The sequence below is a fragment of the Desmodus rotundus genome, chromosome 1, assembly GCF_022682495.2.
Source record: "Desmodus rotundus isolate HL8 chromosome 1, HLdesRot8A.1, whole genome shotgun sequence".
Classification (NCBI taxonomy): domain Eukaryota; kingdom Metazoa; phylum Chordata; class Mammalia; order Chiroptera; family Phyllostomidae; genus Desmodus; species Desmodus rotundus.
The window spans coordinates 22,429,026-22,669,868 of NC_071387.1; the positions used below are offsets into that span (position 1 = coordinate 22,429,026).

Sequence of the window (240,843 nt, forward strand, 5' to 3'; positions counted from 1 at the left end):
CCTTTTGGTGCATGGGACAATGCTCCAACTCAATTGAGCAACCCATCCAGGGCAACCAAAAGAAACATGAGAACACCCCCAAAACACAAAACCCTAAACCACAACTAAAATGCAAGAAACTCACAAGAAATCACTGCAGGGGTCTATGAACAAGAACCCTAACCCCAAGCTGTTCTAAGGCATAGCCCCACCAGCCCCATTCATTCTCATTCAATTTTTAACAAGTCAGTTGTGAATTGATTTATTATTCTAATCTGCCACTGCAGGCAAATAAAACCCAGACTGGCCCCTGTAATTTATAGCCAAACACTACCCACATTTTGAAGCAATTTTAGACTTTGTTAAAGAGAAAGAAGCTGTCAATGACCAAATGCAGGATCCATACCAAACATCCTTTGAGCTTTTAAGGTGGCTATTCTATAGGCAGTAACCAGCCATGGTAGACACATGTTTAGCGTGCAGGCCATTAACAGGTAGGAGGCCCATCTAGAGAGCTAGTACAGGAATGGCATAGAGCTTCCCAACAACTTTCATCACAGCAAACACAGTACTTGTAGAAAACCCTGGGGGGAAGATAAGGCTGCTTGGGGCTCGGGCTGAGGCCAGGTTCCCCTGGGGCCCTCAAGACCATCTCATGAACTAGAGAGCATTGTTACGTCTAAACACCTGTAACTCACTCTGAGCCAGGTGGAAAGGAGGATGAGGAGGGACTATGTCAACAGAAAATTTAGTAAGACATGAGGCAAAGTCTGGGTCACTGTTTTCTAATGTGTGTTCCTAGAAGTCAAGTTATACTTTAAAAAAATTAATGGTGCCATCACTATTCAACAGCACTTAACAGCTCAACGGCAGAGACCAAGTTCCCATTCATTCTGCCATCTGCAGCACCACACACATGAAGCAAACGTGCCATCACGGTCTCTCTCTGGTGCCCTCCGTCCTCTCCACAGTGAAAACCCTACTTTGGGGAGCCAGCTTTCCAAATCTAACCTCAACATGCTAGGGAAGGCCTCTCCCTCTTTGTCACTGTCACTGTCCCAGTGGTTCCTGCAACCTCATCGCTGTGTTCTCTTTTCCTTAGCAGTCCAAGCCTTCACTCCTGCCTCCTTGTCACTGCCCCTCCCCCTCCCCTCACACTCTTCTGGAAGCCAGCCTGCCACCCAAACAGGCCCAACTGCTACACTTCTCCCTCTAGGGGTCCACCCACTCTTTTTTCCAGATGTTCAACGGCCCCAACTCTGATACCGAAGATTCATCTACCTTTTTTGTTCTGACTGACTCATCACTATGCCAGGTGCCTTTGACAGTATGCTTAGTGCTGAATTTCATTATCTTCCTCTAAGAGCAAGAAATAGTGTAGCAACCGCAAAGGATCATTTCAAGACACCACACACATGCCAGGCCAACATGGCAGACACACAATGCTCCTTCCTTTGTCCGTGCAGAGGTGGGGGTGATGCCACCCCGCTGGAAGGAACCTGTGCCAGTAACAAACCAACTAAACTGTAACTGAGACCTGGAGTCAGGAGGCCAAGAATGCCAAAAACGAGTAAAAAGCATCGTGTAATTCAACACAGGACAGGCTAGTCGCAGTTTAGAACAGAGTTGACACACTTTGCGGTACAGGCCAGGCAACGATTTATTTAGGCTTTGCAGGCTTTCGTCTCTGCTGCAGCTACTCAACATCTAACCTCCGTAGCACCGAAGTAGCTACAGATGGTGTGTAAACACATGGTTGTGCTCCAGTAAGACTATTTATGAACACTGAAACTTGAATAATTTTCACCTATAATTTTAAAAAACTTAAAAAATGTAAAGACCATTCTTAGCAGTGAGCCAGGTTTGGCTCTTGGGCTGTAGTTTGCCACCCCCTGGCTTAGAAGGATGAAGCAAAAGAAAATGGGCATTGGAGGTGAACCAAAAACAAGTGGACCTCCCAGCGGGGGAGCTCACCCAATACAGACTGGGTCAGGAAGTTCTCGCTCCCTGAAACTGCTGCCATTTGGTTGGGTGTTTTGTAGCAATCTTTGGCTAGCTGCTGTAAGACATGAAGTGTAGGAAAATCGGGGATCCTGACATCTCTAAAAGCCCTCGTGAAACTTGATTTACATTCCATCAGGTATCCCATTTCTGTTTTGATGCTTTATTGAGAAAACAAACAAGAGACCCAATAAAACTGATCCAGTGCCTGGCCTTCTACTTGCCACCTTCACCATTCACTAAAGAAAACAGAGGGACTGGTGATAGAGGCACTGTCAACTTTCTTTCTAAGATTCTATATGGCAAACTCACTTAAAAAAAAAATGAGAGATGCGATGTTGGATGCACTGAAAAGATTTTATAATTAATTCTTTAGAATCCTAGGCATCTTGTACAGGAAAAAATGACCTGATGGAATACTTCAGTGTTTTAATACAATGTGAAGACATAGTTGACTTGAGGATGGCAATAAGATTTTAACAAATATAAACTTAAGCTTCCTCCCATTTTTCCATACAACAACTAAACAATAAAAACATTTCAAGGAATAAATGACATAATACTTCAAATGCAAAATTCCAAGGTCAGACAGTCACTTACATTAAGAGATTTACCAAAACTGTTTGTAAATCAAAACACAACAGCAAAGGTCACAAAAAAGCCTACTTCTTTCATAGGGTCTGGCCTGGCTCTTCAAACAGATACACAAGGCACTGTGAAGAGCGGCCAGGCGTGGCTGGAAATGCCCCCGGTATGAGTCAATCCCCACCACTTGTAGTTCCGTTGTCCAAGGACAGGGGCTCTGTGACACCAGCTTCTGCAGCCACATTCCCAAGTAAGGAAGAGGCTGCTGTCGCCCCACCTCCCCTGTTCCAGTTTTCTCTCTCTCTGAACAATTGAGCAGCAGATAAAATATAAAATGAAGGCATTCCACAATCCGACCAGAAATGCCGCCCTCTTCCCAACTCCTCTGCCTTGAAAGACGAACATGTTTACAAATCCTCACTTTATTCTCCTGAGATATTTTGCATGGTTCATCATAAAACATACAGGCAATACAAAGTCCAAAGGCCTGTTGGTTTAAGGAATAATAAACACATGAAGATTAACTAAACGATTAACATTTTGGGGGAAAAAAATCGTGATTTCATTTATTTTCTAAACAGACAGGTCACGAGTGCACAATGGAAAAGCTTAAAGGTTATCACCAAATGGTGTACTAAGGATTATTGCAAGAGATCATGCAGGGAGAAATCTGTGCAAATTCAGCATCTTAACTCAGTATCAGATGGTAGGAAAAAAATTTCTTTAAATAGTGCTGTTTGTATCTGAAAAACTGAACAAGTAGACATCTGCCCCCTCTTTCTGGTCAAATAATGCCAATGAGGGAGATTACAAAGAAAAAACTGAGATGAAAAAAAAATCCAAAGAAAAGCCAACACTGCTATTAAGATTTTTCTTTTAATAGGCCACAAGATATCTTGATTGTATATTTTCCAAAGGTCTTTTCCAGCCACATCTCCCAACCCTTCCAAAAGATTTCATCAATCTTTCCAATGCAATAAAAGATGCAGGATTATAGTTCTGTCTGCCTTCTCTTTTTGAAAGCAATATAATCCTAATGACTTTAATGGTCATATATTCTTATCTAATAAGGAAAAACATTTACAAATATCAGAAACCCAGTTTTGAAACATTTGCATTAATTTTAAACTGAATCAGCATTTTGTGGGGTTTAAAAAAGGCAGCAGTTTGAACTCACGACTTGCTGACAAACACGTTTCTGCGGAGGGGAGGGGAAGGGAGAGAGAGGAAGGGAGGGGAGAGAGGGAGCGTGAAGGCTGCACTGCTCCATTGGCCCCAAAGCGCTCATTTCACAAAGGGATACATCAAAAGCAAACATGCAATGGTGGTTTTAAAACTTTTACTGCAATGTAACAAGGAAGTAAACAGTAATTAGACACCTACCAATTTTCCCCCCAAAACAAACCAAAAAAATGTAAACAGGAAAATAACTCTGCCTATACTTATAGAGCTTCTCAAATCATGTTAGAAGGGTCTCACATTCAATGATCAAGAGATTTGAAAATAGCAGTAATTATTTTCATTTTAAGAAAAGGATCCCCCTTCTTCCCTCCCCCACCCCAAGTATTTAACATGAAAGAATGGACTTTCTTGACATTAATTTTATACTTATTTGAAGCAGCAACAATAACCATCAATAATTTGGCATTTCTGTTTGTAGATGTTCCAAAATTTTTTTCAATTTCATGAAGCCATTATCCAGTGTCGCCATGAAACACAGACTGCAGATTCTAGGTAGCAGAGATTCTTTCTGAAACCAATGTTAAGTCAAAGGAATATTAAGCAGGGCATTACACTAAATTTCTGGATCTAGTATACTAAAAAGAGTGAAACCTAGGAAATTACCTACTGTTTTATACAAGATATAAAGACCTGCAAAAGCTGGTTTTTGGTTGTCTATTTTACATACTGTGTGGATCTGCAGCATCTGCTAATTGAAGCAGACATGCACTGTATTTATCCCTGCCCTATATCCTAGATCCCTCCCTCCCCACCCCCAACAATCTACTACCGTATACCAAGTATTGTGGATATGAACCCAAGTCATCCCAGACAATCCAGTGAACAAAGTTAGTGTAATGCACTGGTGTGAAGTGTGAGATTAAAAAAAAAAAGTCCCTTTCAATCTTCATCAAAGTTTTGCTGTAGAAGAAAATTGGCAGCCAAGTTCTCATTCTTCTCACAAGCAAAATATGCTTGTATCACAAGTCCTTCAGGAAATCCTAATGCCTTTAACTGGAAGAAAGAAAGAAAACATTATTATTCCAGCATAGCACCACTGACTGATCATCACTTGAAAACTTACTATGGAAGACACAAAAAAGCTCTTGAGAATTTTACAGGAATCTAACCCTATATGAATATGAATTTGTTGTCCAACCCAAGGAGCCAGACAGAACTAGACCCTTTCCTTTAACACCCACCTACAAAACTCTGTTCCTGGTTAAAGCTATTTGACTAACAGACACTTAACACCAACTGCACTAACAAACACTAAAAATTAGTTGCTTACTATGGCGGTTTAAAAATAAATGACCCTACAGAAATTTGTAAGTTAAATGGCTCTTAGTGTATGAAAGGTGAAGATATAAATGAGAGCAACTGGAGATGAGATTAACTACCTCAGGTTTGTAAAGACAGTCTTATCTTTCATTAGGATCAAATACTATTCTCAATCTCCTTGCTTTACGGAACACTCCATACTAGAAAAATTGGCAATCAATTATTAGTGATACTACATGATATTTCTGAGATCAAGATTTATGGTGGTCTATTTTTACGTGCTTAATTGTTATAGCCACGTTCGTTTTCCTAGTCTATTTAAAAAAATCACCTGTGACTCAATAATCTTTAAACACTAAGTTCAATGATCTAATTCATTAGAACCTACACATTTGTCCACCAAATGCTATTTATGAACCCCCTCCTCAACTGTCTCAATAGCCTTATATCAGACTATATCAAGAAACGACCTTAAAAAACTGGGCACAAGTCCCAATTCAGCATGATTATTCATCCATGAGAGGAGAAGAAACTAAAAAACAATGTTGTTACCTAGGTCTTGTCCAGATTAAAGCTGGGCTAGCTGAAGGAAAAGGTAGATAGGGCACGATCCAACTATATGCTTCTATAAGACACACACTTTAGATTCAAAGACACAAATATGCTGAAAGTAAAAGGATGGAAAAAGATATATACCACGCAAACAGTTACAAAGAGAGCTGGAGTGGCTGTATTAATATCAGACAAAATAGATTTTAACATAAAAATTGTTACTAATAACAAAGGACATTTTATGATGATAAAGCATCAGAGACTTCATTATAAACATATATATAGGAGTCCCAAAATTCATGAAACAAAAATTGACAGAACTGAAGGGAGAAAGAGACAATTCAACAATAATAGGTGGAGACTTCAACAGCCCCCCACGTTCAATAATGGATACAGCAACTAGGCAGAAGACTGGAAGGGAAAGAGGAAACTCAACAACATAAAAAACCAACTAGACTTAACAGACATTTACAGAAGATTATGTGTCCTTCTCAAGTATACACAGAACATTCTCCATAAAGACCATGTTAGGGCATGAAACAAACCTCGATGAATTTAACAGAACTAAAATTATAGAAAATGCGTTCTCTGACCACAATGGAATGAGCTTAGAACTCAGTAATAAAAGGAAACTTGAGAAATTCATAAATATGTGGGAATTAAAACCAAACCACAAAGCAAACAAAACCAAACCACAAAGCACTGAAACTTATGGGAGGCTGCTGGAGCTGTGCTTACAGGGAAGGCCAGAGCTGTAATAGTCTGTATAAAAAACAAAGGCCTCAAATCAGTACCTAAGGTTCCATCTTAAGAAACTAAAAAATAGAAAGAAACAAATTCCAAAACACGAAGAGGAGGAAAATAATAAAAATCAGAGAGAAAATAAATAAAACTAGAAAAGTAACAGAATCAACAAAACCAAAAGTTAGTGCTTTTTTTCCCTTTAGATCAATTACAATTACTAAAATCAGGAATAAATGTGAACACATTGCTATTTTTTATAGAAATAAAAACTGTTAAAAAGGAAATATTATGAACAAGTTAGATATCTTACATGAAATAGACCAATTTCTAGAAAAACAAAAAACACCAAAACTGACTCAAGAACAAACAGGTAATCTGAATAGGCCGATAACAAGTAACAAGACTGAATGTGAGAGAATTTTCCAAAGAAAAACCAGGCCCAGATAACTTCACTGCTGAATTTCACCAATTGTTTAAAGAAAAATTAATACCAATTTTTCATAAACTCTTCCCAACTGGTTCTATAAAGCTAGTATTATTACACTGATACCAAAAGCAGACATACACACCAGACCAGTATTTCTTATTAAGATAGATGTAGAAACCCTCAATAAAATACTAGCAGACTCAACCAGCAACACACACAGAAAGATAATATATACCATGACCAACTAGGATTCACCCTAGGAATACAAGGTTGGTCCAACATACAAAGAATCAGTGAACGAATAAGGCACGTAACAGGAAAGGACAAAACTACATGACCAGCTTAAACACAGAGAAAGCATTTGGCAAAATCCAAAATGTTTTTGTTATAAAAACACTCATCAAACTAGGAATAGAAAAAAACTTCCTCATGCAGATAAAAGGAATTTAGTAAAACTCACAGCTAACATCATACTTAATAGCGAAAAGACGGCAATATTTTCTCCTAAGATCCGAGATCAGACAGTCACGTGGGCTCTCGTCACTACTACTGATCAACACACAGGAGGCTCAGGGGTGTCCGATCTTCCGGCATCTCTGGACCACACTGGAAGAAGAGTTGCCTTGGCCCTCACGTTACATACACTGAGACACATAATCACAAAGAAATCTCGTAGTATTTTAAGTAAATTTACGATTCTGTGTTGGGCTGCAGGTTGGACACCTCTGGTAGAGCAATTAGCACACAAAACAAATAAGGCCATCCATATTAGAAAAGTAAAACCATGTCTACTTGCAACTAGTATCTTGCATATATAAAATTCTAAGGAACACGCACCCAAATGATCAGAATTGATACATGACATCACAGAAAGGTTACGAGATATACGTAAGACCAATACACAAAATAATTTGTATTTCTACATAACTAACAATGAACAATCCGAAAAATGAAATTAAGAAAACACTTTCATTTATAACATCAAAAACAATAAAAATATTTAGGAATAAACTTAACACAAGAAGTACAAACGGAAGACCACAGAACATTTCTGAATGAAAATTACAGAAAGTCTAATAATGAAAGGAAATCACGTTCATGGCTTGATACGACCTAATACTGCTAACACGGTAACACACTCCAAAATGATCTACAGAAAAACACAATATCCTAATCCCAGCCACTTTTTTGGGGGGGGGTGGGGGGTGGTGAATAGATAACAGAGAAGTTGATCCTAAAAGTAATATGAAAACACGAGGGACGCAGAAAAGCCAAAAGAATCTTAAGCAGCACAAAATTGAAGCACTAACTTCCTGATTTCAAAACTTACTACAAAGCGCCCTGGCTACTGTGGCTCAGTTCATTGAGCGCCAGCCTGCAAATCAAAGGGTTGCTGGTTCAATTCCCAGTCAGGGCACATGCCTGAGTTGCAGGCTAGGTCCCTGGTGGGGGCATGTGAGAGGCAACCACACATTGATATTTTCCTCCCTCTCTTTCTCCCTTCCTTCCCCTCTAAAAATAAATAAAATCTGAACCCCCGCCCCCCAAAACCAAACCTTATTACAAAGCCACAGTAATCAAGACTGAGGTTCTGGTGTAGGATAAACATATAGTTTAACGGAACAGAACTGACAGCCCCGAATAAACCCTCACACTTATGGTTACTTGATTTTTAATAAGAATGCCAAGACAACTTAGTGGGAAAGGAGTAGTTATTTTCAATAAACGGTGCTGGGGCAACTGGACAGCCAGGTGAAAAACAGTGTAGCCTGACACCATAAACAAAAAGTAACTTAAAATGTAATAGTAATTATAAACTCTTCAGAAAAATAAGAGTAAATCTTTTAAACTTGTATTAGGCAATATTCTCTTAGTATGACATTAAAAGCACAAGCAACAAAATTTCTCCAACACAGAAATCAAAAACTGAATCTAACTTAAAAAAAAAAAAAAAAAAGGCATAGAATAATTGAGGCCAGTGTCATTTACTCAATTCTGGTACTCGAGCGGAGTAATACCAGTCAGATATAAAATATCTTTTAAGAAATACGTAATTGGGGTTGGGGTAAAAAAAAAAAAAAAAAAAAAAAAAAAAAAAGAAATACGTAATTATAAACTTTGAACAGTTGATATGAACACTTATATCATAAACAAAGACAAATTACTGTCCAGATGATTTTCTAAGTATTAAGGGAAAAAGCACTTCATGGAATTTCCATCTCAGAATGCTAGGTCCAACAGGGCAAGTACTGTGATTCCCCAGTTACAAACGTGAACAGAGGGGCCAGAGAATGAACGACTACTCACAGTACCATAAAAACTAGGCTCCTGTAGTGTCGTGACCTACACTGGTCAACGTGGTGAGGATGGAAACAGAAATCAGGACACCAGGTTCTGATGTTTACTGTACAGCGTTTTTTATAGAATTCATACACATATCTGTTTTACATTTTAGTAACAATATGAAATTAAAATCTGAAATATAAATTTAAAAAAATGGACAATCTTAATTTGGGCAGAGAATTAAAGATCAGTTTTTCCCCTGAATATTAACACATCAATGAAATTTTCAGTTTCTTAATTTATTTATAACTATTTTCATGACAGAATGGTAGTCACTGCTGGTCCCCAGGGCTCACGAAGACAAGATGCGAGAGCAGGGCTAAGAAGAGCTTGTCTTTATTGCAATCCCTAAGGGAAATGCTCTGTCGGGCTCTAGAAGAACTACTTCCTATGATGGAAATGCTCTGGACCAGTGCTACTCAATGCAGTAGCCACTAGCCCCATGTAAATACTGAGCACCTGAATGTGGCTACTGTGACTAAGAACTGAGCTGTTAGTTTTACTTAAACTCACCCTTTCTATAGCTTCTTTTTCCTGAGGCGTTACTTGAATGTAGTTCATATGACCACTTCCAGCTTCTGCAATTCCTCCACTGCCACCTCCACTGCCTCCTCCTTGACCACCAGCTTCTTGAACTGGTTCATTTAACATCTGAATAAAATGCTCCTGATGTTGGCTAATTTGCTGTGGTGGTTTGAAGGACAGAGAAAAAACAATACATTGATATAAAATATCTTCAAGAAAATAAGAATTCTAAATACAAGTAAGAGAGAAGCTATAACTTTGCAACTGTAATATTCTAGAATGATTCTAAGATTATTTAGTCTTTGGAATGATATGATTCCTTGTATATTATTAAAGAAGCTCAGTTCTTGAGTCAGATAAACAATGAAGAATTAAGAGAATTCAAATTCTCATTCATAATGTACCCTGCCCCCCCCCAAATCAATGTTAAAAACCTACTTGATGACTATAGGAAGAAACAAAACTTATATATGTCTTCCACATGAGCATGCAATACAATGATGTACAAAACTAAAATTGTGACCGAAGCCTACAAGTATATTTTCTAAGAGGTAGTACTCCACTAATAATAAGGTTGGGGAAAAAAGCAAAGTTTCTTTGCTGAAGAGTTTCTCAGATTCTTTAATAAAGTAGTTCCCAAATTCATCATCTGACCAACTAAAATCAACCAAATCTCCACGCCCAACTCTTTTTTCAGGACATCTATCTTTACTCCATATTCTACTGAAGCAGCAGCTTAGAAGAACGGTTTAACATCGGTAGAGGGGAAGGAGTACTCTTTGACTTTTTCAAAGTGTGATACACACTCTAAACCCACTTCTGAAATTAACACTAGTTAGTTACCTGTAGTAACTGAGGATTTTCTCGACCTATCTGTTGTAGCAATGCAGGAAGCAGGGAAGGATTCTGTTGAATAATTTGTCTCATCTGTTGAAATTGAGGCTGATTCCGTAAAAATTCAAGGGGATGACCTAAAATACACATAAATGTTTTTAAACAAAAGTAGCACTTACATACACAAAGAGCTGGTCAATCATAATTTGGATAATAGATACTGGAAAATAGAAAAATATATAATTTGAGTTCTCAGAAATAAAATCTTGAGCTTGAATTCCTGGAAAATTCAAAACAGGGGTGGATAAAAGTAGGTTTACAGTTATTTGTATGGAAAAATACAAATTAATAAATAATAATACAAGAATAAATTCACTGTGGACAGGTAATCCAGTTAGAGGGTCATCCCACTCCACCAAGGTTGCAGATTTGGTCCCTGGTCACGGCACATACAAAAGGTGACCTTCAAATGAACAATGTAAGCAAGTGGAAGAACAATCAATGATTCTCTCTTTCTCTCTCTCACCACCCCCCCAAAACAACCAATAGATTAAAAAATAACACCTGTTTTGCATAGTCACAACTGTAAATCTACTTTTTTGCCCACTCCTGTATTTAATAATTAAAACTTAAGAGTTCAGGTTTGCAGATCAGATGGAATTTTATTAACGCAAACTCAATTACAGTTAGAATTTTTTATTATGACCCTTAAATTTCAAACATTTATAATCTACAAACACTTGAAATAAGATCCCTTTATAAGAATAAATACTATTTAATAATGCAAAATAAAGTATAAGATCTAGAACTTGTGACTTTTTGGGGTGGTGGTGCTTGTCTGCTTATACTATATAAAAATCAAAATTTGCATACAAAAGAATTGTTTTTGAGGTTACTAATGGATAATGAGAATTTTTTAGATGTTATTCCCTAAATTTTAATTCAAGACAATCATTCAAATTAAAATGACCACATAACATGGATATTTATTTTTCTATGTGTAACACCAGTTTTACAGATGAAGAAAACAAAAGTCAGAAACTAAGTTAGTAAAGTGCTGCTGAAAGGAGCAGCCCCTCAGTCAGAACCAATGAATGTTGTGGCCTCTTCTTTCCACCCCCATACTGAATCTCCAGAAATGAAAAGCTGACCAGGTCCGCTGGGAGAATGGATACAATGGCTGGTGTGGCCCAGTGGACTGAGTGCCAGCCTGTGAACCAAGTGGTCACAGGTTCAATTCCTAGTCAGGGCGCATGCTTGGGTTGCGCGCCAGGTCCCCACTAGGGGATGCTCGAGAGGCAACCACATGTTGATGTTTCTCTCCCTCTCTTTCTCCCTTTCTTCCCCTTTCTAAAAATAAATAAATACAATCTTTAAAAAAAAAGTGCTCAGAAATTTGTCAATCAGAATTGACTGCCATAATTAGAACTAGAAAATGCATCAAAGACTGGCTTCTTCAAAATTGAGTTTGAAGACTTTATCAATATACAGAAGAATGATGGAGAATACAAGTAATTCCTGGGCCTACCTAAGAATTTGCTTTGTAGTCAAACTTTTGGCAATGGAAATATGAGTGTTGGCCAGTGGATACTTGAATTTAAGTTTGCTTTCACCTCTTTATACAAGATTTTAAACCTCCTGAGGTTTTATTTCCTTGGTTGTATAATCACTAAGATAGTACTGGCTTTGAAATTATATATATAACATTTATAAGGAGAGAAAGAGATAAGGTGAGCAAACCATTGGAAATGGCTTCAAAACACTATGCTCTTTACCAAACTGGAGCAATGATGTTTAATATAAGCAAAAATATCTTTACATCTATTTGGTAAAATTTCTTCTGGACCCTTCTCCAACACTGATGAATAGAGAATGTGCTTTGAGAGTTATCTGAAGGCTCTGGGAATAAACCTCACTTCAAAATACGTTGGTTGAAATTATTTTACAGTAGAAATTCAGAGCCATTTCCTCCCCATCCCAAAGATTCCACTTTACCTCCAGAACTTGTTGTTGTAGTTGTTGCTGTTGTAGTTGCTGCAGCTGCAGCCACTGAAGACTGAGGAGCCCCAGTAGTAGCTGCTGGAGGGGGGTCAACCACAGCCTGACTTTCTCTATCTCCGGGAATTCCCTGTAACACAATGTCCAAGCTTTAAAATATCCTGTCATTTAAAGTTAGTCAAATTATTCAGAGTAAAAGATTTATTAATATATTTAATAGCCTTGTCTAATTTCCAAAAGCATCAAACAGATGTCTCCTTCAAATTAGAAGTGAAGAATTAAGTCTTATCTGAAAGCTGCATACATTTAAATTTGGTTAGAAATGGCTTGAGTGTAGCGCAGAAGAACCCATATTGCTACAATATTGGGGTGGCCAAAAAGTTTGCTCTATTTTTAAGTAAAAATAAAAGGTTTTTTCCGTCAATAACTTTATTAAACAACGTATTCACCGTTTTGTTCCACTACCTCCTGCCATCTTTCAGGCAACTTCATAACTCCATCTTCCCAAAACTTTTTATCTTTTGGAGCAAATAATTGTTCTAGGTGCCTTTTGTAGTCTTCCAGGGCATTGAAATTTTTTCCATTAAGAGAATTTTGTAAAGACCAAAAGAAATGGAAATCCAAAGGTGCAATGTCTGGTGAACGGCAATGAATCAGAACCTCCTGGTGAGGATGTAACAGTTTCTGCCTGGTCACCAAACAAACATGCGGCCTTATGATATCCTGCTGGAAGAGTATGTGTTTTCTGTTGACTAATTCCAGACGCTTTTTGCCCAGTGCTGCTTTCAGTTGGTCTAACTGGGAGCAGTACTTGTTGGAATTAACTGTTTGGTTTTCCGGAAGGAGCTCATAATAGACAACTCCCTTCCAATCCCACCATATGTACAACACTGCCTTCTTTGGATGAAGATGGCCTTTGGTGTGGTTGGCGGTGGTAATCTTCACTTGCCCCATGACCTCTTCCATTCCACATTATTGTAAAGTATCCACTTTTGATCGCCTGTCGTAATTTGTTTTAACAAATGAAACATTTTCATTTCGTTTTAGTAGAGAATTGCATGCACAAATGCAGTCCAGGTTTTTTCCCCCTTAACTAATGTGGAATCCAAACATCAAAGTGATTAACGTAACAGAGCTGGTACAAGTGATTTTTCAACACTTGATTTGGAGATTTTGAATATATTGTCTATCTCCCACATGGTATAATGCTGATTATTCTCAACTAATGTCTCAATCTGATGGCCATCAACTTGAATTGGTCTACCTAGCCATGGGGCATTGTCCAGTGAACAATCTCCAGCATGAAACTTTGCAAACCACTTTTAATACCTTCCATTAGTCGCAGCACCTTCTCCATACACAGCACAAATCTTTTTTGAGTTTCAGTTGCATTTTTACCTTTCTTGAAATAATAAAGCATACTACGCTGCAAATGTGCTTATTTTCTTCCATCTTCAGTATGAAGGTGAATACGTTGTTTAATAAAGTTATTGGCGAAAAAAAAACTTTTATTTTTACTTAAAAATAAATGGCTACACAAAAATTCACTAGTTTTGATAAGTATTTTTTAAAATGCACGCTGATATGACAAGTCACAATACAATCTAGTAACATTGTTTCAAATGAAGTTAAAGACAAATAAGCACTACTAGAGCCGCCATATGGAAAAAACCTAACTTATCTTTGGCCAGCCGAACACAATGCAACACTGTCCAATAGAACTTCCCATGATGATGGAAATATTCTATAGCCATGCTGTCCAATAAAATACCCAGTAGCCACATGTAGCTACCGATAACTTGATATGTGGTTAATGTTACTCAGAAGCTAAAATTTTAACTTACTTTTCATTTTATTAGAATAGCTACTTGTACTTAATAGCTACCTTACCAGACAGTATAGACCTAAGGTATATTGTATTTTGCCATGTATAATGCACACTTTCTTGCCCAAATTTTTGAGGGGAAAAATAAGGATGCACATTATATACAGGTAGTACCTGATTTACCTCTGTATCTGTTTTTGTGTTTTGTAGTTACTTGTTACCTAAAATTTCTTAGACCCTAATATATATGAAAATCAATGCAAAATTCCTTTATAACATAAAAAGCAAGAATCTAAATATAAATACGTAAATAATTAAGAAATTAAAAGATTTTTTCCCTAAAAGTTTGGGACAAGAACATGAGTGTGCATTATACAAGGCAAAATACAGTAAATGAATTTTGTAATTCAGAAAGAACTGGATTTATAATCCTAGCATTAAGATCTTACAAAGAAAGAGGTTTTGAGGCACATGTGGCACTTCTGAAATGACCCCAGGGGGAAAAAAGGTCCAACAGAGACAGAACAAGTGATGACAGTGACCAAGCAGGAAGGATCACCTCTACTGATCCATGGTTCTGAGAAAGTATCACCCAGAAGCATCACATATTAAAAATTAAAACTGATTATTCAAAACTTACAAAAACAGGTATAAAACAAACTTAAATAATTATTCAGGTGATGCTTTCTCTAAGGTAGCAGCATTTATCTCCTGAAGTTACTGTAACTTAAAATGGCACTGAAACACTTGAAATACCCTGTTTTGATGCAAATGACTTACAGAACTTCTCATATACAACTTATTAGAAATGTCTTTAAGAAATCTTCACAGAATTTGGAAGAACAAAGAAGGAAACATTACATTTGAATAAAAGACTGCAATGGTAAATGTTTTCATTTCCCAGTAAATCCGAAGCCAAAATTGTAAACGTATAATCAAGGCCTTTGTAAGGTATATAAATGTCTAATCACTATGCTACACACCTGAAACTAATATAATAATATTGAATGTTGACTGTAATTGGAAAGTAAAAAAAAAAATGAATTAGGGATAATGAGCAGCAGGGTAACAGCTGGCCGCATTAGATGTCACTTCAGGCACTGAAAACACAAATGCTTTTGAGGGAGTTCATTTTTTGATGCCTTGAAGTTTTAAATCTACTAGATAAAAATATGATTCTATTAAACTGACACAGAATTCCAAATCAGGAATAAATGAAAGTCATTCTGTATAAGGAAAGGCAACACTTTAATAGACTATGTGGGGTTTTGAAAGGGGTGGGAGGGAGGAGTAACCATAAACAGATCCCTAGTGGTTATAAATCCAGTGATTCCTCAATTCCAAACAAATTGATAAAATGAACTGACAGCATTTTAAAGACCCTCCTCAAGAGGACAACGAAAAAGAGCAGACAAGCTCCGGCTGGTGTGGCTCAGAGTGCTGGAGTGTTGTCCTGTAGACGGAAAGGTCACGGGATCAATCCCAGGTCAGCGGGGGCACAGATGAGAAGGCAACAGAGCCATGTTCCCCACCCCCCAACTAAAAACAATGAAAAATGCCCTGGAATGAAGATAGAAATTTCTTTAAATTAAAACATGAAAACTAATATGCTAAGAACAGGTCTGGTGAATCTCACGTGCGAATGAGTATGCATATAACTAGTGGAGGCAGAGACTCCTGACTCTCCTGAACCCACTATCTGAAAGGGAGTTGCTAACGATGCACAACCTGGAAACAAAGGAACGGGTTAACTGTGGACTGTACTTCCCAAACAGATAGGATCATGGATGATATTTAGGGCGATTTAGACTTTGATAATACTTCAAAACACCAGACAAGTACAGAATAAAATGTTAAGACTAAAAAAATATTAATCTAATATTGTTCCAAAATTATATGCTGTTATTTTAGCCTACACTGCATCTGGAAAACTAAGACATTTACTGTCATAAAATATCAAGGGTTTTAGTCCACGCCCACACCCACCTATTTCTCAAAAGCCTTATGCTAGTAAAAACAGCGACTTACTTAAAATCCCCTCAGCTGCTACCAACTATAAACAAGCTAACAATTCAAATATCAATGGAACAAGGCAAATAACATCGTGTGTTAAATTAAATGTGTAACACTGTCAGGTAAGAGTGAATGGATCAGAAAATGGTGAATTAAAGAATCTACGATCTAAAATTCTTCCTAATCCCTTGTGAAAATCTGGGATCAATTTGTCCAGATAAACCAGATTATCTGAATTTTTTAAGTGAAATCTCCCAGTTTAAAAAAATCATCAATTAATTATAAAAATTTAGACTATAAGTCAAATAAAATTTGGGTTGGGCTCCTAACTTAAATCTTTCGCTCTAAGTAGTATATTCGAAATTATGCTGGTAGTCAATAAAGCTATTAAATGTTAGATTTGATTACATGGAAAAAAAAACCTGTATGTGCCCTTACCCCCCAACACAAGCTATCAGTCTGAGGATGACATTGCTGGGGAAGAGGATCTACTCCAAAAGAAGAGCCAGCTGCACATCTCAGTCAGCCACGCTGTTCAGTAACTGAAAACTGTGTCGCAATCTTTCAGGACAGGAAAGTTTATCAACACAAAATGTTAACATACTAAGAAAATGAAAGTATTATGTAAATTATCTGGCATATATCATATTCTACTGTGAATTGTTACTATTCCTTTAAAATCATTGTTTCTTTGGGATATTGGTTTTAAAGTACAATGAAGAAAGTAAAACGTTTCTCACCATTAAAAGATACTCCACTGCTCTGTCAGGGTTGTTGAAACTGGCTCTCAGGGCGGCAATTACTTGCTCTCGTTCATAGCCCATTGACATGATCTCAGTTACCATATTTTCGTAAGACTGACCTGTCACTACAGGGGTGGGAGGGAAAAGAAGGGGAACATTTAATGACCAAACATTCTCCACATCCTTACTGAATGTATACAATGTTTCAAGCACTACAGTACTAGGAATATGCAGATGAATAACAGTATAAAACACAACATATATGTGGTAGGCAGAATAATGCCCCCCTCCCCACCTGGAACCTACAAGTATGTTAGGTTACCTGGGAAAAAGGAATTATGGTTGCTAATCAGCTAAAATAGGGAAATTATCCTGGATCACCTGAGTGAGCCCAATGTAACCACAAGAGCCCTTTAAAGCAGGAGGAAAGTGAATTAAGAGGGTCAGAGAAACATGTAAGGAAATGAGGACAAAAGCATGGTCAGGGACACTATGCTCCTTTGATGATGATGATGATGATGATGATGATGATGATGATGATGATGATGGGGCGGGGCGCGCCCATAAGCCAAGGAGTGTGGGTAGCCTCAACAAACTGGAAAGAACCTGGAACAAATCCTCCCCTCGAGTCTCCAGAAGAGAAGGAACGCAACCCTGATTCTAGCCCAGTGACTTGGTCCCTCGATTTTTGTACAGTGAGCCCTGGGTCAGACTTCTAACATGCAGTACTGCTCGGTAATAAAGCTGTGTTGTTTTATACTGCTAAGTGTGTGATAACTTATTACAGTAGCATTAGAAAACTAATATAGTATGTTTAATAACTACAATAAGAAGATCAGGTACAAATGTAGCACAAATATAGAACAGATTTATTTAGCAGGTCAGGGGTGGCAACCTGGAAGAGACAGATGAAATAAATGACTTTTGATAAGAGGAGGAGCATTTCAAGCAACCAACTCTGCCATAACAAGTTGTTTTTCCTCTGACACCTTTTCTTACCAAAGCAGAGGGAGAAAGGTTGTCAGTTATAAAGTTAAAATCTCACATACCATACAAAGCTGGTACAATGACTCAAGAGCAGTAAGTCACTTTCACCTCACGTAAACTATCTTTTCTTCCACTTGTGTTCTGGGTGTCATCCCCTTTCTTGTCTCCTCAAAGAACTGGGCCTTTTAGTTATTTCCTCTTTTGTCCATTTCCTACCCTCCCCTCTCCACTTAATTACCCTGGTCAGCAGTTAACTCTGTCCTTGAATGTCATTCTAAGAACAAAAACCTACCTCCCTTGACCACATTCTAATTCTTGTTCAAGAACTGGTCCATCTGTCTGAATTCTTCCTTTAACAGCCCTAGATGTCTGTGTGCTGTGTCCACTTCCTCACATTCCACTCACTCCTAAACCAGCACCAAATATGACCTTGGATTTCTAAAGATTCTCCCCTCAAATGTGTCCCACCATCATCTGCCATCTCCATTTCTTCTCCTTTTTTAATCTCACCAGGAGAAACTTTTTTAGTTAATGATTTTAGGGAGAGAGAGGAAGGGAGGGACGAGGAGAGAGAGCAACATCAATTGGTTATCTCCCATTCGCACCCTGACTGGGGATCAAACCTGTGCAACCTTGGTTATGTGCTGACCAGGAATTGAACCTGCAACCTCTTGGTGTATGTGATGATGCTCCAACCTACTGAGCAACCCGACCAGGGCTCTGTTATTCCAGGACTCTGCTATTTCAACAAATGGCACCAATATCCAATCCAAGTACTTGAACCAGAAAACCTCAGTGATTTCAATTCCCTTTCCCCTGCCTCCACATCAAATCTATTAGTGTATGTGGTAGGTCCTAGAACTAAATTACATCCCACACCAATCCAGTTCTCTCTTTTTCCACTGCCTTCACTTAATACCAGTCCAGAACAATCGCTGACCTGGATTAAAACTTGCTTCCTCCTCTTCTGCTTTCAAGCCTACAATTCATTCTTCAGCCAGTTGCCAAAGTAAGCTTTTAAAAAAGAAAATCTCATTTTGGGCTCCCAACCCTCAGTAATCCTCCATACACGACATTTCAACCATAATGATCTTCTCCATTTTACTTTACAAGTCATCCCCCTCCTGTCCCAGAACCTTTATATACACCAAGCCTCTGTGATGGCCAGTTCCTTTACATGCTACAGTTCTCAATTTAAATGGTACAGTCTCGGTGAGGTATTGCCTAACTATCAAGTGCCTTCTGTTTTTCTTTATGAACGCCATTAGTTTTTAACATATCATCTATCATGATTTGCAATATATTTCACATTTCCCTCCACCCTCATCTGAATGCAGGTACAAGGGACCTTATTATTTTGCATCACTGTTTCCCTGATACCTAGATGACACTCGTCAGTTGAATGACTTTTTTTCTTCTGCAGAATTTTAAATAAAGATATGTCAGAGCTACAAAAGTACAGTTTAAAAAACTAGTTATCACTGAGAAAATATGGTGTTTGGAAGTTTAGGGTAGTGACTTTTCCTTTCCCATTTCATAAAAAACTTTACAAAACAAAATTAAAACTGGTTAAGTATCAGAACTACACTACTTTAACAGGGTGTTTCTCATTTAATTCTTAGAGTAAGTCTGTGAGAAAGTTTATTTTCCTCTCCTTTAAAGTGAGGCTGAGGTGTAGAGAGAGTGTGACCCTGCTGTCAATGGCTGGTGAGTAAGTCACGGTGCAGAGACACAAAGACAGGCTGTCGGGCCCCAGAGCCCCCATGTCTAGTCACGATGCTATGGCGTCCAAAATTACGCTTCCTAATTAATCAAGGTATGAAAAAATCACAATGAAATGCCTATAAGCAGTCTGATACTTTCTAATTTGTCGTATTTATTTTTAGAGAGACAAGAAGGGAGACAAAATTGATGGGTGAGAGAGATACATTGGTCACCCCTCACACAGCCCCAACTGGGAACCTGGCCCGCAACCCAGGCATGTACCCTGACTGGGAACTGAACTGGTGATCTTTTGGTTTGCAGGCCAGGGCTCAATCCACTGAACCACAACAGCCAGGGCACTTTTTAGATCTTAAAAGCACAAAGAAAATTAGGGTCAATAGACAACACAAGACAGAGCTAAAGAGGTTACAGAAGTAGTGACGAAGAACCTTATGTGTGTCGTAAGAGTGAGTTTTGAACTTATCTTTCAGGTCACCCAGGAATTATGAAACGAACTAATAATGACCTCATTAGATTTACCTTTTAGAAAGTCTCCTATGTCAGAGAATACACTAGTTAGAACCAGGTAATTAAAGAATATCAGTGAGGTAAGAACATAAACTAAGGTGATGAAATGGCAATAGAAACAAATATTCCACAGACTTTGGGTAGAACTAGTAACAGGATTCCCAGGCCATGAGGCCAAGAGAAGAAGACGGTCCAAGATGATGCCAATATTTTTGTAGAGGATGGATGATGCTACATGCAAGGAAGGGAATAAAGACAAATAATCAGATGGGGATTAATAGAGCAGTCACCTGGAACCTAAGAAGTTTGTGGAGGTTATAGGTTTTCTAGCTGGCAGTTTAAAGAATGAGTCTGGGCCATAGCTAGTGTGGCTCAGTGGATTGAGTTCTGACCTGCGAACCTCAGGGTCGCTGTTTAGATTCTCAGTCAGGGCACATGCCTGGGTTTTGGGCCAAGTCCCCAGTAGGGGCAGTGTGAGAGGAAATGGAATGATGTAACTCTGGCACAACGATGTTTCTCTCCCTCTCTTTCTCCCTCCCTTCATCTCTCTCTGAAAATAAACAGAAAAAGGACGCATTAAAAAAAAAAAAAAGTTTGGGAGATCACAGGGAGATGTGTACTACAGGTAAAATTTTGGGAATCTTTATAGTACAGCATATGGTAATTCTACGGTGTTGGCCAAAAGTCCATTATGTTTGTTCCATAAAATGAAAGATCATTTTTCATTTTCACCGATAACTATTGATTTGGATATTTTGAACATGTGGGCTATCTCCCAGTATTGGCTTCTAGTGGGTAGAGGCCAGGGGTGCTACTAAACATCTTCCAATGCATAAGAAAGCCTCACAGCAAATAATTATTTGGCCAAAATGTCAATAATACAAAGAAAATTTGCAAACCAATTTAACATGTTCCATCAGTCAAAGCACCTTTTCCATACACTGCACATATCTTTTTTTTGCATTTCAGTTCCATTTTTACCTTTCTTGAAATAATAAAGCATAATACACCAAAACTGTTCTGTATTTTCTTCCATCTTCAATATTATACACAAAAACTCACCAATTTTGATGTTTTTTTTTAACGCACGCCAATATGACAGCTATCACAATATAATCTAACAACATTGTTTCAGATGAAGAAGGAGGGATGGGGAGAAAAGGCATACAACTGTAACTGAGTAACAATAAAAATTTAAAAAAAAAAAAAAAAAAGGACAACTAACCACTACTACAGCCACACTACAGAAAAAAATGTAATAGACTTTTTGGCCAAGCCAATACATAGCATATGGTTTATCTGTCATTCCCATAGTTTGAAATTTGAACTAAGCATAAAGCAGAAACATAAAAGGAAAAAAAAATCACACAAGACATGTAAGGTCTGGGTAAAATAAAAATAATTAACTAGAAAGCCTGAGAAGAAATAGAGGTATGGATCAAGAAAGTGGTATCACAGAAGCCAAAGGAAGAAAGTGTAAAGGAGCAGAGTAAAGACTGGTAAATGAAAGGTTAAAGAGGAACTGGATCCCAAGACCACAGAGTTGAGAATGGCTGTTCTAGGAGATAAAGGATGAAAGGTAAGGCATCACCACCAGCAGTACAGGAGCGGACACCTGCGCTGCTGCTCGGCAGCATCACTGCATTTCTACTGACGCAGCAGTGGCGATAACCAGAGCCTTCAGCAGCATCAGGGGCAAGTGCCAGCTGCTTCCAGCTCGGAGGCTACAAAGCACTTTACTGACACATGGGTAATAAATCTCATTTGGCCCTTTCAGTATGTCTGCAACAATTTCCTAAGATTAAGCCTTTCTCCGTTTGAAATACAGTGATTTCTGTTTTCCTGACTGGACACTAACTAATACTTACTTGATAGCAGGGTAATCCTAGAAAATAGTCCTTCTGAGATGTGAAAGTGGGTTTGGTATATCCAGGTGATTTTAGGTTGATTATTTAAACAACTATTCTGTTCCACTATGCCATGGGCAACCCGGTGTGCCATTTTCAGTGGTAATAAGGGCACCATGGAGTGCAAGTCCAACTGGGTCAGAGGGCCAGCCCAGACCTTATGAGGTGCTACTGCTGTTGTAATCCTGCTGCTGCAGCAGCTAAGCAAGGAATGCACAAGCCTGTATGTCCCTAAGCTGCTGTTCCCTCCTACGGCTCCCAGTCTTCTACCTCTCCCCCATTTCCAGTAATACAGCGAATACCAAAAGGCAGGAATGGGGGTGTCAGCCAGTACACCAGTAATCAGCAGACACAGCAGGACTGTACCAAAAAAGTTACAATGGAAAAATGGGGGGAAAAACTGATTTTGACAGACTAGATGTAGAAGAAAGGTGGAAAGACATTATTAATCAGGATGCTCACAGAAATGATTGAGTAAGGTTGTGAAATAGAGGAAAAAGTGAAGGCTATGAAAAGTGAAATAAAGAAAAATATACAGGGAACTAACAGTGATGGCAAAGAAACTGGGACTCAAATCAATGATTTGCAACAGAAGGAAGAAATAAACATTGAACTAGAACAGAATGGAGACAGGAATTCAAAACAATGAGGACAGGTGTAGGAACTTCTGGGACAACTTTAAACGTCCCAACATCGGAATCATAGGGGTGCCAGGAGGAGAAGAGGAAGAGAAAGAAATTGAAAACTCATTTGAATAAACAATGAAGGAGAACTTCCCCAATCTGACAAAGGAAAAAGACATGCAAACCTAGGAAGCTCAGAGAGTCCCAAAGAAATGAGACCCACGCAAAAAACACACCAAGACACATCATAATTAAATTACTCAAGATTAAAGATAAGGACAGAATCTTAAAAGCAGCAAAAGGAGAAAGTTACCTACAAAGAAGTTCCCATGAGACTATCAGCTAATTTCTCAAAAGGAACCTTGAAGGCAAGAAGGGGCTTAAAAGAAGTATTCCAAGTTGTGAAAGGCAAGGAACCTACATCCAAGATTACTCTACCCAGTGAAGCTATCATTTAGAATGGAAGGGCAGATAAAGTACTTCCCAGATAAGGTCAAGTTAAAGGAGCTCATCATCACCAAACCCTTATTATATGAAATGTTAAAGGGACTTATCTAAGAAAAAGAAGATCACAACTATGAACAGTAAAATGACAACAAAGTCACAACTATCAACAACTGAACCTAAAAAACAAAAACAAATGAAGCAAACAACCACAACGAGAAGAGAATCACAGAAATGGAGATCACATGAAGGGTTATCAGTGGGGAGAGGGAGGGAGGAGAATGGGGGAAAAGGTACAGGGATTAAGAAGCATAAATGGTAGGTACAAAATAGACAGGAGGTTGTTAAGAATAGTATGGGAAATGGAAAAGCCGAAGAAGTTATAAGTAGGACTTATGGACATGAGTGAGGGGAGGGTGTGTGTGTGGGAGAATGCTGTGGGGGAGAAAGGGTGCAGGACAGAGGAGGACAAAGGGGAGAAAAAAATGGGACAGTTGTAATTGCATAATCAATAAAATATACTTTAAAAAAGTTGGAATAAAAAGGCATTTTCATGGCAAGTATAATAGAAGCAACAAGATATAGATGGAAACCTAACAAGGCTACAACTGAAATAAAGGCTGGAGGTGAATAAAGATGAAATTTGAGATGGATTTAGTAACATTTTACACCCATTTCAAAGACACTTTATAATAAACTTGTACACAGATCAAACTTTGTTAAGATCGCCTTTAAAATGCATATTTGGAAAATAAAAATTATTTGCTTTAAGGAAAGGAGTATGCTTAACTCTAACAGTATAATTTAAAGGATTTAATGTCTATTTCCAACCATATCAAAGGACCTAGAATGTATTGTGCTAAGTATTGATAAAATAGGTTGAACAGAGAAAGACAAATACCGAAATCTAAAAAAACAAAGTAAACGAACAAACAAGACAGAAACAAACTGATAGATACAGAGAACAAACTGATGGTTGTCAGATGGAACAGGGATTGGAGGTCTGGGTCAAAAAAGAGAAAGAATTAAGAAGCACAAATTGGCAATTACAAGATAGTGACAGGGAGGTGAAGTACAGCTTAGGGAATACAGTCAATAATATTGTAATAAATATATGTGGTGCCTGGTGGTTACAAGACTTATTGGGGGTATCATTTTGTAAATTATATAAATTTCTAACCACTACATGGTATACCCGAAACTAATATAATATTGAATGCTAACTGAAATTGATAATTTAAAAAAACCATCTTGGGGAAAAAAAGGATTCAATGTATAAAACATTAACTTACAAAGTCTTTAGTAACATTAATTGTCTAAATCAACCATTAAGCAGCTTTATTGTAAGCAACCATGAAAACTAACACATTATGCGCTGACTGGCGTGGCCCAGCTGACTGGGAGTCATCCCACAAAGCGAAAGGTTGCTGGTTTGATTCCTGGTGAGGGCATATGCCTGGGTTGTGGGTTCGGTCCCAGGTCGATGTTTCTCTCACATCGATATTTCTCTCCCTCTGCTTCTTCCTCCCTTCCCCTCTCTCTAAAAATAAATAAAATAAAATCTTAAAAAATAAACACATTATCATCATGATCTAAAAAAATAAAACTTAAACCTCTTCCCTATCTCTTATAAGGTTATTTACAATGTAGATACTTACCAAGTGCACTTGTTGCATCTTCAAAAAGGTTTGACCGAGAAGAATCTCCTGATGTACTGTAAAAGGTTTTTAGGAAATCATATCAGAAAGTATGTAATATTTACAGTAAAGCTTAGTAACTGGTGCTCCCCCTTCTGGAAGCACACTTCCTCCTCTTCTCCCACAGACTTTTATCTCCTAAATTTTAAGGGACCTCACAGCACTTGCAACCAGGGGAGCAATGGGTGGCAGCAGCTTGTCCTGGGCTAATTCCCTGAGCCTGTCTCCAAGGCCCCCTTTTTTCTGACTTTCCAGTGAGCTAACAGCCCTGACTTGGTTCGCTCCTGTTGCTTCTCCTGTCCTAAGTCCTTCACTGTTTCATAGTTTAGTAGCTGTCTAATTTCTAAAGAGATTCTTTGATTTTAATTAAACATAAACAAGGGACTATTGTACTTAAGCAGTCTTTTTTTTCTGCAAATCCATCGTTTTAAATGTTCAAAAATATAAAATAACATCTCATAGATAACTTACTACTTAAGGAACACAAAAAAGATGATGCACAACTATTTCCTTGAAAGAATTTACATGAGAAGTCAAATAATCTGAATTCAAGTCACAGGAGAAATGCCAAAAGTAGTACATGATAAATAGCACATGTGGAAACTGCATAAGGCTAAAAAGGCCTGGGAAGTCTTCACGCAGTGGAATTTTGGTTACATTTTATAGGGAAGAATGACCATAAAAACTTGGACAAATCCAAGTTGTAACTGAAAGTTAACCGGTTTAAAGGGACTAACATAGTGCACTTTCGTTGTGAGAAAACACTGTAGCACAGTGAAAGCAAGGGAAATACTTAAATCTGAATTCATAAATTACTTTCTAATGCTTGGTTTTTTCATCAACACGAGGTCAACAATAGAATCCATGTATCCTGAGATGTTGTATGTAGAGTTACTGCTGGTAGAATGCTTAGCAAAGTGCCTGGCAGCACAATATCCAGTATGATTACTATAATCCCTTGGTATAATTTTTGAAGTATCTTAATTGACTACAGGGCCTGGACAAATAATACCCCTTTTTAATTACAAAATCTTTTATTACAAAACCATAAGCATGTAATTCTGTAACATTATATCACACTCAAGCACACCATATGACATTTTAGGTCAAATGTTCAAAATAAAACTATAAATTATTACACCCACATTATTAGCCTACCAACCACACTCAAGCAGGCGTTACTTCTGCCGGACCGTGTAGACAGTAAAACTAACACAAACACGTGTGGAAGGCAACACTTCAAAAAGAAATATATGTTGGGAACAAATTCTCCTGCACAAGACCCCTGTCCAGAGACAACCACTACCACCAATTTCTATACAACCACCTATGCCCTCTTTTGTGTGTTTTATTTAACAATTATTCCACATCAGTACAAACGCAACCACCTCAAGTTTTCCCAAGAGATGCATGATATTCCATTTAATTGACCAAATCAAGCTCTTACTACGGAATTTTCAGTTTGGTTGCCAAGATTTAAATTCTTTCTGTAGTCAAACTTATTAATTGTTCCCCTTTCCTTGATTTGGTTAAGATTATTACAGTGGTCTCGAATTCTATCTTTATCTTAGATTAAGTCCTGATATGTACTTTGGTCTGCTTCCAGATTACTGTCTCTCACTGAGCAGTCTTTCTAGTAATAGCCATTCTAAATTGTTGTAATCGTTACCATGTAAAATAGATTTTACTGTATGGGAGGATCAGCCACCTTCATTACTGTCTTTTATAGAATAATTTGTGCTATTTCTGCATATTGTCTTAACATTTCTTTTTAAACATTACAGCCAAGACTGAGGTATCATTTAAACACCATTTTCATTCTTGATTTCACCTCACCACTTCCCTCCCCCATCAGCAGGGGAAACCGCTTATCAGTGTATCGCCCCTTTGCTACTGTTTTCCTACACATTAATATGCATACCCATAGAAAATATAAATGCTGTTTGTGGTTTTTGTTTGGTTTATGGTTATTACCCATAGTTTTGCAATCTGCTTTTTTACACTTGACAACACAGCCCTGAAACCACATTCATTTAATAGGCATATATACTGCATACTTTGACCTGCGGTACTAGATACCAGGGCTTCCCAAACTTTAGGAAGCCTAAGAAGTCACCAGGAGAGCTTGTTAAAAATACAGACTTCTGGAACCCACCTCCAGGTTAATTTTGGTTTAAAGGTCTGAGGTGGAGCCTAGGAATTAATTTCAAACAAACTGCCAGTGATGCTGATGCTGTCTACTGACTGCCACACTTGGAGCAGCACTGTTCTCTAATACGAGTTAGTTACAGGTCCAGTCATTTCCTTACCTTACTAATGAATACTTAGGTTGGTTACAATTTGTCCTCAATTACAAACAATACAGTTCTTATGCACAAGTGCAGTTTCCCTAAGTCAGTTATCAAGCTTAGAGAATGAATTAAGTGTGGAATTTGCATTCCAATAGTTTTTTTAAAATATATTTATTAATTATGCTATTACAGTTGTCCCATTCCCCCCCCACTCCACTCCATCCTGCCCACCCCCCTCCCTCCCACATTCCCCCCCCATAGTTCATGTCCATGGGTCATACTTATAAGTTCTTTGGCTTCTACATTTCCTACACTATTCTTACCCTCCCCCTGTCTATTTTCCACCTATCATCTATGCTACTTATTCTCTGTACCTTTCCCCCCCTCTCCCCCTCCCCTATTGACAACCCTCCATGTGATCTCCATCTCTATGTTTTTGTTCCTGTTCTAGTTGTTTGCCTAGTTTGCTCTTGTTTTTGTTTTATGTGTGGCCGTTAATAACTGTGAGTTTGCTGTCATTTTTACTGTTCCTATTTTTGATCTTCTTTTTCTTAGGTAACTCCCTTTAACATTTCATATAATAAGGGCTTGGTGATGATGAGCTTCTTTAACTTGACCTTATCTGAGAAGCACTTTATCTTCCCTTCCATTCTAAGTGATAGCTTTGCTGGATACAGTAATCTTGGATGTAGGTCCTTGCGTTTAATCTTGGGGAATGTAATTATGATGTGCCTTGTTGTGTTCCTCCTTGGGTCCAGCTTCTTTGGGACTCTCTGAGCTTCCTGGACTTCCCGGAAGTCTATTTCCTTTGCCAGATCGGGGAAGTTCTCCATTATTTGTTCAAATAAGTTTTCAATTTTTTGTTCTTCCTCTTCTCCTTCTGGCACCCCTATAATTCGGATGTTGGAACATTTCAAGGTGTCCTGGAGGTTCCTAAGCCTCTCCTCATTTTTCCAAGTTATTGTTTCTTCATTCTTTTCTGGTTGATGTTTGTTTCTTCCTTCTGGTCCATACCATTGATTTGAGTCCCAGTTTCCTTCTCATCACTATTGGTTCCCTGTACATTTTCCTTTGTTTCTCTTAGCATAGGCTTCATTTTTTCATCTGTTTTTCGAACAGATTCAACCAAGTCTGTGAGCATATTGATAACCAGTGCTTTGAACTGTGCATCCGATAGGTTGGCTATCTCTTCCTCACTTAGTTGTATTTTTTCTGGAGCTTTGAAGTGTTCTGTCATTTGGGCCATTTTTGTTTGTTTGTCTTGGAGTGTCTGTTACTTAAAGGGGCGGAGCCTTAGGTGTTCACCGGGGCAGGGTAACACTGGTCGCAGCGCTGTGACGCTGTACGTGGGGGAGGGGCCGAGTGGGAGCAATGGCGCCGGCCTCACTCTCCTCCGGATTTCAATCTTTCACTCCGATACCCACAATCAAACTGGGCCACTCTGGTGCTGGTTCCCGAGTGGGTGGGCCTGTGCACACTCTAGGCCCCTGTGGGTCTCTCCAACGACCTCTCCTGTGAGGCTGGGAGTCTCTCCTGCTGCCGCCCCAACCCCCACGGGCGCTTTCAATCAGAGGTTTGAGGCTTTATTTCCCCGAGCTGGAGCCCTGGGTTGCACGGTCTGCTCGCTGCCCGCCGTTCGTCAGGTTTATCTGTGGGCAAATGTGGTGCCGCGGGGTGCTACCCGCCACTCTGCCTGCCCCGCTCTCCGCCACTCTGAGTCCCGCCCTCTGGGTTTATCTGTGCAAATGTGGGGCCGCAGGGTCTGCTAGTGCTCGGACTGCCTGCGCCATTTGTCCCACACTCCGCCAGTCTCAGTCCCGCCACAGCCACGCGAGTCCTCTCCACCCCGGTGCCCGTCTCCGCCCCTCCTACCAGTCTGGATGTGTTTATTTTCTATTTCCTTGGTGTCAGTCCCCCTTGCTGTTCGATTCTCTGTCAGTTCTGGTTGTGCGAGGAGGCGCAGTGTGTCTACCTACGCCGCCATCTTGGTTCCCCAACCTCCAGTAGTTTTTGAACAACAAAACTGACCTAAGAAACAAATCCCTGATAATAAAATGCCAGGCCGGTGGCGATGACGAACTTTCTTACATGCCTCAAATTCTATCAGAGTATCTTCTGATAATTATCTAACTTTTGTGGTTTACAGGGCACTAAATGTTTTATAAAGGCAAGGATAAAGGGACTAAGGCACAGTTAAGTAGCTTGTTTTCTGAGCTCCTCTCATCCTCCCCTTCCTGTGTTAGCCTTCTCTTTGGTGCACAAAGCCCAACTAAAGAAACAACTCCAGGGTCTGCTCTTCCGGGTCACTGACTATCAACTCATTTATGCAACCTCTGGAGGTCTGAAAAGGTAATCCTGACTCTTAGGACAGGGGAATAAAACTATATCCCCAGGAAGAAGCAAAATGGATAGTGATGATAAAGACATCTGAATGGATGGTATTAGAATTAGCACATTAAACTGTATTGGTCAATTCTGAAGTGACACTGAGTTTTTTAAGGAGCTTAAAGCATTTAAGGAAGTAAGATAATAGTGTACCAACTCCAGACATTCTTAATTATATGTACAATGTTTAAATGGTTTGGAAAACCAATTTGTTAAATTTTTAAGTTTTCTCCCATACACAGAACTGACCAACAGCCTTCTGATGTAATAGCTTAGCCTGATTTTGGATTGTCTTCCACCAGGTAAAAGTGTTGAATGCATCTTTAACTGTACAAGGGAGAAATATCAAGTTAGGCAATGGTGTCTGAGAATGCCTAAAGCAAAGTGTAGCAGGCAGGCATAGGGAAAGTATTTTATTACCTGAGCCTGTGCTGTCCTGTTAGGTTATCAACCCCTTGAGAAGAGGCCCCAAGTGAGCAATGAACCAGGTGACTCAAACGTCTCCTAACATGGTTGATTAGGTCAGACACAGAAACTGCACTTAAAGGCAGAACACTAGTATGTCAAGCTACAATATATACTGTACTTTTATCGTTGTTCTTCTTGGTCATTTGATTTCTACACAAAATGAATAATGACTTTGATCCTCTTTCCCTTTCCCTCTAAAAAAAAATGCAGAGTATACAAATCTGGAGTATAGAAGCTTAGACAAAAGTATACTGTTTTCTCCAGAGTTCAAAGTTTAGAAAAGGTTTAACATAGGATATGGAAAGCTAATTTGATCAAAACAATAATCAAAATAAATACATCCATGAAATTCTAATTATGAACATATTCTGAGATACAATTTTCTAGAATCCAGTTCTTACCTGTCAGTTGATGTTGGGCTTGTAGCCACTGGTGTTTCTGCTGGCTTTTCTGCAGGGTTCTCCTGTTTTGTTGCACTAGCAGGTGCAGATTCAGAAGATACTGTTGTTGATGCTGGAGTGACAGATGCAGGTGTGGGAGTGGGAGCCAAAGCAGGGGTGGGGGTTGGGACCTGAGCCACAGCTGGTGCCGTGGAGGAACTAATTGTGGTCGTGGTGGCAGGATTTGATTGCTGAGTTGTTGTTGGTGCTGGTGTTGTCACTGCTTTGGGCTAAACATATTAAAAGGCAGCATAATGAATTAGATAAAATACATTATTACCTGATCTCTAAGTACAGGATTCTACAAACACAACACTAATAATACAAACTTGTAACTTGAAAAAAACTTCGTAAAATGAGGTAACAGTCAATATTAGCACTCTGAATCAATATTCATGTTACTCTTTCAAAGTTAATGACAGTATATATATTAACTACCAACCTCAATTAGCTTTAGCCAAGAGTTTCAGCCTTCATAGCAAGCTAATATAAAAAAAAAGTATTTAAACTGATAGGTATTGAGTACAAAGATGTTAACAGAACTTCTGAGATATGTATGTAGTTAAAAAGAAAACTAAAAGCCAAATAAACTTATAATCACATGCTCTGCACTTTCTGAACTAGAAGCAGAGCCATAAAGATTCCTACAGAACAAAAAGCAATTATATATGGGTAGAAATCATACTGTTACGAGTCTTCATTCTTCTAAGGCCCATCAATGTTCACTGCCTATTTAGCTCGTAAGTTTCCTAATGACAAAAAGTAACTGTTCTGATAGAAGATGGGAATTAAAATTCAACAGTTTGCTCCAAATATAAAACAACAAAAAAAGCAATGCACTGGCATGTCTGGGTCCATCTGAGCCAGTAGAATGCATTAGAAAAAAAGTGGCTAGTGCAAGGCAGGGAGAAAGAACTTAAAAAAATATTAATAGCATTTATTTCCTCCTTCCTCTATTCTAAGAGTCTTGTATTTAGCTCTGTAACTTTTTAAACTGCCAATTTAATACTCTACAAATTATTAATATTTTAAAACACCAATCCATATAAAAATGTAATTTAAATGTATTATGCCCACTTAAAATTTTCCTTAAGATCATTTGTAATCAACATACTATTGGTCTCTGTTGCCAGAAAGAATGACTTAAGCCTTGTTCTAGACAGTACTAAACCCACAGCTTTTTGAAGTTTTGCTTGCTTTTGATCTTACTTTTCCTATCTCTTCTTCGTAATAAGGTCATTTCTCATTGTTTCTATAATGGCTAATTATAGCAGTCTTCTTCTCCATCTAATATCTTGCCTCTACTATTAACTTGAAAATAAAGCAACCACCAATATCATTAGAATCCTATGTAAAATAAAAACAGGCTTGGCCCTGGCCAGTGTGGCTCAGATGGTTGGAGCATCATCCCGTACACCAAAGGGTTTGGGATTCGAACCCTGATTATGGCATATGAGGCAACCAATCAATGTTTCTCTCTGTCTAAAATCAATAAACATTAAAAAGGGGCGGGGGGCCTGGCTCCCAGTAGTTATTCTCCAAATGCATGCATCTATTCTGAGCCCCACCCTGCTAATTCTTGGTTATGTTCTAATAGTTAAGGTTACTATAATACTAAAGAAAATAAGACCAATAACAAATACGCATCCAAATGTGTGGCCACCACATTTTCCATTATGTACTATGTATGATAAAATTAGATGAGACAATGGAATATTATTCAGTCCCAAAACGGACAGTAATGCTACCACATGGATAAACCTTGAAATAAGTCAGTCGTAAAAGGATAAATAGTAATGTGTGATTCCACTTACACGAAGAATGTAGAGGTGAAGGGATGTGGGGATGGAAAGTTACTGTTTAATGGGCACAGTTTCAGTTTGGGAAGATGAAAAAGTTCTAGAAAACTGATGGTACTGATGGCTGCATAACAATGTATATACTTAGTGACACTGAACCACACACTTAAAAATTTTTTTTCAAGTCCAATTCATTTAAAGTGTTACTTTTGTTCCTCAGTACAAAAGTATGTAGTAGTTAAAATTGTTATAAACTCTATTTCCTACTGAATATATCAATTATCTATGACTTTAAAACCCACATTTATTCTATTTTTAGTCTTCGATAAACTGGTTTCTAATTTTAAATTATTTTCAGTGCTACAAGTAACACTATTCTTCTCAAATTATGACAATTTAATCCTAAAAATCAATGTCGTGAGTACTTCCACAGTTCTATGTCTCAACTCTTCATTGCATGTTTATTTATTATTAAACAAGTATATAATATACTGAAAGAACCTATATTTATTTCTGCTTTACAGAAAACCTTTGGCTTTTGTAACTTATCCCAAATATATTTCAGTCCAATAAATCACAGAAATGTTCCTATTAAAAACTTACTCATAATAATCATTCCATCATTTTTTCAGCTGCCTTTTCCCTTTTAGTTTCTCAAAACCTATCCCATTAACTAATAAATATCACTGAAATTATGAGTCTACTTGCCTTGCCTTTGCTACAAAACCTTAATAATATGAGCTATAGTACATAATTTAGCAAGCTCATTTAAGATACCCTTATAAAAACTACAAAATAAGAAACACTGATTCAATTTCCAAGAATCACATTTTCTAATTACATAATCATGGATTTTACTACTCCAACAAAACCTAACAATTTTTTAAAAAGATTTTATTTATTTATTTTAAACCGATAAGAACAGATACTACACTTGATCTTAGCCAAAAGGCCGAGAAGCGATTATTTATTTATTTTAGAGAGAAAGGAAAAGCGGAAGAAAAAGAGAAACATCAATGTGTGGTTGTCTCTTGTGCGCCTCCCTACCTGGCCTGCAACCGAGGCATGCGCTATGACTGGGACTTGAACCAGTTTTCAGTCTGCAGGCCGGCACTCAATCCACTGAGCCACACCAGCCAGGGCTAAAACCTAACAATTTTTAACATGCCATTCTATATATCAGTTGTTTTAATTTACTTAAAATTATGTCCAAACTACAAGTGTATAAAATTATCAACTTTTCATTGACACAAGGTAAATTATTAAAACCTTTAGGAATAGTTACGTGCACGCCACTATGGATGTGCATAAACTGTATTCACTCAAAGGTGTAAGGCTGGACTAGGAATCATTATTTAAAAGCTCATATACATGAAGATATACAGAATAAGGCAGACACTTACTTTTGTCACCATAACCACCACAAAGTTTTTCTCATCAATTTTATATTCTTTTAGAGCAGTATCATCATTGAGGATTTTGCCTAGTATGTGAAGGGGAAAAGAAAAGTTATTTAAGGTACAGCAACCTTTGCCTTACCATAATTGAAGTTAAATCACCAACGTCAATTCTATCAATTAATACTTTCCCCAAAAGAAAAACATTAACCAATAAGCCAAGATAATAAATATAAATGGAACATGGTTAGTTAAAAAGGCATAAGCATTTGATAAAAAGATAACAAGCACACATAGTATACAGATATCCCAAGCAATTCTTTAAATTCTTACTTATGATAAAAGACTTGCTGGTTAAGAAAATATTAAGTGGGTCCTAAGAAAGGAAATTACGAAGACAAATAAAATTCAGTGTTGAGATTGCCCAAGGATGGGAAATAACCTATAACCCCTTTTTTTTCTCGAAAGGAAAGAGGAAAGAACAAACTTCTTGCTCCCACAAACAACCAGATATCTGGCAAAACAAAAATGTTCCAATGTTAAAAAAGTGAGATACTCATAATAAAAGTACTTTAAAAATGATTTATTAATAGTATACAGCAATGACAAGATGATACAGAGCTGGGCAAAACAAAAGTATACAAGACTTTGGTAATACTGAAGGTCTAATGTTAGGGTGGGATTCCTGCAAGTTTCTTTTTTCTTGAATTCAGTTTTCCATTTTTAAGAAGTTATTGAATAAAAAGCTACAGGCATGAAGATGGACAGGAAGAGTCCCTCTATACGGGACCAAGAAAACAGTGAAACTAGCAACCAGAAATTCTAGTTTTATGCCTGCCACCAACTACTTGCCTCTTTAGGCTTCTGATTCCTAATTTTGGGGTTAGTGCTTCCTTTAAACTGTTAAGAAGATATTACAAAATCTCTATCTAGGGAAAGATAAGAATCCATGAACAATCCAAGACCCACTTACTAACATCTACAATGATGATGTTATGTTTTTTTTGAAGAACAATGAAAAGCATTTTCTCCACAAAAAGTAGAATATTAAGTCTATTTTTAAAATACATTTTCCTAATATTTAATAAAATTTTTAGTAAAATACATTTAGTAGAGCAAGGCTAGTAATGCAATTTCCTATTCACATCCTTTGTTACTTTCTTTAATTGGGTTATCTTTTCCTTATTATTTTCTAAGGCTCTTTATATAATCCGAATATTAACCTTTTCTATTCTTGTCACTTATTTATTGTCTTTTGACATGTAAGGTTTTCTATATTCTTCAGTCATTTTGGTATTTTATTTAAAAAACAGATGAAATGAAATTTTATTTCATAGAATGATTCCAAGTACATCAAAAAACATAATATAGTTTCATTTTGATAAATTAGAAAAAAGGCTCAGATTGATTAAAAATACAAAAGCGGGGGAAGGATAGTCTCAACAGATGATGCTGGGAAACTTGGAGAAACATACAAACAATAAAACCGGACCGCTATCCCACACCACTCACAAAAATTAACTGAAAATAAATCAAAGACTTAAACATCAGACCTGACACTACAAAACTCCTAGAATTAAATGTAGGAAACCACGATAAATTTAAGAAAAAAGAAAATGGGAAGATGCTCATTGATATTGTCCTTGGCAATAACATTTTGGACGTGATGCCAAAACACAAACAAAAAAGAAAAAATAAACAAATGGAACTACACCAAGCTCAAAGCTTTGCACAACAACAACAAAACTAACAAAATGATGGAAAGGGAACCCTTATACATTGTTGGTGGGAATGTAAATTGGTCCAACCATTATGAAAAATTATGGAGAAATTCCTCTTGCGGGTATATACCCAATGAAAACAGGATTTCAACAAGATGTATGTACTCTTATGTTTATCACAGCACTATTTCCAGTAGCCAAAATAAAGATACAACCCAAGTGCACATCAAAGATGAATGGATAAAAAAACGACACACACACAATAGAATATTATTCGGCCACAAGTAAGGAACATATCGCCCCATTTACGACAGACAACATGGATGGACTTTGAGAATATTATGTTAAGTGAAATTACATCAGACAGAGAAAGACAAGTACTATATGATCTCACTTAATGTGTGGAATCTAAAAAAGTTTGACCTGTAAAAAAGTCAAAGGAAGTTACCAGGGGACTGGTTACCAGGGTGGGGAGGGGCTAAGACTGATGGTATTTAATGGCACAAACTTTAACTAGTAGTACATAAACCACAGAGATACAACGCACACCATGATGAATACAGACAATAATATCATACTACAATGACACCATGAGATAAATGTGGGTACTTTAGTAGACAAATCCCTACATAAATGTATCTAACATGCCATACAACTTAAACTTACAATGTTACACATCAAATTTATTCAATAAAAAATGAACTTAAAAATACAAAAATTTACAAAACATTAAACAAAACCTTATTAGAGATATATATGCGTATATACATAAAGCAAATGTGAATAAAGGGGGACTGAATATTAATTTAGTCAAATGACTGCTTGTTCACTGCTTCTGTCTGTACAAGCACATTTCTGACAGAATCAATTTGTATTCACTACCATTCATAAAACGGTGATTTCTAAAACTAAAGGAATATCACTGTAGTAAAGAAAATGGCACATTTTCAATATCAATCCATACCTGCATAAATTAACTTCTGACCCGCTACAGGAAAGGCATCTTTCCCCTTTTCGGATTCAATCTTCTCTTTCAATGCTTTCACCTATAAGAAAAATAAAGATTTTTTTTTTTTGGAAAAAATTAAACAACAAATGACAATCCAGAACTCCAGAATCTGATAAAATGATGCAAGAAAAAAATTTTATACACATTAATGTGCCAAAATCTTAACGACTGTATCCTCACAAGATTGTATCAAAAGACTCAGTATTAGGTTAACCTATATTATTAGGTATGATAAGTATAAACTTTGTTTTACCACCATCTGTTACACATACATCGATATTTGAAAAACTTTACCAGCTGAATTGATAAATCTATTTAAAATAAAGTTTCAACATCAAAAAGTTTGATTCTCATTATGGAGTTTATGGGCTTATTTCCTAGAATAAGAAAGTAAAGGTCTAAGAAATAAAATGGCCCCATCTACAATAAAAGTTAAATGTGAAATGTTATAAGGCAAATAATTCACTTGAGAAGTGGGTAATGTTTCATTATAATTACCTAAGGGGGCTTTATAAAGACCAATTAAAAGCATAATTTCTGAGGGAGGGCCCTGGACATCGTATTTTAAAAAATCTTTACTACAGGTAGTTCCGAAGTTCAAGGCTCAGTGAGAATCACTGTACTACTTAAATGATCTTAAACAAGTAGCTCAGTTTCTCTCAGCCTCTAGGAAGAGGGACTGGAATACACTAGATGATCCTTATGGTCTCTCGGAGTCCTAAAATTATATGACAACAGGCTCCTGATGAAGTGGATTCACTTCTGAAACTGACTGTAAAGTAAGGTGGCATAAGAGTTAAATGGTAAGGAAACATAATGAAACTAGTTTCATTGAAGGAATAAGAAGCAAGGGGGGAAATTCCATTTCCTTCAATTTCCCAGAATACTTTTAAAAAGTGTCTAAGTTGATAGTTCTGAGCTTTAGGTGAAAAATTCTTATAGGGATACAGAGAGGGTTCTTTTGTACAATTAAAAAGCCATGGTATAATCTTTCAAAATAAAATTACAGTAACGTTTATATGACTTCAAGTACATTAAGACACAAATTCACATAGTCCTCAAAACTCTGACAAATGGGAGTATCATCCACTCAGTTTTACAGATGAGGAAACAAACCGAAGTTAAACATCCTTGCCAAATCACATTGCAGTAGCTGAAGCCCCAAATCAGCTCTTCTGACTCCAAGCTCTGAAGCAGAGTATTTTGCAAATACTATATAACTCACCCTTGCTACATTAATCTTCCTGAAATGGGTCAGTAGCATCACTGCTATTCTAATGTTCCCCAGAGCAGAAATTTATCAGAAGTCTCTTGCCCTGGCTGGCGTGTCTCAATGGACTGAACGTCAGCTCACAAACTGGAGGGGTTTGATTCCTGGGTCAAGGCACATGCCTGGGTGTGGGCCAGGTCCCCTGTTGGAGGCATGCAAGAGGCAACTGGTCTATGTTTCTCTCTCTCTTCCCCTCTCTCTAAAAATAAATACATAAATAAAATCTTTAAAAATAAAAAACCAAACTCTCACAGCTCACTGTTTTCTTCTGTTCCAAATTTCAAAGGTAAAATTAACACAAGTAACAACTTTATAAAAAAGCACTCAGAATATCTCATCTCAATGTCAGTAAACTGTGAATATAAATTCCACAGTAATAAACAATTTAATACAGTATACTGTTCTATTAAATGGTAAATTCTATGCTAGGAGTGGCTCAGAATAGAAGTACAAGAGCCCACAACTTTTTTTTAACAACTCTATGGTCTGCCCTGCTTTAAATAACACTGATGTTGAGAGTTCTGGCTAGCTGTACGTTCAGTTAGCACTTTATGTAGCAGTGGAAAATAAGAGATATTGGATTGGCCAAAAAGTCCATTACATTTTTTCAATGAAATAAAAGACAAATTTTTAATTTTTAGCAACAACTTTATTGATTTGGATATTTTGAGTATGTTGGCTCTCTCCTGCTACTGGCTTCTTGTGGGTAGAGAGGCCGGGGTGCTGCTAAACATCTTCCAAAGCATGAGAAAGCCCCACCCACAGCAAAGAATTATTTGGCCAAAATGTCAATAGTATCAAGAAACTTCGCAAACCACTTTTGACACGTTCCAGTTGTCACAGCACCTTCTCCATACACTGCACAAAGCCTTTTCTGTGTTTCAGGTACACATTTACCTTTCTTAAATAATAAAGCATAATATACCAAAAATGTTGCATATTTTCTTCCATCTTCAACATTAAAATGGCTGCACCAGAATTCACCAATTTTGATTTTTTTTTAACACATGCTGATACGACAGTTGTCATAATATAATTTAACATTGTTTCGAATGAAGTTAAAGATGACTATTAGAGCCACCGTGCAGAAAAAACATAATGGACTTTTTGGCCAACCCAGTACTATCTAAATTTCTGATAAAGTGACCTTTACAGACAATACAGTTACACCCCGATATTGCTATTGGATATGCTAAGGCCTACAGCAGAGATTCTCAAGGCATGGTCCAGGGGGCCCTGAAGGTTCATACAACCCTATCAGGTGGTCCGCAAGGCCAAAAAAAATTATTTGCTTCTTTTCACTCTCATTTCTCACATGTATACAGTTAAGTTTTCCAGAGGCTACGAAGCATGTGATATCACAAAAACTAAATACAGAAACAGATGAAAATCCATCTTCTATTAAGCAAACATTAATTTGCAAAAGAGGAAAACAGTGTCAGTTTTCTCACGACTGCCTTTTGTTGTTTAGAACATAATTCATGCAAAAATATATTAATTACAACGTGCAGTGGGGCTTATCACTTTTAAGTAAACATGTTAAAAATTTCTGTTTTAGAATAGCCACGGGGATATAAAGTACAGTACAGGAAATGGAGTAGCCAAAGAACTTACACACATGACCCATGGACATGAACAATGGTGTGGGGATGGCCTGAGGAAGTGGGGTGTGCTGGGTGGAGGGGGCAAAGGGGGAAAAATTGGAACAACTGTAACAGCAAAATAAAAAAATTTTAAAATTTGTTTTGATATTTAATATGGCAAATACCAATAAATAAGCACATAGACAAGCTATTTGAGTCCTCAATAATTTATAAGTATAAAGGAATATTAAAAAGTTTGAAGTGCTATCTTACATTCTAATTGACTTGCCCAAAGTCAACTGCGTGGTGGCAGAGCTTGGTTAGAGCACTCTGTGGTGAGTGATAAATTTCTTTCCACATTTTTTTGAGAAAGGAAGTGATGCAATATTTGCAACTGTGACTGCTTGGTGAAAATCGTGAATTACAGGCCACTGTGTCACTATGAATAAACCCAGTTCTCAGAACAGCACATGGTGGGTTAGCAAATAGTTGGTGCTCAGTTATCAACTGCTGAAAAAAGAAAATAAAAAAGAAATGTATGACACACCAAAAAAAAAAAAAAAAGAAATAAGCCTGAATCTCATTCTTTGACAGGTCAGGATGAGTAGATAACTAAGACGGATTTAATTGACATACATAGTTTCTACCCAATAGAAACTGCATTTTTATCTCTAGCACCTGTTTAGTATATATTTTAACAGTTTAGGCCACGATGACTATTTCACTATTTTTAAAAGCCTAAATAAGTAATAACTGTTCTTTAGCTTTGTATATAAAAAAAGGATGGGGTGGGGGTACTCACCCTTAAAAATTAAAGTAGGATGAAAGACAACAACAAAACATCCCCAATCATTTACTTCTAAATAACATTTGCTCCAAAGAAATTAAAAATGTAATTAAAGAATATTAAGAACATAATGAAAACCCTGCACATCAATACCTATGTGGTTTGGCTAAAAAAGTAATCAGACTAACACTAAAAGTGTTTATTATTAAACAAAGAGAAATTAATAAACTAAGCACACAACTAAATAGATATAACAAGATAAATATCGAAAGGAAAAATGCAAATCAAAAAAATTAAGGAAAGTAAAATGGTAGAATATGGTTCTTGTGGCAACAGAAAAATGGACAAATGACAGGGGCAGGCAATTCACAATTACAGAGTCAAAAAGAAAAGTTCAATTGTCTTCAGTAACCAAAAGAACAGATTTTAATGTTAGACACCCTTAGTCCAAAAGACTGTTATGTAGGGACAGACTGTCCTGTATACAATTCTTGGTAGTAAGGGTGAAGAGATACATTCTCAAGATGAGAATGTATCAAATGATAACTGTTTTGAGGGCAGTATGTCAAAAGTCCTGAACTTTACTTTGAGGAGGGGGATTTGACCTGGTATCATCACTTCAGGTAATATCCCACTATCACTTCAGGTAATGTATCAAAGGAAATAACTGAACTAGACTTTGGAACCAGGGTCACTGACCTGCCCCAAATCTGGCATTGTTCCTTACCCTCAACACAGTGATCTTTATTTCTAATCCACCTAAGACATCTGGTATTCACAGGACACAGGCTGAATCTTCTTATTGCAAAACTGCCCCATCTTTGAAATTTTAAGTACCAATGCCATATTCCTACCAACTCTCCCAGCAACTGTTCATTACACCTGGTCTTGCATCCACTATTAAGACTTTGGTCCCTAGATCCTCTACTTTCATTTCCTTACTGTAAACTCTATTCAGCTTAGACAGCAAAGTCACTACCACTTTCTTCCCAGTATCACAGAATTTCCTGTCTTTCTGCTACTATTAGGCAAAAGTTCACACTTGGATCGACACACTTAAATCATCAGTACTGAACATAACATTCTTTCAACCACTCCATGGTATCACACTCTTCTGTCTCATTTAGCTAACAAATTGCACCATTAACTACCTAGCTGACTGCCTATCCACATTTATATCCAGTCTTCTAAATGCTATTGGAGAAAATGAATGGTATCCTGCATCCTTCCATTCTCCTGGTTAGCCCTCTCCTCCATTCGCCAAGAGGGTACTTCAAACCTGTACTCCCCCTCTAAATCTGATTCCCAACACTAATCCCTGTGACCATTTTCTACTTCACTCAAAACACAGAAAACATCAGAGGAACGATCATCAGACCCTCAATTTTCTGCCACCAAAATGACACTTTTTTTTTTTACATCCATATCAACCTAATCCCCTTCCCGTCTACAAAGTGAAAGACATAGTACTTTCATTTAAACTTAATTCTTTCCCGCCCCCAGGTTCTCCCTCAGGTGTTCTCCCATACCTTGCCCAAGTTATTATATTTCCCACCCTCCCTCAGCTTAATCTGCAACTTCTCCCTCAAAGCCAGTTCATTTTCACTCACATTTAAGTGGATCCAATTCTCTATCTTCTTTAAAAAACAAAACAAATAAAACTCCCAACCCCTTGTCTCCTGCTAGCTACTCTCTCCTCTTAGTCTCAAGTGTTTTTCAAAAACTACACATTGTCTTTACTCACTGGTAACCCCACACCTATTACTCAGGTGCACAATACAATGCTGATAAATAGATGCATGCACTTTGCTCTCACTTTGCTGCTCATCTTCTCCAGTAGTGCCTCCTCCCACAATTCCGTTTAGACTGCTTTTTACCAGTACTAGTGATTTCAGTAACATCATAATCAGACATTTCTTAGTCCTTCCCTATTTTACTTCACCTCTCTGTCACATTTGACAGTACTGATCTGTCTCCTTTTCACAATGCCTTCCTTTGGCTTCCATAACGCCATACTCTTCTGGTTTTCCTCCTATCTCCCTGTTCACTCCTTTGTGATATCTTCCTTAGCCAGCCCTTAAAGGCTTCCTTTTCTCCTCTTCCAGGATAGGAAAACTACTCTTAGTTTTTAAAATAATCATCCAGATGTCATCTGTATTTCTAGTCCAGTTCTCTCCTAACCTTCTTCAGTAATGCATACCCAAACTCTCTACTGGACACCTTTAGTGGATGTCTCATGGGCAATTCAACATTAATGTATTTGTGGAAGGATGGCCTCTACAGTACTTCGCCTAAACCCTCCCTAACCCAATCAAATTGAGCGCACTTTGAAAGAGCTCATAAAGAAAAGCCTTCTTTCCAGATGTGGCAAAGAAGGAACAGGCAGCAACAGCGCACATGGTTTCTCTTGAGAAGGTTATGGCAAGCAATGCCTGCAGTTAGGACTCCTGTAACTGTGCCGAGTCCTGTGTCAAAGCTCCTGTTCTGGTAAGTCATCTCAACAGGGTGGATCGAAAACTGTCCCAGGAAATAACCAGGGCTACTTTATCCAAGGCTAGCTAACACACAAGCAGGGACTAAGCTGTCATTTTGCTGCAATTTAGAATAGTTTATAACTAATTCAACTACAGACAAAGCATGGTTAACACTCAAGAAATCAAACTTTTTTCTAGCCAGGACACACAACACTTCTCTTATGAAATTGTGCGCTTTGAAAGAAAAGCATACTCGTTATCTCATATTAAACAGCTGGTATGGCTTCAATTTTTTTCCCCTAAAAGGGAGACAACCGTAATAATCCAGGCATACCTTGTTGTAATGTGCTTCACTTTACTGCGCCTCACAGATGTTGCATTTTTTAAAATGAACTGAGGGCACACCCCTCCACCCCACCAGCACAAATATTATAACTCACTTTATTCGGATACTTGCTTTGTTGCTGTGGTCTGGAATTGAACTACCAATATCTCCGAGGTATGCCTGTAGCCTATTTAAAAATGCTATTGCAAAAGCTGATGGGCTACCCCTTTTAACCCACTCCCTTGTGCGGTGCTTTTCTCTTGCTTCTCTCATATCCCTCACATCAAATCATTTCCCTGTGGTTCCAATGTACCGTCTATTTCCCAATTTGAGCACTACATTGCATCCCAAGGCACTACCCTAATTCAGGCCAACAACCATTGAAAGCAGTCATTTTCATTTAACAAATTTAAGTAGCATGTTTCAGATATCAAAATAGTATCTTATAAATTATTCCCCTTCATAGTAGTATGATGTTTTGCATGTCAGTCTTCTTATATAGCACTTTTGCATAAGATTTCTAAGACCAATGTTTATTGATTAGGTCAGCAACTGAGTATTTCTGATAATCCAGCTTCCTCAATGTTACAGTATATTTTCCTTATTACTGTTGTCACTATGTTGTTCCTTATTACTGTTATAGCTATACACAGGAAAAAGAATTATGCAAACTGCCCAGAAACATCATGGCTAAATGAATAACAGCTCATGGGTCTATGAACTTACCAGATGCCAAGTAGTATGCCAAGAACTTCACAATATTTAACTCATTTAATCTGTGCTATATCTCTATTTGAACCCCAGCTACTTACTCATATGGAAGTTAGTGTTGGTAAACAAATACAGTTATTTGTGAACAATGATGCAGGCATTTTTGAAGCAATCTGCCAGTCTTTGATCCAATGATTCCCTATCTAGAAATCAATCCTGAAGAGATGCTCACAAGTACTTCAAGATACATGAACAAAGTATGTGCACTACACATTTGCAGGTAATACGGAAAATAACAGTAAAATCCACCGATGGTGAAATCATAAAATGCATTATTGCACATACGTTCATTTGAATACTATGCAGTGCAGCAAGAATGATGACTAAATAAGGTATGCACAACATGCACGCACATATGAATGAATTAAATATTTGCAATCATCTTTAAAAGAAAAAAGCTAGTTGCTAAGAAATTTATTTTTCAAAAATAAGTATAGTGTAGGTATAAAAATGTGACTAGTAGCACAGAGTCCAGTTGTTACTTAGACCAGTGGCCCAAAGCCTATCAATTTTTTACTTTATTTACTATAACAAGCCTTATTTTAATATTCAAAAATTAAGAGAAAAGTTAGAACTTAAAAGAAAAAAAAAATGACAGACAGACTTCCAGTCAAGATGGCAGCATAGGGCAGACAAGGCTCACCTCTTCGCACAACCACATCAAAATTACAACTAAAATATAGTACCATCACTCAGAACTGTCAGAAATTGGGTTGAATGGAAGTCTGACCACTACAGAATTAAAGAAACCACATCTATCCCAAGTGCCAGGAAGGGCGCAGACATGGAATAGGCTGGTCCCAACCTATGTGTGGTGGATAAAAATTTGGGAGGGTATCTCAGGAGCAAGGAGTCCCAACCGGACACCAGGTCCCCCAGCCAAGGGTTCCAGTGCCAGGAAGATAAGTCCCCATGACTTCTGGCTGCAAAAACCAGTAGGAATTGAATCCGTGGAAGAAACTTCTGGAGCCCCAAGCAGTTCCTCTTAAAGAACCCACACACAGACTCACCTACTCAGACTCACTTCCTCTGAGCTTCAGCATTGGGATGGCAGCTCGAAGGGCACGAGTGGCACAGAGGATGAAGTGTCTGGCATCGTGGTGAGCAGAGGCCATTGTCCCTTTTCTGAGCTCTCTCCCTGAAGAGCCATGAAGCCAGCAGGCTGGTGCAATATCTGAGACTCCATCAACCTGGCTAACACTGGTTGACCCACCTTAGAGGTCCCTAGACACTCCGTCATACCCAACCACCCAGGCTGCTTTTCCATATGAATGGCTGGTCTTGGCTCATGCTTCACAACTTCCTAAATCCTCTCAAACAAGCAACAGTTGGCCTCAGAGAGCTGCAGGCCCACCCACTTGGCTTCACCGGGGAATCTCTAAGCCTAGAACAAGTAACAGCCACCTCAGATTGCTTCACAGCACAAGCAGGGTGGCCCCAGGCAAAACACAGAGGGGTGCTGACCATGGCCTGCATCACCCAAGAAATCCCAGGGCAAGCACACACAGTGGACAGCTAGACCACATCAGAGCACCACCACCCTGCCCCTGCACAGCTGATCCTCCACAGAGGGTGGAGGTTGGTGGTCAGTGGTCACAGCCAATACTTGCAGATGACTGGCCTGGGCACATCCCTCCCATTGATCTGCCAAAAGCAACCAAGGCTTAACTACAAGAGGAGGGTGTACTCAGCCCACACAAAGGGTGTACCTCAATTACCCAGCATGGGTGATAAGGGAGGCTGTGCCACTATAGGACACCTACTACAAGGCCACACTACGAAGTCAGTAGTGTGCTTTGACTACAGAGTCAAAGCACCTCTACCGAACACATAGAAACAAACACAAGGAAGCTGTCAAAATGAGGAGACAAAGAACCATTGCCTAAATGAAAGAACAGATCAAAACTCCAGAAAAAGAGCTAAACGGATTGGAGATAAGCAACCTATCAGATGCAGAGTTCAAAACACTGGTTATAAGGATGCTCGAGGAACTTAGCGAGGACTTCAACAGCATAAAAAAGATCCAGTCAGAAACGAAGGATATCCATGGCTAGTGTGGCTCAGTGGATTGAGAGCTGACCTGTGAATCAAAGGGTCACTGGTTTGATTCCCAGTCAGGGCATATGCCTGGGTTGTAGGTCAGGTCCCTAGCAGGGGGTGCACGAGAAGCAACCACACATTGATGTTTCTCTCCCTCTTTCTCCTTGCCCTCTCCTCTTTCTAAAAGCTTTAAAAAGAAAGAAAGAAAGAAAGAAAGAAAGAAAGAAAGAAAGAAAGAAAGGATACACTAATTGAAATAAAGAATATTTACAGGGAAACAACAGTAGAGTGGATGAAGGTGAGAATCAAATCAAATCAATGATTTGGAAGGTAAGTAGGCAAAAAAGAACCAATCAGAACAACAAGAAAAATCTAAAAACAAAACAAAACAAAACAAAACAAAAAACCCCCCAAAACAACAAATGATGATAGTATAAGCAGCCTTCTGGGACAACATTAAGCATTCCAACATTTGCACCAGAGGGGTGCAAGAAGAGAAAGAGCAAAAAATTGTAAATCTATTTGAAAAAATAATGAAAGAAAACCTCCCTAACTTGGTGAAGAAAATAGACATGCAAGTTCAGAAAGCACAGAGAGTCCCAAACAAGGTGGAAGCAAAGAGGCCGACTTCAATACACATAATAATTAAAATGCCAAAGGTTAAAAATAAAGAAAAACTCTTAAAAGCAGCAAGAGAAAAACAGAGAGTTACCTACAGAAAAGTTCCCATAAAACTGCCACCTGATTTCTTAAAAGAAACTTTGCAGGCAAGAAGGGACTGGCAAGAAATATTCAAACTCATGAAAAGCAGGGACCTCCAGCCAAGACTGCTCTACCCCGTAAAGCTAGCATTTAGAATCGCTGGGAGGATAAAGAGCTTTCCAGTCAAGAAAAAAACTAAAGGATTTCATCATCACCAAACCATTGTGATAGGAAATGTTAAAGGGACTTATTTAAGAAAAAGATCAAAACTATGAACAATAAAATGGCAAAAATACTTATCAACAATGGAATCTAAAAACAAAGTAAGCAAACAAGAACAGAGACAGAATCATGTTATACAGAGAGCGTTTTGATGGTTGCCAGATGTAAGGGGGGGGATGGGTTAGACGTAACAGGATTAAGAAATAAATAGCCATGTGGATGTAAAGTACAGTATAGGAAACAGAGTAGCCAAAGACCTTATATGCACGACATATGAACATGAAGAATGGTGGGTGGATTGCCTGAGGGAATGGGGGGGGGGGGGTGCTGATTGGAGAGGGCAAAGGGGGAAAATCAGGACAACTGTAATAGCATAATCAATAATAAATATAATTTATTAAAAATATAATTAAAAAAATAAATAAATAAAAAAGATCTCATTGTGCTTCCCCAGTCATTGCTTACCTCCGTTACACAAGAATACACTGCAATTTGAGAATATTTTATTGGGGGCGGGGGAAAGTCTGAAGCAGTAGTTCTAATACTATATAGCCTAGCAAAAAAAAAAAAAAAAAAAAAAAAGAGCAACTAAAATTTGACAATTAATCATTAGCAATAGGAAAGAGAGTCCCAAGACTAGTATGTTTGTAAAGGTATTTCACAGATTTACACTAAGGGCAAAGCTGTTTCTTTCCTTTTTGATTCCTTGGGTGGTATCCTTCCATTCGAGAAACGGGCACAGGCACCAAACAGCATTACCTGAATTTCTCCCCCACAGTAGGTTCCTGTTAATTCTTAAAATAGAATTGATTATAAACGTTAGTTGACTTCAGTGCAACAGGAAAAATCTTCCCACTAGGCCAAGGAGTGAAAGAATACAGTACAAGTGATATTTTTTTACTGAAACAATAACTTAGAGTACAATATTAATAATGTATAAACAGACAGTAAACAAAGGCAATTAATTCTTAAAGTAGAGTTACGATCCAAAAGTCTACTACTTTAAATATACTATTCAGAATCCCTATCTCACACAGAAACTATGGTATTTAGGTTCCTAAGCCGACCTATTAGTGCCAATTTAATCTATTTCATTATAAAACATATTCCTAATAGTATGATTTTAACAAGATTGAGAGAGGCAGAGTTTGAAGACTGAGGAAGCAGAAAAGCAGGAATTCCCAAGATACTTGTAACTTTTAAGTTTTTATACAGGCAGAGAATGACCTAACACTACCAAAAAAGCCAACTACCTAATCCAACCAGAAGAGTGTGGGGGGAGAGGGAGTGACAAATAATTTTTTCTCTACCTGTTGAATCACCTAGGACCTGTTCCTATGTATTAGTCATGTAAAGCCAATCTACCTCCTCTGCTAGAAAAGGTTTATATAATACTTCAAAGGATTTATAAAGTTCACTCAGTTACAAAATTAGCTCCTAGACACACTACACAAGAAACTTATTTATCCAAACTTACTGCAAACAGATGGTGTGGTGTCCTTCGGCAGGATTCACTGTGCTGTAGCAGGCTTAAATTTAGCACATTTCTTTCCAAAAGTGACAAGAATTTTATACGTTAACCATCAAATAATCTCACAACTTTCAAGCCAAAAGAAGAACACTTCTCTTCAAAACTGTTTGAAACCGCTGATTACAGCAAGTTGAGAGAATGAGAAGGATATCTCATTTACACAAACCTCTGCTAGACAGGATAGTGGAAACATCCATCAATAATGGAAAACTGATGAAAGCACAATTTATTTTTAAAATTGCGTAAATTTATTTCTAATTTCACAATTCGCTAAAGATGCTCAGATCCACAATCTCATCTGATTATCACATCTGCTCTACGAAGACAGGTAAATTATTATTATTATTACTGTACCCATTTTACCAATGAGAAAAGAGACTTAAGTACTGTGCTCAAGGACACAGCACAACTAGAGAGTGGGAGAAAATTATTCAAGTTGAGAAACGGCATGATGTATGTGCAAGAGAGTAAGATATAGAAAAACGTAAACAGACTCAAGAGCTGATCCTGAGTTTTGCTGTAAGGAAGGGGAGGGAAATGAGGCAGTAGCCAAAGAAGGATGTGGATCAAGGGAGGGTGGAGGGGGAGTTCTTCAAGATCGAAGAAATGTATGTGTACTCTAGAAGTGGAAAAGGCAATGATACAGAAGAGAAAAGGAGAACGCACGGAGTCACGTCCTTCACAGATGACATGGCAGTGTAGGATGCCGCAGACAAGTGAAGGGACTGGCTTCAGACAGCACTGCCCTCAGTAGATAGCCACCCATAATTAAAGGTTAGCAGGCAGGTAGCTCTGGTAGGCCCTTGTAAAAGTCCCAACAGTTTCTGCATTCTCGATAAAATACAACATTTCAATAAAATACAAAGTCTAGGGTCATCATCAGAAAATAAGTAGAGATGATATGGAATCTGTGAATGGATCAGGAAAATGAATGACTACGCGGCAGAGGAAGGGCCTAGTGAAGGTTAATGTTCATGAATTTAAGTGAGACAAGTCAATGTGGCTATGTGTTCATCATCTGGCTGCACAGCTGCAAGCAAAGAACGTTCAATTTAATCACATTTGGGGTTTTCCAAGCAAGAACAATAGAGAGTGAGTGGGACCATGGTGCAAAGCTCTAAGCACCCTATGTATGTTATTTCAAACTCACGTAACATTCAAAACAACCCTATGAGGGTTGTCTCTTAGCCAACTTGGCTAAGAGATGCTATGCTGACCCTTTACCCATGGGGGTAATTATAATTATCTGCCCCGTTTGTAGGTGGGCAGGGGTGGAAGCGGTAAAAAGGGGTAAAATGGCGGCAGCAGTGAAAAGAAGTTATGGGTAAAATGGATTACAGGTCTCGTGAGAACTGGAATCAGAGGGAAGGTCAAGTGGGATACCAAAAACAGATTAGTGGGGATAGGGAAAGAGCTACAGCTAATAGTAATGATAAGTGCTAGTTACTTACCCATGGGACTGGGAGTAGAAGGAAAGATCACCGGATGAGAAATTAAGGAATAGAAGGCCGGAGTATGGGCAAGACCATCTTTTATAGATATTAAAACTATCAATATCAAGGCCACTGACTGTGTGACCACAGGCAAGTTACTACTGACGCTAATTTTCATTTCATTTTAAAACATATACTGTTACATATTTTTCACAATGCAGGTGTGGGTTTCTTTTTGCCACATGCTATGAAACTCAGAATTATTGTAATAATTTCCACAGTTAAAGGCAGCTACACCAGGAAAAAGGACAATGTCGAGGGTAATTATCAGTATATGTCTGCAGGTACTATTCTCCACTTCCTCATCTCTCAAGCATTCCTCAGTCCACTCAAATCTAACTTCTGGCCTCACCGCTCCATGGGGACTATTCACCAGGGTCAAATATGACCTCCAAGTTACCAAAACCAAAAGTCATGTCTTGTTTTAAATCTTACTTTTGATTTCTCAATTATTAGACACATTTGACCTTTACCTCCTCCTTCCAACTTCTTTTTTTTTTTTTTGGACTCTTCCTACCTCAAAAGGTTGCTCCTTGACTGACCTCATTACCATTCAATCTTCACGTGTTAGAGCATCCCAGGATTCAGCCCTAGGCCCCATCCTATTTCCCAGCAACATTCTCATCAAGGTTCCTCAATTCTAGTAGCATAGATGCTAATTAAATACAAGCAATGAATACATTAGGCATTAGAGCTCAAAAGAGATTGGGCATTAAAAAAAAAAAAAGACTACTGGATGATCTCATCTGAAGCCAACCATACTGCTATCTGCTGCCTATTGTCAGTCATGGAACAGAGAGTCGTAACAAATCTCCTTGTCACCCCCACCTGAATGTTCAATAGGAATTTTAAATTTAGGTCTTGAGTCCCCACCCCAACCCCCAAACCTACTCCTCTCCCAGCTCTCTACATCTCAGGAAACAAACAAGTATTCACACAATTTATACAACCAAAATCTAGGTTTAATTTTTGATTTCTCAATTTTCCCCACTCTAACCCATCAAAAAATTCTCTTAACTCTACACTCCCCAACTATCTCAAACCCATCCACTTCTCTTCAAATCCCTGCTTCTATTGTACTTCCCTGGTCGAAGCCTCCACTGCTCGAGACTACTGCGCGAGCCTTCTCATTGGTCTCCCTGCTTAGGCTCCTGCTCATTCTACTATCATTCACCATATAGTGGTCCAACTCTTTAAAGCCTTACAAAAAATCATTTTTCTCCTTTGCTTAAAATCCCCCATGGCTTCCTATTCTACCTTGAAAACTCCCAGGTGATTACAGAGGCCTGCAGACTCTGGTGCCTAGCCTAACCCTCCTATCTCTAATCTGAGCCCCCCCACCCCCCTGCAACGCAAGACTTTTTGGTTCCCAAAACACTGTTTTTAAATGCCTTTGCCTATAGAAAACACTCTCCCCGGCTGAGTGCTTATTATTATTCAGATCTCAGTTTAAATGTCACCTTATTAAGGTTTTGGGTGACCAATTCAAAAGTAGCCACCCAGTCATGCACTCTCAGATTACCTCACTCTATCTCATAGCTCTCATAATGAGCAGGTTTAAAAAATCTGCTTTTTGACTAATTAATCCACTACAATGTCTGCACTATGACAGCAGGACCTGACATTTAATAAGTACTCAAAAATAAGCCAAGAAACCTTAGTTTCATCTCTGCAAAGTAGATCTTTAATACATTCACTACTTGATGTTTTAATAATCCAGTGAACATCTTAAGGTACAACACCAGCACAACTAAATTAAAATACAATAAAGCATAATAGGAAAAATTCACTCATTAAAAATGACTAGCAAATACCATATACAGAATAAGTACTAAAGCAGTATTTTATATCATAATCAACATTATACAAATAAATAGCATAGTTAAATAATTATTTGCAGGTTACTGTACAGCACACTATGCTATTTATAGTAATTAAAACTACTGTATCTTTACAATTCTCTTAGCAAAAACTTCCAATGTATATACACAGCTTTGATGTCACTTATGTGAGTACAGTAATATAATTACACTTCAGCTTGTGTATTTAAAGTGTCATTCCAGCTGGGCTTTTTTTTCTCTTTTACTTTTTTGGTCTAGTTACTGAAAGTACACAACAGTGGCAGGAGTTAACAGATTGAAGGATTAAATCTGCATACACATACTTTTCCTTGTCATTTTCAGTGATACAATAAGATCTTCACTGTATTACAATATTATTAATTTTTGTTCTTTAATCCATCTGTTCTCAATTAAAGGGTTTAAGTAATGGCAAAACAAAAAAAATTAAGTGACTTTAGATCTGAGCTTAAAAACTTTGTGTACTCCATTTCTCTCTAAATCTCGATCACACCACCAATCTTCAGAATTTTTAAGAATTGTATATGATTATTAGTCTATCAGACATCTCAGAATGCTTTATTAGATTAAATTTCTCCACATAATGAAGAATATTCTTTCAAGCAATGGTTTCCCCATCCCATCTTCCCATTTTGTTTATATGTAAACAGTCTGAATATTTTGCAAGAGGAGATGCATTCCTATACAAATAAAAAAGACTTGCAATGGTTCAAAATTGCTAGTATGTATTAAGAAAATTTTGTTAGTTAAATACTAGGAGAGAGGATTTTCAACAGTCAGAAACTAAAGCAAATACACACCTTAAATCCTCCTGCTTTTTTTCCCTTTGGACAACTTCAAATGCATAGCCCTCTAAGCTATAACCAGGCTTCCAGAAGACCCACACCAGGTCCTATGAGTCCCTGCGCCCTCCAGTCTCGCCAAAGCTCACTTAACATTTACTTATTCAACAAATGAATCACTCCTGTGATTCTTATCTCAGTTCTTTTTTTCACTCATTTTTGCTCCTGCTCATCCCCCACAAGAAGTTTCTCTACTGAAAACTTCAAGTTACTTCACTTCCTCAGTTCCTTCTAAGCAAATATCAAACAAGGACAAATCTTTGAGCAGCCAAAACAGAGGTCTCAGAAAACAAAATCTGTTCACTCTATGTGGATCTCCCTACATAAAATCCATTTCCCCCTTTATTTTAGATCTATCTCTAATATCCTTGGTTACCTAGTTTTCACAACACATTAGAAACAGGATACTTAGTCTCTCTGTAAATAAACATAATCTTTACTTCTTTTCTTACTGGAATTCTACACTTAAATTCTGCATCAAAAATATTAATTTTAAAAGCCACTATAAAAATAAATTTAATATAGTTCTATCTTGAAAAACATTTCTGAAATTTAAATTTACTAACATGAAACCCTACAATTCACTTTAATGTAAATGTTTTATATATCACAGATGAAATGCTTTCATTTCTTGCCCCAGACTAACAGTGTGAGTTTGTACATTTATACAAATAGTAAAATATGAATAAAAAGCCACTCTAACAATGAGCTTTCTGAAGCTATATTTTATAACTCATATAACTAATACATTACCTCAGAAATAAACTGGAAAATAGCAAATAGTTAAAAATCTATACAAACATAATATTGGCTCTACAGTAATATAAAGTGCCCAAAGAGCTATATAAATCTTGCAGAATATAAATATTTCAGTGGAGCTGAAAAAAGTCATTGAATAGCTTCAATAAACTCATAGATATTTTTAAAATCTTGTTTCAATAACTCTGGAATTAATTCTGAATATTATCAGCTAGTAAAGTTCCTGCAGCACCATCATTTAATACTACAAAGAACCGAAATCAAATAGACAATTATGAGAAGTTTTATCTGGAAACATTAGAGACAGCTGCATTTTAACTTTCATCCTCTAAGTTACTAGTACAAACTAAGCAGAAGAAATATTCATTAATCTGACTTCTATTAGTAACATCAATCCACAGGGTGTTGTCAATCACTTCTGAGGACACTGAAGTTTCTCATCTGTAGTCGGTATTTTCTGCATCTTTAAGAATTTAATCACACAGCATACTTCTACACGTATCTTGAAACAAAATCATTTTGTGCCACAATTCCAAAAACGTTGAGAACTGTTTCTTAAATGATTAAGGATGTAGAAAACTTTAGATGAAATGAGATAAACACACACTACTATATCCTCACTCAAAGGTATCTATCCACTGATTAATAATCACTTCCGTTTAGTGACCACCAATCAAATACCAACCATCTAATCATCTCATCTCTGCAAGTCAGATACACAGCAAATAAGTACAAAGCCACAATGAACCGCAGATCTATTCAATTAACACCAAGAATAGAATCAACTGTTTTTTTTCAAAATACAGATGGGCAAAAAGTTGCTCGTTTAAATTTAGCATTATGACAACTTCAACGGTGTAGAAAGTGACAATTCCACAACATAAGCAGTGAATTTATGCCCATGGCATTTTTAGATTCTTGGCATAAAATTGTACTGACTTCAACATAGTGGCTTTTTTGGCAGTCAAACATACAGAAGACGGCATGAGAATTTACCATGTGGACTTACGAAGTTTTCAAAGGCTTAACTGCGTAAGAGTTAAGTTTTTATTTTCGTTTTTCTCCCACGAAGTGCTATTGCTGGGGGGCAGGAAAGGGAGGATGCAGGGTTCCAACTCCTACAATTCCAAGACTTTTAACATCGAGGACCTGAAAGGGCTCTAAAGCAAAAATCTTCACCACCAAAGAGGTCACAAAGAGCAATCTACGTATAGGTTTGGGTTCGGTGGCGGGCGAACTGCAGCCAAGATATACCAGTTCTGGGGGGTAGAGGGCACAGAATTCACTTTCCCCACGCCTCACCTCTCACCCTGCGGCGGACGGAACCTGACACCCTTTTTTAAATGGCTCTTTATCTTCGAGCTTAGCGCCCAACCAGGTCCACGCAGGGGTAGTGGCGACGCCTACATCTCCCTCCCCCACCCTAGGCACCCACACCAGAGTGCCCGGCTACACCGCAAAAAAGCCTTGACCGCCCCCCCCCCCCCGCCCACCTCTGGCCTCGCAAAGGAGAGCTCCTAGTACAAGGCCTCAAGTACCCCGCGTGCGTGCGCTCGCTCCACGCCATCTGCCACCAGGCCTTCGGCGTCTGGCCACAGCTTCCCCTTACTCCTGCCACAAAGCCCGTGGCCAACTCCGAAAGGTCCAGACGGCCGCACGCCACTGGGTCAGGGACACCCGACCCTGCCCGCGCCCGTAGCCCGCAGGCCTCATCAAGAGCCAGGAGCCGGAGCCGCACGCCACGCTCTCCCAGGTGCACCCCGGCTCTCCCTGTTCAGGGCGCCGCCGGGCCCTGCTCAGAGCTGAAGCGGGGACCCCGCGCACTGTCGCGCCGCCCCTCCGCCCAGGCCCGGCGGCCCGTGCGCGTCCGCCCCTTCCCCTGGTCCCCGCCGCTCGCACCGTCTCGTCGGGGTCGATGTCGATCTTAAAGGTCTGCTGCTGCAGAGTCTTCAGGGTGACCTGCATGGTGCCGCCGCGCCGCTCCGCTGCCGGGCCTGCTCCGGGTGCTGGGCCGCTGGGCGGGGTCTGTGGCCTAGCGGGGCCCCGGGGTCGCCCGCGCTCCTCGTGCTCTCGGGAGGAAGGCGGTGGGGGTGGGGGTTTGTCACATTCGCCCCGTGGATCGGCCTCTTCCCCAGCCGTGGCCTCGGACCGCGTCGCTGCCTCCGCGACTGCGGCCTTTCCCGCGACCTCGGACCGCCGTGCTTCGTCAGGTTCCCGGCGCCAGCCACTGAGTCTGCAGGAGGCTCGAGGAGCCCTTGGAAACAAGTAGAGAATCCGCTAGCTCACCACAGGCCGGTGGCCGCCATCATCGTGACTCGCCGAGACGCGCCCCCTCCCCCTCCCGAGAAACCTGGGGGATGGGGCCGGGCGGGCACAGCGCGCAGGCGTAAATTGCGGCGAGACTGTGCGCAGGCGCAACTAAGAACTCGGCCCCGGAATTGGGACAGGGTGCAGGCGGCTCTGGAATGTCCGAGGCCTGGATCCCGTGTGCGCAGGCGCAGTCCGGGTGTCTACGGGGCTCTAGGGGGTGCCTAGTTGCGTATGCAGCCCCGAGTGTTCTCCCGCCTGCCGTCGCTCCGCCTACGTCTAGACTCCGCCCGGCTGCCCAGGCTCGAATTGCGTAATCGGTAGCGGGGGAAGCGCTACGTGGAGACCGGATTCAGTGGATGCTGAGCTCCGGAGCTGGGGAGCTAGAGGGCGGTAGGTCGGGGCCGGGCTTAAGTGAAAGGATCTTGGTCACCACCGTAATGAGTCGGCGCTTACAGGGCGCTTGTTGCGTAGCTGAGCCTTTGTGGTGGCGACTGGTTCTTTAACCTTGGGAGCACAGACTATAGCGCCCAGACTGCCTATGTGGACCTTGAGCCTAAACAGAAGGGCTGATAACAGGAGGTCAACTTATATCACTCCTTTGGGGAGAACTGTCCATTAGTTCATCTTAGCGAGAGTAAAAGCCAGAATTACTAAACTGGGTGCATAGCCCTTGCTTCACCACGTCTTACTCGCCTGCTTCTTCTTCTGGGTGGTGGTGGTGGTGGATACGAACCATATGCTGCCTCCTGGATTTGCACTGGCTGTTCCCGCTCCTCAGTGCTCTGTCCCCAGACACCTGGGTGGTTCGCTGTCTCGCCTCCTTGGAATGTTTGGAATCTTTGCTCAAAAGTCACCTTCTCAGTGACGTCTACCCTGGATACCCGACTTAAAACCGCAACTTCCATAGCTCCGTTATCCTGCTCAGTTTTTTCTATAGCATTTATCATCTTCTAATTACCTTATAATGTACACCATTATTGTGTTTTTCATATTTCTCCCTTCTCTAAACCCCAGACTGAAACTGAACGAAGGCAAGGCTCTTGTTTTGTTAACCAATGTACTCCCAGCACGAAGACACATGCCCGATACATAGCAGACACACAGATGTTTATGGAATAGGTGAATGGAATAGGTTTATGGAATAGGTTTATGGGCTTCTGGTTCCTAATTAGTAAGATGAGGATATTAATAGCATTCAACTCTATTGATTATAGGGGTCGGGGTTTTGAATAATATATGTTAAATCCTAAAATCTTAGTGCAGGGAACGTAATAAGTCCATAAGATAGTATGTCCATTTACACGTAGGAAAACTGATGTATAGATATAATTGAGTAATGTCCTTAGAGACACCCTCTTAGAAAGTGGGTTATCCAGAATTTGAACCCAAACAAAATGGTTCTGGGGCCAAACCTGGCTATTCTGTCTCTTAATAGGGCACATTAACATTAAGGTACTCCCTGTGGCACTTTTTTTTTTTTTTGAAGGACTTTATTTATTGTTTTTTAGAGAGGGGAAGGGAAAAAGAAAGAGAGGGAGAGAAACATCAATGTGTGGTTGCCTCTCATGTGCTCCCTTCTAGGGACCTGACCTGCAACCCAGGCATGTGCCCTAGACTAGGAATCCAACCAGCGACCCTTTGGTTCACAGGCCAGCGCTCAATCTACTGAGCCACACCAGCCAGAGCTGTGGCACTTCTGACTTTCCATGGTTCAGGTAAAAAGCAAAGGTACAATTAGACCACTAGCTATGAGATCAGTTGCAAAGTATTTGGGTGGGACAGTGTCCTCATGGATACAATGTCACTGCTTGGTGTTCATGCATAGTAGGGGTTCAGATATTCTTCTATAGAACTTTTCCTGACCAACCTCCCTCTTCACAGCAAGTATCTATTTACTGCAATTCAATATCTAACTCTCTGCCTTCCATTTTTTGGTATCTCTGCTATGAGTCACCAGGTAATCTCACCTTGTCCTTGTTTTGAAATGCCTCCAGCCCGGACCTTTCCCCTTAGTTATAGATGGGATTAGCCAATTGCCCATGAAATATCTTCACTTGAAATATATAACAAGCCTCTGACTCAGCCAGACAGAACCATTCATTTCCCATTATAGTTCACGGTACCACCATCTTACCCAGATGGTCAGACCAAAAATCTAGTCATCATCCCTGATAGGTCTCCTTCCTGCCGTCCTACCCCTCACCTACCACAACTAATCCGCTATCAAGTTCTGTGAACTTTATTCTCCATGCTCTATCCCAACATTCAGCCATTCCTCGCTATTTCTACTTCTGCCGCCCTCAGCTAATCCATCATTACCCTTCACCCGCCTCCCAACTCATCTCTCCTCTTCCACTCATTTTTCCCCAACAGCCACGCCAGCAGTCAGAGTGGTCTTTTTCAACAATAAATCAAATCATGTCACATCTACTAGTGAAACCTACTTACGCTTTAGAATAGAATTCAAATGCTTTACCTGTCCTCGGACAGCTCGAATGATCTGATACTGCCCAACTCTCTGGCCTCATCTCATTCCTTTCCTCATTTACTGTCATTGCCGTGCGCTGCATTTCTCGCATCCTTCAAACATGCTAAGCTGGTAACAGCCTCGGGGCCTTTGCGGTTGAGGTGACTTCAGTTTGAAACTCTATCTTCCTGCATCTTTAAAGAGCTAACTCCTTTTCATCATTCAGGTTCCAAGTTGAACTTTACTTCCTTATGGCACTGTTCTAGGCACTTTCCATGGGTGCTCTCATTTAAGCCCCCCAAAACTTCATGAAATAGGTGCAACATTACCCTGATTTAAATTTCTTCATGGATCTACCTAAAATTATTATTTTTTAACTTGCATATTTTCTGTCTCACATGACTACCCCACTTACCATGTCTGCTCCTTGTGTAGAGGAACTCACTGTCTTATTCGGGGCTCTTCCCAGCCCATAGAACAGTGCCTGAAACACAGCAGGTGCTAACTGCACAGGTTCACCGACTCCCAACTCAATGAGCTCTATGAGACCAGATGTGTCTCACTCTTGTTCATGATGGTATCTTCAGAGCCTAGCACAATGTGGATATTCAAATACATTGATTGAAAAAATGGTGCAGTCACTTTAGTTAAAATTGACAACACTTGTAAGAAAACATGTGAAGACATTCTAAAAATTAGAATATACTGTATAGAGTTGCTATGATATTAAAATGTTCCCCCCCAAAAGTTTCCTGGCACAACTACTATTGTCTGCAGGGAAAAAAGGAGGCGAGAGATGCCCTTCCATGTATTAGTATGTATTTTTTAATTTTTTAAAAAAATTTATTTGTTTATTTTTAGAGAAAGGGGGAGGGAAGGAGAAATACCAGCCAGGGCAGTATTAGTATGTATTTTTTTTAAAAACTAATCTTTGGCTCATTACTATATGTGTATATATATTCAACAGCATAGAAAGGGAATGATTGTGCTCCGGTTGGTGTGGCTCAGTGGATTGAGTGCTGGCCTGAGAACCAAAGGGTCTCCAGTCCCATTCCCAGTCTAGGGCACATGCCTGGGTTGTGGGCCAGGTCCCCAGTAGGGGACCACACATTGGTGTTTCCCTCCCTTCCCCTCTATAGAAATAAATAAATAAAATCTTTAAAAAAAAAAGGAGTGATTGAAAGTAAGTCCTCCTCCCCCTTCCAAGAAATAAGCATTGTTTTGAGTATCTGTAAAATTTTTCTAGATGTGTAAAATATATTGTCCCAAACAGTTGTGACAACAGTAGATTTTAAATGTCAGTTAATTGACAGATTCACCCAAGAACACTTCCTCAAGTACAGTGCTAAGATAAAAAGTTGCTGTTTGGCATTCAGATCTTGCTGTCCACACGAACATCGCGCAGCCAGAGAGTGAGCTGGGATCATAGGACTGGTCTAGTGTTGTCTCACTGGGCATAATTTACCACTGGCCAGCCTCCAAATTCCCACACAGGGAAAAAAAAGAAAAAGTTGTTTTTGTTTTCTTTTAATTTCTGGAAAAACTGCCAGACATACCCACTCTTGACCCAATGGCACAGTTTGGACAGGCTCTATGCGTCCCTGTAAGGTGTAGTTGCCTTTGCCCAGAGACCCACAGTGCATGCGACAGATGACAGGACCACGACCCCCAATTCAAAGGCCATCAAAGGTAGGGCGCTCCATGAGCAAGGCCTTGGAGGATAGGCTTGGGCTTCTTCAAGAGCTATTAAGCCAAGATAAAAAAAAAATCAAGTGGAGTCATCATTCTGAGTATTTGGTAACAAGCCAGGGAATTTTGCTTGTGTATTTTGGAAATCAGTCAAATGATTTCAGGGAAGAGGATGAGCCAGCAGAGATGCAGCATCTGCTGACTTAGAAAATATCAGGGAAAAAATACTAGACTTAAAACCATTCATTCAGCAAGTAGTTATTGGGACTGTCTCCTTGCCAGGAACTGTTCTGGGAGTTGGGGATACAGTAAAGAACACAGCAAAGTCCCTGCCCTTGAGGAGTTTTTATTCTAGTGCAGCAAGTTTTCCAACTGGTGTGCCACAGCAGGTATGCTGGTGTGTTGCAAGAATTTTTAAAACATGCAATACCTGACTCTTTAGTCAGGGGCACTGACCTCTTTTCCCTTTCAGGGCTGTCCAGCCCAGGATGGCTATGAATGCAGCCCAACCCAAAATCATAAATTTACTTAACCCCCTTTTTTTTTTTTGCTCATCAGTTTTTGTTGGTGTTTGTGTATTTAATATGTGGCCCAAGACAACTCTTCTTCCAGTGTAGCCCAGAGATGCTAAATGGTTGTATATCCCTGTGGATTGTCAAATAAAAAAATGACAACAGCCAATACAACAGTAGCCATGTGGTGTGAACACATCAAAATTACACCTCCTTTTTTGTTAGGTTGACAAAAAGTGTATTTTTTGGTGTGTTGCAGAATTTTAGTACTCAATGTGTGCCGTGAGATGAAAACGGTTGAAAATCCTGTTCTAGTGGGATAATAGATAAATAATAAACTAAAATCAGATATTTATACTATATCATTGATGTTGATAAGTGCTATTTTTTTTAGATTTTATTTTTATTTATTTTTAGAGAGGGGAAGGGAGGGAGAAAGAGAGGAAGAAAAACATCAATGCGTGGTTGCTTCTTGTGTGTCCCCCACTGGGGACGCAGCCTGTAACCCAGGCATGTGCCCTAGACTGGGAATCAAATCAGTGACCCTTCGGTTTGCAGGCCAGCACTCAATCCACTGAGCCATGCCAGCCAGGGCAATAAGTACTATTTTTTAAAAAGCACCTGAAGGGAATTAATAATTCTGTGAAAAAATAGAGTTGCTACAGAGAATGCACCAGGTACCCTTCATTCCTCTTCTTCCATCTTTCTGCGCAGGCATTGTGTTGGAAATGCAGTGATGAACAATGTCTGATTTTGAATTCTACTCATAAAAATAACAGTGTTTGTCATAAGCCCTTCCATCTCCATTGTTTCTAAAATCTGTTAGTTATGACATAAATTTTATGTTAATAGAACCTCTTTCCAAGTTCTGGACTTTTTTTTTATCCTCACCCGAGGATGTTTATTTATCCTAGAGAGAGAGGATGGGAGAGAGACAGACAGACAGACAGACAGAAAGAGAAAGCAGATGTGAGAGAGAAACATTGACTGGTTACCTCCCATAGGCACCATGACTGGGGATGGAGACCGCTAGCTAGGAGTGTGTCCTGATCCGGAATTGAACGCACAGCCTTTTGGTGTATAGGACAACGCTTCAACCAGCTGAGCCACCCAGCCAGGACAGCTCTAGACATTTGTAGAGTGGTGCAACTCATTACTAAAAGTATTCCTGCATACCACAATTCAGTTAAATATATTTACTTTTAAAATCAATTTCAGCTCATGACAATTGAGCTTTAAAAATATCTTTGGGCCTCTTGCTCAGACTTCTGTCTTCCTCAAACACCATCTTCCCCAAGTAGGGCTGAGAAACCCCAAGTTTCTCAGAAAACTTGGGGTTTCTCAGCCCTATGAATCTCATTCATTGTTCAGTCACTCTGTCAATTTAGGTCTCTTGGAAGAAGCAAACAATGAAACAGAGTTAGGAGTACAAGAACTTTTTTGGTGGGTATCACCTGTGCAAAATAAAGGGGAGAAAGCAAGGTTTGGCAAAGAAAAGCTTCAGACCATAATGCTGATACGTTTGCTGTACAAGGAAAGAGGGAAGGAAGCAGAATTGGGTAGAGAAAAACTCAGACAGTGGAGCAGAGCTGACAGTCTTAGGCAGCACATCAGGCGGCCCTGGAGTAGCGATTACTTATTACGGCAGTCAGTCTTTGCACAGAATTTCCAGACTGGTGTCCCTGTCATGTTTGGCGGCTAGGGACTGCCTAGGAAGAGCTGTCAGCTAACTGAATTTCTCACAGGTCAGTTTTTTCTTGAAAGGCGGTCTGAGCAGTGTGTGTCTTCCGTGGCCACAGGCCTCTGCCTGCACCCTGCAAACTCACTTACCCACACACACTCAGGAAGCTGCTGCTCCAGGGAACCCTTGAGCATCTCTTACTAAAGGGAAACTTAGAAGAGGTGGGATGGTGGGACAAGCTACACAGCCCACACCAGCAGTTGGTGTGAGGGCAACTACTGGTAATCATCCTTTCCCTCCTCCACTTTGCATACTAAGTTCCCTTGCTCTACTGGTCTTGGTTTACCTAGTGGTGTGACCCAGATCTTTATTCCCAAGCAGAATGAGCCTTTGGTGATTATATTCTTTTCAGGCCAGGGTTGCTGTGCTTGTCCTTTCACAGTCACAGATGGCCGAGTGAGTAGCAAGAGGCATTGGGATGTTATAATGGGCGGAGTTCCGTGTCTGTGAGTCAGACACTCTGTAAACTCCTGTATAGTGAGTGGTACAGGCTAAAGCTCTGCTGGCAGGAAATATAAACGCACACTCAGAATAAATGTCAATTCCTGCGAGAACAAATTGTTTGCCCTTCCAGCGCGTCAAGGGCCATTGCAATCGACTGGCCAGTTGATTCCCTCAAAGAATAGTGCCATTTTTGCGTGTCAGTACTGGTCTCTCTCTCTGGCAGATTGGGCATTTAGAGGTTGTGGTAGCTAGATCAGCCTTAGGAAGAGCCCATGCCAAGGGGCAATGCATAGTCTCCATCTCTGCCACCATGGTCACTCCATTCATGTGCCTGTCACGTTCTCACTCTTGCCTTCTTGTCCATTCTAAATACAGTAGCCAGATCCTTTTAAAACACAGACCAGTTCACTCATGCTCAAAACCCTGTATGGCTCTGCACTTCACTCAGTAAAAATCCCATCTTTACGATGGCTTTCCTCCTCCCTCCTCCCCATTACTTCTCTGATTTCATCAGCTACACCTTTCCCCAAATTTACTCCACTTCGGCCACACTGGGCTCCTTGGTGTCCCTTGAACTGGCCATGTTCACCCCACCTGGGTCTTTTGTCTCTCTCCCTGAAATGTCCTCTGTAGATACCTGCCCTCCTCCCTTCTACCAATCTTTGCTCAAATCTCACTTTCTCAGTGAGATTTAAAAACTTACATTGACCCCTTATCACCTTATTTAATACAACAAAATGTCCCCTACTTCCCCGTCCAACATTTCTGATGCTTTACTTTTTTCCTCCATTAAACTGACTGTCTTCTACCACACTACATCACTTATTTATGTGTTTCTTGATTTGTGTCTGTCTCTCCTGCTAGAAGATTCACATTCTTTAAGAACCAGGAAGAGTGCCTGGAACAGAGGAAGAGCTCAATTAATAGTGAAACTTAGTCACCCACCAAAATAAGTATTTTGAAACAAGATGATCTTGTTATGTGTTAAAATTGACGGTTAATACTTGCAATATTACTATCAAAAGTGTATGGGAAAGATGTTTTCATAGTTTGCTGGAGAGTTTAGAAATTTTTCCCAACCTTTCGGAAAGTCAGTTAGCCATATAGGTGGTTCTTGTCTTCTAGAATTTCAACTCTTGTACCCCTAAAAGTAATTTTCTCCACTTAGTTATCTAGTTACGATTTAAAAAGTTGATTTTATGGTGCAGTCAGCCATCCACTGGGGCAAAGGCCTGGCATTCACATGTTTTATGTTTAAACAGTATCCTTTCTACAACCCAATGTTCTTTTTTCTCATTTGACCTGGTTTTCTCATTAGTTTTGCAAGACAGAGTAGAAAAATTGTTAGCAATATATTGTGAAACAGATCTTTTGCTAAAGTTCGATGTGGTTAAACAATTTGGATTCTTTTTTTTTTTCTTTTCTCCTAACTCAACATTTTTTTTTCTCATTCAACAGGTTTTTCATTTCTAGCTAAAGCTGATTTAATACATTTATTTCAAGCATACCAGGCTTGTTGAACTAAAAATCATGGCTGGCTTTTTGTTGACATCATGTTTATTTGTTAATTCATGTATTTTCATTACTTCTACATATTCATGGGGAAGCAATGATATTCCAGGTCCTACCTATGTTGGATGAGTCTTTGAATCCCTGCCCTCAGGAGGTTACTGGGATGTGGAGAAATTGAAGTCCTTGTGCATTTCTGGTAGGAATGTAAATGGTGCAGCCACTGTGGCTGTTCTTCACACACACAAAAAATAAGCATGAAATTACCATTTGATCTAGCAATTCCACTCATGGTTATATATCCAAAAGGATTCAAAGCAGAGGTTCAAACAGATGTTTGCACACTCATGTTCATAGCAGCATAATTCACCTTAGCCAAAAGGTGGAAAAACCCGAATATCCATAGGCAGGACAATGGGTAAGCAAAATACGGTATATACATACAATAGGATGTATGTGTGTGAATGATAATTCAGCCTTAAAAAGGGAGGAAATTTTGATGCATGCTACAACATAAATGGACCTTGAAGAAATTATGCTACCTTTGCTTTATAATAATTTGGAACTGGCAGTGAGGAAACCCAAGAAAAAATGAGACAAACTGGGACCACCAATGGGAACTTGAAACTATGAAACCAATTTCACTCAACATTGTATATGCAAGAAAAGATGTATCAAAATATTTTTTAAACCTTAAATGGGAAGTGTGTGTTCCTCTTTCATAGACCCAGGTTTATTATTTGTGGTTTTGCAGCACATGCCTGCCTGTGCTTTGCAGAGCTGTGATACTACATTTTAATTAAGTCTAAGAGCCCAGGACCCAAAGTGTTTCCAATAAGAAAGTTTGAGGATAGGCAGATGTATGCAGTTTGATTCACAGACTGTGGACCACCCACTTTGACCCCAGGCTAGCTTTCAGAAGGCATCAGTTACATCTTTTTCAACCTTAGATTTCAACACACTCTTACCTACTTTTGTCTTTTCAGCCCCACAGTCGCAGTCCTTGTCAGAGCCTACAGGAACATGGCATCATTTGAGATAATAGTGCATCCTTCCTACCATTTATTATGACAGTTCCCTTGGTCCCGTAACACTTTCTCTGGTTCCTACCATTTTTGCACGCTTTGATTCTTCGAGGATTTGACCATGACTGCTGCTATTTATGTGGTTCTGTGTCACTACCATAGAGTTATCATCGCCTCCATCTTTCTGAATGTTCATCCTATGTCCTAGCTTAAAGTGCTCTGTGCCATCGCTTTCATTTCTGTAAACCTCCTGACCTCTTTTCTCTTCAGTGGAGTTGCCCACAGTCACGCTTCTGAGCACTTCCTGGTACTGTCTTCTTTTGGAAACTTGTGGAATTATGCCTATATTTTCTTCAAATATTTTGAAATCTAGCTTCCTAAAGTCCTCTGTACACATTTTATCCAGCTCAGCCTTGCTCTTCCTTGAAAGGAGCTCATCCCATCCGCTCCCACTGTTTGGAATCAGGCAGAGCAGTTGTTTTTATTTTTTCCTCTACCTTCCATGACATGAAATTGCTAGGAAGGCAAGCGAAAGAATCTGCTTTTATCTGAATGAAGTGTCCAGAATGTTATCTCCATTGTCTGTGCTCTGCCGATTTTGTGGCTTTCCTCCAAGTGGCTCAGCTCTGCTTCCATAATAACATCACTTCTGCTCCTCTCTTTCAACTTCCTCCAAGTGTTCTGGGATTCCTCTGATCTGTTGTTATCGCAGCCTATGGGGCTGCTCCTCCTCCTCCCAACAGGTGTTTGGTGCATAGCACACCCTGCTATCGTTTGTTCCATGGATCCTTTCCGTCCCGCCAACTCACAGTGTTTCTGTGAGGTCTTGTTTGCCGCCCTGTGCGTCATTTTAAGGTGACTGTGTTGGTCGTGTTCTGTGCATGATAGTTGGGTATTTGCTGCGTACATTTCATTTCTGTTGTCCTTTCCACTTGTTTTCCCATTGAATTACTCAGCACCTCCCTCCCGGTTGAATTCTTCCAGCCTCCCTTGATGACATCCCCCCTTTTGGTTTTATCTAGGTGTTTTTTTCTCTCTTCCCATCTGTTTTCCATTGACAGCCCTTTTGGCCAGATGAATTGGTTTCTGACTAAACGCATTCTTTTCAGTCTTTGTAAAAATGCTCTCCATTCTTAGTCAAGTATCTGTCATTCCTACCTTTGAAGCTATGGCCCTGATATAAAAAATGACACCAATGTGTGCCCAATAATTCGTATCATATTTTGTTCTCAACATCTCTTCCCCTCAGTCCTTTATTTTACATCCCAAGTTTCACAGCATCTTGAGATGCATCTCTACTTTGATGGGTTTTCATTTCCCTGTAATTCAGCAGTTGCTAGCTTTGACCAGCCTCAGCGGGCTCTGCCACATGCTAGATCCATCCCATGACATAACACCCCTTCTTGAATGCCTTCACTGTGTCAATTTACAGACGTTACTGTATCCCTCACAAGGGAGCCCCCAAGTCCCAGCGTGTGAGTTTTCCTCCATAGCTTTACCATTTCGTGTGTCCTCCTCTGTGGGAGAAGACTATCACAGGTGTCGTAGTACAGTCGAAAGGAGGCTTGCTCTGCTGTGCTTTACTGGGTGGCCGAAGAGGACAAATAACTAAGCGAACTCGCCAAGCTCAGCTCCTTTATCCTTTCAGTGGGGATGTCATACCTTACAGGGTTATGATGATTTCATAAGGTGTTATATATGAAACCACTTTGTATGCAAAAGTAACGCATGACAGGTTGCTCAACATTTGCCTCAACCCCATATTAACTCATTTATTGAGTGCTTTCTGGAAGGCAGATCTTCTGTAAGGAGAAACAAAGGCATGTGCACAAGACTTGGTGGAGGACTTCTCAGCCAGGAGGAGAGTGAATTTGGGAGCATGTTCTTTCCGCAGAGGATCACTGTGGGCATTGTGGCAGCCTGTGCCCTGCCCGCAAACATCTATGCGTTGCTATGTTCTTTGGATTTTAATACCGTCATGCACAAGTGTTGCTGAGTATCCCAGGGGTCATCCCAGTCATGTGCAAAAATCTGCTGCTTTTCTTTCTTTTTTTTTTTTTAAGATTTTATTTATTTACTTTTAGAGAGAGAGGAAGGGAGGGAGAAGTGAGGGAGAGAGAGACAGCAATGTGAGAAACAGCCGTTAGTTGCCTCTCACACGCCCCCAACTGGGGACATGACCCGCAACCCGGGCTGGGAATCAACCATCGATCCTTCTGCTCGCAGCGGCACTCAGTCCACTGAGCCACACCAGCCAGGGCAAGAACCTGGTTATTTTCTAGAACCCTGGGCAGTTCTGACTTCTAGTTCCTGCAGGGTCCACCTTAAGCTGACTTCATCTGGGAACTTGCCATAGTACACCCCTCTCTACCTTACTGAGGACGGATGGCCTGGCCCTCTCCTCAGTTTGTAGGACAGTCGTAACAAGCAGCCATGACAGTAGCAACTACAGTTCTCGTGTATTGAATACCTACCGCGTGCCACATATCCTGCGAGGCTCTTTATACACACAGTGTTTTTCAGTCATTTAAAAAAGTTATTGCTCCCCTAAGGAGACTTTTCAGGCATGTTTTTCTTAGTATTCTCTCCATGAAATTTTGATACCGCAGACATACTGTGTTTTTGTGTAGGTACTATATGTATGTAGGTATTGTCTGTATTTTATATGTAAAAAGAGTGGCATTTTTGTACCCTCTTTCCCAAGAACCAATTTTCACACCCTTGAGGGTAATATTACCCCACCAAGAATGCATTATATATGATATACAAATATACTACTATAGATATTAATCATATGTAAATGTATGAATCATGATCTGTAAACAATTATATAATAATTATATATATTTTTCCTTCCCTCCTCAGTCATTCCCCAGGTAATTTCTAACTGTTTGCTCAGTTGCTGAACCTATTATATGACTATTGACACCAGCAAAAGAAACCTTGATTCAGCGGCAACAGCAAACACTCCACTTGAGGAAAGGCTGCATCTCCCACCTAGAGCCCAGCCCCCCGGTCAGACCTGGACAGACCCCAGTCTGATGAAGTCCTGCGGTCTTTGCCAATGCACACTAGTTTCTTTGTGACCTCCTCCCCCAGGACCTGGAATGGATGCTGACCATTCCTCCTGCGAAACCTGAGGAGGATATTAAAAAGACAGCCATGGTTTTCCTACTGCCTACTGCCAAGTTTCTTGAGGGCCCAGCTGTGGGGGTAAGATTTGTGGAATTTTAAAAATTTATATACTGCAATCTCTGAGGTCACAAATGCTGTTCATTTTCTGACTTGTCAGAGGGCTGAAAAACGTGGAAACGAGGGGAGGTAGTGGCAGGACTGGTGCAAGAAATGGGAGAGAGAGAAAGAGAGAGAGAGGAGGGCAGACTAGAGGGATGGGGTGGGAGGAAAGAGAAAGAAAAGGGAAGGGAGTTAAAGTGTAATGGAAAGAGCAAGGGCCTTGGAATCCAACAACTGTCTCCGTTACTTGTGGCCTTGGGAAGTTACTAAAATGCTCTGGGTCAATAATGATACTTGTTTTTCAAGGTCTCTCTTCGTATAATATCTGGCACATGAAAGATGGTTGATTGTGTAAGCATTATTATTATCACACACATATATTGGTAATAAGAGGAATTCTAATCAAATAAATTGCCAGTTTTTCTTAACTTAAAGGCTTGTGCATACTAATATATATAGGCATTGCCACAAGGCGTTCTGGGACTGCAGGAGCAAAGGCTGGTGACAGAGGATGCTTTGGGAGTTTCTAAAGGGCCTAATAAATAGTATCCTTTTTCCCCATTCAGTTTTTAACCAATTGAGAAGTAAGACAAAGGAGTCAGCAGGTCATCAATGCTACTTTACAGAGCATAGCTTCTAACTTGGAGCAAGTGGAGTTGTTAACACAGACTCCAGAGTTTGACCACTTACCGTCTTCGGCCAACACCAGAACAGGGCGGGCTTCCTCGTGTGGAAAAAGATGCTCCCTGTGGATAGCTGCTAGGGAAAGGAACAGAGGCAGGAATTAAGCCATGCATGACTTCTTTTTCCTTCTAAACACACCAGCCAGGTAAGTCAGTTCACCTCCCTGGGGGAGGAATGTATGAGGGAGCAGAAGCCAGGTGTGTTATGCTAATGGGTGTCCCTCCACCTGGACAAGATAAATCAAGAGGGGGCTGGGAATGAGCTTCCAATGTCCATCTGGCCCAAAGCCAGTATTGGGAGACGACCAGAACCAGGAGGATTTAACTGGGGCTGGAGTGGAAGGAAGGGGTACCGGTGTGTCCTGCGAGATATTTAACAGTTAGCTCTCCAGAAAAAAATTCTATCCGTTTATACATTTTACTGTATAAGGGCGTGTATCACACAATTGCTAATAAAATATACGATATTCTTTATTTCAAATTCCATAGAGCCAACTGATCCTGACTGCATGCTTTCACTGAGTTTTGCTGAACTTACTTATATCCATAGCCAACCTGTGGTTGCAATTCAGCCATGATTTGACAAGTGGAGTAATTTCCACCATCCAGGTAACACTAGACGAAAATAACTTACAGGCATACACAATAGTAAAATGTCATAAGATTATTAAAAAGTGATGAGTTTGGAGTATTTATGATCCTCTCAATATAAATCAATTGTAAGTTTATGTAATTTAAATTTCAATAATGGCTGTGTTTAACAGTCCAACTTGTAAACAGCTTGAAAAGGTATCAGTTGGCACACCACTGAGGGATAGCCCACAGTCCTAATTATGTTTGTCACAGGATTGGCAAATTGCAGTTCAGTCCCCACCGACAGAGATATTTTGGTGCCACTTGTGGAGTGAGGCTGCAAGGATCTCCAGGCAGGAAGAACAGCATCCACCAGGGGGCAGTGTGGTCCCAGATGTAGGGAGCCAGACCTGTGGTTGCTGGATGATTAAGGGTCACTTTGGGGGGCAAATGGCTAGACTCAGGGCTTCTCTCCAGGTGTTGATCAGGGAGCAATCAGGAAACCAAAACGAACTCTTGAGCCACTGTTGGTCAGGGAAGAAGCCACCTGTTCCTCTTACTCATCTGGCTACACAGGAGGTCATCTTGGGCCCCAGTCTCTGGTGGGGCAAAGAGCCATTCTACACAAAGGATGAACTTGGGCTCAGGAGCTAGAGTGGACAGAACCTTACCTGGAATGGGGCTCAGGCCTATAGAGGGCCAGGGAACGGGGACCAAGGCTAGAGGCAAAGCAGGATGTTCTAGTCAATTAAACAGATCGAGCTTGGAGGACACAAGCAGGATCAAAAAAATCCCGTTTCCTGATGTTTCTCTTTTCTGCATGTGGGAGCGGTGGTTGAGTTTTTAAGCAGGAACAGGTTACATAGCACAACACACCGGTCAACAGAGGTTCTGATAGTTTAAGTACTTTAACTTCTCCTAATTTCACTTTGTATGCTTACAGCCACTTTCTGGAACGCCCTCTTAAGGCCAGAATGCCTCTTAAGGAGGTTGAAAGCAGAATGTCTCGGTGACTTCCTTTTTCCCTATCTCAGGTAAATCCAGCTACCTTAACAAAGTAAAAGCATGATTGGTACCTGGAAAAATCACATTTTCTTACTAACTTAGTCAAAATTGTCCCTAAAATTGTATAAACTATCCAAATCATTTATATAAAGTAAGCTTTTGTTTGCTTCTCTGCACTCATCTGACAGGAGATTCAGTTTGCTTCCTTGTTTTGTTTACGATGGTCTACCTTTGTACTGAAACTTGAAAGCCCAAGATTTCAAAGCTTCACTCTTTGCTTGCTTCAGACACAAATTACTCCCAGGCCAGCAGGATAAAAGTCACTTTATAACTGATGTATTTAGTTTTAGACAATGTATGACAATGAATCCACTATAATTAACTAATATGTCTCTTAAGTCTCAAGCTATAGGCTCTTCTGCTGTCATTTTTTACATTTTATTAAAGATAACTTTGCTTTAGTTAATATATTGCAAACATTTCTTTATCATTTTTTAAGGCTTCATAATATTCCATTGGGTAGATAGTCCACAGTTCATTTCCACAGTCTTCTGTTGTTGGGTAATTTTTTCCAATATTTTCCTAATATTTAATCTTTGCAATAAATACCCAAATACATATTTTTTGCAGACTTGCTTGATTATTTCTTTAAGAAAAATTGATAGATGCAGAATTGCTGGTTGAAAGAATCTCTCTCTCCCCCTCAATGCCTTTTCCAGTGGTTTGCTTAACTTCTAAAGTAAAGGTATGAATTTGCTTTTGAATGTGATTTAAATTTAAACTCTCCAAAAAGTGATGATCCTGCAAAAATATTGAAACCATTTCTTGCTATGTCAGCAGGGTACAGGATTCAGTAAACAGTGCCTCCCACTACAGAAGATCAGGGAGAGATGTATGGCCAGCTGTGATGGGTGTTCATAGTCAAAGAGCAGGTTAAACTGGAAGGTGTCATACGTACTCAGTGACTCACCCCTCTGGCTTGATGAGTCACTTTAGTTTGAACTGAAAATGCCACCTTCTTTTCTATGACTGATGAAAAACCCTGAGCATATAAGTAGAATGCCTTGAAAAATATGTTAATTCTTTCTTTGATGGCTCTGCTCAGACTGTAATGTTACAAGAAAGTCTAGTCTCCGTGAGAGAGTGCGAGTAGTTGTTATCGCCACGGGGTAAGATTCCATAACTTCCTTTGAAAGCTCTCAGGAATTCAACATGGGAATGAATGAATGGGAAGGGGAAGGGAGTGAAGATAAAACAAGATCAGCCATGAACTGATAATTATCGAAGCTAGGTGGTGGGTACATGGTAATTCATTTTACTATCCTCCCTAATTTGGGTATGTGTGAAAATTCATGTCCATAATAAAAATTTAGAATGTCTCTCAGAGCAATATGGCTAATTCATGGCCACGTGCCCCTGGGTGGCTCTGTGGGGCTCCAACTACAGCCCTGGAAGCAGGCATGAATGAATAAAGATTTCATGATAAATTATTGTAATGGGATGTTTTTAAAGTAATAACAAGTCCTTGGAGAGGTTTCAAACGATATTCCATGCAAGTGTGTGCCACCATTCACTTTTATTTCATGCAGTAAATGAATCATATAGGAATATTTTACAAGGGAAATTATTTTAACCCCTTGTCAATGACACTGGAGGATTCTGACTTATACCCTTTGCCAAGGAGACCATTCTTTTAAAACACAGCAGTCTTTAAAGAAAAAATTAGCAAGAAAATCAAGAAATTCTACATTTTGTATGGTCTGGTTTATAAAAGATATTGAAAACACCTATGTTTTATTGAATTGGGATTCATGAGATAACAGTGGTTTTTTTTTCTTTTAAACTTCTTTAGAAAGTCAGGGATGCCTGAGAACCTAATACACAGTAAGCCCTCACCTAGCGTGGCTCTAGGAAATCAGGTGTCTAAAATTTTAATTACAGAATTAACCTCAAGTCCTGGTGGAATTAACTTAGGACATAAAGAATGCTTACATAATTATATAGATATTTGACCTATTAGATGCCTCCTCACAGTGGGCTAAGGACTGGATGTTGAAAATGCAAAGTCAAATCTCTTAACCAGCTCCACTGGTCATCTTCTGATGTACAGAGAAGAGGAGAAACTTCGATTTGAGAGTCAGCAAGCACTGGCGAGCAGATGGCTGGCTTTTTTTGTGTTCCCACACCCTGACCATGAAACTAGAAAGATACAACCCTTAATGGGCATAAGTTAGATCTGGATTATAAAAGACCTCGTTTCATAAAATAATAAAGATTTTGTCCCTTCAAGGGATTCCTCACTTTACACATAGGGACAATGGGGATGAACGAGGCTTTTAAGCTCCAGGTTAGATTGAAATCATGATTGGTTCTGATTTGATGACATAGTGGCAAAACCTAAAATTCATCCTGGTGATGTCCATAAAATAAGAGAGCACTGTATATTCTCAGTGAAAAAATGCATTCTATTCTGTCTGCCATCGGCAACTGCTTGTTTATTAGCACCAAAGTGCATATCATTCCCATTTAGAGTTTGTCCAGAATAGAGTTGTAACACAATGGTGAGCAGAAGGCAGCTTGTGTTAGCCCAGGAAAGCCCATCTACACCTGTTTTTCCGGCTCCATGTTCTGTAACATCATCTGGGTGGTCGAAATCACACATGGTGGGAATATTTACACTATAGAAATGGATGAACACTCCAATCAGGAGGGTTTTTTTTTAATTGGAAGAGCCAGTTTGCCAGTATACCACTTGTTATGCTATAGATGCTTAATAGTCGAGGCTTTAATACTTAAGAGTTTCAACCTATTTGCAAGTAACCATGAAGGCTCATTACATTCTGGTAAGGCATTAATCAAGTCTATGTTTTCAACATGATTCTGCATGGTTTGGCCCTGGCCCACTTTTTAAAAACATGGTTATTCTCCTCTATGTGCTCATAGTCTGGGGCACGAGGTGGGGATGCATATTAACTACTCCACAAGTAACCATAACCCTGGTCACAGAATGTTCAAAGAAATCAGCCAGATACCGAAAATGCTATGGGATGTAACCTTTGCCCACCTCTTAAGCATTGCCATGTGTCAGCCTTTTACTTGCTCACTGTTCTTTAGGCCCACGAACATGCTTTCATTCCTTTAAAAACCCCTGCTTCTTCCCAACATTTAGCCTTTTTACAGTTTTTTTCCCTGTGGCCCAACCCACCTGTACCTGGTTAACACTTAACATGTCCTTCAGCTCATAGCTGAATTTCCACTTCCACAGGGGAACAGTCCCTGACTCCCAAGTCTAGGTCAGGTGCCAGGGTTAAAAGATTTCCTTGCACTCTAAACCACAGCTGTGTAAAAAGGTTGGCGGTTTGTAACTCTGTACCAGTCTGTGGTGGTTTTGATTCAGGGCCACCTCGGAAGGTGGAGCTGTGTCTGTTTTTCCTCCAGGTGCTTTTCCTATTAACTAGCAGGCATAGGGCCTTTTAAAAATATGTATTTACAAAATAGTTCAAAGATTTAGAAAAATGTAGACAATAATACAATAAGCACCTGTGTACTTATCAACCAGCTTTAACAAATCTCAGTATTTTGCCAGAATTGATTCACATTTTTTCAAAGAAAAAACAGATTGCTATTCAAATTAAAACCTTTGTGAATTCCTCCAGCCCCACAGCCTCCCTCTCCTTTTGGAGCAAATCCCGATCATGAAGGTGGTGTGTATCCCTCCGCTATAAAAATGAGCCGTTGTTTGCATGGGAAAGCCCATCCACGTGCATGTTTAGAAAAGATGTTGCTCGTCTTCACCAAGATTATTCGTTGGCTGAAAATGAGCAAAATACCCTTACCGATGAGAATGTATGAATAGCATGCTCCTCGGAAAGAGAATGGATGCCCTGTTTCGTTCAGGATTTCCCAACATGTAGTGTAGTCGGTCATTTTATACTGTCTTTTAAAAATATTTTGTAATTTTTTCAAAGTCATCTAAATTCTAACATTAGCTTGATATTTAGACACTGTAAGCTGCGTTAGCATGACCAAGAGGGGCTGCTGAGGACTGGTGAAAAGCAGGACTGGAGGTAGCCTGCTGGGGTGAATCAGGGGTGGGGCTCAGCAAGCTATTTTTTAAAAAAGATTTTCTTTAATGTTTTTAGAGGAGGGAAGCGGGGGTAGAAAGAGGGAAAGAAACATCAATGTGTGGTTGCCTCTTGCACGCCCCCAACTGGGGACCTGGCCCGCAACCCAGGCATGTGCCAAAGACTGGGAATTGAACTGGTGACTCTTTGGTTCACAGGCCATCTCTCAATCCGCTGAGCTATACCAGCCAGGGCTCAGCAGGCTCTTTTAACAAGCCCTCCAGGTTTGAGAACAACTGATCTAGGGCAAGGAATTTAAGCTCTCTAAGCCTCAGTTGACTTCTCTGTGAAATAAAAATGATACTATTATTTACAACAAAGGATCTTTTTCTTTTTAATCCTCACCCGAGGACATGTTCGTTGATTTTAGAGAGAGGGGAAGGGAGGGAGAGAGAGGGAGAGAAACATCGATATGAGAGAGAAACATGGGAGTGAAAAACATGGGTCAGTTGCCTCCTGCATCCCTCCCCCCGCCCCCCGTGGGGAGAGAACCCACAACCTAGGCATGTGCTCTGACCAGAAATCGAACCTGCATCCTTTCAGTTTACACAGAATGACGCTCCAGCCCACTGAGCCACACCAGCCAGGGCACAACATAGGATCTTTGTGAGGATTAAAAATCTGGGTTAACATTTATGGAACATTTCTCCCAGGGCTCGTCACTATTCTTAGCACTCCTCATGATTTTTCTCATGTACTCCTTAACTTTATCACAAAAAGACATGAGAAAAGTACCTGGCACATAGCAAGCACTGAATAATTGTTAGTATTCTATTACTATGGAAACTAGAAAAGCTGGTGTTTGTGCTGCTGTCACCTATCAGACCCAATGAGCAGAGACAGGGATTGAATCTTTATGGTCACTTTCTTCAGATGGCCAGTGATCTGAGATGTGGCAGGTTTGTACCCTAATAGACCGTCTTAAATTCCATTTTAAAATGGCCCTTTTTATAAGGAGAACAAAGTGTAGGTGAGGGGTTTGAAATTCAGGGAAAAGTTAAGTGGAATTAAAAAACTGCAGCGTTCTCACCCTGGGCAGTGGTCTTTAGCTGTGTCCTGGGCAGCGGTCATGTCACTCTGGGGGACAGTGGCTCAGATGCCATCTTGATTGCTTGCAGTCCTCCTGAGGCACAGAGGGGGAACTGCTGGTGGAGTCAGGGTGGGTCACACCTTCAGTTCCTGGAACAATAGCTTTTTACATACATTGATTGCTAAACTTACGAGCTATTACTTAAACTAAAATTTTCCAACTTTTGAGTCCGTCATCATTACCTTTATTGCAAAAATTAAATGAGGTGATATGAGTAGATACGTATCATGACATCTAATACATAGCATATGCTTAACAAGTATTAACTATTTGCATATAAGAGTATTTGCCTAATGAGTAAACATTATTTGTATGGGTCACCATGGGAAGCGAGATCTAGTCTTAAAGAGATAACTGACAGGGAGTGTCCCCATGAGGAAAAAAAAAGCCATTATAGAAAAAATTTTATAGGTCACATTTCAACATTCTTTTTTTTGATTTGTTGTAAGTCGAGGAAGCCAAAGAGAGTTCTTTGAACTAATTTGGAGGGCCAAGAAGGTTATTAGGTAGTCTCTAATTAAGCTGGTAATAGCTGCCCTCCACAGGAGAGATCAAAAGCCGGAGAAACACTGCCTGCGAGGACTTTTGAAGACAGGCTGCTCACAATGATGACAACCCTGAAGTTCTGGACCCTGCAAAGTAGCTCAGAGAGCAAGCCGGCTGTCTGTCAGGGTCCCAGAGAAAGAAGGGAAAGGTCCAGGTGGATAGATAACAGCTGACGGTTTGTCAGAGAAGTGTTCACTTGAATTTGGGCATTTGTATTTGTTCTATTTCGTTATTTTTTAATGTTGAGAGTATGTTTATTAAAGCTGGAGTCGCTGAAACGAAGGACTTAGGGGAGGAGAAGCAGCAGCAGAGAGCCTAGGCGGTGCTCTGCTTTGGCTCTCTCAAAATGTCATAGGAAAGAAGTGAGCCAAGGCTGGCCTGCTGTCAGCTCACTGGAAAGTCATAGAAAAGGGGGCCTTGTAGACAGGTTCAGGGGTTAGCCTGGGATGAGCTGCCGCTGCCTGTTGCTCCCCTGGCTGCAAGTCTTGGGGAGACTCCTTAGGACTTGGGAGAAAAGGTAACATGCCTGGGGGAAAAAGGCATGGGGGTGCTCTAGAGTGAGCCCCTGTTTTAAAATCTTACTCCGAATTGTGTCTTCTAAAATAAAAAGTCAGTGCTAATTGCTTTGCAGTTTTATATAAAGGATTCCTATCTATTGGAAAAGGACTGTTGCGTGGGCAAGTGTACCCTATCTTCTCTGCTATGAATGGGAAACCAGACAGTTGAAGCCCTTCCTGTTCACATTGTCTTCCCCAGTTAAACTGACTGCTCCCTGTGTGTGTGCCCGAAACTCAGTTGGCTTCTCTCATGGCACCTGGTACACTTGGAAGCACTTGTCTTTTTCTTGCTCTAGACCAGTACTGCTCAATATGTGAGCCACATTTGTGACGTTAAGCTTTCTTAAATAGACGCTTTCAAAAAGTAAAAAGGAACAGGTGGAATTTAAACATTTTATTGAAACCAATATATCCTGAATATTACCACTTTGATATGTAAATCATATATGAACATTAATGAGATGTCTTACTGTTTTTTTGTAGGGGATACTAACTAGTTCTTTGAAATCCAGTATGCAGTTTACACTTAGAACACATCACAACTTGGATTAGCCACATTCTCAGTGCTCAATAGCCACGTATGACCAGGGGCCTCTGTATTGGTCAGTGTGAGGCCAGAGGATGAGCAACCCAAGGGCATCTAATCTTTGTACCCACTGTACGTTGTGCAATGCCGGAAACATACACGCTGTTCTGTTACGAAGATGTGGTACGCAGAATTTTAAGATCACCTCCAATGATCCCTGCCTTTGCATAATCCCTCCCCCTTTGAGTGTGGGTGGAGCGTATAAGTACGATGAGAGGTCAGTTTATTGATTAGGATACATTATATGACTAAGGGGAGATTTTCACACATGGGCCTGCTCTATCAGGTGAGTCCTTTAAGAGCTGCGAGTTTTCTCTGGTAGCAAAGGAGGAAATCAGAGGGAATCATTGCTGGTGGTCTGGAAGAAAGCACAAAGATGGGCAGTTGAGAGTGAAAATGCAATTGTTTTCTCTTTGCACCTTAGGAGTCCACTGTGCTCAATGAGATCATTTAATTACGATCACTGAAATACTCTCGATCCACAACTAGGTCTCAACCTTCAAGCTGTGGCAATGTCACATTTTTCTGGTGGATGTAGTCTCCTATTCTGTGCAAAGTTATCTTAAGCCTCCTTGCCTTCTTTCACCCTTGAACTCCACAATGCTCCCTTACTCTCAGCTGATTGTGCCTCAGTCTTTGCAGAGTCCGTCAGATGGGAGGAAACTGTCTTCATTTCTTCTGCATCAGCAAATGTACCTTAGAACTAAAAGTGTTGCTAATTAACGCGTAGACTGTAAGTGTGTAAAGGTTGGTTCCACTATTTGACAGTAGTATATGCTCTCAGGCAGGTGGACTAGTTCCTCCATAATCTTATTTTCAGTATTGGTTTATCTCATTTTCGAATAACATAAAATTAAACTTTTAACTCAATTTGAAATTTGGGAAACTTTTCTGTTTATGTTAGATGACAAGATCTAAAATCAAGTTTTAATTTATATGTATTGCATTCTGCAAAATATGTCGACAAGATTACCATTTGTATGCTAAGTATTTCGTAATATTTGAAATAGGGCATTTTATGCCGCTGCCATTACCCTCAGAGAGCTCTTCTAGTCTCATTTCTCTTATTTTGTCTAATTACAATTTCACTTTAAAAGCAGTCGAGAGCACATGTACCCTGAGCATTTAAAAATGTTACATTTAATGTATCTAATGAGTTTTTAATTCCAATATAACTAACAAAAATAATTGAAAAACTGAGCATGCTTCTGTACAAAAGTAATTTACATTATCTAAAAGAATTCTTAGTTCATTATAGAAAATTTGAAAGTCACAGGAAACTATAAAGAATAAAATTAAGAAAAAAACCCAGCCTAAATCTCATCACTTCTTCCACACTCAGTCTTGAAATCTTCCAGTCTTTTCTGTTTTTCAAACATGGTGTAATAAATAATGCAGACACATTTTAAAATCCTGCTGTTTTCCCACTGAACATTGTACGGAGGCTGTCTTTTTTCCTGTGCTATTTAACCCTCTCCAACAATGTAGTATTAATGACTGAACTGTATTTCATTATGTTATAATTTTATAATTTATTATATTGTAATTCATATTGTATATAACATCCTAATATGTAACCTGGTCTTGTTATAATTTATTTAACAATGACCAGCATGTTTATTTTTAGAAATTGAAAAATCTAGTATATACTTGGCTTCTGGCATATATGCATGTATGTAGTTTTGGTATTTTCATCCCACCATCAATAACCGTAACTTAAATTTTTGCCAAATTGCAGACTTTATAGTCTGTAAACAATTGCAGCCCTGTTTTCAATTCAGTAAAAATAAAAAGACCACCAAACATTTAGGTTTCTGAAATTGCAGTCTTTGCTTAGTCTCTCTTTTCCTCCTTTCCATTACTTCCTAATCTCCTTATCCAGCTTTTCCTCGCCATTGAATTCTTGTCACTCCTTCCTCTGTCTCTTTTCAACATGGAGTTTGTTTTCATTGGAATTTTTCTTATTTCTAAATGCTCATTGTAGACAAAAATCAGGTGTTATATGTAAGGCTGTGAACAGTATGTTTGTCTACATAGCATACATTTACCTGCATGTCCAGGGGGTAACATTCTAGTTGAGAGATCACTGTATACCAAGTTCATTGCCAGGATGATCAGAATACCAGCTTTTAAACTTACCCAATGAGCAATGGAGTTGTCATGTGGTGTGAAATGCTCTCCTGTGACTAACACATTCTCTTACTGAAGAGAGACCTTCAAGCAAAGTCAAATCAGAAGCAGAAGTTGGCTTAATAAGAATGAAATCAGAGCAAGAATGTTCGGTAGCAACAGGCTAAAGCAGCCTTATGTATGCATTCTTATAATTAAGGTGAGATGTGAGGTTAGGGTTAGGCTGAGGAACAGAAATCGTGACTCGGAGAAATTCATCAAGCAAATGAGTGCCATCTGGAAGTGCCTCTTGTGTGACAGCCAGCTTGCCTTTTTAAATACCCCTGCTTACTGTGCATAGTATGCCTTTCTGTTAGAAACTTCTGCACTGGTGACTTGCTTCTTTCTTCACTCTCTCTCCTTCTTCCTGGTCAGCCATCCATGATTCCTGCTTTCTTGGTCCTCCTCTTCTGTCTAAGTGTTTTGTTTCTCTGTGTTCTTTCCATGCTGGCTCTTAGTTCTCGCATCTCTGGTGTAACATGTTCATACAAATTCCGTCCTGGGCCTGGGGGTAGTCATTAATGTGGCTCCTTAGGCAGCATTCCTCTCTTTCCTGATACATGGTTGGGCAACATGTCCTGCTTTCCTTGTGCTTGTGTTGGGTAGGGCTAAGTGATGAGTTCTGACCTTTGAGTTATGAGCAGGAGCAACGTCTGTAACTTCTGGGCTAGAGCATTTAATTGGTAGCATGAGACCCTTCTTTTCTCCTGCTGCAGAGACCAGCAGTGCTCCAAGTGGGTGGTTGCCCAATAGTCAAAATTCCAGGGTGAAACTGTTACAGAACAGACCCTGGGGGGGTGGGGTTATATACTATTACTGAAAGGACCCCCCCCTTTTCTCTCTGGGGGTCCGCCCCCTACCTACTGGGTTTGCCTTGCCCGCCACCAGAGGAAAGACGTCTCTCAATGCCAGAGACTGGTGAAAAGGAAAGGATTTATTTAAAAGTTATACAGACTTAGAGTAATGACTTAATGTCTTCATTAAAATACTAACGTCCTTTAGAATACCCACAGATGCACATAGTGCTTTCTTCTCCCTCTGCCCAGCCTGGGGTACCGTATTTCAGGAGAAGTAGAAGTCTGTGATTCAGGCTCCCGGCGCCATCAGCTGTGTAGCCACCACGGAGTCCCCTTTCTGCCAAAGCCGCGTGGTCCTCTCTCCCTCCTCTGCCAAAGCTGTGTGATCCTCTCTCTTGTATGGCTGCCGCACCTGGGTTTAAATCCCAGCGCCAGTCCTCCTCTGCAGCCCCATTTCCGACGACTCCTACAATCAGTTACACCTGCCAGCATTCCCATATTCTTCCAGCTTTACTGGGCTGCCATAGTAAGTCTGGGCAGGTGTGGCCCCATGGCATGGAGCCAATCATCTCCAAGCTCTCATGCAGGCCCTGTAACCAGGGGGAATTGCTTCCCAGTTACATCGTGGGTGGAAGTCATTCTCATCTCCCTGGCTCAAAGCATGGCCACAGCTATTTAACATATCCATGAAACCGGTTAAAGGTTAAAGGTTATAGATATGTTAAATGACCATGCCAGAGGTTAGCTGCACAGCTGTTGCTGTACAAAACAGCTCTGAATGGCCCTGCTCCCTGTGTCCCTTCCCCCAGCTCAGGCTTGTGGGGGTGAGGACATCCGATATATATTTTTCAATATTACCTGGACACCTCGAGTTCTGGACCCCATTACAAATCCCTGTTTGGGGCCCCCCTCTTGGCTGCACCCTGTTACAAGATGATACTGAGCAGAATTCCTAGTCAACTCTAGGCATAAACTGGATAAGAAAGAAACCTTTGATGTTTTAAGTCACTGAGATTTGGGGGTTGTTCTGCCGCATAATCTAGCTGTACCTTGACTGAAACAGCCTTTTTTTTTTTTTTTTTTTTTTAATAAATTCTTTACCTTGTCCCCTGGTGAGTTAATCCAAGGTTATGGCTTTAACTTTATCCTTTAATCCAGCAATTTTCAACCTTTTTCATCTCATGGCACATGGAAACTACTAAAATTCTGCAGCACACCAAAAAAATATATTTTTTTGCCAATCTGACAAAAAATAGGTGTAATTTCGATTCATTCACACTGGATGGCTGTTGTGTTGTGCTGTTGTCAGTTTTTTGGACAGTCTAAAGGAAACGTCGGTGCCCCTGACTAAATAATCAGGTATTGCACGTTTTAAAAATGCTTGCAACACATCAGTGTGCCTCTGGCGGCATACCAGTTGAAAATTGCTGCTCTAATCAAAGGAATTCCGAATCGACTGAAGTAAACGTGATTGATCCCCTGAGTTCAGGTCTCGGTTTTCTAGTTACATTGTGATGCGTCCGGTGTTCATAAGAACCTCCGCCTGAATGTTCTGCAGGCATCTCAAATTCACCAGCCCCCGAACAAACTTACCTTCTTTCCCTCTGTTGCAAATTTCAGCCCAAAACACTGTCTTTCCTGATTCACTCAGCATTTGAACCTTGGAAATGTGCCTATTTCCTCTTCCTGAGTTAATGGGGGCCAGCCTTACCAGAAGAAGGTTCAAATTGCAGAAAGACCCAGTTCAAACACAAAACCCAGGAACCAGAGGCACGGTAAAGTTGTAGGCATTCAAGTTCCTAGAAACTGTTTCTCTTAAATTCTTCCAAATATAAAAATGAGGTTCTCACCTTCCTTTTTCAGACCAGGAGGAGTGACTTTCTCCCCCATTGGTTTGCTGACAGCAAAAGTGATCAGCTTCTCCAACAGCCACCTGAAAAGATGAGCTTTATCGTTCTTATTCTTTATTTTTCTTTCTTTCTTTTACATTAAAAGAACACTTGTAACAACAGGACTACAGTATGTGTCAAGCATACTGGCTGCTGCAGGCTCCGTAAATTCTAGTGGATTTTCTGAGCATCGCCTTTTTGTCTCCATTACTTAGACTGTGAGGAGCTGGCATTTGGCCCCCCGAATGCAGCCAAGAAAGGGGAATCAAGGCTGATGTTTGGGGGGTGAGATAATATCAGATCCATGGTCCTTGAACCCAGTGTCCCCACCCCAGCTTCAGTGTTTGTGTCTGCAGTTTTGTGGCAATTGCAGACCTGGAAGGCTGCCGCTCCAGATGTCACCACGCCACTTATTCAATCTTCTGAGCAAGCCCACGATCCAGTCGTTTCTCCCACCGTCAGCAGAAAGGGACAGTGTGATGAAATCAGTCTTTGGCTACGTTGCAGGAGTCAGAAATGTGTTTGGGATCGGCTGCTGTACTTACATTTTAGGTCATAATCACAAGAGGAGAACAGGGAGTTGAGAGTACTATCCAAAGAACACAGGGGCCCAGGAACAATCCCCACTGGCTTTTGTAAGGCAGTTCCTCAGGATCTCTGGAGGTTGATAACCCAGGCTTTTTTTTTTTTTTTTTTTTTTTTTTAAATTTTTGTGTTTGTTTTTGTTTTGGTGAGAAGGGGCTGTATGGATACACCATACCTAGCACTTACAGAGGCAAATACCAACATTTTGTGGGAGCCTCTGTGTGAAGTCAAAGCTGTCGAGCCAAGCATTGGGAAAGTAAAATCGAGATCAAGCTGCTAGTGTTGCTGTTGAGAAGAGGTTGCCTTTCTTATCCCTAATTCTTTGTGACTAGTTTTCTCTCTCCTGTCTGTAGTTTTAAACTTGAATGGCAATATTTCTGAGAACTAACATAAAGGAGGGAGTGGAGCTGGGTTGGACTTGCTGTTTATTATGTGATTTTTCACTCAGTCTTCCCATTTGATTGTGGTGACTCACTTAATTTGTGGCTGTGTCTGGTGTTCCCAAGTCCAGGACACTTCTGACGTTCCCCTGGGGTAGGGATTGTGGCTGCTTGCCCACAAAGAGCTGGTGAAGGGACCTAGGAAATGGCTTACTCCTAAAGAGACTTGTGATCACTTGCCCTGTTTCCAAACCCACTCAGCATTTCTGCTTGTAGAGGGACCTGGTATGAATTCCAAGACTTTCTGGGGATTCCAAGGCATGAACTGGTTAACTTCTGGTTGACCTCTCCCATACCCCCTTTCTTTCCTCCCTTTGGGTTTCCATTTCCAAAATATCATGGCTGTCATCTCCTTTTTTCTTTTCTTTGTTTTCGTAGGTTCATGTTTTATCTTTTTTTAAAAAAAATGTTTATTGTCATTTTACAGGGTTTGGGAAGGGAAAGGCAAATTTATGTGTGTAGTTTTTGATGTTTACTGAAACTGTACTTACTCTTTTTACTCTTTCTTCCAGTTGTTATCATGTGTCTTCTGAGAAACACTGCTGAATATGTCTCAAGCCAATACGTACTCAATACAAATCAAAGCAGTTATATATTGGGTTGGCCAAAAAGTTCATTTGTTTTTTTTCCCTGTGGTGTTTCTAGTAGTGCTTACTTGTCTTTAACTTTATTCAAAACAATTTTGTTAGATTGTGACAGCTGTCATATCGGTGTGCATTTAAAAAAAAACATCAACATTGGTGAATTTCTATGCAGTCATTTTAATACTGAAGATGGAAGAAAACATGCAACATTTTTGGCATATTATGCTTTATTATTTCAAGAAAGGTAAAAATGTAACTAAAAGGCAAAAAAATAGAGAAGGTGCTGTGGCTGATCAAACGTGTCAAACGTGGTTTACGAAGATTCTTGGTACTATTGACATTTTGGGCAAATAATTCTTTGCCGTGGGGCTGTTTTATGCATTGGAAGATGTTTAGCAGCACCCCTGGCCTCTGCCCCCTAGAAGCCAATAGCGGGAGATAGCCAACATACTCAAAATATCCAAATCGGTAAAGTTATTGGAGAAAATAGAAAATGTGTCTTTTATTTTACAGAAAAATAGTAACAGACTTTTTGGCCAACCCAATTGTAATATGATAGAGTGGCTTCCCTGACCCAAAGGGGAAAAGGGCGGGAATTAAAATTGCCCTGCATGAAGATTTCTGAAAACAGCAGATAATGCAATCTTTATCCAAATTCCTTGTCTTGCATTCATTCAAAATTGAGTGATCGCCACCCTCCCATTTCAGTGCTACCACATGGATAGAATGATTGGAAATCTCAGAGCCTCTCCTGGTGAATTTGCATTTCTTCACATAACACATGGTGGTTCAATCACTAGTGTAAGTTGACCTTTTGCTATAATCTGGAGTGACAGAGAGGAGTGACTGTCTTTTTATAGTGAGAAAACAGCTGTGCCATCATTGCATTTGCCAGGAGAGAGAGGACAAATTGTCAGGGGTTTCTGTTTGTCATTGGCAGGAGCAGTGAGATGCCAGGGCAACACAAATTATTGCGGAGGCACAGGCTCTTCTGTCAGTTTCCAAGGACTGGCTCAGCTTGATCCACAAAGACCCTGACAGAGGGTCTGAAATTCCTCTTCCGACCGGCTACAGCACAGCCTTTAAACAGAATATTTCACGATGCCAACAGATGGTTTCCAGAGAGGAACTGGGAATTAAGTCGAGCTCTGGTTGCGGATGGTTCTTTTTCATGCCCAGCTACCAAAAAAAGGGAGTGAGCCAGAAGCCAGATCTGTAAGTGCTCACCACAGTGGGGTTGGTGCATGGGAACGGTCAGGGCTGCGCCCCACTGGACTGCTTCCACAGCACCAGGGGGCACTTGCCCTGTGCCTCCCCAGCTTGTATTTTGGCAGCTCTCTCTGCCTCACACCCACGGTCCCCTTCCCCAACTCCTCAAATCCATTTGTACTGCAGCTTGGAAGGAGCCCAACTCACACAGATTAGCAGTGCCGTAATTGGTCTCTTACTAACCTCTGCCTCTTTTCTCTGCGTTTAATCATTCTGATAATGACAGCTTATTTTTTTCTCCCGTTACCATCAGAAAACAAAAAGAAACCCTTAGAAGAGTTGTGCAGTGATATTTGAGTTTTCTGATGTCCTGCTATGGGAAATAAAATTCATATTTTAAAATACTCTCCCACTTCCCTTTCCCTCTTCCTCCCTCCTCACCCAAACAGCCAACGCTGATGGGAAACATTCATGTTGAGAATTGTTTTTCCCTCAGAAGGCTGTTGTGACCTACGTGGCAACATCCTTGAGAGCTGACATGTCAAAATGTTGATGTGCTCATTTAAGACCTTCACCATTGTCAGCATAATTGGTGCCCCCATTTGCTAGACTCTGTTTATTTATACGCACTTTAGTTTAAGTGTTATTTCTTGGGATACTATTCACAAGGTTTGGGGGCTCCTGCAATGAAAAGTGTTATGTAAACTGAAAGGCTTACCCCCTGGCAAAAGGTAATCCCCATTGCACACACCACCTGGTTATGCCCGCACGTTTGCACAGCGTTTTGTAGTTCACAGAGAATTTCCTGTATATTGTTTCATGTAATCCCCCTGGTAACACTGTGGGAATACACATCGGGGATGCTGTGGCTCCAGGAATCCCCCCACCCTGCCAGGCCGCCAGGCGTGTGGACTTCTGTGCCTGGTGTGCTGCTAGCTTTTCACAGCAGCTCTTGTGCAGCATGATAGAAACTAGTCCCAGGTGGCTCAGTCTTGGAGAAGAGTCAGATTTATAGAGGCACAAATAAGCACCAAATAATTAGAGGAATGCTTTTATGTTTTTGTGTCTCCTAAGGAGGAAAACTGGGCAGCTAATTAATTACAGATCTCTTTGGCAGACCGGGGGAGAGGGGAAATCTGTGGATACTGCAAAATTAATAAAATTGATTCCATCACACTATATAAACATTTTAGTTAAGGATTCATATAATTAGGGCAAAGCTTTGGATACAGTTTCTTGGGAGTGGTAGCAATGCGTTGTTAAGCCAGTGGCAAAGAATGAAAAATGTTTGTTTACTGGGACATAGGCGACCTTTGAACTGAGGTTTTATAAGAGAGTATTTCAAGACAGTAAACAGTTTCTCTAGAAGAGTGTCCTTCTAGAAGAGAAGACCAAACAATACTGTAAGAATTAGCGTGATTTGATGCCTTCAGAAGTCTTGCCTAGAAGTCTAGTTCTTGAAGGAATGGCTTAAATGCAGATCTGTAAATGGCCACATAGTGCTGTGGAATACAACGGGCTTTTGAGAAGACCCCAGGCCTTGGACGAGCTAGGACTGAGCTTGACTCCTAGCTCTCCCGTGTGCCGGTTGTACAACCTTGGGCAGACCTTGATTTTTGTGAGCCTCAGTTTTTCAATGTGAATATCCATGAATTAAAAATACCTCCTTTACAAAACGGTTGTGAGGGTAAAGTGGGATAAAACATGCCGCTCCGCAGGTGGTGGCCATCCTTGCTGTGGCTTGATGTTATTCCCCTTCTGCACGGAGCTGGAGTTAGAGCAGGGGTGTCAACTCATTTTCACGGGGGGCCACATCAGCCTTGCGGTTGCCTTCAAAGGGCCGAATGTAATTTTAGGACTGTATAAATATAACGACTCCTTAAAAGTTAAGCGAGAGATTGGAACTGCTGCCAGGTAGAAACAAGGTGCCCGGCCAGATGAAAAAGGTAGAGGGCCGGATTTGGCCAGCAGGCCTTGTGTTTGCCACCTGTGGGTGAGAGACTCAGCTCAGCTCTTTTTTCCTATTCCCCTGAAGCCCCCAGTTACAAAGGTGCTCAGAAGGGCTTTCATTTGGCTGCAGTTAGTGTTTGTTCATGACAGCCTCGCTTCCAGCTCACATCTGGATCGAAACTGGCTCTACTGGACGAGTTTTAGAAAGGACTGTTTACAAAGCACTGTTTTGGCCGATCAGATGACAGTTGATAATGTCCGTGGTCCAGAATCTGGCTTGTGTGAAAGATTGTAAATAGAAACCCACTTTTCATTTCTCATGCAACGATGGCTTTATCTTTTACACGTTGTAAATCACTTAAATGTCTCTTAACTAAGAGTTCTGGGGTTATACTTAAGGAATGTTGGGGTCATGAATGCACTTCCCGGAATCTGCAGTGCGAATCACACTTGCCCGCATTTCTTTTTATTTCTGTTACAGTCACCGTGGAGCCCTGGTGAGAAGGGATTGATCTGTGGAGGTATCCACCTGGCCATCTCCTGCACACAAGGCGTCTCACATAAACAGACTCAGAAAAAGGAATTACAGCAGACGAGTGAGCTGGTAGGATGGTGAAACACTTCTTGTTGGAAAACAGGAACACATCAGCTCAGGCAAAATAGGAAGTTGATCGGCTCACATGACTTGGAAATTCCGGGATGCCGCTGGATATCAGACCCAGGGGAAAAGAGGTATTCTGATTACTTTGGCAGAAAAATCCTGGGGAAGATTCCGCTAAGCTGTATTGGACTGGGAAAGGAAAATTGCACTATTGCCTGTCATATTCTATTATTTACTACAAAAATCACTTGGTCACTGATATTCTGGGGTTTTTTTTTCTACTTTTCCTTTCTCTCTTTAGTGGTCTGGGTGTTTATTCTTAAATTTTCTTAAATATAATGTATGTTTTCTATTTCTATTTCATTAATCATGGCTCTTCTTCTCTCACAGGCCTATCTTTGTACCATTCACTATGACCTTAGAGACGAGCGTATTGATTGGTCAGCCTGGGCCACATGACCACTTTGGCATTGGGAGAAGGGAGGCATCCTTATTCACACATCCATCAGGACCACATGAACTGGGCAGGATGCAGGGTAGACAGACAACATGTGTCTACTACACCCATCCCTGTGCTGTACCTTTTCTGTTGAGAAATGTAATTGTCGTGATTAAGCTGATTCCCTCTGCTCCAATTCATTCCCTTTCCTCTTCTGCCAGCTGGTCAGAATCTTTTCATAATTCTTTCTTAATAAAGGGCAATAGTTAAACCCCTAAACATTCCTGAGAAATTACAATATTTCATAGCCTTTACAAATTTAGCAATGAGAAAAACAATTTCTTTTTCCATTCAATTTTCCTCGACAGAATTTCTAGGTATTTTTCCATCTTCACAGATCTGATAGACAGCATTTCCTTTTATATTGCTCGCCTTTTTCTAGTTCAGGAATCCAAATGGAGCTGATGTGAGGATATAGTGTAGGATGTTGGTAAGACAATGTGGATTTTTGTGTCAACTTGCTTGTGTTCAAATGCCACTTCAACCACTAGACCAGCAGTGGTTAGGGAAATGAAAATAAAATTGCTATTTTTTTCATTTATCATATTGGCAAAATTTTAAAATACTGACATAACATATCCATTTTTTTCCTGCCGTGCATCAGTTTTTTCAGTTCCTATGCAATAATAACAGCATACATTTTTGCATCAAACCTTGTCTGAATTCACATCTACTCCTGGACTGCTCAGTTACATGAGCCAATAGATTCCCTTTTTAGTTTCAACCACTTTGGGTCAGTCATCCATTACTTGAAGCTAAATTGCAACTCACGTAATTGATAATTTCCCTTTCTTGTGATGGTATGGGGAAGGTATCAGCCAGGCACCTGGCAGCAGGTTGATCATATCATACCCCTTTCTGCAGCCCCAGTTGGAGCAGTAAGGACTGTAGCTTTTTCCAGGAAGCCTCCTGTATTAAGTCTTTTGTAGAGACAGTAGAAAGCCACCACATTGAAGGCTTTCTGATGAATGGGACTTAATATCAGTCAAGAGTGTATCAGAGCAGCACGAGAGAAGTTCTGTATCAGATGCTTTGTGTGTGTTGCTGCACATCTAATGTCTTCTCAGCCTACATTGTTCTCCAGCCACTGTGGTGGCAGCTAGCTTTGTGCAAATACATGGCTGTGGAAGCCCACTCAGGCACATGCAACCCGAAAGGGAGGGGAGTTAATGCCCAGTGGGGCATCCCTTTTCTAATGGGGGATAAGAGCTGGTGCATAAATGAGGCATATTCTCTGGGGCTCCTTGGAAGGTCTTAGTGGGTCAAGCCCTAGTAACACAGCAGTGACCGACTTGATATTGTACTCTTCCCCCCAAGACTATTTAATTATTTTAAATTATATTTTATTGTTTATGTTATTACAGTTGTCTCAAATTTTCCTTCTTTGTTCCCCTTTACCTAGCTCTGCCCACTCCCTCAGGCAATACCCAGATCATTGGCTGTGTCCATGGGTCCTGCATATATGTTCTTGGGCTACTCCATTTCCTATACTGTACTTTACAGCCCCATGACTATTATGTAACTCCAATTTGTACTTTTTAATCTCTTCACCTTTTCATCCCTCACCCTGACCCCCCTCCCATATGGCAGCCATTAACACGTTCTCTGTACCTCTAATTCTGTTTCTGTTCTGCTTGTTTGTTTATTTTGTTTTTTAGGTTCAATTGTTGATAGATATGTATTTATTGCCATTTTTTTGTTCATATTTTTGATCTTCTTAAAGAATACCCTTTAACATTTCATATAATACTGCTTTAGTGTTGATGAACTACTTTAGCTTTTTCTTGGTTGGGAAGCTCTTTGTCTTTCGATTCTAAATAATAGTTTTGATGGGTAATCTTGATTGTAGGTCATTGCTTTTCATCACTTTGGACATTTCTTGCCAATCCCTTCTAGCCTGCAAAGTTTCTCTTGAGAAATCAGCTGACAGTCTTACAAGAGCTCTGTTGTCGGTAACTAACTGCTTTTCTCTTGATGCTTGTAAGATTCTCTTTCTGTATTTAACCATTGGCATTTTAATTATGATGTATCTTGAAGTGGGCCTCTTTACATCCATCTTGTCTGGGACTCTCTGTGCTCCCTGGACTTGTATACCTATTTCCTTCACCAAATTAGGGAAGTTTTCTTTCATTATTTTTTGAAATATGTTTCCCATTTCCTGCTCTCTCTACCCCTCCCAGCACCCCTATGATGTGAATGTTGGTATGCTTGAAATTGTCCCAGAGGCTCCTTACACAATCTTCATTTTTTTGATTCTCTTTTCTTCTTGCTGTTCTGATTGGTTGGTTTTTGCTTCCTTATGTTCCAGATTGCTGGTTTGATTCTTGGCTTCATCCACTCTATTCATTCTCTGTAAATTGTTCTTTATTTCAATTTGCATATCCTTTGCTTCTGACTGGATCTTTTTAATGTGTTGAGGTCCTCACTAAGTTCCTTGAGTGCCCTTATAACCATTGTTTTGAACTCTGCATCTGATAGATTGCTTTTCTCCATTTTGTTTAGTTCTTTTTCTGGAATTTTGTTCTCTTATTTGGGCCATGTATCTTTGTCTCCTCATTTTGTCAGCCTCCTTGCACTTGTTTTTATGTATTAGGTAGAGCTACTATGTCTACCTGATTTGATAGAGTGGCTTAATATAGTAGGTGTCCTATAGGGTCCAGTGGCACAGCCTCCCCTATTACCCAAGCTGGGTACTCAAGGTGTGCCCACTGTGTGGGCTGAGCCTTGGTTGCTATTGGCACGTCCAAGGTCAGCCACCACCTGTGTTCTGTCTGGGACACAGCATTAGCTACAAAGCCATCTGCAGATAACTGCTACTTTTGCTGGGCTTGGAGATGCCCAGGAAAGGCCCACTTGTGAACCAAGGTCAGCTGTTGCTAGTGCCAGGCTTAGGGAAACTTAGCAAGAGATATGGGACTCATTGAAACTAGATGTTGTTTGTTTGAGAGGATTCAGGAAAATCTGAAGCATGGCCCAAAACAAGCCATTCATGTGGAAAATCCAGTGGAAACAGCTTGAGTGGGCCTGAATGTTTGTCAGGGCTTCAGGGAATCACCAGGATGGGGCAAACAGTGACAGCCTGGTTTTTGTTCTTTTCATAATTTTCTTTTTTTAAATTATATTTTATTGATTATGCTATTACAGTGTCCTTATTTTTCCTCCTTTGCCCCTTCTACCCAGCAACCCCCACTCCTTCAGGCAATCTCCCTCACCCATTGTTTATGTCCATGGGTCATGTGTATAAGTTATTTGGCTACTCTATTTCCTATACTGTACCTTACATTCTCATGGTTATTCTGTTACTACCTATTTGTGCTTCTTAATCCCCTCACTTCTTTCCCTATCCTCCCCTTTCCCCCTCCCATCTGGCAACCTTCCAGTAACTAACTTCTTTTCTCTTGCTTTTAAGAGTCTCTTTTTATCTTTAACCTATGACCTTTTAATAATGTGTCTTGGAGTGGGTCTCTTTCCATCTGTCTTGTTTGGGTCCCTCTGTACCTCCTGGACTTGCAAGTCTATTTCCTTCACCATTTTAGGGATGTTTTCTTTCACTACTTTTTCAGATAGATTTCCAATTTCTTGCTCTTTCTCTTTTTCTGGCACCCTATGAGGCAAATGTTGGACCTCTTTAAGTTGTCCCACAGGCTGTTAATACTATCTTCATTTTTTTGAATTCCTTTTTCTTCTTGTTGTTCTATGTGGTTGTTTTTTGGTTCCCTATGTTCCAAATCATTGATTTGATTCTTAGCTTCTTCCATTCTACTGTTGTTTCCCTATAAATTGTTCTTTTTCAATTAGCGTATCCTTCATTTCTGACTGGGTCTTTCATTTTTTAAATTCTTTTTCCTGCTTAAGGTCCTCACTAAGGATTCATTTTATGCTGCTGAAGTCCTCACTAAGTTCCTTGAGCATCCTTATAAACAGTGTTTTGAACTCTGCATCTGACAGATTGCTTATCTCCATTTCATTTATCTCTTTTTCTGGAGTTTTAATCTCTTCTTTCATTTGGGCCATGTTTCTTTGTCTCCTTGTTTTGGCAGCCTCCCTGTGTTTGTTTTTATGTAGTAGGTAGAGCTGCTTTGACTCTGTGTCTTGGTAGTGTGGCCTAATGTAGCAGGTGTCCTGTAGGGTCCAATGGCACAGCCTCCCCTATCACCCAAGCTGGGTACTCAAGATGCGCCCTTCTTGTGGGCTGAGTACACCCTCCTCTTGTAGTTGAGCCTTGGTTCCTGTTGGCAGATCAATGGGAGGGATTTTCCCATTCAAGTCAGCTGCAAGGGCTGGCTGTGACCACTGACCACCAACCCCACCCTTCGTAGACAATGGCAGGGTCATGGTGCTCCAACATGGTCCGTAGCTCTCCACTGGGTATGTTGGCCCTGGGGTTTCTTGACTGGTATAGGCCAAGGTCAGTCCCCACCTGTGTTTTACCCAGGACACCCTGCCTGAGTGGTAAAGCAATGTGAGATGGCTGCTACTTGTCCTGGGCTTGGAGATTCCCAGGTGAAACCAAGCTGTGACTCTAATCTGGGTGCCTCTAGTGCTCACTGAAGCCAGCTGTTGCTTGTTTGATAGGATTTAGGAGCCAAGAGAGCTATTCTTGTGGAAAAGCAGCTTGAGTGGGCCCATAAATTGGGTGGGGCAGAGCCTCTGGGGATCTCCAGGGTGGGTCACACGGGTGTTAGCCAGGTTGATGGAGTCTCAGATATGGCACTAGACTATTGGCTATGTAGCGGGGAGGGCTCAGCAAAGGCACAATGGACTCTGCTCACCCTGTTGCCAGACGCTTCATTCTCTCCCTGTACACCACTGGTGCCCTTCAAGCTGACACCCTGGTGCTGGAGCTCAGAGGGGGCAAATCTGAGTAGGTGAGTCCCTGTATAGGTTCCCCAAGAGAAACTGCTTAGGGCTCCAGCAGCCTCCTACACTGACTCAATCTCCCCTGGTTTTGGAGCCAGAAGTTGTGGGGACTTACCTTCCTGGCATTAGAACCCTGGGCACGGGAGCTGGTGTGGGGCTTCAACCCTTCACTCCTTAGATAGCCCTCCTGATTTTTATCCACCACACACAGGTGTGGGACCAGCCCATCCCATGTCTCCTCCCCTCTAATCAGTTTCTTCTTTAAATCTGTAGTTGTAAGAACTTCCATTCAGCTCAATTTCTGATGGGTCTGAATGCTGGTTGTTCTACAGTTTAGTTGCAGTTTTGATGTGGTTGTGCAAGGAAGCTCCCTCTGTTTACCTATGCCATGACCTTGACCAGAAGTCCCGATATTGTGCTCTCGTATTGCCATTCTCTTGTGCCCTGTCTTTCCTGGATTCTTTCCTAAGTGAACTCCTTGCATACAACCTTTTGTCTCAGACTCTTTTTAAAAAATATATATATTTTATTGATTATTCTATTCCGGCTCTACTTGTGTGTATGTGTATGTGTGTGAAAAGATCAATTTTAATTCTACCACCTGAAGCCATACAAGGGTACACTTCATAAACCTCATGGGACTCTTGCACATGTTCAATACAGTGACTACTATGCAATACCATGTGGTATCTCACAATCAGGGACATACTTTTGAATTGTTCAAACATAATCCACAGAATTAAAAACAAAATCAGAAGCCATCCACATTTATACTAATTGTCGATTTAAAGTTTTGCATGTACTACTTGGTGTTTAACGGTCAGTATCTCGTGGGAATGTTGAAGGTGATTTCAGGTCCTCACCAGTTGTACTCTGTCAGGAAGGTTTCCTGAGTAGCTCTGTGACTGGCCGAAGGTGGGTACAAGCAGGACCAGAACAGCAAGTAAAGTTCTACCACAGTTTCTATAGTTTTCACTTCTTTTTTTTTTTTTTTTGTCATTTAAAAGGGGACAGTAACAAACAAGTGTTGGTGAGGATGGGGAGAAAAGGGAACCCTTATGCACGGCCGATGAAAATGCAGACTGGTGCAGCCACTGTGGAAAGCGAACAGAGTTCCCTCAAAATATTAAACGTGGAACTGCCTTATGATCCAGTGTTTCCACTTCTGGGAATATATACAGAGAAACTGGAACACCAATTTCAAAGAATAATGCACCCCTGTGTTCATTGCAGCATTATTTACAATAGCCAAGATTTGGAAGCAGCCCAAGTATTCATCAGTAGATGAGTGGATAAAAAAGCTGTGGTACATTTACATAATGGACATTACTATTCAGCCGTAGAAAAGAAGGAAATCTCACCCTTTATAACAGCATGGATGGACCTGGAGAACATTATCCTAAGTGAAATAAGCCAGTCAGGGAAAGAGAAGTACCATATGATTTCAGTTATATGTTGAATCTCAAGAACAAAATGGCCCTGGCTGGTGTGGCTCAGTGAATTGAGCTCAGGCCTGTGAACCAAAGGTTTGTCTGTTTGATTCCCAGTCAGGGCACATGCCTGGGTTGTGGGTCAGGTCTGGAAGAGGGGATACTTGAGAGGCAACTACACATTGATGTTTTTCTCCCTCTTTCTCCTTCCCTTCCCTCTCTCTAAAACTAAATACATGAAATCTTTTTTTTTTTTCCAAAAAAGAACAAAATGAACAAACAAGTCAAATTGAAGCAGACTCATAGAGAACAGACTGACAACTGTCAGAGTGGAGGGGGGTTGTGGGGCTGGGTAAAAAAGGTGAAGGGATTAAGCCAAAAAAAGAAAAAAGAAAGACAGGGAGGGAGGGGCAGGGGGGAAGAGAGAGAGTGAGCGAGCAAGAGAGAGAGAGAGAGAGAGAAAGAGAGAACTCACAGACACAGACAACAGCATGGTGATTACCAGAGGGAAAGGAGGACAAGGGGAGGTAGAAAAGGTTATGTGAGGATAAATGGTGGTGGAAGGAGACTTGACTTGGGGTAGTGAACACAATACAATATACAAGTGATGTGTTGTAGAACTGTTCACCTGAAACCTATATAATTTTATTAACCAGTGTCGCCTCAATAAATTCAATAAAAAAGTAAAAAAGAACAGTGAGAACTCAATATTTATCTTTTCACATACACAAGGTATGCTGTGAAAGTGTAGTTGCTTACAAACATACAAAAATACTTGTTAACTAGTTCGATAAGAAAGTACTGTATAAAAGTATATAGCAAAAACATTAATCATCTCTGACCCTGGAAAAATCAATTCCATATTTTATATTACAACCAAAAACAGTGTTAGTTTTTTTGAATCCCTTATCCAGAAATACTTAAAAAGGAAGACACACATGAATTTTTTCATTTTACTGTCAACACAGTTGTAAAAAGAGTTAAATTCGGAAACCAAGAACATTGAAATTTCTAAGTCCAGAATGATGCAAATATTTGGCCACATAGAATATTATCATCTTGAAGAGTGGCAATAACAAGAAAGGCTTTTAAAGCGCTTTTTAATGAATGAATATAATAGGCACTATTTGGGCCAATGAAAACAAAGGCGGTGGCATCAGTGAAGGTCCGAGATGTCTCACTTTTGAGAATTCAAATCAGTGTGTTTAAGGTCACTGAAGTTAACAGCAAATGTTTTAGAGACGGGCAAAAATTCACATTAAAAAACTCCGTGTGTTTCTGTTTAGGGTGACAGTCGGCAGTATGATTCTAGAAGTTAAAAGTTATTTCAAAACCTGTGACTTCAGCTTGGCAAACAGCTTGGGTTCCAAATCTGATGAATCCCTATTAAAATGTAAGCCCTTCAAAAAGAATGTGCCTGTGTATACAGATACATATTCTTTAAAAGTTAGAAAATCTTCGAAGCAGCCTTAGTGTTTCCTTTGAATCTGTCTTGAAGTGACCATCGGATTAGATTAGTTTCACGGAAAGGATTAGCCCGCTTCTTGGTACCATGGCGATCATTTGTCTGAGGCTAGAAGAGTACCAACCTGCTGTAAACTCTTAAGGACAGAAGAAGATGAGGGATTTTACTGGCAGTAGCTAAAACGCAAGGGATTCTTAAAAAATAACACAGTGGCAGCCTTTCTTGTCTTTTTCTTTCCCCATAAGTTCTGGTGAAAGGACATTCCTGCTCTTGAAATTCCCTTATAACCCAGACGGGTACATGGAAAGCTTGATCCACATTCATCCTAATCTTTGCTCACACCTCCGTGTAAGTCGCCTTCAGTCGTTGTGCTAACTGCTGTTCTTCTTCCTGTGTTACCCGTCTTTGGAGATCCAGACCTGCTTTGTTACCAGTTAAAATCTTTGGAAACCCATCATAATCTCATCATGATCCTTTACTCTAAGAATCTGTCTTTGACATTTACGGATTTCTTCAAGCTGCCTCTGTGACTGAAAAGACCCACAGGAAAACCCTCGCCAGTTCTCATACACTGTTCTCTCATAGCTCCGAACTCTTCTTGTCCTGCTGTATCCAGAATATCTCACTGGGTTGCTCTGTCATCTGTCTACCACATGCCGCTTTGTGTAGTCCTCCAAGGTCGAATCATAATCCGTTACAAAATAGGACAGGATGAACTGGATGGTGAGCACTGACTTGTCCACACCCACCACCAGTAGCCGGTACATCAGGCTGGAGCCGTACCGTCATCTGGCTGTGGCCATGGGTTCACTGCAGAGCCCAGCCCTGCCACACTGAGCAGCTGCCCGCCCTAGGCCCAGCTCTAGGACGTGTGCGGCCAGCAGCTTGCAGGCAAGCAGCGGGGAGGGAGTCCCGGGGGCCCAGAGCTGCCGGGAAAGCCAGTGCGTGCAGCAGTGAGGCACCCTGGCTGGTCAAGTCCCTCTGGAGGCCCAAAGTGGGGAGATCGCAGGGGCCAGGGGCAGCAGCCGCTCACATGTCCTTGCAGTGTTTCCCAAGCTCTATTTTTGAAGGAGAATCCAAAATCACCACAATTCTAATGAGATCCCCAAATTTAATCTAAGTTTCCTTAACCCTTACCTGCATAAATAGGTACAATGGGGCTCAGCGTGGGTAATGACCAAAAGTTTTTGGCTTTTGCCCCAAACTGTGTGAGTCTACAAACACTGATCTCAAGTTCTGTCTCTCTGGCTTACACAGTGACTGTCCACCACTGGAAACCCCTCAGTGATCATGCCTGACCCTGTCACTGATGCCAGGGTCTCAGACAACACTGATGTCTCTGCTCTCCAAGTGATACCCAAGATGCCAACCCTGACTCTGCACTCCCTCGAGTGTTCTCTGTGTTGGATCCATACAGCAATGAGGAGATCCCTCTCCCTGTCTGGGGCGCATTTAATTCCCCAGGTCCGATGCACCGGGGACAATATCCTCATGTTTCCTTTTATTCTGCCCATAGCCCAGAGATTGGACCCAGTCCATGGCCAGGGAGTGATACGCAAGGCAGACCCAAAACGTGTCGTCTCCATCTCTCAGACACTTTTCAAACCTCCGCCAGCTTCCTTTCAAATAGCCCTGTAATTCAGAAAGTGCCTTCCTTGTGGTTATTCAGTTATGGCCTGTCCCTTTGTCTGACTCATCAGGAAGGTCTGAATCTCAGCGGTAGCTATACTTTAGACTCAGATCGGTTCCTACCATTTTTTTTCTTCCACCGAATTTATCCTGAGAAAGTGAACTTTGTAACTAAAACACCAGCCTTTAAGTAGAATGGAACGTCAATGAAACCCTTCTTGTTATGACTATGATTCCAAATGTGACGTGGATTCCCAGGACTCACCAGCCTCTGAGTACCAGATAAGGTCCTATTTCCTCTCATGATCGAAAGTAAAATGACCAATGGCCCTTCCTCTGCTGGGTTTTCCTCACCAAGGAATTCTGAGAGTTGAGAACAGTGATGTGTTCTACATGTCTGTTCTGCCGGTTGTGTTTGTCAGCCACTCACCCCCAAGGTGGCCTGCTTCTCCACCGTCCCTTGCTCTCCGCAGAGATTGGCACTTGCAGAAGGGGCCTATGAACTGGATTTAATCAATTTGGTTGTCACCGCTCTTATTTTTTTGTGATATAACACTAGTCACCCCAAAGAAGTTTGAGGTGGGTGATTGATTGACCCTCCCACATAACCTCGCTACCATGTTATAGTGAAAGTAAGTCTCAGACCAAATTCTGCCACACAAGCAGACATGTGCTAAGCACACACTCACTAGCAAGCAGGAGCAAAGCAGTTCAGGCAACTTATTCTGGAAGCTTGATGAAGTCACAGCCTCCTCCTGGCCCTTTGGATGGTCTAATGAACTTCTGTTCACTGGAGGCATAAGCAAAGACTAGAGAGCAGGATCGCGTCACCCTTCCAGTCACTACCACACAAGGACGTTTCACATCAATGGCCACACCCTGGTGGTGCTCACAGAGCCTGCTGGAGACAAAATTGCTGGCTGCCTGCTCTTTGGATTCTGGTACCCTAATTGTACGGCGTAGGGGTATCTGAGCCAGTCTACATGTTAAAGATATTTTTTAAAAGTATTATTAGAAACATCTTTATTACAAGTGTTCTTTTTTAAAAAAACTTTTAAAAGTTGAATTATATTTGACAGAATACTTTTAAGTTCACTAATAAGAATCCATTTCTGACATTTTTTGCTGATCCACGGGATGTCCGTTTCTACCATAAAAACCCATTTTTTGACATTCTGAGTGCAAATTAGCAAGGCTTTGACTATTGACTGAGGTGCAGGTGCAGAAGCAGTGGCAGGTGGACTTCAGATTACGGTGCCCACTGATCACTCCGGGGCCCCCAGAGTTAAAGCTGAAACTAACCGGCACATCTATAATACCTTACAGTCTATTCTGAAAGTTTTAAAGTCAACTTCTGTCATCATTGTACGTCCCTGAACTTCAAAGCTGAAGGCCCCAAGTCTCTTGGATTCCACAGATTGAATCCTGGATCCAGATAAAGCAATCACAATAGCTGGGTATTTTTCGGACTATAAATTATGACCAGTTAAGAAGTCATAATATAAATTCAGTGGGACATGACCAACACTAGAAACAATGACACAGAATATATAGAAATATTACCATTACGTGTATTAAGGACAAATATTGTTTCATGAAACTTGTTTATGTTGGATATTTCTGGCTTGTGTTTACTGGAATACTATGTAAAATGTAAAACATTCTCTAAAATACCGTTTTAAAAATAAGAATGTATATTAAGAAAGTTGTGAATGAACTCCAATAGTTGAAAATACATTTCACAAGTTGGGGTTATTCACTCTTTAAATACCACTTAAATGCCAGTGGTCCTACTCTAGATTCCCATTTACCCATGTGCTTCTGGACGTGGTTCTGGCTGAAGATGCCCCGGTTACATCGCTGGGCAGGACACCTGGCATCTTAATCGGCAACATCATTCAGATTTCTGGTGACTTCCCTGCAATCACCAAGGACAGTGGGTGGGTACTTATTTTATACAGGGTGGGGCAAAAGTAGGTTTACAGCTGTGAGCATGTGAAACAGTTTATTCTTGTATTATTATTTATTATTGTATTATGTTCCATACGCATAACTGTAAACCTACTGTTGCCCTACCCTGTATAATATGACTACAGGGCCAATGCTGGTACTTTCCCAAAAACCAAAGGAAGCTACTGTTCTAAAGATTCTGAGAGCTCTCTCAACCTCCCCAAACCAAACACTGCCAGCAACCACCCAGTGGCAGTTCCAGGAAGAAGAGAGAGAAGAGGAAGGAGGAGAGCGAGGGCGAGGGAGAAGAAGAAATTCTGTCTTTACTGGGTTCCGGCATCACGTCTGCCTCACAAATAGTCTTTTCAGAACACACACCCTACGCCAGATGTTTTCCTATATGTCAAATAAATTGAAAAGAGTGGTTGAAGCTTTTCTGGTGGTTGTATTGCATCCATCCCTGCTCGCACACAGTGACGTGTAGAGGGAAAAGTCTGTCATAGGCAGCCGAGTTCGGTCAGGTGTCTTTAAGAACTCTCTGATTTAAAGGTAGCACTACCTAAGAGTGATTATTAACCTCAAACAGCATTTTTATTTTATATCCCCAGAAACTAAAGGGAAAGGAACTTGTGATGTCTGGGGCAGAAGTCTTGGGGTACAATGATCTGGAGGCCTGCGCTGGGGTATATGCAAAGGCACTGGTCTGAGAGAAGCGGAAAGAATGCAATTCATGATGAGGGGTCCTGTGAACCAGCAACACAGGAAGTGACTCAGAGGGTAGAGGGAATGAGTCATGTCAAGTTGCAGTTCCAGAACCTAGGAGAGAGCTTGAAAGCACCGGGGAAGCCTTTCATGCATGGGGCAGCCAGTGGGCAATGGGAGTTCTCATTTAGTGTGTTCAGTGCAGCATGAGATACAATAAATATAACCTGAAGTAAAAGCCCAGTCGCCTGTTCCAGCAAACAGAATAGTCCAATTCTTCCAGAAGAACTCACGACTGACACTTTTTTTTTCAGAATCAGAAAAATGTGAGAAATGTCTTCTATAATTTGCATTTTATTTGATGTGTGTCTTAAAAAATGAAAGTGAAGTTCCAAAATTAAGCACATTTTAGTTTCTTGAGTGTGTAGCAAATTGTGGAATGTATTGCTAACCTGTTAAGTTTGTCCTCAGACGCTGTGGTCCATCCCTGTTCTGTTGGATGCTGAGTGGGGGCGAGTAGGGCAGAGGGCAGGGAAGCAGTGTCAGAGACCTCTGGGTGTGCAAGAAGCATGATAATACAGAGGTCAAGGGCAGCCTTGGGCATCAGACCGTCTGCTGTAACATCCCAGCTCTGCACTTTTTACCTGGACCTTACTTTCCATCTGTTAGAAAGGAGGGCAGGCTCACCTGGAGTTTAATTATTTACATTGGTTGACCTCTGTAGGCCCCAGATCCCTGTATGATTTCTCAAATCTCTGCTAGTTCTATCCAAAGTGCACGAAGATTTAAAATGTAAGTTCAGGGCCTGAACTCAAATCCTGACTCTGCCACTTACAAGTCGTAAGACCTTGGGTTAGTTAAGCAACCTCTCTGTGCCTCAGTTTCCTCAATTGTGAAAGGGGGATAATGAGAGTACCTACATCATCAAGGTGTTGTGAGTATAAAATTATTCAAAGGGACATGTGAAGTCTTTGTTAGCTATTATTATTGTACTTAAGAGAGTCAGTGTAACACAAGGGCTCAAGTAAGGAGTCAGAGCCAGACTGCGTGGATCTAAATCCCGGCTGTGTGATCTTAGGCGAGTCCCTTACCTTTTCTGTTGCCTCAGTTTTCCCATTTGTAAAACAGGGATGATAAGAGTGCCTACGTTATAGGAACTGAGCGAGTTAAATGAGTTAATATGTTCAGGGTCCTAGAATAGTACCTGGCATATAATACACATTTGCCACTATTATGATTGTGCTTATCTTGTGTTTTTCTTTTTTAAAGTCAAGCTCTGGGCCTTACCCTTACTAGGTACTCATTAAGATGCTGTCGAACACATGAAGAATGACTAGATACGATCTAATTCAATGGCATTCAGATATTGGCCATCCATGTCATTCCAGATTTGCCAAGTACACTTGGACTTGTCTGCATCACACATGACTTTGGATAAAGTGCAGGCATTGTCCCCAGCCCCTCTCCCTTTCTGCCCTGTGGTGCTCAGTGCTAAAGGGGAGAGCCTGTGGGACATGGGGCCATGACAGCCTCAGAACGCATCTCTCCTCTTCTCCATCGGTACACTAGGGACATTCCCTGACATTCCCAACGTTTGGAAATCCAAAGAGGACACATGAACTGTAAACACAAATTACACTACCCTCCACCCCTTTCCGTGTGAACATTTCTGGTGGAGAATAACCACCTCGCTCACTGGAACATCTGTGGGGCTCCGCTGGGGAGGTGGGCCCCCAGTGCTGGCAGGCTCCCCCGCTAATCCAGGCTCCCCTCTGCTGCCTGGGTGGCAGCAGCAGTTTGCCCCTTCATAACCGTCAAGACACAAATAATGGACTGTTTAGTCTGAGTAATACATTAAGGAAATCAATTAGGCCCACATGCAACTTTCTAAGATTTTAATTACAGTACTTAGGGTACCACACTAGAGCAGTTTGTCAGGAACATAATTTGTTAATGAATAACAACTGACACAGTGTATTAGTTGGGATTGTAATTAGCTCTTACTAGCCACCTATTGGAACCCTGATCAAAAGGCAGTCAGCGAAAGCAGGCAAAATGAGCATGAACGATAACCTCGACAGCTCTCTCCGGCCCATCTCCAGGATGCCAGTGGGCCCGGAGGGGCCTGGCCAAGACCACGTGCGCATTTTCACTCAGGTGTGCTTTGGGGAGCAGCATCTGCCTTACCTAGGTTAAATTGTTTGTTTGTTTTTTTCTTTCAGGTGGCCAAATCACCAAATAAAACGTGGCTTGGTCATATCAAACACCTGGGAGACTGCAGGGCCCAGGTTTTCGTATGGCTTCCCACTGGAGGGCAGGTCGTGAGGGATGAGGCAGCCGTGCACAGTCCTCCCACGATGGGATTCTTGCAAGCATCTGGAGAATGAAATCCGCAGTTGAGGTTCAAAGTTTTTAGGAAACATATTTGACACAATGTGCATAATGGAGAGGTTCTTGATGGAACACACAAACTTACAAATGTGCCACTGAAGTGATTCCCCCCCAGAAAAGTTTCCCTCTAAGCTCCTCATCCAACTGGAGACAGTGCTGGAAGGAGCCCTTACTACTGATGGTTACCGCATGTACTCAAAGGCAGGGGATCACCGCGGTGTCATGGCTCACACAGAAAACAGTGGTATTCTCACAGCACATGGTAGGTAGACTGGAGGGGTTCTGGGGCATCTCTGTGAGACAGAGTGAAGAGAAGCCATTTTTTACATCATGTCAATACAAGGAAAATTAAAAATTGAGAAAGATACTAGGTTTGCATAAAACACTCAAATAGGGTCAATTTTTAAATGAGAAAATGAGTTTGGTTCTGGAAATGTAACTTTTTAAAAATCAAGCTTGAGGCTTGAAATGGCTGTATTCAGTTCTAACCAAAAAGTTGTAATCATGATCTCTTCATGATTACAATGTCCATGATCTGGACATGACCACCAGTGAGTAACTTTGCATCAGGAGGGCATAAAACCGTATTTAAACCAGTGTTTCACAACTATTCCAAAGTTCACAGTAGTTGTTGTATTTTGGGACTATAGCAGCTCATCCTTTTCTTTTATTGACTAATGTTAAAATCTCTTGTGATAATGCAAATCATTTCAGTGGTTTTCAAATCTAATTGAACTGTGTGGTATCTAGTATTTCAAAATACTAACGTGACTCTAATGTGCAGACTGTCACATATCATTAGAGCAGTCCCCATTGAAAGGACACATCAATTACAAACAGGAAGAAATCCCAAATACATGAGGCCACCAGCAGGAACTTAACCTTCCTGCTCCCACTTCTCAACACAGACAAGTGGCACCTTGCTATGAACTGTGCTCCTGGGCCGCCGGGAACACAAACTCCTTCAGAAGATCCATGGGACACTTGTCTGCACTGGGTAGTCTGGGCTCCGTGGTTAGCTGCTAGTGTGGCTGTTCAGGCAGTAGGGTTCTTCTTGGCTCTGCCCGATGCCTTGAGACTGATTCAGTATTCAGTGGCAATTATTCCACTCCTGCCTGCAGGGACTGGATGTACAGACAGGTCTCACTCATCTTGCGCCACCCTCTGCAGAGCCCCAAATAAGGCTGCTTATGGCCAGAGGTGACCAGTCCAGGGTTTCCAGCAGCCTCAAAGGCTTGGGGGTTTAAGGTCTGTGGCACACCTGGAGCCCATTCATGGCATGCAACTGGGCCACTTAGGAAGCTTTGAATTACTCAGTGGCAGGAATAAGGCCATCCTCTTTCTCTTTCACTTCTTGAATCTATGCCCAGTGGTATCTCTTACTCCTTCCTCTTTTACTTCCTGTTCCAAACATTGGTTGAAAGACTGAGGTCTTTCTCTCCTGTGTCAGTGGAGACTCGGTCATCTCCAACTGGCTTTCATTTCTCCTGGATGACAACCTGACCTTGTCTACTGTTCTCATCCCACAGTAAGATGCCTGGAATACTCAGCACCGGGTTTGGGATCAAATGTGGTCTTTTAGTGGTTTGATTTGCTTCACTTCCCCTGGTCGTTGTAGGGGCTGCTTCAACCTTGGTCTTTTCACTGCACTGCTAACATCCCACCGTTGCATTTGGGGAATGGAAGAGGCAGAGATTCAACAAGTCAGAAGCAAGAGGCTTTAGGCCTCATCTGCATTCTTTATTCTCTTACAAAGGCTTTGCATCGGAGCATCAAACACTTACATAGCTGTTAATAAATTCTTTGATTTCTTTCCCATTTGGTCACTTAAAATTAAACAGGATGTTATATTGGAGGTTTCAATTGATGCAACAACATACATTTTCAGGGAGATTTGAGGCCATATGCAGATGTTAAGTTGAAAATCCCAGCTCACCAAACTCCCAGCCATATCAAGGATATAACAAGTTTGAGAGAGTGCAGAGTTAGGAAAAGTTAGGAGAATTTCTTTGGAGAGAGAGTGGCTGTGCTGTGAGTCCTTCTTCTCTATCTAAGGAGGAGAGTTCAGGGGATCTTCCCCCCCCCCCTCAGCTTGTTGAGAGAGGAGTTCCAGTGGGAACAGAAAGCAATTAGGGGAACACAGAGTCCCGTTGTCTGACACCATACCACTCCCCACGCAAGATATCTGAGCATAAACCTAGGCTATCCGGCTGATGGGGCAGTAAAAGGGGATTAGCCTTCACTCCCACTAGAGTTATTAAGGTGGAAGAAGTGGCCTCAACAGAAGATAAGCCAAAGTTGTATTTCTGGATTCTTAATGGCAGGAGAGATGGTAAGTAATACTAGACCAGCAGGCTTTCTCCTGGGTCAAGGTCACAGCCTGTGAGAGCTATCAGTGAACTGCCCCAGAAAACAGCTTTAACATCTTCCCAACCTGTTTATGATAGGTAAAACATTTTCTGCTATTCTTACCTTTCCTATCAACTATATCCACCTGATCCTGCTCAACCTCAAGCCTGAGGGCCTCAAAGACTGCAGCTGACAAGCTGGCGGAGGGAAGAACTGGCCAGTGGAAGAAGCTACCACACTCCTTGCCCCTTCCTCCAGACCTCTCCCTCCTTGAGAAGAAAGGGAAAGTCTTACCTTCAAAGGAGTTGGAAACTTTGATTATTACTGCAGGAGGCTGGATTTTTAATTGCTGGATTTATACTGTTTGCAGCTTAAAGTAGCTATCAGACTCTTGATCAGATAGTGGTCAAAAATCTTGAGATTGCCTGTATTTTATGTCACTGAATACAATTTCAGTGGAAAGTGGGTAACACAAATAAAATCACCATCTGATTATATTCCTCCAGTCTTGGTTGTTTACTGTGCTGCCTACTATTTCTTTTTTATTTTTTTTAATTTTTATTGGTATTCAATTACAGTTGTATGCCTTTTCCCCCCATCCCTCCACCCCACCCCCGCTGAACCCACCTCCCTCCCCCACCTCCACCCTCCCCCTTGGTTTTGTCCATGTGTCCTTTATAGTAGTTCCTGAAGTCCCCTCTTCCCACTGTCCTGCCTCCCCGTTATTGTTAGATTGCTCTTAACTTCAATGTCTCTGGTTATATTTTGTTTGCTTTTTTCTTCTATTGATTATGTTCCAGTTAAAGGTGAGATCTTAATACATACTCCTGGGCAGGGAGCTTTGTAGGGATAGAGAGCATTGGAGCAAACCTCACATAAACCTTCAGTGTAGAGTCACAGAATGACAGGCTTGAAAGGAAGCTTTCAGCCATCCATCCATCCGTCTCTTACTTTGAGACCCTCTGCCTCACCCCTGCCCAGTGCTCACCCTGCTTCTGTTTGAACATCTGTGTAAGTAAGAGGATACACTTCTTCTCAAGACAGTTTACCCCATTTTGGAAGAGCACTTTGCCTTTTTTTTTTTTCTTTTTTATTTGTTGATTCTAAAGAGAGAGAGGAAGGGGGAGAGAGCGACATCGATTTTGTTGTTCCACTTATCCACACATCCATTGGTTGACTCTCGCATGTGCCCTGACGGGAGCAAACTCACAACCCTAGTGTATCGGGACAACACTCCAACCACCTGAGATACCCAGCCATGGCATGGCACTTTACCTTTTGAGGGTTGTTTCCTTTTCAGTTTGATGTGGTCCCATTTGTTTGTTTTTGCTTTTGTTGCCTTTGCTCTTGGAGTCAAATCCAAAAAAAATACAGCAAGACCAATGTCAAAGAGCTTTTCCCCTGTCTTTTCTTCTAGGAGTTCTATTGTGTCAGGTCTCATGTTTAAGTCTTTAATCCATTTCAAGTTAATTTTTGTGACTGGTGTAAAATAGAGGCCCAATTTCATTCTTCGTGTGATTGTCTAGTTTTCCCACCACCATTTATTAAAGAGACTGTCCTTTCCACAGTGAGTATTCTTGGCTCCCTTATCGAATATTAGTTAATCATGTATGCGCAGGTTTATTTCTGGGCTCTGAACCTTGGTTTGTTATCTATTTTTATGCCAGTACGTACTGTTTTGATCACTATCCTTTTGTAACTGGAAATCAGGAAGTGTGATACGGAAGTTTAGGAGACATTGATTTCTGAGCCCTGATGTATTCTTCCTTGGGTGATGCCTATTTACTTAAGTCCCTGGGAACCTTCTCTGGCTCCACAAACTCCCGCTATTCACGCTGTTGCTCCCTTCTCACTGTATGGGATGTGTTCTATATGTCTGCGAGCACCTTGAAGGCGGGGATTGTCTTGTTTTGTTTATTTTTAAAGATTTTATTAATTTTTTAGAGAAGAGAAGGGAAGGAGAAAGAGAGGGAGAGAAACATTGATGTGCGAGAGAAACATCGATCGGTTGCCTCTCTCACACCCCCAAATGGGGACCTGGCCCCACAACCCAGGCATGTGCCCTGACTGGGAATCAAACCAGTGACCTTTGGGTTCACAGGTCAGCTCTCAACCTACTGAGCCACACCTGCCATGAGTGTCTTGTTCATTGTTAAGTCCACAAGACCGAGTTCAGTATTTGAAGAGTAACAGGTGCCAATAAATTAGTTCCCTTCCCATCACTGCATAATGTGTGGTGTCCGCAGGGCAGGCTTCCAGCTACTCCCCTTCCGCGTCATCGGGAGAGCCCTGATCCTCTGAGCAGATCGATTTCCCTTTCTTTGCTGCAAGCCTCAAACCTAGGTTAGTCTTTCCAAGTCTAAAACCACTTCAATTTTAAAAATTGTACTGAAAGAGGAAGAAAATGACTTTTCGAGGTCAGGTAGTCGGGTTGATGGGTCAACTGGGAAAGAAATAGATGAATTCTAATCTATCGTATGAAACTCTGTCCATAAAAATCAAACCGTTCTATTTCTGATATTTTCACCTCATTCAGTGACATTGTTTTCTTCTGAAGAATAGAACATTTATTAGTCAGACTCTGGGCAGAGGAATGAAATAGCCTGGATCTGGAGATAAGGGGCAGCTTCTGCTGGCCAGCTGCTGTTCTTGCCATCTAACAAATACAGGTTTAAATGAAAACCTCGTAGCCCTATTGCTGCCTCTGTTCCAAAAGAGAACTATTTACCTTGAACCCTAGTCTTGCCTGCCTTTAATGCTGCTTTTGAAAAATATCGAGTACTTTTATCTCACTGTGTGCCTCTCCCCTCCCTCCCGGCCCAGCCTCTGCCTTAGGGGAGCCTTATAACCACTCACTAGATCATTTCAATAGCCTTGACTTTGAGTTCTCCCTCCATCCTTTTAAATTTACCCCCCACACCACACTCTTTCTAAAGTTCAGCTCTGGCCTCCATGTCAAAAGCCCCCATGGCTCACTGAACAAGGGCCAAGTATGTGAGCGTTGTGAACGTGGCCTTGAAGGCTCCCTACCTGTTGTTCTTTCCCATCACATTCTTTCTCCTCCAGCCAGTTTCACCGACAGCTGCGTTGTGAACATTTCCTCCCTTTTTCTGGAGCACTGTTTTCTCCCTTGGAATGTGCCTTCACCCAAGTCCTACTCTCTTCGTCTTCTCCGCTCTCTTTAACTCTCCCTGTAGCCTTCTTCTATATCTTTTTTCCTTCCTTTACAGCCTTGGCCCTTGCGGTTCTCTCTTGAATGCTAGATCTTTGCATGTCTGTCTCCTCCTTCAGGGCCCAAGTCAAAGTCAAATGTCGCCTTCCTCCATTTGTTATAAGATTTGACTTATGCAAGATTTGATTTAGGCCTCTTATTTACTTACCCGAACTTTATTGAGTTTTATTATGATGAACTTAGCACTCTGCTGCGTACCAAGGATGCCCAAATGAATAAGACCAAGTTGTTCTCCTCAAGGGCCTCAGTTGAGTACGAGAGCCAGGAAAGTAATTTCAAAGGCCTCAGGGTATTTATGGTACAATGCTGAAAAGAGCTGTAATGGAAGTCTTGTGGGAGCACGGAGAAGGACGTAACTATTAATAACTATGCCTGGGGGGAATCAAGGAAGGTTTTAGAGAGTAACTGACTTTACCTGGATAATTACAGTGGAGAATCCTTATTTTAGAATGAATGAAATTGAACTAAATTATACTGTTCTATTTAAGACCTAGAATTTATCTGTGTGTGGTAAATATTTAAACATGAGGGATTCTTGATTTTCATACACAGTTTTAATGGGCATTAAATATATTCAGAGTAGGTACTTTTACTTTTTATTCATAAAAGTTTCAGCATTTTTTGTTTAGTTGAGTTTACAACAGATTGATGGGGCAAGTAAGATCAGTAGGTGGAGACCGAGTTGGTGGGGCTCTGGCTTTTCTAGTTGAAATGAGGAGAGTGTAAGGCCATGGGCACACAGCTGACTTGTTTTTTTTTAATCCTTGAAATAAACTCGATTAAGTAGATCTCTTATTCCTCAGATAAGCAGGCACATTTCCAATTGTTCTTTGCATGTCCCAGGAAGGTGGGTGTCTCTTCCTCTTTTTTTCCAGCTTTATCGAGATATAATCAACATATAACATTGTGTAAGGTATACAGTGCGATGATATGATACACATGTTTTGCAAAATGATTATTGCAATAGGTCGCTTAACACATCCATCACCTCACATAATTACATTTTTGTGTGTGTGAGTGGTGAGAACATTTAAGATCTCTTTTAGCCACTTTCAGTCATATAATGCAGTATTGTTAGCTGTCCTCACTATGCTGTACATTACATTCCCGGAAGGTATTCATCGTGTAACTAGAAGTTTGTATACTTTGACCAGCATCTTCCCATTTCAACTACCACCCAGCCCCTGGCAGCCACCACTTTACTTTCTCTGAATCTAACTCTCTTAGATTCTACATGTAAGGTTATCATAACAGTATCGTCTTTGTCTGGCTTGTTTCACTTCGCACAAGTCCATCCGTGTTTTGCAAACAACAGGATTTTCTCTTTTTATAGATGAACAGTATATGTGTGTGCGGGTGTGTATCATATTTTCTTTATCCATTCACCAGGTGATGGACATTCGGGTTGTTTCCATGCCTTGGCGACTGGGGATAATGCTGCAGTGAACACGGGATGTGGACATCTCTTCAAGACGGTGATTTCATTCCTTGGACATCTGTTCCTAATCAATCTTTGTTCAGGTAGGCAGAAATAGAAAATGTCCTAAGTCATAATTTCCACTTTATAACTACCACAACCACGTGGCTTTATTTTTCCATTATACGTTTCCTTCCTATTAGTCATCAGAAGTTGCAATTACGTATTAATTCGGGGTTATTTGTTGACTATCTGGGTCTCTGCTATATTGAAAACTCCACAAAGGAGGAAATTTCTATTGTCCACTGTTGTCTTTCCATATAGAGCACCTGGCATATAATTGGTGCTCAAAACATATTTATTCAACAAATGAATGAATGAGTAATGCTGTTAATCTGAGTAAAAGCCAAACAGAAGATAATAGGAAGATCCACATAAATTAAAAGATAATTGGGGTTGTAAAGACACCTCCTCAGGGTGCATATCAACCTGTTACAGTTCACAGAGATATTTCAATTGGGTGTGAATTCCAGGTCCCTAGCTATTCTGATATTTTCTTCCAAAGGGATAATTTAAATTGGACTCCTGGGGCAGGAGGTGCTCAAAATTACAGGCAATGGAAATACCTTTCATTTGCTCACTTAGCAAGTAGTCTTTTCTTCTAATAGAGGGGAGGAAATGCTAGTCAGTTCTCTATAGAACAGAATATGTTAACATTTTAACATACTCAAGCAGAATATTCTTTAGGATAAATTTTAATAAATGGGTAAAGTCGGTATAATTTGGGAATAGGTCATTTAACAAGTAGCTCAAATTTGATGAACAGAACGTTGAATAAATGGGCATTTTATTCTTCCGGGTATCAAACTCCACTTGCCTTTTGGTGGGAGAGGCTTACGAATATCTTTGTCGCTGAAAAAGGGGACGGATTCACCCAGATCGTTTGGATGGAGCTCAACAGTCTTCTGGCAAACCTGCCCTTGTGGTTTCCCACCCTAGTGTTATGAATTGACTTGAAGTTGTCTAATTCTGCACAAGTCTTAGGCTTGTTTTGGTAGAAAATGATAGTTGAAAAGTGTTGGTGCCTTTTGGCCAAAGATCGCCATGAAGGTACTCGTCACCAGTTAGGTTCCTTGATGTTACAGGCAGATGCCTCTCCTAAGATTTCTGCCCCCTGGTGGACATACATCATGTTAATTCTCCCCACCCTGAATCTAAGCGGGCTCTGTGAATGTGTTGCAATATCACTCCTATAATTAAATAAGATCAAGTCATGATCCTTTTAAAATTTCTCCAGGTGATTCTAATGAGCAGTTCTCTGGTTTGAGAACCAGAGCAGTAGTTCTCAAAGTGTCTGTCTAGGACCAGGAGCATCAGCTGCACCTGGGAGCTTGTTAAAAATGCAGATTCTTAGGCCCCGCCCCAGCCCTCCTGAATCAGAACCTCTGGCGGTGGGGCCCAGTGATCTGGGTTTTATGGGCCCTCCAGGGGATTCTCATGCTCTGGGCCACCACACAAGCCTCTGCGCTGGCTCTTTGGTGGGGAGTGAGGGAGGAAAAGGGGTAGACCACTCTTTAGGGGGATTTCTTTCCCACCAGCAGTTCATTCCTTCTGAGTTTCAGCCTGCCTTTTTGAGGGTTGAATTTAATGCTGGTCTATCAGTGAAACAAAATGAATACATGTGTAACTGGATTAACCAGAGAGAATGCACATGTACACACTCTCACATTCGTTAGGCATATTTTCCAGCAAACAGTAACATCAGACAGTTTTGCCTTATGCATTGTATTAATTAAAACAGGGGCGTTTACTAGTTTCATTCTCACTGCATTTCATTTTTCTTGGTGTTTAACAGCACTTTAAAGGATATTCACATAATAAAGCAAACTTTAAAGACACCTTGTTGTGGCCTCACCCAAGCTAATTTCCCCGTTTACAAGGATCGACTTTTTTTTTGTTGGATAGACATGGATTCCAATGATTAAAGGTGGGTGAGGGCAGTGGGTCTTCTTTCCCCAAACCTCACTTCTGGGTGATGCGTGACAATGCCAGCCACGTCTAACAACAAAATAATAAACAAACAAGCAAAACCCAATACAATGATAGACACAAAGATGGTGGACCTATTTTGTAAGCCCACTGAAGTGTGGCCCCTTTGTTCTTGTGATTCTCCAATCCAGAAGGTTCACTTGGTTCTGAACATTGGCTAAACTTCTCTGGCATCGGGATATTTGGCAAGCCAGACTTTCCCAGGCATCGTAGGGTATTTATCCACCCTGGACCCAGGCAGCTGTCATGCTCCCCCAACCACTGTCCCCTAGTCCTCGTGATGACCCCAAACACACACATCCGTTTCCGAACCTCTGAAAACTCTGGGGCTGATGTGAGTAAATGGAATTCTTGACCTAAAGTATTAATAAAAAAAAAAATCTGATTTTGATACCATGGTTTTTCAAAATATTCTGTTAATTCAAGTCAGAATGGTTCTGGAACTGCTCACATTTCACCAGTGAATCATTATTTCTAATATCTCTTATGCTAATGACCAAGATCAATATGCAGCCGCAGGTAGTGATATTTAAAGCAGGCACTTGTCATGGTGCTTGTAGCAGGCGCTGGAGGTGGAGTGGGGGCTCTTGATTAGGGTCTTTCAGATGCTAACCAGCCACCTCTGGAATGTGGATTTCTGATTAGGATACTTCACATATTAATTATCCGTTTCTAATGTAGGGTATATTTAAATTTACACCTCCTATTTCCCACTGTCTGTGCAGAAGCATGTTAATGTAAATTACAGACGAGGGACTATAACTGGGAGGGAAACCGCTTATGGTGGGTGTGGAAATTAGCACGTCTGGTGGGCAATCCACCGGTGCGTGTAAGAACGTCTTGGGATGGGCGCCTGCTTTTGACTCAAGGATGTCATGACCAACTGTCCTGGTTTACCAGGACGGGGGGTTTCCAGGGATGGGGGGCTTTCAGGGCAAAGCCCAGGACAGCCCGGGGCAAACTGGGACAGTTGATCACCCTACTAGTGACTCTGCCTCTAGAAATCTAGCCTGAGGTAACGAGCCAGGAGAGGGTACTTTTAGTAGGTGTTCGTTGTCAAAGCGCAAATGTGGACGCTGTCTGAAGAATTCCCAATAGGGAATTTGTCGAGTAAGTGTTGGTATAACCATCAGATGGGATAGTTCTAAAAAATTCTAAAAATTAGTCAGCGCAGGCTGCCATGACAAAATACCACAGACTTGAGCTTACACAACAAATTCATTTTGTGCCAGTTCTGGAGGCTAGAAGTCCCAGATCAAGATCGATCAGGGTTGATTTCCGGTGAGGTTTCTCCTCCTGGGTTGCAGAGGGCTGCTGCTTGCTGTGTCCTCAGGAGACGGAGTGCGCAGTGAGCCAGCTCTCTGGTGTCTCTTCTGATAAGGGCACTAATGCCATTGGAATCAGCACCCGACTTTATGACCTTGTTTAGCCTTAGTTACTTCCTCACTCCAAATACAGTCACGTTGGGGGTTGGGACTTCAACATATGAGTGTCGGGGGACAGAATTCAGTCCACAGCATTTTCAGAGACCACTTGTGGAGAAGAAGAAATGTTCACAATGTCTTATTTTTTTTAAATATGTTTATTGATTTTAGAGAGAGGAAGTGGGGGGGAGAGATAGAGAGAGAGAAACATTGATGTGAGAGAGAAACATCGATCAGTTGCCTCCCATACATGATCCCACTGGGGATCCGCAACCTGGGTATGTGCCCTGAGCAGGAATCAAACCTGCAGCCTTTTGGTGTACGGGACAACGCTCCTGCCAACAGAGCCACACTGGCCAGGGCCACAGCACAAAACTGATGTCACAAAATTGTGTGTGTGCGGTATGACTAAGACAGTGTCTTATAAAACAAATATATGTGTCTATAGGAAGACTATTAAAAATGGAAATTAAGGTGATTTTAAGTTTCTTTATCCTTTCTGTAGTTTCCTGTATTTTCACTTGTATTCCAAAGTTTAAAAGGCTGACTTGCCCTGGTTAGATGTCTACGGGACCAGGGAAAATGGGTGGGACACCTGGTAGGGAGAACAGTGGGGTCTGTGTTGGTGGTGACTGGAAAAGAACAGATGAAGAGGGAACCTATAACATCTGTGTAAACCCGAGTTGAGTATTCCCTGCATAATTTGACCAATTGAGCCATACCGTTTATGAGAATGGGTCATTAGGAACTGACCACCATGGCTAGAATCCCAGCCCTTCAGCTTGCCCAGTAATGCCTACCCCACTGGCTAATTGTGAGGTTAGAGTAAGTTGTTACACAAAAGGCCTCAGGAAAGTGCCTGCCAAGTACAAAGGTGCTCAGTAGATCAGCTGGGGTTAGTATTATCTGTCTCATCAGAATGCCTGGCTTTGCCTCTTAGGCAATGCTTAGAAATTCTTCCAGTATCATGGTCTTGGACAATATTCCTTGTTTCTTTGAACAGGTTTGTTAATTATTATTAGACTTGTTAGATTTGATGAATAAGAACACAGGACACTCAGGTAAATCTGATTTTCACATAAACAACGAATAATTTTTTTTACTCTAAGTATGTTCAAATATTGCCTGGGGCATACTTGCACTACATAATTATTACATTTATTTTTATCTGAAATTCAGATTTAACTCAGTGCCCTGCATTCTATCTGGCACTCCTAATGATTAGAGATATGATTGCAGCTTTGAAAAGAAGTCCAATGATGGCGGTCTCTTAATCAGATCCATGTAAGCCAAGCCCGCCCCGGCTGAACTCCTGGTGCTGGCATTGCCTGTACAGCAAGGAGTGCATGGAACAACCTCTGTGTAGGTCCTAACTTGGCAAGTGGCACATGGCACATGCACAATAAATCAGGCAGGAGAGCCTGCCCATTACTTGCCATGTGATTTGGGGGAAATTACATAATTGCTTTAAGCTTCCACGTCCTTAAATGCAAAATGGGGCTGATAATAGACCTGCTTCATTGTGAGAATTAAAGAAAATGAGGTAATTCCCAGCGCTTGGGAAGCATGGTCTGGAAGTGAATGTGAGGGTGGATTTCAGAGAACAGGATAGCAGGGAGGCGGGCCAACTCCAGTCCTTGCAGTGAAGTGCGAGGTGTATCTGATTGCTGCCGCAGTCCTCTGTCCTCATGATCTTTCTTGCCTGGAGAAACAGTAAAGACATCAGGAAAATGACCTCCACTTCCCGTCCCCCTCTCAAATCTGGCATGAGTACCTTAATTGGTGGAACCTAATTTGGATGGCAAACCCTAGCTGCAAGTGAGCCTTCAAGTTGTAATGTCCATTTCCAGCCACTCTGAATGGGAATGGATGCTGAGTGCATTGGGTGCTGCTTGACCCAGCAAAATACCATGAAGGTGAAGGTTGCTGTCAAGGTAGCTTTCTGGATCCAGAGGGAGTTATCCAACTCCCGTTCTCTAGGACACAGGATTAGCTCTCTTGCTGCCTGGGTACTCTTTGTGTTTGAGATGCAGCCTTAATTCTTCTCCTCCTCTGCCTTCTACCTTCTTCCTCCCTAGGGACCAGTCTCAAACCTGACACCCATTCTTGCATCCTAGACTTGGCTATGGGTTGTCAGACTTCTCGGGCTTGCCAGTCTGAATTTCTCAGCATTGCCTCTCCTGGTGTGACCAGCATGGGGGCTCTTGGGCTCCCCAAGATATAAACTGAGAGGAAACCCCAGAGAAATTTCCAGACAGATTTTATTAAGCTTATGCTCGAGCACAAGGGAGGCAGCAGAGAGGAAAGGAAGGGCCTCTCAACTGGCCTGGGGGCTGGCTCCGCTTGGCTGCTTTTATAAGCTGGGGACAAAGCAGGCTTGCATGAAAAGGTGGGCTTCTTTTTTTTTTTTTTCTTTTAAAGCGGGCTTGTGGAATTTTTTGTGTTAGGGTATAAGAAGCAGGCAGTTGGAAGGGAGGTAAGACACTTTTCAAAGGGAGTGGAGGGGTGGTTGCGTTCTTGTGGTGGGCTTATCCAGTGTTTTTTTTTTCTGGCCATCTGGCATCCTCGGAATCCAAGCAAGGGGCAGCAGGGTGGCACCAGCTCTGTGGTGTTTCTTATTCGGTGTCTTTGGGACCCCAGGCTCCAGTTCCTGTGCTTTCTCACTGGGTCCCTTGTCTTTGGGCCCTATTGTCAAATAAGTTTCCACTGCACTTTGAAGTCTGTTCTTTACCTACAGATATGCACTTTTTCTTATCATCGGTAGCAGTTACAGAGCAGGTGCTGCCGCAGGGTGAAGGGGCACGCCCCAGGCCTCTGGGAGGGGCAGCCTAGATCAGACTCAGCCTTCCGATTCTCAGCATGTCTTGAACAGAAAGTCAGGAAATGGAAAACCGCCACTCCAAATGGCAAAGCCTGACCAGGAGAAGGGACCCCTGTCTCTGAGTAATACCATCATCTCAAAAACTCAGTTTCCAGATCTGTAAAATGGACTTGTTGTGGGGACACTGTTGTGAGGATCTAGTGAAACAGTGGCTATAGAGAGGTTGGGGGCTGCAGGAAGGAGAGGCTCCCTTTTCCTGGTCTCCTTCTCCTGCAGGATGGGTGCCTGGTTGGTCTCTGAGGAGACTGGGTAGAGGAGATTGGTCTTACTCTTTCCAGGTGGGTTGTGGCCTACAGGTGTCTGTCACTGGACACACAATCAGCCACCATGAGGATGCTGCTGCTCTTCCCCATCTGGCTCAGATGCCACAGCACTCAGCTGTCTTCAGAGCAAAGGCATATTGGTCCCCAGTGAACGTTCAAGTGGGTATTTCCTGCAGTGGCCTCTGGTGACCACCTGAAAATCTCACAGAGCATGGGGCAGAGCATAGGTAGGTTTGGGGAACAGGGCTCAGCCGAGCTACATCACCCCCTCATATCACAGAAGGGCCGAGGCCTCGCTGTGTAGGAGGTGGTGGAGTGAGGATGCAAGGTATGCTGATGTGGGGGCTGTCCAGACCACTCCCTCCCTCCCTCTGCTTCTAGCAATCCTCTTCCTCCAACTCCCGACCTGTTGCAATGTTCCCCTTGCTTCCCTCTTCATGCCACTGCTTCCAAAAGACATAATTGGTCCCTTCTCACCCTTTCCTGATGTGTGGCAGATTTTGCATGGTCCTGAAAATTTTTAGTGATTAGCTTATACCATCACCTTTCATTGGCCACTGGTGAACACAGTTGTGTTAATGAATGTCAATGGCCCCCTCTGAGCAGGCATGCTGCTTGGGACATGGGAAGTCCCTTTTTGGGGAAGAAAAACAGTGCCCACTTCTCTCAGTGGGTACAGAGCTGACAAGACCCACGGTTTGGCCTGCAGAGAGCAGACTATATATCTCAGTACCCTTCCCTGCTTCCCTCAGTGCCTACTTCCCTCAGTGCCCCTTAGCCAGGGGCTTTGGTGCAGTGTGCAAACCGGACAGCCACGCAGGAGGGCCCTGTCAACGGCTTTCTGCTCATGTACAGCTGGGGCGGAGGGAGGGCGGGCTCTTTGTCAGGGCCGGTGGGTGCTCCTTGCCCCTTGCATCACACAAGAAGGAAAAGTGAGCTCAGATTATATTAATGAGGGTGTAGTGGGGTGAATCATATACCCTTCTTCAAAAAAGATACATTCAATTCCTAATCCCTGGAACCAGGAAATGTGACCTTATTTGGAAAAGTGTCTTTGAGATGCAGTTATAGCTTAAGGATCTGGAGATGAGATCATCCTGGATTACCTGGGTGAGCCCTAAATCCAATGACAGCTGTGCTTGGCAGAGAAGGCAGAGGAAGAGGACAGATGAGGAAATACAGGAAGCAGGCTGCGTGAGGATGGAGGTGGAGACTGGAGTCGTGCAGCTGCAAGTCAAGGAGCACCACGTGATACTCACAGCCACCAGAAGCTGGAGCAGGCCAGGAACAGAGTCACCCCTGGAGCCTCCAGAAGGGCAGTTCTGCCAACACCTGACTTCGAACTTCTCGCCTCCAGAACTGGGAGAAAATGAATTTCTATTGGGCTAAGCCACCTAGATTGTGGTCACTTGTTACAACAGCCCTAGGAAACCAAAGCAGGAGGATGGGAGGGGATTGAAGGGGAGACGACACAGGGGTTTCCCTCTCCACATTATTACTCACACCACAGCTTTGTTTTGCTAAGAGTCTTTTTCCATCCCTGGCCGAAGTTATATCCAAATCACCTTCCTTTAACTTTCCCTTGTTGGTAAGACAGAGGACGCTCAACCTGCCCTTCTACAGTTTTAAGTACCTGTAACCCATTATTTTCCCTCCAGGCATTATTAATCTCTGTACCATCCAACACAGGACGTGGCATGTGGCAGTTTGTTAACTAAGGTGACCAACCATCATGCTTTCCCTGGGACAGCAGCATTCCTTGGGACGTCAGACTTTCAGTGTTAAAACTGGGACTGTACTGGACAAACCAGAATGGACAATTGGTCACCCTTATTAACTGCATGAATGAATAGCCCTGATCCCATTGTTTTTGGAGCAAGTCACCCAACATAAAGTTATTTAGTCCCAGTTCCCACCCCACCTCATTCCAGGTTTTCTAAGCCTCCCAGGGTCCTGTCTTTCCGGGGAGCCCACTCCTCAGGCTAGAACCACTATTTGGGCACCAGCTCTGACTGGGTTCTGGGGACCCTTTGCTGAGTGCTTCCCGTGTGTAGTTCCAGCTCCCTGTCTTGACTGTTCTGTTCTCTGACTTCTTTTCTAGTTGATTTTTCCCCTCTTGCTCAAGAAATGTTGACGTTCTCCCAGATTCTGTCCTTGGTCCATTCCCAAATAGGTCATGGATGACCTTGAGACATGAAATTAAAACAAAAAAACCAAAGCAAACCACTTTGAATGCTATTACCAACTCCTTTTATTAAATCCAGCATTCCATCTGTCAACAAGCTTTGCTGAGTCCCTCCTCTGAATAAATATTAAATCAATTCCCTTCTCTCCATCCCCATGGTTGCTGCCATATGCCAGAACCTTATCATTTCTTGTCTGTTACTGAGATTTCCCATTTCCAATCTTAACCTTCCCAGTTTATCCTTTTTATTGCTTTAGAGTAATTGTTCTAACATGCAAATATTACTTCATTCCTTCCTTGCTGAAAATGAGACAGAGGTTCCCTGAGCTCCACAGGATGAAGTTACAACTTCAACTTGCACATGACCTGCCCTTGTCCAACAGTTTGGTTTCATCCATCACCTTTTGCCCGTCTCAGACCCCACATCACTATCTCAGTGGACCAGCGCTGCTGCCTCTGTGAACAGACCCTTGGACCTACACATCCCTCCCTCTGTGCTGCCATCCCAGCCTCCTCTAGCTGGTCACTCCTGCCAAGCCTTCAGAAATCAGCTCCCTCGTGTTAAGCGGGGTGAGATGCCTCCTTTGTGCTGTACCAGCCATGTGTGTTCACTGCCCTCAGAGCGCTCCCCTGACTGCTGGTCAGTCTCCCTCACTGGGGGGTGGGCAGCCCGAGGGCAGGGCCGTGTTCATTCACCTTTGTCTTCTCACTCTAGGGCGCTTGGCCAGTGTAGGTGCCTGTGCTGGTGTGTAGAGTTTCCCCCCAAATTCCTGTCCACCTGCAATGTAAGCATGTGATCTTACTCAAAAATAGGCTCTTGCAGATGTCATTTGTTAAGTTGAGGTCATGCTGCTTTAGGGTGGGCCTCCAGACCAGTATGACTGGTGTCCTTACGAGAAGAAAGGACAGACAGCGACACAGACCTGCACAGAGAAGATGGCCACGTAACAGCCGAGAGAGATGCAGCTTATAAACCAAGGGACACCAAGGATTGCTGGCAGCCTCCAGATGCTAGGAAAGGGGCAAGGAAGGATCCTTCCCTATAGCCTTCAAAGGGAGCATGGCCCTGTTGACTCCTGGATTTTGGACTTCCGGCCTCCAGAACTGTGAAGGAATAAGTTCCTGTTGGTTTAAGTTACCTATTTTGTAGTCCTGTGTTACGGCAGTCCTAGGAAACTAATACAGTGCCCCACATGTTTGGTTGGCTCATGAAAGATCTAACACCTCTCCTCTTTCCCCACAGCCACTGGGAGAGACCTCTGTCAACTCCAAGCTAGAATGTTCTGGTAGCCTTATGATCAGTCTCACTGTATCAGCCGAATGGAGCGGCACCATGAGCTTTTGACTCCCAATGGATCCTGTATTTGTTAGGCTGATTATTAGAGAAGTTTTTCTCATGACCTGACTACGAGGTTACCTGAATCCTGGTGCTAAAATATGTCACCTCTGCCCTCAGCGAAGCTTTTATGCAAGGCTCTGCTGAAACCTAAAGGGACAACGATTCTGGATATCACTGAGCTCGCAGAGCAAGCCACATGCCTGTGTTTGCACCTGCTCGCTAATGAATGAGAGTCTGTGTGGCGGAATCCTGCCACTTGCTCCCATTATAACACAGGGGAGCCCTTGGCCCGAGGACCTCGTGTGTGCATGTGGTGAATAACAGAATTGCCTCAGGTCAGCTCCAACCAGGAAGGTCGTAGAAAGAACTCCGGTTTCGGAACGAGAGAAACTTGGAGTAAAACCCCAGCTCCACCGCTGGCTGCCTGAATCCCCTGTGATGTTGCTTCAGAGGGTGGTGTCTCTAGTCCGAGCCTGCCTCACCAGGTTATTGCTAAAATTAAGCGGGATCAAGCCTGTGAAAGGCTGCGGGTGATCCAGATGGCCCCTGTTCTCTAGGAAATTGCACGCAGTCACCCGGCTGACGGGCGAGGCGCTGTCTGGGGCCTCGGCCCTGAGGACAAGGCTCTTTCCCCTGAACTAGAGATGGTGGCCCCTAACGAGGGCCTTAAGCATTAATTAGGAATCTGGACTGTAGCCCCTTATGCACTTTCATATACATTTTCTACTTTTACTCTCACAAAAGCCTTTTATTTTTGAACTTCTTATCCTCATTAAAAATATAGCTTAGCTTTGGGAATGATGGTCAAAGCAGGGGTTCAGCTCCCCACAGCACTCAAGCGCAGTGGTTCTCAACCTGGCTGCCGTGGGAGAGCTTTGAAAAATCCCCATGTTCGGCTGCCAGCCATAAAACAGAAAGCCTGACACTGGGGCCCGGGCATCAGCACCTTGGAAAATGCCTTCGGTGGCTCCGGAGTGCAGCCATGTTTAAAGATCTGTTCTCTAGAGTTTCCAAGTCACTATCCCCCAAATGAAGGAATATGAACTTTTGCTCTCCTGGGAGGACAGCAGATTTCATAGTCCCAATTCTGATGACGGGAAAACCAAGGCTCAGACAAAATTCTAGAAGAGCCTGGACTGGAAACCAGATTTCCTGGTTCTGCCGCAAGGCTGTGTCCCTGTGCTGGGGGAGGGGTGTGTCACATCACTGACCTGGCAGGCTCCCTTTCAGCCGCGCTGGAGAAGGCCGCCTTGGGCCCATGGACCGGTTTACCGCTAACTAACCAGAGCAAGGTGCCGATGGCCCTGACGCCAGTGCCCACCGCCTGGTCTCCCCTGCCCTCCCCTGCAGTGCCTGGGTTCCCTGCAGCACGGAGCAGAGGCCGAGGTGGCTTACATACAGGCCAGTCCGATCATTTCATTCCTGCTTCTGTTTTTCCATCTGCCTTGTCATAGGGTATGTGGTACGGGCTTGTCTCTGCCAGACACTTTAGAGGCTCTGGAATGGAGAGAGCAGCAGGAGCCCGGAGTGTTGATTTCATGGAAAAAGCTGGGCTTTTCCATGGATCATTCCTCTCCACTGCCCCTGGGTACTCATGCCCCCCTTCCTGATTCCCAGGGGGCCACCAGCAATTAAGACACAGCTCTGAAAAGCAGAAGGCTGTGACAGCCCCACAAATCAGCCTCCACATCCCCACCCCCAACACACCCCCAGTCCCTCCCAGGACAATGCTATCGAGTCATCTTGAGTGAAGGAATCAGAAAACCCCAAGGCAGTGAAAGAGAACAGGGGCCTCTCTTTCTCACAGTGGCTGCGATTTCAATAGAGAGCCCTTCTCGAGCAGGATGGAGCAGTTCTTCTGGTGTGTCCCTAACAAAACCTGACCTCTTCCTTGGCGGCATTTGGTGGGCCCAGAATCAAGCTGGGGTTCTTTCCCCGCCATCGCCATAGTCATAGCAACAGCTTTGATTAATGTGGTGGCCCATTAGAGGGATAATGTCAGCCCTAATCAGAAACGCCTCAAGTATCTCTCTTTGCATTTTGGTAAATGGCGTAATCACATTACAGTTCGATGCGTCTGGGAGCTGATTGCTGTCACGAAAAGTCTGCCTGATTTTCCAGGTTAAGGGGTGTCGGGGGCCTGAGACGTAGCTAATCACCCTGCATTGTTGGGAGTGTTCAGAGAGAACACAGAGGGCACAGGGACTGCGCGGCATGTGCTGCCCTCCTCTCCCCTCTGGGGTGACAGGAGTTCTCTGGGCTGGTGGTCTGTTTGCAAGGGGTGCCTCCCTGAAGGAGATGGGATGGGAGTCAGAGAGAGGCGGCATTCACTGTCGTGGTAAAGCGTAAAGGGAGCAGAGGCATGGCTGGAAAGAACAGGTAGGCGGCTGAGTTGGGCTTGGCTGTTCCTGCCCCTTGTCCATCAAGCCTGTGATGGACAGTCAGCCTCAGGTCATGCCACTGGGCTGGAAAACTGGCAGGAGAGCCCCATGCTGGCCTGAAGATAGGAAACGGCAGGAGTGACATGGACTGCAAAGGCACATAATGAGTGTGGACTTGACTTCCATAATAGCACTTGGCTGCTGGCAGGCCCTGCTTTGCTGAAGAATCTGGGGAAGCTTCCCACTCAAGGGTGGATTCTTGTCCACCCTGGGGAGAAGGAGACTTCCCCACCTCTCTCTTTTCACTAGCTTGGAAACCAGGCTAAGAGACGTGACATCTCTTGTCCCCATGTTTATATAGCGAATTGATGCTAAATTTCACCTCCCAAGGGACCGTGCTTTTTGTCTCTGCAAGTCCATGGGTGACAGCAACAGTAAATCGTCACCACCAATGTTGAAAGATTAAGAGGAGGACCTGAGGAAATATGCATTGAGCCCCCAGAGGCTATTTTTAGATGCTCCATGGAGGTTTTTAAAAAGGACTCAGACAGTTAACTATTTATGACTCTCTGAATGCAGACCAGAAATCGAAGGCGGCACTTGGCTTCTCCAGTGCTCAGGAAGTAAAGTCCTCTTCAAGGCCTGAAGCCACTTTGGGGCCATTACATGTACTGTCTCTTGGACGACACTTAATATCTAGCATAATGTTTTCATTTTTGGCCATGACACTAGTTTTTCTTCTCGGTGTTGAAAATTATCTCAAGAGTAGCTGAGGAAACTGAGTCAGTGAGTGAGAACCAGCTCAGAGTCACAGGGTTCGTCTGTGGCCCAGCTCTGGTGGGAGCAAATCTATTGCTACTTGGGCCAAAGCTCACTTCAGAGGGTCCAGCTGAATGTCCCAGGGCAGATTTGGGTGTGGGAAGCTCCTTGGGGGGACCCAATTCAACAAACAGACAAGACGTCATGGCCCCACAAGTCAACTAACTTCTGTCTTGCATCTTTCTTTGCTTCAAGCCAACTTCCCACCTGAAGGAGTCAGTGTTCTCTGCAAGGAGAGGGTGGATTAGACATGGCAAAGGACACAGACTCTCTGCCTGCCCTCAGACCTCACAGCCTGGTGTTGTAGTAGCAGTAGCACAGAATGAACTTCCCAGGCTAGGATGTACCCCAGCTCTGGAGGGAACTGGCAGTGTTTCCCTCCCATTATGGTGTCTCCCCAGTAGCCGGGTCCTTGATCATCTGATCCTTTAGACTCAGCTGACCAAGGAATCGGAACTTAAAGCAAATCAAGGATGTAGGGCCTTGGCCCCACACAGCCAATGGCTTTAAGCTGAACCCACAGGAGACCAACATTTGAACAGAAAACCACGGAGGGATGAATGAACATTACAGTGAGAGTTTCCATCTGGCCCTTGCTGGCACCCTCCCCACAGAAGCCGCCTGAGCTGGCTGCCCCCCTCCCTGTAGGCTCAGCCTGATGCCAGTCCCTGGGGCAGTCCTGACAGAGACAAAATGTGTATTAATAACCTCCTTCCCATAGCTCAGTGGACAGGCTTCCCAGACCTCGGATTCAGGGGTCAAGCCACTGTGACTGCCTCCCTGTGCCCTTCCTTCTGTTTCTGCTGATGACCACATCCAGCACTTGGCAGTCCAGAGGTGAGCTCTCCATTGCCACATCGGCATAATGGACCATATGGATCTTCCTCTCGGTGCCCGCTCTCACCTGACTCTTCAGTTCTGGTAGCGTTGCCTTTTTGCAATTCCTATTGGCTACTCTGGCACTGACCACGTGTGGAACTGGGCTCCCTCAGACACTGCTGCCTCTCCAGGACCAGTGGCTGTAGCTGATTCTGTTTCTGCTGACCGCTACCTCCTCCAGCCCCAGCGCACTCCTCTTCCCTGACCACATGTGCAGCACCCTCGTTACCACCTGGCACAGTACTTGCAGGCTAACTTGCCAGTCTTCCCCCTCCGGAGCGGGAGCTCATTTGTTTTCTCCTCATTGTATCCCCAGCGCCCAGCACAACACAGCGATGTTTAATACGTATTTGGTGAACAAAAGCATAAAATGACATCCCGTTACTATAGAGGGATTGACAACTCACTTGATTTTGCGGATGCACATCTGTCTCTGTTCATTGAAACGGAAAGAGCAAGTTCAGGATTCAACCCTGGTAGTCACTTCTGAAAAGACGGTCTCTTTCCAAAGACTTGTGCTCACTACAAAAGAGGTGTCATAATAGGAACTTGTTCCCTTTGTTTGCTTTATAATTGTGTTTAGTTGCTCACCATTCTGCCAATTAATCGAGTGTTTAGTGTTTTCAAATAAAGAAATGGTAATTTTTTCTTTAGAGTTGGACTGGAGGGGAAATGATACTGGATTGGAGACGACAAGATGGCTCTGGCCAATTATTGCCTGTATATTTTTGAGTGAGTCACAAAGTATGTCGAAGCTTTAGTTTTCTCACCTGGAAATTGTGGTAGATGGACTCAGTAATCACCAAGTTCTCCCCCGGTTTATTGCCTCTGTTAACGTGCACTTCTGTTTCAGCAACACAAGTCTGAAGCATACTCTTTCTGTCTTTGTTTTGGCCAAGTCAGAACTTCAGGGTGGAATCCTTTCCACAACTTCCAATATGTTGCCACCAGGTGGCAGAAGCGTGCCACAGTCCATTGGTCCCCGGCACAAAGAGTGAGCATCTTACCAGAGACTGAATCAAGACAGTAGCTTTCTAAGTTGGAGGCTAGTGTCTTAGAGGTTGTGAAATAGCAAACACTCACTCTTATGCAAAACAACAGTTCCAGGGTTAGCAGTGACTGGATCTAGGAACAAATGCTCAGGGACCCAGATTTATGTGGTTCCGAATTTGGAGGGCACTGTGTCTCAGCTCCTGGTGGTCTTCCCCCTGCCTCTCCATAACTGAGTGGATGAAAACCTGTCACCCCAGCAGTTGAGCCAGAGTTGATGGATGTTATCCTGTTCTTTTAGTTCTTTCATGTTCCCTTCCAGGAAAGAGATTAGGACTGAGCTCAGCCAAAGTTGGGACAGCTCCCTAAGTCCTTTTTCTTTTTTTTAAACTATTTATCTAATTACAATGCATTTTTCCTTAAACAAAAACTCAGTAAGAGAAATTTCATCTCCCTCCTTCCCCTGTCTGTGGTTAATTTTACATATCAATCAAACTGGACCATGGAGCACCTAGATATTTTTGGTTAAACATTATTCTGGGTGTTTCTATGAGGGTGTTTCTGAATGAGATTAACATTTAAATCTGAGTAGAGCAATTTGTCCTCCTTAATGTGGTGGGCCTCATCCAATCAGTTGAAGCCTTGGATAGAACAAAAAGGCTCATTCCCTCCCAAATAAGAGAGAATTCCTCTTGCCTGACTGCTTTTGAACTGGGACGTTGGCTTTGACTTGATTGGTTGGCCAGACTTCAGACTGGATCTTCACCATGAACTCTCCTGGGCCTCCAGCTTGGAAACTCACCCTGCAGACCTTGGGACTTGTCAGCCAAGGCCTTATCATAAATCTCTTTACGTATAAATATAAACTCATGTTTGTGTGAGTTATGTATATACACACGTGCATGTGTGTATCCATATATCTCCAGTTGGGTCTCTTCCCTGGAGAACTCTGACGAATGCACCTCCTAGCTGGCTTTTGGTCACTTGGTTGTGCACATACACACACTGAGCAGCGACTTTGTGCCAGGCCCTGTGCTAGGCTTCAGGAATAGGGAAATGAGCAAGCTGAACATGTTCCCTGCTGCAGGGAGCTTCCAATCTACTGAGGGGGGTAAACAGCCAAATACTCACACAAGTGTAAAGACAAAGCTACAGCAAGTGCCACTGAGGCTGGGGTTGCTGTCAGAGTCTAGGAGGAGTAGAGAGGGGAGACTTAAGCTGCACTGTAGCCAGGAGCCACACGTTTGAATTTAAATTAGTTAAAATCAAACACAAATTTTAAAAGTTTAGTCCAGTGGGTAGCCATATTTCAAGTGCACAGTTTCCACCTGTGATTAGTGGCCACCCCATTCCCTCCACCGTGAGGTAACTTTTGATAATCCTTTGACTTTTCCGACAGCTGGAACTGGCCCGTGTGAATTCTAGGTCCACATCCTGAAGAAGGAAAAGAATCGGCCTAACTCATCTCTGAGCAAGGCCACGCAAGTCATGGCCCCTAGTCTGGGGGACAGGCTGCATTGGAGGCGAGGGTTCACCTTTGTTTGTGCCCCTTGTACAGAGCCTGACTGTGTGTGTTTAGGTGTTCAGAAGAAGGTGTGGCTTGCCCAATGCCTGCTACTCTGACTTCATTCCTAACTTCTCTTTTTCTTTTCTTGTCATCAGTAGCTCTGGAATGGATTTAGCATCTTTTATTTTCTTACCTGCCATCAATTCTTCACTTCCTTTCATCACCTGGTACAGTGCCTAGCACATAGATACCCAAGAAATATTTATTGTTTCGATGTCCACCAGTCAAAGGCCTCGGGGAACATGCCTCTAGTTAAACAAATATAGGTTGATTTAGCGTGCTCCAATAAGGGAGAGTACACGGTACCTGGTGTGACAGTGTCGGAGAGGTTTATTAAAGGACTGGGGCTCTGACTAGGTGATTCAAAGAAAGGGCCAGAGAAACAGGAACTAGTTTTGCATTAGATGCTCTTAGGGAGTGGGAGTCATTCAGCAACTTGGCATTTCAGAAACCCTGCTCAGGAACTAGAGAGAACAAAGCAGGGCTGAGGATTTCTATGGGAAGAAAACAGCAGTCACTCAGAAGTAATTTCTTTTCGGCTCCAGTACGGCCTTGCCTTTGTTTGGTTAGAAACACTATCTATCACAGTGTAACGGACAGCAGGGTTGATTTCCACTTTTCCAGTTAATTTTTTTTTAAAAAATTAGCTGAATAAATATTTAACTTTACCCAAACGTAGAGGCAATTGCAGTGGGTTACAGGTAAGACTGAGATACCATTTTTAAACCAGCTGAAGTGACCCTTCACATTATCTGTCTTTCAGGTGATTGCTTTTTACTGACTTTGAACAAGATTGGCCCTTACTACAATGATATTACATAGATTCATCTGAGGCTTGATCTACCACTTTGGAACTAAATAGCGATGTCTGTTTCTCATTGTTGGTGTTTTAACTTTGATTGCTCATTCAAGGAAACTCCGCAGTTGGTCAGTGGCCCCACACACTCCACGTGCCATCTGCACGGAGCTACGAACAGAGTCACCTACTTCCTGAGTCTGCGGCACCGGGCTCGCGAGGCTCATCTTGTCCCCCAGGCGTCACCTCGCCCATTGTTCACCTGAGCTGCTTTCAAGCAAGTGCACCCTGGCCTGGCATGCGTGCAATTGATTTTTAGAATCTGAATGGAAAAACTCATTTATCCTTGCAGCATCTTACTCATTTTCATCCAAAATTCTAGAAGCTTGGAAAAAACGCCTGTCATATCTGCTATCACTCTGACTCTTTGTCATTTGTAATATGGTTTGCATCTCTTCTCTGCGGTTCACTCATAACATTGGCCAAAAGTTGAATAGGATACTCAGAAGAACAGAATCCCTCCAGCCTCATGAGCAACACTCTTTTGATGTGGTTGTTGGTCTGTTTTTAGTATGATTAACCCTGTATGAGTTAGTATGATTTCACCCCTGTATGTGCATGGATAGAATGATGGCTTTTTGCAACTGTGCATTTTGAGAAGGTTACTGCAGCACAGGGAAGCTTACAGAGGGTGGGGTTGCTGGTGGGGGAGTGTGAGAGCAGGGAGACCAGTGGGGCTAGTAAGAAATAATCCAAACTTGAGGTCATCAGTTCTTAAACTAGGGCGGGGTGCCTTTGGAAATGAACAGGGAGGTGTTGTTGCTATAAACATTGTGAGAGCAAAATTCAGCAGGTCTCTGAACAGATGAATGTGGGGAGAAATGGGAAAAAGAGGAGGTTAGAACCTGAGTGATTGCATGGCGTTGTTGTAACTGGAAACACAGAGGCCTGGGGGAGGAGCTGTTGGAGGCGTAGTGAGGTGGTGGAGGGAATTCTTGCTGCAAAGTGATGCGGATAAGGACCGGTGTAGTGGCTACCGAGAACCATAAAGGGATGTTATAGTTCAAGTGGTTGAAAGGTAGGTTAAAAATATTTTTAAGTGCCCAAGGTTTATTTTTATTTACTGTTGAGAGCAGACAATAGAGAGGGAGAGGTAGAAGATGGAGGAGAGGTTGGGGGTGGCCGATGGAATAAGGTCCACAAGTGGCCACAGGCATGGCGATCAGCCTTCAAAGGCACAGGAAGGGAGGGCCCTGGATGAGCGCATATTTTAGGTCTTTGAACGTGCCAAATTTATCTCCTCTAAGGGCCTTTACAGCTGCTGTTCCCTCTGCTCAAAATGCTTTTCCCCACATATCCTCTACTTTTCCTGTAGATCCACACATGACTGTCTTCTTTTTATTCAGGCCTCAGCTGGAAGGTCACCTGCTCATCCACCTGACCATCTGCCTGTCACCAGACTCCATGCCAGGGACTGGTCCTGCCCCAGCATGGTCTGGGACCTCCAGGCTCTTGATTCATACAGGAAAGAATTCAAGACTGAGTCACAGTGAGAAAGAAAGCAAGTTTTTTTCAGGTAGAGAAAAGCAGCTAGGATGTGGGCTCCTGGAAACAGGATCAGGGGTGGGGCTGCAAGTCTCACAGGCCGTTGCTGCAAAAGAAGTGAGAGTGCGTGTCCAAGGGGACGCAGGCGAACTTGTGAGTGAGTTGTGCGCCGGGTCAGTCTGTTCTTGGGATTTTATGTTTCCAAGGCTGGGTCCTTTCTGAATTTTGTGCCAAATCTGACTCCACCTTCTGGTTGGGAGGGGGGTCTTGTTCCTAATATGGTCCATTCCGGAAGTGTCTTGGCTTTCATCCCCTTCTACTTGTGGTGTCCGTTTTCATTGCAATGATGGTATAATGAGCTTTGAGGTCAGTCTCTGATCAATTCTTCCTCCATCTTGGACTGATCAGGTTTTAGCCAGTCCTCGTTGCTACTGTTGACTTCTGTGACCACCACTGGAATTTTCTGCCCTAAACTATTCTCACTGAGCTTGCGTGGAGGTGGGGGCTCTGCTGAGTGGGCCTAGTGCCTTATCGGCCTAATACTTCATCTGCAATTATCTTATTTGCTCATCTGCTTTTTGTGTGTGTGAGCTCCATGAAAGCTGGGACTTGTGTGTGTTTGTTCAGGGGTGCACGTTCAGTGCCTGGTACATGTTTGTTGAACAAATGAACAGCATGCAGAAAGCCCGAAGGGAGTTTACTTGGGGGAAGTGAGGAGCCGTGTCTTCGTCCTCTTTTCACTCTGATGCTTGGGAGAGAACAGGCACGCGATGCTGAATGCAGAAATGGGCAATCGTTGCACTCCCAAGTAGGCACCCAAGAGAGCTCAGGAGGCTTGGACAAAAATGTCTGTAACTGCATCATTCATAATGGGTAAGAGGTGGAAACAACCCGAATATCCATCAGCTGATGAGTGGATGAGCAAAGTGTGGCATATCCATGTAATGGGATATTACCCAGCCAGGGAGGCAATGAAGTACTGATACTGTCACAACGTGGCTGAACCTTGAAAATGTTGTAAGTAAAATAAGCCAGACACAGAAAGCCACATATCATATGAGGCCATTTCTATGAAATGTCTGGGATACATGCAGTCAGAGAGACAGAAAGCAGATTAATGGTCACCAGGAGCTGAAGGAGGGGGCAAGGGCCCTGATTGCTTAGTGGGTACAGATTCCTTTTTGGGATAAGGAAGATGTTCTGGGGTTGGGTGGTGGTGATGAGTGTGTCACATCAGGAATGTGCTAGAAGCCACTGAGTTATACACTTTAAAATGGTTAAAATGGTGAATGTTATGTTATGTACATTTTACCTCAATAAATAAAGATAGAATGGATCGGCGTATAAAGTATAACTGAACTCTAAAACACACAGGACTAATACTTCAAACTCACTTACAGACAAATCGAAGAAGCATGTAGAGCAACCCTGAGGCATGAATCTACAAAACATACATTGTTCAGAGTTATCAATTCACTACTCAGAGGATTCTTGAAGCGTTCCTCCAGATTGTGAGTGTTCATCTCCTTTGCATGAGAACCACTTGACTCCTAGGCAGATCTTTGGGGGAAGTATTTATTGCAGGAAAGAAGACCTGCTTTGGGTAATTGCAAATGCTGCTACTGAGTGTAGAAATGTTTATTCAGTGACCAGAAAGCAGCTCCTCATCCCTCCACTCTCAAACCACAGCCCAGGACAGCCAGCACTTTCAAGAGGTTGTTCTCCCACGGTTTTGAGGAGAGGGAGTCCAACAAGGGGTCTCTGGGGGATAAAAAGGATACAGCAGAAGGACTGGCAGCTGTGTTGAGAGCTCTGCACACTCTGGGGGCGGACCCTGGGGCAGGCATCTCCACAGGAGCCCCGTGCTGCAGGAATGATGCCTCCTATTTCTAGCTGTGAATAGACCTCTAGTGGCCACTACTGAAATTAACCAGCTCTCTCCAGAGTGAAGAGACTGCCCTCTCTGTGCGTGAGCATGATTCCTTTCTTTCAAGGCACTACAGGCTGCAGCCCAGCATCCCAGCAGCGTTAAATGTCCTACAGGTTTCGTTTGGTCAAATGTGCTCTTTACAATCACTAAGCAATTTTTCTTTATTGACCATCTTCTATGTGGGTTGAACCATGGACATTATAGTTGCCCTGTGATGACAGCCAGAAGCCTCCATTTCTGGGAAGAAGCCCTAAAGGCAGGATCTCGTTCCTGTGAAAGGAGTTTGGATGTGAAGCTCACTTGACTCTTGCCAAAGAAAAGACAGCCTGTGACTGGTGGTATTTGAACTGGAATTAAGTTCAAACTTCAACAGGCACCATTTCTACTTTGTTATTGGACGATGGGTCACAAACTTGTGCCAAACGACTCCGTGTCATATCCTCTCGTCCAAGGAGGCTGCTCCTACCACTGGTCGCCTCTTCTCCAGACAGATGATCATGCCCTGCTCTGTGTTCACACTTCCGTTTTGGCACTTCTTCTAATGAGGTCATTCATTCATTCAACAAGTGTTTATTGACCTGCTTTGAGTTAGGCACTGTTCTAGGTGCTAGGGATAAGGTGGTGAATATAAAAGACAAAGTGTTTGCACTCACAGGGAGACACCAAGTAAATCCATAAGGTAAACAAATATAGAACATGCATAAGGAAAAAGTTGGGTAAAGGACAGAGGGAGTGCAGTGTGTAGATAGAGGTCAGTAATTTCAATAGGGTGGTTAGGGAAGGGCTCGCTGATCAGATGACATCTGAACAGAGATCTGAGGGATTGATGGAGCAAACTGTCCAGAGGATATTGGGCCAAGGAAGTGAATGATATGAATATGTTTTAACAGGAACAGTCTGGCTGCTTAGGGGAGAACAGAATGAAAAGGAGCATGAGGAAGCAGATAGTTAGGAGCCTGTTGCCAGAATCTAGGTGAAGATAATAGTGGCTCCAGCCAGGGTGGATGCAGGGGACATGGTAAAAAGATGGCCAGATGCAGGATGCATTTTGAAGGAAGAACTCACAGGATTGGCTGATGTGTTGCATGTGGGAGAAAAGGAGCCAAGGATGATTCCAAGTTTGGATGCCTGGAAGAATGGAGTTGTCTCTCTTCCAAAATGGGTAAAATGTGGGAGGGAAGTTTTAAACAGGGAAACCAGGAGTTTGTTTTTGGACTTGTTAGGTCTAAGATGTCATTCAGACATCCAAGAGGAGATGTCAAGGAGGTAGTTGTAGATAAAAGTCTGGATTTCAGGGAGCAGTCCAGATTGGAGCTGTAAAATGAAGAGTTGTCAGGGTACAGATGGCATTGCCTTTAAAGTGCAGATTAGAATGAGATCATCATCCAGGGAGTGAAAATAGATAAAAGAGAAGCCTCTGAAGAATCGAGCTCTGGGGCACAAGGGGCAGCACGTGAAGGGCCCTGAGAATGCGTGATAGATAAGACTGGAAGAGAACCTCAAGAGAGTGATGTCCTAGAAACCAAGGGGAAAAAGTGTTTCAAGAAAGAGGGAGTAAAATCAGCTGAGAGTTGCCAGAAGAGAACTGAGAACTGACTATTGGAGTTTGCAATGTGGAGGTTATTGCTGACCCTGCTAGAGAACTTCCAGCAGAATGGTGGGACCTGAAACCTGACTAGAGTGACTTCAAGAGAGAGAATAAGGAGAGAAAGAGGTGATAGTGAGCTTGGATAGCTCTGTTGAGGAGTCTTTCTATAAAGAAGACCTAAAATATGGGCATTGGATGGAGAGGAGTGAAGTCTTTGAGTAGGTGGAAAGGTTTGGGACTCACTGTACAAGTGGAAGAGTAAGGCTTAGAAAGGCACATGGGCATGTCAATTATTTCTTTGTCTTCCTTTAAAAAAGGAAATCTATGAGTCAGTGTCTTCATTACACAGCTACTACGTCTCCTGAGCTGTAGACAAGAAGAGATGGACAGGAGAGGCAGTGGGGCTGACATTATCTATGTCTTGAATTGGACTATTTCTGGAACACCATAAAATATTGATATATGAAATTTGAAATAGCTGAGTATATAAGACATCATTCAATACCAGATTCTAGCACAGACAAGCAATAGCAGATGCCGTACATAAAAGAAAAAACTTTAAAAACTCCAGCCACTAGCTTCATGTATTTCCAAGATTGGGAAATGCCCACTGGGCTGTTACTTTTGCAGCTCACACCTGGTCCAGTCACCAGGTTCCATGGGCTCAGAGATTGCCGTCACTGCCCCCAGAACTGCACAATATTCAGAAAAAATATCTTAAATGCTGAAATAATCCCTCCACTGATGTCCAGAGTCCTTTTGAAGCACAGGTGAGGAGAGACCCCCCCAATACTGGCTCCCCCAAACCAATACCACCACATTGAGATCACCCAGCATTGGCTGGGCAGAGAAGGGAATGGGTGGTTCAGGTGGTTTTCTCTCCTTCTTCTCCTCTGCCTCCCACCTAGAAGAGAGATCCTACAGCACTCATTTTTCAGAGACAGATCGCCCTCTTCTAATTATTGTCGAAGCACCCACTCCCCAGCGCCTTCTGCTTTTTAAATTGGAAGCAACAAGAGGAATGCAGCAGGCTTGGGAAAGTGCTCTTGTCAGCCCGTGGAAGCAGAAGCCCTGATGAAATACACTACATTCATTTCCCTCATAAATTTGACTTTCTGAGTTTAACCAAAATACAAATCGCTCCATTCTCTGTGTGGTTTGCTTGAAGCGGCAAAGATACTGTGCAGGACAAGCAAGATCCCTTTCTGTGCGTCGCTAAATTCATTCCTCAGGAGCTGATTTGAAAACAGTTCTTTCTCTCTTGTGCTGGAGGCATCCACTGGTGGCTCTGGGCTTACCTAGAAGAGGTTGTCACGATGTGTGGCTGCTCTTTGATGGCTACCGATGATTCAGGAATGAGCTCTGGACTCAGGAAGAGCAGGGAGTGCCTCCAGGGAGGTGAGGCGGCCACATTAATACAAATGCCTGGCTCTTAGAACCCCTACCCCTCCAATTCAGAGAGAGAACAAGATATATTTGCTGTGTACGCTGAGTAACAAATTACTCCAAAACATAGCAGCTTAAAACAAACTTTATCTCATATGGCTTCTAAGGGTCCAGATCTGAGAGCAGCTTAGCTAGGTGGTTCTAGCCCAGGGTCTCTGAAGAGTTTGCAGTCAAGTTCAAATTGTCATTCGGGGCTGCAGTCCTCTGAAGGGTTAATTGTGGCGAGAGGGTCTGCATCGAAGATGGCTCACTCCTGTGGCTGTTGGCAATGGCGCTCAGATCCTTACCGTGTCATCCTGTGACTGGCAACTGGCTTCTCCAGAGTGAGTGACCTGAAAAGAGAGACAAATAGACGCCCGCAGGTCTTTTATGACCTATAGTCTCCAAAGCTACTCAGCATCACTTCTACTTACTGTGCTGGTCTTGCAGGCCACCCCTGACGTGGAAAGGATTACACAAAAGTTCCTTCCAGGATGTGGGATCTGGGGGACCATCTTGGAGGCTGGCTGCCTTGAAAGGCATGGTCATCAGATGGACCTGGGCTTAAATTTCGATTTGGCAACTAAGCAGCTGTGTGATCTGGGGAAAATCCATTAATTTCTTTGACCCTCAAGTTTCTTCACCAGCTTCACTGGTCAGGAAACCTCACGATAATCTACTTAAAGAGCATCCTGAGGTTTCAGTTAGATAACACATATAAAGTGCTTGGCACATACCAAAATAGCTTAATATGTATTAGCTACCTTTTTTTCTCTTCCCCTCACTGCAGTTTTACAACCAAGAACAAACAAACAAAAAAGGAGTTACACTGATGTGGTAAGTTGCAGAGAAACACAATTTCTCAAGAATGGGAGCCGTGTTTGATTAAGAGCGGGAATTTCAGATGGGCTCAATGCGGTCCCATCAGGTTTCCTGAGTCTCTGAGAGTGTTAGTTCCTTCCTTTGTGAAGTGGAGGTAAGACACCTACTTCACTGGGTGTCTCTTAGGACTAAATGTGTTCATATATGGAAATAACAGCTACATTATATGTTCATCTACGCTCATCTATTAGAATAGCATCTATCAGGAATAAATATTCAATAAGTCTTTGCTATTTAGGGAGCATGTGCTGGGTTCTCCGTAGAGGCACGGGATTCAGGTGTGTTTGAGGTGTGGGCCTTCCCTGCCAGGAGCTTATGGATGGAGGAGGAAGAAGCAGATAATTGCCAGTTACGGTGGTTAAATTGGGAAATCCAGAAGTCAGCCAAGGGCCTCGCATACACTCACGTCTTTGCATGTTTCCTCTTGGATCTTCTTTCCCCCTCTTTTCTCTCCTCACCCCCTCTCTTGGATTTCTCCCAGGTTCCCAATTCTCCTTCCTCTGCTATGTATGTTAGCTTATCCTTTCCTTCACACCCTGAGTGGTAGACGATGCTGGGATTCTGGAGGTTCTGCTTCCTACCCCACATGGGATAATCAAGGAATTAGCCAAAAGAGACGTTCAAATATCTGTGAGTGTTTGGAACATGCCTTAGTCATATGCTGGTCTGTTTTCAGAGACCTGCATACTTTGTCTAGTAAAACCTCTTCACAACTTCACTAATTAGAGGCATTATAACATTAACAATAAATATGTAGCTTCTTATACATTCTTCCAAGATAGCCTTCATAATCTTTTACATAGATCAAAAATGTAAATATTTAAAGGTTTATTGCGAAAAATAGCTGAACTCTGCCTTACTACCCTTTTCTTCAGAGGCAGCCAAAACTGTTCTCCTGGTTGTGTCTTCTGGAATTTACCTCCATGTTCCTAAATAATACACTTATACAGCTGTGCTACAATCTCTTGCAATTATCTATCCACCTGCTCTTAGAGTGAATGAGAATTTGGTCTTTTGTGCAAACATCACTCCACTTCTTAATCCCTTCATTCTTCCAAGATAGTTGCTTCACAATTTCTTGTTAAATTGATAGAGTTTCCTTTATTCTGATTATATTTTTCTCATCTTGAGTCAAATAGTGTGCTCTTTAGGGAGCGAGGTTTAGGTCTAGGATGGTACAGAGGTTGAACTGGGCTCCAATTTAGAGAGGCAAAGCAAGGCCAAGCCAGACACAGTCACCTTATCAAGGATATCGTGCTATGCATAGTAACATGTTTTGACATCTCTCCCTTTCCTACACCCTCCCCCTTAGGAAATCCCACTTGCCACCCCCATGAGAAGCATCGCTATGAACAGCATGGCCTCTTTACCCATGCCTGATTGAACCAAAGATAAACACCTGAAATAACAAGATAATTCATTGGCTGACTGGTGACCTTTCAGATTTTTTTTTTTTTCCTTTGAGTAGTTGAATCAGTAGACCAGAGACTGTAGTCAATTTGTGGTGTGTATTTGAGCTGAAAGGTTCTATAGACTTGAGATGAAGGTTACAACATGTCAAAGGGAAAGCCACAGCACATGTAACTCCACGTTTTGGGAGAGCAGAGAAACCATGATCAAGGAGAGGAAGCCACTGTTAAGCATAGGGGAGCGTGACTCAGCCCTGCAGAAAGAAGGAAAGGTACAAGAGCATGTGGCTCCAGAGACCTGGGGAGGGACAGAGACAGACAGACAATAGTTGCCTGACTACTTCCTTTGGGTTTCATGAGACTCCCTGTTGACTTTCAGTTACTCCTCTTCTTATGAGTGGTTTCTGACCCATGCAACCAATGATGTACATTGACTATAATGCTATCGTTAGAGCTGCTATCAGAGTATGGTCTAATGTCAGTCATTAAGGTCAGGAATCAAGAGCCAGAGTCAGGGATGAGGAGGAGGAGGTCAGTCAGTCATGGCGAAGTTGCTTGAACGGTGCCGGAGCAGATCCAGGCTCTTGTTGAAGCTGGGGGGCTTGTATGCTGGTAGGAGACAGTTGGGGGATGCCACCTCCCCACGTGAGGAGCAGGAGCGGCATGGAGGCAGTCACTGCTGGGAGCTCTTTTCAGCCTCACATAGGGCATCCGACTCATTTGCCTTGCTCGACTTGGCTGATAATTTCATCTTTCAGCCAGAAGCGGAAGAGACTTGGGAAACTTCTGTTCTGGACCTAAATCTGTTCTGGACCTAATTCTGACCAACTAGGAAAAATTGCTTGGCAAAGTGGATGTGACAGGAACTTGGGAGGAAACAACGTCATCCTGGAGTGTGTGAAAGTTGAAAAGGTTGGGGCCTGGGCCATTAGAATGCCAACCCAGTGACCATTCATACGCTTATTAAGCTTATTGAGCCCAGGCTGAGTGCTGGGCAGCATTCTTGGTGCTGGAACTACAACGTGTAACAAGGCACCATCCCTATGCTCGAGAGGCTCTTATTTTCCAGTAGGCAAACAAATGAGCAAATCATTTCAGATAGTTTTTAAATGCTGCACAAACAGTAAAACACTAACTAGAAAGTGTTGGGGTGGAGTGAGTCTAGATCAGGTGGTCAAGGAACATGTTCTCCTGAGAGGGGAGCTATTCGAGCTGAAATCCAAGTGAGGAGAAAGAACCAGCCATACAAAGAGCATGTCATGAGAAGGACTAGCAAACACAGTGGTCTGCTGGGTAGCTGTGGCTTGGCGTGGTCAGACACGAAAGTAGCACACACTTTTCCTTAGAGTGATGGTGGCTCTGTGAGGTGCCAGTGGAGTTTTTCCATTACAGTAGAACTGGGGCAGTTAACGTGGTGATCTTAGAGAAAATCCTACAATAGGTTATTACATAAATAGTTCTTGAGCACCTGTACAAAAATTGATGGTTATTAGTGTCTATTTGGTGACCCCAATATAACTGGACTCTCTCCACAGTTTGGGGAGGGGACAAGTTTAGTAGAATAATATGGCAGAGAGAGGTAGACACAGTGTATTTTGATTTCAGCAAGTCATTTTTATGGACAAATTAGAAAAGTGAAGATGGTATTCTTAGTTAGCCAGCTAAATCTAAACGATGGTCTTAGAGAAGGACCGAAGCTGATCTGTGTTTCCAGAAGCCAAACTGGGACCAATGGTTGGAAATTATGGGAGAGCAGATTTTAAATCAGTATAAGTCTGACCTTTCCAAGAGTAAGACATGTCCTGAAGCTGCTTTGGAATTAGGACACAGATGAGTGAAATTGATGCAGCAGATGGTGAATGTCTGGGGGCCTGGTTTCATGCACCATGATAATCTAGGATTATGTGAATCAGGAGAAATAACTGAACATTATGCACCATTTTCCCTCTGTGATTTAATAATGATATCTACAATGAAGGCTATGTCAGTCACCTAGGTAAGAAACCTCACAATCTTCATTTACGCCCCCTTTCCCTTACCCCTCACATTCTCTCTGTTCTCATACGCCTTCTCCTCCTCATTCCCATCCCCTGCCATTGCCCTAGGTCAGACTTCCATCGTCTCTTGCCTGAACTGTTGCGTTGGCCTCTTCATTTTTCTTCCAACTTTTACTCTCTTCCCCCATGGCTTCATTCTTTGTGTGTGGTCAGATGGCACTTTAACAGACAGAAATTACATCAAATGCTTCTACCAAAATCTCCACTGGCCCTTCTTTCCCCAAAGAGAAGCCCCACAGATTTAGATAGTTCCCAAGGCTCCCACCTCATTTCATGTGTATCTGCCCTGCTCTACCGGTAGGTACGAGCCTCTTGTTAATACAACTCTTAGGGCTCTCTTAAATACCACATCTTCCAAGCAACCTCCTTGTTTCCCTAAGCAAGAGTAATTGCTTTTCCACCTTTATTTTCACACAGTAATTTGTCTCATTAATTATTCATTTGCTATTTATTTTATTCTTGCATTTTTTATTCTTCAAACATTTACCAGAGGTGCCTACTGTGGACTCTCTATGCTTGGTTTTAGGGGAAGTGAGTGGAGTAAGATTAATACTAATTTATTGTGTGGCAGGTATGTGATATGAGTTTACGTTCATTATCTCAACCTTCGTCCAATGGGACAGTTACTGTTAAGAGATAATAGAGATATTATCCTGATGCAATATTTCTATGAGAATAGTTACTACTAGTATCCTTATTTTAAAGGTGAGACAACTGAGGTTTCCAGAAGTTAAGCAGCTCACCCAACCAAGGTCATGCCACTGGCAAAAGCCTGGGCTTGGATTTATAGCCAGGTTGTCTGATTCCAGAGCTCAGAGTTCCAGTCCCCACGCTAGGACATCTTTTTGCTATAGATGAAGAGACACAGACAAAACGTTGCCTTCAAAGTATTCAGAGATTGGCGCTTCTGGCTGTTGAAGGTTTACTTAGCATTCAGGTATTTCTGCCTGAGACCATATTTAGCCACTTGCACGTCTGGCCATCCATTTGATTATAAGCTCGTCAAGGGCAGACATGGCCCCATACTATCACATTCATCTCCCATCTTTTCCAGGGACAGAGCTACTCTAATTATGTTTGCAGATTGAGTTAACAAATCATTACATGTGTCAGACCAACTATGCTGCAAGTTTCCCTGGGTAATAGGACTTTTAATTATATCCAGCTCTGGGCCCTGCACAATGGGGACATTGACAAGCTGGTGCACATTCACCAAGAAACTGGAGGGGGCTGTTTCGAATGCTATTTATAAACACTGCCTTCCTGGCATTTATTTGGAAAGTATTAAAATAAACTGTGAATGTGTTAGAAGATCTTTCTGTTCCCTATTTTATAAATTATTATTTCAGTCTTGAACCAAGCTGTTTTTTCTTTTGCATGTACAATGGTGTTTATATCCTGATATCATATAATATGAATAATGATAAAGCTGTAAAAATGACATTAAGAAATAAAAGTTTCCAAGTCAAGAGGACCATGGGCACAGTGAAGTGGGGACATATGCTACGAGTAATTTCTCAGGGCTAACCTTTATTGAGAGCTTGCTGTGTGCCTGGCACTGTTTTGAATGCTTTACATGCATAAACTTATTTATGCCATCACCACATTTTATAGCTGGGGGATGCAGAGGCCCAGAGTCCTTTAACTATAGGTCTGTATTCAGCATTTACCACGTTCTATTACTGGTATGCCTGACTTCCCTATCAACTGGTTCTTCAAAGTCAAAGACAATGGCTGGTGCAGCTTCCTACCTTGGAGCCTGGCAGGTTCCTGGCAGAGCAGAACCTCATGCTGTGTCAGAGAACACTGCTCAGGCAGCGGGGTTCCTCCACTATCTGCTCACCTGGGAAAAGCTCGGTGAACACAATGGTCTTGCTCTCCGAGGAAGGCCAACACATTCTTCCGGGGCAGACCTAGGGGACACTCTACATTAGCAGAGCTGTTCCCCAGCAGAATAAACCAAGCTAAAGATTCGCTGTTGAGCATGGAACCAAGGCATGGAGTTAGGTGGTTGGAATATGGAACAGCCTCATCCTAAGATGACCCCAGTAGGTACGGTCTTGTCCAGGGAACCATAATTCTCTAGGTTTTTGGTAAAACATCGTCTGAAATCACTGGGAGAGGCACTGCCCTGGTTAGGCCTCCTTGTCATGCTTCCACTTCCCATCAGCCCCCTTTAGTCCACCATTTTGTTCTTTGGAGATGTTAATACCTTTAGGCAAACTCTCGCTCGTGTCTCTTTAATGGGACTGTGCTGCTCTCTGCTTTGATTTGTAACAAGCTGATTTTACAGTTCAACCCATTGAGAACTGCTTCATCCCCCTTGTTTTAAATCGTCCTCTTTCCCCAGCCCTCCACTCCTAAGTACTAACTGTATTATTGTCCCCATTTTACAGATGAGGAGGAACAGAGAGCCCTGACTTCAAGCCTAGCATTTTCCCCTACCATCAGCACCACTTCAGCAGTTTAAAGAACATTTACTGGGGCTATTTGATTGTGGGTTGCACGTGTAAATATCTTTAGGTGATGGCATCGCCACCACTGGAGTCTTGGTGCAGGCTGTGAGCTGCTCAGTGCCCAGTCAGTACTGGCGGCTGGGGTTCTTTGCTAACGTGCTGAGGCAGAGCTGCCTCGGAGCTCGCCCTCTTCTTTCCCGCGCAGCTCACAGTGGTTTCCAAGCAGATACTAGCTTCCCATCTTCTGATCTTTCCCTGCTTGGCTCTGGGGTCCTTTTATTTGGCCGCGTTTTTCTCTGTATACACAGAAGCCTCTTGTACACTGCCCCCAACAGTACTTATAATCACCTCTCCTGAGGCCCACACCGTAATCTCATATCTGATTCACTGTCTTCTTTTTCATCCCTCTGCCTCCTTCACTTTTACTCTCACCCTGAGCCTCTCAACACAGGCCGTCTCTCCACATGTGCCACGTCGGCTGAATCCCTTTCCCGCCTATATAAACCGAACCTCCCCCTTCTCTGCCTGCTATTTACCTCTTTCTCTGGAAGCACATCCCCTTTATTATTAAATTTCATTTACACAGACGTTAGTAATCAACACAGAGCGTTTCTGATAATCAAATTAGACAAGTGGGACTCTGCCTTTATTTTCTTCTTAATCACTGGGCGTGATAGTAATAATGTCAGCTCGAATAATCTGGTAGCGTGAACCTCTCTCCGTGTTATTTATTTATTTTTTTCCAGATCTACTTCAGGTTCACCCCACAGCCAGAGAATGTGAACTATGCAACTCCCTCCCACCCCCCACCCCCGCCCCAGATTGGGTTTAGAATCTTGATTGTGGCCTATGTCAACTGCTTCAAGCCCGGGTGAAGCTCATAATTGGATGGTAGTATATCATACAGGGGATTTTTTTTTATCCTTAACCCTAGCTGGTAATGAGTTTGTGCCCTGCAGCTAGAGTCTTGATAGCCCTTGACATTTTCTCTTCCTTCAGGAGAGAGGCTGCAGCTGCTGCTCTGCTCTTTGCTAGTGGGTGGAGCAGCCTGGGTAGAAGAGAAAAGACAGACACTGCCACTGCCTCCAGTTCCTCAGGCGACCTTGGCCAAGTCACTTTCCTCAGTTGCAAAATAAGTATCCTGGTCTCCAACCCTCTCCATCGGGATCCAGAGGGACAGAGACGGATAATGTTTCTGTAGCCCTTGAAGCCACTTAGCATAAGGATGCTCTATAGACAGTAAAGTGTCTGTGGAAAAGCAGCAAGTACACAGTGAAAGCAACAGATATGAACCCCCAAAGATGCGGTCGGACCTTCCTATAGTTGGTGCAGAGCTGTGGCTTTCTGATGACAAGATAAAGCCAAGTTGTCCAGGGGAAGCTGGGGCCCTAAAAAGTCACATCTTCTCTGAAATGGCTGGAAAGGGGTACCAGAAGCCGCAACACCTTCTGCATGTAATCAGAATTAGATTTATGTTGCTGTGGTAGAGAGGAGATTGGAGTAGATTTGTAGACAAAAAAAAATTTGGATACTTATTGTTGACTTTGGGCATGTCATTTCCTCTAAATCTCATTTGTTATCTGTGAAATGGGTGTAACAATACTACCTCGCAGTGGGTTTTCCAGGATATAAGGAAGGCAGATCATAATAAAAACAGTGTTGTGTTCATAAACCGAATCTCCAGAAAAAAGTCCTGATGGGTGGCATTTACAATTTCTGTGGTGTAAGTTCTCACACCAAGGATGGTTTCAGGTTACCAATGGTTTAACCACTCACTAGCTGGCAAGCTTCCTGAATATTTACCGACTGGCTCTTGTGAGCTTGCTGGCCCTAGCACCATAGGTACCGTTCAGTAGGGTCCCTGAATGTATCATGCTTCACATGTATTTCATTTCATCTTCACAGCTACTTCCTCAGGTAGTTATAATTAACCCCAGTACACAAAAGAAGAAAGTGAGGTTCTGAGATCTGAAGTGGTTTTTATAGGGTCTCATGGTAAGTAGCAGAAGCAGGATTTGAACCCAGGTTGATTTAATTTTTGAATCTGTGTGCCTTCCTCAAAGCCAACTTGGGCAAGCAGGACCATATAAGGCAAATGCGGCATAAACTGAAAGATTTACAAACCTGAAATAAATTACTCCCTTATCTGCAATGTGATAGGATACATTCTCACCTCCTGAGTCTACTAGGGTTCGCCTTGGGCCTTTCGGATTCAGAAGGAATGTGGACCCGCCCAGTTTCTTTCTCCAGGCCAACAAACCGTCAGATGGAAGGAAAGCATCTGTTTCTACTTCTCTGCTGGGAACCCTCACACATTTTCGTCCAAGAAGTGTAGTATGAATATCTTTCTGGGAGGCCATTAAAATTAATCCTGGGAGATGAGACAAGCCAGGATCTGGCCAGATTCCAGTATAATGCGCTATCCCCCAAAGAGGAAAGAGAACATTCCTTCTGAGATGGTGCTCATCTTTGAATACTGGGCCTGGCCTGACTAAGGTAGAACAGAACTCCATGGAGAACTGTCTGTCTACTCTCCCCTTACAGATTTTTCCTTTTGCTAGCCTAGCCCTTCATGCCCTACTTCTGGATCCAGCTAGCTACCTACATGCCTCAATCCTATGGTACTCACAAACTGGATTATAATCGTTTATTTGTCTGCTAGACTAAGCTGCTCTCAGAGCGTGAGAAACCAACTGTTTTCACTGCCAGCCCCACATTTCTCCCAGCCAGAGGCCATCCCCCAGTAAGGAGCCATGCTTTTTCACAAGGACTTTGCCCACAGGAGGAGCAGCAGCTCATGGTGACTGCCAAGGTCTGTTTTACATTCTGTCCAGGTGACACTGCGGTCCTGGCACACCTTTCTCTTCTCCTGAAGAGCATGGCCTTCTTAACTTGGGAAGCTGACCAGAGGCAGAGTGACTTGCCAAGTCTCCAAGTCCTGGACTGAGATTCTGCTGCTCAGTGCTTAGCGGTTGCCAACAGCAGTTTCCAGCATGTAGGTGGCAACCAGCATGGGTCCTGGGCAGTGGTGACGTGTGGCCACCAGCCAGGGAAGCAGGTGCTGGTAGCAGAGGGAGATACAAGGCAGAGGGGGATGCCAGCTTGGTTTCTGCAGCTCATGGTGCTAGCCTATGAGCTCACAGTAGGCTGTACAAAACAGGCAGGGGCTGGATTTGGCTCATGAACTGTAGTTTAGTGGCCTTTGCTCTGGACAATCAACAAAACAATAAATCAGGTCCTGGTTTCTAGTGTTTGCCAATTCTGTGGTGCAAATACTTCCACCATGGCTGATTTCAAGTTACCAACGTGACATCACTGAATGTCGGGCTGGAAAGGGTTGTGCAGTAGTACATCATCGGATAGTGTTTCCACCACAGAGATACAATAGACATAAGTAACCTCAAGGGCATAGCTAATAGTAAACTGCTGTAAAATAATTAGGAAGTGATGATTTTTGAGTACTTATTGCTTTTGTTTTTCATTTATTTGATTTATTTACTTGTAAGTTTATGTAATTTAAGATTAAATAATAGCTTTTTGACAACCGGCTTGCAGGATTCCTGAAAATTTAGCAGTTGGCTTGGCTCTAGCATACCACTGACCCTGGTCCATCTGACTATGCCAACCATATGCAAGAGAAGAGAGAAAAGCCACTCACAGTGGGAGAGCTGGGAAGTAGCTCTTCATAGAAACATTAACCTCATCCATTCCTCCCTGTAAAGACGTCATCCCTTAGCATAATGTCCTGCTGTGTTCTTAGTCTAACATATTAGTGTCTCCTCCTCCGGAATGGAGCTTAGGGGGTTTTGAGCACCCCCTAGTGGTTAGTGTATGGCCTACATGAAATTCACATCTCGTGTTCATTTGGGCTCTACTCCTGTAAGCTGATCGTTGTCACAGGCCTGCTATGTGCCAGGTACTCTACTGGGAACATTCCATAAATTATCTTGCCTACTCTTTACAACAACCTTGCAAGCGAGCACTACTGTCCCAATTTTACAGATGATAAAACAGGCTCAGAAATGTTAAACAACTAGCAGCTCAAGGCTGCATACCCAGGACACATTGGAATTAGCATTCAAATCTCAGCTCCGGCTTTCTCCCAACCTTTGTGCTGGCATTTGCTCCTCTTTCTTTGGCCTTCAATTCTAGTGCCATAGCCATCTCAGAACCAGAGCAGAGGCCGGTGTGGCAGGCACCCTGGATGCTGTGGCCTTTGGTTACCTCCCTGCCTCTCAGGACAGTGGCCCTGGAGAATTTAGGTGTGGGAAATAAAATCCAGAGAAGATCATTTAGAAAAACAAGTGAAGCCCTCTCATTTCAGAGATTCAGAAACAAACTGGCTAAGTAGACAGATTCAGTATGGCAAAGTCAAGTGGCCTTCCAGCCTCCAGAGGCTGTGATCTCATCGCCATGCTCTCATGCTTATACAGCCTTGCTGGCAAGATTCCTAATGTACCAGTCCAGGCGGCCTTTGGCTTACAACATGGTTCCACCATTCTATCCCAGATCCTGGGCAAGTTGGGGAATGTCCCTGAGGCCTTGGCCTTGTCAGATGGAAAGCTTCCTGGGGCAGACTAATGGGAGTGGTGGTATATTAGTTTCTTCCTGCTGCTATAACAAATACCACAGTGCTGTGGCTTATGACAACCCAGATTAATTATTTTTAGTTCTAGAGATCAGAAGTCCAGCACAGGTCTCACTGGGCTAAAATCGAGGTGGCAGCAGGGCCGCATTCCTTTCTGGAGGTTTCAGAGGGACATCTACTTCCTTGCCTTTTCGGTTTCCAGAGAACAGATTTCTTGGCTCATGGTCCCTTCTTCAGTCTTCTTAGCCAGCAGTGCTACCTCTCTCTGACCCTTCTTCCATAGTCACGTCTCCACCTCTGAGGCAGCTGGGAAAGACACTCATGTGAGTGCTCATGTGATCAGACTGGAAAAACCCAGATTAATCTTCCCCTTTCAAGGCTCATGCCCTTAACCACATCTACAGAATCTCTGTTGCCATGTAAGGACTGGGAATTAGGACATGGGCATCTTTGGGGGCCCATGTTTCTTCATATTACAGGAATGAAAAACAATGAACAGAAGCACTGAAGGTCAAAAACGGGGGAGGCTAACATTCACTCTCCAGTCAAACAGACCAGACATGAGAAGCAGAGTCAAGAAATCTGTGCATTGAGCAGACACAGGAGTGGAGCGAAGACCAAAGACAGAGTCACATCCAGACAGAAAGGGACTGGGATACCTAGAGGACAGGGTGGCGGTAGGGGACAGAGTGTCTGACACTCGCCTTTATTGGGCTCAGCCTTGTTTAAGACTCAGAGTCCCGGTGGACTTGTGGTCTGGCGCTTTCTGATCACCACCTCAGTTTAGACTTCATCAACAAATCTCAGAAGGTACAGTGTAGATACATGACGAGCTGGCAAGGAGATTGGGGAGTGTTGGCGATGGCGGGACAATTTCTAGGTTACTCAGGCTGATGGGGCAGGTGTTAGCTCAGATACTGGCCATTGCAGTACCCGAGGGAAAGAGAGAGCCAATGGTCTTTCACTGGTGATTAAATTCTCTGGCCTAGAAGTGCAACCTCTCACTTCCTTACAGAACTCATTGTCCAGAATTGGAATTAGTTACAAGGCCCCATCTAAGCACATGAACCCAGGAGGGACTTCCGGGGAGGACAAAAACATCTAGACAACAGCACTAAAGGCTATCACGTCTTGAAGAACACATGGGTCATTAGTACAAAAGTAGAGAAATGCCAGATTCCTTTTAAGAGGAAGTAATCATTGAACTGGCTGTGGAAGGACAGGTTCACCATGCCTTGGGGAGAATTCCTGCAGAGGCTGAGGGAGGGGAGGCAGCCAGTGTGTTTGAGGGGTGGTAGGAAGTGCTGGTGATGGGACAGAGGGTTCAATTGGTGAACAGAAAGAGATGAGTGCAAAGGACAACAGGGGCCAGGTAATGCCTGATTTCTCTGTTGTTTAAGGAATTTGGACTTCACCCTGTGGACAATGGGAGTGAATACTTCAAGAGTTTTAAGCATGGGTAAGACATAATCAAATGTGTGTGGTAGAAAGATGGCTCTGACTGAAGGGTTAAGGGTAGATTGGAGGGGCCAGTCCTGAGAGTAGAGAGACCGGTTGAACAAGATAGGTGAAGAGAGCCTGTCGGAGGAATGTGGCAGAGAGAATGAAGCCACCAGGCACCTCCTGGGAAGGATCAGGTGGTGGCACAGAATGCTGCAAAAATGATAGGGCAAACGGATGCCTTCTGCTCCCAGTGTCCTTTTTTACTTCCGCTTTTGTCATCCCTTATCCCTAGATCTTATCTTTTCAACACTCTTCTTGTTTTGACCCCAACCCCAAAGATACGGGCCAAATCAGAATTAGAAGGCGTTCTCTCCACATATGTTCATCTGTACCAGCATCCCCCTCACCTGCATCCTTCTGGGCCTGGCGCTGCCCAGCTGGCACTCCTTTCTACCCCCTGACTCTGATAGCTGGGAGGAGGGAGGTGGATCAGTGTTTTCAGGGGGGCTTAAATGTCCCAGGGGCATAGCAGCACCTGGTCAAGGTTATACTACAGTAAAAGAGTGAAATGCTTTCTCTTGGGATGGTCTTCCAGCTAACAGCTCCTGCTGTAGACATGCTAATTCACCAGAGGGATTCTGCTGGAGTCTTGAGTAGCCCCTTTGTCAGGGAAGATGTGGGGAAATATGCATAAAGTAATGACTCCAGAACTGAGATGCAGATCAGCAGAGGTCTACCAGGAACAAAGGGGTTTAGAAATTTCCCCCTCTCCTTGGATCCCTCTCATGCCTACCTGTCTAGGTCCCCACCTACCTCTTCCCTTACCCATTCTTCCTTTCCCTGGTATAAAAGGTGATGCCTGAATTTTGAGCTTTGTTAAGATAGATTTGAGAATCAGTTCTCCTAACTTCTCAGCTAGGTCTTCTCGATCAAAACCTTTCCTTGCTCCAAACTCTGATCTATTACATATTGGCTTTTCTTTTGAAGCACTGGCTGGGCACACAGACCTTGTGCCTGTAACACTATTATTTTGTCATCACGGTTTTTGTTTCCGTACTTATCATGCTTTGATATTTCAGTGGATCCCTTGAGACTTGACTTGAAGGCTTCAAGGGAAGAGTTGTTTGTAGGGTGGAAAAGACCTGCTGGGTTGGAACTGGTTGACCTGCCATTTACTGGCTAAGTGACCTCACACAGGGACACTGACTTCTGTGAGCCACTGTATGTTCTGCCTCACAGAGTTTTCTGTGTGAATCAAAATGACGTGATGGTGGAAGGTGCCATCAGGTGTGAGTCATTATTTTTTCACCTACGAAGGTTTTTTGTTTGTTTGTTTGGTTTTGTTTTTTAAAAAGGACTCTCCAGGCCTTTCTCTTATCCTTAATAGGGTAACTGCCCTCCTTCCACTGGAACAGAGAGTTCCTTGTCCCTGAAAGCCACCAGGGTCTGGTCACGGGGCAGAGCCTGCAGCCAAGGGTGGCTTTTCTGCCAGGACCGGCTAGCCTCCTGCCTCCAGATAACCCTGGTCCTCCCCTTCGCCTGCGCCAGCGGCTTCCCACACAGCTGTGGCCTCATTATCCAGGTGACTGTGAGCAGCTGAAAGGACCTTAGCCAGGGGTAGGCTTTCAAGTGTTCATAATAAAGCTTCAAAGTTCACACCTTCATTAAGATGTGAAGAGTCAGGTCCTCCCTGCACCTCTCCCAGGGCTATTGTTCCCTTCCTATCTGGCTGCAGATTCAAAAGACAAGCAGGATTGGTTTTCTTTGTCCAGACAGCTCTCCTAACCAGAAAGGCTAGACCTGTTTGTTAAGAGAACCTTCTCTCCCGTAGCCCCCTTCAGACCTGCTGTGAAGGTTTCATAGATGCTGGGGAATTGGGGCATTTCTCAGGGCTGGAAGGGCTCTCTCTGGGAAGCAGGACTGGACTTGCTCTGCTGGGTCTCGTGGGAGTGGACCTAGGACCAGTGGGTGGAGGCAAAGGGGAGACGGTATCAGAATACGGGAAGGAGGAGCACAGAGGTGGGCCTTAGTGTCTGGGCAGTTGTCGGGGCAGTGATGCACCCCAGGTGAATGAGAAGTGCAAGAGCAGGGGCCTGACCCTCGGCAGGGAAGCTGCAGGAGACCTGCAGGCTTTGGCTTTGAAGGTGGACTGGCAGACCTTTCGGGTTGCGTCCAGCCCTGTCATGCCAGGACCTCCTAACTCCATGGCCTCTGCTTCTGCCTATTTGGCCACTCCCAGCGTTTTTAGTCTAAATTGCTCTTTCCCCCCAGACTCCCAGCTGTGGATGTCTTCATGGGTGCATGTTTGCCCCCCTTCCCTTTTTTGTTTTTCTTTTAGCCATTGGAGAGAAAGACCTCGTGGGGCGTCCTTTGTTACCAAGAACATGTTTGCTTCCTTTGGCTAGGCACACAGGTTCTGAAGAATCTGTTTCCATTCCACTGCCCTCCAGGGCAGAGCAGAGCTCTGAGAAGCCCCAGGCACCCCTCGAACCTGGGGCAGTTGTGAGTGGCTTTGCCTAGGTAGCAGGCGGCCTCACCAAAGAGCCCTCTCTCCTCTCTCCTGGGAAAAGATATGGAGGGGACTTTCAGTGAGTGCACATGCCCTACCCACAGTCCTCTTGGTTTCATGGTGAGGAATAAAGCAGGAGGGTGGCTTTTAGGTGGGACACCAGTTGATTTGTAATGAGTAAAAGAGTTGAGCTGGGGGTGAGTCTGGGGTACCAGGAGGGGGGCTCTTTGAAATAGAATCATCCAGGAGAACTCTCTGGGGAGGTGCTGTTTGAACAAGGACCTCACTTAGATAAGGGAGTGAGTCCCACATGAGAGCAGAAGGCTTGGAGCGGGAACAGCATGGTGCGGTCTGGGAGCAGCCACAGGCTGCTGGACAGTGGAAGGCAAGTCCTGAGGAGCCCCCTGGGGCTTGCTGGGACTTAGGGACGGGGTTTATACACACAATGAGAAGCCAGCAGGGGGTTTCGAGGGAAGGATGACATGATCTGGCTACATTTTGGAAAAGGCCATTCTGGTGGCTTTGAGAGAAGAGAGACCATAAAAGGCAAGACTGTGGGGCCCAGAACAAGCGCAAGGCTCTTGTAGTTTCCCAGGAGAATAATGATGCCAGCTTGCACCACGGTGATAGTGGTGGAGGTGGTGAGAAACGGTCGGATTCCTGGTATATTTAGAAGGTAGAGCTGATAGGATTTTGGGGGCTTTGAATGTGGTTTGTGAGGGAAAGTGAGGTGAAGATGACATGCTTGACAAGCTCTCGGTGGATGGGCACTCTCACCATTGGAAAACTGTTCATAATGAACCTTCATGGAGCTCTACAATGTTCTGTGAGGTTTAGCGCCCGTCTTCTGATTTGATCCTCACATCTACCCTCTAGAGTAAGGACCAGCGTCATTTGACAGATGACGAAACTGAGGCTCACACATGCCTTGCCAAAGGTCGCAACACTGCTTTAAAGGAGCCATGGTTTATTTGATTCCCTTTAATCTTGTGCTCAGTGTACATCCTGTTGGTGGACTTCACTGCGCATGGCTTTGTTAGCAAGACGTGGGGCATGGTCTCCAGGAGCTCAGGATGGAAGGTATTTGGGCACCAGGTGAGTGAAGGAGGAAGCTTTGAAGTGGATGGGATTTCAGCAGCTTTTGTTCGGTTCCTTTCTAAGGGTGGTGGGAGAAGGCTCGTGCTATAGCAGCTTGGCTGGGCCATTGGAAACAGGCGGTGGCTGCTGAAATCTCCATAGGGTGAGGCGGAGAGCCACTCCCCACCACCAGGTGTCAGGCACAATGGGTTACTGTTGAGGGAACTGGCTCAGGTTACCTCAAACCATTCTTCTCAAAACAGTCAGCTCCTTACCTCCTCCTCATCCCTGAACCCACTGCAGACTGGTTTCCACCCCTGCTGTTCCCCTGAAAATACACTCTCTGACTCTCCTGGACAAACCCAGTGATCTCTTTGTTCTCTCTCCTTGCCAGTCTGACCTCCCTGCAGCTTTTGTTGCTGGAGACCTTTCCTTCCTTCTTGTCGTTTTCTTTTTCCTTCTGCCCTGTGTTGTTTCTCTCTTCTGTGTCTTCTTCCACTCCAGCACCTTTTTGTCTTCCCCTTGGAGCTCCTCCTTTAGCTCACTGTACCACCCAAACATTGGTCTTTCTGAAATTCCCCTCCCCCCCTTTCTCCCCCTCCACTCATCTTCTCTTCATCTGCACTACCTACTCATCCCCCAGCTGCAGGTTTTCGGTTTTAACTCCCACAGAGACCTCCCCAGCCTGTATTTCCAGCTCAGTCTCCCTAGCACCTCACCTGCATTTGCCATGTGGATCCCAAGCAGAGATAACAGTCTCAGAAGCAGCTGGAACATCCAGGGAGAGAAGGTCTGTTCCACCTGAACTGGAGATAAGATGACAAAGAGTGGGTTGAGACCAGATTGTGAGGGGCATGCTAAAAGGGCTTCATGCATCTTGGATTCAGGACTAAAAAACAGGTTGCTGGGCCCAGAGAAATGACATAATTGTGTTTTTTTTCAGGATCATTAAGCAGCCTTGTGGAAGGTGGACTGGACTGGATTTTACTAGTCTGAGAGAACAGGGGATGTAGAAGAGACACGAGGAGTGAGTGGCCAACTTGGGAAAACATAAACAATCTTCTGAGTGGTGCATTAGAATTGAGTGAGAGTGGAAAGGAAGTAAGAGAGAAAGGAGGGAGGTCTACATAACTGTATTTGGTTCTCACAGAGAGGCAGTCAAGTAGCCGTTTTGCAGATGAAGAAGCTGAGGGTCAGGGAGAAGGAGCTTGTCTGGGGACAGACAGCTATCAGTGGCAGAGTCAAGCCTTGAGCCCATGTCTTCTGACGCTGGCTGACACTTCCATCAGGCCATGGTTACTGACTGATTACATCCATTAGGATATCTGAAATTTCCAGCACCAAACACAAAGACACATTGTAGTAGACACCAGCTGGTTTTTTGCCTGTTCATTTACAAATCCCCCCTTCATATTTGTATCTCTCTTAAGCTGATTTCGGCTTCCCACCCTCCACCCCTCTCATCTAAGGTGCAGGATGATTCAGCCTGGACAATAATAATAAGCAAAATCAGCTTATTTCACTTTCTGCCCGTGAGGATTCATTTGGATGTTGACACATAACTAACCCATGTTGATGTAATGAGACTCCGTCCTAGGACTTCGTTGGAACTTTGGATGAAGAGAACCTCTCTTTCCACTAGGGTTGCTGAGCTGTAGAGATGTGAACCAAGGCGGCCTGCATTTTGCTGTGAGCAGTCATTTTGTTGGCGTGATGGGAGGGTCCACTGGAGAATGAAGCCAACAAATAAGAAAGCAGAGCTAAGAGATAGAAAGATCCCTTTCAATGATATACTTCGAGTGTCTATATTCTATACTTTCACATGTTATTCTTGAACCTACTTTGAATTGAGTTTCTGTTACTTATAAGCTAAAGGACTAATACAAGCCCATTTGCAAAACTCTGGGATACCCCGTCACCCCTTCCCTCCATCCTCAAATCCAATGACATGAGTGCCCCAGCTCTGCGCTCCATGAGAGCACTCCCTCTGTTGGTGAGTGGCCCTCGAAGGTGGGGCTGCCTTTGAGTCATCCCATTGCCACATGGCTGGACGGCTCCTTTTCTCGCTTGCTCTTTTTTTTCAAACGTGAAAATTGTTTTGAATCAAATGCAAAGTTTGTTGCCTTCTAAAGAGGTCAGAATTATTTAGAATCACACTGATATTTTTTATAGCCCACAGAAATTCTAGCAGAAAAACACTTTTAAAAAGATGTAAACTCAGTACAAGGTGAGTCTCGGTGTCCTTGGTTTCCCACATGAATAGACCAGTTTTGAATTCTATAAGGAAAAATTCTTTTAAACATCAACTACTTATAGGGGTTTTAAAAGTCAGAGTATGGCATCTATTCAAATGTTTTCATTGGTACAAAAGCATGGCAAAGATCTGGTGGAGCTTAGTGGGTTCGTCATGTCACATTTACACACATACACACTTTAAGAAATTGAGAAAGACCGTAGCGCCACTATTAGAGAAGTTCAGAGAAAATGGGTTGGAGCTTTCTGAGAAGTTGTGGAGACATTGGGGGTTTTGTCAGAGGGGTGGAAGGAGCTAAAAGACTGCTCAGTTTAGATTGCCACTGCAGAAGAGGGTTGTAGAGAACCAGGAGGCTGGGGAGACCAACCCCTCTCCCTCTTTCACGGCGGGCTCCCTTCCTGTGGCTCTGTTCCTTGAGCCACACATTCCACTCTCCCAGACTTCCTTAACCTTTCACCTAAAAGGCACTTCCCACACCTCGGCACTTAGAACATATCGTTTGAGGTGCTTTAAATGTGACCACTTCTGCGAAGCCTTTCAGAAGAGTTAGTCACCCTCTTCTCTGTGTCTCACAGTGCTTTCCACATGCCTCCACGTTGGGGTTTTGCAGATCACACATTTTTTGTGAATAGCTCCCACGTTCAAATCCTTGGCTTAACTGTGATCTTCCTGAAGGCAGACTATGGCTCAGCCATCTTTGCACCGTAGTGCCTGTAATTTTAGGCTAAGACTTGCTATGTAATGGAGGGATAAAGCTGTCAAATAAATGGAGAACTATGCCACGGCTCACTGAATTGCATGCCAAGATATGTGGGGGGAGAGAGTAACGTTTGCTTGTCTCCGAAAGGACTGATAACAGAACTGACAATTCAGAGATGAGGCCAAAGGGGCATGCTGGCCAGGCCGAACTCATATTGTGCGGACTTCAGTCTGTGACCAAATCACTTTTCTCAATCACATGGGGAAAACCGAGACAATTTAGATGAATGCTTTGAAATAGAATGACCTGATTTTCCTGCTAGTAGAGTGGTCATTACCTAGTTAATACGAGGGTGGCTGGGATGCCTGGGAGAGCTCAAGTTTGTACCAGGTGTCCCTCCTAACTATTTATAGTAACCAGGTGAGTCTCAAAAATGTCCCGATGTGGAAGTAATTGTTGGCCACCCCATCAGAGGAGAACTCTGTTGGCCTGGTGTATCACAGATGGACTAAGACAGTTTCTTTGAAGCTGGAGAGGGCCTTGACTCTAGCTTCTCCATGTCTTAACAGTCAGAAGGAGAAGCTTCACTTCCGGTGCCCTTCCGTTGCTTTCTGCATGGGAAGAGGGACATTTACTCTATTAATTTGTGGCAAAAAGTTGGTGTGATTGATTGTCCTTTTAATCTTTACAACAACTGTGCAATAGATGTTACGTATTTTACAGTAAAGAAACTGGGGTTCAGAGAAGCGAAGTGAATTGCTCAGGAGCACACAGCAGATGAGGGTCAGTGCTGATGCTAACCTCAGTTTGGCCCACGCCGTCTCATGCCCTGTCCACTTTGCAACATCCCTTGCTACAGTTGAGAAACTGCTTTCACACCCAAATTCCCTTATTTTGGAAGTAATCTCCCCCTGTGTGAATTACTAAGTAATGATGTAATTTCTGCCTTTCCAAAGAAGACCCTGCTTGACATCTGTTTTTGTAACAGATCGTTCTGGTCTGTGAAGTTCAGTCTGTAGATTGTGTTGTTTCTGATATGAAATAAGAATTAGATTTTTAACGAACAAGTGACTCTTTTGTAATTATCCTCAGCAATGATCTTTTGACTTAAGAACTATTAATATGCAATTAGGTAGGTTTAACTGGAAAACATTTTAATTATTTATAATAGGGACAAGGAAGGGATTCAGGAGTGGGAACAGGAATTAGACAACAGAGCTAATAAAGCTTTGCCTTGTGTTCATTTCAACATTGAAGATCACAGTGTTGCTCGCAACAGCAAAAAATTGGAAACCACCTATAGTCCAAGTTACATTCATACGATGTAATACTACGGCCTTTGTCATAACGGGTTATAGGTACTTACTGATGTCAAAAGATAGATTGAAAACATACTTAAGCAAGTTATAAAGCAATATACATTGTACTACTTAATAAATGCACACCTACAAAAGTTTCTGGAAAAGTATCTAAGTACATCTGCTGTCAAAATTATGGGTGCTTTTCGTTTTCCCCCTTTATGGATTTATTTGAATTTTCTAAGCTTTCTAGTTAATGTAAATTTTATGTACAATTTTAAGTTAAAAATTATTAAATATATCAGAGAGAAGAAAATGCTAATTTCTCTCTCATTGCTATCAAAAGGCTGTATGTTATTCAGCATCAACAAACAAGGAAATCCTCCCATATTCAAAAATATGGATGAGGCTTGAGGACATTATGCTAGGGGAAGTGCGCCAGTCCCAGAAAGCCAAATCCTGCATGACACCACTTACATGAAGTGTATGGAAGGGTCAGACATGTAGAAGCAAAGGTCAGAGGGTGGTTGTCAGGGGCCTGGGGGGAGGAGGAAGTGGAGAGTTGCTATTCCATGAGCACAGAGTTTCAGCTATGCAAGATGGTCAAGTTCTAGAGATCTGCTGAGCAACATTTTGCCTATAGTTCATTACTATAGTACATTACTATATTGTACACCTAAAAATTTGTTAAGAGGGTAGAACTCTTGTTAGGTGTTCTTACCACAATTTAAAAACAATAATATAAAATAAAGGCTATGTGTGTCCCACTGGGCAATTTCCCGCAGTGGAGCCTGCACCATTAGCTACAGGGTCTTTGGCCTCTGCTTCCCTTCTGAGGCGATGAGACTCACACTGCTCGGTTATGAAATGCTTATCACATGCTAGGAACTGTGCAATAGGTTTCCCCCATGGGATTCTCTTTAATTCTCTTATACACCCTGAAAAGCAGAAGTTATCATTCCCATTTGCAGGAGAGGAAATGATGTTGCAGGTCCTGAGACGCACGATGGAACTTCTATTCTAACGCAGGTTCTGCTCTTTTAGAAGAACAGCCTGCTCCATGGCAAGTCCAGAGCTCTTTAGGAGAATAGCAACTAGTAATGGGAATAAAGCGTAAATCTAGGCATGGGAGAGGGGAGCAAGCTGACAAAATGTCCCCTTGCCTCTGAGGTTGGGTCTATGGTCCCATTGTAGTCTGGGGCAATTTATGTAGTTAGCTCCTGGAGAAAACATTTATTAGACAAATAATCTATTTCACCTTAAAATTAATGGCTGCCATGAGCTATTACATTTATTACCTACTCTTTACCAACTATTTCCAATGGGCCAGACCCCACACTGACTACTTTGCTGACACCATCTCATTTCATCCTCATAACTCACCACCCTAGGAGGTAGCTACTTTATCCACAGTTTTGCTAACAAAGACATTGAACCTTGCAGAGGTGAAGTGCCTTGGTGAAGGTCACGCAGCCTGTGAGTGGCAGATCACCAAAAATCTATGCTCTTAATACAATGCTACTTTGCCTCCAGAGTTAAAAAGGAAAAAGAAGTTGGAGGAGAGGCCAAAGAGGAAACCTGGAAAACCCTGGACCAGCTAGAACTCTGTGTCCCTCCCAATGCTTTCGTCTGTGCTTCTGGTCCATCCATGGCCAGAGCCTTTAGATTCCTTAGAGGGAAGGTATATGGCAGGATGGAAAAATCACAGGTTTGTGATCCATACCGATTGGCTCAAATTCTGTCAGTGCCACCTACAAACTATGTGAACTTTAGTACGCTACATAACTTTTCCAAGTCCTGCATTTATCATGGGCTCATGGGGATGGATCAAGGAGGAAAATAGGTATGAAGGTGCCTGACACAGGCTTTGGCAGATACATTAGTCAGGCTGTGTTAGACCTTCTGAGCTACCAACATCCTAATTATTTTTCATAATTAAAACCCATTTCTCATTCACCCAAAGTCCCATCCTGCTCAGGCAACCCTCTTCATCTCGTTGCTCTGTCATCTGTCATTCTAAGCTGCAGCCCAGCTCCAAGTTGTCTTGTCCCACCAGTGGGATGTGTCACTTCTGTTTACAGTCCATTGGGCAGAACTAGACACTTAAGCCCCAGCCATCACAAGGAGGGCTGGGAGAGACAGGGAAGCACGTAGATACTCAGTGCAGAGCGCTGCTCTGGGAGGTGAGCATTCTCTTCTCTCCTACGTCCGAAAGTGTTTTTCAGAGCTGAAATTCACACACAAGTCTAGGGCTATTAGTCAGAGAACTCTGGCTGTAGGTAAATAGATTCGGAACTTTCATATCTTTTTTCCTACATTGTACATGAGGAGAAAATACAAGTGAATGATTCTCATCATTTGACACACAATGTCATGGGAAAGATATTTGGAATTAAATCAATAACAACACCATATTTTGGGAAACTAATTAAGAGGACCAAATGTCTCTTGGGGGGGAAAAGGAGTATCTTAATCTGGTGTGTGCATAGATTTTATTTTTTTACTATATCACAGATAATTAGAGCTAAAATTAGGTTAGCAATCGTTTGCTGTGCATTCTTATCTTACCTTGTTCCACAAGGACTGGGAGCAACACCTTAGAAATTACAGAACACTGCAACAGTCGGCTCTTCCTGCTCCCTGTTTCCCACCACCAATCATCCTCCACCCTGGCACCTAAAGGATCTTTTTAAATGCGTAGCTGATTAAGCCTCCTCTACTTAAAAAGAAAATAAATATTTTCTAAGACTTTACTACGACCCACCCTCCCCCCGACACAAAAAAATCCTCAGCCTGCAAGCACAGTCTGTGGAGACCTGCCTTTCTAGCCAGTGATCGCTGCGCTTTGTTCTAATCTCACTAAACTGGAACTACACTTCCCAGGATTCCCTTCCTTGTTTAATTCTGGGTTGGCCACAGACATATTTACTACAAGGGAGATTAAGGTGGGACTCATAATATTAGAAGATTTCTAATAAAAAGCTATAAGATGGGAGACTAAGTAGATGTACAAAGTGTGTACCATATTCCAGGCACTGGTCCAGAGCCCTCACATGTACTAACTTACTTATTCCTGACAGTGATCCCCTGAATTAGGTCCTATTGTTATCATACAGAAGTAAAAACTGAGATTAAGTTCCATGCTCACTGTGTAGAGCATAATAAAATCACCCAGTTGAGATTTGGACTCAGACTGTGTGACACCATAGCCCATGCTTTTATTATTATTATAATTATATGCTACAGAAGCTTCAACGGCATTTCTGGGAGATTTTAATTCTCTATGAAAGTGATGCAAAGAAATGACTTCTTTTTGTATGGCTATGAAAACTGGAATTTTCAGCTGTCTCTTTATGAGCCTGGGGATAAAGCTGAATCCCTCAGAGGACAGAACTGATAGAAACTCAAAAAAAATTATTTATACTCCATTGATGCTTATGTGTGTGAGTGACTAACATTTGTCTGGTACTCTTCTGTACTCTTTTTTTTCCCTTTCAATCAAAGGATCCCATTGTGTTTTCCATGGCATGGTCAGGGTGAGAGAGGTTTTGCTGCAGTAACGAATGACCCCCAGATCTCCTAAAATAAAAGAAGTTTATTCCTTGCTTGTGCTAGATGGCCACTGTGAGTTGGCAGTGGCTCTGCTCCACACAGTCTTCACTCCAGGGTCCATGATTATCTGGAACATTGCTGGTCTCTGTACTAGAGGGAAAGAGCAAGGCAGACTATATGCTGGCTCTTAAAGATTCTGCCTGAAAGTGGTACAGCACTCCTGCTTGGATCTCATTAGCCAAAACAAGACACATGACCATGTATGAGTCCCCAGTGTGAGGAAGTATAATCTTCTTGCTGGGAGGGCCACAAATTTAGGTGGGCAGTCAATCAGTTTACCATGAGACATTGGTCCCTTAGCCGCAGGGTGGATAGACAGAGGCTATCTAGAAGGTCAAAACCCTCTAGAGGTCATCTTTGGCACAAGTAACCTTTCATTTGTACCCCAGTGTACTGCACAAATGTTATCTTTTTCTGTACCATGAAGTAAAAACAGTTGGGAATCTTAACTTTGATTGTCTCGATTCTCACAAGAATTAGGGCACTATTCATTCAAGCCCAGTCAGTAATACAATGGCAGGACTGGAATTTGGGACTTTAGTCTTCATAGTGAAGGTTGTGTTGGCTCTAATTAGGGGCACTGAGTAGGTCAACAGAATCTGTGACCCGAGGAGCCAGATCCCAGGCCCCTCGTTCCCATCAGCAGTGATAAGCCACTTTCCTTGGCTCACGCTGGCACATGGACAGGGTTAGTGGTGACCACACAGGCTCAGTGGTAACCAGGGAGAGTGCTGAGTACATATACGCTGCAGACTGTATTTTTTCTTCTTATTAAGGCTCTGGAGACAAGAACATGACAACATTTTGGCAGCTGGGACTGTAGCCATGTGTGAGGAGAAAGTGATTTGCATGAGCAATGCAAAACCACCTGGTTTATTGCAACTGATTCTGAACAAGTTAAGTGAATCAAATTCCCAGTTGGATACCAGAAGCAGCTAACTTATACACTCACCCAGCCCCTGCAAAAAAGGAAAAGGAAAGGAAGAAAAGAAAAAGGAAACCTGATACTTGCATTCCATACAAATAAACTACTAAACCTCTTGACCTCTTGCTCTCACTCCCAGGCTTTGATTTTCCTGGGGAGTTCGTATGACTCCTCTCACCCTGGCCCTTTATGCCTGGGCTTCCTCACCCCTGCGTAGACACTCTCCAGAAGGATGTGAGAAATCTGTGGTCCAGTCTACTCCTATTACTCTTTACCATGTGGATGAAGGCAAGGGTCTCTTTGTCATTCACAGGTATGTTCCTGAAGTATCAGCTGACAGTTTCTACTAGCTGGCCCCTGTCAAAGCCTGGTCTGGTCTTCAGCTTATACTATCATTTGTAAAAACGCAAAGAAATAAATTTCTATTTTATCTAAATCATGGTATTGTGGCAGGTAGGGGTGGTGGGTAGGGTTCTCTTGATTGTACCTGCATAGCTGGTCCTCATCTAGTACTAGGGACCGACGTCGTCATGTGGGGTCTTGGAGGCCATGGTTTGGGGTTGGCCCAATGTTCTAATAGCAGTGGGAGAGTCATTAGCAGATTTTAAGCAGCAAAGCAAAATGATCTCATTTGTTCTTTAAAAAGTTCCCTCTGGTTATTCTGTGAGTCTGTGTTCCCTGTCTCAGGTTTCTAATTTGTAAAACAGGAGTCTGAGATAGAATTTTCCACCCTGCTTATCCCCGCAAAAGGCTCTCCTTTCCAGGCTAAACATTCCAGGTCTTTTAACTGTCCTTCACACAGTTTGGTCTTGTCGCAGGCTTGGTTATTCCCTGTGGCATTTACATGTGGTCAGGTCCTCTGGAATTGGGGTGCTTTTCAGACTCAGCCTGAGACACTCTGGCCATGGACTGTCCAACCTGGGGTAGACTGGGGTTGCCAGTCCGCTGGTGAGATCATTTCTGACACATGGTAGCAGCCATGGTTTCACTGAAGAATCTCCTTGCTGCTACCTCTGAAGGTGAGTTGTGTGAAGTCTTTTTTTTTTTTTTTTTGCTACTCTAGAGCTATTCTCCTTCACCCTCTTCACACATTCTCTCAACTACTGGTAACACCAGAGCAGAGAAAACAAGGAGTCCTCACAGAACATCTCCTCAGAGATGGTCCTGAGACAGGAGATGGCCTAACTGGGGTTCCAGAAATCATCTCTGCAGGATTCCTTTGAAAAGTGGCTACAGAGACAATCTTTGCATTCAGAACATTGAGGACCTCAATCTTAGCTCTAAAGAGAATCATCTGAGAAGGGTGCTGCAGATGGGCCTGAAACCCAATGGGGAAGTCTCATACAAATGATCAGTTCTGTGTGGAATTCAGACAAAAGATCACACCAGCTAATTTAGATAGGAATGATAACTTTCCAACTGGGGTAACAGCTAAGTGCTTCCAGAAACAGCTTCTTTGGGCAATGAAGCCACAAAGGGCTGCCTTCAAAGAGAAGGGGGAAATTGTAGAAGACAGAGAAGAATTTAGGTCAGCCGGAATGCGGCCCCCAAAAAAGTCAAGTTCAGAAATAATTTAACAGATAGGGATCCAAAGAATATGTGGTTTGCCTGACAAATGACATTCACTTTGAAAGTGAAAATGAAATTGGAGAAAGCAAAATTGCTGCATACTGGGTCCCGGAGATTGAAGAGAAATGACACTAGGGAAGAAAGGAGTTGTAAAGCCTTCCTAGTTAAGCACAGAATTGGAATGAATGAATCTGGTCCACAAAGGGCCAGGTGAAGATTGCACAGATAATGGCTTAATCCCAAGCAGCTCCAAATGATGTTCATTAGCTGAGGATCTCAAGCCTTGACAAACATGCCTGACCAGACTCATGCTGCCTTCTCTCAAAACTGCTCATTCCAGGTGAAACTCTTTAACAGAACAAGACCACTTAATTTAGGAGCTGAACCAAGGAAAAATGGAAAAAGACTTTTACCCTGAATGTCAAGGGGCCCCCAAAGAGCTGGGTGGTGTGGGAGGGGGAAATGATGATGCATGCTGAAACAAAAGACACACTGTGGAGCTGGCAGAATCTCACCCTTGCAAGTAATGATGCTTGGCCACCAAGCAAAAGACACATGGACTTCTGCCTAGGGACATCTGGGCTTTATTTCTGGTCTAATGAACGGACTCTCTGTGAGATGGTTAGATCAGACACTTCATCTCTGTGAGACTCATTTTATCCACTCCCAGGACAAGTACAATCGTATCTACCAACCCCTTTCTACATCCCAGAAAAAAAAGACATGCTCAGTGCTCTCATCAGTACTGACTTCTCATTTAACCCTTGCAATAATTCCTCAAGGGGCATGCTGGGCTCCATTTTATGGATGGAGGAAATGAGGCCCAGTGTTGGGAACCGCCCTGCCTGGTTTCAGAAGCTGTAAACCCCCCATGGCTAAGGCTGAGTCAGAGACCTTGGGACCATAAGCCATTATTAAGGAGACAAAGCTTATCTCCCTGGCAGGGGCACCACCTCTGCCCACTTTACCCTGCTTGGCCCTGAGCCTGACCAGTTAGCCAATGACAGGTAAGATTCCTCAAGGGAGGGATGACCTAAGACAGGCATGGTCACAAAGAGGCCCACAAGGAAGGACTTGGGGGGCTATAGAAAAAGGCGGCAATGGACCCTCACCCCTGGGCTTTGACATAGCCTGAGTCCTCATTCTGTCTGCAAGAAGTCTCCTAATCTCTTGGCTGCCTAACTTCGCTTGCTCAACTTAAGCCTGAAACAATGACAGAGGGTGGTGCAGTCCTGTGCTGGAAAGGGCAGGTCCCCTGGGGTGATCAGGCCTAAGAAAGAATGCATAAAATCCTGTGAAACCTGCTTTGCTCATACCCTCAATTTAAATGATAAGGGTCCAAGTCTGAAATGAGTTTGTTTCCCCAAATCTTATAGCCTTTAGCTAACTGACCCTAACTCAGAATAAGCCCTCAGAGTTCTTTGTTATCTATTGCTTGATCCTTACTGCCTGCCAATGATTGATGAGCTTTACCTGTATTCCTGTGCAAAATGAACCCAATAAAAGCCCATGAGGAAAAGGCTCTTGGCCCTTCTCCTTTGAGAGATCGGCCACCTTTCCTCCCCAAGCAGATCATGTCTTGGTAGACTTATTCTCATCCATGGTGGCCGGGGGGTGGGGGAGGGACAGCCCAGAAATGTTAAATGACTTGCCCAAGGGACAGGCATAAGTGGAAGAACCAAGACTAGAACACAATTTAGTTTCAAACATAGGGCTCTCTCCATTACCCCATAACCATCTGTTAAAACAGAAAGAAAAGGACGAGTGCTTCTTCTGGGATCTAGTATATTCTAGTAACTGCATGGATTTTGGAATAAGTCACCTTAGGTTCAAATTCCAGTTTTGTCATTTTTCTAGCGGTGTCCCAGGATACTTAGCCTGCTTGTTTATAAAATGGGAATCAAAATGGTGCCTCGGCTGTGAGATTATTGTGGATTCAATGTCCAGACAGTATTTCGTGCATCACAAAGCAAGTGCTCAATGAGCGGAAACTGAGCCATAGGGCTGTGTTGCCAGAGTCTGACAGGAGAGTGATTAGGAGAGATGGCTCTGAAGTCAGAAGACATGGGTTTAAATTCTGGCTTGGCCATTTATTAGACGAGTGACCTGAAGAAAATTATTTACCTTTTCTAAGCCTCAGTTTCCTCATCTACAAAATGGAATAAATAACAGTCTCCTTTTGTGAGAATTAAAGGTGACACTTGAAGAATGCCTGCCAGAATCAGTCTTTGTTATCATGTTGTTGTACCGTGGGTATTTACTAACGAGCAGGAAAAAAGGTTAGAGCCTTGTAAAAGTGACCAGTTCCAAGAAAACCAGTACCCACACCCCCATAAAGTAAATCAAGAGTGAAGCATGGGGTTACTGGGACCCGAAGAGTGTTCCTTCTCTCCGTCATGCTTTTCAGTCGCTCCCGCCTCTGTGTCAACACTCTCTTTAATGGCCATGTGGGATTCTTGCCATAATCCATGGGTTTTCATTTTCAACTCACTCCGTTAGTTTGTGGAGTCATTCCTTCTCTTCCTCATACATTTATTCACTTACCCATTTACCTGTTTATCCTTGTCCTGCAAACATTTCTCATGTATTTCCTTGGTGGCAGGCCTTGTATATGGGGAGTGTAGCAATGAATCAGACGTGGTCATGCCACTCCAGAGCTTAGTGTACTGAAGAAGATGACATGTGTATAACTGCAAAATACAAGGGTCCCTATGGAAGGATGGTTACGTTGAAGAAACATAGAGAGAGAGAGAGCTCACAGCCCTCTAGAGGGGGAATCATGAGGGAGGGACATTGAGGTGGATGTGGGTGGTGAGAGGCTGCTCCACAGGAGGTACCAGCACAGCTAAAAGATTCACAGAGATCAGAGGAGATGTGCTACATGGCCTCACATGGTGGAAGGAAGACCACCAGGCTGCCTGAGCTCTGAGCCTTGCTGTGGGCAGCCCCGCTGAGACAGAGCAGAAGGGACTAAAGGAGCAGAGAATGCACGGAACAGAGCATTAGGCAGAGGTTCACACCCCATTTCCACCTCACACTAGCTGGATGGCTTTACTTCTTGGTGCCTCAGCCTTTCCATCAGTGATATGGAGATAATCCAGCCTTTCCCACAGGTGAGCTATGGGAGCTCAGGTGAAATAATATATATGAAAAAATCCTCCTGTAAGACAGCTCTTGCATTGGAAGGGAAGCCAGGACATCACTTTTATTGCCAACCTACAGCTTTACAGCACTAGTGGTAACAGCCCACTGTGATACAGTCCAAGAGCTGGCCCCTAAGGATCTCATCTTACTTTTCCTGTGGATAACTGAAAACTCAAACTGATAAAGTCAGCTTTGGAGATGCAAACTGATATTTTTCTCCTCTGTGTTCTCTTCTTTCCCTTCTCGTAGGTCAGTAGGAGGGAGCGTGTTTTCTTGCCCCAAGGGATAGCATAGAAAGCAGGAGCGGGCTCCAAGAGACTTCCCTTTCTGGCTTTGTTTTCAAAAGTCTCAGCTGACTGAGGAGATTATGCTTGGTATGCTTGGCGGAGGGGGTAGAGAGATCCTGTTATCAAGGGAAACCCTGAAAGGATCAAAACTGGCATCTATGGAAATCAGGGGAGAAGAGAGAGGGCAGTGGGCTCCAGGAGAGTGGGCAGCAGTACCCTGACCCTGGCAGGCTTCAGGAGGATGGCTGCATGGTTTCCAGGCTTGAAAAGGATTATGTTGCCGCAAGGCAGCAGAGGCAATGGGTCCGGAGGGACCATGCACATTTGGACACTGGATGTTTCAGGCCAACAGTATTAACTGATCACTAATGATGTCAAGCAAGGGAGGCTCCCAAATTCAGTGACACTACATAAAATACCAGTACCTTACCCTATAAGAGAAAAAACCCCAGGAAGACTGAGATTGACTTCTTTGCAGCTGTAGAGTTGGGACTTGGTTTTAAGACTGTTGATTAAAAGAAAATTTTAAAACATGACATTGCGTATACGTTTGCATGTGTGAAATGAGAGTCGTACCTCCTCAGCTATAACATATACAGGTCCACACATTTTATTCAAAGACGTGTTTGGGGATATTGCATTTACACAATCTATTCAGCTGGCTATTTGTTTAAAGCAAAGTAAAAAGTATGGGCTCTGTTGCATATATAACTGTCCTACCTGCCATCCCAGCAGAAGTAGTCACCGTGACCTGCGCTCTGGTAAGTGCGTGTCTCGGTCTGGTGTTTGGGTCCCTCAGACCATGAGGAAATGTCAATCAGTCGGAACTTACAGAGTTCAGTCGCCACACAGAGGCCGCTCTCAGGGTTCTCCGCCTGGCCAGCCTGGGGAGTTGATGGGGCACTTCATATGCAACAATGGCCACTTGAAGAAGTGAGTTACCTGGGACAAGTGGGGAATACTAAAATGATAATTCTATCTTTATCCCTGAAATAATAATGCTGTGTCAATAACACTCTATTCTTATAAAATATCCGCAATAGAACAAAGGCAGAACAGTTCAATCAGCTCTTCAAAGAGCTAGAAGTAAAGACGATAGGGTGATCTTACTCGGATATGAATTTTCTGTAGTTCTTCTTAGTGGTAGTTACTTTTGATGTCATTTACAAATATAAAGTTCTCTGCTTTTCACAAGTCATACCTGGTAAGTGGAAAGGACTGGTGGGAGGAGTGGACCAGGATTTGCTCTTTCCTAACCCCATCCCAGAGCTCAATATACAGGCACTTAAAGTATTTTTCCAAACCAGATGGAACTCTTCAAAGAATGGCCTTCCATGGTGTTGGTCAATTACCTGGGCCTCCTGCTGGCTAAATGCCAGGGATCACTTCTCAATTTTTCTTTCTTTCTATCTTCAAGACCCCAAAGGTCCCTGCCTCCTAGTCAATTTCTCAGTAACAACCCCGTTCTGTCGTAGCTGAAAGTACCTCCTTGTTCAAGTGAAAGCTCTTTCACACCTAAGGTCAGCTACTTTACAGCTAACTGTTGTGGTCAGTCCTGTGGTGGACCCAGCCCTTCCTCACCCTATCTTGCTAAGAGAAGAAGAAACACTAGACCAGATCATTGCCTAGTTAGTCACATGCCTGGGCCTCAGCTAGATGGCTGGTAGGGTGACTGAATGAGATAGAGAATACAGGAGCACAGTGAATATGCTGGGGATGAGACTGCACAGAGTCTTGAGTGTATGGAGGTCCTGATAGACATCTAGGTGAGGTCTCCATGTATAGTTAGTTGTATATATGAGTCTGAAGCTAAAGGGAGAAGTCTTGGCTGGAGAAACAGGTTTGCATGCTACGGGCACAGATACAGCAGAAGCCATGGGAAGAGAAAGATATCCAGAACAAAGTGCCCAGGAACATCAGGATTTAAAGAGTGAGCAAAGGTGAAGGATCCAGGGAAAGCTACCAGCAAAGGTGAATGTAGAGGGAAGAGAAAGACACAAGGTGAGAGCTAGTTCAGAAGAAAAAGATGATGTTCTAAAAGGAAAGATGTGCTCAGCCTTGTCAACTGCTTCATATAAGTCAACCAAGGTAAAGAATTAAAAGTTCACTGGATTTGACAAATAGGAAGTAACTTAAGAGGTGGTGTGATAGAAGAGACAGGTTGTTGAAAGGTTCACTATTTCAAGAAGAAAATGATAGAATGCAAGAGTAGAGTGATTGTCTCTGAAAGAAGCTTTCCTTCCTAGGGGACCACAAGAGAGGAAGTAATAATAGATGAAACATGTATTCAGTTTCGGAGGTGAATGGGGAGGGTCCTGGAGGAAATGTATAGGTAGTGACTTTCCTATGTGAAGTAAGAGATGCCTGGGTAGGGAGGGAACAGATGGAGGACAGGACTGAAAAAGAAGGTGGATGGTTTGGATGGAGTTTGTGGAGAGTGGGAGAAGCAAAGGAATAAAAGATTGAGGTCAGACTGCTGATTTTTGGGGTCAAGCTTTTCGAGGTAGATATTAGAGGGTATAACTAGGTTCCTGGAATGGAAAAGAAGGTTGTGGAAATAGGCTAAGCAAGACTCTGGAAGTTGACATCCTGGAATAATCCTTCAACAGATCTTGAGGGCATATGAGATGGCAGCAGGGGGCGGGGGTGAAGAGCAAGGCTGTGAGCCAATGCCAATGTTCAGCAAATGTTGAGTATCTGCCTCATGCCAGGCACTGGATGCCATGGTCTCTGGTAAACACGGGGAATGAATTTGAATATAGTCAATGTGTAAGAGGGATAGGGTGGGAGACAATGGTATTATAGCCTGATATTGTGACTCATTGAAACAGGAAGGTCTTCGAATCACATGGAAACGGGAATTTGGATAAACAGAAGTGGGGGACTGAGAGAATGCCGCCCCCTTGGTTATGGGGTGTGTGCTTTAAGGGCGTGGTGGTGAGGGTTATGGGCAGATGAGCAGTCTCCCCTGGAGAATGCCGCAGAGCAGCAGGATCATTAGGGACACAGCACGTGCCTAGCCATGTGTTAACTGCCTGAGTAATGACAGTGTTTGGCCCTGCTTCGAGGGTCCCTGGAACCTTTTGGAGCACCCATCTGTGCCACCAGACCTTGATGGCTTTACTGTTTCTCTCTGCTCTGTTGGCTAAGCCCTACTCACACAGGGATAATGAAGGTCTCATTTGCCTCCAACAATATGGTGCCTTTCTGCATAATTTACATGTTTTCTTCAAGACTCAGACACTAAGTCATGGGGTAAGAACTTCTGGTGCAGGATCTTGTTACCGATACATGGAAACCCAGACTCCGTACCTCTATTCTTCTGCAGCGTCTTCCAGCACACATCTGTACTCTATCTAGAAAGGTGTCTATCCTGGTCTTGGCAGGTACCTGTTAAAGAGGGAATTTGGACTCTCCGGAAGACTGGCTGCCTCTAAGTGCTAGCTCTATCTTGCTGTCACCCCTGAAATTCAGCTACAATCAGTAGACTTATAAATACCTCTCTGAGATTAGATTTTGTTCCCAGTTTGTAAGAACATTAACGACTACTTATGGAGCACTCGTATGTGTCAGGCACTGCACTGCAGGCTTACATGAACTATGTTTTTTTTAAACTGCACAGCAACCAATGGAATAGGTGCTGGTTTTCTGTTGTCTTTTTCTTTTTAAAGGAGGTAACTGAGGCTCAGGGGCAATTGTCTGTGGACACCTCTCCTGACGGAGAGAGGATCACACCCAGAGCCTGTCCTCTCAGCCACCACCACACCTCTTCTGTAGGTCATCTGTCCCCTCCCTCATTTGGCATCAGTGTATCCATAGCATCTCAGGTCACACATTTGCTCATCTGGCAATCTTTCACTAGGTACCAGATCTGTTCTAGACCCCATGGGACCTCAAGGAGTGTAGGATTGCTGGAGAGTAAAATAAGGCAAAGAATAGGGGTCTCTGAGCTGTAGCCGGGGACAGGAGCTAGCTTGCAATGGGCTGTCTTGGCCACGTTCAGGAGTTTGGATTTTATCCCGCAGGTGATGGGGAGACGTTTGAGGATTTCAAGTAGTGGCGTGATCATCATGCAAACATATATTCACTGTCCGTCTCCTGTGTGCCAGCTGTTCAGGAGGGTAACAGCATAGCGAATAGGCTGAGGCAAGTCGGGTGCCTAGAATTTAAGGACTCTCTGAATATGCGCATCCTCAGATTTTGTGCTCTGGCTGCCTGGCTTGCTTCACCCTAGTCCCGGGTGCTGTGAGGGAGTGAAAGATGAGTACAGCTTGGATGTCTACCCCTAAAGCATGATGAACTATGGAGAGGAGAAGAGGACACAGTTACAATTAACCATTCATTAATGCAGGGCACTGAATGAAGGGGTGACTCTAGGAGTATTGGACATTATCAGTGTTCCTACAGGAGAAGATGAGAATCTAACTGTGTTCATGTCCTACCGTCATTCTCAGTTGAACTCAGCATCGGATATTCCTAACAGCATTTTGCAAGTCTTCTCAAGTGAGTGATGAGATTTCGCTAAATCCATTTGCCTTTTCCTATTGATTAGGTACCAGCGTCTGGTTCACTAGGCCTGGAGGCTGGTCGTGGAAATTCCTACAACATAGGTCCGTCTTTAGTACCCAGATCCATTAGGAATCAAAGCCAAGCTAGATAAGAGCTCAGCTGCTTGGGATGGGAGTAGGATGCAGGGCAGCTCCTAGATTTTTCTAAGTTTTTGAATCCAAGATTGGGGATCCTTCAGATCTTCCCATTCTTTTGACTCTGACTCTGTGCATCCAAACTCTAGTTCATTGCTCTTTAGGAATTACAATCACCTTTGCCCCAAATAAAGAGCAGCTGACATCTCAGGCTGCTTCTACCTTCACATCTTCAACTCCAATAATCCTTAGTGCTTTGGCCTTCGTGTTATTTATACACAGAAAGGATTAAATGGCCGATAAGTTCCTAGGGTGAGGGGACACTGTTGGCACAACACAGGAAATGTGAAGAGTAAAATGCGAACTGTGGCCCATGCAGACCCTGCTCGGTTAAGGCTGAGGCAGAGATGAGAATGTTCTGTGGTTGTCAACCCTGAGAACAATCCATGGCCGATTCAGTGGGGACTCTGGGAGAATGTTGACCCACACGAGGACCTCACACGCAGTGGGGTTGGTACTCTAAGGAAGGCAGGAGAGGTCTGCTTTCAGTTTTGATTGCCAACCAGATGCTGGAAAGCAGCACAGTCCAGTGGAGAGGGCATTTGTTCTCGGAGATGAGAGACTTGGTTCAACTCTAGCTCTGCTACCATCCCGGACAAGTCGTGTGTCTTCTCTGGATTTTTCTCCACTTCGTGAGGACTAGCTTCTGTATGTTCCTTCCAGCACATAGATTTGTCATCCTATGCATGCCCAGGAAGAAAACGAAAACATCACCCCATCTGGCTACTGCCTTCTAGAGGGTGACTTGTGGAGCTGTAGCTCTTCAGGGACAGATGGTAGGCAGGTGTCTGTTTCCGTATTTGGTATGATGTAAGAGGAGGAGTGAAAGAAAAATAATGATGTCTGAGCCACCCTATTCAGGCAGGCTGGCTCCTCACCCAACTTCCCTCACCCACTGTTCACTTTGTGTCGTTTGTCATGGGACCCCTCAGCATCTGGTACCTGAAGCACCCTCCTCAATTTCACTAGCTGTTTCCAGGATTATTCCCCAGGGAAGCCTACATGTTTGCGGAGTCTCTGTTTCTGATGATGTTTTCAACTGTTACTCTCACAGTTCTCAGTCCTAGAGGTCTTCATTGAAATCAACCAAGCTTGTAACACTTCAAAAGAAATGTTGCCACATGTAAGATATTTAATGCTGCAAATCCCCTCTCTGAGCACAGCTTCTGTCTTTCCTCTTAACTGAGAGTCTGTAGAGTGGGGTGATAAAAAGAGCAGGGGCTTTGGAGTACAGTAGAGATGTGGGACCCTGGGCAGTGGCCTGCAGAGGGTAACGGCATACGCCTGGGGAGCGGATGAGAGGATTAAAAGAAGAGATGTCTGAGAAACACCCACAGTCTTAGAAAGAACATGTGGGCCCCTTCCTTTGCACTTGTCACAGTGGCCACTTAGCCGAGTCCCCAACCTCTGTTTCATCCCAGATGAGTCAATCATGAGAATTGGGCATGCGACCTAATTCTGGCTGAGGAGACATGAGAAGAAGTCTGTTGAGGGGCTCTTTCCTTTCTTCTAAGAGATTCGAGAAAGAGACAGACCCCGTTTTCCTCCGAATACTGTGCTCTCTGAAGGCGACCTCTGTAGTTCCCGTAGCCACTGTGCTGCAGGCCAGAGGATGCAGCCTACATACAGGGAAGGCCAGAGCCCTCGCAGCCCTCGTTTGGTGGTGCCCTACCTGTGAGCTTTTTCTTACGTGATCAAACGCACATCTTTCCTTGTTATTTAAACTAGGTTTGGATTTGGGGTTTTCTGTTCCTTTCAGCTGAAGGCATCCAAATTGCTAAACCTCCCATTAGGGAGCCCTAGTCTAGATCATCGATCCTTCATGTTCTCATGGTCCATCCCAATTTCCTCCTGCTATTTCCCTGGCTTTATAGCCCACTGGGGCTCAAGAGCCAGCTATTCCAATAGTGGGACTCTCCCTGCCAACCCTTATGCATTGACATTTGACCTTTTCTACCTAAACGAGTCCTGGTATTGTTTCTTTGTGCCACCCCACCATCTCCAGGGCTGCAAAGTGATGCTGAAGAAATATAAAATTACACCCGGAACTGTATTATAAGCCCCTGCTTTCTTCCTGGGCCTTAGCTGCTGCTCCAGTCAATCTAGATTCTTTGCTATTTCTACCTCCACACAATTATCCATGCTGTTTGGGCCAGCTGGTATGCCCTCTCTCTCCTCTGAAGCACTCTTTTCCATCCTTCCAGGCCAGTCCCAAATTCCCACCTTGAGATGCAAATGCGACCTACTCAGAACCCCTATATAACAGCATCTTTCGCTTCAAATCCACATCACCTTTCTAATACAGATATTTGTCCATTTTTTTTACATTCCGTAGCAGACCCTGATCTCCTGAGACATACTTTGTTAAATATGAAGAGCCACACAGGTATAAACTAAGAAAGAAGCTAAGGATAAAGACCAAAGGTGCAGTTTTTGTTGTTTGTTTGTTTTTAATCCTCACCCAAAGACATGTTTCCATTGATTTTAGAGAGAGAGGGAGAGAGAGAAGGAAACATCAATTGGTTACCTCCCATAGGTGCCCCAACTGGAGATCAAACCTGCAAGTCAGGTCTATGTGGCCGGACTGAAAATCAAACAGGTAACCTTTTGGTGCACAGAACGATGCTCCAACAAACGAGTCACATGACCAGGGCAAGAGTGCAGGTTTAAATCAGCTAGACTTTAGTTTGAAGATGACTGTGCCACTTAATAGCTAAGGGAAATGAAGAAAAATATTAAATCCTGTGCCACAGTTTTTATCTGAGGATGGAACTAGTAACATCTACCTAAGGTAATTGGGAGGATTATATGAGATAAGTATATATAAATGCCAGGCACATAGTAGGCCCTCAACATTACTTTTTTTCTTCCTGGTCCCTGTAAGTCTAAGAGAGTATGTCCTTGTTTCTGCTAGTCAAATTTGTCTGTGTGTGCGCACAAATCCTTTTCTCATGGATATCAAGTAATCTGTAATATTGTAAAACTAAATTCATTTGGGCAACATTCAATCAAAAATAAAATGCTTCTGTCCCCTTCGCTCATCCCATGGAGGCTGACAGAAACTCCACATCAGTGCACACCTTCAGTTGGCCAGCTCTGTGCTGCGTTAAATGATGTACAGATCAGCTGAATATGGAACTGAGATTCCTCATTATGACTCCCGAAACACGTGGGGCACACACAGACGGGAAGTGCTTCTGCACGGTGGGTTGCCTCACTCAGATGTTAACACCCTCTTCCCCACCGACAAAATCAGAGGGGACTGTGACATGTAAGAGTCCTTTCTGTTACTGTACTTGAGTGGTTCTCAAGCTTTCACGGGAATAATGAGTTGGGGCCTTTCTATATGGGTGGATTCCTAGCCTCACCCTTAGGGATTCTGCTTGGGTAAGTGGCGGTGTGGCCCAGGACTCTGCATCTTTAACTAGCATCCAATCTGATCCTGATTTAGGTGGTGGGGGAGCTGGTTCTCACAGCAGTGAGCACCCTGTGATATCCCAAGCTGGCATGGCTAATAGTGCACACCGTTCATTGGAGCTCAAAAAATGGACCACAGAGTCCTGCAAGTAACATGGAAAGCAGGGATCTTAGGCTGAAAGGAGCATTCCTGGGACATGGGAGATGCAAGGAGAATGGGGTGAAATTAATAAGGCAGAGCTTTGACATTGGTCCAAGAAACAGGATAAGCTGTATCTCTGGACCTATTCTGCAGATCAGAATGGCCTGGGAACTACCCAGAAGTGAGATGGGCAGGTGAACTTGGTACGGAAAAAGGTAATCTCAACCACCAAGATCTGGAACCATCAGGAACTCGGACTATGGAAACTCGACGCTTTTCTACTTCAAATAAACATATTTGTTCATTTTCTTTTTGACCTCCTTTAATATTTTGTACAGTTCCTGTTGAAATTTTCAACTCAGTTTGCGGGAACAGCTCTGGGTGATGTCAGGTACTGGAGAGGTGGGAATTGAATCATGGGCACCGTTCATTTTATTGAGTGCCTTTATGGACCAGGTACTTCATACATTATCTCCAATTTTCACAAGCACATGATACAGTAGTTGTTAATAGTCTTTGTTTTTTGGCTGAGGGTTAGAAGTTTCAGAGAGGTTAAATAACTTGCCTAGGACCCCACAACAAAAGAGATGAAGGTACAGGGTGAACCCTTCTTACTGGAGGTTCCCTCGGTACCTCCTCACCCATGCGCCTGCATTGGAGGGCTTTATCCTTCAGGAAAAGACCTCCTAGGACTCGCCAATCCAGCTTTACTAGATACCTGGCAGGGTAAGTGATTTCTGAAGCAGGAGAAAACCCAGGGAGATTGCTCAGTTCCTGTGTGTGCTGCTTCCCAGCTGGGGATGACAGCTAATCTTGAAAATCAATTCAGCGCGCTGGCTCTCACTGCAGACACTCCCCAGGGCAGGCCACGGCTCCTCTCACTGCTGTTAAACAGCACAGAAAGTAGTTGCCAGCATGAGGAGGTTAGGGACAACTGCGTGCTGGGCCCGGGGTCATCCACAGGGCACTCGCTGTGTGGCTCATAGGTGGCACCTCCAGCCTCAGGGGCAGATGGGGGATGAATGAGTGGACTAGAAATGGTTCTGGCCACTGCTGCCTGAGAATGAGCAGAATCAGCTCACAAAGGCAACCTCGGTCTCTCTCTAACAGCCTCAGCATGGGTACCCTTGGTTTTGTGGCAAAGCCGTTCTTCTCTGGATACTTTCTGGACTGTGACCCTAAGCCTTGTGTGACCTCCCCACACTGGACAAGGCTGACCCATGGGTGATGACCCAACAGAGACCCTGGGCCCTCTGCATGCCACTGAGAAGCTCCTGATATCTCAGATTCATGTCTTCAAGGCCACAATTATATCACACTGCTCCAAGACCAGTGGCCTATGGCAGATTATGCTAGAAACTTTTCCCAAATTCTGAAAGGTAGGCAGGAGGTACTGCTTTCCAAAGGAATCAATCTACTTCCTGAGAAGATGAGATGGGAAGCCAGTGGCATCCCCTAATGGGACAAGTTGTAACATTATTGCCTTGCAGCACCGTGGCTTTCACCTTACAGCGTTCCACCTATAGGAAGGATCGCAGCTCTGGCAGAAACTATTATCCCCGTTTTATAGACGAGGGAACTAGTGTCCAGAGACTTTGACAGGTCTCTGCCCTGAAATGGTAGAAGGCGAATTCAAATAGAGATCTTCTATTTACAAACATCAGCTTTTTACAATTTCTCCGCTACATGACTATGTATATCTGAGACTCGACTCTTCTCTTGGGAGGACATTGTCAGCATGAGGCAGAGGTAATTACGGCAATAGTAATGCATATATCAGAGGCCTGTGAGGAGTCACAGAGACAATAGGTATGAAAGCAGATTGTAAAGCAACCGTGCCATGCAAGGGAATGCAATGTGAATATTGTTCCAATTCTGGCTGCCTCATCTTCTCTTCCCCTTTAAATTTACCCTCAGCAATGCCTTTTCTCCCTGTCTCTTCCCTACCCAGCTTTATCACCTGAATAAAATGAGGACTGACATCTGGCGGTGGTGCAGTGGGGATCACTATCACTACTTTACAGGTGTGTAAACTGAGGCTCAGGGCAATGACCTTGCCAGTGTTTGGCAGAACGAGGATTCTCTCTGCCTCCTGCTGTGACCCAGGACAGCAGCTGATGAGGCCTGCACTCTGGAGCACAGAGGTCACCTCCCAGGTGACCCCTCGTCCACTGATGCACTTCACCTCTCTGTACTGGTGACCTCAGGGCCTCTCACACCCTGGGTGTTCTAGAGAGAGTCCCGTGCATGCCTCAAATATAGCCGCGTTTCTTTTATACACATCAGCATCTCCCCAGTGGCTCTATGGGAGGGGAAGCAGAAATATTCTTACCATCTAAGGCCCAGAAATAGGGTTTGTGAGCGCTATTTCCCTGACTGGCACAGTGGGGACTACCGGAATGCCTTCACATGTGAGCTGGGCAGCAGGGAGTAGCTGATGGAGCCCTGGCACCATACCTCCCAAGTCCATGGGGAGAAGGGTGGTTTCTCAGAACCCAGTTTATTGGGGGGTGTCAGCAATCTTGAGGGGAAAACCACACAGGCCTTCCCTCCTAAGAATCACAGTGGTGGGGAGATTTGGTCGCTGAGCTCAGAGCTAGGAAACCTGGTTTTTAGGGTTGATGCAGTTTCTGGAGAGAGGCTACATGTAGTTGAATTCCAGTTCTGCCATTTCATAAACGTGTCATCTTAGGCAACTCTTTTGATTTCTATGAGCCTCAGTTTTCTCATCTCAGAAATGGGTGGTGACTCATTAATTCAAAATGTTTGTAGTAAGGGGTGAACAAGTGCCGTTCTAGGTAGGGGGAATACAGTAGTGAATGAGATGGATGAGGTCTTAGGGGCTGATAACTGTGCAGAGGGCCAATATGACAGTGAAGGAAGACCATGGAGGGAGGGGGTGCCAGGATACATCAAGTGAAGGGGAGGAGGACTTTCAAATTATCTGGGGCAACCAAGGGTATGTTTACATTTTTGAAAAGGTCAGCTATCAACAGTAAATGCTTTGTGAGCATTTTGGGAGGATCTGACCTCTAGTTGTTTAACTCCTTTGCTAAGATAGTTTGTCAGTGGTTCTTTTTTATTTATTTGTTTATTTTTTATTGTTATTCAGTTACAATGGTCTGTATTTTCTCCCCATCCCTCCACCCCATCCCAGCCAATCCCACCTCCCTCCCCCACCTCTACCCTCCCCCTTGATGTTGTCCTTGTGTCCTTTATAGTAGTTCCTGTAAACCCCTCTCCCCACTCTCCCCTCCCCACTCCCCTCTGGCTATTGTTACATTGTTCTTAACTTCAATGTCTCTGGGTATATTTTGTTTGCTTTTTTCTTTTGTTGACTATGTTCCAGTTAAAGGTGAGATCATATGGTATTTGTCCTTCACCGTCTGGCTTATTTCACTTAGCATAATGCTCTCCAGTTCCATCCATGCTGTTGCAAAGGGTATAAGCTCCTTCTTTTTCTCTGCTGCGTAGAATTCCATTGTGTAAGTGTACCATAGTTTTTGGATCCACTCATTTGCTGATGGGCACTTAGGTTGCTTCCAGTACTTGGCTATTGTAAATTGTGCTGCTATGAACATTGGGGTGCATAGGTTCTTTTGGATTGGTGTTTCAGGGTTCTTAGGGTATAATCCCCTTAAATGTAGCCTCACATAAGCATTTCTAGGAGAAGCTTCAGAGAAGGTGATCCTTCCAGGCCCCACCCCCCAAATTCTGATTCCTAGGCTGTTCCTGATGTGCTTTGGGGCTAGATACAGCTAACAAGGAGACTAGGCTCCACTGGTTTTGTAACATGTTCTGAGCTCTGTCCTTGTATGCAGCTGCACCACTAAAAACACACTGGGTCATATTTTCCCTGATAATGATGTTAGCTTCCTAATGATCAAAAGGTTTGGAATTATACTTTATTATCTTGTCCTTGGTCTTTATTGAGGACAGCTATGAGAAACAGCCATCAAAAAACATTTCTGCATTTGCTGTAGAACTATTTTGAAAGCTATTACAGTATTCACTGTAATAAATTTGTTTTAGAATTTGTTTTAAGTGTTGGTATGACTTATCCTCCCAGTTAGTGTTAAATAATCCAACTTACCTTTTTGCCTTGGCTGCCTGGAAACTCAGAGTCCATGAAGTCCACTGATAGTGGACTTCACTATACTATACTAAACTGTGCAGACAGCATATCCCTTTCTCATGGTTTTCACATTTCTAGTTTAATACTAATATCAGTTAGATGTGAAGAGTGAATGAAGGTTCTTCAAAAGCACCAGTGTGCACATTATGCTGGAGGTTATGGAAGAATGACAGTCAACAACCAGACATCACTGTTGTTATCATGTAGATGGCAGGCATTCTGAAACCAAACCGCTGAGTGCTTGGGGATGGAAGCATTTGTTGGAATTACATGCAATTGGATCAAAGGCAAAAACATCCTCACAGTCGCAGCAGAAAGGAGACTGCATGTTCCTCATCCCAATCCGAATTTGTCTCACAAATGTTCCCCTTCCCAAAAAAGGCAAGAAACTGGTTACACAATGTGCCCTTTTCCTCTCTTTTGATTGTTACAGCCCCCCAAAACAGGCACTACTAGAAGGCCTTTGACAGAGGGGGAAACTGGGGCTCAGAATGATCCAGTGCTGCAGATCCAAGAGGTAGAAGTCCTGTGATGTGAATCTGCCTTTTGGTGACAAGTCCCTCTTTTCTTCTGGATATACTTCCCTGTCCCCCATAAGTGAGCATCACTACATCATGCTGGCCTCTGCCATGACCTTCCAAAATGGTGGTTTTCTCCTTCCCAGTTATTCCAACTTTTGTCCTTTTCTCCAGTGTATTCCTCTCAGTCTTTCTCTCTTGTACCTCCCCACCTCTGGTCTCCCCCCAGCATTGTAAGCTTCATATCCAGTAATTGCTGAGTAGAGGTGCCCACCCCCACAAACCATGGGGCCCATCCCCAGTGCGGGGAGGTATATGAGCTGCTTTGCTGCTGCTCTTAGTTGGGGCCCAGAAAGATTCTGGAAGCCCCTACTCCACCAAGCTCTCAACTTTTAGAAAGGATTTTTTCTTTCTCTCTCTCTTCCTTTCTATTAATTATTTTGGTTTTAACTTATGCTCTTCCATGGTCCACAAACAATGTAAGGGGCTCAGGTTTAAAGATGTTTCCTCCTGAAACTGAAGCTGACATTTTGCCCTGGGACAGCACCTACCCAGGGGGAGCTGAACCCCAGTCCAATGCAAAAGACCCCTGAGGACCCCTTCACACCCAGAGTGCACCTTCTGCTTGAAGGTACCACCCTCTCTGTTTCAATTACGCTACCAGCAAAAATATCCATTTTTGAAACTATACCCCCATTATGGGTTATTTATGTAGAGTAGAACAAAGTGTCCATGATGCTTGTCCATAAGGCAAGCACCTTCTTATTTCTAACTACTCTTTACTTAAAAGTCACCACCTGTTTCCTAGATTTGAGCCAATTTCCCATCCATTTTTATTAGATGCTTCTGCTTCTGTGCTTTCAGACTGTTAGTCATTTTCTTTGGTGGCATAGGTCTTTATTAGTTTTCTAGATGTAGATGAGTCGCAGTCCCTCCTTTAAATTCTAATTTACCTGGTTACTAAGACAGGTGAGTGAGCATGTTCCCTGTTATGCAAAACACACGTGCACCCACAGTTTCCTCAAAGTCTTGTAGTCTCTGATTTGGATGTGTTCCCACAGACTCTTCTTGCCTTAAAAAGAAAGAAGTCAGAATGTTTTCCTTGCCCTGGAGACATCAGTGTCTGACTAAGAAGTCCTTGGTTTCCATCGTCCACTGTGGTCCTGGTGGATGATGGAAACCAAGGACTTCTTTCTTGTATCAGAGAAACTGGAATGGAAGTTGAATTACCCTCTGCCCACTATTCAAGTGCTGTTCTCTAAACCTTTTGGCTATGCAGGGATTACCTCCAAAGAGTCCCATTGTTTTCCTCTGTTTTTTCCTTAGCATTCAGATGTACCTCTTTAGAGCTGTGTTCCGTCTCAACTATCTTCCATCTTGATCACCTTATTACTCTGTTTAACAGAGTCTTTTTTCAGGACATACCCTATTTTTCAGACTATATGACGTACCGGACCATAAGACGAACCTAGGTTTTAGAGGAGGAAAATAGGAAAAAAATTTTGAAGCAAAAAATGTGGTCCTGCTCCTGCCTCCTGTGACCCCACTCCACCGCACCTCCCCCTCAAGTGAGCCAGGTAAGCTACATTTGGACTATAAGATGCACCCCCATTTTCCTCCCAAATTTGGGGGGGGGAAGTGTGTCTTGTAGTCTGAAAAATACAGTGCCTCCTAGTGTTTCATGATTCTTTCCACCCATCCCCTTCTCTGGGAGGCTTAGTGCAGGGTAAGGCCAGTGTGAGGATCTGGTGACAGGTCCTTAGTGGGTACAGACCTTTCCATCCCAGGGCTCTGCTGATCTGCAAAATTATAGCAGGATATTGACATTAATATAGTCAAGATGTGGAATATTGCCACCACCACGTGGGTCTCTCATGCACTGTCTTTTATAGACACAACACACCTTCCTCCATCATCCCTGACTCCTAGGAACCACTAATCTATTCTCCATCTCTATAATTTTGTTATTTCAAGAATGTTATATAAGTGGAATCATACCATATGCAACCTTTTAAGTTGGCTTTTTTTTCATTTAGCATAATTGTCTGGAGATTCATCCAGGCTGTAGCATGTAGCAATAGTTTGTCTTTTAAAAAAATTTCTGAGCAATATTCCATGGTAGGAATATACCACAATTTATTTAACCATTCACCCATTGAAGGACATCTGGGTTGTTTCTGGTTTTTGGCTTTTGAGTTCAGTTTTTATGTCAATGTAAGTCTTCATTTCTCTGGGATAAATGCCCAAGAGCATAATTGTTGGGTCACATGCTAGTTGCAGGTTTCATTGTTTTAAGAAACTGCCAAAGTTATCCACTGTGGCTGTAATACTCTACATTCCCGCCGCAATGTGTAATTCTCCATGTCCTTGCCAGAATTTGGTGTTTTTAATTTCAGTTATTCTAAACTAAAGGTGTGTGATCATATTTCATTGTAGTTCTTACTTGTATTTCCCTAGTGGCTAATGATGCCAAACATCTTTTCATGTACTTACTTCTCAACGGTATCCTCTTCAGTGAAAAGTCTCTTCATGTGCTTGGCAGGTTTTCTGATAGGGTCGCTTGTTCTTCTACTGTTGAGTTTTGAGTTTTCTTCTAGATACCAATCTTTTGTTAAATACATGGTTTGCAAATATTTTCTCCCACTCCATAGCTTGTCTTTTTATCTTAACAGGATCTTTCACAGCAAGTTTTTAATTTTAATAAAGTTCAACTTCTCTATTTTTCTTCTCTTGAGTGTGATTCTGGTGTCCTAAGAAATTCACTTAGCCCTAGATCAGTGATTTTCCAACCTGTGTCATCTCATGGCACACATAAACTAATTATTTAAATTCTGTGGCACATCAAAAAATAAATTTTTTGCTGATCTGACAAATATAGATATAATTTTGATTCATTCACTTTTGATGGCTATTGTTGTGTTGGCTGTTGTCATTTTTTATTTGACAATCAGAGGGAAAAGAGATCAATGTCCCTCACTAAATAGTTCGCTATTGCAAGTTCTAAAAATTCTTGTGGCACAGCAGTGGAAAATCGCTGCCCTAGATCATGAAGATTATCTCCTATTGTTTTTCTAATGTTTTATTTAGTTTTGCTTTTGGTGTCATATCCAAAAAATCATGCCAAAGCCAATGTCAAGGAGTTTTTCCTTATGTTTTCTTCAGTTTTATAATTTGGGGTCTTACATTTAAATCATTAAGTCATTTCAAATTAATTTTTGTGAGTATTGTAATATAGGAGTCCAATTTCTTTTCTCTGCATATAATTATCCAGTTTTTCCAACACCACTTATTGAAGAGACTGTCTTTTCCCCCTGTTGAGTATTCTTGGTTTCCTTGTCGAATACAGGATGAGGCAAAAGTGAGTTTACAGTTATTTGTATGGAAAATAATGCAATAATTAATAAATAATACCACAATAATAAACTCTGTTTTCTGTACTACAGCTGTGAACCTCCTTTTGCCCCACCCTGTATTAGTTGGTTATATATGTGAAGGTTTAGTCCTGGGCCTTTAAATCTATTCATTGGTATATGTGTCTGTTTTTATGCCAGTACCATACTGTTTTAATTGCTATAGCTTTGTAGTATAGTTTGAAATCAGAAAGTGTGATGCCACTAGCTTTGTTCTTCTTTTTGGGGGATTGCTTTGGCTATTTGGTGTCTTTTGTTATTCCATACAAATTTGAGGATTTATTTTTCTATTTCTGTGAAAAATGCCTTTGACATTTTGATAGGGATTGCATTGAGTTTATTGATGGCTGTGGGTAATACGGATATTTTAAAAATATATTATTCTTCTAATCCATTAACACAGGATATCTTTCTATTTATATGTGTCTTTTTAAATTTCTTTTATCAAACTCTTATAGTTTTCAGTGTACAGATCCTTTATCTCCTTCATAAAATTTATTCCTAAGTATTTTATTGTTTTAGATGCTATTGTGTTTAGGGTTATTTTCTTTATTTCTTTTCAGATATTTCATTGTTAATATAGAGAGACACAACTGATTTCTATATGCTGATTTTGTATCCTGAAAGTTTACTGAATTCATCGATTAATTATAACAGATTTTTGGTGGAGTCTTTAGGATTTTCTACATATAAAATTATATCATGTGCAAACACATTATACTTTTCCTGTGAATGATATTTCTTTCTCCCTTCCTTCACCCCTTCCTTCCTTCCTTCCCTTTCTTCCCTTTCTTTTTTTGCCTAATTGCTCTGACTGGGCTTTTCGGTACTGTGTTGAACAGCAGTGGTGCAAGTGGCCTTCTTATCTTGACCCTGATCCTAGAAGAAATGCATTAAAGCTTTCATCTTTGAGTATGATGTGAGCTGTGGGCTTCACATATACAGACTTTATTATGTTGAGGTATATTCCTTCTATATCAGATTTGTTGGGAGATTTTTATGGAAGGGTGTTATATTTTGTCATGATTTTTCTGCGTTTACTGAGATGATTGTGTGATTTTTACCTTCTATTCTATTAATATAAGGTATCATATTTATTGATTTGCTTATATTGAACCATTCGTACATCCCAGAGATAAATCTCACTTGATCATCATGGATAAATCTTTTAATGTGCTATTGAATTTGGTTTGCTAATATACTGTTGAGAATTTTTGCCTCTATATTCACCAGGAATATTGGTCTGCAGTTTTCTTACCTTGTAGTGTCCTTGTCTGGCTTTGGTATCCAGGTAATTGAGTCCTTGTCAAGTGTTTATGAGGGAATCTCCCTTCTTCTTAAATTTTGTGGAAAAGTTTGAGAAGAATTGACATTAAATATTCTTTTTTAATTTAAACTTTATTATATATTTTTCCATTACCATTTAGTCCTCTTATACCCTCCTCCCCTCAGCAATCTCCGTATGAGATTAATTATTCTTTAAATGTTTGGAGGAATTCACCAAGGAAATGAATAAGTCGTGAGCTTGTTTTTGGACAGGAGATTTTTGATTATTGATTCAATCTCCTTACTTGGTATCGGTCTATTCAGATTTTCTATTACTTCATGATTCGGTCTTTGAATGTTTCTAGGAATTTGTTTATTTCTTCCAGGTTTCCAGTTTGTTGGTGTGTAATTGTTTATAGTAGTCTCTTTTGATACTTTGTATTTCTGTGGTATTAGTTGTTTTTTAAAAATGTATTTTATTGATAATGCTATTACAATTGTCCCATATTTTTCTCCCCTTTATTCCCCTCTGCCCTGCATCCCCCTCCCTCCACCATTCCCCCTACCTTAGTTTATGTCCATGGGTCATACATATAAGTTCTTTGGCTTCTCCATTTCCCATACTATTTGTAACCTCCCTCTGTCTATTTTGTGCCTAGTAATTATGCTTCTTATTCCCTGTACCTTTCCTTTTCTTCCCTTCTCCCTGCTTCCCCTCCCCTCTGATAACTCTCCATGTGATTTCTATTTCTGTGAGTCTGTTCCTGTCCTAGTAGTTTGCTAAGTTTGTTTTGGTTTTGATTTTTTTAGATTCTGTTGTTGATAGTTGTGAGTTTGTCATTTTACTGTTCATATTTTTGATCTTCTTTTTCTTAGATAAGTCCTTTGAACATTTCATATAATAAGGGCTTGGTGATAATGAACTCCTTTTACTTGGCCTTATCTGGGAAGCACTTTATCTGCCCTTCCATTCTAAATGATAGCTTTGCTGAACAGAGTAATTTTGGATGTAGGTCCTTGCCTTTCATGACTTTGAATACTTCTTTCCAGCCCCTTCTTGCCTGTAAGGTCTCTTTTGAGAAATCAGCTGATAGTCTTATGGGAATTCCTTTGTAGGTAACTGTCTCCTTTTCTCTTGCTGCTTCTAAGATTCTCTCCTTCTGTTTAATCTTAGGTAATGTAATTATGATGTGCCTTGGTGTGTGCTTCCTTGGGTCCAACTTCTTTGGGACTCTCTGAGCTTCCTGGACTTCCTGGAAGTCTATTTCCTTTGCCAGATTAGGGAAGTTCTCCATTATGCTTCAAATAATTTTTCAATTTCTTGCTCTTCCTCTTCTTCTTCTGGCATCCCTATGATTTGGACGTTGGGACGTTTAAAGTTTTCCTGGAGGTTCCTAAACCTCTCCTCATTGTTTTGAATTCTTGTTTCTTCATTCTGTTCTGATTGAATGTGTGTTTCTTTCTTCTAGTCCAAACTGTTGATGTTAGTCACAGTTTCCTTCTCTTCATTGATGGTTCCCTGTGCATTTTCCTTTATTTCACTTTTCATAGCCTTCACTTTTTCCTTTCTTTTGTGACCATACTCAACCATTTCTGTGAGCATCCTGATTACCAGTGTTTTGAATTCTGCATATGATAAGTTAGCTATCTCTTCATCACTTAGTTGTATTTTTTCTGGAGTTTTGATCTGTTCTTTAATTTGGGTCATGTTTTTTTGTCTTGGTGGGCATGTTATATAAAAGGGGTGGAGACTTAGGTGTTCACCAGGGTGGAGCAACCCAAGTCGCTGCATTGTGGCACGGTATGTGGAGGAGGGGTCCAAGAGGAAACAGTGCTTCTTGCTCAGCTCTTGGCAGGCTTTTAGTCACTTCCTTCTCTACCCACAAGCAAATTGGGCCCTTCTGGTAATGATTCCTGGGTGGGTGGGTTTGTGTACATTCTAGGACCCTGTGGTTCTCTCCAACGAACTCTCTTGTGAAGCTGGGAGTTTCTCCTGCTTTCTCAACTCCCACAGATTTTTTCAGTCAGAGGTTTTGAGGCTTTATTTCCCCATGGTAGAACCCTGTATTGCTTGGTCTGTCTCGCTCCCCAGTTGTTTCTTCTGGTTTATCTGCACACAAATGTAGGACTGCCCACTGCGCCAGCCACTGCCTCTCCTGGTCCTCCAGATGCCACCTTGCTTGCCCAGGTCTTCCAGCTATTGCCTTGCTGTGAGTCCTCTCTGCCCGGCTGCCTGTCTCCACTCATCCTACCAGTCTGGATGAACATTTCTTTTTTAACTCCTTGGTTGTTGGACTTCCATATTGTTTGATTTTCTGGCAGTTCTCGTTACTTTTTGCTATCAAATTTGTTGTTGTCCTTCTTTTGGTTGTGTGAGGAGGCAAAGTATATCTACCTATGCCCCCATTTTGGCTAGAAGTCCCTGTGGTATCTGTTGTAATGTCTCCTCTTTCATTTCTGATTTTATTTATTTGAGTCTTATGGGGTTTTTTTTAGCTTAGGTAAAGGCTTGTCAATTTTTTTCATCTCTTAAAAAACAGTTCTTAGTTTTGTTGATCTGTTTTGGTTTTTTTTCTGATTTCTTTTTCATTTATTTCTGCTCTGATCTTTGTCATTCCCTTTCTTCTCCTAAGTTTGGGTTTAGTTTGTCCTCGTTTTTACAGCTCCTTGAGAATAAAGTTAGGCTGTTCAGTTGAGCTCTTTCTCTTGTCTTAACATAGGTGTTTATCGCTATAAGCTTTCCCTCTCAGAACTGCTTTTGCAACATCCCATAGGTTTTTGTATGCGGCGTCTCCACTTTCATTTGTTTCAAAGTGTTTCTTGATTTCCCTTTTGCTTTCTTTCACCCATTGTTTGTTCAGGAGTATGTTGTCTAATTTTATTAAGTTCTAGTTCTGTACCATTGTGGTTAGAAAAGATACTGTTTTGATTTCAATCTTCTTGAATTTGCTAGGACTTGTTCTGTGACCTATCATATGATCTTTCCTGGAGAATGTGCAATTGAGAAGAATGTGTATGCTACTGCTGTTGAATGGAAAAAAATATATATATATATAAAATTATCTTTATTTTGTCTAAAGTATAGTTCAACATTTTTTTATGATTTTCTATCTGTATGATCTAGTCATTCTTGAAAGTGAAATATTGATTAAGACATATTTTTTGGAACTTCCATAGCTAGTAAGTAAATGGCAGGTCTTGGCATTGTAGGTGAGAAGAGATGCAATTATTTTTACCAAGTCAAGCCATTACTATAAATTAACTAAATAAAACAACAATACTCTCTTTCTGTCACTTCTTCTCATCCTTGAAAAGTTGACAAAAGTAACAAACTCAAACATTCTATCTCCAAACAACTCAGATTTGTACAGTCACAGAAGCAAGGACTGATGATAAATTTGGAGGCACCCGTGTGTGACTGCAGCCCATGGCACTCACCCTGCCTCTTCCCCTTCTGTGTGCCTGCCAGACATTATTCATTGAAAATAGCACTCTCTCCAGTGAGCATGGTCAAAAGCTAACGATTCTCTGCCCACCGTTTCAGAGAATGATGGCAAATTGTTTCCAGTGGAGTCAACATAACAGATAAACTCTATTCACTATTGTTGCTGGAGTCCCTGAGAGGATCCTGTGAAGCCACCTCTTCTTAGAGTAGAGCTGTTCTTAGAGTTTTCTGGTGACAAACTCACTTCCGGAGTCCTCTTTGTCCTCACACAGCTGCACCACCTCCTGTTTTACATGTTTCTAGCACAGGCAGTCAAGGATGGATGACACTGTAAAACCTTGGAGCGGTTACTCGCTAGCTTTAATAAGAACAGGAGCACAACCAGGGAGATGAAGCAATGTCTAGCTGCAAAGGACATCCACCCCCTGAGGACAGCTGTGGCTGACAGGGGTTCATCTTCATTTTGAAATTGATGTTATGCTAAAATAGTATCAACCTTGCTTTTCTGTCATACCAGGAAATGACAGCAGTAAGGACCCAAGTTTGACAGGGCAAACCTGGGAAGAGGCCTTGATACAGTGTTTGTTAAAAAAGAAGTTTCTGGTATTATGGCTCCATTTTCTAGCAAATCTTTATTTTCTTCTTGGCAACTGCTATGGTAACAGGATGGACTCTGGGCTCCTTAGCCTGGCGTGTAAGGCCCTTGCTGATCTTGTTGCAGGATGCAGATGGTTCATGCTGGAAGGCCCACAGCTAACACACAGGCTTTTTAGGTTGCCTGATGCCCAAGGGTTTTAGTGCCAATTATGCATTCAGCTAGGAAAAAATCTACATCCCCACAAAGGCCAATGCAAGGAACTGCAGACAATTGAAGACTCATCATTCAGCCTTTCAGTCAGCCAGGCAACCAATAATTCTTTATGTGTCCTGTGTTTGCCTTTGCTTCTGGGGTTGCAAAGTGTTGCAACTCACTTAAGCTACTTCTATAAATGTAAGTTCAATGAGAAGATACACATGACAAGAGAGACGTGAAGTTCATAAAGAAATCATGAAAACTGCTTGGAAGCTCCTTGAGAATTCAAGGCTGCAAGGATCATTGTTGTCGTTCTCTACCTGGCCCAGGTACACTAGGGACAACTGATCCTCCTTACCAACTCTTTTACCCCCTGCTCCACATGTCACCCTTGACTTCATTTATTTGTTCTACTCATAGTTGTCACATTCACGACACTAGGACTTCCCGTCTTTGGAACTTTTAAGCTTTGGCTTCCATTGCCAATTGGGTGTATCTGTCTGCATTTCCTGGTTTGAATTTTTTAAGCTCTGATTAGCAAGTCTGTCCCTATTTTGGTAGTTCTTTTGGCAGCTAGATTGTCTCATAAATTGCTGGCGTGGATTGGTTTCTCTTGGGTCAAGTGCTAAGAAAGAGAGGATCACAGAGACATGAGGAAGATGACTTTTCTCTGCCATGTGAGGATAGAACAGTAAGACAACCATCAGGAAACCAGGAACTGAATCAGCCAGCACCTTGAACTCAGACTTCCCAATCCTCAGAACAATGAGGAGTACATATCTCTTGTTTGAGAGAGTGAGAGAGAGAGAGAGAGAGAACCAGTGCCATAAACATGGTTGCCTAAGGCTGAGTCCTCAGCAGAGTCTGTTGGGGTCCAGGAGCCGTCAGGAGGGGCTCAGAGGTGTGACTGCTACAGTGATTTCCTTGTTCAGTACACTGGTTAAGCCCTGAAGATAGAGATCAAAGGTCCCCTGATGTTAGGGAGCATAGAGTATAGTGGATGTGGGACACTAGATCAGAATTAAGATAAGAGAACATTTATGTGACTCTTGCAAACCAGCCATTTTTAATCAAGACGTGACCATAAAAAGGCTTGGCAGAAAATTGTTCAAAGCAATTAGAGGTGGGCTGTTGATTGCAACCTAGAGTAGAAACTTAAATATTAGTTGAATTAAATTGTATCTAAGTGCAGAAAGTGGAGGCAACTTAAAGGAATTGGGAAGGTATGCATTCAAAAAAGAGGGTAATAAAATGAGTATGGTGTAGTATTTAGAACAAGGACTTCAGAGTCAGACAGATTTGGATTCTGGTTCTGTTTATCTCTAGTTAATTCAGGGATTTTGAATTAATTACTTAGGGTCCTTGAGCTTTGTTTCTTCATCAGAAAATGGACTAATAATATTTACTTTTGGGGTTATTATGAGAATTAAATGCAGTATGTGTATAACATAACAGAGAGCTTAGAACATAGATGCCAATAAATATTAGCTGTTTTATTATTATATTTTTCATTTTTATTGTATTTTCCATTACTATTTATCCCCATTTATTATTATATTAATGATTTTGAAGATACATTTATGGCCTCAAAGGGTCCATGGTTTACAATGTCTGAGAAGTCAAGAAAAAGTCGGTGTGGTGGGCTAAGAGAGAAAATCAACCCTAGCTGGCGTCCACTGAAGAGCTCTGTTTGGGTACGGAGAACTGGACCATTAGCTAAAGAAGCTTTAGAAGTGATATCAGGAATTTCCCTGGACACAGCATAACCCCAAGCCATGGATGTGAACTACAACAATAGCTCAATTAGTGATTATCGAATCCATCAGTCACATAAATCTGAAACTTCAATGGCAAAGAGGTGTGCTCCTCTCCATCAGGTGAGGTGATGTTTCTCAGTTGTGACATCTTATGAATGTATTTTTCAAGAAAGACTCTTCCAGTAGATTGGAGTGGGTGCCAGGTTAAGAGAGGAGAAAGTGCTGGCACAGCTTCTTCTCTTTAAAGTCTCCTGTAGAAGTTACTAAATTTGGGATTCCTTGATTTAATTTCAGGGAAGAAGTCATTTGCCTGCACTGAAGCTGAGGACCCAACTGAGCATCTTATTGTAGACTTCTTCGTTTCCTTGTCTTGTCAGCAGTAATTTACATTTCAGTGAAAGCCACAGAATATTGTCCCAGGCCACAGTCACTATCAGTAACCTCCAGAGTGTGCGGAGGGCCTGGAATGTAGTAGGCACTAAGGACGTGTTTGTCAAATGAAGAATAAATAAATGAAGTGCCTTAGAGACCTAGTTCAACTTGCCTATTTTATAGATTGGGAAACTGAGGCTTGGAGAAGAAAAATAAGTCACAGAAGTTTATCAGTGAAGAGCAGGTCTACAAGCCAATGATTTCTCCAAGACTAGAAATTATTATAAAGTCCAAGATTTGAATGACTAAGTAGATATAATTGTAAAGAGAAGAGATTCTAATGTTAAATAGAAAATAGCCCCTGGAAGGCATTGCCAAACTTTCTATATAAAGGACTATATTTTGGGCACGCGGAACCATGCAGTATTTGTCACATCCACTCAGTGCTAACATCAGAGCACGAAAACAGCCCTAGGCAGTATGTAAATAAAAGAGCATGGTTGTGTTCTGATATAACTTTGGAAACTACACGAGGTGGAAGAATTTTTATTTATAGGCATTGAATTTGAATTTCATGTAATTTATATGCATCACAAAATATTGTTCTTCTAATGATTTTTTTCAACCATTTAAAAGTGTAACACTGATTCTTTGCTTCTAGGCCATATAAAATCAGGTGGTGGGCTGGACTTGGCTGACCCCTGCTCTCTGGCATTAAAAAGAAGAAAATTTTGCCAAATTTTTGGCAGCTGAAGAAGTTCCCTTAGCCCTTGTCTCATGTGCACTGCAGTTAGAGAGAGTACCTACCGTAAGCCTGGAAGAACGGAGTTCCAAAGTTTACTTCAATAGTAATGTGTTGTTTCCGCTTATGTAAGGACTGTCTTTTCAGGTCGAGCTAGTTTCTTTCAAAGTGGTTCTGGAGATTTGCACGGTACTGAAAACACCAAAGTGGCCAAACATGGGGACTGGTTAAATACCTATTTCTACATCCATACAGCATAATAATAACCAGCCAAAAATAATGATGATGATGTCATCTATTGATATGGGAAAACAGATGTTGTTCGTAGTTAAATGAGGAAAGGCAAGTTTTTAAGCATGATGGCTACCTTAATCCCATCCATGTAAATGTAATGCTGTGCAACGCATAGTACAAATCACCAGCAAACATAGCATGTAAGCAAATATAGTATGTTAGGCAAATATAATATGTTTTGCATTTTTCTTCTCTATTCTTATTTTAATTTGTAGTGGTGAATTGTGCAATAATTTTAAAATTACATGCAATAGAACCTTAAAAAGGAAAAAAGACTCTGGTTCTACATGGAGTCTCCAGCTGTTGATCTTGAAGCCATTTGCACAAGTGACCAGATTCCACTTAATTAACGGCATTGGATGATCCAGGATCCTTTCTGCTCTGTATGTTTCCACACATATCAACCCCACCTGGCAGACGCAGCCATGCACAGCCATTTCTGCACTCGTCTCCTCCCCCCTCTCTTCTCCTCCTCTTTCTTCCTCCTCCTCCTTCCTCTTCCTCTCCCTTCTTCTTTATAATCTGTGAAGTTTTCCATTTTAAAGACAAGCCCATATGATCTCACCTTTAACTGGAACATAGTCAACAGAAGAAAAAAGCAAACAAAATATAACCAGAGACATTGAAGTTAAGAACAATCTCACAATAGCCAGGGGGGAGTGGGGAGGGGACAGTGAGGAGAGGGGATAAAGGACACATGGACAAAATCAAGGGGGAGAGTGGAGGTGGGGGAGGCAGGGGGGTTCGGCTGGGGTGGGGTGGAGGGATGGGGAGAGAAGGCACACAACTGTAATTGAATAACAATAAAAAAAAAAGACAAGCCTCACTTGGTGGAAAAAGCACTAAGAAAGTGTCAATGGGTAAATCAATTTCAGCAGCCAAGAGAAGAACATGGTTTGTCATTAGGACAAGCTTCAATGCCATATTGGGGGAAATTTCTATCATCTTTGTATAAAGTGTTAGATGTAATTACTAAAAATATTTCAGTGGTATTATGTTTTTTGCTTATATATATTCTTAAATTGGACATGGAGGAAAAAAGGAAAGCAGTAAAAAAACCCCAAATATTTGTGGAGGGCCCACTAGATGCTGAGCATTTCACCTGTCTTTCCATTTCCTCCTCACAAGCACCCCATGAAAAATGTTAAATGTCCTTCTTTATAAAGCTCAGAGAGGTGAAGCAATTTGCTCAGTGTTACACAGTATGGAGAAGAGCAGGGTTAAAAGTACAATTTTAAGGGGTTTCAAAGGCCATGTACATTTCATTATATGGAGGTTATTACGAATGTGAACAGGGCTGCATTCTGAAATAGCTTATTAATTTTGCTTTTAGGAAAAGTTAGGGAAAAATTCTGTTAATGACCTTAAGTCTCAAAAATAAACCACAATTAAGATTGATTAAATATTTAATAACCTGACTTCATATAGAATTAGAACATGCATCCCAGGGAGTATAATATGCAATCTGAAAACTGCTCCTTACTCAGAGATTTTTAGAGACGAGAGAGACCTTGGTGATGCTGCAGTCCCACCTCTTCACTTTGCAGATGAGAACGCTGTGGCTCAGAGACAGGAACTGGTTGTCTCTGTCCTAGCAATCGATGAACTAGCTGGGGCTAGAGCCCTTCCACCTCCTGTTTCCTTCTGCTCGGTCACAGGGTTCAGTGTCTCTCAGTTCAGCACATCAATCAGCCAGGCTCTGTGTGAAATATCTGGATGGTGTTCAGAGTTCAGATTGGGGAAAGAGTCACAAAAGAGGAAAGAAAGTTCCTTGCTCTCAGAGAGCCACCATTCTACTGCAGGAACATCCCAGGAGGCAGACAGGGCATGTTCAAGATGTAATAGAAGGAGGCATAGTTTGATAAGGAACAATTGTCCATGAACATTTGGTTTATGCCAAAGGTACTTGATACTTGATCATGTCCAAAACAATCGCAGAGATATTTGGTCCATGCCAAATGGTCTTGGATAAGGTCGGGTCCAGATGGTCCATGCTTACTAAACATCTCTGAGTCGAAATAGTTCATAACATTTATTTATACTTTTGATTTACAGGATTAATACATAAAGTACTATCATGTTTTATTGGCCCAATAATAGTGTTGTGGCTGTATTGTCTATAACCCTTCTTGCCCCGGTAGCCTAACTGGTCATGGCACTTGAGGTTAGGTAGATGGGTCCAGGGTTTGAATCTTGCACAAGAGTGGACTTTGTACTAACCATACACATTTTGGGCAGGACCAAATTTCATGAACTTTTCATCATGAACCGAATGTCTTAGTAGCTATTTTAGACAGGACCAAATGTCTGCTAATAGTGTGTGTGCGCGTGTGTGTGTTCCTAGGTGTTCTTTTAAATTCTGAATTAAATTCTGTTTTGAATAACAAAAACCAAAGGTTAAGAAGTTCCCTAAATTTTACTCCCTGAGATATGAAATTTGCATTAACAGCCCATAGGCTCCTTAGCCCTTTTGTTGAGGTCCATAGAGCCTGAAGAAACAACTTTAGTTCAGGGAGGTGGGGCAGGGGAGAAGCTGACAGTTACAGCAAAGCATTCCCCAAGCAAAGTGCAAATGTTGAAAATCCCTCTGGCTAGTGGAACTTGGGGCAAGCAAGGAGTTTGTCAACCTGCTTGGGTCCTTGCCAGAAGCCTTCACTACACTGCTCACAGCTCACATCTGTTAATAAACCCTTTCAAGGCAGAAACCCGCAGTGTGCCTCCTGGTGCTTCCTTTTGACAGCATCTGAAGGTGTTCATAAAGGAAAACAGCCTTTAAAGAAGGAGCTGGCCTCTGCTGCATACTTACTCTACAATCCGGGTCCAGCTTTTTAATTTCATCTCTGGATTTTAGGTTTCTTCCCTGTAAAGGGGACGTATGGGACTATCTCAGGGGCAGCAAGATGTGTCATTTATTCCAGTGGTTTGCTGAAATTGGCTCATACCAGCTCATGATAGTTGATCATTACATTTTCAGGAATTTTCTGAATGAGTTCACAGCTTATTGATTGCTTGAAATCTGCCCTAGTGGGAATGTTTACACCACGTAAAATGGTAAATGTGACAAATCAGGACACCATTTCCCACCCTCAGCCCCAGCTCTGAGAAGTGGTTATTAAACTTTTACCAGCATACCACGACCTTTATGACACTTATATAGTGTTTTACACTCATGGCAAACATTGCTAATCACAGAATTCTGGTCCAGCCCCATCTAGATATGACTTAACAATTTTTCTCCCTTCCTTCCTTCCTTCCTTCCTTCCTTCCTTCCTTCCCTCCTCCTTTCCTTCCTTCCTTCTGATCTTTTATGCAGCAAATAATCCTTGAGTGCCTTCATGCGCCAGGCAGTGGGGATGGAGCAATAAACAAAATCTATATAATTTCTCTTCTCATGAATTTACTTTCTAGTGGAGAGAAACAGTTATTAAGGAAATTTTAAAAATGAATAAAACAATAATTTCATATATCAATACAAATATAGGTGGTATGATAGTGCCTGAGGGGAAAAGTTTAGATACAATTATTAGGGAAGATGTCTCTGAGGAAGTGGATTTGCACTGAGACCTGAATGATTAAATAAAGAAAAATGATGTTCCTGCTCAAAGCCAATGAAGGCCATTCTGGGAAGAGGGAACAGCAAGTGCCAAGGCTCTGAGGGGGAAACCAGCTGAGCCACCTGGCCAGGGCCTAAAATCAACCGTTTTAAAGTAAGCGGTCCAATGGCAATTCACTGGCACTTAGTGCTTTCACGACACTGTTCAACCAGCGTGCCTGTCTTGTTCCAAAATAGTTTTATCATCCCAAAGGAACCCCTGTACCCACTAAATTCAAATGATCCATGAGGGCATGAAGGCCTGGTCCTAGTCCTCCCTTCTAATGATGCAGAGGCCAGGGCTCTGGATCACTTTGCCTCTGGGCTCTTGACCTGATAGCTCTGAATAAACTCATTTATGGTTTCATAATTCTGAAATAATTTCTCAAAATCTCCTCCACTGCCATTGAACTTCAAGAGGATCTTTAAATTTCTATAATTGGAGGAGTAGGGTCAATTGGCTAATATGATACTTTTGACTCAATACTCAACATCATTTACTGAGATCAAACAGAACTGATAATTACCAAAGAGCAATATTAGGTATACTTTCCTTCAAAAGTCCAGTAACTCCAGTAGTATGTTTCACTAAGAACTTTCCAGAAACAAGTATGTCATCCAAATTAGCTCTTCCAGGGAATTCATATCCTGCTGGCCACTTTTCTTGCAACATTGAAAAGTTATAGGGAGTCAAACTGATAACAGCCCATGGGCTATATAAAGACATTTTTCTCTCTCTCTTCTTATTAGCTATAGATCATCGCTAAAACCACAGTCAAGTGAAGGACCAAAAATTACTCACTCGCTAGGAAACAGCTATGGTAATACTGGCTTTGGAGTCTGGAATATTGACCTGTTTTATTTTTCCTGTGTGCCTGTTCTCGGAATGGTAGTCTGTGCACATCGCCATCCTGCCTGGTTTCTGGTGCACTGCCGCGATGGGGAACACGCGTGCAGGGCATGGGAATCAGAGGTTGCGCCCTTACATCTCCCTGAATTTCAATCTAACCCTAAAAATGTTAAGAATCTTGCAGCTCAGATTTATGTTGCTCTCTCTACCGTGTCTCGTTGATGAAGGGAGAAAACCATGGATGGGTGTTAGTGAAACTCCCTAAGATAAAACAACACACACATGTGTGCGCGCACGCTCATGCACGCCAACCACGGCATGGGACAAGAGAAGATGTGGAAGTGGAAGACAGGCAACTTCAGATCTACTCAAGGAGTATGCCGGTAGAACATCTAAGTGGAAATGTTTGAGGGCAGTTAGGTCTGTGATACTAAGGTTGAGGAATAAAGTCTGTGTTGATCATTTAAACGTTTGAGTCATCAGATCATACAAAATAACGAAAGCCACGGGATTATAGGAGACAATTTAGGGAGACAGTATAAAGTGACCATGAAAGGCAGAACATCAACCTTAAGACTAGGCAGAGAAAGATGATTCAATGCATCTAAGAGCTTCCTGGAAAGGATGGACTACACCGTTCTGGGCATGATACTTTCCCAAAGGCGTACAGTGACTCCTCAGGCCAGAAAAAGCTGTAGGAGCACCGGCTGTCACTTGGGGAGGTGACACCCACCAGATGTCCTCAGCCACTTTCAGTCAACACAAAGTTCTCCTGAACTTCAGGTCTTCATTTTCTAATGTCTCTTTAATGCCCACAAGCACCCTGTCTTTCCTTGCAAAGCCGGCCCCCACTGAAAAAATACTTAAAGATAGAGGACCAGGGATCAGGGACTGACTAGATGGAGAAGTAAAGAAGAGGAAGTAGCTGATCAATGGAAGATTGTGGCATCATTTTAAAAAATATTTAAGGATAGAAAAGCTGTATTTCAGAAAAGAAAAGAAAAATACCAGATACTTCCAGGTATTAAATATCTATGTGTGCTATGGATTTGTACTCTTCAGAGCTGGGGATGTATTATTTATTCCTGTGTCCCAACGCTTGGTGTCTGGCACAGAGAAGAGTTATGAACAAATGTTTGTAGTATTGATTTGAATGCACCTTTAAATGGGGCCAGTAGCACCTTCGCATGAGGATTTATCACAAATATCCCCAAGGGGCCCTAGTCATTTTTGTTTAGGCAATAATTTCATCAGTCAAATGAGGGAATTGGGTCACATTCTGGGATAAGCAGTGTGAGACTCTTCTCAGTTACACCTGACTAGCTTATTATATATACCTATGCATAACAAAGACTTTATTACTGGCACCCTTGTTTTCGCTTCTAATTAATGTGTGTGTATAAAATAAAATCAAAAGCTTATTAGAGCAACACAACTCAAGTATCAGTCATTCAGGATAAGTTCCATATTTAAAGGAGCCATCATGGGTAGGGGGATGGAGAATTAAGGTTAATGGGTACAGAGTTTCAGTTTTGCAAGATGAAAAATGTTCTGAAAGTAGACGGTGGTGATGGTTACATAACAACATGAATGTACTTAATGCCACTGAACTGTACGTTTAAAAGTAGTTAAGACTGTAAATTTTATGTTATATCTATTTTACCACAATTCAAATTAATAATTAAAGAATAGTAGCTCAATTTTTAAAGAAGGAAGCAATGGTTCTTCTTCCAGGATTTTGGTCTTACTTTCGTCTTTCTGTTGGAGAGTAGAGAGGAAGTTCAAGCTTGTCTGCAGTGCCACGAACAATGGCAATGTGAACTCTCCATGAGCTGTAAGCTGTCCGGGAAGGGTTTTGGTGCCATTGCGGGTTAACTGGGTCCCCCTGAAATAGTATATGTTCAAGTTCTAAGCCCCAGTATTGTGAATGTGACCTTATTTGGAAATTGGGTCTTTGCAGATGTAATCCAACATGTTGGGGTAGATTTTAACAAAACATGAGTGGTGTCATAAAAGGGAAGAGACACAGAGACAGGAGGTAGGTTTCAGCACAAAGAGAAGGCTGTGTGAAGATGAAGGTTTGGAGTGACACAGCTACAAGCAAGGAACACTAAGGATTGCTGGCGTTCGGCAGAAGCTAGGAAGAGGCAAGGATGGATTCCCCTACAGCCTCAAGAGAGAGCATGGAGACACTTTGATTTTGGGCTTCTGGCCTCCTGGACTATGAGAAAATCAAGTTCTGTTGTTTTAAGCCTCCCAGTCTGTGGTTGGTTGTTACAGGAGCCACAGGGAATGAACACAGATGCCCAGGTTCTAAGGGGATCTCCTCCAGCCCTGTCTGGATTGCAAAAGCATTTGCTGAGCTAAGGAGGGTGGGCCGATGTAGGTGATCTTCACTGAGCATTCTGATCATGCACTGGCCTCATTAAGGGGGGTTGAGGAAGGGAGGGGTCTTACCATTGTGACTCATAGTCCTTCTCTAATAGGTGACAGGAGACAGAATTAAGGGCTACCTATATGTTAAAAAGCAGTGACAGCACCAATCAAATGTCTCCCAGTTAAGGAGGCCCACAACCATCAAGTGGTTTCGCTGCTCCTCCAAAGGAAAGAAGCAGTTTGAAGCAATGGAAAGAACATATAGTTTTGGAATCAAATGAATGATGGTTCTATGCTTTAGGAAACTTGTAGTTTTGAAAGGGTAATAAGATACAAATAATTAAATCAGTTAAAAGGCAGAATGGTTCAATATCAATTTGAGAGAGAGAAAATACTCTAAGAGCATATATGATTACAGGGCTATAGGAAGCTTTCCAGAAAAGCAGGGCACTGCAATAAATTTCTGGGAGAAGGGGGTGGGTGCAGAGAGGGCTACTGGGTCAGGAGGGAGAGAGGAAACAGGGAAGACAGCAAACATTCTTTCAGGGCTTCATGAAGTTTGAGGACAACATACGTACTGTGATGACAGGAGGGCCTGAAGGCCGTGCTCAGCCCTCGGGTCAGATTTTCCGAGTATCGGGAAGACTTCATAGGTTTCTGTGTAGGGCAGTGATGTGATCCAGGCTGGGCCTTGGGTGGACTATCGTGGTGGCTGTGTTTAGTTTGAGTTGGAAGAGGAAAAGTGTGGAAGCAGGGAGAGCAGTTGGAAATGTATTGTTAAATCAATTATATTTTCTAGAGTGGCAACTTGCTGATTGTCATTTAATTCCTTGAAGATTTAATTACACATGAAGTTCAGAATCCATAAAGAAAGCTCACAGAACAAAAAAATAAGAGTCTTCAAAAATGTAATTAGAACAAAGAAGCAAGTCCCTGCCAAGTGTGTCCATTACCCCTCTTCCTATTATTTATCATCCTAAATAATAATCAATAAATGTCAGGGAAGCTGAAAGTAGTAAAACACTCTTACCTTATGGTTAACAAAATGTATGAAGCACAATTATTCCATGGGATTTTGTTGTGAATCCCTGATTTCTAGCTATAATACAGAATTACTGTAGACTAATTGAGATTTATTGGCTACACAGGACCTATAAGTCCACTTTGATAAACCTTAGTCATCTTCACACACATTAAACAGGATTGGGCTTGGAATCCCAAATTCAGACATCTCCCTCTTCCTCAGTTCCTTTTCTGTTGCTCAACCGCAAGGGGTCGTTCTTTTCTCTCCTGGTGCACCTATGCAGGTCACCATGCTCCCCCTTTCCCCTTCCCTTTCCCACATTTCAGCTCCACCCTTGGTGCTGTCTCCCAAGTACCTGCTGGTGCTCAGTGAAAGAGAAGGCTGGCCAGTTCACCTTAGAAGGCTGACCCAGCACCTCAGAAGGCAAGTTAGGAACCCCTTTTTGCACTTGCACGTGCCTTTTGGACGCTTGCTCCTATACATAGAGCTTTCACGTTATTTCCCCACAAATTATGAAATGCGGTATGGAGGAGACTTTCTACTTCCTACTGATTATTGGTGTGATTGATATGTGAATAAAGACGATGATGCACTTCATACGTTATGGATGAAAACATACAGTTAATGTGCACAAGGGGAAGAGGAATCAGCAAAGTCACTGATTGCGGTTCTGTCTTCTTATCTATGCTCAAGGTTGATTTTTAATTAAGACCATCTGGTTCATTCAGCAGTGGCTAACACAAGGAAGTACTTAAAGGACTGGTTTTCTGATAATAAATATGACTTTTGAAACCCAAATTGTTCTTACTATTAAGCTTGAGATCAAAGGGAAACTTAATTCGTTTTCAGAATAGAACTGTAAATAGAAAAGGCATTTGTGAATATGCGTGCTGTCCTTCCTCGCAGATCAGCCTACACATTGTGTCTCTCTTCATGATGGTGGAGAAAGGCAGTGTGTCTGGGAAAGAATATTAGCACAGCATTATCCAGGGAATCTGCCTCGTGCAAATGTAACACACATACATATGCATATATATATATGAAAAAACTTATTTTATAACAATTACGTCACATTCTCCATCTCTTATTAATCATTTTGAAGCCCGTCTTCAATATTTTTTCTAAGATTTTTTTTCACCCCCCAGACATTCAAAAAAATTTCCTGAAGGATCTTTTTGTAAATTAATACTGCTATATTAAGACTCTTAAATCCTTTAATAATTCTTTGGATAATTCCTAAATTAGTCTAAGAACTGTATCCTTGCAATAAATCCTAAGAACAAAATGAACATGGTTTTGTTGGAAGGACCAGCTAAAGAAAATAAGCATCTCAAAACGTGGTAGAAAAGTGGCAAAAGCTTTTCAGACAACCATTAGCTATCCTCACGGAGGAATAGATTAAAACGTCTAAAAGAAATAGAAATGTTAAATGCTCTAATTTTGCATCAAGTCTGTAATTTCTTTTTTGTTTTGTTTTATATCCAACCAGTTGGAACCTACAAAATAATACAGCACAGATTTCTTTTTGTTGGTCCTATAATACTTCCCCCAGAACAATTATGCATGCCATTCGGGGACTGTCACAGCCAAACTGATGTCTTCCCTTGGGACCGGGAGGAACAATTGCCCTTCCCCACGGGGTGGCTCTAAAAGCAGAGACTAAAAGCCGAGCCCATTTGATGAATGGCAGCGGCTCTCTGGAGTGTGCCACCCTTTGCGGGTGAGGCAGGGAGGCTGCACAGTGGAGCCAAAATACTTTCTCCCAAGTGGTCAGCTGCAAATTGTGTGTGACTGCTGCACAGCCCTGTACTAAGCAAAGAAGGGAAACCATGGCCATTTTTTAAAGTGAGCAAAAAACGTATTTATGGGGTTTTTTAAATCCCCCAAGGTCCTGTTTTTTGTTTGTTTTTTACTTGTCCTGGTGTGTTTCAATTCTCTTCTAGGCTTACATGTCATTAAATGAACAATGGGTGAACACTTTATTTGCAAACCAAGTAACATTTTTAATTTCCAAACCCAACATGATATAACTTTAGATCCATAAGTGTAAAAATTAAATATTTTATTAATTTAATTATTCTCTAAATATCCATTCTTTTTTTCTCCCTTCTGAATTGCTCTCCTATCTGCCCCCTTTTTCTTTCTCATACTTGTAGGTTTCAAAACTTCCGGAAAATGAACCTATTGAGCATTATATGGGGGAGGGTGTGGACCTCGGGAGCAGGGTTTGAAATCCTGGCTTGGTTACTAACTGTGATTTTTGGAAAAATGACTTAAACTCTTTGAAACTCATCTTTTTATCTCTAAAGTGGGACTAGTAAAGCTCTAGAGGACCTGGGAGCATTCAAGGGTAGAATGGGGAATGTAGTGCTGACCAGGGGCTGTGTGGCCAGTTGGCCAGAGCGGGGTGAGGGCGCCAGCAGCCTGGGTTTGACTCCCCAATCAACCCCTTACTACCTGTCCCAAATTCCTTCACTTCTCTGTGCCTCACTTTTCGCATATAAAATAGTAATGAAAGCAGTCTGATTGGCAGGAGGCTATAATGACTTCGTCATACATGCAAAGTGCTTGGACAATGCCTACTGCATAGTAAACACTTGACAAAAGCTTGTCATTACTGTAAATCAGCAGAACTTCCCTGGTCTCCACCTACCTTGTTGTGTTAATAATGTGCCTGAGGTGTGTCCCTTCCCCCTACCCCAAGCTCAGGGGCACTGCAGTGAGCCTGTCCAGCTCCAAAGTTCAGCTTCTTTCCTACACCAGGCGATTATGCAGTGTCCCTTGAAGAGGATGCTTGTGTGGTGGTGTAGCTGGGAGGTACCCTCAGACAGTGACTAGATGTTGGTCTTGCAAGGTCTGGATGGAGACAGAGGCTGGGTGTCGATGGCAGCTATTCAGTAGGAATGCGAAGTTGCAAAGAATGCTAAGTGATGACCGCACTCAGACAACGAGCCTTTCTGCCCAGGCCAGTCTGTGGGACTGTGGTCATTCCCTTCGTCCAGCAGAGCTCTTGGTTATGATCTTCATTCATGTTATGATCCTAAGTTAAGACACCAAGAGATACCTAAAGGGGACCAAATGCTGCTCTGAGCTTGGGATGATGCAGAAAATACAAAAGAGCTGACCACTGAGGACTACTTCCTTCCTGAGGTGAGAGAGGCTCAGGCCCCTGTATGTGTTCAAAGTACAGGAAATGAGTGGCCCAGGGAAAGTCGTGGTAATTCTATGAAATAATGATTGTTCAGAGATCTGGTTAGAACTGCCCCCAGAGAACCCAACACAGTTGAGTTTGCCAAGCAGAAGCCAAGAACCACTTAGCAAGAGGAATTTGAGACATTTGACACCTGCCTCATTTAGGGGATGAGGAAGATTAATGCACAATCTCCACTTGGGAGTTTTATTGGACTTCTGCACACTCACTAGTTTAGGGCTTTCTCATAGTAAATTAGTCTCAGAACTTCTCCCTTGGTGAATTCTGGTGGAGAACCCACATACTAAAAACACCCTCTCTCCTATAATCTGGGTGATTTTGGATGGTAGGTGAAGCACTTGCCATCCATCTGTTTCCTAGGTGTTGTCTCCTGTCTTCTATTGGCCAGTGGGTGTGTAAGCAAGATATTGTCGGTTCTCCCTTTGACATGTAAATCAACACAGGTCCCCCCCTGGAATCACCATGTCCAATGACCCTTTACACATATTCCCCAAACTTGCCAATAATTGCTTATTTTAAGGCCAGGAATTCTGATTTGTGAGTTGGGTCCCTGGTCCCTCATACACACAGGCCTTTGATAGTGAGTGTTGTGGGCTTTTTTCTTTATCTTTGCTCTAAAGTAAGTCTCAGCCCTCAAAGGTGACCTCTCTGCATAAAATAAGGACTCAGTAGCAGCTTGTGAAGGAGAACTTTGATCCCTAGTACAGGACTCCCTTCACCCATTATCAAAAGGTTCGAGAGTGGCGGTGGGGAGATGTCTGGGTTATTGTTACTCCTGGAGCTTCCTCTTCGTCTTAGATAGTACCCTAGTCTTAACCAGATAGCCTCAAAATAGGTCACTAAGTGGTTTAGCAGTCCAGAAATAATCCTTTACAAATGTCCTATAATACCTCTCTTTCCCAGAGCCCTGTGGTTCTGAGAAAGACTCCCCAGCTAAATGTGGCCTGTTAATAACCAAGATCCTTTTCTTAAAGATGAGCAGGGTTCTTGGCTGTAGCAGAAAATAAATTCTCTGCAAGTCACCAAAGTAGCCAAGAGTTTGGTGGGTTAATGTGCTATAGTCTCAGTATTTTACACAGATTCATTTTATTCGAATTGTCACTCACATTCCCCACCCCAGGATGCCCATTTAAAAGATTGTTAATAAATGTTAAAATATGAGGGTCTGGACTATAGGATTGTTAGGGACCTAGCACAACTTCTTGTGATACTTCATCTAAAATATTCGGCCATCAGAATATTAGGCAGGTTATTGTGGGGGAATTGGAGGTACTTCTCATGACAGCTTTCCAAGATAAAACTTGTGAAGTTGGCCAGTCTCAAGTTATTTGATTCATATTAGCTCAATTCCAAATAGAACTTATAAAACCAAAAGCTCTTGAGGTGACTGCATTCAAGTGTGACATTTGTCCTTCTTTGATGACCTAATCTGCAGATGATTTTTTTCCGGAACCCTAAGGAAGCCATTTCACCTGAATAAAGTACAGAGGGATGGCGGGGGGAGGGGAGGCGGGTAGTGGGGGCAGAGTTGATGCAATGAAGACTCAAGGCATTTAAATGACCAATTTGGTCTCAGGGTAGCCTGAAGCTAACAGATTGGATCTCACAGCAGCACTAAATGCATTTCCTCTCCAAGGAAATAAAACCAGAAAGACAATAGCAAGCATGCTTACCACCTGGTTAAAGGTTACTTTCATAGAGGGAAGTGTGTAGAAGAAAGTTAATATAGGCAGTAAAAGTGGGTGTGTCCTCTCTATTGGCCTGGATTAAGTTAATCATTCTGGAAGTGGCCTCACTGAGTCAAAACAGGCATCCAAAAGCAGATGCCCATTCAACTCATGTGCCAACCTGCACTGTCCAGTAAGTGTCATCACCTGGTTCAGCTACACAGACCTACTGCCTGAAAAGCCTTCTGACTCAGTTGCCTGTCTTATCCATGGTCATTACAGTCTTAATTTGAACCAGTCTCTGAAGATGTCAACATCTTGCTTTCATTGTTTGAGAGTGTTTTCATTAGATTTTACCCTGTCTTTGTTTTGCTGGCCATAGAGTGTGCTGGAACACAGATCTGGCCAAGGTTACTTCCTCTTTTAGCCTGGCTTGGCTTGGCTTCTGAGTGATTTAAGACCTGTTTTGGAACTAAGTTTGGGAGTTGGACTGATGTGAAAGTCAAGGTCAGATAAATAACCATTGTCACGAGGAAACCCCGGCAGAAATGGGTCTGTAGATCCACAGGGAATGTTCTTTCTGGGGCCTGTCCCATTGGTTCTAAATGACCTGATTCATTGTCCTTGGAAGGGATGAGGAGAGTTGTCCCCTAGGAGTGTTCTCCCAAGCCCAAGGCCCCTGGTGCATGCAGGGAGATGTAAAAGACTGTGGTCTTGGGGGCTGTCTTGTCCAAGCATTCCTCACTTGGAAAAAGGGGTGGCGTCAGGGTCCATCTGAAAGGCTTGCATGTTGGAAGCAGTGGGTGGTGATGGGGTGGGTGCCGATTTTCTTACCCAGATGAACAGAGTCCCTTCTCCAGTGCAGCCAACGGAGTCTTTGTAAACCACAGGTCAGATCAGCTCACTCCCATGCCTGAAGCCCTCTGATGGCTCACCATTGATTATGGAATCAAGTCTGAGATCTTCCTCCTGCCATTTTAGCTCTCCAACCTGTTCCCTTACTGTGGACGTCGTCAACTCATCCTGTGTGGCAAGGGTTGGCAAAAGGCAACCTGGGGGCCAAATGTGGCTCTCACAGATCAGACCCCTATCTAAAAATGGCTTTTGTATCTGTGGACAGTTACATATTACATTGTTATACAAGTACCAACACAACGTCTTCAGTGTTGCCTCTTGGGATTCAAAGCCTAAGATATTTACCATCTGGCCCTTTGCAGGAAAAGTTTACTGTCCCCTGCTTTACATTATCATGATAGTTTTTGCCATACAGTATCACCCAACACACCATTGTTTCATTGCATCGTGCCTTTGTGCAAACTATTCCTGCTCTCTGAAATGCCTCGCTTCCACAATTACTAAATAGCTTCTATGTGCTAGTGCTTGGACTACAAAGCAAATGAGCCCCTCCATCCCAACCTCCTATGTTCCAGGAGCTCACAGCTTAGTGAGAAAAATATGCATCTTTACCAATCAGTATATTATTGTGTGATAAGAGCTTAGTTGGGTTAAACAGTGTGCAATGGGGACGTCTATATCAGACTAGAACATCAAGGAAGGCTTCCTGGAAGAGGTGGGTGTCCAAGCTGAGTTTTGGAGAAAGAGCAGGAGTTTGCAAGGTTAAAAAAAAAAAAGGATTCAATGAAGGGCTTTCCAGGCAGATGAGCAGTATCTGAAGCCATAGAGGTGTTAGGGCCTTCATATATGGAGAAGGCTGTGTGGGGCCAGAGAGGCAATTTAACAGAGAAAGACAGAGTCGTGTTTGCCCTGTGTAAAGTTGGTAAGTACAGGCAGAAAGGAAAGGGTGGGGCAAAATTGGGTGCAGAGAACCAGATGGGAGGTAGTTTTATTTATCTAGTTAACGAGTCATGACATATAAACTAAGGCAAAGATGGGGGTGGGGTGGGGTGAGAAAGGTTGATGAATCAGTGACAGAGATGGGTTGTTGTGGGTGGGGTGAAGGAGGAGGAAAGCCTTGCTCTTGCCCCCTCTTGTAGGTGTCCGGCTGCAGTTACTGCGTGGATGCTGGAGCCACCACCTGAGCTGTGGGAGATTAGGTGGGGGGTATGGGGAGAATGAGGCATTGGCCTGCTTGTTCAAATATGAACATCTTTAGGCACTGCCTCCTCCAGGAAGCTGTCAGGTGGAGCTGGGGTCCTCCTCTGTACCCTGATATCATTGTTTAGTTTTCTTAGAACATCTACCGTGTAACACTGAACTGATTTGTATTTTTCCATTTTTTCCCACTTAAGTGGGATGAGCTCATTGAAAGTTGATGTAGTGCTGAATTAATTGTTGTATCATCAGGGCCTAGCATAGTGTCCGGATGTTCAATTAGTGATTATTGAGCTGAACTGAATAGAGGTGGGACTCCTTGGGAGAGGCCCCAGTGTGATGTGGTTGACAGAACACAGTCTTGTCCTCAGACACACTTAGGTTGGAATCTTTTCACTTTCTAGTTTTGTGAGCTTTGCTGTCACTTCATCTTTCAAAATATGTATCTATAAAATACTTTTTCCTGCCTATTTTCCAGGGTCACTGTGAGCCTCAAATGGAAACAGCATGCATGGATAGTGGAAAGAGCTTGGGAGTTCGGAAATCAGAAGACCAGGGTCTCAGCTCTAGCTCTGCGATGACTACATGACCTTGAGTAAGTTAATCCTATTCTCTTGGCCTCAGTTTCTCCATTTATAAAATGAGGTTGGATGAGGTTATATTCCTTTCCCATCTAGCATTTTATGAATCCAGACAATAGATGTGGAAGGGCCACATAAAAGATAAACCCAAACACAAATGGTAAAGAAGAGTCACATCTTAGAGTCCAAGAAAGGCCTCAGCGGTGAACTTTGTATACTTGAAGGCTGGCCGCATAGGGGGTGCTGTGATGTGCCACTTGGATCCCCCTTCAGAACTAAGGCACTCACTCCCCAGCTGATGGGAGTGTTGGCTACGTCTACGGGATTGTCCTTTGCTGAAAGGAGCTGCCTCTCCTGAGGTAGCTCCTCTGGGGACAGCCTCCACCCAATCACTGGTCAATGTGGGATACAAAGGCCCAACCCTATCATCTCAGTTTTGAACATCTCTGAAGAGTCACCTCAGCTTCAGAACTCCCCTGGAGTCCTTTGGAACTGCATCCCAGGTCAGCTTCCCCTTCAACTCTGCCGTACCCTGCTTCCTTCCCTTCCAAGAAAACACCTGCACACAAACCACCTTATCTGAGTGTTTCAGGAGACCTTCAGCTTCGTGTCCTCTAGGAACTTGGACCAGACACTTCAGTGGCCCCCGGCTCCTCCTTGCTCTTACTCAGTACCCACAGAAATGCAAGATGGGACCTTTTACTCTAAAGCTGACATCTGCTGTATTCCCACTGTACTTCAAATGGCAAAGTTTCTTCTCCCAGGAAACTATTATAACATCCCCAAATACTGTATTTTGCCATGTATAATGCATACCCACATTTCTGGCCCAAACTTTCAGGAAAGAAATCTTTCATTTTAATTTTTTAATTCAATTATTCATTTATTTATACTTAGAAACAAAACTGATTATCGTATCCCAGGGTATTATTTTGCATACAGATATCGTTATTGCCTTCTAGAGCTACATTTTTAATGCATAAGCATAAATAAAAGAATATAAAACCATTTATATAGTACAGAGTTAGTACTACCCATGTGTAATGTGCATCCTTATTTTTCCCTCAAAAATTTGGGCAAAAAGTGTGCATTATATGTGGCAAAATACAGTAGTAAGTCAGAGAAGGCCTGGGCTAGTAACCCCACCAAAATGGTACCATGGCAAACAATAAAACCCTCCAGAACAATAAATCATACTTTATGAAGCTTAATGCTGCATAAGTCCACACCCAGAAGAATACGCCTTATTTTGTCATAGGTCTGACACCTGCAGTCTGAGATTTACAAGTGGGTCAAGCTTTACATCTGACATCTTATGATCTGGAATGAAGAGGCTAGGACTTCCTTCCTTTGCCCAAGTTTACTCTACCACAAAGAGGCAGAGAAATACAACAAAAAGGCAAAAGAGATAAATAATTAGTAATAATTCTTTGAATAGCTAGAAAAATATTTTATTGTTATAATAAAGATTTTATTTACTTATTTTTAGAGAGATGGGAAGGGAGGGAGAAAGAGATGGAGAGAAATACTGATGTGTGAGAGATACATCAACCAGTTGCCTCTCACAGGCCCCCAACCAGGGACCTCACCCACAGCCCAGGCACATGCCCTGACTGGGAATCGAACCAGCGACCCTTTGGTTCACAGGCCAGCACTCAGTCTGCTAAGCCACACCAGCCTGGGTGCTAGATAAATACTGACTAAGAGGGCCAGTGAGAAAGAACTGTTCAGATCTGCCTGGAAAAATGAGCTTCACCCCCTCTCTCCCCTGCTGTTTAACAGCTCAGCCACAGGATCCGCATTTCTCTCCACGGGAGCTGCCATTGTGAAGACGCAGCCCAGCGCTCTTGCAGTGGGAGACCTCCCTCAAGGTGGCCCGTCAGGCCTGGGAGAATTGAGGTCTCATGGAAACTAAGTCAGAAATTTCCCAACTTGCTTGAAAGTTAAGTCGATTTATAAAAATAACGATCATGATTATTTGACAATGCTGTTGCAGCTCCCAGATCGAAAGTTTAACCTTTAAAGTAGAATTCATCCTTCTTTTCCCAACAAAACTAACTCTCCACTTTCCGTCAGGAATTGCCAACCAGAGCTGAAACATTTGCCAGGTCAGATAAACCTAACTTAAGTGAGTAAAAAAGCAGCACAATAATATGGTTTTTTTTTTGACTCGTGAGTCTTTCTTAATCATTCTTGCTCACATATTAGCCATTGATATACATTTTTAAGAGGGCTTTCATCTTCATAGCTTATGCCTTTAAAAATATATATATAACACAAATCTTATTGGAGGGAAATGGTGGATACTTTTCTATGTGATTTACATCATTTAAATAATTGCCCTCATGGGTTAGTATTCCTTTAAAAAAAAAAGTTGGGATATAATTTACACACAGTGAAATGCACCCATCATTAAACAGGGCTCACTGTCTCCCGCAGCTCATGGTCTGTCAGGTCGGCTGTCCTTTCCCATCTTCTCCAAGTCCCACTCAGATCAGGCCTGGCTCAGTTACAAGCCATTCTCCCCTTGGACCTCCTCTGCATCAGGCCCTATAGGACTCCCGCTTGTCCTCCAGGGTTTCCTGGTGTGTGCCCACCACCGCTTCACCTGACCCGAGGCCTGCTGTACCTGGCCACCTACATCCTGCATAACCCTCTGAAAACAAGGCTGCTCACCCACTCAACCTTCCACTGCAGTACCACCAGTGGGGTTGGGATCCTCCTCCTCTCCCACTCACCTGCCCAGAATGTTGTCTCTCTCCTTCTAGTCTCCTCCTTCCCTAAGGCAATCCCCCTGTTCTTTTCCAAACCTCAGGGATATTGCTCTCTAACCTCTGTGCCGCCTCCTTTCCCTCGTACAGGATTCCCTACCTTGGTCACAAACCTCGTCTCCTCCCACATGTCCACCATCTTTCTCAAAGACTTCGGATATGCAAAGATGAGCTCATCAACTAATTCCCTTATTTATCCCTAAGCTTGTCCCACTGTCTGTGTGACCATATTCTCAATGGCCATTTCCAGCCAGAACCATCAGCAAGTGGTGTGTCCCCATTGCCCTGGGTCTCTAGGACCTCAGCCCTGTGTCCAGGTCACCGGCTCCTAAGGTTCCTGCAAGCAGCACTTCCAGAGCTACAGCTGACATCTCATCTTCCTCACCACGTCTTCAGCAATTTCACAGTCCCCAAAAGTTCGCTTCTTCTAAAACCTCAACTCTGTACTCTTTTTAAAAAATACTTTATTTATTTAGCCTTGGCTGGTGTGGTTCAGTGGATTGAGTGCTAGCCTGCAAACCAAAGTGTAGCCAGTTTGATGCCCGGTCAGGGCACATGCCTGGCTTGTGGACCAGATCCCTAGTAGGGGGCATGTGAGAAGCAGGCACACATTGATGTTTCTCTCCCTCTTTCTGCTTCCCTTCTTCTCTCTCTAAAAGTAAATAAATAAAGTATTTTTAAAAAGATTTTATTTAATATTTTTAGAGAGAGGGGAAGGGAGGGAGAAAGAGAGGGAGAGAAACATCAATGTGTGAGAGGAACATCAATGTGTGGTTGCCTCTTGCATGCCCCCAACTGGGGACCTGGCCCGCAACCCAGGCATGTGCCCTGACTGGGAATCAAACAGGTAACTTTTCAGTTTGCAGGACGATGCCCAACCCAGTCAGGGTTCACTTCTGTGCTTACAGCCAAACTCTGACACAATGTCTCATAAATTGGACCTTGAAGACCCAAATCATGACAACTGGCTAGGGGTCCATTAAACCTATGGACTCTTGCTCCTGCTGCTGTAGCAAGACTACATTTCTGGCCACCCTCACACTTTGGTGGGGCCACGTGACTACAATCTAGTCCACGGAATGTGAGTGGGGTAAGGTATGCCCCTTCAAGGCTTGGCCCACAACAGTCTCTCACACCTCATCCTTCATGCTCTTCCCCCTTTACAAAGTGAATGTTGATGCCCAGGATGACCTTGAAAGTCACCTGATAGAGACGACAGAGCCTGTCACCTTGAATTCCTGAATGAAACACAAGCCCCTCAGTCTTAGCCTAGGTTGCTGTAACAAAAATACCATAGACCAGGTGGCTTAATCAACAGAACTTTATTTCTTACATTTCTGGAGTCTCAGATCAAGGTGCCAGTGGATTTGGTTCCTAGTGAGGTCTCACTTCCTGGCTGACAGATGCCTTCTTGCTGTGTGCTCACCTGTTGGAGAGAGATGTCATCTCTCTTGTGCCTCTTCTATAAAGGCACAAATCCCTTTCCTGAGGGCTCCACTCTCATGACCTAATTATCTCCCAAAGACCCACCCTAATACCATCCCTAATACCATCACCCTGGGGATTAGAGCTTCAACAGATGAATCGTGGTGGGGTGGGGGTGCTGCTGGGGATACAAACACTGAGTCCATAGCATCCTCTCTCCCTGCTCCTTGGCTGAAGAAAAACACATACATTGTCCCTGAATAAAAATAAGCTTTCTACAAAATGAAGCCTCTGAAATTTTGGAGTTCATTTGTTACCACAGTTAGTTTCATCCTAACTAATGCGAATATGTAAGGAGAAGGAATTCTAAAATGGATCACATTCAAATAGTCATCAGGGACATAAAACTGGGTCACAGTGAAAGCGGGCAAGCTTTGGGTGAGGGGAATAAAGAGAATGAATGTTGCTCTCTTCTTTGTGGAAACTTTCCTCTACTGTTTCACACTCTTGAGCTTCTCTCCAGAGTGCTTCATTCGGGAGACGGGAGCTTCTCCTGTGTCCACGTGTAATGCCAGGAAGGAATGAGGGAAAGATGCAGAGGAAGGAGGCACTGCGCAGGGCGAGAGGAGAAAACGTGACCTCAGCTCACACAGTGCAGCCCAGCCCTCCCCCACACTCCTGCGGGTGGACGGAGTGTGTATGTGCTTTCCAGGGACACACCCATGAGGGTATTAATATGCAGCTAGTTGGGAATTTAGAATTCTGGTTCCCGGTCCTCTTTTCCTCTTTCACAGCTGGCACTCTGAGTTCAGTTGGGGAAGGGGACAAAGATGAGTTAGAGAGAAAGGTTCAGGACCCACCAGTGAGCAAGGCTCTGGACCCTGGGCAGTCTCAGATGCGGGCGGGTACGTTGCTCAGCATGGAAAAGGGTGGGTTCGCGCTGGTGAAAGATGCCACGTAGGCCTGAGTGTCTGGACCTAAGTCCCCTAACTGACAAACTGGCATTTCTTTGTGCTTACTGTCATAGATGGTTCTGCGCGCAATGCTGATGAAGGGAGTTATTTAGGAGCAAGGCTCTTCCCTCCATTCTGTGAAGTTTTCCCTCAGCCTGGCGTCTCTGCTTAGAAACATTATCTCCCCAGGCCTTGGTCCCTGAGCGGGAGCTGCAGCACATGGCCTCAGGGAGATCAAAGTGCTTTATGGATATCATCTCATTAAATCCCTCAGCCTGTCCCCTAGGAATGGAGCCATTCCCCTCACCACGCCCTTCTGCCAAGTCACCATCCCTGCTTCATCTGAAACAGATTCTGAATAATGAATATTGTGATTTATTGCGGGTTGTTTGGAAGGAACTGTAAATGGACCGTCCACTTCTCCGTTTATTTGAAAGGCACCATTGTAATGTGTGTACGGCAGAGATAATGGCTGTTCCGACACCCACGTACCTGGGACACTAAAGATTTGTGGGTATTGGGCAGGAATTCCCAGGTGCCCTTTATTCCCATTGGACAAGAAATCCCAGAATCCTTATTCTTTCCCCAAATGTTGACATTTCCTATCTTTCCACTCCTATCTCTATGCCACCAATATACCAGGCTTCTAGAGATATTTGCTGCTGTCTAAATGCACCAATTTTCTTTGGTCTTTTAAAGCTTTGAATAAACTGTTTCCTCTGCAGAATGCACCCCCTTATGCCCTCGACTTTGTGATCTCCTCCTGCTCATCCTTACGGACCAGCTCAAATCTCATTCTCCTAGCAGTCCTTCTTTGACTTCCAAAGGATGAGTTCATCGCTCTTTCCTGGGATCTGATTTGCAGCTAGGATTAAGAACCTCAGTTTTAGGCCCTCGAATCTAATAAATATTTATTGGGCACATACTACGTGGCAGGCCCTGAGCTAGGTCCAGGGCAGGGATTGGAATATGTGTGTGAATTCATACATACATATTTGTATATGTGTGTGTATATACGAATAAGACAAAGTCCTTGTTGTTAAAAAAGTCATCACCTAATAAGGGAGAAGTCATAAGTCATGTGAATTGATACATTTCACATAGGGTGATATCTGCTGTAACTGAGGAAGCCTGGGCCCCAAAGGAGGAGGGTGATGAACTTACTGGGGAGGTCAGGTAGGACTGCAGGAGGAGAAAATATTTGAGCTGAGCCTTACAGGATGCTGAGTCTTTCCAGGGGCATTTCAGACAAAGAGAACAGCATGTATAAAGGCATAGGACGGGACCACGTGAAATTGCACAGTCAGGAAGTTGCAAGAAGCTTGATGTGGTTGAGGCACCTGAAATGAGGCAGCAGGTGTGGCGTGTGAATGTGGAAAGGTAGCCTAAGATGCTCCTTATTGCATGGGAAAAGCCTAATGAGTGTAAGTAGTGTTTAGTTCGCCAAGCCTTTATGCAGAGGCTGGTCAGCATCTAGGCCTGCTCGATGCCTTGTGGAGAGTGGCAATGGGTGGGAAGATGCAGGAGAACCAGATGCTGAAGTTTCCAGAGGGTCCCACACATGCTTTCAGGGATCCATTGTCTTGGAAGAGAAAGATCTACATCCACATATACATACCCGCAGACACACCTGGGCTGAGGGAGGCTGGCTGGACTCCGCAGGAATAAATACCGCTGTCTGCTCCCATGCATGCTAAGAGAAGCTTCCTCCTCAGCCTGTGGGCCGACAGACAGACAAGGCTGGTGGAGGCTGCACTCGTCCTGCAGCCGGGGAGCCGATGTGCCAACACACAGCTGCCGACTTCCTTCCCCCCTCACGTTAAGCTGGAACATTTTGCACTTTTCTCCTCCAACTCTTTCAAAGCAAGTCATTTTCCTCCTCTGGAAGGATGCCCATTGTTCATTTGACATTAAAGATAGGTCTTCACTGTTTTCTCTTAAGGCAGCAATTGGGGAAGTTAAGCTGTATTATGCGGACTTGTCAGAAGGATACAATATTATACAAAGGAATGGGGTGAAACAAAAATTGCTCTCCTCAGCCTTCCCAATCTCTCCCGCACACCGATTTCAAGCCATTTTCTGCCCTTGAGTGTTCCTGGAGTAGCTTGGAATTGGGGGTAATTGGAGGGAGCGGTGGGGTTTGTGGTTCTGGTGCTACAGCCCTTCCAGGGAAGCAGCATGGTGCTGGGAGCCTCTCAGTGGGCAGTGTGACCAGGGCGGAGGGCCGGGCTGGGGACTGGGAGACTAATGAGGTCAGCCTTTCTCTCCTTGTTTTTCTTAGGAACATGGTGACTTCAGGTCCTCAGAGTTGTGTGGTGGCTGCTTAGTTTTCAGAGCTAATGGTCTTCTCTTTCCTGGGACAAACTCAGAGTTCATTTCCCAGTGACTTTCTCAGGATCACACAGTTGAAATTAACACTACTACCTGAATGTGGCCCCGGCTAAACTCTGAGCAGAAGCTCTAGGCCCTCTGCCTCCTAATGTCACCATTTCCTCATTCATTTCACTGGGTGGTGGGTTCTGGTCTGAACTTTGTCACTGACTAAACATGTGACCTTGGGCAAGTTACTTAACATCCCCATGCCTCAGTTTCCTCATCTGTAAAATGGGAGCAAGAATAAGCTACCTTCTAGGGTGGTTGTATGGGTTAAATGATACAATGCATGCACTTAGAACAGTACCTGGCTATCTAAGTCCTCAATAAATGTTTGATGCATGCTCTTATTTTTATCATTATTAGCCCACAGATACTTATTAAATGCCACTGGTACCTCCCTGGGCCCTGGAGAGGGGAAGGTGAAGGAGACTGGATGTTCCTTGTGAACTGGTGGGAAAGGCAGACCAGGCTGCGATAGTTCGGGGCTGGTGGTAAGGGCTTGGAAGGAGGGAAGCATGGGGTGCCACAGAAGCTGAGGGAGGGACACCTCCCCAAAGCCAGTGGTGAGAGAGGGCTTCTGGAGGAGGTGCCTCCCTAGGGAGACTCGAAGGATGAACTTGGAGAACAAGATAGTCTTCCTGCCAGAAGGAAGGGCACGTGCAAAGATATCAAAAGGCGCACACTTTCCCCAGAACCATGCGCAGGCCTAAGTGTCTGAGCCTCGATAGGGCTGCTGGGTGAGGAGCTGCAAGAGACGTGCCTGGAAGGGAAACTCTGGCCCCTCAGGAAGCGCTTTGGGCAGGAGATAAAAGGGTTGGATTTTATGCTGGAAGGTAATAGGGAAATGCCTAATGGTTTTCAGTAAGGAAGTAGCATGGCCAGATTGATTGGCTACTGGGTGGAGAGGAGGTTGGGTGGATGAAAGCCTGGCCAGGAAGACACAAGAATAATGCGGCCAGGCACCAAGGGAGGAAGAACTGGGACAAGAGCCACGGAGATGGAGAGTGGGTGCTTCTGAGAGGTTTAGAAGCCGGAATCCCTACCCATTGGTAATAACAGAACACAGGAGCAGTTAGGGACATACCCCTGCCCCCTACTCCAGCAGTTTCCTGCCTTCAGTGACCAAGAATGATCCTTTGCAGAGATGAGGTGCCAGGGGAGCAGGTGAAGAGGTTGTGTTCCATTAAGGACACGCCACCACATTTGAGGTGCCCGGGGACAGTCAGGTGGGCATAATCAAGAGGTACCTGCCACTTGGGGCTCTAAGGGAGCTTTGGGCAGGTAACGTGCATCATATACACAAAGGCAGTGACTGAGGCCACGGGGTGCAGGAGGTCATCTGGGGTGAGGAAAATGGCAAAAGCAGATGATTGAGCAAAGAGCTCTGAGATTAGCAAGAACCATGGGACAGAAGTCCATCTGAAGTCAAGAAGGAGAGGCCAGAGTGGTGGCAGGAAAACCATGAGAAAAGGGGTGCTGTGGAGAGAGTTTCGTGAAGGAGAAGTGGTCACTTTTGCTGCTCACCACTGAGAGGTCAGTTGAGGTGCACCTAGAAGTGGCCCCTGAATTTACAGTGACAGAGGCAAGGCCAGCGGCAATTGTGATGAGGGCCGAAGTTGAGGGTGAAAGAGACCAGCAAGGCCTAGCCGTTAGAGACCCTGGCATCCGGCGGGCAGCAATGGGAAGCACCCAGGTGTGGTATATACACAGCCACGCAGGCCGTCCCACATCTGCTGAAGCAGAATCTTTGTGGGTGGAGGCTGACAACCTAGCTTGAAAAACCCCCCTGGGTGATGCTGCAGCGAGAACTCCCCCTGGCACCATGCCGGCATTAGCACCAGGGGCCTGAATCAGTGGCAGCCCCACACCCCACAACCTGTGTGAGTGGGAGGCCGCGACTGGGCTCTGGGTTTGACTCTAGATCTGCCACCCACTATTGGTGGGACTGCCGGGCAGTCACTGCTAGCATTCCAGGCACTCATCTGTAAGGCAGGCGATTCTGGTGAGGTCCAGGGGAGCAGATGCACACGAAACGTTTACCTTATTCAAAGCACTCATTGTTGCTATTATTAATACCTTGGGCAAATTTCACAACCTTTCTGGATTCTTGTTTCCTCATTTGTAAAACAGGAGTAATTGTTTCTCACTCAGCGGGTATTGGAGGACCAATCTTACTGTGCGTGGGGAAGTCCCTGACACACAGTTGGTGTTCAGTGAGTACTAATTTCGTGGTTAGGGCTGGTCACTGGTTAGGAAGGCTATCTGCAGCCATCCCTGTCTGGGGCTCTCCAAGGTGGCTGGGGTGGCTGTTACCCTTTCCAGAATCCAGGATAGCTTCTGGTTTTATGGGAGCCAGGTAGCCCAGGGACAGGGTCCTCTGCATGTCCTAAACCCTGGGAAAGGCTGGGAGCTGAGACGTTTCACATGGGCCAGAAAGAACTGGTCAAATGTTCAGGTGCTGCCCCTGGCTTTCCAGCCTGGGCCTCGGAGTCACTGGAAAAAGTGGACAGAGAGCTTTGCACTCATTGCACCCAGGCTCAGTCTGGGAGAGACAAAGGGGACAGAGAGAGGGGTGGGCAGTGGGAGGGTTCGAGGGCCTTCTTTCTGCCTTCTGCGGCTCTGGGGTCCTTTCCTGTGCTATACTGTGATGTTCTCCTTAGAGATGAAGTCAGAAGGTTGGGCCCATTTGGGATCTGAGAAGATATGACAAAAAGCAGTATTCAGTCAGCACTTTACAGTTTACAAAGCCTTTCCCTGAGGCTGGATCATTTGATTCTTATAACCACACCATGCAGGGGGCCCAGCAGGCTGATCAGCCCCACTTCAGAGAGGAAACAGTGGCTTTGAGAGATGGCTATGTGGCAGGGTCTAGATTCAAATCTAAGAGCAGCTGGCTCCAAAGCCAGCGCTCCTTCCATCAGCCCAGGAGTTGATTTAAAAGCCCTGGACCAAGACGCAGAGAGCTGGATCCTTTTCACCACGTGGCCACCGCCTTGCTCTGTGGCCTGAGATAAGTCACTTACCTGCTCTGAGCTTGAGTCAGCAACTCTGACAAGCACAGAGGTTGGAAGAGAAATCCTGGAAGAGTGCTTTCAACTGGCCCGACTGGCTGCCTTTTTGGAGGTTCTCTAGGCCACTGGAGGTGCCAGGGTTCCTGTGGGAAGGCTTAGCTACAGCCCTGGACCCTAGACTCCACCCAGAACCCCAGGGAAATATACCTGGCCTGAGAACCCTTTACTCTTACCTGAAATGCTGTGATGAACCATCTGTGAGGAGAGGAGTCTGATTTAAAGAGGAGGAAACCCACAGACATCACTGGTCACCAGCAGGGCGGAGCCACCTCTCACCAGTTCCCTGGGCCCTTCTGTAGTATCTACAGAGGTTTTAGAGTGAATAGATCTGCCTTCTCCCTCTGATTTGCTTGTGTGTCCCCAGGGACTGTACCAAAGTGGGCACTCCGCAGGAGCACAGCACTGTTTGTGGGATGAATCAGAAACAGAATTATTCATCTCTCTGTGGCTTTTATGTCCACCAGGGCCCTGCTAAGTGGGGCCATCACTTCCCAGAGGAACCCATTCTTTTCCGCCCAGGCATCATTTTTTTTCCTTGGAAAGCTAACTTTGCTTTCTGCAGTTTATAATCACAGAAAACTCAAGAATTTATTTTTTAAAATATTTCATTTATTTATTTTTTAGAGCAAGGGGGAGGGAAGGAGAAAGGGAGCAAGAGAAACATCGATATCTGGTACTGGACATTGATCGGTTGACTCTTCTCTGCAACCCAGGCATGTGCCCTGACTAGGAATCGAACTGGCGACCTTTTGGTTTATAAGATGACACTCAACCCACTGAGCTACACCAGTCAGGGTGAGAATTTTTTTTTTTTAAAAAGGAAAAAACTCTCCCATCCTAGAGGTCACCTATGTTTGTCGGGCTCTTGGCTGGGTGGAAGGACAGAGGGAGGCTAACACTTCGCACTTGGGGACAGCATGTCTGACCTTTCGGGGGCTGGTGGTCTTCCCAGCTCTCCCCAGCAGAAGGAGGCCAGATTCCCCAGGGGTTTGTATCTTGACTTAGAGATCACTTTCTCTAGTTTCTTTTGGTTCCTTTGACCTTTGGGCTCAATATGCAGATTAAGGAGAGGGGTTTAAGGAACACAGTCTCTTCAGCTGCCTTATGGATTATTCTGGAATTAGGCCTCTGCTGTCAATTTTATTTGGTGATCTCAGTTGGATCTCCAAATTATACCTATAATTTGGTGCACTCCATGTACTATAGCTGTCAGAGAAATCCTATAATTATTTTTCAAGTGACAACATTTTAAGGAATAGCTAAATAAATGGCGCTAAATTTAGAGCACTGTCTCTTTACAATGAAGTGTGGCAGGCAGTAGAGATAGGATCAGTGGCTGGTAGGAGAATTTTGTTACTATCCAAAAGGTGGCAGCAAAAATTACCTCAATTAACTTAACAAGAAGCCCGTCCTCCTCTGCCAGCCCGCCCGGGAGCCCTGGCACACACCTTCCCCCTTTTCTGCCAGAATTCCGTGCCTTCCTCACTGAGCTGTCCCCAGCTCCATCTGCTGCTCCCGTCTGAGGCTGATGCCCGTGCCCGTCACGTCCTGCATTCTCCCTAAGAGCCTCGAGCTCGGCCCTCCAGAGGGGGCAGGGTCAGGAGTTCATACCTCCCAGAAATCTCAGCATAGATCCGTGCTTAGCAGGGATGCCAGGGAGAAAAGGCAAGGGCCTGTTCTGCCCTGTACCAAGTCCATGGAAACTGAGAGAGATTTTCTACAAACCCCCAACTGGAGGAGCTGGGGAGAGACTCGATACATAGCTCACCTCTCTATTCACCCACGCTTTTTATTTTTGAGAATTTACTCTGTGCTTGGTGTTTGTGAATGACTCAGATGAATGACTGGGTGGACTAAATATTTGTATGGCTCTAACTATGTGCGACATACCCTTCTAGGTTCTGGGTTCACAGCATTGAACAAAGCAGAAGGCCCTGCCTGCACGTAGCTGACATTCTAGCGGGGGTAAGATGATAAGTACGATAAATGGGGGAAAGATGTGCTTGGTTAGACGGTGGTGTGTGCTAAGGGGAGCGATTGAGCGGAATAAGGGGGATCCGGAGTGACACAGGGGTTGTCACAGTTTCAGCTAGGGGCTTTGGGAGGTGAGGAAGCAGCCATAGGGGGACACATGTTCCAGGCAGAGGGAATAACAAGTGAAAAGACTCTGGTGTGGGCAGCGTAAAGGGGGTGTTGGAGAATAAGATAAATATTATGGGCCCCCTGTTTGAGAGAGTTGGGAAGAATTTGAGAAGAGAGACGTATTTAAAAAAATAATTACTATCAGAATTCCCTGTAGCTGTTTAGGCCAGGGATCGGTGAGCTAAGAATTGTTTTTATTGTTTTTAAATGGTTGGGGAAAATTTTTTAAAGTATATTTTGTGACACATGAAACATATGAAATGCAAACCCTGGAGTCCAAAATAAAGTTTTAGTGGGACACAGCCGTGTCCATTTACTTAAGTATTTATTATCAGCGCCTGCTTTTGCATAGATGGCGAAGCCGAACAGTTATGACCGAGAGCATATGGTATTATCTGTGGCGGTCAGGCTGGCTAAGACGAGGGAGCGGCAACTGCCTTTACTTGGGGGAGCCACGGCAGTGGTCAGTGAGGTGATTTTTCCAGGGGGAATAGAATTTCTCTTAGTGGGGAAGGGGAGAAGGGGAGAAGAGGCCTTTTTGGTAGAGAGCAACGCACGAAAACAACAGTGGTACCAACAGGTGCAGGGAGTTGGGGGAGCAGAAAAAGTTCCTGTAGCTGGAGCACAGACCGCAGGGTGAGAGATGGGAGGTGGGGGTAGGATTTGGTGGAGCTGAGTCTGGAGAAGAACATTTGTGCGTGTTCTCGGGGGAGGCTGATTTGTTATGTTTTCCTCGTTTGATTTTCAAAGTGTTCCTCTCTCCATGCCTGAAGTCATCTTGGAATAGGGCATGAGAAGCTGGTCCCCAGAAATACCCACTAGCCATTCCCTTATGGCTCCTGTGGATAGTGCCTCAGCCCCTTCCCTGTGGCTGGCAGTCTGATAATCATGGAGTTACACCGTGGTAAGAAAGACATGGCCCCTGATATCAAGTAGTAGAGAGGGTTCTGAGAAATAAGGAATTTTTTTTAAAAGAAAAGATTACAAGGTGCTAAGAAAAAAGTATAATCAGGTGTAATATGGTCCACTAAGATTTTCCCCCCTAAGGACATTGGAGAGTGTTCGAAGGGCTTGACACACAGCAGTAATGTTATCAGACTTGAGGTTTAGAAAGACGGCTCTGCTCTTGTGGCCTGGAGGGAGCTGCTGCATTCGTCCATCGAAGAATGGTGGTAGCTTAGGTCAAGGAGGTGAGCGTGCAAATGAGGATGCGGCCCCAATCAGAAACAAGGTACGGAAGGGGGGTTGTGCAGCTTGGTCCCCCATGCAGAGCATGACGGAGAGGAAGGACACACGGACGATGAACAGAGATCGTGCTGCTAAGTGGGTGGTGATGTTTGCTGATATGGGGACCAGGGGAGGAGACAGCTTTCAGGGGACTGAGCATGCGGTGGGGATCATGCGTTCAGTGTTGCAGATGTTGACTTGGAGATGCCTGTGGGGTAACCTGAGTGACGGTGGGGGCTATCTTGAAGCATTTGGCTGTCTCATTCTGAAGTTCACGAGAGAGAAGGGACTGGAGCGGGAAATCAGGGAGTCGTTGATCAATGGACCGTGACTGGTGACCTGCAAGGCTGGGATCACCGAGTGGGGAAGGTCTGCCTGTCCGTGTGCTGGCCCCCTCTGGACGGCTCTCACCCAGCCTCCGGATGAAAGCCCGTGTGAGACGCTGCCTTGTGAAAACAAACACACAAACACACAAACAAACAAATGCTTCAGTTTCTGATGACTCAAGTGGCATGTGTCTGGCCCTGATTGTGCAGACAGTTTTACAGGAAGTTGCCAACACAATGAACCATCTGAAGCCTCTAATGAAGCAATTATAGTATGTGGAATGAACAATCAATCAACTGTGATCTCAGTGGTGAGAATTTTACAGAGATCGAGGGTAGATAACAGACTGGCTGTGGTTACATCAAAGAGGAACTTTGTCCCTTATTGGAGATAATATGGGACCTCTGCCCCCTCCCACAACAGACAGGAAGGAAAAGCTCCTGTAAAAAGACTCCTACTACCCACTGATCAGTGCTGCTCTCAAGAGTGTTGTCCTGGAATCACCAAGAAAATTGTTTGCATTTGGGGAAGTTGTGGCTAATAAAGGCCTTTTACCCCGGTGGAACATCTCCAGGTGATACATTCTGCATTTGATCCTTGAATGTACAACAGCTGTGCAAAGGGAGATGTCTGTGCTAGCAGTATGATTATAGTAGTATTTTTTCCATTGCTCTATGGTGGTTCTGAACATGGATTACTTCTAATTCTTATAATAAGCCTGCAAAATAGGTATTATTAGGCTTCATTTTTTAAAACCCTTACCTGAGGATATGTTTATTGATTTGAGAGAGAGAAACATCGATGTGAGGAAGAAACGTCGATTGGTTGCCTCCTGTACTTGCCCTGACTGGGGATCGAACCCACAAACTTTTGGTGCACAGGACGAAGCTCCAACCAACTGAACCAGCTGGCCAGGGCTTGGCTTTTTAATGAAGAAAGAGACACTTGAAGTTTAAATCACCTGTCCCATGTCTCAAAGCTCAGATGTGACAGAGCTGGTCCCACCCAGGCCAGTCTGAGAGCAGAGCACCTCCCCTTCCCAGGGCCACTACCTCCCATCTGTGTCTAAACACGTTGCATGCTTCCCCCCGCTCAGCCCACTCTCTTCAGTGTGGTGTCAGGAGATTCTTACTGAAATCTGTACCACCGTCCCAGGTTTACTTTCTAAAGCCACTCATAGGAGAGACTTCGGATGCTTGAAGAGAGTAAGCCTGCCCTCTTCATTAGTCTCCCTTCTGGAGTAAATACTTCCAGTTTCTCCAACCTTGCCCCACGTGACTTGGAGGGGCAGCTGCTGCTGACCACCTTCCTAACAGCTATTCCCTCTCTTCCCCGACCTCTCTGCCAGAGCTCCCAGTGTGGAAGCTGAAAGGGTCAGAAACTCACTCCACTCCCTCAGAAGTGAACATCTATCAGAAGTGGATCTGGGAGCCGGGGAAGGAGGGAATTGGAGAGGCAGAGATGTAAGTGTGGTGGATAGGAAACAGCTGGCTTCCTACTCGGGCGTCTGCTTGCTGCAGGCAAATTATTTAAACTCTCTGGGGCCTCAGTTTCTGCTCCTCTAAAATGGGGATGATCATACTTATCACGTGGGTGTTTGGAAACCAAAATTGGATTGAGCATGTAAGCATCCAGCATCGAGCTGGACACAGAGAAATTACATAGTAAATGGATGTTCTTATTTTTATTACTATTACTGAAGTTGGGCTGCTATTCTTCATTGTTTTATTTACTTTTAAGGCATGAGGTTGGTGCATGGTTTAAGCAAAAGGCCATTAATCGTGATCATCATGAAAGCATATAACACCACCCTCAAAAATAGACCCCAAGCATTAGCACTTGTGTGTGCAGATTCGTTATTCACTGACTTCATTTGCTGGGGTCAGGGAAAAATGTCATCCCAACCACAGGCACTGTCTCAGGACAGCAAGTCCCTTAATTTAGTAAGAATTATTAGATACATTAATTGTTTAGCCCTTCTTTCAAGAGGCTTACAGTCACTGTGAAAGCCAAAGATACAGGGTTAAAATTTTGAATTTAATAGGGCCAGTGTGATGCGTAACAGGTATGAAGGTTTCGGAATATCTACCTTGATGTATGAACAAAGTGGGAGACTCTTGAGATATGAATAGTTGGGTATTTTAAATGTTTTTAAATTTATTTTTCAGCGACAGTTGACATACGATATTATATTAGTTTCAGGCATATGACAGGGTGATGAGACATTTATATACCTTACTAGTGATCCCCCGATAACTCTAGCACCCACCTGGCAAGTTGGGTATTCTTTAAAGCAGAGGATCTCAAACTTGTGCGTGTTTACAACCATCTGGACTGTGTGATAAAAAGGTAATTGTATGAAACATCTCAGCATTTCCAAGGCAGCCCCATTCTTTCAGCATTGCATGCGCCATTCTCTGTCTGGAGCACCCGGCCCTCCTTTAGGTAAGAAACTGAAACTCCAATGTGGCTCTCCCTGAATGACCTTAGGGACTCCTTTGCGTCGGGACTCATTGAGCTGCACGTGCCTGAAACCCAAAGCAAAACTAGCTTCGACCAAAGGGAATTGCTGGCCCTCACGGATGGAGGAGAGACAGTTCACAAACAGACTAAAGGAGGAGGGACAGAACATACGACCACAGGGACTTCAATCCCTGGATGGAAGACTCTCTCCCCCAACCCCCATTTCCCCAGAATTCTTTGCATATGTCTCTATTGTATTTTCACTACCTTAGGTTGTGCTTTGTTTCCATGTTCCCCTCCCCCACCCCCCATTAAAGACAGTGGATTTCCTGAGTTCAGAAACAATGTCATCTCTTCCTTGGTGGCCCTAGGACCCAACCGCCCAGGGTTTGGCCCCCTCATGGGAACTCAGTAATTGTGGAGTGAATAAACAAATGAAAGAGCACATTTAAGACAAGATGGGGCCAGAATAAAGAAGTGAATTTCATTTCTTCTACCTCTGGGAGATCAAACATCAAATAGTGTGGAGTATATTGACATAAAAACTTCTAGGATAGCCCCCGCCCCCCCAAAAAAAGGTTTAATTCTCATTCTCCTCAGAATTACCTTCAACAAATACAACCAAACACCTGGGAGCTAGAGACCTGCCACTGCATCATCCATTCGACTTCAAATGGAAACCCCAGACAGATTCCCTTGCCTGCAATTATCCAGGTGGAGCACAGACAAGTTAATATCAACAGCTCATCTTGATGCCGACACTGTCCCCAGAACCCAGAGAAAGGTATTCTTCCCTTTAATCCTCTGTGGCAGGACAGATGGCACTTACAACCCAACCTAGCACCTGGGACATGTTTTTCACGCTACCAATTAAGACTCGTTTTCTCCACTGTGTCCGTCACTCGCACCTGTAGGACAACCAGGAGCCTCGCCAGGAGCATATTCCATCTGATCGCTCCGTTGCCCGCTGGGGCATTTTGCCGCAGTTCAAAAAGCGTTGCAAAGGAAGACAGGGAGAGTTGCACTGGAGCTGGAGACTTCCCGATACACTCACAGAGGTTTCAGCAAATGTTTTCTTTTTTTTTAATTTTTTCATGCAGTTGATAATTACTATGAACGTACTATGTACCTTCGGAAGGAAAATAAAAGACCAATCAGACTCTGCCCTTGAAGAAGTCATAGTCTGGTGGGAAAGATAGACTGGTAAACAACTAATTGGAACGCATTGTAACAGTGCTGAGAGGAGAGACTGCGAGGTGCTGATGAGCAGAAAGAAGGAAGGGCCAGAATAAAGCCTGTGTTACAGAGAAGTCGTTTGTGTTAGCCCACATGTATATAAAAACAGAAACTCACGGTTTTATAGGCTGATATGGATTTCAAAGCCTCATCTTATTCCCCCACTACTTTTATGTAGAAATTACTCTTCTCTCTTTTTTACAGGTTAAGGAATTAAGGCTCAGGTAGGCTAAGAGAATTGCTTAAAATGACACAGGAAATGGAAGCATGGAACTCCAACCTAGGTTTTTTGATTCCAGAGCTTATTTTGAATTTATTCTGAAATGACCAATGTTCTTAGCTGGAAACGAAACTTAATAAAATAACAAAAACAAAGAAACACCACTCTGGCACCAGGCTGGAAGCAGAAATACCACCACCCACCAAGGCCCAACACTGGCCTGGTGAATGCGTGTATGTTGCCTTTCCTGGGCGTTGGCTCCCGTAGCCTGCACACCTGAAACCACCGACCTGCCTTGTGATGTCTCTTGGACAGCTGCCCCGGATGATTGTAGAAGCTCAGTGGAATTGCCTCACCCCTTGGTGGGTGGATTTTCATGATCCTTAGATCCTTAACATCTGGTAGAGTCTGAAGCCACTGCACTGATGGGCAGAGTCTCCATCAGGTCCCCTAAATACAGGCAAGGCCGGGAGTGGCAAGTGCCTGGCGTTTTTAGTTTCTTTAGTGGAAGTCGGACTCAGCTTCACAAGTTTTGTCATTACCAAGTATGAGAAGGAGGTTTGGAAGCCGGGTGGCAACACTTTACATTCCCTTTACCCTTACCTGTCAGTAGGACTGACTTTCCTGCTTTAAAAACAATATTTATTCTGATTGGCTCTGTTTCTAACCCCCCAAAGCCCTTTTGAACCCAGCCTGGAAAAGAAATCCACTCCTAACTGCCTCTATACCGGGTAGCATGACCACAGCTTCCTCATCACAGTCATTCCAGAAACAGCTCACTCCATTTCTGATACAATCCATTCATTTAGCTATGTGATTGAACCCTCTTCGATGGACAACTGGCCAAGCCAGTTTTGGGGCTTAATCACTAAGGGCCAGTGACTTTCACTTCTGGCCACTGATTGGGAAAGAAGGAACAAGGGTTCTTACTAATCTGTGAAATGAAAAATGTCTTCCTCTGCCGACAGAAAGTACAGCTGACTCTTGTGGTGAAAAGGGCTCTGTAAGGAGCAGTGCTGGTCAGGTCTGTCGTTCTTTTAAGTCAGTGACTCTCAAAGGGTGGTCTCCTTGGCAGCAGCCGCAGCAGCACCCGGAAACTTGTTAGACACGGAAATGTTGGGCCCCACTCGGAACGACTGAATCAGAAATTCTGGGGTTGGACTGTAGCCACCGATGTTTCAACAAGCCTTCCACCTGAGAACCGCTGCTTTAGACCCAGGAGCTGCTTCTGACTTGGGCACCGAGCTTTTGCTCCTTCATGCAAGCAAGCATCTTTCTGCTTTCCTCCGTGGCTCTGAATGGGAACTGAAGGAACTTCATTTAAAGCAGCAATATCCCAGATCATCCTTAAAAAGATCAGCCTCAAAGAAACCTGTGATAGCTGGGCACCTCAACAGTAATTATGACTAACCCTTGCGGTACTTCATACCCATGATCTCCTTCTACCCACATCACAGCCCTGGGAGGGAAGTTGTTTCAGGATGAGCTAGTGGCCTCAAAACTATGCCTGGGATATGGGCATGACTGGGGACAATCTAGGAAGAATTCTCCCACCACTGATCTGCAATTATTACATCACAAACCCCTCAGCTTGTCACCTCCCTCTGATAAAGAAGTGTGTCTCTTTGACTCAGTGAAATTCTCAAGAATTGTTCTTCCTTAAGGAGCCTCTCTTTATAAATACAATTTTATACAAATCTCCCATTAGCTCTATGGCTTGGTAACAAAACAAGGCAACAGGTGAGTGTGCAGGCCAAGCAGCCCATCCGAGAAGAGAAAGGCACAAAACACGAGAGGGGGTCGATCAAGCAGCCACCACACCGGCTTTGTCAGGTTTAGACGCAAATGCAGCCATTGACCTTCACGAGTCCCTGTGAAATGACAGGCTGTTTTTAAGGGACTCCTAAGCCCTCTCTTTACTTTTATCTCAATATTTCTGATCCCATCTAAATGTTCGCTCCCATTAAATCCCATCTCATTTTTGCTTTTTTACTAACGTAGCCTGGATCCATGGACTTTATTTCCAGTACATTTAGCCCCCTCGTCTCCTCCCCTCCCCAATACACACACACTCCTTCTTACCTGGGATAAATTCATTGCTCTCTTTTCTTGGCTCCTGCTGCTGAACTATTGATGGCTCCCAAATTAAAGTGCTTAACCGTGCTCTGGAGTAGCTTCATTTCAGCTCTATGCATTCACCTGCAAATAGGGCTCTCAAGCATTCCTGCCAACGCTTCCACTGCCTCCCCCTTCCCTTGCTCTGTTCCAAAACCATCTTCCTTTCCTCTGCCTCCGCCTTGTTCAGAACCCAATCTTCATCAATAGGTGGTCTTGCACCCAAGGTCACAGAAATAATGGCCACTAAACAGGAACTTCCTCAATGTCCTTCCCCTCTACTACCTAGTTGGTCTAAATCTTTACCCATTGTTATGTACTGAATATGTCTCCCCCAAATTCATTTGTTGATGCCCTAACCAGCCCCCCCACCCCACCCCCTGCCGCACTGCCCAGTGAGATTGTATTTAGAGGTAGGGCCTATAAGGAAGTGACTGCAATTAAAGGAGGTCATAGGGTAGGGCACTGACCCACTAGGATTTGCATCCTTGGTCTCGCTCTCAGCCTGCACACACTGGAGAAAGGCCACGTAAGGACATAGTGGGAAGTAAGCCTCTGCGAGCCAGGAAGAGAGCTCCCAACAGTCTGCTACTAGACCATTTTTCCCTTAGTCAGAACTGCCTGGCATGACAGGGGCTGGGGAATTGGGAAGGGTTGGAAGGTTGCTGGGGAGCCTGGAATTAGCACAGAGGGAGTAAGGTACATTGAACATTTACTGGCATTAAATAAGATGTCTGATGAATTCATTTCATAATTTGGAGGGCCTGCCCTAAAGATGTAAAATCTGTAAGCTACAACCTCCTTTTAGTTAACTCAAGTTGTGTCACAAACCACCACCAAACTTACTGGCTTACAACAGAAAACATTATATTGATTCATATAATTCTTCAAAATGGGCTGCACTCAGCCGGGCAGTTCTACTGGGCTGACCAGAGACCACTCATGTGGCTGTTTTGTTGGCGGGTTGGTGGGGGCTGGGTTCAATTGGGATTCTGGGGTGACCGGGCCTCCTCTTTCCACACGGCTTGTTCATAAGGTCTTCCCAGGACTGTTGCTAGACTGCTAACGTGGTGCTCAGGGCTCCTAAAAGCACAAAAGTTGAAGCTGACAGGTGTCTTCTTAAGGCTCACGCCCGGGACTGGCACAAGCACCTCTTCCTCTGTGGTCTATTGGTTAAAATATGTCACAGGACCAGCCCAGATTCAAAGAAAGGGACAAAGCAGAGTGTGGTCCTTTGAGGGCCACCGCAGTCACAGAATACTACAGATGTTTGGCATCTGCCAACCGACACCATAGGGGAGGACTTTCCAGTACAACTGTCCACATGTGCTGCTGGGACTCTGGATGTCACAACCTGTCTAACTCCATCTTCTGGGCAATGGATGTGTCTACTGAGATGTGATAGAGCCCTACTCTTCTCAGTGCCACTCGGTCTCTTTCAGATGAATTTGCATATCTTTTTCAGGAGAAAATTTATTTCCAGCTTCTTATTAAAGCATCTTTTCACTGTAAGCACTGAGAATGGTGATTTTTAGGGAGCCCGCCCTTCCTATGGCTTAGCTGTTCACGTCTAGGGTGCAGAGCCAACACAGACTTGAGCTCTGAATGTTTCCAGTGGTGTTTTTTTCTGGCAGACAGGAGATTTTGCATTAACCTAAGCATTTCCATTTCCCCCAACACACATACCTCCACATTTACAATAGGCCATGGGAGCCTTCTATCTTTCAGGCCCCAGGTAGGGAAATCTAAGCTCATTGCCTTAAGGAAGGCAGGCCACAGCCAAACAAAAAAGAACAAAGACATCAGTTCTCAATCTTGAGTTTCAAAACAGCCTCTTCAAAGTACTGGCAAAAAAAAAGAAAAACCCAACCCAGGTTGATAGAAAAGGTTTGTGAGTTTAAAAAGCGTGGCTTTTCTTGTGCCAGAAGTCAGGTACTGTGCTATTTATAATAGATTTGGGAAGATGGCATGATGATATATTTAAAATACATCAAATATAAAGAAACATATAAGATTTAAAAATAATATAGTTTAAAAGTTAACGCTAGTGCTCTTGAGCCTGTAGACTCCAGGGAAGAGCTTAGGCGCTTGCGGGAGGGTGTACAAGGAAAAGCAGGAGAGTTGCAGTGAGTGTTCTGCAGAAAGGACCCTGAACATGCTTCATCTTCACAAATGTTGTAGGCTGGGTGCTCTGCAAGTAAACTGTGAGATGAAGTTCAGGGTGAAAAATGCAGATGAAGAATTTACACTTAGAACCTGTGCCCCCCAATGTTCATAGCAGCACAATTTACAATAGCCAAGTACTGGAAGCAACCTAAGTGCCCATCAGCAAATGAGTGGATCCAAAAACTATGGTACATTTACACAATGGAATTCTACGCAGCAGAGAGAAAGAAGGAGCTTATACCCTTTGCAACAGCATGGATGGAACTGGAGAGCATTATGCTAAGTGAAATAAGCCAGACGGTGAGGGACAAATACCATATGATCTCACCTTTAACTGGAACAAAATAGACAGAAGAAAATATAACCAGAGACATTGAAGTTAAGAACAATCTAACAATGGTCAGGGGGGAGTGGGGAGGGGACAGTGAGGAGAGGGGATTACAGGAGCTACTATAAAGGACACATGGACAAAATCAAGGGGGAGGGTGAAGGTGGGGGAGGGAGGTGGGATTGGCTGGGGTGGGGTGGAGGGATGGGGAGAAAAGGCACACAACTGTAATTGAATAACAATAAAAAATTAAAATTATTTAAAAAAAGAATTAACACTTAAGAAAGGAAGGAAAGAAAGCAGCATTGGGGTGGAAACAGGAGTTGAATTGGGGTGGAAGCCTCACAAAGCCTTGGCCCACAGGAAACCCTGGAGCAAATATTACTCACTCAAGTCATTCAGTGTTAGGTAGAATGGCTGGACCTTTACATCCACCTTACCCAGTCATCGGATGTACACACTGCTCTGGAAGGGCAAGGTGTCTTCCTGCCTCTGGGAGGAGCTGACAGCTGGAGACCACCTGCTGACTGCAGTCATGCCCTGCAACAGGGCAGCAAGGCCTTTCCTGAAGAAGGACGCAGGCAGCAGTGTGGCTCTGTGTCCACCACACTCACTAATCCTCTCCTCCCCGGATGAGCTGAATCCCAGCCAGGAGATGGTAGAGCACTTGGATAGGTTTGGAATGTTTGCAGAAAGGACCTGGACAGCATTTTCCAAGTACAACCCGAGTGAGGCAGCATGGTGGAGTAGAAGTAACAGAGAAATTCCATAGAGAGCCCAGGGCCAACATTCTGTCTTGATGGCCCCACACGGTTGCGGAGGAGTGTCTGGAACCTTCCTGTGGCCCCCAAAGGGTAGAGCAATGGTTGATAGGGGGGTCAGACATGGATCACCTGGACCAATGGACACCCGGAATTGACGCTGGGTGGGTCCATCTCACCTAATAGAAGTGGGATTACCCAAAGACCACAAAAAACAAAGATCTTCTTAGTAGATTTTAGCAAGGCCACATGATAGCTGTAAACTAGATCTTAGAAAGCCCTTCCCCACCCCACTGCCTCCATTAGTTTAATAAATCCCGGGTCATGAGCAGGAGGACAGCATAGAGAAAATCCACATTGACTGAGTTTAAACTTGAGGAGACAGAAAACAAAAAAAAAAAACCCCTAAGTGGTTGAGTGTATCCAGAATCAAATGGATTGAATTTTCTGCCACCAGACAACATGGCGGTTCCAAAAAAGTACAAAGTTTAATTATGTGAAAAAATATTTTAAAAGTTACATTTTTCACTACACAACTGTGGTGATGGCAAGATGAAGGGGGATGGGAGGGGGTGGAAGAAGGGATAATAAGAGGGATAAATGGTAATGGAGAAAATACAATAAAAATAAACTACTAAAAATAAGTAGTTACAGGGGAGAGGGGAGGAGGATAATGGGGGAAAGAAGGGAAAAGGTCATCAAGGAGCATGTATAAAGGACCCATGAACAAAGCCAAAGGGGGGAGGGATTGAGGATGGGGGTGGGTGAGGTAGGGGAAAAGAGTAGCAGGAAAATGGAGACAACTGTACTTGAACAACAATAAAAAATAAGTAAATAAATAAATTACATTTTTGATTCACTTGTGTCAGATTGAAAATTCATACTGCTGCATAGATATGAAATGATCAAAAAAGTAATCTTTGCTTCATTCAGTGGCAGAGATAGAAAGGTAAACCAATGCAGAGATCCAAGCTTGCCCTTCGTCAAGTACGTGGTACATATCAGGGGGCTATCTTAAAACTCACACACGCAGACACTGCGAGTGTAGTCAACAACAGGACCTGATTTTGGAAACTGTACTTGAATATATATCTAATCAAGACCTGAAATTATTTATGTTTTTGCGACCCTTCTTTTAGGTATCAATCTTAAGAAAACAACCAGATATCATTCTGATTCCTGTACACACACAAAAAATAGAGAAAGCAGGGACCTGGGCTGGGGGACTGGTCTTACAAAATTCCATGCAGCAAGTATTGTCCTCTTGGACATGGGTGATGGCAGTAGAGATGGAAGACATGTAGGAAATTGGGGTGTCTTTTGAGGTAGAGTTAAGATTTCCTAGAAACAAAAATGTGTGTGTAGGTTAGGGTATGACTTCGAGTTTTTGGCTTAAGCAACTGGGTGTTGTGGTGACATTTAATAAGAAGGGGAAGATCAAAGGAGAAAACAGTTTTTCAGGGAGAGGGTGGAAAGCAAGAGATTCATTGCAGCCCAGTCGAGTTTCTGATGCTATTAAGTATCCACAAGGCTCTGTCTTTTGACATCTAGTCTGGAGCTTGGTGGAGTGGAGGGGACTGGAGGTATTAGTTTGAGAATCATGAGCATAAAGACAGCATTTAAAGTCACAGAACTGGATGAGGTCATTTACAGAGTGAGTTACTAAAGGTAGGGAGGGAGAATCCAGTTGTTGACAGGACCAAGTGTATGACATGATTATTACAGATGTTTATTTTCTTCTTTATTGTTTTCTATGTCTTCCAGGGTGTTCACAATGAAAATACATATTTCTTCTGTAATCACAAAACAAGTCCAATCATAATAAATCTGCTGCTGCCACTCAGAAACACATCTACACACCTTCCCTGCTCCTTCTCTCAGAAAAAGCGTCTCCCCTAGGTTGGGCCTTAAAAATATTAATGTGTTTATTTAACTGGGAATCTTAGAGACATCATTTGCATGAAAATCAACCTCCCCACCTCTTCTGCAGTGCAAATGAGCCACTCACACGCGGAGCACTCACCCAACCCGCCTCTCACTGCTGATTGAATCTGTGCCTAATTGTGTGTTGCTCCTCGAGTTCTGGAGTACGTAATAGCAATGTTTACTTGCCAAGGTTGGCAGTGATGACTAAGTCGTTTTCCTCCTCCTCCTCTTCTTCTTTTTTCTCTTTAAAGTGAAGCAGAGTCACTCTGCCTGTCATGTCACTAACAGGGCAAGTTGACGGGGTTGCCTCCGGTTAGTGAGAGCTGGGGCGGAAAGCCAGACATCTCAGGATATTTTGTCCGATGTCCTAGTGAGAGAGAGTTGCTGTAAATCATTTGGAATGACTTTCAGGCAGTGGGAAAAGGGCCTCTTGACCTGAACATTTATTCATTCAACTAATGTCCACTGTCCCTTCAGTGCTCCTGGCCCTACTCTGAGCAGAGACAGAGGCAAAGAGGACCCTTCGTAGGCTGTCAAGGAATGCAAAGTCTAGCGATTCTACTTGAATTCACTTTGTTAAGGCTTGTGGTGAGGGAACTTTGGGGCAATATGGGGAGTATAGTTCAGGGCCAAAGCTCCCTGGAAAGGATGATAATAGCTAACATTGATCAAACTGCCAGACACAGTTCTTCATGCTTTACGTGGATTCACTTGTTTATTCCTTCCAACAGCCTATGAGGTAAGTACCATTATTATGCTCATTTTACAAGGTAAAAAAAACTAAGGCACAGAGTGATTAAATCTGAGTTGAGTATTTAAGGACAAAGAGGGGCTAGACAGGTTAGGGGTGGAGGGAAAATTTCTAAGCAATTGGAACACAATGTGGAAAAGCATGCAGGATTGATAGAGTGTGAAAAATAACTGGGAGGATGCAGGGTATGCTTTATGGAAGAGGAGGTTTGGGGCAGGGGCCTGGAAGGATGAAGCTAGGGGGTCTGAGAGGTTTTAAGAAAGAGAGCGACCAAAACAGATTTGCCTCCATCCTGGCTGCTTCATGTAGTTTGGTTGGGCTGGAGGAAACCAGACGGGAAGTGCTTGTAAGGGTCTTAATACATAATGAAAGTTAAGCTACAGCACCCGAGTGAGTATGGACAGAGGCAGATAAATTCATGGGGTGCTATGAAGTGGAGGACTGGCCCTGGGGACCTGTTGAAGGGGTAAGGGTGAGGAAGGAGTTAGGGCCAGTGCCCAGGTTTCTCCTTGGCTGACTGGGTAAGTGGTAGTGTTTCCGAGACCGGGAGCCCCAGGGGAGGAGTAGGCCTAGTGTAGACAGATGGTGCACGGGATTTGTTCTTTGTGGTGCCTTGAGCCTGGGTCTTTGGGGAACAGGATAAAACAATGCCCAAGCAAACCAACAGAAAGACAATGACACTATGGGTAGAGACCTGGACCTGAGAGTGAGCAAACCAACCCACAAACTCCTCCTAATCTCTTTCAAACAGTCTGGATTTTTAGCATTTTCCTTTAAACTTAAGGGGAGAGAGAGATCTTACAAGCCAGGGATGGTAAATAGAAATTACTTGGCTAGCTCTTGTTATTAGTGTGTTTAATATGTGTTAAATGGTCTTGACATTTTGTGTCCTTTTTTATTACTCTATTTTAGGAAAAACTGAAAATATATATTCATGAGACCTTCCATAGGTTTACTACTGATGTTGCCCCTCCACCCCCCCAATTCTCTATAAGGTCTTAATTTCCCCAAGTCCAAATTCTCCTACTCTGGCAGTTTTCCAAAGCCCATTCTTTGAGGTAGGGAAGGCGGTGGTTTATTTGCGAACACCCTGCTTCACAGATAAAGAAGACTCAGGTGTGTGATTTTCCCATGGTCCTCCTGAGAATCAATAGTAGAGCTGATGTTGTAAGGTAGACTCATCAGATCCTAAAGGTCCATATTCCCAGCTGCTCTCACTGCCTCCCTGAGAAGGGAGCTGGGTTTATTAGAGGATGCACAGGCTTGGGAAGAGGGGCTGCCATTCTTTAATTGCCTCCAAGGAGAGACTGTGGTTCTTGAAAATGAATGAGCGCTGAAGAGACTGAGTCATAAGGCAGACAAGAGTAGTAGCCCCTCTCTAGGATCAAGGAAGTGGTCTGAAGTGGGGAGATATGGACAATTGCCTGCAAAACTCTTGAAATGCTTGCATGTGGCTGGACAAGTTTACTGTCATCCTTTCTGAGCAAGAGGACGGCTGAGGAGAAGAAGCATCAGATTGGAAAGGACCCACTTGTGCCTAGACCTGTGAGAAGTTCCTGAAGCCGAGGACCTTCCAGTGCCAGGAGAGCCACTGCAGGATCCCCCACCCTCCTGCTTTACTGGTACACTTCCCCACTGGGACAACTCTAGGAGAGCCAGGCCACACACTCATCTTTATTACATCATTCACCAAGTAATTATTCAGCGCCTACGTCAGGGGTACTGCTGGTTGTGCAGCCAACATAGAGCCTCCATTTCCTCCCTTCTAATTGAACCCAGACTTTCCCCATCCTATTCCTAGTCCAGATGGAAATCATGATTAGCCTACGACAATCAGACGATGGTGAGCACCTGGCAGAGGTCCAGGGCTGTATGTGTGGGCCAACCTAAGTTGACCCGGTCAGATTACAAGGAGGGTTTTGCAGACTATGCTTGGGGGAGAAGTTTCTTTTGCTTCTCTGCTAGATGCAAATAATAAGGCATGCAGCCCTGAGGCACTAAAATATGCAAAGTGTTTAAACCAGAGCCTCTCCATAGTCTATGGCCAATTAACTGGCATCATCATCATCATCACCATCATCGCAGGGTTTTGTTTTTTTTTAATTCTTTTTTTTTTTTTTTTTTTTTTTTTTTAAATATATTTATTGATTATGCTATTACAGTTGTCCCATTTCCCCCCCCACTCCACTCCACCCTGCCCACCCCCCTCCCTCCCACATTCCCCCCCCATAGTTCATGTCCATGGGTCATACTTATAAGTTCTTTGGCTTCTACATTTCCTACACTATTTTTACCCTCCCCCTGTCTATTTTCCACCTATCATCTATGCTACTTATTCTCTGTACCTTTCCCCCCTCTCCCCCTCCCACTCCCCTATTGACAACCCTCATGTTCTAGTTGTTTGCCTAGTTTGCTCTCGTTTTTGTTTTATGTGTGGTCGTTAATAACTGTGAGTTTGCTGTCATTTTTACTGTTCCTATTTTTGATCTTTTTCTTAGGTAACTCCCTTTAACATTTCATATAATAAGGGCTTGGTGATGATGAGCCTCTTCAACTTGACCTTATCTGAGAAGCACTTTATCCTCCCTTCCATTCTAAATGATAGCTTTGCTGGATACAGTAATCTTGGACGTAGGTCCTTGCGTTTAATCTTGGGTAATGTAATTATGATGTGTCTTGTTGTGTTCCTCCTTGGGTCCAGCTTCTTTGGGACTCTCTGAGCTTCCTGGACTTCCCGGAAGTCTATTTCCTTTGCCAGATCGGGGAAGTTCTCCATTATTTGTTCAAATAAGTTTTCAATTTTTTGTTCTTCCTCTTCTCCTTCTGGCACCCCTATAATTCGGATGTTGGAACGTTTCAAGGTGTCCTGGAGGTTCCTAAGCCTCTCCTCATTTTTCCAAGTTCTTGTTTCTTCATTTTTTTCTGGTTGAATGTTTGTTTCTTCCTTCTGGTCCATACCATTGATTTGAGTCCCAGTTTCCTTCTCATCACTATTGGTTCCCTGAACATTTTCCTTTGTTTCTCTTAGCATAGGCTTCATTTTTTCATCTGTTTTTCAAATAGATTCAACCAAGTCTGTGAGCATATTGATAACCAGTGCTTTGAACTGTGCATCCGATAGGTTGGCTATCTCTTCGTCGCTTAGTTGTATTTTTTCTGGAGCTTTGAAGTGTTCTGTCATTTGGGCCATTTTTTTTGTTTGTCTTGGCGCGTCTGTTACTTTAAGGGGAGGAGCCTTAGGTGTTCACCAGGGCTGGGTAATGCTGGTCGCTGCGCAGTGATGCTGTACGTGGGGGCGGGGCCGAGAGGGAGCAATGGCGCCCGCTTCACTCTCCTCCGGATTTCAGTCTTTCACTCCGCTACCCACAATCAAACTGGGCCCCTCTGGTGCTGGTTCCCGAGTAAGTGGGCCTGTGCACACTCTAGGCCCCTGTGGGTCTCTCCAACAACCTCTCCTGTGAGGCTGGGAGTCTCTCCTGCCGCCCCAACCCCCAGGGGCGCTTTCAATCAGAGGTTTGAGGCTTTATTTCCCCGAGCTGGAGCCCTGGGTTGCGCAGCGGTCTGCTTCTCTGCCCGCCGTTCGTCCGGTTTATCTGTGGGCGAATGTGGTGCCGCAATGTGCTATCCGCCACTCTGCCTGCCCCACTCTCCGCCACTCTGAGTCCGGCCCTCTGGGTTTATCTGTGCAAATGTGGGACCGCAGGGTCTGCTAGTGCTCGGACTGCCTGCGCCATTTGTCCCACACTCCGCCAGTCTCAGTCCCGCCACAGCCACGCGAGTCCTCTCCACCCCAGTGCCGTCTCCGCCCCTCCTACCAGTCTGGATGAATGATTATTTTCTGTTTCCTTGGTGTTGGTCCCCCTTGCTGTTCGATTCTCTGTCGGTTCTGGTTGTGCGAGGAGGCGCAGTGTGTCTACCTACGCCGCCATCTTGGTTCTCCCTTTTTTTAATTCTTTAAATCATTGTTGTAGTTTGTTTAATGCTTTAGTGACTTGGAAACTTGCTTTAAAGGGTTCTCAAAGTGGGATGTAGAAGCCTAATAGGATCTTCCAGCATCTTTGCCACCCAAAAGCAAGAGTTCAGGGCAGTGAGTATATTTCTGTTTTGGTGAGACTTAAATGAATAGAATAACTAATAGAAACAAGATATCTACTCATGCTGCTTCTGCCAAAGTGTGGTCATCTATCACGTGGGGAAATCTCTTTCCTGGCAGTTGCAAGTAGGAGGAGGTGGGATCCAGGGTAATTGGCTGGGACTTAAAAAGTGCCCCCTGAACACCTGCAGAGAAGCTTTTTGCAGAGCAATACTCTCGTTTCTGTTGATAGAAAGTTGAGAGTAATTATACTATAAAAACAAAGACACATCTGACCCTGAAGGCTTTGAGGATATGAGCAGCAGCATGACCCAACCGTGGGCTACACCTCCTTTCAGAAATGGACACTGATGTGTTCCTGCCTCACCTCTTAGGCCGCACATAATTAGCACCCTCCCGTGGGCCAGGTGTGCTCATAGGTGTATGATATCACAGGAAGCCCCTGTCCTCAAGAAGCATGACTTTCCCTCTCTGCGGCCCTCCTCTGGTCCAGATTCTGCCTTATCTCATTGCCTTTTCACAGTAGATACTATTATTTTCCACTTTATGAAAAAACCGAGGCGGAGAATCAATAGCCTGTCCAAGGTTTTAAAATGAATAAGAGTAAGACTAGACACGCAAATCGAGCTCTCTTTGAGCCCAGAGCCCATACTGTGAGCTAAATATCTTCTGCCACTACACATTTTGTCTGAAGGGACCAAGCCCTTTACATTTTTGCAGGGCCCAGCAAGAGAAAAATCAGTAGGTGTAGATTCAGTGGCCACATATCAAGTGCCTACCATGGGCCAAACATACCACATTCTCTCTAATCTATTTTTATCTGAAGCCACCTTAAGAGAGAGACGCCATAGTCCCTTCTCTACAGAGGGGGAAACAAAGGTTCCAAGCCCTTAAAGAGTTAACTGCAACGAGAGGATGATGATGGATGAGATCAGGTGGGCCCAGATAATGGGAAGGGCACTATGCTAAGTGCTCTACATGTTTAATCCTCATGACATGAATGACTAGGTACTTTTATCCTCAATTACGCAGATGGGGAAACTGAGATGTAAGGAGGTTATGTAAGTTGCCCAAGGTCACACAGTAAATGGAGGAGTTGGGATGTGAACTGAGGCACCCTGGCTGCAGACTATACTCTTAATTAGCTGTGCTATATCTGTACCATCTACACTCATGAAATCCAATGAAAACTCAGTCATGCTATTCAAATTCCAAGTTTCATGACCTTCTTCCCACCCCACAGTGTCTCAAACGTTTTGGCATCTGGGTTGGCATCAGAAAGCCCATTGGGGTAGAGTCTCTTCCCTGACCCAATTCTGAAAAGGCAGTGGGTGACCTTAGACCCCGACCCACATGATTTCCATAGGTTTCCCTCTATTTGTCCTTTGATGTCCCCTCCTCCCTTTATTGGCCTCGATGTCCATTCCTTAACCAGTATCTCTCTCCCCTTCCAAAATGCCCAGCAGCCTTCAGGCTGGTGCCCCATCCGGCACAGAAGGCACACAGAGGCAAGACGTCCCACCTGATGAGCTATCGAGTGCCGGAGTGCTGGGGAACAGAGGATGGGCCCAAGCCTGTAGCTGCAGTCTTCCAAACAGCCCCCTGGAGTAGGTTCTTTCAGCTTCAGGGAAAGGTCAGAATTGCAATCTCATGTTTTCACACATCTTAAATGGATTTCAGAGGCACTGGGCTGCCCCTGCTCCTCTCTTTAAACAATGTGGTTAAGCTGCTGTAGCATAGCTGGAGGCTGCATTCCTCCCGCATTGTGATGTGGTTTCTGGAAATCATGCATGCAGTCAGCTAAACCAACTGAGCTGCTTCATTAATGGGAGCAAACTCAAGAGAGGAATTGTGAATAGAAACAAGGCAAGTTAACTTTCCACCCCTAATTCAAAAAGCCAGATAATTAAGTAGGCGGAGAAAGGAAGTGTCCCTTCTGATTCCAAGAGCTTTCTCTCTTTCCATTTTTTCTCTTTGTAAGGTGTTGTTGGAGTGTGTGTTTGTGTTTAAGGGAGGGGGGAATGTTGTGAAGGAAGTCCTAGCAAAAGACTATTGCTCTGAACCCTTTGAATAACTATTTGTGTCATATGGAGACCATAATAGTAACTAATTGTTTTCAGTTCTGTTCATCTTCCCTGTCCCCTCCACTCAGTTCCCATCCACAGGGCCCTAAGCGGCAGCTCCAAACCTTACCCTCTTCTGATGCATCCCCCTCAGAGGCCAGGTCCATCACCTCCAATCACCCCAGGCATCTCCCACCTGGGAGAGCGGTTCCTTTCCCTCTTCCCTTCTGAGGGAAGTGGGTGGGTGGAGGGAGAAGGGACCCTCCTCACCTGCACAGCCTATGCTCCATGGTGCCCTGGGTCCCCGTGGTAAGTACTTGTCAGTTACCCAGCAACTGCACTGGCTCCTTCCCTCCAGTGTAACAAACAGGTCCAAAACACTGAGTTCTCAAACAGTCCTTCCCCCACCCTGCCTCTCAAGCTACCATCCCCCAACCCTTTTCTGCATGTTTCTACATCTTGACACCATCATCTTACCCCACTTGTCACAGCCACGCATCTCTACCAACATCACGGCCAATTCTGGCTTCTGCTCCCCAACTCTGCAGCTGGTCACAACTGATGTCCAATCTTTAGACCCAGTGGCCCTCCCCATCCATTTCCTAGTCACCTCTGGGCAAGAGAGAAGGGTGGCCAAAGTGGCTTCTTGAGGGAGAGCAGTAGTGGTCAGTTCTCTGGCACACACACACACACACACACACACACACACAGAAAGAAAGAGAGAGAGAGAGAGAGAGAGAGCGAGCCCAGAGTTTCAAAGACATTTTTCATCTACCAAACTGCATATTTTTACTTAGATATTTAAAAAAGCAATCTCAAGCTCAGAAAGAAAATGTAACATTGATGCCAAAACAGATCACTAACACTTGGTATCAACAGGAATATATTTGAATTTAAAAAGGCTAGCTGCATCTGACAGCAATGTGTTTCAGCTACTTCAAGTCTGAGTACGAGTGGGGGATGGGGAAGAGAAGCGTCTTTTTTTTTAATTTACTGATTTTAGAGAGGGGGGGAGAGTGAGAGAGAGTGAGTAAGGAAACATCAACTTGTTCTACTTATTTATGCATTCATGGGTTGATTCTTCTATGTGTCCTGATCAGGGATCAAGCCCACAACCTTGGCACATTGGGATGATACTCTAACCAGCTGAGCTAGTCAGCCAGGGCCAAGAGTCTTCAATAAGTGTTTATAAAGACAGAGGACAGACTGCTGGTCAAGATGGCAGACATAGCTTGTCTCCTTGTACAACCGCATCAAAACTGCAACTAAAATATAGAACCACCATTGCATAGAACAGATAGAAATCAAGTTGAATGGAAGTCTGACAACTATGGACTTAAAGAAACCACATCCATCCAGACTGGTAGGAGGGTGCAGATGTGTAACAGGCTGGTCCCTCACACACATATGGTGGATAAAAACTCGGGAGGGATATCTTGGGAGCAAGGAGTCCCAGCCGGACGCCAGGCCCCCCAGCCTAGGGTTCCAGTGCCAGGAAGATAAGTCACCAAAACTTCTGGCTGCCAATACCAGCAGGGATTGAATCAGTGGAAGAAACTTCTGGAGCCCCAAGCAGTTCCTGTTAAAGAATCCACACAGAGACTCACCTACTCAGACTCACTCTCTCTGAGCTCCAACACCAAGCAGCTTGAAAGGCACCAGTGGCATACTTGGAGAAACTGAAGCGTCTGGCATCAAAGTGAGCAGAGGCCATTGTCCCTTTTCTAAATCCTTCCCTCAAAGAGCCACAAAGCCAATAAGCTAGTGCCATATTTGAGACTTCATCAACCTGGCTAACACTGTTTGACCCACCTTGGAGATCCTAGAGACTCTGTCCCATGCAACTTATTGGCCCACCCAAGCTGCTTTTCCATATGAATGGCTGGCCTTGGCTCAAGCTGCACAACTTCCTAAATCCTCTCAAACAAGCAACAGCTGGGCCTCAGTGAGCCCCAGGCCTAGCACTAGCAGCAGCCAGCCTAGATTCACAGCTTGCCTTCACCTGGGAATCTCCAAGTCCAGCATAAGTAACAGCCATCTCATGTTGCTCTATAGCTCAGGTAGAGTTGTTGCCCTGAGCAAAACACAGGTGAGGACTGACCTTGGTCTGCACCACCCAAGAAACCCCAGGGCCAGCGCACCCAGTGGACAGCTACAGGCCACATCAGAGCATGCCTGCCCTGCCCCTGCACAGCTGATCCTCCACAGAGGGTGGAGGTTGGTGGTCAGTGGTCACAGCCAATCCTTGCAGCTAACTGGCCTGGGCAAATCCCTCCCATCGATCTGCCAACAGGAACCAAGGCTCAACTAAAAGAGGAGGGTGGACTCAGCCCACAAGAAGGGCACACCTCGAGTACCCAGCTTGGGTGATAGGTGAGGCTGGGCCACTGGACCCTACAACACATCTACTACAGTAGGCTACACTACCAAGACACGGAGTCAAAGCAGCTCCACCTAATACATAGAAACAAACACAGGGAGGCTGCCAAAATGAGGAGACAAGGCAACATGGTCCAAATGAAAAGAACAGATCAAAACTCCAGGAAAAAAAGCTAAATGAAATGGAGATAAGGAATCTATTAGATGCAGTGTTCAAAACATTGTTTGTAAGGATGCTCAAGGAACTTAGTGAGGACCTCGGCAGCATAAAAATGACCTAGTCAGAAAAGAAGGGTACACTAACTGAAATAAAGAACAATTTACAGGGAAACAACAGTACAGTGGATGAAGCTGAGAATCAGATAAATCAATGTTTGCAACATAAAGAAGCAAAAAATGACCAATCAGAACAAGAAGAAAAAAAGAATCCAAAAAAAGCTGATTTGTCAAAAGAAACTTTGCAGCTTGAGGGACTGGGAAGACACATTGAAAGTCATGAAAAGCAGAGACCTACAGCCAGGATTGCTCTACCCAGTGAAGCTATCATTTAGAATCAAAGGGCAGATAAAGAGCTTCCCAGACAAGAAAAAACTAAAGGAGTTCATCATCACCAAGCCGTTAAAGGGACTTATTTAAGAAAAAGATGAAAACTATGAACAATAAAATGGCAAAAATACCTATCAACAATTGAATCTAAGAAACAAACTAAGCAAACAAGAACAGACAGATGGATACGGAGTGTTTTGATGGTTTCCAGGTGGCAGAGGGGTGTGGGGGATGGGTGAAGAGGTGAGGAGATTAAGAGGTACAAATAGGTAATCACAGAACAGCCAAGGGGATGTAAAGTACAGTACAGGAAATGGAGAAGCCAAAGAACTTATACTCATGACCCATAGACATGAACGATGGTGGGGGGATGGCCTGAGGAAGTGGTGGGTGCTGGGCAGGGGCGGGGGGGGGGCAAAGGGAAAAATCAGGACAACTGTAATAGCATAATTAATAAAATATAATTTTTTAAAAATACAGGGGACAGGTGGTAAGTAGGGTGACTATCATATGATACCTAGGAAGTCAGGGAAGGCTTCACATCAAAGGTTATATTTAGGTTGAGTCTCAAAGGGCAGGTAACTCCCCATGAGGAACTTGAGTTCAACAGTGAGGCCGAGGGAATGGCCTGTGCAAGGCAGGGTGTTTGGAACAGACATTTTCAGGAAATGATGAGCAACATACTTCGAAGAATCTTAGGGTCGCCTATGGTCGAGTGCTGTTCCCTATCACACCCCTGGCCCTAAATACAGATAGTTGCAAGGAAAGGAGCATGCCTTAAGAGTAATTTTTGTTAAGCCCAAGGGTAAAGACTCACCCTGTGTATGAAGAACCAATTTCTCATATGCCTCTTTCAATCAAATGTGTGCTTTTAGATGGACAGAGAAAATTCATTCACAATCAAGGTCACCTTTCCCCAGGGTAGTCAGCATCGGCACAAAGGTGGGGGGCAAAGCCTCACACTGGGACCTAAGGGCCCAGCAAGCCACAGCATCTTCATTGGTGTCCTCTCCCAGGTTGCATCTCTATCCTTACTATTTGTCAGCTGTGGGAAGACAGGCGCTGTGTTTCCCTTGTTATACAGTGGTGAGCACCAAATATTTGCTCAAACATATTGGTTAAGTACATGGGTAATGGGACCAGCATCTTGTGCTTCCTAAAGAACTGAGGGTTTCTATCTTCCCCTACTGTTCCCAAAGGAACACTTCTGAGTTCCTGATCGTAGTAGAGGTTGCCAGTACATGTGTTCTTCCTGGGCACTTTAGTTAAACAAGACCACTCTTGTGGGGAGGTGGGACTGTGTGACCAGTTCTAACCCACAAAGTAAGACATAAAGTGAGGTGTACTACTTCCTGGATGAGGCATTTGAGTGGGTAGACCACCTCCAAGGTCTCAGCAATGACCCTGGGATTCATTTGTTGAGATGACAGCATCTTTGGACAGACGGAGGAGCTTGGATTCCTGAATCACTAAATGAAAGGTCACCTCCCTCCTCCAATGACCCTCACTGGGAA

The 240,843-nt window shown here is 43.1% G+C and overlaps 1 protein-coding gene, 1 long non-coding RNA gene, 1 other non-coding gene and 2 pseudogenes across 8 annotated transcripts; 2 read left to right on the forward strand and 3 right to left on the reverse strand.

Annotated features, from left to right (window-relative positions):
- Positions 1-3,422: 3,422 nt before the first annotated feature.
- On the reverse strand, positions 3,423-55,512 carry RAD23B (RAD23 homolog B, nucleotide excision repair protein). The gene is made up of 10 exons (XM_053922021.1): positions 55,029-55,512; positions 36,427-36,508; positions 33,748-33,827; positions 30,507-30,775; positions 24,923-24,978; positions 17,069-17,196; positions 12,488-12,620; positions 10,502-10,629; positions 9,647-9,817; positions 3,423-4,800 (listed from the first exon to the last, which is right to left on the reverse strand). Exons 1-10 carry the CDS (start codon positions 55,092-55,094, stop codon positions 4,687-4,689), a joined length of 1,227 nt encoding a protein of 408 aa, XP_053777996.1. The 5' UTR covers positions 55,095-55,512; the 3' UTR covers positions 3,423-4,686.
- LOC112304650 (U2 spliceosomal RNA) lies at positions 33,192-33,308 on the reverse strand (annotated as a pseudogene).
- An 8-nt stretch (positions 55,513-55,520) lies between the features above and the next one.
- On the forward strand, positions 55,521-208,755 carry LOC112304430 (uncharacterized). 6 transcript variants are annotated; one of them, XR_011651128.1, is made up of 10 exons: positions 55,521-55,829; positions 67,926-68,039; positions 68,627-68,889; positions 69,233-69,352; positions 70,260-70,350; positions 84,629-84,903; positions 87,329-87,579; positions 109,345-109,476; positions 203,888-204,004; positions 204,087-208,755. It is a non-coding gene; the product is annotated as an uncharacterized lncRNA (long non-coding RNA). The 6 variants fall into 6 exon arrangements; XR_011651130.1 differs by having other exon boundaries at positions 204,425-208,755; XR_011651126.1 differs by having other exon boundaries at positions 55,522-55,829; positions 203,888-208,755.
- LOC112304640 (small nucleolar RNA SNORA23) lies at positions 59,241-59,402 on the forward strand. The gene has a single exon (XR_002974771.2). It is a non-coding gene; the product is annotated as a small nucleolar RNA SNORA23 (small nucleolar RNA).
- LOC112304429 (ras-related protein R-Ras2 pseudogene) lies at positions 95,897-96,285 on the reverse strand (annotated as a pseudogene).
- Positions 208,756-240,843: the final 32,088 nt, after the last annotated feature.

What these genes read in the sequence shown, in the direction of transcription:
- RAD23B (XM_053922021.1), bottom strand. Translation starts at nt 55,094, where the DNA reads ATGCAGGTCACCCTGAAGACTCTGCAGCAGCAGACCTTTAAGATCGAC. An exon ending in ACATCGACCCCGACGAGACG is followed by an intron (nt 36,509 to 55,028) that starts GTGCGAGCGGCG and finishes TTTTTCTTATAG; the next exon opens with GTGAAAGCATTGAAAGAGAA. An exon ending in TCAGAAGTTAATTTATGCAG is followed by an intron (nt 33,828 to 36,426) that starts GTATGGATTGAT and finishes TTCACATACTAG; the next exon opens with GCAAAATCCTCAATGATGAT.